Source organism: Phoxinus phoxinus (assembly GCF_949152265.1).
Source record: "Phoxinus phoxinus genome assembly, chromosome: 20".
Taxonomy (NCBI): domain Eukaryota; kingdom Metazoa; phylum Chordata; class Actinopteri; order Cypriniformes; family Leuciscidae; genus Phoxinus; species Phoxinus phoxinus.
In genome coordinates, this window is record NC_136895.1 from 28,051,545 (window position 1) to 28,316,544 (window position 265,000).

The window sequence follows — 265,000 nt, forward strand, 5'->3', positions numbered from 1 at the left end:
GTCACATTAGCAGATAATGAGGTGCCAGAACGATAATGAGCACGACTGATCTCTCGCTCTTTTTATATAGATTACATAAACAGAGAATATTTGTTTTAGTTTTGAATTAGATAATTTAAAACTACACACTTAAATGATTATAGAGATATATAAAGCTCATGTCTGAGTGAATAGTATTCGCTGAGATTTGTATAAATTTAGAGACGTGCTTCAGAAAAAAAGTTCACGGAGACGGAGAGGCATAAAGCACTCCCTGTTTACTTTCTTTATTTTACAAAAGCACAATGTTTTATTTCGATTGTAAGTGGACACATAAAAAAGTAGACATTTAACAGCTTATTTTTTCATATTTCTTAAGTCTGTATGACCAAAACCGACGGAGTATTTTAGGTCTATTTTGCTGCTATGTAAAAAAAAAACGAGCAAAACGCGCCCGCGCGTTTGCCGACCTCAGGGGGTTAAAACCGCTAAACTTTAACATTTTAGCTGTAAAATGCCACATGCAGTACAGCTAATAAGAAATTTGTTGTGCTTTTACTTTTTAAAATGTTGGTAACATTACAGTTAATGCTTACAAACTTTGAAGATTTTGAATACAGAAGTTACATTTGTAATGGTGTATTTTCATTTAGATGTGGTATAATTATTTGTGCAGTAAGATTAATTACTGCATAAATTAATTAAGATTATTAAGTAATGAATTCATTTTAAGATAGAATATGCTGTTATAACAGCATATTATACTATCTATTCCATGCTATCTTGGAATAAAACCTTTTTTTTTTATCCATTCAATCATTTGTTTATTCAGGTTGAACTTAGACCAAGAGCAGAGAAAGACACCCACTCCAGCTCAACTTTAAATTACTTTAAGCGCCCCAAGTCAGACAGTCACAGCCTAGAGTTTTTTTCACACAGGACTGCAGTGTGTTGAGACGTTCAGTGTGCAGAATGTGAGTGTTCAAGTTAATCTAGAATAATATGCCACAATTGATAAAAGTATCAAGAGCCACAATTAAAGTCTTGTGACACTCATGCCAGGCGTTATTGTTGTTGTTGTCGAGTTTCCGCGCATGGCGCGCCGATTGCTTTGGGCCGGGCCTAGTCAAAGTCCAGGGCCGTTTTTTAGTCCCAGTCCGTCCCTGTCTCCGTCTCCATCTCCATTCCTCTCTGTCCTTCGCACCAGCAGCTACATCACTCAAATCGATCTCTATGGCAACGGTGCCCAGGCAAGCACACACACACACACACAGGCGTGCACGCACCACTTAGACAGATCAGAGCTTTACACACATCCAAACACGGCTTGGGTAACGCAGGAAAGCGCGTTCCTATAGTCTAGTAAAGTAGTGTAGTTACTGATATTTTTAGTGTAATGCGTTACTTTACTTCATTACCCAAAAAAAGTAATATCGTTACTGTAATCCGTTATTTTGTAACTCGTTACCCCCAACACTGATTATAGACTTCTATAATTCAATGTTAGGCTGCATAGATTAGGTCAGCCGGAACTGGGAACACTTCCCTTAAATCCTGATGTACTCGTTACATCATAAGAAGAATGGCATCTACGCAAATTTTAGTGTCTTTGTTTATCCCGAGGTTTTCCCGCAGCCTGCCGGATTCAGGCCGTATCCAGATCTGATGAAGGACCTTCGCCTGGACCCGATGACAACGCAGTGCTGAAGTGCCAACTAGCATCTCCCTATGGAGGATCCCTTTACCACTCTACACAAAAAGCATTGTGGGGAAATTCGGCTCGCGTACCAAAATTTAAGACAAGTAGTTTGTTTAGACATGGTTTGCAGGGAATTACAAACCTGCGCACATATATTCAAACGCATATAACTATAGAATTAATTGTTGATGCGCACGTGAGCGCCATCAGCGTTTCTCACAGGTTCGCGTTTAAAGTCTGTGTAGAGAAAAATGGTGTCGTCTTAGCGGTCTCTAATTTCACTTTGATGGAAGTGAATCAATCAAAACTAACTTCAGCTGGAAAATATATTTATTCAAGAACCGCTATAAAGCAAAACAATCTCTGTTATGTTAAATTATACGTTTATCTCTGTAAAGCTGCTTTGAAACAATCTACATTGTTAAAAGCGCTATATAAATGAAGATGACTTGACTTTAGATCTTGCTGTAATAAATAAAACAGAAGAAACTGATATTTAACTCACCGTAGACATTGAGGCTAATATAAGAAGGCACCCAGATATAGTTGATCTGTAGTTGATAATATCCTTCATGTTCAGTTGTGGTGTGTGTGACGGTCAGAGATCCAGTTTGATTGTCCAGCTTCAGTCTGTCTCTGAATCTCCCATCAAGAACATCTTCATATACAGTGATTCTGTCGGCCCGATTATTGATTTCTGCTAGTAAAGTGATATCAAAAATCCACTGAATCACATCATCATCCTTTATTTCAGTGAGACCAGAGTTTAGAGAGACTGAATCTCCCTCACTCACTGACACTAACTCCAGGACTGAATCACCACACACACACATGGGGAACAAAAACAGAGAAAAGGGTTCAACAGATTAAGACAGTCATTTACAAAATGAAATTTTTTTTTATATATATTTACATTTGAAATTAATATCATCATTAAACACCAAAAGCAAAATGAGGTTTGAATTATTCATTGTATATTTGTCCAGATTAAAACATAAAACAGCTGAAACTGATATTTAACTCACCGAAGACAGTGAGCCTGAAATTCTTGATCACACTGTTGATCTGTAGTTCATAATCTCCAGCATGTTCAGTTGTGGTGTGTGTGACGGTCAGAGATCCAGTTTGATTGTCCAGCTTCAGTCTGTCTCTGAATCTCCCATCAAGAACATCTTCATATACAGTGATTCTGTCGCCCTGTTTATTGATTTCTGCTATTAAAGTGTTTTCATCTCCAAATCTCCACTGAATCACATCATCATCCTTCATTTCAGTGAGACCAGAGTTTAGAGAGACAGAATCTCCCTCCGTCACTGACACTGACTTCACTTCATCATCAGCAAACACTCCTGAAGAACAACGTTTTTCACAGATTAAAGCTTTAAAATCACTCGATGTTGGTTTGATGAAGCTTCAATAAAATACATGTATTCATTAAAATGTGAAATTGATAATATCCTGCAGCAGCACAAAGACAAAAGATGATGAATGAAGAGAGAAATAGATTTATTTATGAAACAATAAGTCAAGTCACCTTAAATTATATAGCACTTTTAACAGTATGGACTGTTTCAAAGCAGCTTTACAGTGATAATAGAAATTACGTAACAGTGAAGTTGCGAAAACGCAGACGGCTCGCACATGCGCATCCCGTGTTCGGGCGATAGATATGCGCGTTTGAATATATATGTGCGCAGGTGTGTAGACCTTTTTCACAAATCAACCCTCAACAAACTACATGTTAGGCCTTAAAAGTTTACAATACAGAAATTGTAGTCGATACTGCGTAGCCACGCGAACCGGAATTATCCCGACAACGTTTTATCTGTTTAGAGGTAAAGGGAAGGGAAAGGAGGCCTTCACAGGGGAGAGACTAGTTGATACTTCAGGACAGAGGTGTCGTCGTGTCCTGGTGCTGGTCCTTCATCAAATTTGGATCCGGCGGACTGCGGTAAACCTCGGGATAAACAAAAAGACTAAAATTAGCGTAGACGCCATCCTTCTTATGATGTAACGAGTACATCAGGATTTATGGGAAGTGTTCCCGGTTCCGGCTGATATAAACTATGCAGCCTAACATTGAATTAAAGAAGTCTATAATGTGTTATGTGACGTTCCACGTCCCTGGATCTAGTTTCTGTGTCCAGGGATCGGGTTGTCGAGGCCCCCGCCTTCGACTACCGCCCGATCCTCTAAGCCCCTTAAGCTCCCTCCTGCAGGTGGTGGGCCGATGGGAAGGCGGCCCCATGTCGCTACTTCGGGCTGAGCTGTCGCATACGAGCCCCAACCCGGGGCGACGTCACGGTCCTTGTTTTGGTGTCCATCATAAGGGGTTTCTGAACCGCTCTTAGTCTGATCTATCGCCTAGGACCTGTTTGCCTTGGGAGACCCTACCAGGGGCATATAGCCCTGGAAAACATAGCTCCTAGGGTCATTTGGGTACTCAAACCCCTCCACCACGTTAAGGTGGCAGTTCAAGGAGGGGGTGGAAAAGGGTGGATTGCCCACTTCAGGTTGGTGGAGAGTTCCTGCCTCAAATGGAGGAGTTCAAGTATCTTGGGGTTTTGTTCACGAGTAAGGGAAGGATGGAACGGGAGATTGATAGACGGATCGGTGCAGCTTCTGCTGTAATGCGGTCGATGTAACGGTCTGTCGTGGTCGATTTACCGGTCAATCTACGTTCCTACTCTCACCTATGCTCACCTATGCTCATGAGCGAAAGGAAAAGATCCCGGATACAGGTGGCCGGAATGAGCTTTCTCCGCAAGGTAGCTGGGCGATCCCTTAGAGATAGGGTGAGGAGCTCGGTCACTCGGGAGGAGCTCAGAGTAGAGCCGCTGCTCCTCCACATCGAGAGGGGTCAGCTGAGGTGGCTCGGGCATCTGTTCCGGATACCTCCTGGACGCCTTCCCGGGAAGGTGTTCTGGGTGCGTCCCACCGGGAGGAGACCCCGGGGAAGACCTAGGACACGCTGGAGGGATTATGTCTCCCGACTGGCCTGGGAACGCCTCGGTGTCCCCCCGGAAGAACTAGAGGAAGTGTCTAGGGAGAGGGAAGTCTGGGCATCTCTGCTTAGACTGCTGCCCCCGTGACCCGGCCCCGGATAAGCGGAAGAAGAGGAATGGATGGATGGATGGATGGATGGATGTGTATGCTAGGCCAAAGAGATGTGTTTTTAGTCTAGATTTGAACTGACAAAGTGTGTCTGCTTCACAGACAATGTTAGGAAGACACTGTTTTGGTGCTAAATAGGAAAAGGATCTACCGCCAGCAGTCGATTTTGATATTCTAGGTATTATTAACTGGCCGGAATTTTGAGATCGCAGTAGACGTGAAGGACTATAATGCGTTAAGAGCTCACTCAAGTACTGCGGAGCTAAACCATTTAGTGCTTTGTAAGTAATCAGCAATATTTTAAAATGTACACGATGTTTAATAGGCAGCCAATGCAGTGTTGACAGAACCGGGCCAATAGGGTCATACTTCCTGGTTCTGGTAAGAACTCGAGCTGCTGCGTTTTGAACTAGCTGTAGTTTGTTTGTTAAGCGTGCAGGGCAACCACCCAGTAGAGCATTACAATAATCTAGCCTTGAGGTCATGAACGCATGAACTATTTGTTACGCATTTGTCAATGAGAGCATATGGCGTAATTTAGATATATTTTTAAGATGGAAAAATGCAGTTTTACAGATACTAGACACGTGACTTTCAAGTGAAAGATTGGTATCAAAGAGCACATCCAGGTTCCTAACCGACGACGAAGACTTAACAGAGCAGCCATCAAGTGTTAGACAGTACTCTAGGTTATTACGTGTGGACGTTTTTTGTCCAATAATTAGAATCTCTTTTTTTTCTGAATTTAGTAGTAGGAAATTACTTGTCATCCAATTTTTTATATAAGCTATGCATTCCGTTAATTTTGTGAATTGGTAGGTTTCGTTAGGTTTTGAAGAAATATACAGCTGAGTATCGTCAGCATAACAGTGAAAGCTAATTCCATGTTTCCTAATGATATCTTCTAATGGTAGCATGTACAGAGTGAACAGCAGCGGTCCTAGTACTGAGCCTTGTGGTACGCCATACTGAACTTGTGATTGATAAGACATCTCTTCATTTACTGCTACAAACTGATATCGGTCAGATAAGTATGATTTAAACCATGCTAGTGCAATTCCACTAATGCCAACATAATGTTCGAGTCTATTTAAAAGGATGTTGTGGTCAATGGTGTCAAATGCAGCACTAAGATCGAGTAACACCAATAGAGAGATACAACCACGATCGGATGATAAGATCATTTGTGACTCTAACGAGAGCTCTTTTTTGTGACTGATTTGATTTGATTTGATTTGTTTCTGAGAGCTCTGATTTGTGACTCTAACAAATCATTTGTGACTCTAACGAGAGCTCTCTTGGTACTATGGTACGGTCTAAATCCGGACTGAAAATCCTCTCAGATATCATTTCTTTCTAGAAAGGAACATAGTTGTGGGGATACTGCCTTTTCTAGTATCTTTGACAGAAAAGGCAGATTCGAGATCGGCCTGTAATTGACTAATTCTGTAGGATCAAGTTGTGTTTTTTTAACAAGCGGTTTAATCATAGCTAGCTTAAAAGCTTTTTGGTACATATGCTAATGTCAAAGATGAATTAATGATATTAACCCTTTAAGTGTCACCCCCCTTTTTTTGAATATATAATGCTTTGGAATATGGATGTAAGATTGGTCTTGTTTTAAAGATGAAATTTGGCAGAATTTTTTAGAAGTGAAATAAATTAAGAAAGTGTAACAGAAAAAAAGTTATAGAAGTTTGAGTTTATGAAAATATAAAATTTAAAAATGTAATTATTAATATTTTATATAAAATATATTTTTTCAAAACCTGGGTGACTCTAAAACTGCAACAAAAAAAAAATCAAAGCCAAAAATCTGAACAAGTTGTGTTTTAAATTTTAGGTTGATAAGTAAGATTTTGTTTGGGCGCAGTACCAAACTTTTTCACTAGTTGACATTACTGTCCATATAAGGGCGCTTCCATTTCCATATGTTGTCTTTCTTTATTTCTAAAACATTTTCAGACCTTTTTTTCTAAAATAATTGAACAGATGCTATCTTTTGAACTCTTGGCATGAAAACAAACTGAGGTTTCTACCATTTTTTTCATGATATTTCCTGTTCATCACTATTTCAAAATAAAGGACTGAACTAGTATGAAAATATTATTGTTGCAAATTGATAAATTACAGCTCCTCTGTAATTCATTTTAAAAATCAGTCACCAAATATGAAAACTAGAGATTGTAAGCTTTCAAATGATATATAGTTTGTCAATATTAGTTTAGGTTTAGTGTATAGGATATTACTATTTTAAATATGTAATGACTTTGGGCCCACCGGTGGGCCGGTGACAGGAAGCATCTCTTTCAGCAGCTTAGTCGGTATAGGGTCTAACATACATGTTGTCGATTTAGATGATTTAACGAGTTTGAAATTCTTCCTCTCCTATAGCAAAAATAAATGAATACAAATTTTCCTCAGGGAGACTACAATGCACTGCCAGATGCAAAACTGTAGTAGATGGGTGCATAGTTATAATTCTCTCCCTGATATTATCAATCTTGTAAGTAAAAAAGTTAATTAAGTCATTACTGCTGTGCAGCATGGAAACGTCTGGGCTAGAAGTTGTATTTTTTTTGTTAGTTTTTGCCACTGTTCCAAATAAATTCCTAGGGTTGTGTTTGTTTTCTTCTAATAGGGTTGAAAAATAAGCAGATCTAGCAACTTTTAATGCCTCTCTTTATAAATCATGCTCTCTTTCCATGCAATGCGAAATACCTCTAGTTTTGTTTTCTAACTAAAAACAATTTTACTGAAACTATTTTAATTTAATGTTTAATGTCACACTAAAACTAATGATGTTGATTTTCTGAGCTTCATATTTATATTATATGATTCAATCAATCTATAATAACTGAGTTTAGAGCTGAATTCAAACTTGATCTGACAGTAAAATCACAGTTTAATCATTTCTATATGAGACTAACTGTAACATGTTTGTTCGGTTTAGGTTTCGTTTTCTCTCCGTTTGCTCTGTTTCCATTTGCCTGTGTTCTCTATCATTAGTTCATTAATCCCAGACCTGTTTCTGTTCTTCCAATGATCTCCCTGTTATTTAAACCCTGAGTTCTGTTCAGTTCATCGTCCGGTGTCGTCTACGTTACGTGGTTGTTTCTCCTCATGATTCTCCTGTGTATTGTGTGGATTATTAGATTAAAGACTATTCTATGAGTCGTGCGCTTCACTACAACCACCGTTACTGACACTATCAGTGAATGTAATCTTCTCTAACTAATTTAACCAGTAATTTATCACATGGTACCAGAACAGAAACAATTAAAGTCATAAAACACATTTAAAACTCACCATCCAGACGCCACAAACACAAGTAGAGTAAAATCAATTTGAGAAACATTTTCTTCATCGGTTCAATGAAAAGTCCTCGATAGTAACTCTTAAAATGTCTGAAAACACTTGCTACTAAACACGACTGAACTGAGATATTTATCTGGTTGTGTGTGAATCCTCCCCCAACCTCAGTTAGTTTCCGCTCACACATCCGTCTCCTTTAACATCACGAACATCAACAAGCTTTTGCTGATCTTACATTTTCAAATGAATTCTGGCCCTGAATGAAAACTAACAGCAGAAGAGTGAAATATTGGATTAGATATCTGTGTGTTATTTAGTGCTGTGAGCTGTCAATCATATTTGACCTCTGACCTGTGACTCTTATTTGACTGTTGATGGATTCACTTTATTTCAGTGTAAAGATGTTTTGAGTGGAAGATTGTGAGCTTCTTATTAGCAGGAGAGAAAATGAAGAAACGCTTCAGCCACAAACTACCGACACACACAGAGACGACACACATCCAGCAGAAGCTGTTTATCCACCGACAGATCAGACCACACACACAGATGTTTGTACAGATCAAATAAAAGAGAAAAACCATCGCAGACTCCATTTTGATTCAAATCCCAATAAATGTATAATTTTTGCTTGTGATGCTAATCATAAAAATGATAAGTCAGAGTTAATGGAACATACCGTACCCTGTAAATGTAATTATTAATTTAGAGAAATTTGCATTTGGTTACCTGAGAGATTTAGTCTTGGGAAAAATCTTTCCTTTTGGTCTTTTGGTCTTTGGCCAGCAGCCATATCACCCTGTAGCCCAAGACTGGTTGCCCACTGAAGCTAAGCAGGACTGAGCCTGGTTTGTACCTGGATGGGAGACTCCTGAGAAAACCAGGTTGCTGCTGGAAAAGGTGTTATAAGGCCAGTAGCGGGCGCTCGCCCTGTTGTCTGTGTGGGTTCTAACGCCCCAGTATAATGACGGGGACACTATACTTTCAAAGAGCACCGTCCTTCGGATGAGACGTAAAACTGAGGTCCTGACTCTCTGTGGTCATTAAAAATCCCATGGCATTTCTCGTTAAGACTAGGGGTGTAACCCCTGGCCACATTCCACCCATTGGCCCTTACCAATCATGGCCTCCTAATAATCCCCATTCACTGAATTGGCTCTATGACTCTCTCTCTCCTCTCCACCTATAGCTGGTGTGTGGTGAGTGCACTGGCTCCACCTATAGCTGGTGTGTGGTGAGAGCACTGGCTCCACCTATAGCTGGTGTGTGGTGAGTGCACTGGCTCCACCTATAGCTGGTGTGTAGTGAGTGCACTGGCTCCACTTATAGCTGGTGTGTGGTGAGTGCACTGTCTCCACCTATAGCTGGTGTGTGGTGAGTGCACTGGCTCCACCTATAGCTGGTGTGTGGTGAGTGCACTGGCTCCACCTATAGCTGGTGTGTGGTGAGTGCACTGGCTCCACCTATAGCTGGTGTGTAGTGAGAGGACTGGCTCCACCTATAGCTGGTGTGTGGTGAGTGCACTGTCTCCACCTATAGCTGGTGTGTGGTGAGTGCACTGGCTCCACCTTTAGCTGGTGTGTGGTGAGTGCACTGGCTCCACCTATAGCTGGTGTGTAGTGAGAGCACTGGCTCCACCTACAGCTGGTGTGTAGTGAGAGCACTGGCTCCACCTATAGCTGGTGTGTCGTGAGAGCACTGGCTCCACCTATAGCTGGTGTGTGATGAGTGCACTGGCTCCACCTATAGCTGGTGTGTGGTGAGCGCACTGGCTCCACCTATAGCTGGTGTGTAGTGAGAGGACTGGCTCCACCTATAGCTGGTGTGTGGTGAGTGCACTGGCTCCACCTATAGCTGGTGTTAAGTGAGTGCACTGGCTCCACCTATAGCTGGTGTGTAGTGAGAGCACTGGCTCCACTTATAGCTGGTGTGTGGTGAGTGCACTGTCTCCACCTATAGCTGGTGTGTGGTGAGTGCACTGGCTCCACCTTTAGCTGGTGTGTGGTGAGTGCACTGGCTCCACCTATAGCTGGTGTGTAGTGAGAGCACTGGCTCCACTTATAGCTGGTGTGTGGTGAGTGCACTGGCTCCACCTTTAGCTGATGTGTGGTGAGTGCACTGGTTCCACCTATAGCTGGTGTGTAGTGAGAGCACTGGCTCCACTTATAGCTGGAGTGTGGTGAGTGCACTGGCTCCACTTATAGCTGGTGTGTGGTGAGTGCACTGGCTCCACCCATAGCTGGTGTGTGGTGAGTGCACTGACTCCACCTATAGCTGGTGTGTAGTGAGAGCACTGGCTCCACCCATAGCTGGTGTGTGGTGAGTGCACTGGCTCCACCTATAGCTGGTGTGTGGTGAGTGCACTGGCTCCACCTATAGCTGGTGTGTAGTGAGTGCACTGGCTCCACCTATAGCTGGTGTGTGGTGAGTGCACTGGCTCCACCTATAGCTGGTGTGTAGTGAGTGCACTGGCTCCACCTTTAGCTGGTGTGTGGTGAGTGCACTGGCTCCACCTATAGCTGGTGTGTAGTGAGTGCACTGGCTCCAACTATAGCTGGTGTGTAGTGAGAGCACTGGCTCCACCTTTAGCTGGTGTGTAGTGAGAGTACTGGCTCCACCTTTAGCTGGTGTGTGGTGAGTGTACTGGCTCCACCTATAGCTGGAGTGTGGTGAGTGCACTGGCTCCACTTTTAGCTGGTGTGTGGTGAGTGCACTGGCTCCACCTATAGCTGGTGTGTAGTGAGAGCACTGGCTCCACTTATAGCTGGTGTGTGGTGAGTGCACTGGCTCCACCTATAGCTGGAGTGTGGTGATTGCACTGGCTCCACCTATAGCTGGTGTGTGGTGAGAGCACTGGCTCCACCTTTAGCTGGTGTGTAGTGAGAGTACTGGCTCCACCTTTAGCTGGTGTGTGGTGAGTGTACTGGCTCCACCTATAGCTGGAGTGTGGTGAGAGCACTGGCTCCACCTTTAGCTGGTGTGTAGTGAGAGTACTGGCTCCACCTTTAGCTGGTGTGTGTGGTGAGTGCACTGGCTCCACCTTTAGCTGGTGTGTGGTGAGTGCACTGGCTCCACCTTTAGCTGGTGTGTGGTGAGTGCACTGGCTCCACCTATAGCTGGAGTGTGGTGAGTGCACTGGCTCCACTTATAGCTGGTGAGTGTGATGAGTGCACTGGCTCCACCTATAGCTGGAGTGTGATGAGTGCACTGGCTCCACTTATAGCTGGTGTGTGGTGAGAACACTGGCTCCACCTATAGCTGGAGTGTGATGAGTGCACTGGCTCCACCTATAGCTGGAGTGTGATGAGTGCACTGGCTCCACCTATAGCTGGAGTGTGATGAGTGCACTGGCTCCACCTATAGCTGGTGTGTGGTGAGTGCACTGGCTCCACCTATAGCTGGTGTGTGGTGAGAGCACTGGCTCCACCTTTAGCTGGTGTGTAGTGAGAGTACTGGCTCCACCTTTAGCTGGTGTGTGGTGAGTGTACTGGCTCCACCTATAGCTGGAGTGTGGTGAGTGCACTGGCTCCACCTATAGCGGGAGTGTGGTGAGTGCACTGGCTCCACCTTTAGCTGGTGTGTGGTGAGTGCACTGGCTCCACCTTTAGCTGGTGTGTGGTGAGTGCACTGGCTCCACCTTTAGCTGGTGTGTGGTGAGTGCACTGGCTCCACCTATAGCTGGTGTGTAGTGAGAGCACTGGCTCCACCTATAGCTGGTGTGTGGTGAGAGTACTGGCTCCACCTATAGCTGGTGTGTAGTGAGTGCACTGGCCCCACCTATAGCTGGTGTGTGGTGAGTGCACTGGCTCCACCTATAGCTGGTGTGTAGTGAGAGCACTGGCTCCACCTATAGCTGGTGTGTCGTGAGAGCACTGGCTCCACCTATAGCTGGTGTGTGATGAGTGCACTGGCTCCACCTATAGCTGGTGTGTGGTGAGCGCACTGGCTCCACCTATAGCTGGTGTGTAGTGAGAGGACTGGCTCCACCTATAGCTGGTGTGTGGTGAGTGCACTGGCTCCACCTATAGCTGGTGTTAAGTGAGAGGACTGGCTCCACCTATAGCTGGAGTGTGGTGAGAGCACTGGCTCCACCTATAGCTGGTGTGTAGTGAGAGGACTGGCTCCACCTATAGCTGGTGTGTAGTGAGAGGACTGGCTCCACCTATAGCTGGTGTGTAGTGAGAGCACTGGCTCCACCTATAGCTGGTGTTAAGTGAGATGACTGGCTCCACCTATAGCTGGAGTGTGGTGAGAGCACTGGCTCCACCTATAGCTGGTGTGTAGTGAGAGGACTGGCTCCACCTATAGCTGGTGTGTGGTGAGAGCACTGGCTCCACCTATAGCTGGTGTGTGGTGAATGCACTGGCTCCACCTATAGCTGGTGTGTGGTGAGAGGACTGGCTCCACCTATAGCTGGTGTGTGGTGAGAGCACTGGCTCCACCTATAGCTGGTGTGTGGTGAGAGCACTGGCTCCACCTATAGCTGGTGTGTGGTGAGTGCACTGGCTCCACCTATAGCTGGTGTGTGGTGAGTGCACTGGCTCCACCTATAGCTGGTGTGTGGTGAGAGCACTGGCTCCACCTGTAGCTGGTGTGTGGTGAGAGCACTGGCTCCACCTATAGCTGGTGTGTGGTGAGAGGACTGGCTCCACCTATAGCTGGTGTGTGGTGAGAGCACTGGCTCCACCTATAGCTGGTGTGTGGTGAGAGCACTGGCTCCACCTATAGCTGGTGTGTGGTGAGTGCACTGGCTCCACCTATAGCTGGTGTGTGGTGAGAACACTGGCTCCACCTATAGCTGGTGTGTGGTGAGAGCACTGGCTCCACCTATAGCTGGAGTGTGGTGAGTGCACTGGCTCCACCTATAGCTGGAGTGTGGTGAGAGCACTGGCTCCACCTATAGCTGGTGTGTGGTGAGAACACTGGCTCCACCTATAGCTGGAGTGTGGTGAGTGCACTGGCTCCACCTATAGCTGGAGTGTGGTGAGAACACTGGCTCCACCTATAGCTGGAGTGTGGTGAGTGCACTGGCTCCACCTATAGCTGGAGTGTGGTGAGAGCACTGGCTCCACCTATAGCTGGAGTGTGGTGAGTGCACTGGCTCCACCTATAGCTGGAGTGTGGTGAGAGCACTGGCTCCACCTATAGCTGGTGTGTAGTGAGAGCACTGGCTCCACCTATATCTGGAGTGTGGGACAGGGCCATGGTCACAATTTCGAGCCTTGAATAACAAAGACGAAGCTTGATGATGCTATGAAAGGGCGAGTGGAACGATGGGAGATGTCGTTTTCACCATCCAGAGATGTATAATTCACGAATCATGTTGTATATCAGCTAATAAATTTGTTTTTGTATTACCTGTACGTTTGATCACACTATGGGCCCTATCTTGCACCCAGCGCAATTGACTTTGTACACCGACGCATGTATCATTCCTATTTTGCACCCGCGCACCGCAGACTTTTCCCTCCACAGACGCACATCGGTAAATTAGGGAATGAACTTGCGCTCGCGGGGGCAGTTCAGTGAAAAGAGGCGGCGTGTTCCGGCGCAAAAGTTCCCTGGTGATATTTTGCGGTTTGAAAAGACAATTCCGCCACTGACCTGGAAAAAAGTCAGTGGCGTGTTGCACGTTAGTCAGATACTATTTTAAGGGCGCGTGCTTGGCCATTATGTAGCGTGTGAACAGCGCGCATACACTTTGATTCTCTAATCTAAACAGACACAGCAGTTTTCATTTTTTCAAATCATACATTATAAGGAAAAATATTAACACACGATGGAAATCATTGTTGTGTCCATGAAGATGTGAAAAAAATAGGCATAAATCTAGCAACACATTTACCCAAAATATTATACGCCTGTTTAACTGAAGATAATTTGGGTGGGTTTCTGCCATCCCCAATGTCACTTCTCTTTCTTTTACGGCCCTGACGAGAACGTCGGTCTCCTCGGCTGTGAACCGCTTCTGGCGTGCGCTGGCAAACCCGCCGTTATAATAGAAATCCGCCATGGAACAAGCGTGCCGGCTCTTAAAGGGAATGTGAGATGACACTCTGATTGGTTTATTTCACGTTACTCCCAAACCACACCTACACTGTAAAAAACAATTTACCTCCCCAAGTCAAAATATTCTATTATATGACTGGTAACATCTACATTTTTAAATTGGCCCAAGTGAAATTCTGTAAAATAAATTGAATTAATTGTTGCAATAGTCTGTTAAAATTGGCTCAATGAGAAATAATATGTCAGACTAATTGAAAAATTTTGATGTTATCAGTCACTAGAAAATTTTGACTTGGGGATGTAATTTTTTTTTTACAGTGTATGAATAATGAAGCGACTTCAGACCAACACTTTTTAGATTTGCGCCGGGCGCAAGAGTCATTTATCCCGCCGGTATAATAGCAACAGCGCCCGGGATCCGCCCACAAAGTTACTTGCCTTTCGCGTTTGATACTTGCGTTTCAGATCGTTAAAATAGGGCCCTATATGTTATGTCATCGTTATGAATTAGCTGCCAGGAACGTGAAATGTAATGCTATATTATTAGCCTGTTGCTAATATGTGACTATATATATTGTCAAATGATTTGGTGGGTTAATGCTGCGCAGTTTTACACGTTTAAAACAATTAAAACTACATTTGAACAAACCCACAGTATTTGCAAGTAATAGCTAAATATTTTTGTGCAACACATAGGCTACTTAATTTCACTGCCATAGACTTGGTCACCAGACAAAGGCTCACTTCTTTAAACATAAGTTTGCTGCCTGTTACACCAACTCTAAAAAGTTTTGGGACACTGTAAAAATTCTGGAGAATAAAGTTATCTCCTCCCAACTTCCTACAGCCCTAAAATTTGATAATACTGTTACTGTAGATAAGGTTAAGATATTAGAGAACTTTAATAAACATTTCACTGAAGCCGGCCATGCCTTTCATCTAAATACTCGCCCTCAAGCTAGCTGCCCTACAGTCACAACACCCCTGTGCCCAGCCCCCTCCATACATTTTTCCACACACTTTTCCTTTACTCCTATCCAGGTAGCCGATGTACTGAATGAACTGCAAAGGCTAGACCCTTACAAATCAGCTGGGTTGGATAATCTGGATCCTTTTTTTCTAAAATTATCTGCAAATATTATTGCTGCCCCCATTACCAGTCTATTTAACCTCTCTTTCTTATCTTCTGAAATCCCGAGAGATTGGAAATCCGCTGCAGTCATTCCTCTGTTTAAAGGGGGAGACACCCTCGACCCTAACTGCTATAGACCAATATCCATCCTACCTTGTCTTTCCAAAGTTTTTGAGAAACTGGCCAATAAACAAATTGTTAGTCATCTGGAATCCCACCGTACTCTTTCTGCTATGCAGTCTGGTTTTCGTGCTGGTCATGGCTGCAACACGGCTACCTTAAAGGTTCTGAACGACATCATAGCCGCCATTGATAAAAAGCAATACTGTGCAGCCGTTTACATCGACCTGTCCAAGGCTTTTGATTCGGTTAATCACAGTATTCTCATCAGCCGACTCAATAGCCTTGGCTTCTCCCATGATTGCCTTGCCTGGTTTTCCAATTATCTCTCCGACAGGGTCCAGCGTGTTAAATCGGAGGGCCTGTTGTCGGGACCTATGCCGGTCTCTATGGGGGTGCCACAGGGCTCGATTCTTGGGCCGACTCTTTTCTCCCTCTACATCAATGATGTGGCTCTTGCTGCTGGTGACTCTCAGATCCATCTTTATGCAGATGACACCATCCTGTACACGTCAGGCCCTTCGTTAGATACTGTGCTTAAAAATCTTCAGGAGAGTTTCAATTCTATTCAATATTCCTTTCAAAATCTTCAGTTATTATTAAATTCTGGTAAAACTAAGTGTATGCTTTTCAATCGTTCGCGGCCAACACCTGCTTGTCTACCTAACATCACTACGCTGGATGGGTCTGAGCTAGAATATGTTGATACATATAAATATCTAGGTGTCTTGTTAGACAGTTCTCTCTCCTTCCAGCCGCACATTAACAAACTAAGATCTAAAATTAAATCTAGAATTGGCTTTCTTTTCCGCAACAGGGCCTCTTTTACTTATGCTGCCAAACTGGCTTTGGTGAAAATGACTATCATTCCAATGTTTGACTTTGGTGATGTCATTAAAGAATTGCCTCAAATTTTCTGCTGAAAAAACTGGACGTTATCTATCATAGCGTCATACGTTTTGTTACAAATGCTCCTTACAACACCCACCACTGCGAGCTCTATGCATTAGCTGGTTGGCCGTCATTAACTGTGCGACGTTTAACTCATTGGTATCAACTTATTTACAAGTCTTTGCTTGGTAAAGTCCCGCTGTACTTAAGCGGTCTAGTTACTATTGCTGTACCTACTCGCAGTCTACGATCTAGTAGGTATATTGCCTTAGTCACCCCGAAAGTCTGCACAACATTCGGCCGCCAATCATTCCAGTTTTCAGCTGCCAATGACTGGAATGAATTACAAAAAACTTTAAAACTTGAAAAACTCATATCACCAGTTGCTTTTAAACTACTCCTTTCTGAACATCTGACCGATCTATGTACCTGTTAATTGCCTCCAATCTTTTTCTCTTTTATGCTATATCCGCTTTGCACAGTGGACTTTTTCACCTGCACTACTGTCATACTTGCTGAGTTTCTTGACTTATTGGTTAGATATATTTTAATAAGATACATTTTATATATCCAGTAAAATAATTATTTTTAATCTTAAAATACTCTCGCCAAGTCTTAATTATGTTGCTTAACAGACTCGCATAGATCTTATCCTGTTTTGACCCTATATTGTCCTATTGTGTTCACTGTAATTTGTAAATTTGCACTCTTGTGTTCTGTGTATTTATTATGTAACACTGTTGTCTTGCACATGTTTTGCCTTATCTTGGCCAGGTCGCCATTGCAAATGAGAATTTGTTCTCAATCGGCCTACCTGGTAGCCTGGGAAAACCCAGACCACTTCCGGCAAATTTAGATTTGCTCTGCAAGTGGGTCTGGCAAAGAGCCCATTGAAACCCATTTCCAATCCGCCGAAATCGCGGCACCAATCAGAAACGTTTTACACGATGACGACAGAGCAGAGACGGTGACGCAGATTTTGTACATTACAGACATGGATGCCGCCGTGGAACATCACAACATCACTCGTTCGAATCAGCTATCGCGTCTGTTTCAAGCGATTTAAAATTGTAATTTTCGTTAACACAAACAGAGAATTGCTGAGAGTCTCGAGATGTTTCTCCGTCGCTCTGCATACGTCATGTCATTCATCGCTCTGATTGGTTTTAGATCTATCCGACATCCGTTGGTGACGCCCCTGTGGAAATGAATTGTCTATGGAGCTTTGCCAGACCCTTACTCAGTTACAACTGAGAGTGGTCTGGGTTTTCCCAGGCTACCTACCTGGTAAAATAAAGGTAAAATAAAATAAAAAAATAAAAAAATAAAAAAACTTGATAAAAAGCGTTACTGGAGTACAAACAAAGCAATATAACTGTAGTGTACAATAAATAATATATATTTGCTTACCTGTCTATTAAAACACATGCGAGAGCAGAGTCTCTGTGAACAGATCAAGTCCAAGTTTGTCGCAAAGCTTTGCCCATCCTGAAAACGCCAATCCGATATTGATCTTGATTTTATTCTGTGTTTTTCCCAAAACCTGCTTGCCTTAGGTGATCTATGTTTACGTTTTTTTGGATTTTCTGTACTCGCCAATCCATAAACGTGAACCATGAGGACTGAACAACACAACAGCGGTGTGCGAAATATTATCATAGATATTCATACGATACATAGAATCCTCATTAGCGGCTTATACGTATAGCGTCCCATTGAAACGGCAGCTAATGAGGTATCTATCATACCTATGGTTTCTACAAGCGGAAACCGAGGATATCGCAGATAGTACGTCATTGATAGGCGACAATGATCAGGGACGAGCCATTATTAAAAACTGGAATTTCTCGGGATTTACAAAACCTTGGGAACTTTTGGGATAATGTAAGTACACAACTGCATGAAATATATCACAGAAAATTTAATATTTTTTTACAAAAATCTTACATATTGTACCTTTAATTGTAACATAGAAACTTTAATTTGTTAGCAGTGTTGCTAGTTAGTTTCACCCCCAAACTGAAACAAAAAAAATATATATATATATATTTACAACCTTCAGTCATTTACATACCATTAATACCATGAATGAATATTACAACTGTAAATCATACATCTACTTTCTTAAAATGATTGTTAAACATTGACAAACAAAGACATGATATGATCTTTTAACGGTGCGACATCAAGATCAGCTTCTTTGTATATCGAATCTTAACTGCTTGATTTTTTGTGGCATAATTAAACTATTATTGGCTATCCATCTTCTTATATAAAGTTGGATTTATAAGCATGTCCAACTTTATTTGCATACAGTATACTCACAAAGAGCAAAAATAGCAAATCTCAACTGATTGATTGCTTGTATCATCACAAAATATATACTATATTATCGCCCAGCTCTGTGATAAATATGACTATAATGCATGAATATATTATAAACATTAACATCATGATTTTCTGAATTGAAACAATGTATATTGTGAAATTCGATAAACATTGAGAGAGTCGTTTATCTGTTATATTCAGTATTTCACAATAAAGTCTGTTTTTATTAAAGCTAGTCTGAGTCTTCATATGAGCAGGAATGGAAAGAAAGCCCTTCAAACACACAGTAATGACACCTCAGTGAGTCTGATTAGTTGCATTAGTCCGTCACTGAATATCACTCTTCAACAATAAAGTATTGAATATTAAATACAAAACTAAAGAGCTGAGAGGAACTACAGCGGCTCCTGTGAAAGCGATCACACCGCTGCTCTGGGGCTTGAAGTCTGATCATTTTCTGCTGGCGATCGGCGCATACACCACACGATCCTCCTCCTTATCATCCTGTCAAAAACACAATATATAATTTAAAAACAAAAAATACAGTATGTATTTATTTTATTATACATGTATTTATTAATATGCAGATATAAAACCAGCCTCAAGTGTATCACAAAACTTCCATAGCCCTGTAATTGAGAGACTTGCATTGTTTCCTTCCATTTGTTTTTTAATGCTTGCCATCGAAGAGGCCGTTCTTATGGCTTTTATACATATTTAATATAGTGCTTTTTGTGTTTTTGTCTTTATAATGATCTATCACACACAAGTGCACTCACTGATGAAATCATACACCGACATGAATTAGTAATAAATGATCTTACCATTTTCTCTGTTTTTCTTTTGTAGAACTTTGGCTCAGCGTAAGTGATTTCTTCTTCATGAGTCTCTGTCTCAACGATAATAAGATGTAAGTGAATTAAAACAACAAAACTTGTTAACTATATATGTTTCTTTACATCATATAAGTTATTAGGGCTGTAAAAGTTAAAGTGTTAAAGCTCACATTACTGCATTACATTAACAAAGTGATTCACTTTCACTCATTCACCAGTCACTAGCAGGGTGTAACGTGATTGGTTGTAGCAATGACTCGCACGACGACGGAATATACAGGAACACACTTTAATGGAAATCTTCACAGGAAACATGTAGTAACCAAACATCAATGAACATATGTAGACCGACAGCCACTGGAAGGAAACTAAGAGAATTTAAACACTGAGACTAATGTGTTAATGTGAACGAAACCCCAGGGCGGATTCGAAGGTGGGAGGAGCCATGGTGTTGCGGACTTGATGGAAACAGACACCCTGGGGACGACCGACTGAGATGCAGCGACCATTGAAGACTAGGTCAACGGCTGACCAAGGTGGAGCCAGAGGAACGAAGGAGCCCGGAGAAGCCGTATGGCCGAGGGATTCTGGTGGAGCCCGGGGGGGGAGGAGTCAATGCGGCACCGAAGTGTCGACTGGACAAGGTGGAGCGATGGGCCCAGAAGCTGGAGGTGGAGACAGGGGATCCTCAGGGCTGGGTGGAGCTGATGTAGAGGTATACACGGAGCACCCGAGACCCGGTTCGAGTCTATATTTTAAATGGTCAGCTGGGTCCAGGTCGGGTCCCAATATATCACTTCGGGTCCCGGATCTGTTTAACATTGTGTGTAATACCCGAGTCGATCGGCTCGGAGAACACCCGGCCGTGATCAGAGTTAATGCAAGCAATAACGGTGATAATGGTGATAAACGCCTTCGTAAGCGGTGTGAGAAGAAAGCTAAAAAATAATGAGTATAAAGAGGTTAAACCTACGGGCACCTCTTCTGTCTGGGCATCCTTCAAGCTTATTCTGGATATTCTATGATTTTCAAATTGCATTAAAAAGCTCATATTTCAGGTTGCTCCAGCTAATGCACATGTGCAGTCTCAAGCTTTTGTCATGTTTCTATAGCAACCAGAGCTTCTGCAGTGACAAAAATGGACTTAACCAATTGAAGATTGGCTCTTTTACTTAAAAGATGGGACTTATTCCACCAAACCACGCTTTATGCTTTCTCACATTTTGACCATAATAAAAATTACCGTCTTGTTAATCTTAAAGTTTTGGTGGTCTTTTTTTACAGTACATGGGTCAGACTCGGCTCAGAGTGCACAGAGATGACAGCAAATAAATAATGCTAACGTCAGCGTCCATGGCACTGAACAAGCAATCTTATTATATTTCAAAAGGTCAAACGAGTTACCTCGAGTTGAAATGCAAAGCTACAAATTTTTACCATAGTTGCTATAGTTACCAAATACGCGTAACTAACAAGTACAACAAATATCATATTTTTACGGGGAAGTTGTTATATCCTGTGTGAGGAAAGTCAGTAAGTTTTAGTCAGGTCATAATTACCGCAACACAACTTGAGGGTTAAAAGGAACTACACTATTAAAGTATATTATTACTTGTTATAACACAAATTCAATTGCATTTATAATTTAACACTTGCCTTCTTGATCAGTTTTTCTACATTTCTTGCAGATGCAGAAGATCCCAACGACTGCAGCAACAATGAACAGAGATCCAGCGGCGGCGGCAGCGGCAGCAGCGGCGGCAGCGGCGGCAGCGGCGGAGATCAGCCCTGTTGTAGACACTGACACTGAGAGAAACATTATTAGTGTCAGTAGTGATAAGAGAACTTCTCAGTTAGTAGTATTTTGATGCTTTACATTTAAATTCATTTGAGTTTCTGGTTTATTCCATTCTATTGTGGGTTACAGTAAAAATCAAATTGTATATGTTTCATTTCAGGCTGAAAGGCTGATATTGTATATGTATGTATATAAATATGATAAACAATCTGAGGTATGCCGACTGTTACGATCACCAGCTGGAGCGCCCAGGATATCCACCAGAGGGCGCTCCTCCCCAGACCTGTGTCATTCCACCATGAACTACATTTCCCAGAATCCTTTGCCCAGACTCATTATCCCTGATTAGTTTCAGCCGTTTCTCATTTACCCTTGTTTACTCCGTCTATATATACCTGGGCTGTGTTCCACTCCACTTTTAGACACGCACTTGCGCCATTTTGAAGTGCGTTCCACTTCTTGAAGTGGATGAGGGAAGTTTATATGGACAGACCCTCGATTTTGACAGAGGGAGCGAGTCTACTCCGATGTACACTTCAAGCAGCTCTAAATCCCACAATTCAACTTGATTGTGACGTTACCGCAGATCGCACTCAACTGTAGTGTATTCTTTTGAGAATTAATCACATAATAGTGTATGTGTGGCAAGCAGGACAAGCCCGAGAGCCGTGAGAGAATGGCGCGTGGCCGGTGGCGTGATTGATGATGAGCGACACCTGCGCGACGCACCGGTCTCGTATTTCTCATGGAGGAGCGGAAGCATAAAAGGTGGAGCGACGATTGTGAAAGACGAGAGAGGAACAGGCCTGGACTTATGTTGTGTTGTGTTTTGTTTCTGTTTTGTGTGGCCAGCAGTCGTCCGCGAGGGGCTGCTGGCTTATACTTTAATTTTTGTATTTGTATTTGCGAGTGAAGGGCATACAAATTTGGAGTGGAACGCAGACCTGGTTTACGCAGTCACTCTTTGCGAAGTCTTGTTGGTGTTGCACTGCATTTCTGAGCGCTATTTCTGGTTTCTGTTTCATGGTCTTGATCTTCTGTGCTTTGGACTTTTGTTATTATCTCGATGCTTTGCTCTGTGGTTTTGAGCTATTACCTGTTTTATGGTTTACGATTCTGAAATTCCTCAATAAAAGCTGCGTTTGGATCCTCAACCTGTGTTTCAGAGCAGTTTCGTAACACTGATGACACAACAATGAAAAATGGAAGATATGTAACATCTGCTGAGGAAACTCAAGAGAAGAAAGTCGAATGATGGGACTAGAACTGAGCATGAGGAATTTATCAACTGATGACATTGATAAATTCGAGCTCAATGGAGAAGAAATTGAGATTTGAGAAAATGTAATAAATTGTTTTGAGTATGAGAACATTTTAGGTGTCCTTGTGACCACTGATTCAACTAGAACTCAAGAAATACTACGTCATTTAGCGGTGGGCAAGACGGCTATTAAGTCTTTTGACAAAATACTCAAAAGCAGAGACATCAATTTGCTGATGAAGATGACCCTCCTAATCTTGGTTGTTAACTCCTTTTGCAAAATCTGGACGATCCAGAAAAAAGACAGAAGGAAGATTGACTCGTTCGAAACCTGGAACTGGAGAAGAATCCAGTGTGTGCCAAAGAACGACAAGACGGACCAACAAGTCAATCATAGAGGAAATCAAACCAGAATCTCAAAGTGATGAAACTACATTTTGTACTTTGGTCACATGGTTTGAAGGGAAAGGTCGCTATAGAAGTTGATCATGATTGTGAAGATTGAGGGTAAAAGGGGAAGAGGAACACCTCCAATGAGATACGATTACAACGAGGACAGGATGGATGCTGGAGGATCTTATCAGACTAGTACAAAACCAAATCCTTTTTAATTATTTAGTCTATCAAGTCACAAAGACTCGAATCCGAGCTGATGGGACACAAAATCAACATGTATAAATAATCCATATAACAGAGATGTTTATATTGAATAAAAGCAAAAGAAGAAACATAGATCAACCATTAGGAATCAATGTCATTTTTAAGCAATGCTAGACATTTGTTTTATCAGCAATCAATGAAACCCTTGAAAGTCATTATGATCAACTCCATGAATAAACACTAATATCATCAGCGCTGTCGTACCTGCACATGTGTGGCAGAGTGTGTGGATGTCCAGATGTGTGGTCTGGTTGCTGATGGGATTGTTCAGCACACAGCTGTAGGTGTTTTTATCCTGATATTCCACCTCCAGAGGTAGAGAGAGACTGATGCTGAGATCACACACACTGATGCTGGACAATACACTGAGTCCTGCGTACCAGGAGAGAGTCGCATCACACACATTCACCACTGATGAACACACCAGTGAACAAGATGATGATGATGAAGAACAGTGTGAAGAGTTACTGATGACAGGAACAGGCAGACGAGCTGAAAAAGATTTGAAACATCACAGTAAATCATACTTTCTGTTGAGGGAGTGTTTGTGATTTTCAGATTTATAAAAAAAATTACACAGAGATGCCAGGATAATTGTTCATAAGGTTGGAAACCGAACGTCAAAAAAAGTGTTGTATCTTAGATTTGACCATTTTACAATGAAAAATAAAGCATTCTGCGCTAGTCAATCAGCTGAGTGGAAAAAATTCTGAATGCTGATCTGATTCATACAATTAATTGGCAACTTTCAAACAGGGTGCCTTACTTAAACGCAGCTTCGGTCTGCCTACTTGTGTTTATCTTAATCAATGTCCTTTTGTTGTCATTGATGGATGCTCTGTTCTCACGGGGGATTTGTGCTGCTCTCCCAGTAAAAGTGTGGGAAGTTGTCCCCAGCTGCTGCTGTTCCCTGTTTGGCTTTTCATGGAGCTCATGTATAGGATGGGGAATTTAGAACAGAGCCATACCGCCAAATGTAGCAAAATATGGCAATAAAAAATTTACTAAAAGTTCTGTCTATGGGAAATTTTTTTTTACTTAAGTGGTCCTGGCTGACTCTTTTTTTACATTTAGGCTATGTCTACTTCAAAGTGATTAACAAATAAAGGAAATCAATAATAAACTCACCGTAGACAATGAGACTGAAACTCTTTTTCACACTGTTGATCAGTCGTTTATAATATCCAGCATGTTCAGTTGTGGTGTGTGTGACGGTCAGAGATCCAGTTTGATTGTCCAGCTTCAGTCTGTCTCTGAATCTCCCATCAAGAACATCTTCATATACAGTGATTCTGTCGGCCGTTACATTGATTTCTGCTATTACAGTGTTTTCATCTCCAAATCTCCACAGAATCACATCATCATCCTTCATTTCAGTGAGACCAGAGTTTAGAGAGAATGATTCTCCCTCCGTCACTGACACTGAATCATCAAACACACACACAGAACAAACAGAAACAGGGTTTATCACAGATAAACAGATTATAATTGTTTATTAAATAAATAAATAAATAAAACGAATGCTGTATGAATTCATTTAAATGTTGTCATTATAAAACAGGTGTAACCGTTTTTGAACTCACCAGTCATGACAGTGAGAAAGACATTCTTGATTTTACTGTTGATCAGTAGTTTATAACGTCCAGTCTGTTTCATTCTGATGTTTGTGACGGTCAAAGATCCAGTTTGATTGTCCAGCTTCAGTCTGTCTCTGAATTTCCCATCAAGAACATCTTCATATACAGTGATTCTGTCGGCCGTTACATTGATTTCTGCTATTAAAGTGTTATTATTTCCAAATCTCCAATGAATCTCATCATAATCCTTCATTTCAGTGAGACCAGAGTTTAGAGAGACTGAATCTCCCTCCGTCACTGACACTGACTTCACTTCATCATCAGCAAACGCTCCTGAAGAACAGAGTTTTTCACAGATTAAAGCTTTAAAATCTCTTGATGTTGGTTTGATGAAGCTTCACTAAAATACATGTATTCATTTTAATGTGAAATTAATAATATTCTGCAGCAGCACAAAGACAAAAAAAATTAAAAGAGAAATAGATTTATAAATGGAACAATAACTAAAAAAGACAATTTTACTTTAATGTTTAATGTCACACTAAAACTAGTGCGCTGATAATCTGAGCTTCATATTTATATTATTTATTTATTTTATTTAACCAATCCATAATAACTGAGTTTAGAGATGAATTCAAACTTGATCTGACATGTAAAATATAGTTTAATTATTTCTATATGAGATTAACAGTCAATGTTAATCTTAATTTAAACAGTATGTATCACATGGTACCAGAATGGAAACATAAAAACAAATTTAAACTCACCAACCAGACACTAGAAACACAAACAGAGCAAAACTAATTTCAGAAACATTTTCTTCAACGGTTTCAGTCCACGAATATGAAAAGAAAAACTCTTCAAAACTGCTTCATTAATGTTCAGTGGGTTTATTTTAAATGTTATTTTAGTGAGACTTAAACTAACATTTAACATTTTATTAACATTTATCCAGCAACACTTTCAGTATCATTGAGATACTATTATATTTTTTACTAAGATTTTGAATCAGTTTTTGTTTTTTTATTTTACATTTTCATTTTATTTAAGTTCTAGTAATTGTTGCGTGTTTTTGTGATTGACAGATTTTTTATTTATTTTTTCAGTTTTAGTTATTTGAGTACATCAAGTTACACAAAATTGAGAAATGTTTCCTTGTCAACTAGCTAAAACTACAAACAAATTATGCCTTTGGTCTTCATGAAACAATACTGCATAAAATGTAACTCAAAATTTCATGCTACATGTTTTTTTGCTTGACCAATTAACCAAAATGCATAATGATTTACTACAAAATAATATGTAAAGAGAAAAAAGTACATTTTCAAGCACTTGACAGACAAATTCCCACGTCTCCAATCATGTTCCCTTTCGAAAGGGGACCGACGACAAGGTTCAGGCTTTATTTCGCTTTAATCCAGCGGGAACTGTAAAGTAGCGTACAGTCCTACGTCACCAGAATAATCGCCTAATCTTCGCGGTACTTTAGACCGCGGTGGAAACGCAGACAGCAACCGGTTCCTGGGACAAATTGTTCCGGGTAATTGACCGTTCGCAAAAGCCACGCCCCTTAGTTATTGTTACTACGCCCGTCAAACTTTTGAGAACCAGACCCATGGCTGGGTTGAGCTCCATACATTAAGTGATTGGTTTTGGAGTAATGCAGCAGACATATCCTCCAGGGCACGACAGAAAGTATAGACAGAATAGCGCACGGGAGCACATGCACTAAACAGTTTTGTAAAATTATATATCAATCATTTTTATTTGATCATATATAATTTTATAAAACTGTTTTGCGCATGCGCTCCCACGCGCGCTATTTCAGTCACAACACTGCAATCAGAGGACGCGCTGAAACCATCAACTCTCGATGCTGTTCTCTTCATAACTCGTAGCCGACTGAGAAGGATATATTTGTGTTAATAGTTGTGCAACTGCGCGAACTTTTGAACTTTTGTTTTGAAGTTTAATGCTTGAGTTCCAGAGGAATTTGTGACTGTGTACATGTTCAACCACATCAAAGTTTCGTAATTAGATCCGTGCTTTTTATCTTTTTTTTTTCTTGTTTGCTGACTGATGAGGGGGCCGCAGTGCCGTAGTGAAACGTGTTTGTACATGTAGCCTTTTTTATTATTATAGTTGCAAGCAATCATAAAATACAGCATATGAAAAATAAAAGGTGAGAAACGGACCTCGGGTCGGGCTTAAAATATAACCGTAATGTTCGGGTCGGGTCGGGCCGGGTTCGGGCTTAAGTTTTAAGCCCGTGCAGACATCACTGCCATAGGCGCATCGTTTCACTATCTTGCTGAAATCGCAATGTTTGACGGAGGTCCTTCTCCTTAGTTACAGTTGCTGAGCTAGGATTGGACGAGAACCGTTCGAGGGCGGGGTTTTGCGAACGGTCAATTTCAGTGGAAATGCGGCATCTGTTAAACTGCCTCCTTGTCATCATTACTTTCCTTTAACTTATAACATTACAGAATTGATTAATTTAAGTCAATATAAACTGAAAACCTTAATGTCAATCCCTGAATAGTTCTTTATTTTACAGTTATGAATGTATGCTTGATTAGAAATATAGCATTCCTTACCTAATGAAACTTCTTGACAAATTGGACAACACAAACAGTGACGAGACTAAACTTCAATCCTGTGAGAGGAGAAAGAGCTGCATAATATATATATATATAAATAAATAAATGTGTCATCTGCAAAGTCTGGATTTTTCAGTTGGCTTGTGTTTGCTCACTCTTATAATTTGATTTCCCACTATCAGTGCTGTCCTGTAACTGCAAATGTTGATCCTTTCTGACTAAATTAACCAGTCATTTATTACATGGTACCAGAACCGAAAGTCTGAAGTCATAAAGACACATTTAAACTCACCATCCAGACGCCAGAAACACAAGCAGAGCAAAACAGGGAGAAACATCTTCAGCGGTTTCAGTCACAAATATGAAAAGACAAACTCTTCAAAACTGTTCAGTAATAAAACGACAGACGTGCTGATGTGAAGCTGCTCTGTAGTAAAGTGAAGTAAATACATTCAGTTCAAATATCTGCCTATCTATTCAGTGTTCATGCATGTGACCGTATAGCACCTTTTTATGCTGATTAATTCACACTCTGAACATTGTCAGTTTGACACTTTGAGCTCCAGTAGGCCTCAACTTCCAGTAAGTCAATGACGTCACTTTCAACTGAAATAAACTGACACATAACATGTTAAAAATTTCTTAAACTTCTCTTTTCATTGTCCAAAAGGAACACATTGTAAACGTATATCTTTGTTTTCAATTCTATTAAGAATTAACAAGCACATGACCATGTTCTTTTTATCTATAAGAAACATTTTAAACACTTGACAATTTCTCTTTTATGTCTTAATCGAACGTTTAACATCACCTTCATTTAAATATATTCAATATACATTCAATATGCATATATTTTCAATTTGCTTTAAATTCAGTTTGACAGTTGGTTTTATAACTCTGCCGAAACTGGTCACGGTCACTCCTTGTGTTTTACTCTGTCCTCAACACTGACTGATCCGATGTGTTGATGTGCGGACTCTTCGATGACGTTTTGCAGTTATCATCAACATTTGGTTATTCCACAGGCACTTTCTGTAGAGACGAATGAGTGCGGTGCAATCTCTTGTGTTTTGACCTGCACTGGATAAATAAAGCTGCCTGGCGTTGTTATTTAGTCTCTTCCGATAGAGCCCCATTCCTTTCGCTTCCTCTTTCTCCATTTATTACAAAGAAACTGCATATTGCAAAAAAAGCATATTGCATATTGCATATTCTCTCTCTCTGCCGCTATTTCTCTGGTCTCACTGTCGAAGTAACCATGGCAACGGATAGCGTATCCTGCCAAGATGGCGGCTCCTTCACGAAATGCAAGGCGGAGTGAAATGCGTGACATCACATTCGCATTCTCTGTAACGGCTGACACAGGAAAGTTTGTTTTTTCGTGATCTTAAAGAAACGGCTCCGCTGTAAAATAAACGCTATTATTGTCAAGAAAAATAGAGACAGAAACAGCAGTTATAAGCTGTTTGAATGAAGTTTGGATATGCTTCATAGAGAGCTATTGCGCTTTCTCTTTCCGTTTGTTCTTTCATACACCGATCTTCAAACTCATCGCCGCCACTTCGTTTCCTTCTTGAAGTGAACTTTTGCCTGTTTGGTTTAGATTTAACGGTTTTGGGCAGTCTTGAACTGGAAGTGATGCGCGTCTGGTGTGCGATACTGTGAGTTGATAGACCCTCATAGGATTTGAAACGCCCGAAACAGGCATTCAAAGCAAATCGATAAAGCGCAATTTTAAAGGAACAGTCAACTCTTTATAAAATGCTGTTATCATTTTTCCCGTCATCACCGCGGGAATACCTTGGTAAGCCCGTGCATTAATCCGGCCCTGATCATACATTTATCAAAACAATTATGTGCACTTGTAACACTATTTGTGTGTGTGTTTTGTGTGATTTAACCTTCACATTAAATTACAAAAACTACTGCTGTGTGAGTGTTTCTAATACAGCTGCTGAGGGTGTCATGAGTCTGGTAGCCTTCTCTGTCTCCCTCTTCTGGTTGTACTCGCACACACTCTATTACGCACACACACACAGACTTCACGCACCTTCACTCATCCTCAGCTGTTTCTAATCGCTACTCATTATCATGCTCACTCTCACACCTGTTCTCTCTTCCTTCTAATTATGGTTGCTACTTCTAGCTTCCCCTTTTCTCTGCTGTTTGCCAGATTATTTCGTACCCAGACATATGCGTGTGATTGCTATTACCTGCTGTTCCTGTCCTGTCCTGTCTTGTCTGTGACCGTCATACATCTAGCCTGGTTCAGGTCTGTCTCCGTTTGCTTATATTAATCATATGCTCTACACTCTGTCCAGCCTGCCCGTTGCTGAACAGCATTCTGAGCGTGCATCTCACCAACCCGTTACCGCTCGAGAGATCAGTGGATAAGAGCCCGCCGGATCCCTTTCGCGGACTGTTTGCGGTTCCCCTTTTGACAAAGAGACTTTCTGCCTTTTGTTTTTGAGCATCGTCACTGACGACTGGATTTCTGTTGTTTTTTCCTGAAGAAAGGATTTACTTTGTTTGGACTGATCTCTCTGTCATCATTAAAAGAGACTGTTATTTGCATCTTCGCTTTTGGGTCTAATCTTTCTACATAACAGAATAATCTGGCCAGCATGGACCCAGCGAATGAGAGTCCGATTCAAGCAGCTGTCGAGATGCAAGGTGCCATGCTCGGCAGACATAATGAGGAGCTGACTTCCGCCCGTCGTGCGGTTGAGACGATGGCTGCCCAACTCGCAGATCTGTCCCTACAAGTCCACCAGCTCAGAAGTGTTCCTTCCAGGTCGTCGGAAGCCCCAGAGCCCAGAGTAAACAATCCCCCGTGCTATGCCGGTGAGCCCACTCAGTGTCGGTCGTTTCTCACACAATGTGAGGTGGTTTTCTCCCTTCAACCTACTACTTATTCCAGGGGGCGAGCCCGGGTGGCTTACGTCATCTCTCTCTTGACCGGACGTGCTCGTGAGTGGGGGACCGCCGCCTGGGAGGCTGAGGTGGATTTCACCACCTGTTTTGACTCCTTCAAAGAGGAGATGATACGTGTGTTTGACCGTTCCGCTCATGGGGAGGAGGCTTCCCGCATCCTTTCCTCTCTTCGCCAGGGAAGACGGACTGTTGTGGATTACTCCATTGAGTTCCGCACCTTATCGACCACTTGTGGATGGAATGAGCCAGCACTTGTCGCACGCTTCTTAGAGGGGCTTAATGCCAGCATCAAGGATGAGGTTATTGCTCGCGAACTACCCACCCGTCTTGATCCTCTGATCGACCTGGCTATCCGTGTAGAGAAGCGGTTTGATCTCCGCCGTCGCACCAGAGGAATGGATTACGCCTCTCAACCAGCCGTTCCAACCGTCTCCGCTACCTTTTCAGCCAACTCTGAGCCGGAGCCTATGCAACTTGGGGGTCTTCGCATTTCCACCAAGGAGAGGGAACGCCGTGTCAACAATCGGCTGTGCATGTATTGCGGGGCGGCCAACCATTATGTATCCGCTTGCCCAGTAAGAGCCAACGCTCTCCAGTAGAGGAGGGACTACTGGCGAGCGCTACTTCTCTGATCTCTCCGTCTAAATCATGCACCATTATTCCCATTAACCTGCACTGGTCTGGTTCCTCCGTTTCTTGTAACGCATTGATAGACTCTGGTGCCGAAGGGAATTTCCTTGACGAGACTTGGGCACGCAAACAAGGTATTCCCCTGAGGAGATGTGAGGAGACCACTCCCCTTTTTGCCCTAGATGGTAGTTCCCTTCCTAAGGTTCATTTGCGGTCCATTCCCCTATCTCTCACTGTGTCAGGCAACCACCACGAAACTCTTTCTTTTTTAGTTTTTCACTCTCCCTATTCCCCAGTAGTATTAGGACACCCCTGGCTAGTTAAACATAACCCCCATATTAACTGGTCTAATAATAGTATTCTCTCTTGGAATCTGTCTTGTCATGTCGAATGTTTATTGTCTGCTAATCCTTCTGTGTCCACTGTCTCTGTGTTTCAGGAGGAGCCAGGTGATTTGACGGGGGTTCCGGAGGAATATCATGATTTGCGGGCGGTTTTCAGCCGTTCTCGGGCCACTTCTCTTCCTCCTCACCGCCCCTACGATTGCAGTATTGATCTCCGTCCCGGTACTACTCCGCCCCGCGGGAGGCTTTTCTCCTTGTCTGCTCCCGAGCGCGATGCGTTAGAGAAATATCTCTCAGAGTCTCTCCGCGCCGGTACTATAGTTGCTTCCTCTTCTCCGGCTGGCGCAGGGTTTTTCTTTGTTAAGAAAAAGGACGGCTCTTTGCGCCCGTGTATAGATTACAGGGGGCTCAATGACATAACCGTGAAGAATCGCTATCCCTTACCGCTTATGTCATCTGCCTTTGAATTGTTACAAGGGGCAAAGATTTTCACTAAACTGGATCTGCGCAATGCGTACCACCTTCTCCGCATTAAGGAGGGGGACGAGTGGAAGACTGCGTTTAACACTCCGTTAGGTCACTTCGAATATCGGGTTCTTCCGTTCGGGCTGGTCAACGCTCCCGCTGTTTTTCAAGCTTTAATCAATGACGTCCTCAGAGATATGCTCAATATTTTCGTCTTTGTTTATCTTGACGACATATTGATCTTCTCTCCCTCTCTCCAGGTTCACGTACAACACGTACGCCGAGTCCTTCAGCGCCTCCTAGAGAATCGTCTTTTTGTTAAGGCTGAGAAATGTTCTTTTCACGCACGGACTGTTACTTTTCTCGGTTCTGTAATTTCGGCTAAGGGCATCAGTATGGACCCCACTAAGGTTCAGGCGGTCACTGATTGGCCAGTTCCTGACTCTCGTGTGGCGCTTCAGCGATTTCTTGGTTTTTCAAATTTCTATCGCCGTTTCATACGTAACTTTAGTCAAGTAGCTGCGCCCCTTACCGCCCTCACGTCAGTCAAGTCGTGCTTTAAATGGTCAAGGTCTGCCCAAGAGGCTTTTGATCGTTTAAAGTCTTTGTTTACCTCCGCTCCCATTCTCGTGACGCCAGATGTTACGAGGCAATTTATAGTCGAGGTTGACGCGTCTGAGGTGGGCGTCGGAGCCATCCTGTCCCAGCGCTCATTTTCTGACGATAAGGTTCACCCTTGCGCTTATTTTTCCCACCGTCTCTCGCCCGCGGAACGCAATTACGATGTCGGTAATCGTGAACTGCTCGCCATCCGTTTGGCTTTGGGGGAGTGGCGACAGTGGTTAGAGGGGTCTACCGTTCCATTTGTTGTCTGGACGGACCATAAGAACCTAGAGTACATCCGCTCCGCCAAACGACTAAATGCACGTCAAGCGCGTTGGGCTTTGTTTTTCGGTCGTTTCGATTTCACTATTTCGTTTCGTCCAGGCTCTAAGAACATTAAACCCGACGCTCTCTCTCGCCTCTTTGATTCCACAGACGTTTCTCCAACCCCTGAAGGGGTCATTTCGTCAGGTCGAGTAATTGGTGCAGCTATCTGGGGAATCGAGAGATTAGTTAAACGCGCTCTGTCCCGCTCCGTCGTTCCACGCAATGTTCCTAGGAATCTCCTCTTTGTACCCGTTACGGCGCGCTTAGCGGTGCTTCAGTGGGCTCACTCCTCTAAATTGACTGTCCATCCCGGCGTTAGGGGCACTCTCTCTGCCATTCGTCAACGATTTTGGTGGCCCACTCTCGAACGAGATGCACGGCGCTTTATCGCCTCATGCACGGTTTGTGCTCAAACTAAGTCAAGTAACTCTCCGCCGGCTGGTCTTCTTAGACCTCTCCCTGTCCCGTCTCGTCCTTGGTCTCATGTCGCTCTGGACTTTATTACTGGTCTCCCTTCGTCGGCCGGTAATACCGTCATCCTGACTGTGGTGGATCGCTTTTCTAAATCCGCGCACTTTATTCCTCTCGCTAAACTTCCCTCTGCCAGAGAGACGGCCCAGATAATGGTCGCTCACGTTTTCAAGATTCACGGTCTCCCCTCAGACGTCGTTTCAGATAGGGGGCCTCAGTTCACGTCACAGTTCTGGAGGGAGTTTTGTCGTCTGATCGGTGCGTCTGTCAGCCTCTCGTCTGGTTTTCATCCCCAGACTAACGGGCAGGCTGAACGCACCAATCAGATCGTCGGTCGACTCCTGCGTACCTTGGCTTTTCGTAATCCCTCGTCTTGGGCTGAACAGCTGCCCTGGGCCGAATATGCCCATAATTCTCTGCCTACGTCCGCTACCGGTCTTTCCCCGTTTCATTGTTGCTTAGGGTATCAGCCTCCTCTGTTTTCCTCTCAGGATGCTGAATCCAATGTTCCGTCAGTAAAGTCCTTCATCCAGCGTTGTAAGCGAACTTGGAGACGGGTTAGGTCGGCTCTTTGTCGTTCGAGGGCACGTACTCAAAGAACCGCTAACAAACGTCGTGTCAAGAGTCCTAGATACATTTGTGGCCAGAGAGTGTGGCTTTCCACCCTCAACCTGCCTCTCCAGGTCACTTCCCGCAAACTAACTCCTCGTTTCATCGGACCTTATCAAATTTCCAAGGTCATCAGTCCTGTCGCCGTCAAATTGAGACTCCCCCCCAATCTCCGTCGTATCCATCCTGTTTTTCATGTCTCTTGCATCAAACCTGTCGTGCGCGCTCCTCCTCGTACCCCCCCTCCCCTCCCTGTTCGTATCGAGGGAGCCCCTATTTACACCGTTCACAAGCTCCTTGATATGCGTCGTCGGGGTCGCGGACATCAATTCCTGGTAGATTGGGAGGGGTATGGTCCTGAGGAGAGAAGCTGGATTCCTTCCCGGGACATCCTGGACCGCTCGCTCATTGATGACTTCCTCCGTACCCACCAGGCCCCTCCCTTGGGAGCGCCAGGAGGCGCTCGTTGAGGGGGGGGTACTGTCATGAGTCTGGTAGCCTTCTCTGTCTCCCTCTTCTGGTTGTACTCGCACACACTCTATTACGCACACACACACAGACTTCACGCACCTTCACTCATCCTCAGCTGTTTCTAATCGCTACTCATTATCATGCTCACTCTCACACCTGTTCTCTCTTCCTTCTAATTATGGTTGCTACTTCTAGCTTCCCCTTTTCTCTGCTGTTTGCCAGATTATTTCGTACCCAGACATATGCGTGTGATTGCTATTACCTGCTGTTCCTGTCCTGTCCTGTCTTGTCTGTGACCGTCATACATCTAGCCTGGTTCAGGTCTGTCTCCGTTTGCTTATATTAATCATATGCTCTACACTCTGTCCAGCCTGCCCGTTGCTGAACAGCATTCTGAGCGTGCATCTCACCAACCCGTTACCGCTCGAGAGATCAGTGGATAAGAGCCCGCCGGATCCCTTTCGCGGACTGTTTGCGGTTCCCCTTTTGACAAAGAGACTTTCTGCCTTTTGTTTTTGAGCATCGTCACTGACGACTGGATTTCTGTTGTTTTTTCCTGAAGAAAGGATTTACTTTGTTTGGACTGATCTCTCTGTCATCATTAAAAGAGACTGTTATTTGCATCTTCGCTTTTGGGTCTAATCTTTCTACATAACAGAGGGAGTGATGGTGAGTTTGACTTCTCTTTCAGTCGGTCTCTCGAAGATACGCCGGACCGACGAATAGGAATCTCACTTAGAGAGTCAATCTACTTAGCGTGTAACTAAACGAGACAATGGACATTGGCATGCTATGATTTGTGCGGGTATATAATGAGCAGCAGGTGCAATGCAGCTTCAGCTTTTCACTGAGGAGACGAGCGTTTGTTGTTCCTGCTTCTGAATAGTTTATCTGTGAAAGATGAGCCACGGGAAGACACGGCGCTTGCAACGGTGGTCAAATTACTGTACAACAGCTGGTTTTTTTCTGCTGGATCGGGCAGAATTTTTCTGTCCGAACCCGGCCCGCGTCTGACAGGCATAAAGATATTTATGTCCGAGCCCGACCCGAGACCGACAGTTAAAATCCAAATTTTTTCTCATACTAATGACACATGTACGTTTGTTTGTGTGGAAAGCCCGCTTTTATTAAGCAACTGTAGGAAGGCATTCGGAAATGTCAACCGTTGAGCGCATCAGCGCGCGGATCAACAAGCGTCTTAACACAGGCGCGCATGCACGTGTTTCGTTGTCACGGTTACATAAACAAATTTCCGCACACAGGAAGACAGATGTTATGGTAATATTTTACATGTATTTTAATCACAAAAACGAACGTTAGCATCAAGTGAAAGCATCAGGCACATTGGCTACCTACATAATAAGCTGTTTTAAATGTAAAATGTTCAATGCCTTAACGCGCTGATGTGACCGAGCCCGACCCGAACCCGAACATCATTTCGAAATATCTCTCCGAACCCGGCCCGGCCCGTCGGGTATCCATCCTCTAGTGCTGTGCAGTGCCAGTGATAGTCTCTCCCCTGTGAAGGATCCCTTTCTCTACAGATAAAGCGTTGTCGGGATAATTTCGGTTTCGCGTATCTACCCCAAAGTGATCAAATTCACTTTTTACGGCCAGACAAGTAGTTTGTTAAGGCTTGGTTTGTAGGGAATTACAAACCTGCCCACATATATTCAAATAGGCATAACTATAGAATTAATTCTTAATGCGCACGTGAACACCATCAGCGTTTGATGGTTTAAATAATGTAAAATTGTATTGCTCTCTGCTGAAAATAATATATAAAGTTAGTATTCCTCCAGGGAGCGCTCGACATAATAAATGTAATAAAACATGGGCTGTGTCCGAAATCGCCCCCTATACCCTTAAATAGGCCATAATTTGAGGCAACAGCCATTTGTAGTGTTGTCCGACACCATAGTGGACGTTACTGAGTGCACTTATTCAATCCCACAATGCACCGCAATAACGAGTGTACGGCTGCGTCCGAAAGATCAAGTTCAAGTTCATTTTATTTATATAGCACGTTTTATAACAGCCACCGACTGACCAAAGTGCTTTACAGAACTACAAAATTAAAAGGCAATAATACAGCATAACACATAAGTACATCAAGCTAAGAACAGCCTTAAACAAGAGTCGCAAAACAGTGTCAGACTCATCAATAATAAGCAGAAATGGCAGCATCAGACTTAGATAAATAGAAAATACCGCATCGTACTAAAAAAAAACAAAAAAACAAAAAACAGCCTTATTTATAGGCCAAAGAAAACAAGTGCGTTTTTAAAAGTGACTTAAAGGAGATCACGGAAGGGGCTATCCTGACTTTTATGGGCAAATTATTCCACAGCCGAGACCCAGCCACAGAAAATGCTCGATCCCCTCTGCGTTTAAGTCTGGAGTGCGGGACTAATAACAGATTCTTGTCACTTGACCTCAGACTTCTTGACGGGGTGTATGGTTGTAGCAGTTCAGATAGGTAGCTCGGTGCTTGGTTGCATAGAGATTTCTACACAAATAAAAGGATTTTAAAATCAATTCTGAGATTAATGGGCAACCAATGAAGAGACCTCAGAATTGGGGTGATATGGTCACTTTTCCGACTATTTGAGAGGAATCTTGCGGCGGCATTTTGCACCAATTGAAGACGAGCAGTTTGAGTTTTCGAGATACCGCAATAAAGTGAATTGCAGTAATCTACACGTGTGGTGATAAAAGCATGAACAGCCATCTCAAGAGATTTAGGATTGAGGAAGGGTTTGACTTTTGACAACAGACGAAGTTGATAAAAGCTAGAGCTTATTACAGAGGAAATTTGTTTCTCAAAATTTAAAGACTCATCCAGTAGAACGCCCAGGTTCCGTACACTTGAAGATCTAAAAGCCGATATCTGCCTAGGTCGAATGTGGCAGCCTGGGGATTAACAGTGGACCCAAAAACAACGATCTCTGTTTTGTTTTCATTTAAAAATTAAAAAAATTTGGTCCAGCCAAAGTTTTACTTCGTCTAGAGAACCTAGTAATGATGAAAGGGTGGAGGGATCATTTCTGTTGATTGGAACATACATTTGAGTGTCGTCTGCCTAACAGTGAAAAGATACCCCATGTCTTCTTAGAATGGTGCCCAGTGGTAGCATGTAGAGAGAAAATAGAGAAGGCGCTAAGATAGATCATTGCGGAAGACCACAAGATGATGAAAGATGATAAATGCTGCCTTCGGAGGACTCAATCCAAGGTCGGAAGACATCAAGGCACGTCCGAATGCAATGTTAGCTTCACTTGTCTCCTGGGTCACCGTGATTTTGCCAAGTAAGACATGTTCCTGGATCAACATATTTTGTTGATCCTGGAATAACATTCCTGTCCCAAAATGTAGTCCTTAACCTAACCCTACCCGTAAACCTACCCTACCAATACTATTCCCTAAAATCAGAGGGAAATGGCAGGTGAATAACACTGATGTTGAAGCACCTCACCCTGGTTCTAAGCCTAAACTGGACATAAACTGTAAACTTGTCCTTCAAATCTGATTGGTTGATTAGAAAGTTGTTCCAGAATCAACAAAAATGTGGTACGTGGTGAAATCACGTTCACTTGTCCCAATCTGATGGATTTTTGAAGGCAGCATAGATGTATCCTTCTCTGCCTTTAATATCCCACAATACTGTGCTTTCCATTCTGTGACAGTTGAGCTAGAAAAATAAAGATGGCGTCTGAAAGTTGTGGCTGGTGGTTGTGTGTAAATGTACATTTTTGATCAACGATTTCCACTTGTGATGTAATTTCTCAGTTTGATGTGTTTATTCCTCAGACTCTGTCCACTGTTGTGGTCCAACTGAAGCTGTGATCCGATTGGTCCTCTCTGCTCTGGTGGGCGTGGCTACTGTCATTATTCTGATCTCAGCATCAGTCTCTCTCTACCTCTGGAGGTGGAATATCAGGATTGTCCAGCTTCAGTCTGTCTCTGAATCTCCCATCAAGAACATCTTCATATACTGTACAGTGAATCTGTCGGCCCGTTTATTGATTTCTGCTATTAAAGTGTTTTCAAACCTCTATTGAATCACATCATTATCCAGAACCTCCCTCCTTCACTGAAACGGACACATGTGCACCTCTAGAATAAAGCGCGGCTGAAGAACAAACAGAGTTCATCTCAGATTAACAGTTTTTTTTTTTTTTTTTACTTATTAAATTGTTTTAAGTATAAACTTGAAATGAGTAACATAAAACAACTGAACAAACACACAAAAAAGTAAAATAGTTAATTACAGTTTGTGGTCATTGAAATATAAAACCGGTGAAGCAAATATTGAACTCAACAATGACTGAACTGTGATATTAATCTGGCTGTGAGCTCAGTCACAGTGTCCGTTCACGCGTCCGTCTCCTTTAACATCATGAGAGTCAACAAGCTTTTGCTGATCTTACATTTCTGGGCCTGTATGAAAACTAATAGCAGAGTAAATGTTGCATGAGAGTTGGATTGGAGATTCGTATCTACAGATGTGTTATTTAGTGCTGTGAGCTGTAAATCCTCTGACTCGGGCTGTGCAATATTGACCAAAAAATCATATCTCAATATAATTTTGTATTGACAAAATCCATCTTTGCACTGCAGAAGTGGCACAAAAGCAGCATCTGAGAAGGTGTTTAGATGTATTTACACAGACTGATTAATGCAGCTCAGATGTAGCATAAATGCGCATAATTTGTAATTACATAAATAATGCAATGATATTAATGTTATGAATATAAAATCATGAATGCTGAAACATGAAATGATTTTAGAAAATAAATTATAGTTTAAACATGAAACTCATTTCGCCAGTAGGTGGCAGGAAGTAGCTGTTACAGTTTTTCTTGATTGTTTACACACATTTTCTGAAAGCATGCCTCATATTCTCAGAACTCTACACACAAATAAAATAAAAACACACACACACAATGGGCAAAACCCCTCAATTCTCCTGCAAAATTAAACTTTACATTCAAAACAATGTTATTTATTCTCAAAATGGTATTTTGTTTTCAAATGACACACACAACACAAACCATAATGTGTATAGACATTTATAAGAACCAGTTGAACACTGATGTGCTCAATGGAAAACACTTCTTCTCCATTCATCATAAATTACTTAGGCCTTTTTTTTGTTCAGTGTTACACTACTACAGACAGTACATACATAAGTGTGTTGTAAAATATGTGTGTGTGTGTGTGTGTGTGTGTGTGTGGGGGGGGGGGGGGGGGGGGGGGGGGTTTGGGTGGGATAGTGTTAAAACAAGGCCCTTAAAAATAAATACAGTGGCAAAAATGAACCAGGAGAAGAAATATAGGATTTAAGAGTTAATAGTAACAATATACAAAGTTATATTGTAGGAAAAAAAATTTCTATGAATAAATTGATTAAATGTAAACTATTTCGATATTATTGTTATTAATAAGTATGCATTTATTGAATTGAACATGAAACTACATTCAATAGTAATACAAATTCATCAAAACTCCTTGAAAGTAGGGCTTGTTTTATATATTGCATACTGTTACTTACTGTATAGCAGTATATGCACTGTCCAATCCTGCTGCTGGAGGGCAACTGTCCTGTAGAGTTTAGCTCCAGCCCCAGTTAAACACACTTAAACCAGCCAATCAAGGTCTTACTAGAGATAGAAACTTCCAGGCAGGTGTGTGGAGTCCAGTTGGATATAAACTCTGCAGGACAGTGGCCCTCCAGGAGTGACTTTGGACACCCCTGCACTAGAGTAATAAAAAAAGAAAAAAAAAAAGCTAATTCTAATGCTCTATACTTCCTTCTCTTTGCAGATCCTTGGCATTGTCATCCCCATTTATATTCCATGTGTACCTCTTTTGCTATTTTACTTTATATTATTTTTGTTTTGCTGTGTTAATTATTCTCTAACTTTTACTCTAGTCTTCCATCTCTCTCACCTATTTCTTGTTGTTGTTGTTGTTGTTTACTTTATAACTCAAATGCTCTTTTAAGAGCCATTCCACCCTACAAAAATGCACACAACTGTGTTAAGCAAGGGGGAGTGTGAGCAGTATTTAAAAGACTGCAGTAGAAGTGCCCATTCTGCCAGTACACCAGCATTCCACAGCTGATGTATTGCCACATCAAAAATCACTTTAGAGGTGATGGAAACCCCCCTGCCTGTTGATTCTTTGACCAAGGTAAGCGCAGTATAAACTCCTGTCAATCTATCAGTTACCCTTTTTAATAAGTCGTATGTAAAGTTACATTTTTGACTGACTGTTGTCTACTTTGGACAGATGCCACCTGACATCCTCTGACGCATCCTGATGGGAGCCGTCACAGACGACGGCGATGTGGCTTTCTGGAGACTTTCACTGACGTGCAAGGTTTTCAGGGACGTTGTCAGCCAGCCCAAATTCAGAGAAGAGGCCCACTTTGTATGGCTGGACAGTAAGTTCTTTAAATCTAAGTTGTGAGTAATGTAAAAGGTACTTGAGAAAGTCTGTCTGTCCGTGCATCTATCTATCTATCTATCTATCTATCTATCTATCTATCTATCTATCTATCTATCTATCTATCTATCTATCTATCTATCTATCTATCTATCTATCTATCTGTCTATCTATCTATCTGTCTATCTATCTATCTATCTATCTATCTATCTCTGTCTGCCTATCTATCTATCTGTCTATCTATCTATCTATCTATCTATCTATCTATCTATCTATCTATCTATCTATCTATCTATCTATCTATCTATCTCTGTCTGCCTATCTATCTATCTATCTATCTATCTATCTATCTATCTATCTATCTATCTATCTATCTATCTATCTATCTATCTATCTATCTATCTATCTATCTATCTATCTGTCTATCTATCTATCTATCTGTCTATCTGTCTATCTATCTATCTCTGTCTGCCAATCTATCTATCTATCTATCTATCTGTCTATCTATCTATCTATCTATCTATCTATCTATCTATCTATCTATCTATCTATCTATCTATCTATCTATCTATCTATCTATCTATCTATCTATCTATCTATCTATCTATCTCTACCTGTCTGTCTGTGTCTGATAGACTGTACTGCCTTCAAAACTTTCAGCTTGAAATCTACTTTGATCTTCAAACTGAAAACCTTCAAACTTCAAGCTTTTAAAAACTATTTCAAACTTTTAGGATAGGCTTTCTCAAGCCAAATTAAAGTTTGTGTTGACAAACTTTTTTAAACTAGTTTATGTAGGTACTTTACAGACAAAGCCAATAACACTCAAGCTTATCTTGTCTAACATTTTACTATAATATGTTTAAAATATATAAAAAATAAATTCCTTGTATGACTCTGTACTATGTTAATGCCTTTCTTCAAAATGATTCAATATTGTTTGTTCTGTATTTGATCTAAATTAGGTGTTGTGAACTGGAGTGCATTTTCCTGACAGTAAGCAAGTGTTCCGGGTGCCCTACTCGTTGCCTGTGCTTTGCACTGCACTACACTACACAAGGACTGCCCAGCTGGGTCTGTGGTGATGGCAGAAGGAGTCCTGCAGGGATTTTATTGCTCAGTTGATTGTTTTTTCAATGATGGAGGGGAATGTGTGTGTGTGTGTGTGTGTGTGTGTGTGTGTGTGTGTGTGTGTGTGTGTGTGTGTGTGTGTGTGTGTGTGTGTGTTTTTTCAATGATGGAGGGGAATGTGTGTGTGTGTGTGTGTGTGTGTTTCTCTTTTACACAATTATTTTTGTTTTGAAATAAAAGTTATCACTGGTATGAGTTTGTTTTTTTGAGTTGAAATGCATAATATGGGATACAGAGATTGACAATGTACTGTATTTAGTTGGTTTAACTTCATTAACTACTTTATTGGCATAAATGTTTTATAATAGCCTATTTAATGCACAAAAATAAACAAGAACTATTACAGAGGAATGATTAAAATAAGAAATATATAAGGTGCCATTAATATTTACAGTATTTCTTTTATTTACACAGTGAAATGCAACAGAATGTGAAAAACGTTTTAAATACTACACAGATATTACACAATGCTCTGTAATTCCTTATAAGTTTACCTTAGATCAGGCATAGTTAAAACTATGGATATGCGGTCTACTCCCTTCTGCTGCTTTCATTATTACATTAGAGTTTTTATTAATACTTTATAATTTTACTAAGGTATTATTTCAAATTTGCGCATGCATTTTGAAGAGGCGTCACGTCAAAACACGTGATGTCACCACCTAACGCAAATACGACGCATGCGCTGTCAGCGCGCTTTGGCACATGCGTTTTCAACCACATTTCCTGTTTACCGTGGCGTCGACGTCATATATATGCCACTAACCAATGAGAAGCGTTACGGGCGTGCAGCCCCGCCCCAGGTGCGGCCCCGCCTTGATTGACGTCATCACTTTACCACTAACCAATGACAAGCGTTGTGGGCGGGGCTGCACGTGCAGCCCCGCCCCAGGTGCAGCCCCACCCCGATCTGCAGGCTGCAGCCAGGTGTACTTGGCCTTCACCGGTGTTTTGTGTAACGTGAGTGGTTGTTCTGGAGGAGAGATTGCGGTCGATCTGATTAAAAGACTAATTGTGCATGTGTGTGTGTGTAAAACACAAGGTTTTAATGAGTGTTTCCTTTCTTCATTATTTTGCGGTGCAAATCGTCAATACAGACAATGTTTCAAGTTATTCTAAAGATAACTGATGACAGACTCAAAGACTGAAGACACTCGCGTTAGTTGTTGTTTGTTGGTCTGCGTGAGGACCAGATAGTGCTCAGTTTAACGGGAGAATCGGGAGTTTGCTGGCCGGAGGAGACTGTGCCTCGTCTTCAGAGAGAGCCGCGCACCGGAGGAAGATTTCCCGGAGATTTCTACAGTGCAGCTGAGTCACTTATTGCTCCACAACGGAATTCAGGTACATTTGTGTGCGTTTGTTTTTCCCGCTCAGGAGAGTGAAGAGCCAGTGTGTCGTTTCTAAGGTACGTCAGTCTCAGGCCTACAACGGTGTGTGTTGTGAATAACTGGTGTGTGTGGGCCGACGGTGTTTCATATTTGTTCATGTGGTGTTATTCAGTGCTTAAAAAAGGATTTTTCAGAGTGATATTTTGATACTCGGCGTTATTTTGACCATTTCATCTCAAGTGAATGTGTGATAGACAAATTCATTAATTTTGTCACCTGATATATTTCAATATCAGTGTGATTTTGGTCAATTTGTGATTTTATATGAAATGTGATTCTGAACAAACAGACCATTTGAGCTATTTTGACAAATTTATTTAGTTGTTATTAAGTCATTTACGTTTTGTTACTTTCACAAGAATGACAAATTCATTATTTATTAATTTATTTTTGACAAATTAACCTTGTGTGAGTAGGCTATAGTTAAATGCGGATTAACTTTCTGAAAGAAAAGTATTTCATTTAGTAACTAACTTCAACATCGGTTGGCAAATAGTTAATTAATGCTGTCCTGCTTAAATACAAGAGAGACGGGTAGGGGGCGCTACAGAACAATATCGTGAAACAGAAAATATTGTGTCTGAAATGTAACTCAATGTTAACTTTTGTTGAACCATTGTATACATTCAATATTACATTTGCAATCATGCTGGTGTTCAGGAAAAACAGTGTATAATGAAATAAGTAGCTATGAAATATTTTCATCATATCTTGAATTTTGGGGGTATTCCAAGTATGGATATGTACACATACAGTAGATGCCATATTCGACAGCTCCAGATGCGTCCACAAGTCCGCCATCTTGGAACGATTAACATATTCATCACTCACACTAAATCAATTATTTTTCATTGAAAATAATGTCAGCATCGTGCAGCCTATGGTTGTAAAACCCACAAGCTTTAAATTATAGACGATAAACTTTCAGAGGTTAAAATGTGCTGGTTTGTTTATTTTATGTATAACTCAATATGAATTATCCAATATCCATATGCAGAGTTATCACATTAATGATAAACTAAATGCTTTGAAAATAATCCGTTAATGTCCATTGCAGATATAGATATTGATATGTGAATAACTAGGTTGCAGATGCAATCAATAGAAACAGACAATTATAAGCTTATTATATAAACTGTGCATTATAATATAACGCAGTGAAAGCATGCACTCTTAAAGCGCACGTGCAGGAGTTTATCATACTATCTGGGGGGAAAATGCTTCAGCCACAAACTCTGACACACACAATGACCACAAACATCCAGCAGAAGCTGTTTATCCCCCCAGCAGATCAAACCACGTTTCTGTAGATAAAACAAAGAGAAAAAACATTACAGGTTTGTGGCACTTCATGCTACCAACACTATTTAGCATGACTAATTACTCTACTCTTGTCAGCCCAACTGGAAATGTTGAGCTGAACAATATTGTGTGAATGAGAGCACATGTAAGAGTAAATCCTTATGGCAAGCTGTTTTAGTGCTAGGCCAACTGGCTTCGGGTATAGAGTCAGCTGACGGGGTTTTCCCATCTCTCTCTGCATGATAGTGGGGATTGGGTTTAAGAAAACTGGCTCAGCTCTCTCACCATGGTCAGCCTCACTTCATGTGATTAATGCTTGTCTATGCTACCAACACTCGCTTCACACGACTGGCTGCATTTAAGTGCTGCATGCGTTATCGTGCGCTATAAGTGTGTGTGCAGGCTGGCGAGACGTGTCCTCCTTTGGGCTCAGACCAAGAACACTACACCCTCAAGTGGCAAGCCTCATGTGGCAGAGGTTCGGCCGAGTGGAAGTGGATCTGTTTGCTTCGAGCATGACTATGCATTGCCCGCTCTGGTTTAGGGATGGCGAAAACTAAAAAAATTATTGACCGACCACCGAGCCTCATTAGCCGGTTGAAACCGGTTAACCGATTAGTTTAAAATATGCTACGCTATTTGAAATAACAGCCATCTCGAGCCGCGCCTGCAATTTCACAACTCTCTCCGCCGCTCTGCCTCCGCTCACACACACACACACACACACACGGCGCCGGCGCCGCCCTTCCACTCACGTCACTTTTTTAAAATCCCCAACAGCGCGAAACATGACTCATGAGTCCCGCAAACGCGGCGCCGATGAGCTTGTATGTAATCGGCGGACAAATGGCTCCTTAGTTTCGAAATGGTTTGGGTACAAGGTGATCGCGTTGAACATAAAGGCGTTTGTCTAGCATTAGAAGCTCATTTGAAACATTGCCGCGGCTCATTTCAGAAAATGACAGCTCCGAAGAGACGCCGCTATAGTTTGAGGTAGTTAGTGCTAACAATAATAAAGAAAGATGATGATCATCATCACCTTATCTGTTACCACTGAAATGTATTTGTAATGTATTTTCATATTTAAGCGCTGTATCACACAAGTTGCAACTTACGTTACATCTGTGTCATTCTGTTTGGTGAAATGGTCCCACACACTATTTTCTGCACGCTTCCTCCTGTCGTCTGCGCTGGCTCTAACCTCGAGTGTGTTAGCCTGTAGCCTTTACTTTCTGCAAACCTTGTGAGCGCGCGAACCCAAACGCTGTGACCTCGCGCCGAATGTTTGTATGGGTTTATTAAGTACAAACGGGCGAGTTATGAAAGATTGAGTGAGAGGGATTTGTTCACTTCACACAAAAGGATATTGGAATGAGATGCTAACTGTAGTAGCGTTTTGTCCGCTGTCTATAATAGACTAATTTAGAGATCACTTTTTTTTTTTTTTACCGACTGCCGAAAACTTTGATCGGTTAACGTTGATACGGTCAACCATCGGTCAAACGGTCATCGGTTAACATCCCTACTCTGGTTCTCCCGGTCTCCTTCGTTGCCTCTGGGAGAGGATGCTCTGGCGCAGGAGTGACCCAGGACCAGCCTTTATGCCTTCGCTGATCTGACTGCTCTCAGCGGTTCTGCTCAGAGTACAGACGGACGAAGTGAGACATCTGATGATGGCGGTCCCATTCTGGCCCACTCAGACAGGGTTCTCAGATCTGGTCAGTCTGTCCTCAGACCCAACCTGCTGATTTGGCAACCTCACCCTAATATATGGTAACTGTGGGTGTGACATATTAAATTAAATAAAACAATTAGAGACTCTTGAATCTCAGAGTGAGAAAACTATTCATGAGGGCAGGCAGAGACATACAGAGAAAAAAACATGTGACACTAAATAATTAAACCATTCTTTGATAATCTACAGTATAAGACAGTATTACTCATTAAAGATCACTTAGAGGAAGTATAAACGGCAAAACAAATCTAATTATTTTTGAAACTGTAATAGTGTAAAGTCAGATGCAGTTGTTGTGATCAGATCATCATTTGTGAGAAACGGAGTCACAGAGTTTAATGATTGTTCTGTGAAACGTGTAAATCACGTCACCTCAGATTCCTGCAACACAAACACAGAGTCAGAGGTGTAAAGTCCAGGTTCAGAAAAGTAAGTGTTTTTTTCCAATCACCTGGATTTGCTAATTAGCAGTTTTTCAGCCAGGAGATAGAAGTAATTAGTGGAATAAACATATGGCTGGACTTTTACTTTCTGACCCCTGGACTTTACACCTCTGAAAGGAGTAACGCAATGGGCCTGAACATCATTCAGAAACCATGAGCAAATTTAGTATTATGGGATACGAGTAGGTGAGTATTATGGGATACGAGTAGGTGAGTATTTTGGGATACGAGTCAGTGAGTATTGTGGGATACGGGTCGGTGAGTATTGTGGGATACGGGTCGGCGAGTATTGTGGGATACGGGTCGGCGAGTATTGTGGGATACGGGTCGGCGAGTATTGTGGGATATGAGTCGGTGAGTATTATGGGATTCGGGTCCAGTATTATGGGATACGGGTCGGTGAGTATTATGGGATTTGGGTCGGTGAGTATTATGGGATTTGGGTCGGTGAGTATTATGGGATACGGGTCGGGGAGTATTATGGGATGCGGGTCGGTGAGTGTATTATGGGATACGGGTCGGTGAGTATTATGGGATTCGGGTCGGTGAGTATTATGGGATACGGGTCGGGGAGTATTATGGGATTCGGGTCGGTGAGTATTGCGGGACACGGGTCGGTGAGTATTGCGGGACACGGGTCGGTGAGTATTGCGGGACACAGGTCGGTGAGTATTACGGGACACAGGTCGGTGAGTATTGCGGGACACAGGTCGGTGAGTATTACGGGACACGGGTCGGTGAGTATTATGGGATACGGGTCGGTGAGTATTATAGGATACATTAATGTAACATCGCATTTTCAAGGGGGTCCTAAAAACACAAACAGAATAATAATAATACAACACAAAACACAACAACATTACAAAACAAACATACACTACAAATATACAAAACAAAAGAAATTAAAGAAATGCTCAACCTGTCCCCCACACCCACAAACCACAGTAGAAATACAAAAAACTGTAAATTTTAGGACATCCTCAGATCTATAGTATCAGTGCTGTAAATAATTTGAATAAATGTAATTAGTAACTACTGAACTACTGCTAACATCAGATGCTCGAAGACTTACTCAAGTCGTATTGGAATTGGTTACTTGTAACTTGTAATGGAGTAATTTGTTTGCTGTAAGGTCTGTACTTTTATTCAAGTATGGTTTTCAAGTACTCTTTACACCTCTAAATAACATATAATAGATTATACAATATGTATTACTTTAAAGGTGCCCTAGAATGTGTTGAAATAATATTTTAATTTTGTCCCTGATATCTACATAGAGGGTATGTGGCTTAAAAAGCCATTTAAAATGTCCAGAAAAGGTTTTACAGGTCAATTTCCAACCCTATAAATTGGCCCTAGAATGAAATGGTCTGTTTTTACCTTATTTGGAAGGGTCATGAATAGTAATGAGGAGTTCTGCTCTGATTGGCTCTTTCACTGCGGGCTCATTACAAGAGCTCAGAGAGTCACAGCAAACAGGTCCAACGTGCAAATGGAGAGACTCGGTGTACAACCGTATATGTTTGAGCGTTGAGCCGGTTTCAGACGAAGATGCAGAGTTTGAGGAACAAGCGGTTGTTTGTAGAATGCAAATTGACGTTTCGGAGTGGTAAGTTTATTCATTATTTTCAGTACGAACTTAACAGTCACGTGCGTGCGTGCGTGTGTGTGTGTGTGTCTGTGTGCGTGTGTGCTTCACCTGCGCAGCGCAGTTCTGTGTAGCACCGTATCTCTGAAAGGGCTTGGCTTGTGCAAATTTTGGAGGCGTACATATTAATGATCCCATCGGTTACGTCACAGTTGGTGTTATGTGGAGATTCGCCCGTTTTTCAGGGGTGTTTTTCAAAAACGAGATTTAAACAAGAAGGAGAAAACAATGGTGTTTGAAACTCACTGTATGTCATGTCCATGTACTAAACTATTGTTATTTAACTATGGCGAGTTAAATTCAATTTCACATTCTAGGGCACCTTTAAAGTAGCCTGGGAAAACCCAGACCACTTCCGGCAAATTTAGATTTGCTCTGCAAGTGGGTCTGGCAAAGAGCCCATTGAAACCCATTTCCAATCCGTCGAAATCGCGGCACCAATCAGAAACGTTTTACACGATGACGACAGAGCAGAGACGGTGACGCAGATTTTGTACATTACAGAGATGGATGCCGCCGTGGAACATCACAACATCACTCGTTCGAATCAGCTATCGCGTCTGTTTCAAGCGATTTAAAATGGTCATTTTCGTTAACACAAACAGAGAATTGCTGAGAGTCTCGATGTTTCTCCGTCGCTCTGCATACGTCATGTCATTCATCGCTCTGATTGGTTTTAGATCTATCCGACGTCCGTTGGTGACGCCCCTGTGGAAATGAATTGTCTATGGAGCTTTGCCAGACCCTAACTCAGTTACAACTGAGAGTGGTCTGGGTTTTCCCAGGCTACCTTTAAAGGGTTAGTTCACCCAAAAATGAAAATGATGTCATTAATGACTCACCCTCATGTCGTTCTAAGCCCGTAAGACCTCCGTTCATCTTCGGAACACAGTTTAAGATATTTTAGATTTAGTCCGAGAGCTTTCTGTCCCTCCATTGAAGCTGTATATACAGTATACTGTCCATGTCCAGAAAGGTAATAAAAACATCATCAAAGTAGTCCATGTGACATCAGTGGGTTAGTTAGAAGTTTTTGAAGCATCGAAAATACTTTTTGGTCCAAAAATAACACAAAATAAGACTTTATTCAGCATTGTATTCTCTCCCGGGTCGGTGAGATATATAGATTATACAATATAATAATAATATAATATTAATATAATAGATTATACAATATGTATTACTTTAAAGCAGCAGCATTACAGTATATTAAACATTGAAAATGTTTAATGACTTGAATGTCGAGCTGAATCTGGCCGAGCATGTACGTCTCATCGCACCGGCACTCAGTTTGTGTCTTAAATTAGTTGCTTACATTTACAAAATGAGCCGATAGCAGACATAAGCCTTTTTAATAAAAATAAAGGTCCATGTGTTATAAAATATCAACGAAACTTGATGAAATGTTTAGTGAAATTAGAAAATATTTAAGAGATTGTTAATTAAGTTATATAGTAGGGGTGTGCAAAGCAGCCGATATTTGTATCTGTATTTGTTGAGGCGGGAAAAGTATTTGTATTTGTATTCGAGTAAAATTCAAAATAGGTGTAAAAAAAATATTTTTTTGCGTTACCCTTCTTATTTACGTTATAGTGCAAGTATTCTTTAATTATATCCATTATAATAATTATGATATCAATATTGGTTGATGTTTTTCCATAAATCCAGCAATGAAACAAGGAACGTCATTGAAAATAAAATAACATAACAGCCATTACCTCCATGGTTAAACCAACAACTAATAAAATACCATTGTGAACATTATGAAGCCTACAGCCTACATCTTGCTGTCTGCAACAGACAAGAGTAACTTAAACGTACCATATAACTCCCACACGTGCATACAATTCGACACAAATAAACAAGCATTTTTAACCGAACGTAAACGTTACTCTGTCAACAGCCTATTGTCTAAATTACCGCGCTAACAGCTGACGTTACGTAAACAGAGCGAACATGAGAGCGCCCGACTCCAGACGTCAATAATGCAGCGTAATGGAATAATCTCCCGATCAAACTCGGCTTCTCGAAAGTTATAAACTGCCTCAGGAACCCAGTTAAGGTACAACAATCTATTCAACAAAAATAGTGATGGAGTTAAGTGTTTTTTCGCTCTCTGTTGCTGTGTGGAGCAGCCTGTGTCCGTCACTCACTCACGCATCCGGGCGTGCACTGCGGTCTCATGAGGAAACGCAGCTTTTTGATATTAAGTTTTTTTTGTTCCCGAATACAAATATTTTTTTTAAGTATTTGTTCAAAATAAGTATTTGTAAATAACACGTTATTTGTGCCTTTCCGAATACCGTATTCGGGTTCGGCTCCACCCCTATTATATAGCCTACATGTTTTTATATCCACATATTTTGTATACGAACTATGTGTCTATTGGTTTAAGTTATCATAACAATGACATCACAAACAATGTCCTATTTGCATTAAAATTTCATGATTGAGCGAAGGACACTTAATGACAGTTGCCATAAACATTCATAAAACCTCCTTCATATTCGTGTCATGTCTGACTTATGCACACTCCTTCAAGTAAAGTGTTACCGTTTAGTTAATGCATCTTGATTTAAGAATTTTTAGATATTTCAAGTAGTGTTTCCCTCGTTTCACAGTATTCGTCACATAATACTGAACACAGCGCCATCTAGAGGCTTTCTTGAGTGACAGACACAATCACTGGATCTCATTACAGAGACTGAGTAAATAACTCCTGATAACATGTGAGTTCAGGGTGAGCCACTAGATGGAGGAGTTGCTCCTCAGACGAGACCAGAGACAAATCACACTAGAGATTTAAAGACTTTATCGTTCCCTGTTGGAGGAAATGGAGCATCGATATGTTGTTTATGTATTTCAATCTGTGATCTCAAATTATATTATAATGTGTCCCAAATCAGTGATTTCTCATGTTACAGCAGAAGCTGGGGAAGATGTTTGTTTATTATTGTGGATAGACGAACAAAAATACATTGGATAATAATAATGTAAACATTTACAAATAATGTTTCAAATAATATTTTAATAATGTAAAGCTTAATATGTTCCACACTTCTGAAATCTTTAAACTATATATAAAGTCTGTATTCCTCCAGGAGGCGCTCAACATAATAAATGTAATAAAACACGGAGAGACTCTTGAACCTCAGAGTGAGAAACTTTATTGATAAAGGCAAGAAAATACATACAGCAAATATACAGCAGTAGTAAAGTGAGATCTGTGTCTCTTTTTTTCTATCTGAGAGAAATATAAACAATAAAGACTAACACATAAGATTTTTTAAAAAATCCAAAAATAATCAAGCTCAAATATTCAGTATTAATTATGACAAAAACACACTTGAAGAATCTTTAAAATTCAGCGTTCTGCTTTAGATTTCAATACTTCCTGAAAAAGATGAACATATCAAGGCATAAATATATCTGACATACATTAATATATGATAAATCAGTTTGTGAGAAATGACATCATCAATCATGTACCTGATGTGTGAATATGTGCTTGATCTCGTTTAGCTCTTCTGGATCTGATGTCATAAACCACAATACTGACAGTAGCCACGCCCACCAGAGCAGAGAGGACCAATCGGATCACAGCTTCAGTAGGACCACAACAGTGGACAGAGTCTGAGGAATAAACACATCAGACTGAGATCAGATCAGTCAATAAACACTAATATCAGCGCTGACATCAACTAATATTTCTGAATACACAGAAATATGATCAAATCTAATCAACAATCTTATATTCGGTTCCAACTGAGTTTTTATACGGTCTGTCATCTCAAACTATAAACGATTCAACAATTCAATATGTAAATAAGAATATTTGAAGGAGAAGAAAAATTATCTCTACTCGCCATAGACAGAAACTCTGAATACTTTTGATGAGAATCTTCTTGAAAACACCAGATCTGAATACATCAGTAGTTTATAATCTCCTTCATGTTCAGTTGTGGTGTGTGTGACGGTCAGAGATCCAGTTTGTTTGTCCAGCTTCAGTCTGTCTCTGAATCTCCCATCAAGAACATCTTCATATACAGTGAATCTGTCGGTCCATTTATTGATTTCTGCTATTACAGTGTTTTCATCTCCAAATCTCCACTGAATCCGATTATAATTCTTCACTTCAGTGAGACCAGAGTTTAGAGAGACTGAATCTCCCTCCTTCACTGACACTGACGTCACTTCATCTGTCAAACACACAGAACAAACAGAAACAGGGTTTGCAAAGATTAATAATGTTAAATCACTTTATAATGATTTACTGAATTAAATGGTTAAAATGTACATTTAAAATAAACAATATATAATAACAAAAACAAAATGGTGTATGAATTAATTTTAATTTTGTCATTAAAAAACAGGTTTAAATTTTTTTGAACTTACCAAAGACATGGAGATCGAATCTCTTTCTCACACTGTTGATCTGTAGATAATAAACTCCAGCATGTTCAGTTGTGGTGTGTGTGACAGTCAGAGATCCAGTTTGATTGTCCAGCTTCAGTCTGTCTCTGAATCTCCCATCAAGAACATCTTCATATACAGTGAATCTGTCGAACCGTTTATAGATTTCTGCTATTAAAGTGTTTTCATCTCCAAATCTCCACTGAATCACATCATCATCCTTCAGTTCAGTGAGACCAGAGTTTAGAGAGACTGAATCTCCCTCCATCACTGTCTCCAGGACTGAATCATCACACACACACACACACACACACACACACACACACACACACGATTCATCACAGATTTAGACGGTCACTTGATGGTTTATAAGAGTAAATAGTTTGAAATGTAAATTTGAAATGAATATCATCTTTAAACAGATGATATTCAGTTCAGTTTGGCTAATTTCAGGTACATCAGAAACCTCCTATCAACTGAGGCAGCTAAGGTATATTTCCACTCATTGGTTCTCTCCCACATCACTTACTGTTTGATAAGTTGGTCCAACGCACACTCTACAGCCTTAAAACCACTGAAATCATTATACAAACAAGCACTTAAAATTCTTGACAAAAAGCCAATTCGTTACCATCAATGCCATATTCTAAATAAGTATAAATTGCTTAGTTGGGAAAACCTTATAAAATACAGAAATGTTTGTTTAGTTTATAAGATCATGCACAGTTTAGCTCCACCGCCTTTGTTTGGCCTTATCAATTTTAAATCGAATACGAACAGAGTTACAAGAGGAGCAGCTAGGAGGGACTGCACAATTCCACTCAAAAAAACTGCATTTAGTCAGGCCGTCTTTTCATTTACAGCATCACATCAATGGAACTCAGTACCAACATTAATTAGAGAGTCCCCATCTATTACTTATTTAAGAGTAATGTAAGGAAATGGCTCATTGAAAATCAACACTGTCAAGACTGACGCTGGTCCCATCCACCAATAATAACTGTATCATCTATTTATTCATTTGTATCTGTTTATTTTGCTTACCTGATTGGTTGTGATTTTAACACAGTCTAATTTTGTATCTTTGTTTATTGCATAAAAATGTTTTTTGTTTACTTATTGTATTTTAGGATGCCTATTAACATCTGGCAAGGGGACTGCCGATGAAAACTAGCCTGTGGCTAACTCGGGTACACTTACATTTGATCTGAATGTTGATTAGTGTACATTGTCCCCTTTTTCAAATAAACAAATAAATAAAAAATAAACATCAAAAGAAAAATGGAGTTTGAATTATTAATGGTATCTTTGTGCTGATTAAAATATAAAACAAGTAAAACTGATATTTAACTCACCAAAGACATAGAGACTGAATCTCTTTCTGTCCACATTGTTGATCTGTAGTTTATATTCTCCATCATGTTCAGTTGTGGTGTGTGTGACGGTCAGAGATCCAGTTTGATTGTCCAGCTTCAGTCTGTCTCTGAATCTCCCATCAAGAACATCTTCATATACAGTGAATCTGTCGGTCCGTTTATTGATTTCTGCTATTACAAGTGTTTTCATCTCCAAATCTCCACTGAATCTCATCATCATCCTTCATTTCAGTGAGACCAGAGTTTAGAGAGACTGAATCTCCCTCCCTCACTGACACTGACTCACCTGAAGAACAGAGTTTTTCACAGATTAAAGGTTTAAAATCACTTGATGTCACTAAAATACTTTTAATAATTTAAATGTGAAATTAATAATATTCTCCAGCAGTACAAAGATGATGAATGGAAAGATAAATAGATTTATAAATGGAAAAATAACAAAAAAAGACTTAAAAACATTTTTAATTATAGAATAGAAGAGAAAAAATAAAATAAAGTGTTATTAACTTAATGGAGCAAAAGAGTAAAAGCAACACTTAAATGTTCATTCGCAGAAGTCACACTTTCCCTGTAACTACATGAACAAGAGAATATTTATACAGTATTTCCAGCAAAAGTTGCAATAGTTTTAGTTCTCAGTGCACTTTTGTTAAAAGAAAGTATAAATGCAGATATACCCTATAATTTTTAAAAAGCGTATATGTATTGGTATTATTATTACTAGAAGGTTTGCAGTGTATGTTCTCACTCAATTTCTCCAAAATTTGTTGTTTCATAATATTAGAATAAGATCCCCTTAGTTTTAAAATACCTACAGTATAAATAATGAGTTAATTCTTCTGGTTATTACCCCTTTATTCCTAAAACTTAGCATGTTGTAGGTACACTATAATTGCTGAAAGTTACGCTGTAAATGTGTTTTAAATGCGCAGTATTTGCTGTAATGTAAAGCGTTATCAAGCAAACTCCAGCAGCTCGAGCTCTTACTAGAACCAGGAAGTGACATCATATCAGCCGTTCTGTCAACACTGCGTTGGCTCTCTATCAAACATCACATACATTTCAAAATCCTGATGATTACTATAAACTACTATTACTATCAGAGTTTAGAGTGACGGAAATAAACAATAAAACAATGAAAAGAAAAAATGGAGTTTAATATAATTTTGCCATTAAAAACAGGAGAAACCAATCGGCTATTTAACCCTTTCACGCGAGATTCTGATTGGGTGAGTTTTTTCAAGGCATTTATTTTATAACGTTTCACGCTTATTGTTTCCATGGCGATCCGTCATGCTGGTCATGATCTTGATTTTAAATGTGAGATTAGCGCCGCCATGTTTGTTTGCGCCGCAGTTCAAATCGTCTGAACAGTTTCTGACAGTCATGTGACGTCACTGAACATTGCAGATCTCATATGTGGGGCCGCATCACTCAAAAGGTTTACTCACTGTAGACAATGAAAGAGAGCCTGAATCTCTTGATCTCACTGTTGATCTGTAGATTATAATCTCTAGTATGTTCAGTTGTGATGATTGTGATGGTCAGAGATCCAGTTTGATTGTCCAGCTTCAGTCTGTCTCTGAATCTCCCATCAAGAACATCTTCATATACAGTGAATCTGTCGGCCGTTACATTGATTTCTGCTATTAAAGTGTTTTCATCTCCAAATCTCCACAGAATCACATCATCATCCTTCATTTCAGTGAGACCAGAGTCTAGAGAGACTGAATCTCCCTCCGTCACTGACACATACACTCCTGAAGAACAGAGTTTTTCACAGATTAAAGTTTTAAAATCTCTTGATGTTGGTTTGATGAAGCTTCACTAAAATACTTTTAATCATTTAAATGTGACATTAATAATATTCTGGAGCAGCACAAAGACAAAAGATAAAGAATGAAAAGAGAAATAGATTTATAAATGGAACAATAACTAAAAAAGACACTTTTACTTTAATGTTTAATGTCACACTAAAACTAATGCTGTTGATTATCTGAGCTTCATATTTATATTATTTTATTTAATCAATCCATAATTTAGTTTAGAGCTGAATTCAAACTTGATCTGACAGTAAAATCACAGTTTAATTATTTATATATGAGAATAACAGTTAAAGAGGCTATATGCGTTTTTCTGAAATTTAAACTCGCGACTGACACCTGTGGCCAAAAAACAGAACTGCTCTTCCTTTCTGCTCGCTCGTACGTGCACACTTCACAAGTCATCTGCTGCAAGGAGGTCCGGTCAACATTATGTTTACAGAGGTAAGAACAGTCAAATACATATATTGTTTGAGATGAGTGTTCTGAGTGATCTGAAACGTTTAACATGAACGCGCTTGACGTCACATCCGCAGACAGCGCGGGAAAAATCCGACCCGACAGAAAAAAAATAGGAAAAATAGGATACAGGCTTATACGTGCACCCACTGTGAGCAGACAAGATGTCCGTATGCTCATCAGGAGATGTTTGAGTCATAAATGGTCAAATAAAAAGGCTATTGTTTCGTTTATTTGGGGGAAAAAGTTCCATATAGCCCCTTTAATGTTGATCCTCTCTGACTAATTTAGTCATTTATCACACGGTACCAGAACAGAAACAACTCAAGTCATAAAAACACATTTTTAAACTCACCAACCAAATGCCAAAAACAGTTTTTAAATAGATATGGTAGAAGAGAAAAATAAAATAAAGTGTTATTAACTTAATGGAGCAAAAGAGTAAAAGCAACACTTAAATGTTCAGTCGCAGAAGTCACACTTTCCCTGTAACTACATGAACAAGAGAATATTTATACAGTATTTCAGCAAAAGTTGCAATAGTTTTAGTTCTCAGTGCACTTTTGTTAAAAGAAAGTATAAATGCAGATATACCCTATAATTTTTAAAAAGCGTATATGTATTGGTATACTATTATTACTAAAAGGTTTGCAGTGTATGTTCTCACTCAATTTCTCTCAAATGTAAGATTGTTGTATCATAATATTAGAATAAGATCCGCTTAGTTTTAAAATACCTACAGTATAAATATTTTGTTAATTCTTCTGTTTATTACCCCTTTATTCCTAAATACATGTTGTAGGTACACTATAATTACTGAAAGTTACGCTGTAAATGTGTTTTAAATGCGCAGTATTTGCGGGCTGTAATGTAAAGTGTTATCAAGCAAACTCCAGCAGCTCGAGCTCTTACTAGAACCAGGAAGTGACATCATATCAGCCGTTCTGTCAACGCTGCGTTGGCTCTCTATCAAACATCAAATAAATTTCAAAATCCTGATGATTACTATAAACTACTATTACTATCAGAGTTTAGAGTGACGGAAATAAACAATATCATAAACAATGAAAAGAAAAAATGGAGTTTAATTTAATTTTGTCATTAAAAACAGGAGAAACCGATCGGCTATTTAACCCTTTCACGCGAGATTCTGACTGGGTGAGTTTTTTCAAGGCATTTATTTTATAACGTTTCCCGCTTATTGTTTCCATGGCGATCCGTCATGCTTGTCATGATCTTGATTTAAAATGTGAGATTAGCGCCGCCATGTTTGTTTGCGCCGCAGTTCAAATCGTCTGAACAGTTTCTGACAGTCATGTGACGTCACTGAACATCAGATCTCCGTATCACTCAAAAGGTTTACTCACTGTAGTATCCAAAGACACTGAGATAAAATATCTTTCTCACACTGTTGATCTGTAGATAATAAACTCCATCATGTTCAGTTGTGGTGTGTGTGACGGTCAGAGATCCAGTTTGATTGTCCAGCTTCAGTCTGTCTCTGAATCTCCTATCAAGAACATCTTCATATACAGTGAATCTGTCGGCCGTTACATTGATTTCTGCTATTAAAGTGTTTTCATCTCCAAATCTCCACTGAATCACATCATCATCCTTCACTTCAGTGAGACCAGAGTCTAGAGAGACTGAATCTCCCTTCATCACTGACACTTCATCATCAATAAGCGCTCCTGAAGAACAGAGTTTTTCACAGATTAAAGCTTTAAAATCACTTGATGTTGGTTTGATGAAGCTTCACTAAAATACTTTTAATCATGTAAATGTGAAGTGATTAATATTCTGCAGAAGTTCAGAGATAAAAGATGATGAATGAAAATGAGAAACAGTTAAATGGTTTTATAAAATCAATAACTGCATTAAGATCGTCTTTAATCTCAAATAAGAGAGTTATCTCTCAGCAAAATCATACATTATTTGTTTCTATACGAGAATAACAGTGAATGTAAATCCTTTCTGACTAATTTAACCAGTAAAAACACATTTACCAGTAACTTAACCAGTAATTTATCACATCAGAACAGAAACAACTTAAAACATAAAAACACATTTAAACTCACCATCCAGACGCCACAAACACAAACAGAGCAAAACTAATTTGAGAAACATTTTCTTCATCGGTTCACTGGAAAGCCGACGATAGTAACTCTTAATGTCTAAACACTCAGATTGATCAGAAAGACTGAACTGAGATATTTATCTGGTTGTGTGTGAATCCTCCCCCAACCTCAGTTAGTTTCCGCTCACACAGCCGTCTCCTTTAACATCACGAACATCAACAAGCTTTTGCTGATCTTACACTTTCAAATGAATTCTGGCCCTGAATGAAAACTAACAGCAGAAGAGTGAAATATTGGATTAGATATCTGTGTTATGTAGTGCTGTGAGCTGTCAATCATATTTGACCTCTGAAACACAACACAACAACAAAAGAGTTTAAGTTTGTATTTGGCTGACTGTGATGGTCTTGATGATAATTGTTTAGTTCATAATGAGATCTCTGGATTTTGATGGCAGACATTTGTATCTTTGTGAATCTGAGCAAAATAACTCTTGAACATGTGTACACATTTCCACTCACCAACCAGACGCCACACACACAAACAGAGCAAAACAGGGTGACAGACGGTTTCAGTCACAAATATGAATACAAACTTTCCAAAACTGGTTCAGTAATAAAATGGCAGATGTGCTGATGTGAAGATGCTCTAGTAAAGTCATGAGAAACTCTACAATCAGTCGAATCATCTTTAACAGTTTTGATGTGTTTTACTGATTATTCACGTCATCTGAGCTTCACCACTTTGAGCTCCAGTCGGCCACAACGTCCACTAGATCTGATAGATAGTGTTATTTCCACAAGCGCCTCATAAAGTTCTCACGAACTAGAGAAGATAAAAAACATCTTAAAGCAACAGTTTGATCGTGTCCTGAGATCCTGTGAGTGTTTGTCTCTGCTCTCTCCTGTAACTCTCTTCAGGACGCTTGTTCTTCATTTCTGATCAAATGTCTGGATTGTTTCTCCTCTCAGACTGATTTCAGAGTTTCTTTAATGGTTTTATGGAGCAGGAACAGATCGTCTGCTATAACTGTGTGTATGAAAGTGTCCTCTGATGATTCTTCATATGATTAATATTCAACAGCTATAGATTATGACCCTGATGTGATGCTCTAAATGCTCACTTTGTTCAGAGTGAACACGCATTAGTGAGACGCTCACACAAAAACACTGTGAAACTGTTTGTGGCAGAATGGGCTTTTACCCCTCCTACTTTTCGTAATTCGAGGTTTGGCCAATGGACTGGGACCATGGGTGTATAATGGGCGTTTTGTAACGAGGTTTCTATGGGTGCTAATCTGTATGCTTTACATAGTCTAAAGTGTATCCGCGCTCTCCGCCAACGAGTTTTATCGGGGATATCTGGCTCCATGCATCGCTCGAATTCGGGATATTAATCCGGGTGCAGCGTGTTCTACTGTGAGTATACTTGCTCAAGCCTGAAGTCAAGGGAGAATGAATGGCAGTGTAACATTTTCTGTTTTGTTTTTAGGCGCGTGATAATGGCAATGGCGTTGTTCTGATCAAGCGCTGTGCCTCATCATAAAGTTGCTGTTCTGTTTCCACTGGATTATTCCGTGTCTAAAATGTGTTTTTGCAAAACGGATATAAATCCGATCTTCAATTCCCGCGCTATATATGGATTTAATGTCACCGAAAGCAACAGATATGAGCTGCATTTTATTGATCATCAGCTAACATTTCAAAATCAAAGACTGCAATAAGAGAGAGCGGCAGCCCTGGTAAGATCATTTAGTTTCTTTACTTTTAATGAAGATTATTATTATTGTGTGTTGAAGCGTCTGCGACTTACTTTCACTTTGATTTGCGATAGTTTGCACGTTAGCTTGACGCTTGATGAATAGATCATCTGCGGTGATGCGTGTTGCAGCGCGTCGTCATATCTGACTATAACATACAGCCTGTAACACGCTTTCAAAATAACACGCTTAAAAAATAAATAAATAAAAAATGATCATAGACTGTAAAAAATGCGCTAGACATGGCACTTTAAAAAACGGATAGTTTATTTGTCGTTTGATTACGGATATTTCACGTCATGTTCGAATGAATTTTCGAATATCAAATAAAAAGTGACAGCCCTACTTGTAAGTGAACTTTCTATGCTTCCTAAGCTCTGGTTGCGGAAGTGTCTCAGTGATATGCTTTGAGTTTCTTTAATTGGTCTCAAATGGTTTGGTATTTTTTTTGTATTTTGGTTTCGATTCATTTATTGTGATTATTGAATATACATTGATTCAAGTTAACCATTCCTATGGTTGATCTATACTTCCAAATGTACTTTATATTACAATTACACTTTATATTGTCAAGTTATTATTTTGCTTCTGCATATCTTTACTCTATCTTAATGTCTTTTTCCCTCTTGTTATTGGCAGGATCTGGGCACCCGGGGGCAGACGAGTGACTTTCTTTGGGTGGTGGCATCTTTCACTGTGTCGTGCCCTTCACTGACTTTAGTCGGTGTGTGTGCTAGTGTGTGTGCACTGTGATTTGAGTGATATTTAAGGGTGATATTCTATCTGAGACTGCCCCTGTTGGTAAGCCCTAGTTCCTTGGCTAATAATAATTGAACTTACCAAATGAGATGAGTGTGGCCGCTTGTTCATCCCTCTTTTAACTATCTGTGCCTCTTTTAACTGTCAATAAAATATTTGTGTACGATTACCTATGTCTCTGGCTCTAATGGTGTTTAGAACCTGTGCGTGAAAATTTGGGCGAAAATCCCAAGGTGGCGTAGTCGGAAGGTGATATCAACTTGAGTTTGCTGAGCGTGTGTATAATTACTGCGCCGTCCCACACTATAGCTCCCGGTCTGCCACATGTACAATCATTTCTCACACGGCTCAGACAAGCTGCTAAAGACTGTGACGTCAGAGCTGACAAAGATAATCAGTTATGAGATGCTGTTTTGAGCAAATGCTTGGATATGAGGCGAGCAAATAAAGTAATAATTTGGGGCCGGTGCCTAAATCAACTCTAGACGAGCTCCTTCAAGGTATGAACTGTGTTCAGTAAACTTGATCTGAAATGAGGTTTTGCTGGTCGTCGGCCGGCGAGCAAAATCAACATGAAGTCACATCAGCAGGAATTGAGAGAGTGGAGAATATCTCTGATGATATTATTATACTTGGTCAAACCAAGAGACACATGATCAGAGACGACATGCAGTTTAGCGGAGGCTCGTAGACCGTGGATTGACCCTCAACACAATACAATTTGAACAAGCTAGTATTTACGGGAATGCTGCTTTCAGATAAGGGGATTGATCGACCGCTGAAAGGGTTCATGCTGTGGTTGAGGCCAGAGAACCAGAGAAACACAGAAGTTGAAGTGCCTTAAAACACAAGTTGGCTTCACCGCCGCAGGGCTAGAGATTCACAGCTTGAGGAGGAGGACCAAGATCTGGAAGTACAAGAAACGACCAAGATACATAAACTATTGTGTTAAGAAAAGAAATGATCTTCACAACATAAAAGTAATACCATGTTTTTGAAGAAATTATTTAGTGAGAAAGCAAACGACACTCCAGCTGAACAACAAATCCAATACCAATCTGATTGGTTGAATTTTATCGGATTTCCGGGGGGCGCGAGTGTCACGTTTATTTTCGGTCCACCGGGAAACAAAGCGCAGATGTGTGATTGCGGAAGAAAAACTGTTGTGTTTAAATGAGTGACAATGAGCATTTATCAAGATCAGCTAAACGTAGGATTCTCAAAAGTATGTGAGGTTCACGACATAGACTCTATAAGAGATGTCCAGGAGTCGAGGCACATAGTGGAGACTTGTTGCACGCCGGTCTGTTGTTGTGGGGACATTTCCACGCCCCGAAACGTGACACCGAACGAAACGAACTGTAATTGGTTGTTTGACATGTCGGTCAAGTGGCCTTATGGGCGGGCCTTGGCCAAAGAAAGCTGCTATGAATTCTCATAGCTCTGCTACGCAAGACTATAGATAGATAGATAGATAGATAGATAGATAGATAGATAGATAGATAGATAGATAGATAGATAGATAGATAGATAGATAGATAGATAGATAGATAGATGGATAGATAGATAGATGGATAGATGGATGGATGGATGGATGGATGGATGGATGGATAGATAGATTTGGATAGATAGATAGATAGATAGATAGATAGATAGATATATAGATAGATAGATAGATAGATAGATAGATTTGGATAGATATCAGACCCATCATCATCATCATCATCAACACCGGTAGAAACACAGGACAGTTTATGGGAACTTTTTGATACTCGTTGTTGTGTAATCACATGAAAATAAATGAGAGCACACCGAGTAGCGAACAGGTCTCTTTACTTTTCATTCTTCCATCCTTTTGTACAACACACTCTTCTTCTCCACCTTCCTACTTTCATATCTAGAACAATATCTCCATCTAGTTTGACATTTATCAATTAGCAACGTGATAAGAGAACACAACATCTTCCCCTGACTTAATTTGTTTCTATCTGCAGTTACAATGAACATTGCTAAACAATATATTCAGTCGTTTTGTTTTCTTACCGAATTTCTTTACTTATATTAGAAAACACAGAACAATGTCTCTTGACAAACATATATAGCATGAATAGTCACATGAACATCCTTTTCAGGTCAAACCACAACTTTCCTGAACTAAACTTCTGGGTTTTTATTTTCTTCTTTTCCCCATTACTTTCTTCTTTGCCTACTATGGCAGTTTAAGTTACATAGTCTTTCAACCATACTGGCTTCCTTCTACAACGTCCCTCCAACTGGTTGTTACCACTTCCAGGTGACGCAGTAGGAGTTGACTGTTCAGAGTGTTCAGGAACCTGAGTAAATTCTGTGTGCAATGGTGCCAAATGAGATACGTCCCAAGTTCGTCCATCACTCAGTTCAAAACTATGTGTCCCCTTCCGTCTAACAATCTGCATAGGGTTGCTGAATTTTGACTTCCCTTTTCTCACATGCACAGGTTTTCTCACCCGTACAAAGTCGCCTTCCTTGAGCCCCGGAATCTTTGCTTTGCGCTTTGTATCCAGGTATGCTTTCATTTTCCTCTGGTTTCGCATCACTTTTGTTTTCAGCTTTTTTATAGCAGGATTCACATTGCACTTTGGAAGAATTGTCAATTTTGTTCTCATTTTTCTTCCAAACATCAGCTCAAAAGGAGAAATGCCTGTCGTGGCGTGAGGTGTGGCTCGGTAAGTTTGCAGAAAATCCGCAATGAACGATGTCCAAGGGACTCTCTCCCTTTCTGCAGTCAGAATAGCCTCCTTCAGTACCTTATTCCAACGCTCCACAGCTCCATTTCCTTCCGGGTGATATATAGAAGTACGAATGTGCTTTACATCTCTTTCTTGTAGAAATAGTTTGAACTCCGTTGACAGGAACTGAGGCCCATTGTCAGAAACAATCTCCAGAGGATTCCCTTTTTGGCTGAACACTGACCTCAGAAAACAGCTAATGGTAGATGCAGTCACATGAGGTGCAAAAGCTACCTCTGGCCATTTTGAATGGTAGTCAATCAATGTGATAGCGTATCTACAACTAACAGGGCCAATGTCAAAAGGACCCACCACGTCGATGCCCAGTTTCTGCCACGGACCTACTGGATAGTCAACTGGGGTAAGTGGTGCATGTGTGGTTCTAGCAGTTTTATCATTGAGTTGGCAGGTGACGCAGGTTGCAATTGTGGACTGTACCTGCGAATCCATCTTAGGCCACCAGTATAGCTCCCTAAGCCGTTGCTTGGTTCTCACAATGCCTTGATGGCCATCATGAGCGAGTGTGACTAAACGTGAACGTAAACTAAGCGGCACAATCAGTCTGTGTGGTCCTCTTAGCACATACGAGTCCACAATAGACAATTCGTCTCGTATTGGAAAGTACCTGGACATGTCAGGATGCAGGGCTTTGGATGTAGCAGGCCAGCCATACCCAATGTATTGACGAAGTTTGGCAAGCTCAGGACATGAGGAGCTTTCAGCAGCAAACTCGGCCACAGGAACAGCTGACAGGAGTGTAGTGATAGCAGCAACAGTTTCAGGTTCAGAATCAAAGTCAGAATTAATTTCATTAGACAATGGAAGACGCGAAAGGCAATCCGCTACCTGGTTGTCAACACCCCGTCTGTACTGCATAGTATAATTAAAGCAGAGCAGTCTGGCAGACCATCGTGCTACTCTCAGTCCAGCTCGTCCCATACCTTTAGTAGTCAAAAGTGTAGTTAGGGCTTGGTGATCTGATCTTAATTCGAAGTGTTTGCCCCACAGGTATGTTCTCCAACGCTCAATGACCCAGACACAAGCAAGGGCTTCTTTTTCAACAACAGAATATTTCCTTTCTGCCGATGTCAAGGTTCTGGATGCGAAAGCCACGGTTCTTTCTGACTTATCTGGATGAAGCTGAGTCAGGATGCCACCTATGCCGTAGTCTGAGGCATCTGTTGTAACCATTGTGGGCAAAGCAGGATGAAATAAAGCCAATGCAGAGCTTTGTGTAATCAGTTGTTTTACTTCCTGGAAACTTTCGTGTGCTTTCTTAGTCCATGCAAAATTTGAATTTCCTCTAAGGGCATCTCTCATAGGCTCAACAACAGCTGCATAGTTAGGAATGAATTTAGCATACCAAGCGGTGAGGCCTAGAAATGATCTTAGTGTGGGCGCATCCGAAGGTGGTGGAGCATTGCGTATTGCTTCCAAGTGGCTGTGATCTGGCAGCAGTCCCTCTTTGGAGATGGTATGTCCCAGAAATGTGAGCTTCTCCTGACGAAATGTGCATTTCTTCTCATTCAGATGCAGACCTGCTTCTTGTAGTTTGTGCAGCACTATTTTTAGGTGAGCATCATGGCTAGTAACAGAGTCACCAAACACAATTATGTCATCCAGATAACACTGGACGCCTGTAACACCCTTGAGAATAGTAGACATCAGTTTTTGAAATGCCGCTGGAGCTGATGCTAATCCGTAGCAAACTCGCTTGAAACGAAACAAACCCTCATGTGTTATAAAAGCAGTGAGGTCCCTACTGTCCTCATGTAGTGGTACCTGATGGTAAGCATTTGCTAGGTCGATTGTAGAAAACATCACAGCACCTCTCAACTGTGAAAAGAGTTCATCAATGTGTGGAAGGGGGTAGCTGTCCACAACGATTGCTTTGTTGGGTTCCCTAAGATCCACACACATTCTGATGTCTCCAGATTTCTTTTGAGTAACTACGATGGGCGAAACCCACGGCGAAGCATCCACTCTTTCAATAATATCTGCTGCTAGTAGGTGGTTCAGCTCTGCAGAAACAGCATCCCTTACAGAAAAAGGTAATCTGCGTAGCTTCTGTTGCACAGGAATGAAGTTTTCATGCATTTTCACTTTGTGTACATAGTTCTTTGCACAGCCGAAGGATGGCGTATCAGTATGGAACACTTGTTGCACCGACTGTTTGGGGGTGAGTACTTTATTTCCTGTTATGCACAAGTTCAAGGAATATATCAAGTCCATGCCCATAAGTGCGTTTCCACTTTTCACAATATAGAATGTGGCAGGCACTGAATGTTCACCATGTCGCGCAGACGTCTTAATACATCCCAGCACTGGAAGGTCATCTTTTGAATATGTGACAAGACGCACATCTGACTGTTCCAAGGGTAGTTCAGAGAAGTATTGCTTATATATATGCTCTGGAAGCAAAGATACGGATGATCCAGTATCAACAATTAGTTCTTGCGTTGTAGTACCAGAAAATGTGTCCATTTCAATGTCACACACAATTTTGTTTGCAGCAGCAAATGTGTTAGTCATGTACAAAACAGTCAATTCAGGGACTTCGATTTCTCTGATGTCCTGTCTTCGTCCAGAGCGGCAGACTTTTGCAAAATGTCCCATTTTACCACATAATTTACATGTCTTATTTACAGCAGGGCACTGTTTGGAATTTGCCAAATGACCGCTGGAATCACAGCGATAACATTTGCGTGCAGAATCGCTCTGGGTTTTACCTTGTGTGGTTCTACGCATGTTCGTTTCTTTTTTTCTGACGTATAGCCGTTGAACTGGTAAGTCGGCAGGTTTTGCAAATTCACTCGCATTAGCCATGGCATTTTCAACTTGAACGGCCACTTGTACTGCTCTGTCTAACGTTAAATCCGCTTCAAGTAGTAAGCGTTCACGAATTCGGCTGCTGTGCACTTTCTCCACAATTTGATCTCTTAGCATTTCATCTTCTTTGTCACCAAATGCACATAATGACACCATATCACGGAGCGCGGCCACATACTGAAGTATATTTTCGTCATGCCTTTGCTCCCTTTGACGAAATTTATGTCGTTCAGCAATGACATTAACTTTCGGTACAAAATGCGTTCTGAGAGCCGTAAGAGCAGATGCATAGGTCGTACCGGTATTAGGAAGAGTGTAGAAAATTCTCTGTGCTTCTGTGCCCAGGCAGTGAAGAAGTGTAGCACGCTTACGAGTATCAGGCCAGTCATCTCCCTCAGCATGAATCGCCAACAAGTAGTTCTCAAACATTTGCGTCCATATCCCAAACAAAACTGCAGGCTCACCAGGACATTGTAAGTATGTAGAAGGAAGATGAACTGCCATCCTCGTCGCCAATTGTTGTGTAATCACATGAAAATAAATGAGAGCACACCGAGTAGCGAACAGGTCTCTTTACTTTTCATTCTTCCATCCTTTTGTACAACACACTCTTCTTCTCCACCTTCCTACTTTCATATCTAGAACAATATCTCCATCTAGTGGACATTTATCAATTAGCAACGTGATAAGAGAACACAACACTCGTATCCCTCAAACCCAGATGATACACAATGCTACAGCTGACGCCACAGTGGAAGTGAAAAAATACATCAACGATGCGTATTTGCCCAGAACTCATGATCCACTTACTTACTGGAGAGAGAGAGCAGTAATCTTTCCTCATTTGTATGTCATGGCTAAAAAATGTCTTTGCATGCCAGCAACAAGTGTCCCTTGTGAGAGGATATTTTCAAAGGCTGGAGAAATTATCTGTAAAAAAGAAGTAGGCTAAGTCCTTCACAGCAGAGAAATTAATATTTTTGAATAAAAATCTCTAAAAAAAAATAGACGTTGTTGCTTGATTTCTTTTATTAATATTGATTTTGCATAACCAAAATAACAATATGCACAGTGAGGAACCTATAGGCTACAAGCTTCACATATTAGAAAAATCCAATAATAAAAAAACAAACACATTTTTTTAATGGCTCGTCAAGGTTGTTTCAGATCAACACCTGCAAGTGACCACTAGGAGTCACCGTTGAGACGGGTGTCGGAATGATTCGAAGCCTCGAAACAATATGGCCCATTCGGTTCAACAGTTTCATTGCTTCACGAAGCCTCGATCTGCCCACCACTACTGCTGAAACTGATCAAATATACATAAAGTCTGTATTCCTCCGAGGCACTAGACATAATAAATGTAATGGACATTAAACATGGAGAGACTCTTGAACCTCAGAGTGAGAAACTTTTGATAAATTTAATATCACATTTGCAATCGTGCTAATGTTCAGGAAAACAACACTCTTGCTCATGTGATATTGCTGAACTTGGGCTTGTGACATAAGAATAACAAGATATGAATAGTAAAAAATATTTTTCCCTCATATCTTGACTTTAGAGGTCATTCAAACTATATTATAAACAGCTATATCGTGTACTCTCAATGTTTATTATGGAGAAAAACAAATTCCAGCCACAAACTATTAACACACACAGCAACCACACACATCCAGCAGAAGCTGTTCATTCACTCGACAGATCAAACCCAAGTTTTGTACCAATAAAACAAACAGAAAAAATATTGAAGGGCCCATTTACTCTCCAAAACCAGTGAATAACATTTATAATGTTTGCCTACATTGTTACAACCAAATTCATGACATGAATGTTAATGAGAAAAGCACTGTAACCTGCAAATGTTGTTGTTAATTTAGAGAAATTTGCAGTTGTTTCCAGAGAGATTTGGGGTTTACAACACGATCTCAAGGTTTTATGATTGCAGACTTTGGAGACTCTAGTTGAAACACATGTGAGTTTATTTTGGTCTTCTGTTCTGAAGAAACTGTTTTGAGTTTGAGTTTTGAGTTTGCACTATGTTATTAAAGAGACGTTTTATTAAGTTTTTAAGTGGCCTAAGTCACAATAGGATGTTTAGAAATTAGTCACTTATTCTTATATGTTACATAATTGACAGACAGCATTCTATGTCAATAGGCATCTATTGCCACAGCCCTTTTGCCTGAAATGATTCACAAATATCATATATTGTGTTGCTTTGGTGCTCTAAATGATTGCTAGGGCGTGGCTTGATAGCTTTACAATGATCCTGAGAGACTGATTGGTCGTCTGAGTAAAATGAGCCCGCCCTCTTGTCTCTGTGACACTGTGATCCAGAGTTATGTTCAATACAAAATCCCTATGCAATTTACCATATAGGTAAAACGCATGCTATGGTATTCTAACAGTTTAATAGGGTGACAATATCTAAATAAACCTTAAATGAGTAGTTTTGTATTGAATTTGTCTTGCTTTTAAATAACATTACAGTTCATAACATTAAAATGTTCTTTTTTACTTCATAAATCACTGGCACAATTTACCCCAACGTATTCCCCCAAAGGCACAACTTACCCCGCACCAGGGGCAAGTTGTGCCACGAGACCACTTTTTTCCCAAAAGTTATATTTCTGAAACAATTTATTTCAGATCCAAAATTATTGTTCTCAGGGATGCACCACATCCTGAAATATATGTAAATCCTTAAGTTGAAGGCATTACTGTCATGGCCTCACTTTAAAGTCACTTTGAGTAAAAACTGGCACAACTCACCCCACTTTCCCCTAAAGGTATCAAATAGTGTCATATTTAAGGTATAGGGGGTGATTTTTAGACACAGACATGGTCAAGACGATCTGCAGAAGTTCAAACTGAGCGTCAGAACGGGGAATAATGGTGACTTTGAACGTGTCGTGGTTGTTGGTGCCAGACGGACTGGTCTGAGGATTTCAGAAACTGCTAATTTACTGGGATTTTCACACACAACCATCTCTAGGGTTTACAGAGAAAAGAGAAAATATCCAGTCAGCTGTTTTTAGTTTGAGTTCACTCCTGGTATCATGTTTTGTGTTCAGTGATTTGAATGAAATATTTCTCAGTGCAGTTTTAACATGTCTGGTTATTTTCTCTGAACACTTCAACATGTGGTTTTATTCTTCATTACTCGTTTCACAGTGTTCGTCACAATACTGAACACAGCGCCATCTAGAGGCTTTCTTGAGTAACAGACACAATCACTGGATCTCATTACAGAGACTGAGTAAATAACTCCTGATAACATGTGAGTTCAGGGTGAGCCACTAGATGGAGGAGTTGCTCCTCAGACGAGACCAGAGACAAATCACACTAGAGATTTAAAGACTTGTTGGAGGAAATGGAGCATCGATATGTTGTGTTTATGTATTTCAATCTGTGATTTCTCATGTTAAAGCAGAAGCTGGGGAAGTTGTTTATTATTGTGGATAGATGAACAAAAATACATTTGATAATAATAATGTAAACATTTACAAATAATGTTTCAAATAATATTTTAATAATGTAAAGATGTATATGTTCCACACTTCTGAAATCTTTAAACTATATATAAAGTCTGTATTCCTCCAGGAGGCGCTCAACATGATAAATGTAATAAAACACGGAGAGACTCTTGAACCTCAGAGTGAGAAACTTTATTGATAAAGGCAAGAAAATACATGTGACAAATATACATCAGTAGTAAAGTGAGATCTGTGTCTCTTTTTTTCTATCTGAGAGAAATATAAACCATAAAGACTAACACATAAGATTTTTTTTTAAATCCAAAAATAATCAAGCTCAAATATTCAGTATTAATTATGACAAAAACACACTTGAAGAACCTTTAAAGTTCAGCGTTCTGCTTTAGATTTCAATTCTTCCTGAAAAAGATGAACATATCAAGGCATAAATATATCTGACATACATTAATATATGCAAAATCAGTTTGTGAGAATGACATCATCAATCATGTACCTGATGTGTGAATATGTGCTTGATCTCGTTCAGCTCTTCTGGATCTGATGTCATAAACCACAATACTGACAGTAGCCACGCCCACCAGAGCAGAGAGGACCAATCGGATCACAGCTTCAGTAGGACCACAACAGTGGACAGAGTCTGAGGAATAAACACATCAAACTGAGATCAGATCAGTCAATAAACACTAATATCAGCGCTGACATCAACTAATATTTGTGAATACACAGAATTATGATCAAATCTAATCAACAATATTATATTCGGTTCCAACTGAGTTTTTATACGGTCTGTCATCTCAAACTGAAAAGATTCAACAATTCAATATGTAAATAGTAAATAAGAATATTTGAAGGAGAAGAAAAATTATCTCTACTCACCATAGACAGAAACAATGAATACTTTTGATGAGAATCTTCCTGAATACATCAGTAGTTTATATTCTCCAGCATGTTCAGTTGTGGTGTGTGTGACGGTCAGAGATCCAGTTTGATTGTCCAGCTTCAGTCTGTCTCTGAATCTCCCATCAAGAACATCTTCATATACAGTGAATCTGTCGAACCGATTATTGATTTCTGCTATTAAAGTGTTTTCATATCCAAATCTCCACTGAATCACATCATCATCCTTCATTTCAGTGAGACCAGAGTTTAGAGAGACTGAATCTCCCTCCATCACTGACTTCAGGACTGAATCACCACACACACACACACACACACACACACACACACACACACACAAACACACACACACACACAGAGAGAGAAACAGGTTTCATCACAGATTAAGACGGCTCATCGATGGTTTGTAAAAGTTAATAGTTAAAAATTGTTATTTGAAATGAATATCAAGCAACAGAAGCAAAATGGAGTTTGGATTAATAATTGTATCTTTGTGCTGAATAAAATATAAAACGAGTGAAACAAATATTTAACTCACCAAAGACATAGAGCCTGAATCTCTTGGTCTCACTGTTGATCTGTAGATCATATTCTCCTTCATGTTCAGTTGTGGTGTGTATGACGGTCAGAGATCCAGTTTGTTTGTCCAGCTTCAGTCTGTCTCTGAATCTCCCATCAAGAACATCTTCATATACAGTGAATCTGTCGGCCCGTTTATTGATTTCTGCTATTAAAGTGTTTCCAAATCTCCACAGAATCACATCATCATCCTTCAGTTCAGTGAGACCAGAGTTTATAGAGACTGAATCTCCCTCCATCACTGGCTCCAGAACTGAATCCACACACACACACAGAGAGAGAGAGAGAACAAACAGAAACAGGGTTCATCACAGATTAAGACAATCAGTTAATGATTTATGAAAGTAAATCGTCTGAATTATTAATGGTACCTTTGTGCGGTTTAAAATAAAAGACAAGTGAAACAAATATTTAACTCACCAAAGACAATGAGAAAGAAACTCATGATGTCACTGTTGATCTGTCGTTCATAATCTCCTTCATGTTCAGTTGTGGTGTGTGTGACGGTCAGAGATCCAGTTTGATTGTCCAGCTTCAGTCTGTCTCTGAATCTCCCATCAAGAACATCTTCATATACAGTGAATCTGTCGGCCGTTACATTGATTTCTGCTATTAAAGTGTTTTTATATCCAAATCTCCACTGAATCACATCATCATCCTTCATTTCAGTGAGACCAGAGTTTAGAGAGACTGAATCTCCCACCCACATTGACACTGACTTCTCTTCATCTGTCAAACACACAGAGAACAAACAGAAACAGGGTTTGCAGAGATTAATACTGTTAAATCACTTTATAATGGTTTACTCAATTGATTGGTTTAAAATTTACATTTGGAGCCGGGTGGTATTTGAACTTATAAGAAAGAGAGAATACCTGCTTTTTAAGAAAAGCAAGCCCTGATAATCAACGTGGTTGATTTAATCGATGTTCTATGTGAATAAATGTGATGATCATCATTTAATCAGGTGTTAATAGGCTGTGTTCGTTTAATTCTGTTTGTATGTGTATTTTGTGGTTAGAGTTCGAGATGATCGAAGATGTTTGATCGATGCACGTGACGACGATACGAAGTCTTTATAAAAGAGTTAGGTAAGTCGTTAATGTAATGTGTATGTGAGTCACTACTAACCGCCCATGTGAGTCACTACTAACCGCCCTGTGAGTCACTACTAACCGCTCTGTGAGTCACTACTAACCGCTCTGTGAGTCACTACTAACCGCCCTGTGAGTCACTACTAACCGCTCTGTGAGTCACTACTAACCGCTCTGTGAGTCACTACTAACCTCTCTGTGAGTCACTACTAACCTCTCTGTGAGTCACTACTAACCTCTCTGTGAGTCACTACTAACCGCCCTGTGAGTCACTACTAACCTCTCTGTGAGTCACTACTAACCTCTCTGTGAGTCACTACTAACCGCCCTGTGAGTCACTACTAACCGCTCTGTGAGTCACTACTAACCGCTCTGTGAGTCACTACTAACCTCTCTGTGAGTCACTACTAACCGCCCTGTGAGTCACTACTAACCGCTCTGTGAGTCACTACTAACCGCCCTGTGAGTCACTACTAACCTCTCTGTGAGTCACTACTAACCTCTCTGTGAGTCACTACTAACCTCTCTGTGAGTCACTACTAACCTCTCTGTGAGTCACTACTAACCGCTCTGTGAGTCACTACTAACCTCTCTGTGAGTCACTACTAACCGCTCTGTGAGTCACTACTAACCGCTCTGTGAGTCACTACTAACCGCTCTGTGAGTCACTACTAACCGCTCTGTGAGTCACTACTAACCTCTCTGTGAGTCACTACTAACCGCTCTGTGAGTCACTACTAACCGCTCTGTGAGTCACTACTAACCTCTCTGTGAGTCACTACTAACCTCTCTGTGAGTCACTACTAACCGCTCTGTGAGTCACTACTAACCGCTCTGTGAGTCACTACTAACCACCCTGTGAGTCACTACTAACCGCTCTGTGAGTCACTACTAACCGCTCTGTGAGTCACTACTAACCTCTCTGTGAGTCACTACTAACCTCTCTGTGAGTCACTACTAACCTCTCTGTGAGTCACTACTAACCTCTCTGTGAGTCACTACTAACCTCTCTGTGAGTCACTACTAACCTCTCTGTGAGTCACTACTAACCTCTCTGTGAGTCACTACTAACCGCTCTGTGAGTCACTACTAACCTCTCTGTGAGTCACTACTAACCGCTCTGTGAGTCACTACTAACCTCTCTGTGAGTCACTACTAACCTCTCTGTGAGTCACTACTAACCGCTCTGTGAGTCACTACTAACCTCTCTGTGAGTCACTACTAACCTCTCTGTGAGTCACTACTAACCGCTCTGTGAGTCACTACTAACCTCTCTGTGAGTCACTACTAACCACCCTGTGAGTCACTACTAACCGCCCTGTGAGTCACTACTAACCGCCCTGTGAGTCACTACTAACCGCCCTGTGAGTCACTACTAACCGCTCTGTGAGTCACTACTAACCTCTCTGTGAGTCACTACTAACCGCTCTGTGAGTCACTACTAACCTCTCTGTGAGTCACTACTAACCTCCCTGTGAGTCACTACTAACCTCTCTGTGAGTCACTACTAACCGCCCTGTGAGTCACTACTAACCGCCCTGTGAGTCACTACTAACCTCTCTGTGAGTCACTACTAACCGCTCTGTGAGTCACTACTAACCTCTCTGTGAGTCACTACTAACCGCTCTGTGAGTCACTACTAACCTCTCTGTGAGTCACTACTAACCTCTCTGTGAGTCACTACTAACCGCTCTGTGAGTCACTACTAACCTCTCTGTGAGTCACTACTAACCACCCTGTGAGTCACTACTAACCGCCCTGTGAGTCACTACTTACCTCTCTGTGAGTCACTACTAACCGCTCTGTGAGTCACTACTAACCGCCCTGTGAGTCACTACTAACCACCCTGTGAGTCACTACTAACCTCTCTGTGAGTCACTACTAACCGCTCTGTGAGTCACTACTAACCGCCCTGTGAGTCACTACTAACCGCCCTGTGAGTCACTACTAACCGCCCTGTGAGTCACTACTAACCGCTCTGTGAGTCACTACTAACCGCCCTGTGAGTCACTACTAACCACCCTGTGAGTCACTACTAACCGCCCTGTGAGTCACTACTAACCTCTCTGTGAGTCACTACTAACCGCTCTGTGAGTCACTACTAACCGCCCTGTGAGTCACTACTAACCGCCCTGTGAGTCACTACTAACCGCCCTGTGAGTCACTACTAACCGCCCTGTGAGTCACTACTAACCGCCCTGTGAGTCACTACTAACCTCTCTGTAAGTCACTACTAACCACCCTGTGAGTCACTACTAACCTCTCTGTGAGTCACTACTAACCACCCTGTGAGTCACTACTAACCGCCCTGTGAGTCACTACTAACCGCCCCGTGAGTCACCAGTGCCCGCCCCGTGAGTCACCAGTGCCCGCCCCGTGAGTCACCAGTGCCCGCCCCGTGAGTCACCAGTGGCCGCCCCGTGAGTCACCAGTGCCCGCCCCGTGAGTCACCAGTGCCCGCCCCGTGAGTCACCAGTGCCCGCCCCGTGAGTCACCAGTGCCCGCCTGGACGAGCCTGTCTCCCTTCACCAACTCCACGTCAAGTTCCAACCACCAGTCCTTGCTTTTGCACAATATATTTTTTTATCAGTAGACTACTGTTATCGTTTTGTATATAACGTTACATAACTCCTGAATAAAAATCAAAATGTGTTTTGACTGATTTAAAAATATATTTATTGTAAACGGATTTTTTCGATTAGTGAGCGTGGAAATGCAGGTGATAAGTGGTCTTAAGCGAGTCATTGAGTCATTCATTCAAACGATTCGTTAGAAAACGGCCGATTCATCAAGAATGAGACAGATGTTTTGGGTCATTGAATCTTTGACTCAACCGATTCGTTCAAAACACTGAATCATTCAAAACACGATTGAGTTTTGCTGTGAGACGCGCTATGCTGTGATCTTTGTTTGGATTCATTGGAACTATTTTCGCTGCTAAAATGGAACAGAAACCGTCAATATTTTGTCTAAAATGTAAGGGACTTAATATGAACTACTTGTTTATTGAACTGTGATATCAGTGTCACATTTTCGATCATGTTGGCTTTCAGCACTCTTGGTCGTGTGATGTTGCTGAACTGTATCAAGTGTTATAAATATAAAAACACCACATTTTGAAATTTACCGCAGTAGGCCTATGTAATTATTCTTATTTCTTTTGATTATTTTATTTTTTTCTATGTAAAGCACTTTGAATTACCACTTTTTAGCTTTGCATTTACTGAATGAGCACTGTGCCACTGTTCGTCCGACTGTTTGCACTGTATTTTATTTTCTAAACTGTTTTAATTATTCTTATTTCTTTTATTATCTATGTAATTATTTTAATTTCTTCTATGTAAAGCACTTTGAATTACCACTGTGTATGAAATGTGCTATATAAATAAACTTGCCTTGCCTTGCCTATGTTAACTGAGATCTGCACACAAAAACAAATGGTTTCTCAAACACTCAAAACCAAAATAAATAGTGTTCAACCAATCACCGACAGGGGCTGGGTGTTGTGAGGGCTGAGTGCACGAGTGCAAAACCTCACAACACCCAGCCCCAGTCGGTGATTGGTTCAACACTATTTATTTTGGTTTTGAGTGTTTGTGAAACCGATTGTTTTTGTGTGCAGATCTCAGAGCCTAGGCTGCCTACAGAGACGCGGTTTTTTGACATCCTGCTTATGGGGCGGGCAGCTAGCGGATCGTTAGGAAAGATCAGATGAATGTGATCATTTATTTATGGGCCTGAAATCACCGATACAACCTTTAAGCGACACCCCATTTTTCTTAATAGACATGAAAATGCACATTCCGAACTTAAATGGTTGTAATTCAAGAATGCTTTGTAATATATATGTAAGATTGGTTTTGTTTTAAAAAAGACATTTGGTAGATTTTTGTAGAAGTGAAGTAGTTTGAGTTTATGAAAATGTACAATGTTAAAAATTAAATTATTCAAATTTTATATAAAATATATATTTTCAAAACCTGGAGGACTCTAAAAATGCAAAAAAATCAAAGCCAAAAATCTGAACAAGTTGTTTCAAATTTTAGGTTGATATCTCAAGAGCTTTCAGCGAGATTTAGTTTGGGCGCAGTACCACACTTTTCCACTAGTTGACATTACTGCCCATATAAGGGCGCCTCCATTTCCATATGTTGTTTGAGTGATCTGAACCATTATTTTTACAATTTTCATACAATTTATGAAGTAGACATCCTATTCAGAAGTAGTATTGGAAGTTTGGCAGATCGATTTTGAAATGAATTCAACCTCTAAGAAACACAGAAAGATCCAGCCCGATCTCACGGCAATTCGTACAAATTTTACGAGGTGGCTAATTCGTACCAATTCATACGACCTCACTCGTACGAATTTGTACGTTTTTGCTAAATCATACATATTTTACGAGTTGCCAAAATCGTATGAATTCATATGAATGACCCTGACCCCGCCCCTAAACCTACCCATCACGTGGGTTTAGACAAATCGTACAAATTCGTAAGAGTGAGGTCGTACAAATTCGTACGAATTAGCCACCTTTTAATCACTCGTACAAATTCGTACAAATTGGTCGTGAGATAGCGTTGGAAAGATCACGCATGTGCATTATAGCTCGCTGCCACATCACTAATGCTGAATCTATAATTTTTTCTTTACATTTAAAAAATGTGCAGAATTGTTTTCTAAAATAATTGAATGGATGCTATCTTTTGAACTCTTGGCATGAAAATAAACTGAGGTTTCTACCATTCTTTCATGATTTTTCATGTTCATCACTATTTCAAAATAAAGGTCTGAACACGCCTTAGGAGTATGAAAATATTATTGTTGCAAATGGATAAATTACGGCTCCTCTGTATTTTATTTTGAAAATCAGTCACCAAATATGTAAACTAGAGATGGTAAGCTTTCAAATGATATATAGTTACCGTTTTAAATATGTAATAGCTGTGGGCCTATGCCAATATTAGGGGTTAATGTCATTATGCAATGAGGTTAATCGCATTTTTGCTCCCCTGAAAAAAATTCATGCCCATCCGTAAATTTGTCTCTGGCGCTGGGTCTGGGTTGAGTAATACTAAATTATCACCTGTTATTTGTTGAACCATTCAGTTCAAAGCATTGAAGATCTTAACAAAGAAAATGTAAATAATTGATTGAATTAATAGAGAAAAATAAAGCAAATCTAAAACGTGGTTCAGTGTCAATTGATTTTTTTCTTTTTTTAAACGAGCAACACATTAAAAATAAACAATAAAAAATTTGTGTATATAAAAAATTTTCATAAAAAAACAGATGTAAACATTTTTGAACTCACCAATGACAGCGAGAATGAACCTCTTGAACACACTGTTGATCTGTAGTTCATAAACTCCAGCATGTTCAGTTGTGGTGTGTGTGACGGTCAGAGATCCAGTTTGTTTGTCCAGCTTCAGTCTGTCTCTGAATCTCCCATCAAGAACATCTTCATATACAGTGATTATGCCGGCCCATTTATAGATTTCTGCTATTACAGTGTCTTTAAACCTCCACTGAATCTCATCATCATCCTTTATTTCAGTGAGACCAGAGTTTAGAGAGACTGAATCTCCCTCCTTCACTGACACTGGCTTCACTTCATCTGTCAAACACACACAGAACAAACAGAAACAGGGTTTGCAGAGATTAATGTTAAATAACTTTATAATGGTTTACTAAATTGAATAGTTTAAAATTTATATTAAAAATAAACAATATAAAATGACAAAAACCAAATCGTGTATGAATTAAGTTATTTATTTTTCATTAAAAAACAGGTGTAAATGTTTTTGAACTCACCAATGACAGCGAGACGGAAAGTCTTGATCTCACTGTTGATCTGTAGATAATAATACCCAGTATGTTCAGCTGTGGTGTGTGTGACGGTCAGAGATCCAGTTTGATTGTCCAGCTTCAGTCTGTCTCTGAATCTCCCATCAAGAACATCTTCATATACAGTGAATCTGTCGAACCGTTTATAGATTTCTGCTATTAAAGTGTTTTCATCTCCAAATCTCCACTGAATCTCATCATCATCCTTCATTTCAGTGAGACCAGAGTTTAGAGTGACTGAATCTCCCTTAATCACTGCCTCCAGAACTGAATCAACACACACACACACACACGCACACACACACACACGCACACACACACACATGCACACACACACACACACACAGAGAGAGAGAGGGAGAACAAACAAAAATAGGGTTTGTCACAGATTAAGATGATCAGTTAATGATTTATAAAAGTAAATAGTTTGAAATTTAAAATTTAAATTAATATCATTATTAAACACCAAAAGCAAAATGGAGTTTGTATTATTAATCAAGCGCAGTGTTACGACAGGCCTCGTAGACATAGGCTGCGATCAGCTGACGCGGTCAGCTGTCAAATCGCTCCAACCACTACCATCCTCCTATTAGACCGGGAGAATATATATACGCGGCATTACTGCTACTTCTACTCTAGACTGCGCCCTTTCTCTAGCCTGGATGCCAGCCAAACTTATCCCTGCCCACAACATTTGAGGTCGGGAACAAGCGGCAACCTCCCTGTCTCTCTCTTGAAACCAACACCGAAGTGAATTAAACGGCAATTCATCGACTGGCCGCTTGAGGCTGGCTGCAGAAGTGAGTCAAATCTGTATCTCCCCCATGTTAAAATGCCCAACTTTACAGCAGAAAAAAACATGTTTACACCCTGGTACTCAAAGGGGTTTTGGTCTACAGCTAATTTTGCCCTTCATGAAAACTGTGAGGGGGGGGAATTTTTTTATAACTCATCCGTTTAAATTATATTAAGCCTTGAAGTTCTGCATAATTAAGGGCGTGGCCACTTGAGTGACAGGTGGATTGCCGCTGATGTCAATGCTAGCCGTTTGTCTGCTGTTAGCCGTCACTTCACCTCAGCAAATTCCAGCTGCTGAACTTGCCATCTCTGCCGTGTTTGTGCTTTTTTCGGGATTATTTCATACAATTTAATACACCCATTACCTCGCCCACGTCTTTGGATTCCGTCGTTGTCGTCGAGTATCATTCGAGAGAACAACCAGCGCTGTATTTCAGTTGTTTTGGTCTAATGGATGTCTGACAAATTCATTGCTTTTTGGAGTTTTCAGATTTAAAAACATACGTCTATAGATATAAAGGCTACACTCGTTCTGCGGTACCGTTGCACTGGAACAGATTATAACATGCTTATGTACCGTCAGATGAAATCCTGCAGGTGTCTGTGCTTTCTCCGTATATGCAATAACTTAAATGCACATCCTTGAATGAGCGCGGATTTCTAGCGCATTTACTTAAACTTAATAGGTATTATATATGTTTTGATATTATATATGAGATGCGGCCAAAATTTAATTTAAAATGGACTGAATAATAAAGCTCTCTACGAACTTGGCAGCTGACGGACCATAGACTGTAATAAATGAGTGACTAACATGTATGCACATAAATCACGGTCACACACACTCTCAGATTAATATTGTAAGTTACTGCATAATACATTTTCAACTAGCAGAATAGCTGTACAGAATCACTTGGTACTGTGAGTAGCATTAGCATATAGCATTAGCTCCCAAGCCTGAGCTAACTCGATAACGTCGAGCTAGGTGGGCGTGATTTCAGATAGCCAGGCTCCTCAGCTCCGCCTCTTTGCCCATATTCTGTTATCCAGGAGTGACGAGCGGTGATGTGAGGCCAAGATGGCAATGGCCGGCTCCGCCCAATTAAGGCTTCAAAAATGCTCTTCAGAGACCAACGGGTGACGTCACGGACACTACGTCCATATTTTTTTACAGTCTATGGTCGGGAAGTTCGGTCTGGACTTGATCCGTTGTGGAGCAACTATGCTCGAACCAGAGCTGTTCGGACCAATCAAATTGTCAGGGCGGGCATTATACAATGATGGACAGATGATCAACAGTAACTTAATCATCTACGTCACCAAAGAGTGCTTGGGTTGAATTCGTTCACAACACAGACGGCTGCCGCTGGAGAATTGAGATGTGTAGATTCCTCCATCGCGTCAGTTATAGAAGAAATTGACAGTGCATTAATTTTAAAAGAAGAACAGAGAACTGCGATCAAGGCATTTGTCGATCAGAAAGATGAATGAAGATCATGCATAACTTACTCCGTTGCTCTGATTGGTTGTAGGTCTATCCAAGAGTGCAGAGGCATTTTCTTTCCTGGTTTGATTAAACACGCCCCATAATCACAGCCCAATGGAGCAATATCAGACTCATATTCTGACTAGAATCTTGAGTATGACGACATCAGGCTACCCTTACTCCCGATTTGGCATTAATCTTCCTAGAAGATCGTTCCAGGTTACTTGACTGTAGCCCTGTTCCCTGAAAAAGCGGAACGAGGCGCTGCGCTGCTTAGCGCATTGGGAATGTCTTTAATCGTGACCTGCTGTGAATATAGTGTATAAACACGTCAATGCAATCGACCCGGAGGTTATATAGCCTCGGTCGGTGACATCATCGGCACGCACCCGCGACACAAAGCTATAATTAGATGAGCCGCAGGTGCATAGTCAGGATATTTTGTCTGAAGAGCAGTCGTGGGACATCATTAGCACGGCAATGCAGCGCAACATCTCATTCTTCTTTTTCAGGTAACAGGGTTACAGTCAAGTAACCCAGAACGTTCCCTTTCAAAAGCTACAATCGATGCTGCGCTACTTAGCGCATTGGGAATGAGAATGCCCACGCCGCCGTGCTTGAAGGTGTCTGGACTCCTTACGGTCGTGTAGGTGTGCTTGCAAAAAAAAACTAGACATTAGCTTGTGATGTCGACTCAAGGACGTGAGAGCCCGGAGTGGCATTAACATCCAAGCTATTAAATCTTATGAATGTGTGCGGAGTGGACCAGCCTGCCGCATCACAAACAAATTGCAAGGGGGCACCCCTTGCCAAGGCAGCAGAGGAGGCGACACCTCTGGTGGAGTGATCCTTTAGACCCGTTGGAGAAGCTTGGCCGCGTGCGTCATAGGCAAGAGCAATAGCATCCCTGACCCAATGTGACAAGGGGTGAGCAACACCCCTGTTGCTGCCCCCATAACAAACGAACAGTTACTCTTACTTACGCCACTGGCTAGTGCGGTGGACGTAGGTCTGAAGAGCATGGACTGGACATGAGATCTCTCCTGCTCCGGCGTTGTGAACGTCAGAGGGCAGAAAGCCTCAAGAATGACCAGATGTACAGCCGAGAAAGGTACCTGTACGCGCGACACACACTCCATCTAAAAGAGCAAGCGTCTTTTTAAAGATGGCATCCTGCGGCTCGTGCAGAGCCACACTCAGCGACGGGGACGGCCATTTTCTCTGCGTTTCCTGCCTGGGTGAGCAACACGCGGCTCTCGCGCTCGCGGATGGCGGCTGCCCTCACTGCGAGCTGTTGCCTTTAGCGACTCTGAGGACTCGCTTGGCATCACTGCAAGAGCCCGTGTTCACCGCTGTAGTGTCGCGCCGTAAAAAGCGCCGTGCTCAGCGAAACCCGGAACCTTCTCCCAGCCGTCAAAGCTCGCCGGTGCGCCCGCGAGCTACGTCACCGGCTTCGTCTTCATCTATCCCCGACGGACAGCGACCGCAGCCTGCCGCCGCTTCTGTCGTCGACGAGGATGAGGTCGACGCGATGCTGAGAGAAGGGGATTCCTGCTCTCTCCTGGCGTCAGACAGCTCTGTGGATCTCGCGCCTCCTGTCCGTGCTTCGACCGGAAAGAGAGCGAGCATCGAGGCGGAGCTGGTTCGCGTGCTCACTTAGGCCACGGCGAGCCTTGCCCACAACCGTCTGGACGGCTACTTCCTGCCCGGGGAGCGCACTTCACCTGCATCCAAGCTGGCGCCCTTCCTTCCTGAGCTTCATGAAGAGGTCGCTAGACCCTTTTTCGACCAGGACACGGTCCTCTGTTTCTCTGGCGTTCTCCGCTGTCGACGACGCCAAGAACAGAGGCTACCTTTCCCTCCCGCCGGTCGAAGAGCCGATAGCATCGCACTTATTCCCGCCCTCCGCTGGACGGTGTGCTAAGATGGCGCTGCCCTCAAAGGCTTGCCGCATGACGTCATCCCTGCTCCACCACGCTTTCGCCACTAATGGACAGGCTGCGTCAGTGCTGCACACGATGGCCACGCTACAGATCTACCAGGCCGATCTCCTCCGCAAGCTGGACGAGAAGGGACCTGACGCGATCTGTGTGGCGGACTTGAGGAGCGCTACGGACCTCGCTCTCCGCGCTTCAAAGTCTGCAGCACAGGCCACCGTGTCTGAGAGACATCTCTGGCTCACGCTCTCTAACATGCCGGATGCAGAGCGCACCGTGCCGCTTTCCCCTGCTGGCCTCTTCGGAACCTCGGTCAAAGACTTCACCGACAGGTACGCTGAGGTGCAGAAAGCGACTCAGGCTATGAAGCACTTCCTCCCGAAGCGCTCCAACTCTGCAGCAGGCCGTGTGAAACCGTCTGCTCAGAGCTCACAGCCTAAGCCTCTTCTCAACGCCGCCAGACACAGAGCTCAAGATCGCGCTCTCGATCTTCCAGCCGCCGTCCCGTGACGCGTGGCCCGCGGCCGAAGATCGCGTTGAAGCCAAAGCCCCCGAAATCATCCTAGCACTCCTAGGAAAACGACGGTGTTCAAGTCCCGCTGCGGCCGGACCCTCACCAAAGTTTGCAGCTCGTCCAGTCCCAAGAGAAGTGACTGGTCCAGTGTATATAGCAGCCAACAAGCCTGTCTCATTGCCCGCTTGCCTGCACACAAAAGCCGTTTTCACGGCTACCCAGATACGGCCACGGGCGATGGTGTTTCATGTGTAGTAAGACTGCCCACTATAATGTGCCCATCCCTACACACAAACACAGCCCCACACACGGGGCTCAGGCACATAAAATCGACTCAGGTCGATTGCGCATTAAATGTAGCAAACGTGCCCACGACCCAGTGCCCACTTATGCTACCTCCTGAACGCCTCACGGTTTCTGTAAAAATGAAACCAGCGTGCAGGCGCTCCGCCCAGGCGAGCGATGCTATAAAGGTGGTAAATGTGCCCGCTTCCCCACGCCCACACCCACACATAAGCATTACAGTTCCAGTGGTATAGCCCTCTCCCTCCCGGTTTGCCACCGTAGAGGGGTCGAGTGCGGACATTCTGCCCGCTGTCATCAGCGCGGCCCCTGCCTCAGATGTTATGAGCATGACGCTTACGTCACAGCTCACCAAAGCCGCTGTATCGTGAGCCGATCAGAGCGCACTTCACACTCAGCCCCTAGCAACCCATGCAGTCGCGTGGGCGAAACTTCCCGGGTTTCAAAATGGGTGCTAAACATCATAAAAGAAGGCTATTCGCTGCAGTTTCGCCGACGCCCTCGCCGCCATGCGGCGCGCGTCGAGACCACGGTAGATTTGAACGTAGCACATCTACTTCGAGCCGAAATTCAGAAACTGTTGCGCAAAGGGGCAATAGAACCCTTATCTCAAGCTCAAAGCGAAGGGGGGCTTTACAGCAGATACTTCCTGGTACCCAAGAAAGACAGGGGTCTCAGACCCATACTAGATCTGCGGTAACTGAACAAAGCGCTTATGAAGCGTCAGTTCAGGATGCTCACGACCAGAAAAATCCTCGCGCATATTCGCCAAGGGGACTGGTTTGTGTCGATAGATCTAAAGGACGCGTATTTTCAAATACAGATTGCGTCACGTCACAGGCGATTTTTGAGATTCGCCTTCGAGGGTCAGGCATATCAGTACACGGTCCTGCCGTGCGGCTTGTCCCTGGCACCCCGTAAATTTACGAAGTGCATGGACGCAGCGCTCACACCCCTCAAACTCAGGGGTGTTCGAGTGTTGAACTATTTGGACGATTGGCTCATTCTAGCCCAATCTCACTCAGAGATCGTGGAGCACAGAGCCATGTTACTGAACCACCTCGACAATCTCGGTTTAACAGTAAACTGGGAAAAGAGTTCGCTATTCCCCAGTCAGACCATTTTGTTTCTGGGAATAGAACTGAACTCGCTGTCGATGACAGCACGGCTGTCACCCCAGCGCACACTGGATATTTAGCGCACAGTCAGCTCTTTCCGCTGCGGCGCTGTAGTCCCTCTCAAGAGCTTTCAAAGGATGCTAGGTCTGATGGCCTCAGCATCATCAGTTCTCCAGCTGGGCCTGCTGCGCATGCGCCCGCTGCAGTTCTGGCTCAAAGAGAGAGTGCCTCACAGTGCGTGGGCAACCGGTCGTTTACGCCTCAAGGTCAATCAAGCGTGCACCGCAGCTTTGAACCCCTGGGGGTCGAAAGACTGGTACCATTCAGGTGTAAGCCTGGGGACTTCCTCGAGACTGAGGCTGGTGTCTACGGACGCATGCAACGCAGGATGCTCGAGGGCAGACTGCTTTTTGGCCTGTGGTCAGAGCGGGAGAAGCTCCTCCATATAAACTGCCTCGAGATGTTAGCAGTGAGCCCCTGATAACGGGGTGCCACGTTCTGGTACGTTCAGACAACGTATCAGTGGTATCCTACATAAATCGCCAGGGTGGCCTCAGGTCCCTGACCCTGTACAGGCTAACCAGGCGCCTCCTGATATGGGCACGCAGCAACCTGCTCTCGGTGAAAGCAGCGCACGTGCCGGGACTCCTGAATGTAGGACCAGACAGACTGTCCAGGAACCACGTTCCGACAGGAGAATGGTCTCTGCACCCACAGACAGTACGGCTGCTGTGGAAGAAATTCGGCAGAGCGGATGTAGACCTGTTCGCGTCTCAGGAAAACGCTCACTGTCCGGAATTTTTCTCGAAAGGCAAGGACGCTCTGACCCACTCCTGGCCTCGTCGTCCTCTCTATGCTTTTCCCCCTGTCTCCCTCAGGTGGTGGAACGGATCAGGGAAGAAGGATGCTCAGTGCTGCTGATAGCGCCACTCTGGACGAGCCAGCCTTGGTTCCCAGTTGTGATGCAGTTAGCAAGCACCGCCCCGTGGCCAGTGCCTCTGAGGAAGGATCTCCTTTCTCAAGCCAATGGTTCGATTTGGCATCCTCACCCAAAGCTATGGTCCCTTCATGTGTGGGCCATCAACGGGTATCCGCTGACCTCCCACAGGGAGTGTTAAACACGATCACACAGGCCAGAGCTCCGTCTATGCGACGTCTCTATGCTTCTAAATGGTCGGTATTTTCTGGTTGGTGCACAGCTCGTGGCGTGTCACCCCCGGATTGCGGAGTGGCAGAGGATCTCTCCTTCCTACAAGAGCTGCTGGATAAGGGCAGGTCCCCTTCCACGCTCAAAGTCTATGTGGCGGCCATAGCAGCTTTTTCTGAAACAGCGCTTGGCCAGTCTATAGGAAGGAACGATTTAGTCATCCGGTTCCTCAGAGGAGCTAGGAGACTGAATCCTCCCAGACCTCCCACAGTTCCCATATGGGACCTTTCTACGGTACTGGAAGCCATGAAAGGTCATCCCTTTGAGCCTTTACAGGAGATTAATCTCAAACACCTGTCGCTCTAGTTTCTGGCTCTCGCTACAGTGAAGCGCATAGGGGACTTACACACGCTCTCAGTGAGCGCTACGTGCTTGGAGTTTGGGCCTAATGACTCGAGGGTTATATTCAAACCTAAGCATGGTTATGTTCCTAAATCCCTAAACACACCGTTTAGGGCACAGGTCATTTCCCGGTCGCTGGGGAGAATGAGGACGAGAGTTTTCTCTGCCCAGTCAGGGCATTGAGAGCATATGTGTCTCGCTCGTCTGGTTTCAGACAGACGGAGCAGCTTTTTGTTTCGTTTAGTGGGCGTTCTAAGGGACTAGCCGCTTCGAAACAGAGCCTATCCAGATGGATAGTGGACGCAATAGCTCTAGCTTACACAACCAAGGGCATGCAATGCCCTTTGGGTGTCAGAGCGCACTCCACGAGAAGCATGGCTTCATCGTGGGCCTGGTCAAGTGGGATTGCCTTGCAAGATATCTGTATGGCGGCAGGTTGGGCCTCCCCGTCTACATTTATAAGGTTTTATAACCTAGAGGTTCCCGCTCTTCAAGCCAGGTTACTATCGGTCTAATATGGCCAAAAGGGGATAGACTGAAATTCAGTCTTGTTTACATATGGCTATTATAATTAGCAGGGCCGCTCTAAGCCGCCTTTTTTCGGAAGATAGTGGCTGAATCCCTCTTCTTCCAGGATTCCCTGTGAGTCCCCTGGGTGATTATGCACTGCATGTACCCCGGCTGGTCGCCTTGGATCTATGGTGTCGGATCCCAGCACGCACAACGTTTTACATCAAGTTCCCCATAGCGTAGATTCTACGCAGTACGAGAGTATCTCTCTAGAGAGAGGAACGAGCTACCAGGTTGACATTGGAAACATGCTCATTTCAAATGCCATCTAAATGCGTTATTGAAAGACATTTGTTCTAAGGCTATCTGATTGCTATAGAAAACTGCTCGCTCTAAAAGATGCTATTGGAAATGGTGCTGGGTGGTATACTGGTTCATAATGAATTCCGGCATTTATTTTTGTTACGATATGAATTTAAATGTACCGCAATACCAGTATACAGTATGTCGCTTAGCAATTTTCGGAACACAGCACGACACTGTTGAGAGGGTTTTTTCACTGTTCACGTGGTGACGGAGAGCCGCATGTGATACTATGACGGTCAGGGCCGGCTCTAGCTCTTTGGTTGCCCTAGGCGAGATTGAGTTTTGCGCCCCCGTAACGTAACGTAAGGGCAACCCTAGAGGGAGCCCGCGCCCTAGAGATGCGCGGATGGGCTATTATTTAATCCGCAAAGTTTTGCATCACAAAACTCATCATCATCTGTCAGCCATCCATCCGCACCAACGTTTTTGACCAATTTTCAAAACCGCACAGCCCGCCATCCACTGATTTGACGGAGTTAACTCCGTCTCCGATCGGCGCACAGGGACAAAAATAAATAAATAGCCTTAATTAAACGCACTTCGGCAAACCTGACCTTATCTGATAGCTACTGTACAATATTTTCATTGTAGCCTAATAGAAAACATATTTTGGCACATCATTTCAACATGCTGCTATTTACCCTACTACTAATGAATGCCTATTTCACTTTATTTTTTAGCAAATAGATAAAAATCTCGAATAAAATAACAAGGCATTTACATTATAGGCAAACTCTACGCGCTGTCACGTCAGGGTGACGACTAGCCTATAGGACAGCGCCGCCGCTCCCACCACGCGCATCACGCGCTGTGCGTAGGGGACCAAGAGCTGAGGGAGCACCAAAAAAATAGCCTAATGAAAAATCAATAATTATAATGCCGATATTATTTCAGTATAGAAATGCAGACATCCCAAGTCTCCCGGAAGTTCCGGGAGTCTCCCGCATATTGATAGCGGCTCACTGATGCCCGCGAATTAGTTAAAACCTCCGGAATCTAGAGCGAGCTAGAGCTAGAGCGAGCTATTTAATTAAAGGGAACTGACTGTCTTTAGCAAAGTTCAACGTACTTCAGTTAATATTTCTCCATCTTTCCGATAAAGCAGCGTTACGAGCACTGCGCTTCTTTGTGTTCAGCCATTACCGGGTAAACCGCGGTTTCTGCTGCTCATAAGTGCCTCCTGCTGGCACCTCTCTGTAAATGGCATTCGATGGGGCCTTACAAAACTGTATTAATACTAGTGGGGACTTTTCTACAATATTCACCATGCCATGCCAAGCTTACCAGTTATCAACTATATGCTGTTATTTGCAGCATTTCCGTCAGTACCGTACTGGTCGCTAATGTAAATTTTATCGTATACACTCATACTTAGGCTTTTCGTATTGCGCATACTGTCCTAAGCGTCAGGCTGTAGTAATCAAGCATTGTTTTAGACTCATCTGGTTGCATTGGAAATGCTTGTCCTTTTCTATCCAAATATTGCACATGCTGCTTTAAGGTTAGCTCATGCGTACGGCTAAAGCTCATCTATTCTAGATTATCGCTAACATACTCGTGCAAAAAAATAAATCAGTTGTTATATTCACCGCAGAAGTCTGTTATTCAACACTAACACCAAGTAGCTTGATCCGTCATCTTCACCTCCAGTGCATCTGTGTGGCAACGTCACCACGTAGGCTCACTATTAGCCGACGCTGGTCATGTGTGTGATGCGTGTGACGTACAACACAGAAGCGCTGCGCAGTTATACTACGTGAACTCACTCGAGGCCCACACTGAAGATAATGAATAGTGGAATAAAGTCGTTAGTTTTGCTTGTTTTTTTGCGCACAAAAAGTATTCTCGTCGCTTGATAAACATATTGTGTAGCCACTGTAGTCACTTGGACTATTTTAACGATGTCTTTATTAACTATTCTGGGCCGGCAAGTTTCAATCCCTTAGAAGCCTGTGGAGGAGTGAGACAGCGCTCAGATTTAATCACAGATATCTTCATTTGTGTTCTGAAGATGAAGGAAAGTCTTACGGGGAACAACATGAGGGAGAGTAATTACTGACAGAGTTTTAATTTTTGGGTGAACTAAACAATATTGTCTTTTCTCTTTTGCAGGAACGGAACATGGATATGTTTTTTTTTTTGGGGGGGGGGGGGGGGGGGTTCTTCAGGCAGTTAATACCTCTCATAATGTTTGGGGGGTTAATACTAAATCTGTATGCCATTAATTATGGAGCAAGAACCCACATAAGGAACCATAACGCCAAAGATAAATTGTGTTCAATAAACACAAGTAAACTTGTCAAAGTGGTCTTGTCTGAAATGATATCTTTGTGCTGATAAAAAAAAAAAAAAAAAAAAAAAAAAAATTATTATTATTTAACTCACCAAAGACAATGAGACTGAATCTCCGGATCTCACTGTTTATCTGTATATGATAATCTCCATAATCTTCTGTTGTGGTGTGTGTGACGGTCAGAGATCCAGTTTGATTGTCCAGCTTCAGTCTGTCTCTGAATCTCCCATCAAGAACATCTTCATATACAGTGAATCTGTCGAACCGTTTATAGATTTCTGCTATTAAAGTGTTTTCAAACCACCACAGAATCTCATCATCATCCTTTATTTCAGTGAGACCAGAGTCTAGAGAGACTGAATATCCCTCCCTCACTGACACTGAATAACCAAACACTCCTGAAGAACAGAGTTTTTCACAGATTAAAGCTTTAAAATCACCTGATGTTGGTTTGATGAAGCTTCACTTAAATACTTTTAATCATTTGAAAAAGATTAATATATGGAACAATAACTAAAACATACACTTTTACTGTAATGTTTAACGTCACACTAAAACTAATGCTGTGTTGATTATCTTATATACTTTTATTTAATCAATCCATAATAACTGAGTTTAGAGCTGAATTCAAACTTTATCTGACAGTAAAATCACAGTTAACTTTTTTTATATGAGAATAACAGTGAATGTTGATCCTCTCAAACTAATTTAACCAGTAATTTATTACATGATACCAGAACAGAAACAACTAAAGTCATAAAAACACAAATTGAAAACTCACCATCCAGACGCCACAAACAGAGCAAAACTAATTTGAGAAACATTTTCTTCATCGGTTCACTGAAAAGCTCACAATAGTAACTCTTAAAATGTCTGAAATTGATCACAAACACGACTGAACTGATGCTGTGTGTGTTTGTGATCCGCCCTATAAAGACTGAACCTTCGTCACAGTTTATTCTCAAAACCATTTCCTGTAAAACAGGAAGTCATGAAAGAGTGAAATATTAGATTAGATGTTTGTATCTAATTGTGTTGATGATCAGATGTCAATCTTCAAAATTCATCAATTATGTATGATAATGATAATGTTTGATTTCATAATTGGATTAATTTTATTTAACTGTAACGATTTTTTGTATGGAGTGAAAGTCAGATGTTGAAGCTGTTTGTCCACTAACAGGTCAAACCACATTAGATGTAGATAAATCAGACCACAGCAGGTTTCACTTTGACTCACAAAACGAGCTGCTTACGCTCTACATTTAGTGAATGACTTTCATCATTTTTGCCATGTTGCTAAAATAGTCAAGTTAAGAACAGTAGCCTGTAAATCTGATTTATTCAGTTGAAATCAAATAAGACTTAAGATTTGCATGTAAGATTTGGTCTTGAAAAAATATAAGAAATGCTTGAGTTTATAACTCAATCTCTGGCAATTGATTGTAGATTGCAGTTGCGAGATGCCGTTTTGGCCCAACCGCCGAAAGGGTTCAGGCTGTGGTTGAGGCCAGAGAACCAGAGGAAAACAGAAGTTCACTTTAACAACAAAGCATCGACTAAAGTGACTGCACATGTGAGCCTGGTGGGCATAGAGGCTGTTGTGATTCAAGAACATAATGGATAAATCTAAATACAGGTCCCAGGCACTCAGTCAAATTTTAAATGAGAAGGATAAAGTTAAAAAGCCTTTATTGAATATGGCTTAGGTCATTTTAAAATACACGAGCCAACATGTTTCGACCAAACAGTGGTCTTCTTCAGGGCAAAGTGATTCTTGAACCTCTTATAGATAATGGATAAATCGTTTCAATATACACTGAACAAAATCTTAAACACAACACTTTTGTTTTTGCCCTCATTTTTTGCCCTCAAGATCTAAGACTTTTTCTATGTTCACAAAAGGTCTATTCCTCTCAAATATTGTTCATAAATCTGTGTTAGTGAGCACTTCTCCTTTGCCGGGATAATCCATCCACCTCACAGGTGTGGCGTATCAAGAGGCTGATTAGACAGCAGGATTATTGCACAGGTGTGCCTTAGGCTGCCCACAATAAAAGGCCACTCTAAAATGTGCAGTTTCATCACACAGCACAATGCCACAGATGTCAGAAGTTTTGAGGGAGCGTGCGGTTGGCATGCTGACTTCAGGAATGTTCACCAGAGCTGTTGCCCGTGAATTGAATGTTCATTTCTCTACCATAAGCCGTCTCCAAAGGTGTTTCAGAGAATTTGGCAGTACATCCAACCAGCCTCACAACCGCAGACCACGTGTAACCACACCAGGGCCGTGCACAGACCTTTTGAGGGGCATGTTTAGCGTTCTGGCGCAATATGGCTGCCGTCGCATCATCCAGGGGGATGCTGCACATTGGTGGTGGTTGAGAAGATTGATAGCGAAAAGTTTCCGCTCACACATCCGTCTCCTTTAACATCACGGAAATCAACAAGCTTTTGCTGATCTTACATTTTCAAATGAATTCTGGCCCTGAATGAAAACTAACAGCAGAAGAGTGAAATATTGGGTTAGATATCTGTGTGTTATTTAGTGCTGTGACCTGTCAATCATATTTGACCTCTGACCTGTGCCTCTCATTTGACTGTTGATGGATTCACTTTATTTCAGTGTAAAGATGTTTTGAGTGGAAGAGTGTGAGCTTCTTATTAGCAGGAGAGAAAATGAAGAAACGCTTCAGACACAAACTACCGACACACACAGAGACGACAGATCCAGCAGAAGCTGTTCATCCACCGACAGATCAAACCACACACACAGATGTTTGTACAGATAAAACAGAGAAAAGCCATTGTGGCGTCCATTTTGATGCAAAAACCACTAAATCACAAGTATAATGTTTTCCTGAGTTTTTACAACAAAATTCAAGAGTGAACATTAATACAAACATACAGTAACCTGTAAATGTAATTGTTAATTTAACCCTCTGGGGTCTAAGGTGTTTTTGGGGTCCTTGAGATGTTTTGACATGCCCTGATATTTGTATTTTTTTCAGTTGCTTATAAAATATATTAATGGCAAAGGTGTAATTACACTCTATTTAGCATGAACATGGCTATCATAATATGTGAGCAACATGTATGTACATGTTTGCATTTTTGAGAGAATATTATTTATGCGTGGTTATTCAAAAAACTCAAACTTAAATTGTCTGATATAAGACCACAAACGACCAACTTCACATATTCCCACAATACTTTTGACTAATGGATGTTGTCGGCTAAAGTGTTTACTTCAAAATGATCTGAAAATCATCCGGGCTAATCGTTCACATTAAACAATAGATTGATTTAAATTTTGTAAGACACTTTGTTTGGAAAGGCAATATGCAGGTGGGCGTGAATGATCCAACAAGGTCATGAATAATGTCCTCATTCACACCTGGAGACAAAGACCTGCTAATGTTGCATACTAATGAGCATTTCATAGGTGTCACTGAGCCACAAGAAAGAATGCAAAGACAACACACACATATATATACATACACACACACACACACACACACACACACACACATATATATATATATATATATATATATATATATATATATTACTACAGAATTGGTTCAGAGTTGGAAACATCTTGAAAAAAAGTTTATTTTTCCACAAACTGTGTAGGCCTATGCTTGCAAATTGTATAATATCCAAGGTAAACATTTCTAGTAATTGTGCAGTTAATGCTCATTCGTATTTTCAGAAAGTTTTGCAATATGTATGGGTTTTGGATTATGTAGGCTATCCTCTCCCCAAATTTGTCACTAATAAAACACAAAAATAATTTAAAGAGAAGGCTTATATTGATATTTTAAGATTGTGTTTGCACCTTGTAAATTAGGTTTTGATGTGGCAGTAAAAACTTTATAATCTATCCAAAACGAAATGTTGTCTTTCATATTTCGTCTGTAACATATCGTCTTTTATAATATATATTAGGGCATAAATGTTAATTTGCAGTTTAATATGTTGCTTATACAAAGACATTTTATTTCAACGTATTCAGTCGATTTTTACTCAGTTTTATCTCAGTTGGCAATATAGATAGTTTGCTAAAAGCGATATTCATTCACACACAGACACGCGCGAGCTGTAGTAAACAACATGCATATGCCGTGCATTCATTCAAACACAGAAACGCGATTCAAATTTAAACAGTCTTTTGCAGTTTACAGACACCATTTCATATCGCGATTAGAACAAAGCACTTACTGATGATCTGCAGGATCCGTTGTTAGGCTACTCCAGCACGTTTGAGGTACAATTTCCAGGATTATCACAATATTATTATTCGATAATTCTTTGATTCGATTGGTCATCTCAAATATTTTTGGGCAATGATGAGCATCCACCAGACGGCTGAGGCATCTCAGATGAGAAGGTCAGTTTAATCTTGGTGCTGTGCAATATCTCTGCAGCACCAAAGAAGAGTCAATACTATATTAGGCAATTATTTCATGCAGTTCAACTCTGAAAAATACCGGTGACCTCATTTCAAATTTGCCTATTGGCCCCTGTCCCCATATATATATACAGTATATACTGATTGTCTTCATCACTTCGTCTCCTCTCCACCAATAAACTGGTAACTCGCGTTCTGCAATATGGCTGCCGTCGCATCATCATCCAGGTGGAGCTGCACATTGGTGGTGGTTGAGGAGATTTCCCCGTTGTATGTAAAGCGCTTTGAGTACCCAGAAAAGTGCTATATAAATGTAACAAATTGTTATTATTATGATGGCACAGCTGGGTGTCATTTAATAAAAAATAAAAATAAAAAGTTTTCAAGTAATGTTCGCCACAAGCACCATTTCACAAAAAAAAGAAAAACTTTTCTATGTGACAACGCAAGGCTCAATTTTTTTTTTTTCTGGGTTAGGACTACTAAACGAACAGAACTATTCGACTGATTTTAGTCTCACAGTGTAAAGGAGGCCAACTAGTAAGAGTTAGTAGAGGTCAGCTGCGGTCTTTAGTGTCCTTGTTAGCGCGCCCTCCTCCAATGCTGGAAACGCTGGTTCAAAACTTGCTCGAAGCAGGAGTAGGACCGGTTACATTTGGTATCGTGACCCGGATGGGAGTGAAGTTTAAGGGGACAAGTGTGACCTGATCTCAATAGACACACTAGAGACCTGGATGGGAGTGAGGTTTGGAGGGGGTGAGTGTGACCCAGTGGTGGGCCGTCAGGGCCAGCAAGGCCTTCTCTGCTGGCCTAAACACTATGAGAATCACTGACTTGCACTTTAATATTTTTTTTTTATGAATGAGTATTAAATTATTCCCAATAGTCCGTTCTCATAATTTCATAGCTTTTCTCTTGGTTGCGCTGCTTCCAGTAGTGTATATTTATTTTAGTGCTTTTATCCAATCATATTTCAGTCATCATGTGTTGCCAGGGTCAAATATGTCTGCCTCGAGGCCTTCAGAATCGATAGTGCGGGCGCCTGTAGCTTAATGAATGGCAATGAAACTGTTGCTTTAACCAATCAGATAATCAGTCAGATTTAATAAGCCAATCAGATTTCGAGTTGACTGCACCGGGGCCATCTAGCAGGCGGACAATAACGTAAGCATTTTCACGCCCTTTGATTGGATGGTCAGAGTGCGTATTATTACTGGTAGTCAGAGATAGCTAACCGCATCAGTAGCGAACTGTGTAAACTAAAATATATTCCTGTAGATATAATAGTTTTTCAACCCACAAATTAATGTTTCTTTCCTTCCTCGACCACCAGCAGGTTCAAACCTACCGGAAAAAATCCCTTATCCAGCTTACGCAGAGTCACGGATCTCTATCGATCTGTCCGGGTAAAAACAGAACGGACTGTAATGTAAAGTTATGCCAGGACTGATTTTGAAGGCAAAAGTCCCGCTGATCTCATTGATATCGTTCAAAAATCTGTGTGAGAGCTTGTGTCGGCTGTAACGTTACACATCGTCATGTTTTGCGGTGTTTTCCCTGTTTAACGTTTCTGCTTCTGTCGAGCGGACACTCTCAGCACTAAAGCCAATTAAAACTTATGACAGAAATACGACGGGACAGACTCGACTTTCAGCACATTAGCCTCGATGGCGATAGAAAAGGTTGCTGGGACTGAAAAGCACAGACAACCTGTACAACCAAGTAATCAAGTCTTTTTGAGGAAAGAAATTAGGATGGATTTTGTGTAAAAAATAATCAGTTTTGGAGAGTAGCTATAATGCATTTTTTCCCCCGTTTTTGTCCGTGCTGAATATGATTTTCTTCCTAATTTTTCTTGTAAATTTAGGATCGAAACAACTTCTTTTTTTCAAACATTAATACTTGTAGCCATTGAAGGATAAGACAGGGATGATCCGTTTCTGAATTTATAATCGGAACGCAAGAACCACTGTAGCTACACAAAAGCCGAACTCACTCGCTCGTTTCTCTCTACCCGGCCTTTCCCGAACTCACCGCATTAACCCTATAACTGCCGGTGCAAAATAAAAACAGGAATTTCACAACAATTATAGAGAGTATGTGCGTGCGCTGCTACACTATTAAAGGTTATTAATTCAGGGTGGACATCACTGAAGGCCTAGGTGTGAAATGCACGGCCCGCCACTGGTGTGACCGGATCTCAAGAGATGCACTAGAGACTGCTGTCATTAACACACTTGTTAATGCGCCCTCCTCCAATTCCAGAAACCCCAGTTCAAATCTTGCCTCGAGCAAGTCGAGTAGGACCAGTAACATTTGGTGCCGTGACCCGATTGAGAATGAGGTTATGGGGGGCGAGTGTAATGGAGGCAAGCTAGTGAGAGCAGCAGTGAAAGTAAAACCCCTGGTCTCGAGGTGACTTGGTGACTGATGTTAGAAACTGCAGTCTTTATCGCCCTTGTTAGTGTTCCCACATCATCCCACGAGTGTTATAGTTAAGACGATAAGGGCCCAGCAGAACCACCAAGGGTTTTTTCCATACTGAAAATTTCTGAAGTTTAGTAATAAATTGTATAATATTTGATTCAGGTTATTTTTTTCAGCATTTGGGTAGTTCTATCTAGTGTTACCCAGCTCCTGGGTTAAATGTAACAACCCAGCTGTTGAGTTATCACAGGATTTTTGCATCCTCTTCAGGAGAGAGCAGATCTCACCACCATTAAATTGTTGCATATCTTCAGTACAATACAGGTTTGTGTACATTTTATTTTATGCATAAGATCATTACTTTGCTGTAAATCATTTATTTTTAAGCAAAGCATACAGGGACACAACCTAAACGAGTGTTGCTTCAGTCTTTTCACGTCATGGAAAACGCCTGATGCCTTGCATAAAATAAATCATTTTATTGGGAAAGATACTAAATCTAAACACTTTGTGTGATAAAATATTTCCGCAGAGCTGTTCACAGTTTGTTTATGGCCAGGTTATGGAGTCAGTCACTGCTTCTTTAGGCTATGAGTGAAATGCATGACGGCAGACTGAAGTCCAGCTCCGGCACGAGAACCGGCAGCGTTCAGATGGAAACGGGATAATAGAGACTGGTCGATACATAATGAATGTACAAGATTTACATTAGAAAAACTTGCAGATATACTAAAGTAATTTAATAAATGCAAACAAAATAAAACTATTGCTTTAGTGAGTGAGAACCAATGTTTAAAATAATGTTAAGTTTTATAGCCTATGTGGAGTAGTGCAGAAATTGTTAAAATACATAAAGTTAGTATTCCTCCAGGGGGCGCTCAACATAATGTAATAAAACATGGAGAGACTCTTGAACCTCAGAGTGAGAAAACTTTATTGATAAAGGCAAGCAAATACATACAGCAAATATACAGCAGTAGTAAAGTGAGATCTGTGTGTCTCTTTATTAAAAAAATTTTTGTATCTGAGAGAAATATAAACAATAAAGTGACACTGATCAAATCTGACACTGAAAGAGAGCACGAACTCGAATGATCATCAGTATTTACTATTCATTATGAAAAAAACACTAGAAGAACAAAAAACACACTTTAAGAACCTTTAAAGTTCAGCGTTTGCTTTAGATTTCGATACTTCCTGAAAATGATAAACATAAAAAGCCATAAATTAGTAAATCTCACAGATAATATACATGCAAAATCAGTTTGTGATAAATGACATCATCAATCATGTACCTGATGTGTGAACATGTGCTTGATCTCGTTCAGCTCTTCTGGATCTGATGTCATAAACCACAATAATGACAGTAGCCACGCCCACCAGAGCAGAGAGGACCAATCAGATCACAGCTTCAGTAGGACCACAACAGAGTCTGAGGAATAAACACATCAAACTGAGATCAGATCAGTCAATAAACACTAATATCAGCGCTGTCGTACCTGCACATTTGTGGCAGAGTGTGTGGATGTCCAGATGTGTGGTCTGGTTGCTGATGGGATTGTTCAGCACACAGCTGTAGGTGTTTTTATCCTGATATTCCACCTCCAGAGGTAGAGAGAGACTGATGCTGAGATCACACACACTGATGCTGAGATCACACACACTGATGCTGAGATCACACACACTGATGCTGAGATCACACACACTGATGCTGAGATCACACACACTGATGCTGAGATCATACACACTGATGCTGAGATCACACACACTGATGCTGAGATCATACACACTGATGCCGAGATCACACACACTGATGCTGAGATCACACACACTGATGCTGAGATCACACACACACCGGGATATGTGTGCACCTCTAGAATAAAGCGCGGCTGAAGAATAAACAGTTCATCTCAGATTAAAAGTTTTTTTTTTTTTGCTTAAGTAAATAGTTTTAAGTACTTGAAATGAGTAACATAAAACAACGGAACAAACACAAAAGTAAAATGGTTAATTACAGTTTGTGGTCATTGAAATATAAAACAGGAGAAGCAAATATTGAACTCACCAATGAGTGAACTGTGATATTAATCTGGCTGTGAGCTCAGTCACAGTGTCCGTTCACACATCCGTCTCCTTTAACATCACGAGAGTCAACAAGCTTTTGCTGATCTTACATTTCTGGGCCTGTATGAAAACTAATAGCAGAGTAAATGTTGCATGAGAGTTGGATTGGAGATTAGTATCTACAGATGTGTCATTTAGTGCTGTGAGCTGTAAATCCTCTGACTCGGGCTGTGCAATATTGACCAAAAAATCATATCTCAATATCATTTTGTACTGACAAGTATACACATATATGTTTATATGTACATATGCTTATTTGTATACACAAATTGGCACAAAAGCAGCATCTGAGAAGGTATTTAGATGTAGGATTTACACAGACTGATTAATGCAGCTCAGATTTAGCATAAATGTGCAATTCCATAAATAATGCAATGATATTAATGTTATGAATATAAAATATTGAATACTAAAACATGAAATGTTTTTAAAAAATTACTCATAATTTAAACATGAAACTCCATCCGCCAGTAGGTGGCAGCAAGTCACTGTTTTAATGAGTGAGTCATTGAATCATTCATTCATCTGATTCTTTCAAAACGGCTGATTGAGTCAAGAACGAAGCAATGACTGTATTTACAGTATTAACAGGTCATTGGATCATTGACTCACATGACTCAGATTCATTCAGTAACAAACATTCAGCTGGGAGACACACAACTGCTCTTCTGATTGGAACTGTAACCCAGTAGAATATAATTATACCGGTAATGGGTTTCTTTCAATGTATTTATTTTTGTTTGATTTATTCTAGGCCAGAGCTAAAATGTGAATGAAATATACATCTCATTATATTGATGTATAAAGGTTTGTGTGTTCCTTTAAGAGCGCAGATCATATATCAAGTTTGATTGATATACACATGTGAAAAACGTGGTTTTAACCTACAAGTTAGGTCTCTCTTTATTTTATTGGTTTATGAGTGTTAAGTCCCGCCTTCACCGGTGTTTTGTGTAACGTGAGTGGTCGATCTGATTAAAAAACTAATTGTGCATGTGTGTGTGTGTAAAACACAAGTTTTTAATAAATGTTGCCTTTCTTCATTATTTTGCGGTGCAAATCGTCAATAGACAATGTTTCAAGTTATTCTAAAGATAACTGGTGACAGAATCAAAGACTGAAGACACTCGCGTTAGTTGTTGTTTGTTGATCTGCGTGAGGACCAGAGAGTGCTCAGTTTAACGGGAGAATCGGGAGTTTGCTGGCCGGAGGAGACTGTGCCTCGTCTTCAGAGAGAGCCGCGCACCGGAGGAAGATTTCCCGGAGATTTCTACAGTGCAGCTGAGTCACTTATTGCTCCACAACGGAATTCAGGTACATTTGTGTGCGTTTGTTTTTCCCGCTCAGGAGAGTGAAGAGCCAGTGTGTCGTTTCTAAGGTACGTCAGTCTCAGGCCTACAACGGTGTGTGTTGTGAATAACTGGTGTGTGTGTGTGCTGACGGTGTTTCATATTCGTTTATATGGTGTTATTCAGTGCTTAAAAACTGATTTTTCAGAGTGATATTTTGATACTCGGCGTTATTTTTAACATTTCATCTCAAGTAAATGTGTGACAAACAAATTCAATAATTTTGTCTCCTGATATATTTCAATATCAGTGTGATTTTAGTCAATTTGTGATTTTACATGAAATCTGATTCTGAACAAATAGACCATTTGAGCTATTTTGACTAATTTATTTTGTTGTTCCTATTAAGTCCTTTTATATTTTGTTACTTTCAAAAGAGTTTATTTTTGACAAATTAACCTTGTGTGACTGGGCTATAGTTAAATGCGGACTAACTTTCTAAAAGAAAAGTATTTCATTTAGTGACTAACTTCAACATCGGTTTGGCAAATAGTTAATGAATCTGTTGCACTGTCCTATATAAATACAAGACAGGTAGGGGGCGCTACAGAACAATTAGTTGTGAAAAATAAAATATCGTGTCTAAAATGTAACTCGATGTTAAAGGACAAGTTCGGTATTTTACACTTAAAGCCCTGTTTACAGATCGTATCTGATGAAATAGAACGGTTAAGATTAAAATTTGGACACATGCTGCTGTCCCGAGAATTTTAGGTTTACTTCGCTTTTGTGGACCTATTTTGCCAAACGCGTCACACCCAGATTCTTCCGTTGAGAATAGACACCAGTTGTTGGCGATAATGCACCTTTGCCAATTGCAAGCAAACCACTGGCATTTCATTGAATACAGAAGAAGCAGAAGAAGAAGCGGCGGAGGAATACCGTACCTCACACAGCACATTCAATACAAGTCAATGGAGTTGGACAAAAACTACGATAAAACCTGTTGGAAAGCATCTTTTTCAGCGATTTTTGAGTGCACATATCAGTGAACACCCCTGACCACTCGGTGTGTTTCACATCTTTGTAAACGAAAGTTTAATGTGTTTTTAGGAAGGAATCTTCCAGTGTACATAGACAACCATTGTGCGGTGGGGTGGGGTGTGGAAAATGAAGCTAAAATTCTCGGGACAGCAGCATGTGTCCAAATTTTAATCTTAACCGTTCTATTTCATCAGATACGATCTGTAAACAGGGCTTTAAGTGTAAAATACCGAACTTACCCTTTAACTTGTATACAATCAATATTACATTTGCAATCATGCTGATGTTCAGGGAAAACAGTGTATAATACATGAAATACTGTAAGTAGCTATGAAATGTTTTCAACGTATCTTGAATTTTTTTGGGTATTCAAAGTATGGATATGTACACATACAGTAGATGCCATATTCAACATGCGTCCACAAGTCCGCCATCTTGGAACGATTAACATATTCATCACTCACACTAAATCATTTAGTTTTCATTGAAAATAATGTCAGCATTGTGCAGCCTATGGTTGTAAAACCAACCAAGCTTTAAATTACAGACAGATAGACGATACACTTTCAGAGGTTAAAATGTGCTGGTTCGTTTATTTTATGTATAACTCAGTATGAATTATACAATATCCATATGCAGAATTATCACATTAATCAAACTAAATGCTTTGAAAATAATCCGTTAATGTCCAGTGCAGATATAGATATTGATATGTGAATAACTACTTTGCAGATGCAATCAATAGAAACAGACAATTATAAGCTTGTTATATAAACTGTGCATTATAATATCACGCAGTGAAAGCATGCACTCTTAAAGCGCACGTGCAGGAGTTTATCATACTATCTGGGGGGGGGGAAATGCTTCAGCCACAAACTCGGACACACACAATGACCACAAACATCCAGCAGAAGCTGTTTATCCCCCCAGCAGATCAAACCACATTTCTGTAGATAAACAAAGAGAAAAAAACATTACAGGTTTGTGGCACTTCATGCTACCAACACTATTTAGCATGACTAATTACTCTACTCTTGTCAGCCCAACTGGAAATGTTGAGCTGAACAATATTGTGTGAATGAGAGCTCATGTAAGAGTAAATCCTTATGGCTGTTTTAGAGCTAGGCCAACTGGCTTGGGTTATAGAGTCAGCTGACGGGGTTTTCCCATCTCTCTCTGCATGATAGTGGGGATTGGGTTTAAGAAAACTGGCTCCGCTCTCTCTCCATGGTCGGCCTCACTTCATGTGATTAATGCTTGTCTATGTTACCAACACTCGCTTCACACGACTGGTAAGTGCTGCATGCGTTATCGTGCGCTATAAGTGTGTGTGCAGGCTGGCGAGGGCTGTCCTCCTTTGGGCACTGACCAAGAGCACTACACCCTCAAGTGGCAAGCCTCATGTGGCAGAGGTTCGGCCGAGTGGAAGTGGATCTGTTTGCTTCGAGCATGACTACGCATTGCCCGCTCTGGTTCTCCCGGTCTCCTTCGTTGCCTCTGGGAGAGGATGCTCTGGTGCAGGAGTGACCCAGGACCAGCCTTTATGCCTTCGCTGATCTGACTGCTCTCAGCGGTTCTGCTCCGAGTACAGACGGACAAAGTGAGACATCTGATGATGGCGGTCCCGTTCTGGCCCACTCAGAACAGGGTTCTCAGATCTGGTCAGTCTGTCCTCAGGCCCAATCTGCTGATTTGGCAACCTCACCCTAATTTATGGGAACTGTGTGTGTGACATATTAAATTTAATAAAACAATTAGAGACTCTTGAAATCTCAGAGTGATAAAACTTTATTCATGAGGACAGACAGAGACATACAGAGAAATAAACATGTGACAATAAATAATTAAAGCATTCTTTGATAATCTACAGTATTAGACAGTATTACTCATTAAAGATCACTTAGAGCAGGGGTCACCAAACTTTTTTCTCTGGGGGCCACATTACTGACTGTGATGGGGTGGCCGGGGCCGGGTCAGCTATATAACATAGAATTGTATGACCCAGACGAAAATGACCACCAGAGGCCTCATTGTGTAGTAGAGATTACTAAACTGGCACAGCCATCCCCACTACTATATCCAAACTACTATATCAACACTTGATTCCTGGCACATTTTTGTTTATCTTTACTAGTGATTTGGAAAAGTAGTAATTGAGTCTTCACACTTTGTTTTAATTTGAAATATCACAGATATTCCATTTATTTATTTTCTAATAAAAATAACATCAATGCTGTCAAGATAAGAAACATCTGCCTAGTTGAGGTGATTGACACTGGCAAAGGTGAGTGAAAAATTATATGTTGGCCTGTTGATATTAATAATAATATTAATAATAATTCTGTGCAGCACTTAATAAATGTCAAATATAAAATAAATAGGCCAATAAAATAAATAAATGAATAATAAAAAAAACATTTATAACATTTATAAAAAAATTATAATAACATGAGTAATAGAACAACTAGCCAGCTCTTATGTCTATCCAGGTGAGCATGTTCAGTAAACATTTTTTAGGTCAAGGTGAAAATTAAATGAGCAGTAGGCTCAAAACTAAAGCACAACAATAATGGTAATCAAAATCAGTAGTATAGGTGAGCTGTATTTGTACTGGTTGATTAATTGTGCTGTCTTTGGGATGGGGTCAGCAACAGACATCTCCTCTCCTCACTTCAGGGTGCCTTCTGGAGCCCTGGCATGGAGGGATGACAAATTCAACACAAGAAGCACCATATTCAGTAAATAGCAAGACGTGCTGCTGTCTGCTTTTCTCTGTGACACAATTTTACAAAATATGTAGCAAATTAAAAGAGCCTTCATATTTCATATTTATAGCAATTCAAATCAGTAATTGTTCAAATCAGTGTGCTTACTTACTGTATCAGTGTGAACTGTGTGCTTGCTTCTGGCTGGTGAGAAGTTCAATGTCTGGTTGCAGGCTAGTGGTAGCCAGTCTCAAGGTCTGATGCAAGTGTTTATCTGTGAGTCTGTTCCTTGTTGCATTCTTGGTTTGCTTCATGCGTGAAAAGGTTTGCTCACAGATGTAGGTGCTGCCAAAAACTGTGGTCATCTTCATTGCATGCTGTTTGATGTTTGGGTAGGTTTCCTCTGGGAGCGCAGCATAGAACTCATTGAGACTGTCAGGCTTGAACGCGTCTTTAAGGATATCACAATTCTGCAACTCGGCTAGTTCAAACTGAAGAGAGGGAGGTGCATCATTTATGTCGGCAGCAAAGGGGTTCTGGAACAACCGTATTCCTTTACCGTTGACATGAAGCTCACGAAAGCGCGCACTGAACTCTCCCCGCAGCATTTCCAGTGCATCCTTGCACTTTTCGACTGGGAACGGGACAGCTGGTTTCTCAGCGCGGTAGCTTTGGGTGGCAGGGAGATGCGTGAAGTCCAGCTTTTGGACCTGTCGCACAAGCAGCACTAGTTTAACCTCGAACGCTTTGATGTGGGAATACATGTCACTGATAAGCTTCCCTTTGCCTTGGAGCTGCACGTTAAGCTGGTTCAACATTTCAGTCACATCAGTTAAAAACGCGAGGTCCCATATCCATTCTGGCTCGGTCAGCGCTCGTACCGTTTCACCTTTAGACTGCAGGAAGGTGTTGATTTCGGGTAACAGGTCATAGAAACGGCGCATCACTCTGCCTCGGCTTAACCATCGGACTTCTGAGTAGTACAGCACATCCTCGTAGGCAGACTCAAGCTCGGAGAGAAATGCCTGGAACTGTCTGTGTTTCAGCCCATGTTTTCGGATGTAGTTGACACAGTGCACAACCACCTTCATGACAGATGCCCAGTTAAGAACTTTGCAGCATAGTGCTTGCTGGTGAATCAGACAGTGGACTTGTAGTGGGGGGGTGAGACCTCGTTCCGCGAATTCGCTGTTCAAGCGCCCTACTAGCCCCCTCGTTGTGCCAACCATACTAGGTGCGCCATCCGTAGTGATGCTGGCCAGTTTGGACCAGTGTAGATTCAACTCTTCCATTGTTTTGCACACTTGGACAAAAATATCCTCTCCTGTTGTAGTACCTTTGAGACTTTTTAGAGCTGCCAGCTCCTCAGACACTTCAAAGCTTGCGCTAACTCCACGAATAAAAATGAGCAGTTGTGCTGTGTCCTGCACGTCATTGCTCTCATCCATGGCCAAAGCAAAAAACTCGAATTCTGACGCTTTCTTATTCAGCTGGTCATACACGTTGTCCCCCAAATCTTCGATTCGCCTGGTCATTGTAGTTGCGGAGAGACTCACCACGTTGAGTGCATCCTTCTTGTCGGGACACACCACCTCGGCCACAGCAAGCATGCATTCTTTAACAAAGTCCCCATCAGTGAACGGCTTTCCATGGGTAGCTAGTAGGTGAGCTACCTTATAGCTAGCTCGGACAGCAGCCTGGTTGACCTGAGTTTGCCGAAGGAATAGATTCTGTTGTGCAGCCAGTCCGCCTTTCATTCCCCGAATCCTGTCTTCTCTTGCTTGCCCTCGCAAGCTAGCATACTCTTTGTGGCGGGTTTCGTGGTGACGACGCAGATTATATTCTTTGAAAACCGCCACACTTTCTTTACATATCATACAAACGGCACGGTCCTTACACTGAACAAAAAAATAATCTTTGGTCCACTGTTCTTTAAAAACTCTGCACTCTCGATCAATTTTCCGTTTAACGCTAGCCATTTTGCGGACACTGACAGTTATTTGCGCGCGCGTCTGTCACTTTATCTCGAGCATGTCGGGTGACGAAAATTCGGCAAATTACTTTTATAACTAAATATATTTTTTTAACTAAAATAAAATCAACAAAATACCAGATGCAGACATGTTATTATTTTCCAAAAAAGAAATAAAAAAAATAGGCAATGATGACTTTTGAGGATTGCCTCATAAGTTCAAGTAATGGGGGGCAGAGTGGCTGGGGGGCCAGTCAAAGGGGGGTGGCGGGCCTGAGTCGGCCCGCGGGCCTTAGTTTGGTGACCCCTGACTTAGAGGAAGTATAAACGGCAAAACAAATCTAATTATATTTGAAACAGTAATAGTGTAAAGACAGATGCAGTTGTTGTGATCAGATCATCATTTGTGAGAAACGGAGTCACAGAGAGTTTAATGATTGTTCTGTGAAACGTGTAAATCACGTCACCTCAGATTCCTGCAACACAAACACAAAGAGTCAGAGGTGTAAAGTCCAGGTTCAGAAAAGTAAAAGTGTTTTTTTCCCAATAACCTGGATTTGCTAATTAGCAGTTTTTCAGCCCGGAGATAGAAGTAATTAGTGGAATAAACATATGGCAGGACTTTTACTTTCTGACCCCTGGACTTTACACTTATAAAAGGAGTACATGAAAATTAATGAAAGAAATTGCTGCAAATTCATCATGAGAACTGATAACGCAATGGGCCTGAACATTATTCAGAAACCATGAGCAAATTTAGTATTATGGGATACGGGTCGGTGAGTATTATGGGATACGGGTCGGTGAGTATTATGGGATACGGGTCGGTGAGTATTATGGGATACGGGTCGGTGAGTATTATGGGATGCGGGTCGGTGAGTATTATGGGATACGAGTCGGTGAGTATTATGGGATACAAGTCGGTAAGTATTATGGGATACATTAATGTAACATCTAATTTTCAAGGGGGTCCTAAAAACGTAAACGGAATAATAATAATACAACACAAAACACAACAACCTTACAAAACAAACATACACTACAAATATACAAAACAAAAGAAATTAAATAATGCTCAACCTGTCCCCCACACCCACAAACCACAGTAGAAATACAAAAACTCAACATCATAAAAACTGTCAATTTTAGGACATTCTCAGATCTATAGTATCAGTGGTGTAAAGAATTTGAATAAATGTAATTAGTAACTACTGAACTACTGCTAACATCAGATGCTCGAAGACTTACTCAAGTCGTATTGGAACTGGTTACTTGTAACTAATGGAGTAATTTGTTTGCTGTAAGGCATGTACTTTTATTCAAGTATGGTTTTCAAGTACTCTTTACACCTCTAAATAATATATAATAGATTATACAATATGTATTACTTTAAAGCAGCAGCTTTACAGTATATTAATATTGAAAATGTTTAATGACTTGAATGTCGAGCTGAATCTGGCCGAGCATGTACGTCTCATCGCACCGGCACTCAGTTTGTGCGTCTTAAATTAGTTGCTTACATTTACAAAATGAGCCGATAGCAGACATAAGCCATTTTAATCAAAATAAAGGTCCATGTGTTATAAAATGTCAACGAAACTTAATGAAATGTTTAGTGAAATTAGAAAATATTTAAGAGATTGTTTATTTAGTTGTATAGCCTACATGTTTTTATATCCACATATTTTGTCACAAGTATTAATTAGTTGACATGTAGTTGCAAAGTTACTTATAGTCTACAGAATGTTTAAAAGGGACCATCAAAATAAACTGTGACCGACCCTTCTTCTCACCGTTGATTCCTGATGGTTAAGAAGTAGGGGTGGGAATCTTTTACCATCGCACGATTCAATTCGATTAGATTCTTGAGGCCACGATTCGATTCAAAATCGATTTTCAATTCTAAAAGATTTTCGATTCAAAACGATTCGATTTTATCCATAATGATTTCTAATCGGGTTTCTGATCATGGTCCACTCTCATCTGCTTTGCTATACAGAATGACAAACGGAGACATTAAAGTGTCTTTTTCACATTTATTAAGTTCAATTCTCAGGGAAGTGCCTTTTATCAAAAACATTGTCTGGTTCTCAATTGCTACTCATTAGTAGCTAGCTATAAAATAAGTTGGAACACAAATAAAGTGCTTCTTTATAATACAAAATGGTTTAAAATGGATGCATTTCCCAGGAAAGTTGCAGTTTACCACAAATATTGTCAAGTGTATTTTAACACATCATGGCTTCCCACACTTGAAAAGGGAAGGACTTGATCAGACTCAGGATTTCACTCATTCTTCAATTTATTTGACCAGTAACAAGGAAGGTGAAAAACCTTTAAACATACAACACATAAAACAAATTAAATAAAGTTCATTATTTCCCATCAAATACAATAAAACACACAAAGTACAACAGGCAAAGGGTAAGTATATTTTACACATAGATTAACCATTACTTCATTATTTATCAACCCAGGTAAACAGTGTAAATCACGCATTGAATGAATGATCAAAAAGCCAACTCTACTTTTAATTTAACTTGTTATTCTTTGTTTAGCCTAGATCATTCTACACAGAATTTATATATGACAATTTCATTCATAATTTCAACCTACATAAAATAAAGCATTTCACACGATTTCACTATGAATTAGCATAAGATTACTTCTGTTCAGAAATGGTTAAGTCTCTTTGTACAAAGCTAAACATTTACCCATTGTATAAAAATGATTTAGCTTCAATCTATTAATAGTGCAAATCACATTGTATCTCTATCAACAGACCATACAGACTACTACGTAGCCAGCGATCACATTTAGAGTCTTCTAATTAATCTAATTTCGGAATTAATTTAATTACCGGTAGCCCTTCTGATCTTTTCCTTTTCCCATGAGTTTTAATTCCGTGATTCTTTAGCGATTTGTTCCTTCTGCTGTTCTGAGCTGCGTTGCCACCTAAACAAACTTGCGCTGCTTCTATTGTCTGAAGGTTTCTGACGTGTGCTGCTAATTAATCTAATTTCGCTCACCTGCTGAGGCGCTCGCAGTTACGCGCATGTGGAAGCAAGGCCGCTGTCACATGCACCCGCACGCAGACACACCTCCCGGCAGATCGCCGCAACAAATATCATGTAGAACACAACCGGTGAAGACAAAAAAAACATCTATATTTCTCAGTCAGACTCAGTAACTTAAAGAATAACAAGTTATGAAAATAAAGTGCTTCTTTCAAAATTAAAAATAGTACCCCTAAGCTACCTGGCGATGAAGCAGCGATAGACCGAGTTGTTGTTGTTTTTTGCTCTCTCGGAGTTGGCAGGGAGTTTCGTAAGCACTGCAGTGTGTGTTGGTCTGCAGCTGGCGGCTGACTGTACGTTCACACCGCCGCCGACTTGAGCTGCAAAAAAGCTATGGCCGGCCTGTCAAGGACGCTTGTCAAAAAGTACGGGGAATCTTGTTGACGCTTTGGCCGCTCTGACGTAGCCGCATTCACAATGAAATGTAAACAGAAAAAAGCATGCAATGCATTCGGCACTTTAGGATATTGCACAAGATTTGTCAACACAGAAAACATTTCATCACTGGAGAGTTTTTTTTCCCGACACCATCGTATTAATTGATTTTGATTAATATGCGTGAGGGAGAGAGAGAGAGAGCAGACAGCGCTCAGGTGAGTGCGCGCGAGCGTCCGGGGCTCTCTTTCTCTCTCTGCTCGTTCTTATATATGCCCTGTCAAGAGCGCCCTGTTAAACTGACAGGACTTAAAGGAGAACTCCGGTCAATTTTAACATTGAGCTCAATTTTTAGTAAATTTGGAGTGCTGTCAATACAGAGAACAACGACAAAAATCGGTGTTGCCTACACCGTGTTATCCTCTTTTTAAAATTTACATCCTATTGACTTGAATGGGGCAAGTTTTAAACTTAACCAGTTCTTAGTCTTATCATCCTTGATGTGTCATTACAAGTGCCCAGCCATGTGAGTGATTCCTTCAGAGTTAACACGAGTGAATCTGACTGCAGTAGATGTGAAAGATATGAATAAAAATGATGTTAATTCAGCCAGCGCAAATACCTGTATTTAGTTCCTGTTTTCGGTGGAAGTCCAAAGTAGTCGATTGTCGAGTTCACGCGCGTGATCATAGTAACTAAACCTATGCGCGTGAACTCGACAATCGACTACTTTGGACTTCCACCGAAAACAGGAACTAAATACAGGTATTTGCGCTGGCTGAATTAACATCATTTTTATTCATATCTTGAATAAAACTGTTGTTGGGGAGTACAATGAGTGACTTTCATTCATTAATTTACTCCTTTATTAATATTTATCATTGTTGTCAGTAAATAAAATATCATTATTTAATTAATTGTTTGAATGAAAATGTAGATATGTTCACAATATACACATCTAGAGTGTATTCATGCATAGCTATGTCATATGACATACATTACATTTTGTTTGTTTTATTGATTTTTTTTCAGTAAAAAGTAATATAATTAAGTATCGGTCAGTATTTGTCACGGTAAGCCACTTTTGCTTGTGGATGAAAATGTTTGGATATAAAATAAAGAAATTAACAACATATTCAAGAGATGACAATTTTGGGATTTGGTAATAAAAATAAATAATATCGTTAAGGATAAAACGGTGGATCACATAAGTAGGGTTAAATATAAGAACTTAAATCAACCCTAAATGTATTCTCAAAATAAATGGGCAGCAGTTTCTTTAAAAAGACCATAAAATGAGCAAGTTTAATCAATATCAAAATATTTACAGATAGATTAATTAAACGTGTCGTTCAAATCTTTTAAGTTGTTGCACTTGTGATAACGCGTCGTAGGTCACATGATAACGTCAACATGGCAGATGTCCGGTTCGCATTCATACTTAACGAGATTTGGCTATAAAGTACCTACTCTTTTAGCGCTCGTTAAGTAAGTACTTATTGAAATTAAGTACCTACTCATTGAGTATGCGGTTTGGAACGCAGCCTGAGTAAATAACTCCTGATAACATGTGAGTTCAGGGTGAGCCACTAGATGGAGGAGTTGCTCCTCAGACGAGACCAGAGACAAATCACACTAGAGATTTAAAGACTTTATCGTTCCCTGTTGGAGGAAATGGAGCATCGATATGTTGTTTATGTTTTTCACTGTGATCTCAAATTATATTATAATGTGTCCCAAATCAGTATTTTCTCATGTTACAGCAGAAGCTGGGGAAGTTGTTTGTTTATTATTGTGTTAAAATAAATTGAGAGAATAATAATGTAAACATTTACAAATAATGTTTCAAATAATATTTTAATAATGTAAAGTTTTATATGTTCCACACTTCTGAAATCTTTAAACTATATATAAAGTCTGTATTCCTCCACAAACCGCTCGACATGATAAATGCAATAAAACATGGAGAGACTCTTGAACCTCAGAGTGAGAAACTTTATTGATAAAGACAAAACGCATACAGCAAAATATACAGCAGTAGTAAAGTGAGATATGTGTCTCTTTTTTTTCTATCTGAGAGAAATATAAACCATAAAGACTAACACATAAGATTTTTTTTTAAATCCAAAAATAATCGAGCTCAAATATACAGTATTAATTATGACAAAAACACACTTGAAGAACCTTTAAAGTTCAGCGTTCTTTAGATTTCAATACTTCCTGAAAAATATGAACATATCAAGGCATAAATATATCTGACATACATTTATATATGCAAAATCAGTTTGTGAGAAATGACATCATCAATCATGTACCTGATGTGTGAATATGTGCTTGATCTCGTTCAGCTCTTCTGGATCTGATGTCATAAACCACAATACTGACAGTAGCCACGCCCACCAGAGCAGAGAGGACCAATCGGATCACAGCTTCAGTAGGACCACAACAGTGGACAGAGTCTGAGGAATAAACACATCAAACTGAGATCAGATCAGTCAATAAACACTAATATCAGCGCCGACATCAACTAATATTTCTGAATACACAGAAATATGATCAAATCTAATCAACAATATTATATTCGGTTCCAACTGAGTTTTTATACGGTCTGTCATCTCAAACTATAAACGATTCAACAATTTAATATGTAAAATAGTAAATAAGAATTTTTGAAGGAGAAGAAAAATGATCTCTACTCACCATAGACAGAAACTCTGAATACGTTTGATGAGAAACTTTCTGAAAACCTCAGTAGATCTGAAAACATCATTAGATGATAATATCCAGCATGTTCAGTTGTGGTGTGTGTGACGGTCAGAGATCCAGTTTGTTTGTCCAGCTTCAGTCTGTCTCTGAATCTCCCATCAAGAACATCTTCATATACAGTGATTATGTCGGTCCGTTTATTGATTTCTGCTATTAAAGTGATTTCATCTCCAAACCTCCACTGAATCACATCATCATCCTTCACTTCAGTGAGACCAGAATTTATAGAGACTGAATCTCCCTCCTTCACTGACACTGACTTCACTTCATCTGTCAAACACACAGAGAACAAACAGAAACAGGTGTAATCTACACTGTAAAATATTTCCAGGATTTCACAACATATAACTGTAATATTTCACAATAAATTGCAGTATTACCAATTCACAGGCTTTAACTGTGATATTTCACAATATAATACTGTATTTAGACTTTTATTGTGAAAATAATGCAAGGTGGGACTATTACAATAAACTACTGTGAATTCCGTCTTTTTCGCGCTGCAACTGCGTCATCTGAGCTCTCATCTCCTCCGTGCTCTCACTCGATGGATTCAGCGGCCGGTAAGTGTTTAAAATATCAAACTTTGTCATTTTGGTGGCTGTTTTTTTATATGATAGTGCATGTTATTTAAAAGTATGAACCAAATTAGCGTTTGTTGTAGGTGCTGTTGTCATGTTTTTGTAACTTAGCCGAAGCAGACTCGCGTCTAGGTTTGAGCGCGCAAATTTGAATGAACAGACGTTGGTTGTAGTGTTAACGTTAATTGTACCGTATTAAGTTAGTAACGTTAACTGTGAGACACGTTAGCTAAAGTTACATCGTCGAAATTTTTACTTTTGCTTAATGCTTTTCTTAGTTTCTCTAACAGCGTTATCTTTTCCCACAGCATTTTTCTATGGTGACCACCGGGAAATAAAGTTAACGTTATAAGGTAAGCTGTGGCCTTATATGTGGGTATGACAGTTATTATCAACTAGATCAACTATAGTGTTGTCAATTTGGGCAAATAAATGCTCAAATACAGTTCAAATGTCATAAATTCATCTCAAATTAGTAACGTTAGCTGAACTTCATCATTTTCTCCCCTGCTTTGTGTGTGAAACGGAGCAGCCATTTGTCTGTCTCGTCAACAGAAAAATTAAGTGTGTTGCAAAACAACTGGATGATTTTATTGTGAAAAAGATATAGTAAATTAAATGTTTATCACTGAATTAGTGGAGCTTCTTTAGTTGTGCTATTCTACATTTAAACAGGTCGACATCTGGAGATATTAGGAGCCATTTTGTCTGAACGGGTAATAACGTTAACTAATTCTAGAAGGAAGAGTACGTTCAGTTACAAGCAGAAACAGACATAGGGAGATGGACAGGCCAACATGCTCTTACTCCATCCTCTGCAAACAGTACGTGCACGTTGTTGTGTGCATAATGCTTGACCTGGGTAAATCACACACCTCTACTTTGTTGCCAGACTATTTTTGACTGTGTGTTTGTGATGGAAAAATGTTTTTCAGTTGCTGTTATTTAAATGTTTGCTGTTTAACTGAATCACAGTAACTTAATGTCACCTTGTTAAAACTGAGCTAACTTTAGTTTAGCTTTGTACTGTAAATGCAGTGACCCACTAAAGGTGGTGACTGGGACTGACACCTTTTTCATCCCACTTGAATAAAACTAACAGCTTTCTTCTGTCTTTTTGTTTATATGTGCTTCTTGGGCATCAACCCAGAGATGGCAGAGGCAGAGAGGACACATAAACCAGCAAGTCTGCACACTGATCAGGGAGCTCTTGACTTAAAACGGATGTCAATCTAATGTAAGCAATCTAAACTTCAGAGCGGACTAACGAAACACTGTCTCTGTGTTAAGCTAGATGTAGTTATGCAGTTAGATGTTTATTGAAGCTATTAAAGGGTTAGTTCACCCACAAATTTAAATTCTGTCATTAATTACACTCCCTCATGATGTTCCAAACACTTAAGAATTTTGTTCAACACAAATTAAGATCATTTTATGAAATCCAAGAGCTTTCTGATCCCGCCTATAGACTGCAATGTTATAACAGAAAGTTAGTAAAAACATTGTTAAAATAGTCAACTATTAGGGCTGTGCGATATGACGATATATATCGGATGGACGATATAAAAAGTCTATCGATTCATATTATGCTCTATCGTTCATATCGTGGTGTCGCAAAAAAACATTGTTTACGGCAAAACTTTTTCATCATTTGGAGGACTGCAATCTTACACGCCGCAATGAGAATGCAGACAGAAACGTGAATAACATGGCGAGTGAAGGGTGATAGAACCGGGTGTTTCCGAGCAGGACCAGCCAGGACAAACCGAGGAGCTCGTTCCTAAATGAGGGGTCAAGTTAGCAATGCAAGAACGTGTGCGCGTGCCGTGAAGCGTCGGCGCGATCACAGGAACAGGAATCCGTTACTCCGTAATTTATGGTCATACGGATAGAAGCAAGAAATTATTCAATAATTTGACGTCGCTGGCCGCCGCTGGCCTTTTTCAGCAGGAAGCTCCGGGACAACGAGAGGAAAAACATGGTCAGTTAACTATTTTTGTGAGCTCATCTAAAGTGAGGACTAGATATGCCTTATAAAGCATTTACAAAGGGGATTTAAAGGTTCATATGCTCTGTATGTTTCTTTTTTCAGTTTAGAAGACACATGAGTCTTTAAATCTCCTTTGTAAATGCTTTACAAGGCATAACTAGTCCTTACTTTAAATGAGCTCACAAAAATAGTTAACTGACCACTACTAAATGCTTTATAACTACATGAATTAACCACATTTACTTACACTTTCTAAGTGATCTTATGAACCACTGACAACTCCTAAATTATTGGTTTGTAAATAATGCTATACTTAATTTAGAAATGATAAATTGATCATTAATAAAGTATGACAATACAATTATTAAACACATTATAGATATGCTTATAAATCAAGAATAAAGCATGTATAGCTGTATTTATAAACTGCTTATTAATGTCTATTTATGCTTTATAAATTATTAATTAACTGTTTACTAATGATTAATAGTGTGCAGTTATTATAAAGTGTTACCGTTAATTCTTCTGTTTATTACCCCTGTATTCCTAAAACTTTACATGTTGTAGGTACACTATAATTACTGAAAGTTACGCTGTAAATGTGTTTTAAATGCGCAGTATTTGCGGCTGTAATGTAAAGTGTTATCAAGCAAACTCCAGCAGCTCGAGCTCTTACTAGAACCAGGAAGTGACATCATATCAGCCGTTCTGTCAACACTGCGCTGGCTCTCTATCAAACATCACATACATTTCAAGATCCTGATGATTACTATAAACTACTATTACTATCAGAGTTTAGAGTGACTGAAATAAACAATATCATAAAGTAACGAAAAGAAAAAATGGAGTTTAATTTAATTTTGTCATTAAAAACAGGAGAAACCGATCGGCTATTTAACCCTTTCACGCGAGATTCTGACTTGGTGAGTTTTTTCAAGGCATTTATTTTAGAAAGTTTCCCGCTTATTGTTTCCATGGCGATCCGTCATGCTGGTCATGATCTTGATTTAAAATGTGAGATGGTCGCCGCCATGTTTGTTTGCGCAGCAGTTCAAATCGTCTGAACAGTTTCTGACAGTCATGTGACGTCACTGAACATCAAATCCCATATGTGGGACCGTATCACTCAAAAGGTTTACTCACCGTAGACACGGAGATAAAATCTCTTTCTCTCACTGTTGATCTGTAGATAATAATATCCAGTATGTTCAGCTGTGGTGTGTGTGACGGTCAGAGATCCAGTTTGATTGTCCAGCTTCAGTCTGTCTCTGAATCTCCCATTAAGACCATCATCATATACAGTGATTCTGTCGGCCGTTACATTGATTTCTGCTATTAAAGTGTTTTTATATCCAAATCTCCACTGAATCACATCATCATCCTTCATTTCAGTGAGACCAGAGTTTAGAGAGACTGAATCTCCCTCAATCACTGACACTGACGTCACTTTATCTGTCAAACACACACAGAACAAACAGAAACAGGGTTTGTCACAGATTAATACTGTTAAATCACTTTATAATGGTTTACTAAATTGAATAGTTTAAATTTACATTAAAAGTAAACAATATAAAATAACAATCATTCACTCCATCACTGACTCATACACTCCTGAAGAACAGAGTTTTTCACAGATTAAAGCTTTAAAATCACTTGATGTCACTAAAATACTTTTAATCCTTTAAATGTGAAATTAATAATATTCTCCAGCAGTACAAAGATGATGAATGGAAAGATAAATAGATTTATAAATGGAAAAATAACAAAAAAAAGACTCAAAAACATTTTTAAATATATGGAATAAAAGAGAAAAAAAGAAAAGAAAGTGTTATTAACTTAATGGACCAAAAGAGTAAAAGCAACACTTAAATGTTCAGTCGCAGAAGTCACACTTTCCCTGTAACTACATGAACAAGAGAATATTTATACAGTATTTCAGCAAAAGTTGCAATAGTTTTAGTTCTCAGTGCACTTTTGTTAAAAGAAAGTATAAATGCAGATATACCCTATAATTTTCAAAAAGTGTATATGTATTGGTATTATTATTACAAAAAGGTTTGAAGTGTATGTTCTCACTCAATTTCTCCAAAATGTAAGATTGTTGTATCATAATATTAGAAGAGATACCGCTTAGTTTTAAAATACCTATAAATAATGAGTTAATTCTTCTGGTTATTACCACTGTATTCCTAAAACTGTACATGTTGTAGGTACACTATAATTACTGAAAGTTACGCTGTAAATGTGTTTCAAATGCGCAGTATTTGCTGTAATGTAAAGTGTTATCAAGCAAACTCCAGCAGCTCGAGCTCTTACTAGAACCAGGAAGTGACATCATATCAGCCGTTCTGTCAACACTGCGTTGGCTCTCTATCAAACATCACATACATTTCAAAATCCTGATGATTACTATAAACTACTATTACTATCAGAGTTTAGAGTGACGGAAATAAACAATATCATAAAACAATGAAAAGAAAAAATGGAGTTTATTTTAATTTTGTCATTAAAAACAGGAGAAACCAATCGGCTATTTAACCCTTTCACGCGAGATTCTGACTGGGTGAGTTTTTTCAAGGCATTTATTTTATAACGTTTCCCGCTTATTGTTTCCATGGCGATCCGTCATGCTGGTCATGATCTTGATATAAAATGAGATGGTCGCCGCCATGTTTGTTTGCGCCGCAGTTCAAATCGTCTGAACAGTTTCTGACAGTCATGTGACGTCACTGAACATCAAATCCCATATGTGGGACCGTATCACTCAAAAGGTTTACTCACCGTAGTAAACAATGAGATCGAATCTCTTGATCTCACTGTTGATCTGTAGATAATAATATCCAGCATGTTCAGTTGTGGTGTGTGTGACGGTCAGAGATCCAGTTTGATTGTCCAGCTTCAGTCTGTCTCTGAATCTCCCATCAAGAACATCTTCATATACAGTGAATCTGTCGGCCGTTACATTGATTTCTGCTATTAAAGTGTTTTCAAATCTCCACTGAATCTCATCATCATCCTTCACTTCAGTGAGACCAGAGTTTAGAGAGACTGAATCTCCCCCCTTCACTCTCTTCACTTCATCAACACCAAACGCTCCTGAAGAACAGAGTTTTTCACAGATTAAAGCTTTAAAATCACTTGATGTTGGTTTGATGAAGCTTCACTAAAATACTTTTAATCATGTAAATGTGAAGTGATTAATATTCTGCAGAAGTTCAAAAACAAAAGATGATGAATGAAAATGAGAAATAGTTAAATGGTTTTATAATCAAAAACTGCATTAAAGGAACACTTCACCTCTGGAAAGATGAATGTGTATTTAAAATGGGTCATTTATGTAGAAGAAATGTGAAATTATTTTTGAATTTGGAGCCTTCTAGACTGAGAAAAGCCAGAAAATGTATGTTTGGCTTATGGGGATGAAAGACAACAACTCCCAGAATGCACTTGCTTCGCTGCCCTAGGAGGCCACGCCTACCGGTAAGAGATCGCAGTAAACAACAAGGCTATGCTACTAGTGAGTCTCCGTGAGTCTGCCCAGTATTTTGATGTCGCCCAAAATGTCCAGGATTCGGCTTTTGCGTTCTTCAGTCGCCATTCCTCATGTTTACTGTGACGAGCGGGAACGAGACTGACGGCCGCGGAGAACGATGCGAGCCCGGTGGCGTGATTACTGATGAGTGGCGCCGGCGCCTGTGAGACGCACCGGTCTCGTATCTCTCACGGAGGAGCGGGAATTTTCCTAGCAATGTTAAAACGCACATCAAACGATCACTTGTTTAGCGTTCATGTAAACACTACATTCAGATTCACCAATCGGAATGAATTCAGTTAGATTGAAACAAAAGGTGTGCATGTAAACTATGAATGCGACTGCAGAAAGCAAAAGCCGAATCCTGGACATTTTGGACGATCTCGACGGCCGGACATGTCCGGGAAAAAGAGGATGGTCACCGCTACTACTCAGCTTTCTCCACAGAATAAGAAACTGGAAATTATTCCAAATAAAGAATGGCTGACACTATATGTACATTCTGTGAGTGAGATCCCTCTATATGGTTGAAAACATGCGGAACAGCGCCTTCTACTGGATAAATGATGAGCTAGTGTTTGTAGTCTTACCCTTATTCAAAGAAATTTGACTTCCTGCTTTTTATGACGCAAATTGACGATTTTTGCGTCATAAAAAGCAGGAAGTGGAACACTTAAATCCTTATTTCTCCTATCTCAGGGGAAAATAAGGGAATAAACCATGACCATTCGAAAATGTGACTGGGTTTCTAAAGATACAAAGTCTAATGCAAATGGGTGAAGTGTTCCTTTAATATCGACTTTAATCTCAAACAAGAGAGTTATCTCTCAGCAAAATCACACATTATTTGTTTCTATATGAGAATAACAGTGAATGTAAATCCTTTCTGACTAATTTAACCAGTAAAAACACATTTACCAGTAACTTAACCAGTAATTTATCACATCAGAACAGAAACAACTTAAAACATAAAAACACATTTAAACTCACCATCCAGACGCCACAAACACAAACAGAGCAAAACTAATTTGAGAATCATTTTCTTCATCGGTTCACTGAAAAGCCGACGATAGTAACTCTTAATGTCTAAACACTCAGATTGATCAGAAAGACTGAACTGAGATATTTATCTGGTTGTGTGTGAATCCTCCCCCAACCTCAGTTAGTTTCCGCTCACACACCCGTCTCCGTTAACATCACGAACATCAACAAGCTTTTGCTGATCTTACATTTTCTAATGAATTCTGGCCCTGAATGAAAAGTGATTTTCATCTGGAGAAACTGAGAAGTGTCGATTTGACACCAACTGGTAGAAGTGATCTTTGATGTCAATCTTTCTTTTTAAAGCCACATTTCTTACTAGAACCAGGAAGTGAGATCATATGAGCCGGTTCTGTCAACACTGCATTGGCTCTCTATCCAACATCACATACAGTTTAAATTCCTGCTCATAACTAACAAATCCCTGAATGGTTTAGTTCCTCAGTACTTGAGCTTTTTCTGTCACTTTATAATCCTTCACATCCAGTCTCACAGTTCTGTAAAGTTGATAATAACTGGAAAATCAAAATCAACTGGAGGCTGTAGATCCTTTTCCTATTTAACGCCAAAGTCTGGAATAGTCTTCCTAGCTTTGTTTGGGAGGCAGACACACTCTGTCAGTGTAAATCTAGAGTAAAGACCATCTCTTTAACCTGGCATACACATAACACAATATCACATTCCTATAAATCACATCCGTTAAAGGATTGTTAGGCTGCATAAATCAACCGGAACAGGAACACTTCCCATAACATCCAATGTACTTGTACCATCATAAGAGGAACGGCATTTAATCTCAGTCTCGGTCTCTTTCTTATCCCAAGGTTATAGTCAGCCAGATCTGGCCCGTATCCAGATCAGACCAGGACCACTACACATTTAAACTTACCAACGTGTGATGTGAAGCTGCTCTAGTAAAGTCATGAGAAACTCTACAATCAGTCGAATCATCTTTAACAGTTTTGATGTGTTTTACTGATTATTCACGTCATCTGAGCTTCACCACTTTGAGCTCCAGTCGGCCACAACGTCCACTAGATCTGATAGATAGTGTTATTTCCACAAGTGCCTCATAAAGTTCTCACGAACTAGAGAAGTTAAAAACATCTTAAAGCAACAGTTTGATCGTGTCCTGAGATCCTGTGAGTGTTTGTCTCTGCTCTCTCCTGTAACTCTCTTCAGGACGCTTTTCTTCATTTCTGATCAAATGTCTGGATTGTTTCTCCTCTCAGACTGATTTCAGAGTTTCTCTAATGGTTTAATGAAGCAGGGACAGATCGGCTTCTATAACTGTGTGTATGAACGTGTCCTCTGATATCTTCATATGATTAATATTCAACAGCTATAGATTATGATGCCGCTGTGACTCTCTAAATGTTCAGGGTGAACACCGCATTAATAAGACGCCCACACTGAGACTGCAAACACTGAGACTGCAAACATTTTTCACACGGCTTGTAATGTGACGTCAGAGATGACAAAGATAATCAGTTATGAGATGCTGTTTTGAGCAAATGTTTGGGTATGAGGCGGGCAAATAAAGCAATAATTCGGGGCCGGTGCCCAAATCAACTCTAGACGAGCTCCTTCAAGGTATGAAGTGTGTTCAGTAAACTTGATCTGAAATGGGGTTTCGATGATCTGGATCTTACAGCACAGTCCAGAGGAAACGCAACATCTGCTGTAACGCTTGTGTTGCTGTCACAAGACGACCTCGACCACCTTCACTGGTTGGGCTGCAGTTTCAAATAGCCATCATGGAACATTTTAAACTCACCATCCAGAGCAAAACTAATTTGAGAAACATTTTAACAATCTAACAGTGAAGATTGTTAGAGGAGTTAACGAAGATTGTGAGCTTTTTATTAGCAGGAGAGAAAATAAAGAAACGCTTCAGGAGAACGTCTCAGGTTACAACTGTAACCTATGTTCCCTGAGAACAGGGAACGAGACAATACGTCATCGACGCTTTGGGGAACGCCTCAGGCGTGACAGGTGTCTGAAATCACAATCAAATCACGGCAATCACATTGACCGGCGACAGCCCGTGAATCGTTACGTGAATGATTAACGTGCGACCTGGAAGTATATAAGGGCGCCTTGCAAACATGACAAATCATCCTTCGTCTGAAGGGACTGTTTGGTAGGCAGGCCCCGAGGCATGGCAGGGAGACGTATTGTCTCGTTCCCTGTTCTCAGGGAACATAGGTTACAGTTGTAACCTGAGACGTTCCCTTTCGAAGGGAACTCGACAATACGTCATCGACGCTTTGGGGAACGAAATACCCACTCCGCCATGCTGAGGGGAGTGCATGCCAGGAGGCAGTGACAACTGTCAGAACCAGCAAATTCAAATGAAATGCAAGAACCACTCACCCTCAGGTCACACTGGGCTGTCAGTGACAGCATTCCCTACGGTCATAGCCCAAGCTATAAGCCTAACAGGAGGAACTCCAAATATGTAATCCGAAGGCCTACCTGGGCCTGCTCAAAGGCCTAGGACCACAACTTCAATTTAGAAGGGGTCCCTTCTAGGGAATGTGGCGAGGGAACCCCAGCCAGTCACTATACGGGGGAATATACCACCCGAAATGCCACCAGGACGGCCTGACCTGGTGTCACTACGTCGGACACTACAGTCTGGCCAAATTCCTGTCTGTCTGGAGACAGAGCCTCTGGACATTTGCCTTAGGTAAAGCATCCAACCCGAGGGACTGCGAAGCTGGCAGTGAACCTCAGCCCGGATCTCAGAGACGGGATATCCCGGAGAGTATGACTCAGCATAGTGCTTTGAACCCTTGCAGAGAGGGGAGTTTCTCTACTCGATCCACGGATCTACCCAGTGTTTGTGTTAGAAACACTGAGGAGGCCTGTGAAGGCCTAGGGGCTGATCTAACTGGGAGGCCTCACGAGAGGCCTACGACCGTCTGACCAGACTCAGGAGTCCAAACACTCATAGAGACCCTCAGTGAGGGGAGCAATGGACCGACTGGTAGGAAACCAGGCTGTAGGCAGAGTAAGAAGTTCCGGCAGGGAACCAGTAGCAGAGGACGAACACTTTAGTTGAGCCAGGGCACGAGCTCGCTTTTAGCAACGGCCTAATAAGGCCAGCTGAAATGATAGCAAGCGGCCACTAGCTTCCAGAACCCAGCATCGTTGGGGAACCACTCACAGGGAGGCCTGGCAAGGCCTACTACCTGATAACCACAGTATGTGGGAGCTCATATTCAGGAAGGCCTGATGAGGCCTGTAACCTGATAACCCCAGTCTGTGGGAGCTCATAACCAGGAAGGCCTGGTGAGGCCTGTAACCTGATAACCCCAGTATGTGGGAGCTCATAACCAGGAAGGCCTGGTGAGGCCTGTAACCGGATAACCACAGTATGTGGGAGCTCTCATAACCAGGAAGGCCTGGTGAGGCCTGTAACCTGATAACCCCAGTATGTGGGAGCTCTCATGACCAGGAAGGCCTGGTGAGGCCTGTAACCTAGCGACCACAGTGTGTGGGAGACCAACTACCCTACCCTGAGGTGGCTAACAGCCCGAGGGCTAGGATAGTCGTTCTAGCCACCTAAAGGGGGACTTCAGGGCCCTAATAATCCAAAAATGTACCTTACATGACCCCATAGCTCTATACAGGGAACGAGGTCTGTAGAGAGATACATTTTTGTGTTAGTTGCACACAAAATTACTCTTAAAGAAGACCACTCAGCTCACCTGCGGCGTGCGAAGTGAAGACTACCAGACAGTTCTTTATGAACATGGGGTCTACCACCTTTACATGCCTGAAAGAGGCACTCTCCTAACCAAGCAGAGGCAGGCCAACAGAACATTGTTCTAACCATGAGCCCAGCCTCAGGCCTGATGTAGAAAGCGTCTGGGGAGTCGGGGAAGAGAGGAGAGGGCTAAGATATAATCACCCCCTCAGGGGGAGGTGATCCATGCCGATGCTGTGTACAATCGTGCTGGATCACCTCCCTCAGATCCCTCTTCTTGCGGGAGTTGCACCTCTACTGCGATCTACTCCTCCACGGAGGAGGCGCACGAGAGGCGACACTGGCTCTCTGGCCCTGTCTAAGGTCCCCGGACCATGATGGGCCAGGCCCTCCCGTCTGTCTGGGTGTGGATACGGATCTCAGCGGTATGTATTTGTCCTAATACAGCTGAGCGCGCCCTCGCCTCTCTGAACTTTCCAGCCACCGCCTACACGGAGGTGCCAAAAAGCTCAGAGGGCGAAAGCAGCGAATCGAGGAGAAAGACTTTCTCTCTTCTCCCCGATGTCGGCCAGGTTCACTCCGTGGCGCAGCTCAGTAACCGCCTCAGGGGCCCCACCCCCTGGACGAGATCCCCCAGCAGATTGGCCTGGTGTACCTGCAACACCGCCATGATGTGCAGGGTAGCACCGGCCTGACCCGCTGGCGTGTATGCTCTGCCATTCAATTGGCAGGGTTTGAGCTCTCAGTGTAGACGCCTGTCCAGACACGAGATAGTTGCAAACGTCTCGTCAATGGGCGGCATCGACACATACCCATGCTCTCTTATCACCTCAACATCAGTGAGACTAGCCCGCTGATGTCGGTGGACAAGGGCAGAGTATGGGTTCTTCCATGTCCTCTCGATCTCAGTATGATATCGGGAAGAAATGAAAGGCTCACCTGAGCTAGTGGTTTTATGAATGGGAAAAAAAAAAAACGCTCTCATAATGAGCGATTTTCCCCCCCAAAACGTTACCATAAAACCACCAGTTCAGCATACACGGGCAGGGTGGCTGAGAAGATTGATTATCACCACCCTCATCAGCCATCTCCTGTTTGTCCGGAAAAGCACTCACTGCTTAATCTTGTCAGCCGCCGCATCGCCTGAGAGGATTATACCCCTCTCAAGGCGATCGGTGGGCTTCATCTGGGATCCCTTTTTTTTTTTTTTTTTTTTTTTTTTTTTTTTACACCCAGACGCTGAGCCCTCTTCTCTCAAGGAGAGGGCCAGACGAGATCGGAGCGTTCTCAAAGAAAAACGCTCGCAATTGTGCAGTTCCCTCAAGAACTGCCTGTGCGCGCTCTTCCTTCCCAGACAGAAAAAGCACTGTTGAAAACACTCAGCCTTCTCAGTGCATTTCATAAATACCTGATTTTCAAAAGCGGTTACAGACAAAACAGTCCCTGAAGACGAAAAGATGGTTTGTCATGTTTGCAAGGCGCCCTTATATACTTCCAGGTCGCACGTTAATCATTCACGTAATGATTCACGGGCTGTCGCCGGTCAATGTGATTGCCGTGATTTGATTGTGATTTCAGACATCTGTCACGCCTGAGGCGTTCCCCAAAGCGTCGATGACGTATTGTCGAGTTCCCTTCGAAAGGGAACACATTATCACCAAACACTCCTGAAGACCTGAAGAGTTTTCCACAGATTAAAGCTTTAAAACACTTGATATTGGTTTGATGAGGCTTCACTAAAATACTTTTAATCATATAAATGTGAAATTAATAATACTCTGCTGCAATAATAAACACCCAGCAGAAGCTCGACAGATCAAACCACACACACAGATGTTTACACAGATAAAATAAAAGAGAAAAAACACCACAGACTCCATTTTGATTCAAATCACAATAAATTACACCCATCATTTTTGCTTGTGATGCTATTCATAAAATTAATCAGAGTTAATGGAACATACAGTAACCTGTAAATGTAATTATTCATGTGTAGAGAAGTTTGTATTTGGTTTCCTGAGAGATTTAGTCTCGAGAAAAAATTGATGTTGGTCTTTTCTTCTGGAGAAACTGAGAAGTGTAGAGGCCTTGATCAGTATTTTATACTTTTATTATATAGATTATTTATATAATCAAAACATTCAACATTTTAGTGGACAAACGTCTCCAACGAGAGAGAAAAGCCTGTGGAGCGCCTCCTGCTGGATGAGCCGTCGAGAGAAGCATTCACTGTGATGACGCACTTCCACAGTTATTGACATCCTACATCTATCAAAACAGTTATGTAAACTATTTGTGCGATATTACCGTCACATTAAATTACAAAAACTAGTAAACACTGCTGTGAGTGAGTGGTGAATCTGACTTCTCCTTCAGTCGGTCTCTCGACCGGGTTTGAAATGAACCTTTTCACCGACCGGCCAGTTTGGCTAGTAAAATGTTAAGTAACCGGCCATTCAGAACTTCTACTAGCCAAAAAGAAAAGAAATGAACTACGTCACAGCTTTTATAGCCTATTATAAAATTTGGATTTCATACATTAATTTCTTATTCAAACAAAATCCTGTCATCCCGCATCTCCTCCCTTCCTCTTTCATCCTCATCACCAAAAATGTGTTTTAGGAGGTCAGATCAATACAGTACAAAGAACATACTTTTTTTTAGGATGTTGGAAAATAACAATGTCTTTTCTGTTAACCAAATGCTTTTAATCTTTGTTATTGCTTCAATGCAAATGAACAAGCGTGCCGTTATTTGTCGCGTAGTGACGTGTGTAACGGGGAAAAGAAATTCATTATGAATTGTGCCAAAATGCCTGTTTTAGTTATAAAACAATTGTATTGTTTAATACATCTAAGTAGAGGGGATTTGGAGACACCTGCAGGCGATAAGTGATGTAAGAAATGTGACGTCAGCCAGTTCCAGCCGAGCTGTCCAGCTGATCCGGTCAATCGGTCATAGAAGTTTGATATATATAACTTTATTTTCCTTAAAAGTCAAACATATCTCTCTAGAAATGTGTTTAAGATTATTTTATTTCATGTTGGAGTGATAAATATCACAAGTGACGAATAATTGGGTTTGATGTGTTGTATAAAAGAGCAGCTGTTCGTCTGTTACGGAGGCCAGCAGAAGGGAAAGGCTTTCTCCAGGCAGAGGTTGGCCGGCCACTGTTTGGTGGATCCCATCGCTCTGGCTTACCAAGCACAAGAGGAGCCTTGCCCGCTCAGCTTGAGAGCCCACTCCACTAGCATTACTGTATCCTCCTGGGCGCTACAGATAGATATATGTAGAGCTGTGGACTGGGCGACACACAACACGTTCGCTACGTTTTATTGCCCTGGGGTTTTCAAAGTGGGGGTGCCAGGGGGGCCGCAGCAAGTTGGAAGAAGAAAAAAAAACGTAATTTTTTTATATTATTATTATGAGAATTGTTATGAAATAGCATTATAATAATTTGTCACATAGCCTATCTGAACATTATACTTTTAATTTATGCCGGTCAAATGCACTCGGGCGCCGCATGATTAACATCGCGCAACATCAGCATCACACATGCACACGGACCGCACATGTTGGAAACCTCGTGAAATTATGTTTTATTAACAGGGTTCGGGAGGAACACGTTCTAATGATCAAACAATCAAGTCATTCCAACCAACTACTGAGTAAACTGAAAACGAATATATAAACTGTATAAAGTTAGTATTCCTCCAGGGGGCGCTCGACATAATAAATGTAATAAAACACGGGCTGTATCCGAAATCGCCACTATACGCACTATTTGAGGGGGCAGCCATTTGCAGTGGCAATTCTGAAAGCAATCCTGTGCTTTCCATTCTGTGACAGTTGAGCTAGAAAAATAAAGATGGCGTCTGATAGTTGCGGCTGGTGATCATTTAGTGTATAAATGTACATTTTTGATCAACAATTTCCACTTATGATGTAATTTCTAGCGATAAGTAACTATTGTAGTCATTAAATATTCTCTTAGTTTTCGCTAAAGCTCGCTCTATTTTGCTGTAGATCATTAAACTGTTACGCTGCCTCAGAAGTCAGTCTGAAATCAGTTATGAGACGTACCTTCGTGCGCAAATGCTGCCGGCAAAGTCATTGCCTGATAGGGCAGCTGCCACAAAGGCCCCCTGAAGTTTTTTAGCTTTTAGTAAGAATATGTTATAGCCTTAAGGTTATTAATAAGCTGGTGTGCTCCAAAACAACGTCAAAATTCGCATTTAGGAGAAATAAGCATTCAGTCTCTCACTTCCGCTAAAATGGATCACAGATTTTTATGACATCACCGCAGACTTCAGCTTCTCATCGCATCTTCTGTCCAATCAAATGCTCTCTAGAATCTAAAACTCCGCCCCCTATGCTATAGGGAGCAATATGTACAAATAATTTTTTGTATAATATTTTATTCAGTTTTGCAACTGTACGTTGGTTAAGAATTAAATAGTTTGTTTACACCTCTACTGTTGAATCCAGCGTATCATCAGCGCTCGGATTCGCTTCCATGGTGCTGTCAAGTACGACTTGCAGTCTAACCTAAACACTATTGGCTATTTGAAAAGGGGGAGGAGCCATTCAGTATGTCCCTGTTTCAGTGGAAATAACGTCAACGCATCAAAACACAGCTGCGCGTCCCAAGGCACTTCAGTGAGACTTTAGGTGCGTTCCATTCGACAGGGTCGCTTCTGTTGTGTTTGTGTACTTGTCAGGAGATGGCGCTGTAGTCCACATGTGGTTTCCTATAAAAGGTGTAGAGTAAGAATGGAAGTTAGTTATTGGAGGTGTTCATATTTTGGATAGGAAATGTAATAACTCTTACTTCAGAAAGTGTCTTAATCAAGATATCAGCTGTTACCCAAAAGCAATTCTGAAATGGAAACAATTATTTTCTTCTATACCTTCAACTGAGATAATCTGGTCGGCAAGTAATAAATTTTTACTGCCAAATAAGGTTAAGGAAAATCATTTTAAAATACTACACAGGTATTATCCGTGTAATATATTTCTTAGTAAGTTTAAAAAGGATCTCTCACCACAATGTTGTTTTTGTAATCTTGAATCTGAAACGCTTATACATTTATTTTGTAACTGTAAATACTCTGAAGACTTTTGGAAGCAGGTATCTATGATGGTTTTTGATTCATTCTACAAAATAATCAAAATAGATGAGGCCATGATTTTCTTCTTGGACTGTAATACTGGCTCAGATGTAATTGATAACACATTAAAGTTAATCATTCTTCTTGGGAAGTTTCATATACATAAAGCTAAAGTAATGTCTATAACACCCTCTTTTAATTTTTTAACTCTTAAAATATTCCATGACTCATTGAACTCAATTACTAGAAATAAGAAATGCATAAAAACATATCTTTTGTTGAAAAAAATAATTTGTAGAATTTAATGTTTTACTCTGTATAAGGTAAGATCTGTTATACGTTTTCCCCAATATCTGTTTGTTTTATGTTTGATGTTAAATGTCATTGTAAACTTTCAAAGTTTAATAAAAAAAATTTACCTGGCACTGTTGTATTGCTGGTGGGTTTAAATAAACCTTGAAGAAATTGAGAACTGTCTGGTCTTCATGATTACCAGGACTTAGACTATCTTTCAAATGATGGTATCAAAGAGCACACCCAGGTTCCTAACCGACAACGAAGACTTAACAGAGCAGCCATCAAGTGTTAGACAGTACTCTAGGTTATTACGTGTGGAAGTTTTTTGTCCAATAATTAGAATCTCTGTTTTTTCTGAATTTAGTAGTAGGAAATTACAAGTCATCCAATTTTTTATATCAGCTGTGCCTTCTGTTAATTTTCTTTTTCTCTCTTTCTTTCCCCCCTTTTGTTTACCCCTGACATGTTTATATGTACTCCTGTATGTAAATTATGTTTTGTTGTTACTAAAATGCATACAAAATTTAAAAAACAAGTATCGTGAAATAAAGTAATATATGTGATGCTGCATGTGATCTGTAACACGATCTTAACACGGTATTGTATATTTTCTTGCAGTAAATCTGCAACTACAACATATTTTAGCTGTATATGCTGTTTATACCGGAATTGAAAGAAAAACAAACTAATTGCTAATATTAAAAATAAATAAATAATGTTTTTACAGAAAGGATAAAAGAAGCACCTGTGAAAGAAAAGTAGAAATAAAGCTGTATGGTAAACTGCTGAAATATTTAATAATAAATCATGGAGAGAATCTTGAACCTCAGAGTGAGAAACTTTATTGATAAAGGCAAGAAAATACATACAGCAAAAATACAGCAGTAGTAAAGTGAGATCTGTGTCTCTTTGTTATTTTTTTTGTATCTGAGAGAAATATAAACAATAAAGTGACACTGTTAAAATCTGACACTGAAAGAGAGCACCAACTCAAATAATCATCAGTATTTATTATGAAAAAAACACTAGAAGAACAAAAACACACTTGAAGAAACTTTAAAGTTCAGCGTTCTGCTTTAGATTTCAATACTTCCTGAAAAAGATGAACATATCAAGGCATAAATATATCTGACATACATTAATATATGCAAAATCAGTTTGTGAGAAATTACATCATCAATCATGTTCCTGATGTGTGAATATGTGCTTGATCTCGTTCAGCTCTTCTGGATCTGATGTCATAAACCACAATACTGACAGTAGCCACGCCCACCAGAGCAGAGAGGACCAATCGGATCACAGCTTCAGTAGGACCACAACAGTGGACAGAGTCTGAGGAATAAACACATCAAACTGAGATCAGATCAGTCAATAAACACTAATATCAGCGCTGACATCAACTAATATTTCGGAATACACAGAAATATGATCAACAATCTTATATATGATTTGTCATTTCAAACTCTAAAATGATTCAACAATTCAATATGCAAATAGTGAATAACATGAGAATATTTGATGGACAAGTCTAATGATCTCTACTCACCATAGACAGAAACTCTGAATACTTTTGATGACAATCTTCCTGAATACATCTGTCGTTTATAATACCCAGCATGTTCAGTTGTGGTGTGTGTGATGGTCAGAGATCCAGTTTGATTGTCCAGCTTCAGTCTGTCTCTGAATCTCCTATCAAGAACATCTTCATATACAGTGAAGCTGTCGAACCATTTATCGATTTCTGCTATTAAAGTGTTTTCATCTCCAAATCTCCACTGAATCCAATCATAACCCTTCATTTCAGTGAGACCAGAGTTTAGAGAGACTGAATCTCCCTCCTTCACTGACACTGACTTCACTTCATCTGTCAAACACACACAGAACAAACAGAAACAGGGTTTGCAAAGATTAATACTGTTAAATCACTTTATAATGGTTTACTAAATTGAATAATTTAAAATTCACATTTAAAATAAACAATATAAAATAAGAAAAACAAAATGGTGTATGAATTAATTAAAAATTTGTCATTAAAAAACTATTTTTTCAACTCACCAAAGACAATGAGAAAGAACCTCTTGAACAAAGTATCACGGCTCATCAGTAGTTGATAATCTCCAGCATGTTCAGCTGTGGTGTGTGTGACGGTCAGAGATCCAGTTTGTTTGTCCAGCTTCAGTCTGTCTCTGAATCTCCCATCAAGAACATCTTCATATACAGTGATTCTGTCGGCCGTTACATTGATTTCTGCTATTAAAGTGTTTCCAATCCTCCACTGAATCACATCATAATTTTTCATTTCAGTGAGACCAGAGTTTAGAGAGACTGAATCTCCCACGTTCACAAACACATCATCAAAACCAAACGCTCCTGATGAACAGAGTTTTTCACAGATTAAAGCTTTAAAATCACTCAATGTTGGTTTGATGAAGATTCACTAAAATACTTTTAATCGTTTAAATGTGAAATAAATATCATTCTGCAGCAGCACAAAGACAAAAGATGAAGAATGAAAATAAATATATTTATATATAGAACAATAACTAAAAAGACACTTTTACTTTAATGTTTAACGTCACACTAAAACTAATGCTGTTGAGTATCTGAGCTTCATATATACTTAGGTAAAGTTGGTTTTATATTCGCACATTCGCTGACTTCCGCGTTCAATAACTCATGAACTAAGCGTTGTTACTACACAAATAACACCTAACCCTTTAAGTGTCACCCCCCTTTTATATATATATATATATATATATATATATATATGAAAATGCACTTTCCGAACTTAAATGTTTGTAACTCAAGAATGCTTTGGAATATGGATGTAAGATTGGTCTTGTTTTAAAGAAGAAAATTGGATTTTTGTAGAAGTGAAATAAATTAAGAAAGTGTAACAGAAAAAAAGTTATAGAAGTTTGAGTTTATGAAAATATAAAATTAAAAAATTTAATTATTCATATTTTATATAAAATATATTTTTTCAAAATCTGGGTGACTCTAAAACTGCAAAAAAATCAAAGCCAAAAATCTGAACAAGTTGTGTTTTAAATTTTAGGTTGATAAGTAAGATTTTGTTTGGGCGCAGTACCACACTTTTTCACTAGTTGACATTACTGTCCATATAAGGGCGCCTCCATTTCCATATGTTGTCTTTCTTTATTTCTAAAACATTTTCAGACCTTTTTTTTCTAAAATAACTGAACAGATGCTATCTTTTGAACTCTTGGCATGAAAACAAACTGAGGTTTCTACCATTTTTTCATGATATTTCCTGTTCATCACTATTTCAAAATAAAGGACTGAACACCTTAGGAGTATGAAAATATTATTGTTGCAAATTGATAAATTACAGCTCCTCTGTAATTTATTTTGAAAATCAGTCACCAAATATGAAAACTATAGATTGTAAGCTTTCAAATGATATATAGTTTGTCAATATTAGTTTAGGTTTAGTGTATAGGATATTACTATTTTAAATATGTAATGAATTTGGGCCCACCGGTGGGCCGGTGCGTTGTTACTACACATATAACACCAGCAGCTATATGAGAATAACAGCGAATGTTGATCCTCTGACTCAATTAACCAGACGTTTATCACATGGTACCAGAACAGAAACAACTGAAGCCATAAAAACACATTGAAACTCACCATCCAGACGCCAGAAACACAAGCAGAGCAAAACAGGGAGAAACATCTTCACCGGTTTCAGTCACAAATATGAAAAGACAAACTCTTCAAAACTGTTCAGTGATAAAATGACAGACGCGCTGATGTGAAGCTGCTCTGTAAAGTGAAGTCAAACTCTACATTCAGTAAAAATATCTGCCTATTTATTCAGTGCATGTGACTATATCTAACTCTATTTTGGATAATTCACACTTTGATCATCGACACTTTGAGCTCCAGTAGGCCTGAACTTCCAGTGAGTCAATGACATCATTTTCAACAGAAATAAACTGACCAATAGCGTGTTAAAAACATCTTAAAGCAACAGTTTGATCGTGTCCTGAGATCCTGTGAGTGTTTGTCTCTGCTCTCTCCTGTAACTCTCTTCAGGACGTTTGTTCTTCATTTCTGATCAAATGTCTCGATTATTTCTCTTCTCAGACTGATCTCAGAGTTTCTCTAATGGTTTTATAGCCTGGATGCCAGCCAAACTTAGCCCCGCCCACAAAATGTTTAGGTCTGTGCTGCGCTCCAGTCCAAAATTGTCACGCCCTTCACTCGCTAACTTCCCTCCGTCTCGTTCACTCGGATGTGCGTCATTGCTTACGTTACACGAGTGCCACTACAGGCAGAAACTGCAATGGGTCGAACTGGACCGTCCTAAGCCCTTGATCACTTGGAATCAGCTGGAGTTGATGCATTATTATTATTTTTAAGTCCCTTTAAGAATTTGTTTAATGCAGCATCCAAATGTATAAAGGTGTGTTTGTGTTGTTTTAAATAAAAAATATATAATTAATATATCATAGAGTTGTTTGTTCTGGTGGTGATTAGAGAGATCTGCAGTGACGTCACAATACTGCATTGTGGGACGTATAGGTGTCTGAAGTGTACATATGAAGTAGACTCGCTCACTCTGTCAAAATCGAGGGGACGAGGGTCTGTCCATATAAACTTCCCTCGTCCACTTCACGAAGTGGAACGCACTTCAAAATGGCGGCAGGGATTCCCCCGAGGGGAAGTGCTTAGGGAAGTTTGCAAGTGCGTGTCTAAAAGTCGACTGGAACGCATCCCGGGAAGTTCGGTCTGGACTCGATCCGTTGAGAAAAAAAATAGTTTGGACCAATCAGATTGTCAGGGCGGGCTTTATACGATGATGGACAGATGAGCTATGGTAACGTAATCTTCCACGTCATCAGAGCGCTTGGGTTGAACTCATTCCGCTATCGCGTCTGTTATAGAAGATATAGACAGCGCATTCATTCTAAAAGAGGAACAGAGAGCCGCGATCAAGGCATTTGTCGATGGGAAAGATGTTTTTGCCGTCCTTCCAACGGGATTCGGCAAAAGTTGAATCTATCAGCTGGCCCCGATGGTCGCTATGAAGAACTTTTTCGTACATGCATTCACCTTCAGTATTTCTCTCAAAAATGTTAAATGTTTACAACGCCGGCAAAGATCATTTACACTCATCTTCTTCTACTTCTTCCAGTTGAGTTCTGTTGACAACTATGCGTCGCTCAACATACGTCACTTACTCGGTTGCTCTGATTGGTTGTAGGTCTATCCAATTGAGTGCAGAAGCCTTTTATTTCCTGTCTCGGTTGAAACACGCCCCATACCCACAGCCCAATGGAGCAGCATCAGACTCACATTCTGACTAGAATCTGAGTATGACGACGTCAGGCTAAGTAGGCCGGGAGCCAGGTCCACTTTTTTTGTTTTTTGCTACCTTTTTTTCACTATTATTTCCTATTATCTTATACCTTGGGTCATCACAAGTTGATAATGAGCACCCTCAACTCGGCCCCGTTTGGTCTCAGGGGCCAAAAAGCTCCCTTTTTGGGAAAAGCTTTTGACGGAATGATGTAATTGTGAATATTAAGGTACTGCAGCTGCATAAATGGTGATATAACCCTAACATTGTGCATGGTGTATCCTGACACATAGGGGACACTAGCAGAAAAAGATTCTGGGGATTTCTGCCTTTTTGCTGTCAAATATCACCCTCAACATACCCCAAAAGACCAAAAAATGTCTGTCCGCCTGACAAATGTGGGGCAGAAGTTGATTTACATGGCTAAATTTGCATTGAGTTTACACCTTATGGTCCTTTGTCCTCTCAGGGAGTGGTTGTTCCTCAAGTAGACTGCCTGCATTATCTAATTCCTCAAGTCTTACACTATCATTCTTTTCTCTCGCTGGTCTCTTTTCATCCCATTTCCTTCTTTCAGGTCGTCTGTGTTTAGCCTCCTGAACACGGTTTGGTGAAGGTCCTCCTGTTGGCTCTCCTGCGGAGCGATGTCCTCCGGCTGAGCGATGTCCTCCACCTACCATCAGCACTGCCATGTCTAAGATAAGGTCTGTCATCAGCTAGCCTGGCTCCGCCCTCCTACGTACTTCCGCTCAATTTTCATTTTCCTTCAGAACTACGTCTGGGATTGTGGTGTATTGGGTTTTCTCCAGTCAATTTTTTAATCAGCGAACAGAGGGAGTGTCTGAGAACGATGACGTTGAGGTCGTGCGCTAGTTTGAGTCGTCATACGTCACGACCAAACGTTAGCGATTGGTTATGGCAGATCCAGAGTGGCTCTGGGCAGATCCAATAGTTTTAAACTTCAACAGAGTACCCGCCTACAAGGAAGTTAACGCTTGTCAATGGAGAGAGGCCAGACTCTCTGTACAAATGAAATGTAGAACCAGGCTAGTCATCAGCTGCTCTTTAACGGCTCTTTATCTCTGATGCCCACCACAAGCTTATATCAGATGTTCTCTGTGGAAGAAGAAGTGAAGGTCATTTAGGCTCCGAATCGAATCTTCAAAGTGACGTGTGGTGTCCAGACATGGAAATGATAAGACAAGAAAAGAGTCCCAGACAAAAACATAAACTGTGTCCAAAAAGAGAAATTCTGTGTTCACAATATAAAATAAATGCCAGGTTTGTTAAAGAAATTCTTCAGTGAGAAAGCAAACGACACTCCAGCTGAACAGCAAATCCAATCAGACAGAACTAGTCGAGTCAGAAGATACTGAGCAAATAACTCCTGATAACATGTGAGTTCAGGGTGAGCCACTAGATGGAGGAGTTGCTCCTCAGACGAGACCAGAGACAAATCACACTAGAGATTTAAAGACTTTATCGTTCCCTGATGCAGGAAATTAAGCATCGATATGTTGTTTATGTATTTCACTGGGATATGGAAGCTTTAGCGCAAGTTCTGCCGGGAAGACTCAATTACTACGTCAACTTTCGATTCACTTCTATCCAATCATATTCTCACGCTCAATGCATAAAAGCTCGGTACTTACACATGTTTGAGTTTGCAGATACTGAAGCGACGATTACCCCCATCCTCCCCACCACCACCAGGATGGTCCTGTCCATATGGGGGTCGGCTGCGCCCCTGCGTTCATCTTCAGGCAGGAATTGCAGATCCGATACCCTCGGATTATGCACTACGGACGGGGCCTACGCCAAATGACTTTGTATATTATCAGCTTGCTGAGCTGTCAATAAATGTATGATTGTTGAAATAATTCTCCCGAGTCTTTCTGGTAGAACTTAAAGTATATTATAATGTGTCCAAAATCAGTATTTTCTCATTTTAAAGGAGAAGCTGGGGGAAGATGTATGTTTGTTATTGTGGATAAAAAAAAATAATAATAATAATAATTATTAATTATTATATATGTAATAATTATTACAGCTAATAATAATAGATTAGAGCTAATAATAATAATGTAAAAATGTACAAATAATAGTTTAAATAATATTTTAATAATGTAAAGCTTTATATGTGGTGCGCCGCTGAACTCTTTAAACTATATATAAAGTCTGTATTCCTCCAGGAGGCGCTCGACATAATAAATGTAATAAAACATGGAGAGACTCTTGAACCTCAGAGTGAGAAACTTTATTGATAAATCAAGCAAACACATACAGCAAATATACAGCAGTAGTAAAGTGAGATCTGTGCGTCTATTAATTTTCTGACAGAAATATAATCAAAGCATTACAAATATGAGAAGCTCAAATAATCATCAGTATTTATTATGTGAAAAAAACACTAGAAGAACAAAAAACACACTTGAACAACCTTTAAAGTTCAGCGCTCTGCATTAGATTGCAATACTTCCTGAAAAAGATTCTTGAACCTCAGAGAGAGAAAACTTTATTTATAAACACAAGCAGACACACATGGAGGATAAAGCATGTACATATGTAAAATGGTATTTGCTAATCTAGAGTATTTATTATTCAGGATCACAATAAACTCACCAAAGATCACAAAGGAAATATAAATGACAAAACAAATCAGATTATATTCTGAAACAGTGATAGAGTAAAGACAGATGCAGTTGTGATCAGATCATAATTTGTGAGAAACCGAGTCACAGAGAGTTTGATGATTGTTCTGTGGAGAAATATGTGTAAATCACCTCCGTCATCTCCGAGTCCTGTCACACAAACACAAAAGGAGAAAAACAAACCTGATGCAAACATAATCAATGAACATTTATAAATGAGTTTTCGGTAATGCTTTAGATTACAGCCCGGAAAGAACTGTGTAATTAAAGCGATTTTACAGTGTAACTTTCGGTAATCATAGTGTACCTAATGTACATGTAAGTATAAGGGAACAATATGTATAGTTTGGGGAATAAAGGGGTAACAACCAGGAGAATAAAAAATATATTTATATTGTAAGTATTATAGAACTAGGGTTACTTATTCTACTATTATTATACAACAATTTTTTTCTCTAAAAATTACAGGGTACATATCTATGCATTTATACATTTTTTTTTTTTTTTTTTTTTTGATAGCAAAAGTGTAGATGTTTAAGTTTGGGCTACATGTTTCAAGGCAAGTACAGCTAAAACTATACAATAAAAATACATACACACAATCTAATATCACTGACTCGGAAAGCTTTATTTGGAAAACAACTTATTACAGTTAATCTGAAACGATAGTCTACAGTTAAATTTTTTTTTAAATATTGTCATTTTTCTTGTAAACACCTATCGTTTCACTTCAGAAGATATTGATACATCCATGGATTATACAGTTATTGCAGTATTTGCTGATTGATGCTCCAACTTTTAGGAACACATGAGCTTGCATTATATGTATTCCCTGAGATGTATTTTTTTTTTCTCAAAACCTTTATTTGTGTTACAGTCGTATACATCTTGGATGGAATGAGATGAGTAAATGGTGAGTAAAGATGAGTAAATGGTGAGGACCTATTTCTGGGTGAACGGCATTTTCTTTTAATACATAATACAGAATAGCAAGAGACATGATTTCTTCTTCAGATTCATCAGTGGAAAGAAAGAAAAAGAAGAGGAACAAAAGGAAGAAGCCAAGCAAGAGAAAAAAGGGGGACAAAACATGCTACTTTCTGTCAAGACTTAAGCTTTTGAAATTAATTGTTGATTTAAAAAAGCAGTTTTAAATGAAAAAGAAGTGTTGTAAATCTGTTTTGAATTAAGTTGTTTTTCAAATAAAGGTTTCCGAGTCAGTGATATAAGATTGTGTTTATGTATTTTTATTGTACTTACCCTGTAACTACATGAAACAAGATTATCTTTCCCCAATATTTAAGCAAAAGTTGCAATTGTTTAGTTTTCAGTGCACTTTTGTTAAAAAAGTTTACTGTATAAATGCGTAGATATGTACCCTGTAATTTTGAAAAAGCCTATACACTGTCAAAAAAATTATCGTGATTTTAACGGTAAAAGACGCTACAGTGAAAAACTGTTTATTGGTTAACAGAAAGTTACTATATACGGTCAATGACTGTGATAGATCTAATGTTACATTTAATGTAATTTTACTGTAAAATACCGTTAAATGCACAGTTTTTAAAAGTGAAAAAGAACAACTCCTTGTATAATTTACAGTGAAAAAAAACGTAAATTGACATTCCCACAATTCCCTGCATGACACTTCACATTTGATGTATTATTTTGTTGAAATAACTGTTTCTTCATAGTTTCTTAGTTATTTCTAATCAGTTTTATACCATGGTCTGGGTGAATACTCGATTCTGATTGGCTGCAGGGTGTCCGTTAAAAAGTGATAGAGGACACCTAAATAAACTGTCAGGCGTAACCAAGGAAACCAAGTTATTGTTTGTAACTTGTAACTTTAGATTTCGATTGTAAAACGAATTAAAATATAAACTAATGTTTTAAAAATGTGTTATTTGGCAAGTGACCATGGTATAAGTGGGTTAATGCCCTTCGATGTCCTCAGTTAATGTCCTCCGCTGCGCGTCGGCCGGTTCACACCTCGCCGTCGTCCATTAAAACCTGACAATGGACACCTCGTCGGGCATAAACCCTTACATTGACATTAGGGTTTTATGTTACATTTGATGTTGTTAAATTAATGTTTATTGCATTTTTTTTTATTTCTTGTGTGTTACCATGATTGTGTTTCATGTTTGTGTGAATGACACTGTGCAGCTTTTATATTTTAGCTTTAACTTTCCTGAGGAAGATCTGCTTCTGATGAGCTTTGATTGATCATGTGACTCTCATCTCTGCTGTGATTGGTGGTTATCAGTGTATTACAATGGTACAAAACAGATATTAATACCTAAATAGGTCAGTAAATTAATATTATATCAGATAATGAAATACGGTTTATTTCTGTAAATTTTAAGTTAAGTCTGTAAAACCTAAAATGTTGATACTATTTTATACGGTAAATTTCTGGCAACCACAGCTGCCGGTATTTTACCGTAAATTGAACAGATTTTTTCTTACAGTGTACAGTATGTGTTGGTACACATTATTACAAAAAGGTACGCAGTGTATGTTCTCGCTAAATTGCTCCCAAATGTTAGATTGTTGTATCATAATAGTAGAATAAGTACCCCTTAGTTATATAATACTTACGCAACAGTATAAATATTTTTTTATTCTCCTGGTTGTTACCTAGCCTGGGTTTCGCCATGCTACATTGTGCGCAGCGCGATTTTATTCCCGCTGGATTCCATCGATCTGATTTTCGCCTCAGCGAGGGGGCCAATCACAGAACGGGGAGGAAGCAGCAAGACGATGACGACGTCTACGCGACACACCGAAGCAGTTTGTTTATATCAACATGTGCACTGCAGATTTACCTTCGACCCTCATGTTTGTCTTGCACAAACGATAATAGTGGCAGAACGCCATCGTGTACACATAAATCTATGACCCATCGTCTTCTTCCTCGTCGAATTTCTGGCGCTCTACATGCGTCATCTGGTATAATCGAAACGATTGGCTATGAGCTACGTACAGGCGATAGACACTCGTAGCACCCAATAAATGGCTCTGGGCATTCGTAAACCACGCCTCAAATACGAGAAAATGAACCACGTCTGACGTTAGCCAGGCTAGTTGTTACCCCTTTATTCCCCAAACTTTACATATTGTTCCCTTATACTTACATGCAAGTACTTTATAGGTACACTATAATTACAGAAAGTCAAGGGCCGTACACACCGGGACGAATATCGGCGCGCATTATTCGTCAGCGTTTTCCAACGCGTTTTTTGTGTTCACACCCAAGCGATTTTCGCTGACAATGAGCCGAGTGAACATGCAAATTCATTCCCTGACATTAGATGGCGCTTAATATAAAACAGAAATACCTGGCGCAGCGCGTCAAACCAAAAAACCAACCCGAGGCGTTTTTAAAAAAATGACGCTTTCACGCGTGGCATTTTACGGTGTGCACACTCACATTGGCGCCCTTTGTTTAGTCACGAGGCGTTAAACGTCGGCGAATATCGCGCGAAATTCGTCCCGGTGTGAACAGGCCTTTACACCGTGAAATCGCTTTAATTACGCAGTACTTTCCGGGCTGTAATCTAAAGCGTTACCGAGTTTCCCAGAAATTTGCCATGAGGGTTGATAATGCATCTGAGCATTGCTATAATACTCAAATGTGCAGGTTGAGTGTTATGGGATACAAATCAGTTTTTTTGCATTGACTGATTGTTTTGTGTTTTGTTCATAATGGAGTTTCTGTCTTTTAAATTATTGGGATTTGTATTATGTACTGTTAGAACACAAGAGCAACTTTATTCACAGTAACACGAATAAAAACCAACAAGAGAGACTCTGGAAACCATAAAACATGTTCATATTATACTGCACACTGCCAATATCTTTCTATTTTAAGTTTGTTGTAAATTAGTTTGCAGTATGACATTTTAAACAGGAATATTGCAATATGCTCTGCGGTTATTTTGCTGTTAATTAAACTGATTGAAATGACACAGAGACTCTTACCTTCATCTGACCAAAGTGTTTATAGAGAGTTGCATCAGTTTGATCTGTAATGACACACACACGTTCAATCAAAACGTCAATAATATTGTTTTTAAAGGATGTTTGAGCTGTAGGTTTACTTTACCTTCATCTCTGCATTTCCTGCAGATCCAAAACATCCCAAATACAGCCGCAATCATCAGAGATCCAGCAGCAGCAGCAGAGATCAGCGCTGTCAGAGTCACTGGGGCTGAAGGAGGACCTGAAGGAGGACCTGAAGGAGGACCTGAAGGAGGACCTGAAGGAGTCCGTGGGTCTGGTGTTGTAGCGGCTAAAGAAAGACAGTCATTAGTGTGAGTGAATGTGTCTGATCTACCACAGAAGACAGAGATCAGCTCAATACATAAACACTATAGTCAAATGTAACTAGATTACACTGCCTGTGTGTGTGTGTGTGTGTGTGTGTGTGTGTGTGTGTGTGTGTGTGTGTGTGTGTGTGTGTGTGTGTGTGTGTGTGTGTGTGTGTGTGTGTGTGTGTGTGTGTGTGTGTGTGTGTGTGTGTGTGTGTGTGTGTGTGTGTGTGTGTGTGTGTGTGTGTGTGTGTGTGTGTTTTGTTTTGTAAACTTAATGAATAATTATTTCTGTTGCTGGGCCAGAACTAATCTGTAGACATGTATATCTAAAGAAAGTGAAGGTGGAGGACACATAGGCTATCTAGTTTATACAACATGCTAGGTTTTCAGGAGAAAACTGCATCTAGATTAGACATGTGGGAACAAGACCTCATATTATGGCAAGCCGTTTTAGCTTTTATTCATTTCCAGGATATGAATTCTTGATATCAACAATTACATTTTCACTAGTTAAAATTATAGTTATTGATATCAGGAATTAGATTTATACTAGTAACAATGGCCATTTTTGATATCAGGAATTACATTTCCACTAGTAACAATGCTAATTCTTGATATCAACAATTACATTTTTACTAGTTAAAATGTTAATTCTAGATATCAAGAATTTAATTCTTGATATCTGTAATTGTATTTTCACTAGTGAAATGTCACCATAGGCTGCCATTCAAAATCAATTGTTGATATCAAGAATTGATTTCTTACTAGTAGAAATTCCAATTTCACATATCAGAAATACAATTCTTACTAGTAAAAACCTTTATTTTTGATATCAAGAATTCAGTTGTCACTAGTTGAAATGTCTATTCTTGATATCAACAATTGAATTGCTACTAGTAACAATGTTAATTTTTGATATCAATAATCCCATTTTCACTAGTGACAATGTTCATTTCTGATATCATGAATGTGATTGTTACTAGTAAGAAAGCCATTTTAGATATCTGAAATATTATTGATATCATAAATACATTTTCAGATATCAAAAATGAAAAATGTTACTAGTAGCAATTCAATTGTTGATATCAAGAATAGACATTTCAACTAGTGACAATTGAATTATTGATATCAGTAATTGGCATTTTTACTAGTAACAATGTAATTATTGATATCAACAATTACATTTTTACTAGTAAGAAATCAATTCTTGATATCAACAATTGATTTTGAATGGCAGCCTATTGTGACATTTCACTACACTGTAAAAAATAATTCCGTAAAAAAACGGATAATGTACTGGCAGAAAATTACCAGGACATTTTCCGTTAAATTACGGACAGTTCCTTCACCTCTAAAACGGAAAATTCTGTATATTAACAGTACATTTTCTGTACTATTAACGGATAATCCTTATACAGAAATTTCTATATTTATAGAAATTTTATACCATATATTTTGGTGGCAAATAATTCAAGAACCATATATACAAATTTAACATGGTTTATTTTTGTACAAATATTCATGCAAACATTCTTAAATGCATTCAATGAGTAAAGAAATGTACATATAAATATATATGACAAATGAAACAATGTACAAAGACCCATTAAAAAGTGCTTGTATTGTGGAATAAGTTTAGACATTAAACAAACAAGAGACAGAATTAAAAAAAGAAAACATGAGCAGGTACTTGCACAATATTGGTGTTGCACCAAATAGCTCACAAAATTCTTTGAAAAAAAACTTAATTAACTGTGAAAGTCAAGATTCAAAACATTTTCAAATGCAATACAATACAAATACAATACAGAAAGAAACAAAAACAAATGGAATACGAATACAGGTCTGCTGCTTTTATCATTAAAAATAGCTTTAGACTTAGTCAATAGTAGAGTGAAATGTTAGTGTTAATGCCATTCTGTAAGAGAACACCATATTCCTTAAAGTGTTAGTTCACCAAAAAATTTAAATTGTCATTAATTACTCACGCTCATGTTGTTCCACGCCCCACAAGACTTCCATTCGTCTCCATAACAAAAATTAAGATATTTTTGAGGAAATCGGAGAGATTTCTGTCCCTCCATTGACATCTTACGCAACTACCAATTTCAAGGTTCAGAAAGGTATACAGACATAAATGTAATCCATGTGACTCCAGTGGTTTAACCTCAAATTTATGAAATAAATGTGCACAAATGTTTTGTGTGAAGAAAAAAAACACATCTTTTCTCACAAAATATAGATCGCTGAAAAACAGCTTGTTGCTAGAATCTTATCGCATCTGGTTAGGACACCATGTTACTTTAATGATGTCTTTACTACCTTTCTGGAGCTTGAAAGTGGTAGTTGCGTAAGCTGTCAACAGAGGAAGAGAAAGCTCTCAGATTTCATAAAAAAAAATCGTCATTTTTGTTCTGAAGATGAACTAAAGTCTTGCAGGGTTGGAACATCAGGAGGGCGAGTAATAAATTACATTATTTTAATTTTGGAGTGAACAACTTCCGTGAAAAAATTTCCTTCAGGTATGTTCAGTTAAAGGTCCATTTTGAGATTTGACAAAAGCTTAAAGGGATAGTTCACTTTGAAATTAAATTTTGGTATGTTTACACCAGAACCTATGCACAGAACAGAGATTGTAGGTAGGATGGCTAATATAAATGGTACTAGTTTGCACTTATCCGGGATGTTTAAACCGATGTAAAAAAATACATTTACGCAAGCTCGCGCGAACTCATCCGGGAGAACACTTCCGGAGCTTTACGGCGCTTACGCAGACTACGTAAACAGATCGCCTGGACGTGGTTGTGTAAAAGAGATAAAAACGATATAAATACTGTTCGTTTTCTCACACAAACCGCTTGTTTCGTGTCTTAGGCCATCAATGTGCACTTACGATGGGGCATTTTTTAATTTGGACTTTTCTCTGCATGCTTTTGGAGACAGTACCTATATACCTGCATTATATGACTGACAGACAAGAATGGTTTGACCTAAAAATATCAAAATTGAAACTACTGCGGAGACAAAGACACCTACATCTTGGATGCACTTCAGGTAAGCTAAAACACACCAAAATGTAATTTCAAAGTGAACTATCCCTTTAAACTTTACATGGATTTTCAGTTGTTCATACAGGAACTTCAGCAGTCTTGGAGGAATGTGTAGACGTTTGGTTTCCTTCATCTCAGCCTTTTCGACCTTCATTCAGGATTTCTGCACAGGAAAGTTGCATAAGAAAAAAAATATATGTTTTTAGCTACACACGAAATTAAATGAAGGCAATTGAACTACAAAGTATCATGCAGACCAGGTTGAGGTTGAAAAATAATCGTACAGTATTTTACGTTCGTTAAATTATCAACTGCCATCCCTAATTCTTTCAAATTCAAACACTGTATTAAATGCTAAGACTTCTGTTTCCAGTGGACTCCAATTGCATGTTATGTTAGCTTGTCTGCTCAACTATACCTTATATGTTTCATTATTTTCAATTATAAACAGTAACACAACAACATGCTCTATAAATAATTTCATTAAAAATGTGTTGCTTACCTTTATGAACTCCAGGATAAGTGCCATTTTGTAGCTCACTGCCTCAATAGGGTAGGAGATGTGGTCAATAATAACTTATTGAATGACAGCAATCCTGAAAGCCCATCACCTTAAACAAATAAGATATTACAAAATGAAAAACATTACACGACCACTTCAGAAAACCGCTCCAAAAACAGTTGTTTAAATCTTCCTTATAAAATGCTTTTCTACTGACCTATAAGCGTAAAAATCTTTGAAGGGGCTATTCAGCAACCAACTTTTTCTATAAACATTTTTCCTCAGACTTTAAATTTAAATGTGTTTTGCCAATATTGAGAACTCATAATGATTAATAATAATAAAATACTAATAAAACAAAATACAAACCCATAAGGAGCATCCAGGGTGGTGCTTGGGATGCACAGTAACTTACATAAGGAAAGTCCTGTCAATAGATAAGAAAACAACAGAAACTATGAAACAAACTATAATAAAGTATAATAGCAGTCATGTTAAATTATTCTTTCAAGGTCATTATTAAGGGTTTAAAAGTCATATGTGTCGTGTGTGTATAATGTCTGTGTGTCGTCTAAAACAAAAACAAGACAATAAAAAGTCTAACGTAAACATAACATTAACGTACCTCATTTGGAAGAAAACGTGGTGTTTTCCTTTATCCAGCTGTACTGCATCTTCACACCGTCTTCACGTTGTATCTTCATGCCTTTTAAATCAAGTCTTAAATGGCCTTTACTTTTCTCGACGATTTTATCTGGTGGCTTTTGTTTGAAGCCATTAAACTGCTCCAAAAACACGAGTAACGTTACTGCACTTCATCCTGGTTAACGGGTGCGCTCGGCACGAAATAAACCGCATCACCGACCAAATAAAAGCCAATAAACCAGTTACAACGAGGACACTATAACACATACAACCAGGGGAACTTCCACGAGTGTGAAATAAATATTTCAATGTGTGACGATAAGCATAAAATGATAAACGCGACGGCTCCGACATTCATTTGCCTAACAAGCCGGGTGGCAACCAAATAACATTACGTAAACAGCTTATTTGACTCTTAGCTAAATATAATTTTCGGTTTTTACCACAGAAGTGTCAGAATAACTTCCACACATCCGAAATCCGACTTTATAAAGCAACTTTGGCCGCGGTCATCTGCGTGTGTAATGGCGGTTGCGTCTCAAACTTTTCGCGCCGATCAGGTTCTAGTTCCCACAATGCAACGCGTAATTCAAAATACGGGTAAAAGTCCTGTAAAAGACAAATACGGAAAATTCCTTCAAATTAATATGGTACATTGTACCGTATTTTTACGGAATTTTTTTACAGTGTAGTGAAAATACAATTACAGATATCAACAATTCAATTGTTGATATCAAGAATTAAATTGTTGATATCAACAATTACATTTTTGATATCAAAAAATGTAATTGTTGATATCAAAAATGTAATTGTTGATATCAAGAATTCATATCCTGGAAATGAATAAAAGCTAAAACGGCTTGCCATACTCGGATTGAACATAGATAAGGAAAAATGGGAGCAAAAATGTGTAAAGGCCCAAACAAACAGCAGACTAAATCTGCTACAGTACAACTGGCGTATGCCTAACTTATATATCTCCAGTATATTACATACCAGATACTTGAATGGAATGGTGCAAAAGGCACATTAATTCATTGTATGTGGGAATGTGATAAAATATGAGAGCTTTGGAAAGAATTCAATAATATGATACGGCATATAGCACTGGATTCTAGGTTTTTCATTTTTGGTATTATCCAGATAACTGGAATATTAAATATAAATCAAGTATTGATAGACGTGTATTCAACATGCCAAACGGCTCAACGCCATGTATTGAAGAAAAAAGACAGAAAGGTCTTGTTTTTGTACATTATATGTGTTGTTACAGACATGTGATGTACATTGTTGTGTAAGTGTTTAATAAAATACACACCCTGACGAAGGCATGTAAAGCCGCAACGCGTAGGTGATCTGTCACCATTTTTAATGTTTTGAGCCATCAATGAAATAAAGGCTTTTTAACTTTTTTCTACTTATTTCGAGTGCCTTGGAGTTCCTAACTTATTAGATTCTGTATCCCATATACAACCAAAGAGCACCGAGATTTTACACCCTGAAGCAGCACTTCTTTTTGCATTCTTTGCTCTGAAGTATTAAAAATAGCATGAAAATGTTTTTTATTATTTGTGTAAAAGTATTTAAGAAACAATTCTTATTGTGTAATTGTCTCACCATTGACAGTAACACTGAATCTGTGTGTAGACGATGAGCTTCTGCTGATCTCAACTTCATAAACTCCAGAATGTTCAGTTGTGATGTTCATGACGGTCAGAGATCCAGTCTTCTTGTCCAGCTTCAGTCTGTCTCTGAATATCCCATCAAGAACATCAGGGATTGTATTTTTCACTCCATTAGTTTTAGCAATAAGAGGCCCGTTAGATCCAAACGTCCAGAATATCTCTTCATCTTCCTGTATTTCAGTGAGACCAGAGTTTAGAGAGACTGAATCTCCCTCCGTCACTGACACTGACTTCACTGCACCAGCAAACACTCCTGAAGAACACACAGAAAAAGTAGACTAACCTGTTTGAGATTTCATTTGAATAACATCTATACAACAAAACTGACACAACAGAAGCAAAATGGTGTTAAAATGGCATTAATAATTGCATCTCATATTAAATAAAACTCTGATATCCTGTTCCTGGAACTGAAGTTGGTCTGATCTCCACACAACATCACACACAGAAAACACTTTTACTTCAGACGAGAATCACGTCACACTGAAACTAATGCTGATGCTGTTTGAGCTTCAGTGTTTTTATACAACCAACATTTAGAGAAGCCAACAGTGAACCTGATGCAGAAGCAACTGAAGTCATAAAAACACATTTAAACTCACCATCCAGACGCCAGAAACACAAGCAGAGCAAAACAGAGAGAAACATCTTCACCGGTTTCAGTCACAAATATGAAAAGACAAACTCTTCAAAACTTGAATTAAGAAAATGACAGACGTGCTGATGTGAAGCTGCTCTGTAGTAAAGTGAAGTGAAACTCTACATTCAGTAAAAATATCTGCCTATTTATTCAGTGTTCATGCATTTCACTATCTAACTCTATTTTGCATAATTCACACTTTGATCATCGACACTTTGAGCTCCAGTAGGCCTGAACTTCCTGTGAGTCAATGGTGTGACTTTCAACTGAAATAAACTGACCAATAGCGTGTTAAAAACATCTTAAAGCAACAGTTTGATCGTGTCCTGAGATCCTGTGAGTGTTTGTCTCTGCTCTCTCCTGTAACTCTCTTCAGGACGCTTGTTCTTCATTTCTGATCAAATGTCTGGATTGTTTCTCCTCTCAGACTGATCTCAGAGTTTCTCTAATGGTTTTATGGAGCAGGAACAGATCGCCTGCTATAACTGTGTGTGTGTGTGTGTGTGTGTGTGTGTGTGTGTGTGTGTGTGTGTGTGTGTGTGTGTGTGTGTGTGTGTGTGTGTGTGTGTGTGTGTGTGTGTGTGTGTGTGTGTGTGTGTGTGTGTGTGTGTGTGTGTGTGTGTGTGTGTGTGTGTGTGTGTGTGTGTGTGTGTGTGTGTGTGTGTGTGAAAGTGTCCTCTGATATCTTCATATGATTAATATTCAAATAAATATGCTCAATTAATGTAAGCACACCAGGATGTTGAATATCTGTGCCAGGAACAGAAAATACTGCTGTAATCATATCAACTGTTCAAATTAGAATAGAATAGAATAGAATAGAATAGAATAGAATAGAATAGAATAGAATAGAATAGAATAGAATAGAATAGAACATATTCTAGAGAGGATATGAGAGATGAACATCAAACATCTTAATGTTGAGATTCAAACTAACAGCCTTCAGTCTCACACTGAGGTCATCCAGCACTGATGGAGCTTCAGATCTCTTTGAGGAAGAGGAATATAGAAAGACATTAAAAATCAATAATCCTGTTATTTCTACTGGATCTGATGTCATAAACCAGAATGATGACAGTAGCCACGCCCACCAGAGCAGAGAGGACCAATCGGATCACAGCTTCAGGAGGACCACAACAGTGGACAGAGTCTGAGGAATAAACACATCAAACTGAGATCAGATCAGTCAATAAACGGTTTGTAAAGTCACTCTGTGAGTGTTTATTGTGATTTTAGATATTTCTTTTTTAAAACTACACTGCCTGAGAGGCCAACATCTGAATAATTAATGATAATAATCTCAGATTTGATCATTTCAAGACACCAAATACTTTTATTAATTTTAATGTGAAGTGAATAATATTCTGCAGCAGTAAACAAAAACAAATGAAAAGATAAATATAAACAGAATTTTTATATGAACCAATAACTAAGCAAAACATATGCGGCCTTTTACTTCACATAAGAGTAATGTCACTCTAAAACTAATGCTGTTGGGTATTTGAGCTTCATATTTATGTTATATTATTTTATTTAATCAATCACTAATAACTGAGTTAAGAGCTGAATTCAAACTTGATTTTACAGTAAAATCATAGTTTTTTAACTATTTCTGTATGAGAATAACTGTGAATGTTAATTATTTTCTGACTAATTTAACCAGTAAATGCACATGATGAGATTTGGATTGTGGGAAACGGGAAGACTCCTCTAGTGGTCATCAAGAGCACTTCATTATTTAATGTAAAAAATTTATTCTGTATTTTAATACAGACATTAGTAGCCTAGTAGTATAGTTCAGGAGACATGTTCTTTTATATCTAACCAATACAATATTATTTTGATAATACAGTATTGAAACATATTTTATGACTCGTGACTCATTGGTGAGGAAACAAACAAATATACAGAAATGTCTTATCTTTATAAACAGTAATTTCTTTAATCTAACCATGACATAAAGTTTATAAACAAATACAAATGAATTATTTATAATAATAAAATGTTATATTTATACTGTAATTTATTGTTTATATGAAGAATTGTACTGCACTCCCCAAATGTAACTGATTGTGTATATTTTGCTAAATAAATAGGCTAAATAAATCTGGAGAGAAAGGTCAGATGAGGTAGCCCTTGAATATTCCTGATGGACCCCAACCAACACAAAAAAAAAGATGCACATGAACAATATTTCATAAATTGTAATTATTTTCAAAAATATTAAATTCTTAACTAGCAGTATTCAACGCAATCTGTCATGTAAAAAAAAGGTAAAAGCAAAAACGTCAGTCTCGTTACAGTACGACAGATGTGTAGGTGTCCGGTGATTTCGCCTGCCTGAAACTCTCACCACCGCGGCGCCTGACAGCTCGAGCAATCGCCGTCAATCATTCATTCAGTCTTTTTCTCCGTTTCTCTCTGTCGGAATCTCCCGAACCGGCTCCAGCATGTTCGAGGAGGCCAGCGAGGTGTTGGAGAACATGCTAAAGTGGTCGTTCCCGCTGAGTTTGGTGCTGTTTCTGGTGCTGGTGTGTCCGCTGCGCGCGGAAGCGGCGCATGAGTTCAGTGTGTACCGCATGCAGCAGTACGACCTGCAGGGACAAACCTACGGTAATAAACCGACACAACACGCTTTATATACCCATATGATGCTTTATTAACATCTCTCGCTTTGTATTTGGGACATGTGGTGGCGTAGTGGGTTATTAACCCACGTCTGCTGGGGTTTAAACCTAACGTTACAACCTTTCAGTTATCAACAACACCCCAGACTGGTACCATGGTGTTACCGTGTTTGAAGTGTTTCTAGGTTCAAAATGTGCTCCAGGGCTCGTAACTGAATGGTTGTGAACTCGAACCAATCAATGGTTTAATAATGGACTTTCATATTTACATGTCGTACTGTTAAATACCGCGGTATTTACCGCGTTACTCTCACATTGACGCAGCACTATTATTTATGTACTATTATAGTTAAGTTTTTAAATTTAGTTTTAGTATTTTTGTTTTGATATGTGCTTTTGTCCTTTTTACTACTTCAGTTTGTTCAGCTTCATTTCAGTTTGTTTTTATCTTTTTCCAGTTTGTTATTTTAGTGCTTCAACTTTAACATGTTTCAGTTCTGTTCAATTTAGTTCATTTTTTTAGTTAACAAATATACCTTGGTACAAGATACTTCAAGAAATACCATGGTATTACCACAGTGACTCCTTCGTAGCTCTTTATGTGTAAAGTTTTGTTATTTTTTGCAGTGCTATTTTAGTATTATTTAATACTACTATAGTTTGTCTTATTTTTAAATTAGCAATAGCTTTAGACTTAGTTAAGGATAATAACCCTTCATTGAAGCGTTAGGATGTGGCAGTTTATCAAACATCTCTTCTTCATGAGAATTCATGAATCAAAACTGGTTTTACAGGTGATTACAGACTTCTAAGATATTTATTTGATATATTTTGGTGAAGAGAAACATTTGTTAACACTTTATTGGTGACATATTTACATGTTAATATATGTAGGCTACTAAATTATGCACAATTACAAGTAACTAACCCTAAACGTAACTCTAATAAGTATGTAGTCAATTAATATTACTCAGTACTTATTTGAGTAAGTACACTGTAAATATTTCTATGATCAAAATGCAATATGACATAGGTAGGTTTTTTTTCTTCAATATGTGGCACATGCATTAATAATCTGATCTGATCTGATTCGCAGGTTCCCGTAATGCCATTTTAAACACCGAGGCTCGTTCAGTGGAGGCCGAGGTGCTCAGCCGTCGATGCGTGATGATGCGGCTCGCCGATTTCTCTTTCGAGAAATACCAGAAAGCCCTCCGGCAGTCTGCGGGCGCCGTGGTCATCATACTGCCCCAGAACATGTCCACTATGCCCCAGGACATAGTGCAGGTAACGCTGTCTGACGACTAGGGCTGGGACAATATATCGATGCATCGTGAATCGAGGAATGATTAACATTTTTCCGAATACATTGCGATTCTCTCTCGAATCGATTCTGAGTTTAGTGTTTAACAGCAGAGGGCGCTGCGTGCTCTAGACACAGCCGTACTCTGCTGGCCTCCAACGCCTTACACCAGGGGTCACCAAACTCGGTCCTGCAGAGTTTAGCTCCAACCAAGTCCAACACACCTGCCTGAAACTTTCTAGTATGCCTAGTGTGACCTTGATTAGCTGGTTCAGGTGTGTTTAATTGACCGTTCGCAAAGACCCGCCCCCCTTAGTTACTGTCGCTATGTCCGACAAACTACGCCGCTCTCACACACACACACCATGTTCTCACGCAGTGATAAATAAAGACAGGACAGACCAGGTTACTTTTGATATTAAACAATGTCTCACCTTTCAAATTTGGTCATTTTTTAAAAGAAATTTAAACAATAAATACCGTTTTGTGGCTCTTTAATGTGTCGTGACCGATCGCTCAGTTAAAGCCGTTCGTGAACCGATCATCTCTTCCTTCTAGTTCATTTATAGCATCAAATAAACATGAATGAACATCAGAAGAAATGTTGTTTTAACCGCGGAAATGCGTCAGTACACTCCGCTTCTCAAGTTCAAATCCTCCCATGTTAATCTACTAACTCTCCTGACTGCTTTGTCGGACAAAATGGCGGATGGTGAAGTATGATTGGTCAAATCACCTGTCAATCAAGCTCCCTGCAGAGGGTCAATTGGGGTTGGAGCTAAACTCTGCAGGACGGCGGCCCTCCAGGACCGAGTTTGGTGACCCCTGCCTTACACGCACCACTTGAACCTTCTATAAAATAATAAAGGTTGAAGCGAATTACAAGGGTTTTTAAGTTCATCTCAAGTCATAAAAGCATTCTGAGGTGCGAGAACATTCTCAAACTCAGAGCGTGCGGTTAAAATCTAGCCTAGATTTTTGTGATGCATTCGGAGTCGATCCACGAATAACAATGCATGGATATATTGTCCCAGCGCTACTAAGGAGCCGTTCAGAGGCGCGTGCCGTGTCCGATGTTCCTCCTGGAGCTGATTTTGGTCTGTTTTCGTCCCCGGCAGCAGTTCATGGAGCTGGAGCCGGAGCTGTTGGCCACCGAGACCATCGTGCCCGTGTACTTCGCCCTGGAGGACGAGGAGCTGCTGTCCATCTACACACAGACACAGATCTCCTCTTCCTCACAGGGCTCTTCATCAGCGGCGGAAGGTACCCGAAATATGCACTTCTGTGGAATTCTTCATGAACGTTCAAGAGAGTTTAAATGAAATGCTTTAATATAATAAATATTGTAATAATTAGATATATTATCTTATTTTATTTTTAATGTCTTTTTTATACAATATTTTATATAAATATATATATAAACAGGGGTGCACATAACTGGTACGCAGGTACGCATGCGCGACAAAAATCAGGAATGCGTAATGCCACTTGTGTTACTACGTGCCTTTGCGTACTGTCGCCAAAATGTAACCTAGGCAGTGTTAATTAAATTTTTTCACAGATGAAAACGAGACGATAACTAAATAAAAACCTTGTTTTAAATGACGACCACTATGACGAATAAAAACTAGACGAAAATGTAAGGGAGGGACGATTTGGGGAAGTGATCCAGTCAGAACTGATTTGCGTTTGTGGAAGATGCGCACATATGAATTGTAACGTGCTGATCTACCGAGTCGGCATGCGCTTCATGCATGTCTCAAATCGTTAAAAAATGTAAACGTCTCGGAGAAAGAGAAGAGCAGGCATATGGATAGATCTGAATAAGAGTGACGACGCGAAAGACAGCTTTATTCGGTATGTTTTTCTGTGCGAACACACACACACACACACGACCCGAAGCATGCAGCCCCGCACATAGACACAGCGCGCTGCGCGCAAGGACTGAATCGAGCTCTCTTTCGCGTCTGAATGGACAAATACACACAACATTATGTCTAAATGACCGTTTTGGAGAGTATTCACGTAAACACAGTCGGTTATGTCTTTACAGAACGTACCGTGCATCAGTGCAATTGGATCTGCACACTCGCTCTTAAAGTGACAGTGCGTAATAAACCTAATGCCTTCTGTACACTTAATATTGATCAAACAACAAAATAAAAAGAGAAAATTCACTGCTCTTTAATATCTTTAATAAGGATTAATTATATTTAATTTATACAAATAAATATATCTGAACAATCAAATAACACTTCAAATAATTTTTTTCCAAAGGTGTTTTCTATCATTTTAGGTCGTTTTTTCCCCCACGCTGATGTAAATTTAAGTTTTCGTTTATTTTTTTTTTAATAAGTTTGGTTTTAGTTAGTTATTTTATGCTATAAAAACGGAAATGTGACGTCATGATTGGCAGCTGTGGCCACGCTACATATGGGGTGAGTACCAAACACCATCTCCTGGTCCTCATCTGAGTAACTCACTGAAAAAGTTATGTGCACCCCTGTATATAAAGCTAATTTATAATTTTAATTGTTACATATCAGACAAATATATATTGCAATACGTGTTATTTGTATACAATATTAATAATTCATATTATGATTTTTTTAATAAAAATATATAAATATTTTTTTTGTTTTTTTATCTATTTATATAATGTTATCTTTATTTTTTAATTGTCTATAAATTATATATTACAGCATAAATGTATGCGTGTGTATATATATATATATATATGTATATACAAACACCTTATTATATATTATACAAAATATACACATTATATTTCATTCACATATGTATAAAAATATCACAAATTATATATATTTCATTTTATATATTATAATAAATGATTTATATAAAATATGTTGTATTAATACATGCATATAAATATACTTTATTTTATAATCATTTTTATACATATTAATGTATTATACCGTGTGTGTATGTTTACATAAGTGTTTTATAGTTAATGTGTATGCATTTGTTTTTGCACAGTGCTGCTGCACACAGCGACAGCTAATGGTTTTCAGATGGTGACCAGTGGAGCTCAGAGTAAAGCTGTCAGTGACTGGGCCATTACCAGTCTAGAGGTGAGTGTAACTGATGCCAGAAAACACCAGTTTACCCATAATGCCAGATTCTGTCATCAGTTACTCGTGATGTCCTACCAAACCTGCATGACTTTCCTTGTTCTCTGAACCAAAATGATGTTTTGAAGAACATTTCAAGCTGCTTTATCATCTAGTGAAAGTTGAAAACTATAATAAAAGTAGTTCTGGACTACGAGAGTCTTCTAAAGCCGAATTTGTGGCAAAATTGACATTAATGTAGAGCTGAGAAATCAGGTTTTTTTTGTTTAAAAGAAAGATCGCGATTATATTGTTATATATATTGATAAAGTAGATTACACGGTTATATATAACTAAACAAAACAACATGTAATTAACTACATGTTCTGACAATGTTAATTGCCGTAGTCTATTTAAGGTAGTACAGACATCATTTAAGTCACCCATGTGACTACCTACGTTTTATGAAGCGATGTGCCCAAAAAAACATAATTTACCACTTTATTTACAAAATATGAATCTCCAACGTGCGTTCACGAGAGCACATGACACGTGTTGTGTTGATGAAACAGCTGGCGTTGTTGTGTGAACGCACTTTGGAGATTGTTATTGTGTAAATAAAAACTACAACTGTCAATTTGACCTTGTGTTGCGCAACTGTCGACTTTTAAAGTGAGAAATGGCAGAAATGTCACTCAATATTAGGGGTGTAATGATACACCAATGCCCCGGTTCGGTTCATATCACAGTTTTGGAGCCTCGGTTCGGTTCGGTGCGGTTTGCTGTGAGGTTCCTGGCAGGGCACCAGCTAGAATAAAGAACACTATTCACTTTTAACTTAATAACAATACCAATAATTTAACTCATTAACTATCTATTTACTGTATTATTTATTAATCTTTGTTAATCTTAGTTAATAAAAATACAGCTGTTCATCCTTTGTTTATTCATGTTACTTCACAGTGCATTAGGCTAACTAATGTTAACAACTTTTGATTTTATTAAGGCTACTAGTAAATGGTGAAATTAACATTAACAAAGATTAATAATAAAATGCTAGAAGTGCAGTTTATTAATAGTTCATGTTAACTAAATGTAGTTAACTAGAGTTTAATAAATTGAACTTTATTGTAAAGTATTACCGATTTAGACGTGTGTAGTTGTTGATATCAGTTGTTTTAACCATTCATTAAATGGAATTGGTTCAAAGGAGTCATTAGTGCGCGAATCGGAGGTGTCATTAGCGGTGTGTACGCGTTGTGTGATTATCCCGGCAGTTTAGGACATCGCACAAGATTTGTGTCAACACAGAAAACATTTAATCACTGGATAGGTGTGTATGTTTATTGAAAGTGTGGTTTGTCTCAGCTGAATGTGCGGAACGCTTTTCAGAGAAGAAAAGGCAACGTTTTTTTTAGCACAAAACAAATCGGTAATTCAGGAAAAAAATCTCCCAATGCTCCACGTGAAGCTTCGGTCTTCCGACCTTTTACCATCGTGTCAATTCAAGATTTTGATTAATATGCGCGAGGGAGGGAGTGCAAGACAGTTTAAAGACATGAGAGTGCGCGCGCGCGGCCGGGCTCTCTCTCTCTGCTCGTTCTTCAGTAACATGTGACCGGTCACAAGCACAGCAGTCTGTCATCTACATCACTCACCGATCAAATAAGGCTTTGGCGGGATAAAAATTCGCTTTGGCGGCGTAATATGTAGCGGACTGGACGGTGTTGATTCTGTGGCGCACCGCCCACGAATTAGTCTATGTGTGGGAAACACTGCAGTCTAACTGCCAAGCGTGATCGATCACCAAATATAACGTGCCATGCACTTGGAAATGTATATTTAGAAAAAATACAGCTTTCATTAGTTGTTACAAGTGTAGGCTACTAATTACTATTTAATCAAATGTCAGAAAAAAATAGTTTTGTGACATATGGTGAAGTGAGAGCTGGGCGGGGCAGTAGGGGACGGGGCGCTTTCGGTTCGAAATGAGAGTATCGCGGTTTTTGGGTTCGGTTTGAATATCGTTACACCCCTACTCAATATGAACTCGAACTTTATTGTCATTATACATATGTGACCCTCGACCACAAAACCAGTCACATGGGTCAATTTTTTTCGAAATTGAGATTTATACATCATCTGAAAGCTGAATAAATAATATTTCCATTGATGTGTGGTTTGTTAGGATAGGACAATATGTGGCTGAGATACAACTATTGAAAATCTGGAATCTGAGGTGCAAAAAAATCTAAACATTGAGAAAATCTCCTTTAAAGTTGTGCATTTATGTTCACGATTGTGCTGCATTCACTCACAAAAATACATGTTTTATATATTTATGAGAGGAAATTTACTAAATATCTTCATGGAACATGATCTTAATATCCTAATGATTTTTGGCATAAAAGAAAAATGGATAATTTTGACCCATACAATGTATTGTTGGCTATTGCCACAGATATACCCGTGCGTCATGTGACTGGTTTTGTGATCCAGGGTCACATATAGTACAACGAAATTCTGCCTGGTGAATGAATCTCAGTTAAAGAACTGAACAAAAACACTTAAAACAAACAACAACAATAAGCAATATGGCTTTAAGTCTAACTACTTGTCTTTTAACTCTCTCAGAATTAGAAAAGCATGATTTCCATCATATAATCTCTGTTGTGTCCTCAGGGGCGTCTCACCGGTGCGGGAGAAGATCTGCCCACTATCGTTCTGGTGGCTCACTACGACTCTTTCGGAGTTGCTCCGGTAAGGCCCTCGTGTCGCTCGATGAGGTGTAGAGGGAATACACTGACGTTACTTTCTTCAGCCGGCCTGAGTGTCAGAAGAGCCGCTGAGTGACTGGAGTTAACAGGGAATAATACATGAAGCAAATTTGCCCGTCAACGCTTTATATAAATACAATATGGGTCTAAATCCATGTGATCATTCATATCAATGTTATATATATCATCATACTGTCCAGCCTTAAAACTTGTATAGTTTTTTCTCTGTGTTTATTTAAAAACATCCGATTTAGCAGAATATACGACGGTAAATATTTAATTGATGTGTTGTCAATCAAATATATAACAATACAATATATATGGTATGATTTTACCCCTAAATGACACCTCCAAATCCAGCTTTCTCTGCCTGGATCCAGTTGTTTCTGTGAATTGCAATGATCTATTTGCTTCTCTGTTCTGTAGCTTTCAGCAGTCTGTACAAATACACCTCAGATTTCTTGTCAAATCTAGTTGTTCAGTCAATCTCAAAGCTCTTTTTAGCTTTTTCATGTGTTTTGTGTGTTTTTCTGGGCATTCACACTGAAAACAGATTCTGTCGCTCAGTGTTTCTGCCACTCAGTGTGAGTGACCGCAGTCACTCCGGCCGACGGTGACGTCACACACATATAACCTCTATTGTGTGCAGGGTTTGAAATTTACTTTTTCACTCACCGGCCAATTTGGCTACTCAATTTTTAAGTTACCGGCCATTCAGAACTTCTATTAGCCAGAAAAATAAATGAACCAGATTAACTACGTCACAGCTTATATATATATATATATATATGTATGTAAGGGATAATGTAGAGCGAGGCGGTTGTTATAGCGAATACAACCCCCGACAGGCTGATTATGAGCCCGACGCGGAGCCTGAAGGGAGTTGTATTCGCTATAACAACTGCCTCGCTATACATTATCCTGCTTATTACATGGCTACCTACCAAATAATCAATAATTTGACACAAAATATTGATTTAAAAAGGAATTTATTTATTTAAGAACGATTTATATGGCTTCAGCTAAAGAAAATAGTCCGTTCCGTCTCTACGGTTAGAATGCTGTGTCCATGGCAACGCTCTGTTTTTCATGGCAACGGTCTGTTATACTTAGCAACGGTGTGTTATCAAGAAATAACAGACCGCATTCTACATTAGAATTCAACCAAGCCATGTAATAAATATATATATATGTTATAAAATTTGGATTTTATACATTCATTTCTTATTCAAACTAACTCCTGTCATCCAGCATCTCCTCCCTCTGTCATCCTCATCACCAAAAATGTGTTTTAGGAGGACAGATAAATACAGTACAAAGGAGTCGGGACATCCAAAAAAAAGTATCTTCTGTTAACCAAATGCTTTTTAATCTTCGCTATTGCTTCAATGCAAGTGAACAAGCGCGCCGTTATTTGTTGCGTAATGACGGGCATGTTCAAGCCAGCCAGATATGAGCAGATTCTGCACAATATGATATATTAAATATATCATAATGACTCACAAGTTGAGTATTTCCGCTAAATCTGGACAGATTTGGCTCACACACGAACTTCCCCAGCAAAGTGAGTAAACATAATAAGTAACATGCCAAATTGGCTCGTGATTTGACAGCGTTACTCGCCATAGTTGATTTTTACCATCATTTGGCGGGTGTTAATTTCAAAGCTTGATTGAGTGTGTGTATTGAGTGTGTGTTTTGCTTCAGTGGCTGTCGTACGGCGCGGACTCGAACGGTAGCGGTGTGGCTGTGTTGCTGGAGCTCGCCAGACTGTTTTCCAGACTCTACTCCTACAAGAGGACACATGCAGGGTAACACTTGCGCTTCGTTTAGTATAACGGATGCTTCAATCAGATTTCTGTCTGCATGCTTTAAAAAAACTTCTTTTTTATAGATACAACCTGCTGTTTTTCTTGTCGGGAGGCGGGAAGTTTAACTACCAAGGCACTAAACGCTGGCTGGAGGACAATCTGGATCACACAGGTGCGGACGTGACCTCACGAACCACACAGGGCGGGACATTCACTCGCATGTGACATTAAAAATAGATTTATTAACTGTTTATCAACTTGCACATCTAATATAGTTTAAATGAAGTGCTGTATTGTAATTAATTTGATAATTTGATATGTTTTATTATTATTTAATATTAATAGTAAATAAAAATTAGTAAAATATGGTATTTGGTTTGCACAATACAACATATTTACATATATTAAAAGTCATATTCATAAATACTTTATATAATATTTGCATATTTATTTTTATTTATTTATAAAAATGTATAATTGTAATTTATGATAATATACACTTATTGGCCTTTAAGTCCGTGTTAAAAATATACATAATTCCATAATTAATTCAATAAATAAATATACTTTGTAGAAATATTTGAAACACTAATTAAGTTAATTCAGTATTTGATCAATTTTCACTGTGCTCCTAAATTTTAAAAAAAAAATATTATTTGTCTTAAATACTCAATATGTTTTAGTCAAATATTACAATAGTAATATTTCGTACTTGGTTTAATATTGTTATTTAGTAATAATAATATTAACAATTATACGCAGCAAATCTGAAGCTTTAAAAAAAATTTGCAATCTTTATCTGGAAAAATATTCTGCTAATATGAAATTATTGTCCTTTTAAATGTCTTCTAGTTTCCCTTTATTAAGGAAAGTGTTTGATTATTTTTTTATTGTGCCACTAAAGTTTTTTTTTACAAATATTTTATTGTCAAATATTATAATACCTTAGTTTTATATTTTTTTTATAAAAAAAAAATACTTTTAAGAAAACACTAATCTTAGATATATTTTTATTGCGGTCCTAAATATCAAATATTATAATATTGTTTGTCTTAAATACTCATATTTTTCTGTCAAATATTACAATAGTAATAGTTCTTACTTTAATAGCATTAATTTAGTAATAATAACAACAATGATAACAATCAGCAAAACACAAGCTGTTTAAAACCAATGTAATCGAAGAGAAAACACTAAAGCTTTGACCTCGTCCTTGTCTCTCAGATTCCAGTCTCCTGCAGGACAACGTGGCGTTTGTTTTGTGTCTGGACACTCTGGGTAACAGCGACAACCTTCACCTCCATGTGTCCAAGCCCCCGAAAGAGGGAAGCCCACAGCACACCCTCCTCAAAGAGCTGGAGACCGTAAGACTATCCGCTCGCTATTGAGAAATGTATACGCAATAGGGCTGCCCCCTAATAGTGGACTAAAACTACGATTTTATTAGTCGGTTAGTCGCAGAAAAAAACAAAAAAACTCCACAGGAAGTGGCAAAATCTGTAACGGACAGATCGTTCTCGGCCTATCATTTATCAACCTTAAATATGGCTAATCACTTGAAACATGAAGTCTGCTCGCTCTAATGCTAATGCTGCGTTCACACCAAACGCGAACAGAGCGACTCTATCGCGTCTAGTTTGGCGCTTGAACATTTTGAATGCATTCGTGCGTCCAAAGAGAAATGGACGCGCGTCCGAGGCGAAATCCGCTTCTTGTGGGAGGGGCAAGTGCAGGCGGTTCTGTTTGCAAGAAAGGCCGTGAAATGTAAAAATAGCCTACTACTGTTATTGTGTCACGAAATGTAGTTTTAAGAGTTGTTCAGTCGAGAATGTAGTTGTTTAAAGCTCAAATCTGTGGTTTATTTATAAAGATAGCGCCTATTTAAATAATGTGATCTGACGTTTCGGAGCTCAGCGCTCATGTAACCCGCCTGGAGCAGCCTTACCTCGGCTAGTCCTCCTGACGTTTGCCGCCGGTAAACGAGAAATGTTTCAATTCACAATCTATAGCTTCGGTTCTATTATATGAAACATAAGTTAAAATACATTAATGACTCGTTATAACGTAGGTCAAACGACTTTAATTATGGGAGTTTTTCTTCATCTCATTCAGAAATGTGTGACTGCAAGTGTTTAGTGTCACGTTCATAGTTAACATACAGCTGAATAGGGCTGTAACGATACAGCAAACCCACGATTCGGTTCGTATCCCGATTTCTGACCCACGATTCGATACAAACCGCGATTCTTGCGAGGAGGGAGGATTTTAAAAGCCAAATAAATAAATAAATATCTAAAGCTATAACTCTGTTTTCTTGTAACAAAATACTTTTGAAAAACAAACAGAACTAACGTTACTCCATTGTGGAGATGATTCGAGCATGTTAAAAATTATTCTGAGGTAACCGAGGCTTACTGTCTGTGCTGTAAACCACAAATAATATATTCCGCATGACCCGCATCTCAAGCGCAGGAATAACGCTTGCCACAAAGTGAACGCGCCTATATAGAGAAATGCACACTTCCTACGAATTAGCCTAAGCCGGCATTTCTTTATGTTTTGAATTAACGTTAAATCAAGTAAAAGTATTTCAAGCTTTCTAAGTTTCGATTCGTTTATGAGGTGAGCTCCAGTTCACGCGCGCGCCGGTGCCACACACACACACACACACACACACAAGCAAACACCGCGCGCTTTGCTCACTTGCTCTGGTGTTTGCTTGTGTGTGTGTGTGTGTGTGTGTGTGTGTGTGTGTGTGTGCGCTCGCGCGCGGTGCGATTTTTGAATAATAATCAAATGATACCCAGCGATCTTCGAATATTATTTTTGCTTGAAATTCCCATACCTAATATGTAAAAGACCCCGTCACAGCCCTAGGATCTATTCTGGACGAGAAAGATAAGTCTGGGAAGGGGTGTGTCGATCGCGATCTGCCTTCTCATACCGCGACACAGGTTCGTGGATCTGAGTGTTGCGATTTCGGTTTAATATCGTAAATCGTTACAGCCCTACAGCTGAACAATGTCATTCCTTCTTTCACGCAGGCATTTAGTCATATTACAAAATCATTTATTGAGGCCAAACGTTTCAAATGACATTATAAACTGAAAAGCGGGTCTGCCCCCGTTCATCACGTCACTTCACTACGGGACAGCAAGCAAGCAGGCTCCTGGTTGGTTAACGCGCCGCGAATTGACACCAAAGTAAAAAAAATTCAACTCGGGCGTCAATTCATCAGACGCCCATCGCGCCAGACGCTCAATTCGCCTCAATCGTGCGTCAATTCACGTCATTCGCGTAAACTGGACGCACGAATGAGGCGAATCCGCATCTGCCGCGCGAAACGCCGCAGGACCTACAGACGCGCGTAAACGCACCGGACGCTCTATTCGCGTTTGGTGTGAATGCAGCATACACTTGACAAATGTGCGCTATTATTAGGGCATATGCTAGTGTTTGTGTGGAGAGCTCTTACTGCATGACATACAGGCATCACTTGAGTTTACCTTAAAATACTCCATCATTTTTTGGTCATGCATATAAGAGTAAGGCAAAGTGTAAAGGGCCTACTTTTATTTTTTTAAACTCACAATAACAACAAAACGTTGTGCTTTTGTAAAATAATGGCGATTTCTGTCGATGAGGTCTCTGTGAACTTGAGCGCATCACATAAATGAACTGCGCATATGCCGGCCTCACAGACATGAGAAATATATCTATAGACAGCTTGAAATGTCTACGTTTGAATGAACAGATTCAAGTGGAAAATATGCTGAACAAGTAACAATAATATTCACATCTATATATGAAAATGTGAGTGGTGCTTGCAGTGGCAAAATTCGGCACGGTTGCTAGGCTGTTTCTAGTGGGTTGCTAAGGTGTTCTGGGTGGTTGCTAGGGTATTCTGGGTGGTTGCTATGGTGAGAAAGAAAGCTCATTGCTTAACTGGCTACTCTCTGCTGTCTCAGACGATGACATCTTTTCCCGTCGGCCACCGTAACTTCTGTTGAGTGCAATTCACAAACTCACCACTAGATGCCGCTAAAATTACACACTGTGCCTTTAAATGAACGACTACTAGAATTTTTTTTTTTAGTCGAGGGCAGCCCTAATACGGAAAAGTCCTTGTGATGTCAAAGGGCATTGGCGGGTCATCATCATCTCTCATCATCAGGTGGCGGCCCATCAGCACCCCGAGCTGAAGTTCTCAATGGTCCACAAGAAGATCAACCTGGCGGACGACACGCTGGCGTGGGAACATGAGCGCTTCGGCATCCGCCGCCTGCCCGCCTTCACCCTGTCCCGCCTGGAGAGCCACCGCAGCCCCGAGCGCCACTCCATCATGGACATGCGGTCAGTGTCGGGAGAGGCCACCGCTGGGTGGGTGATGATTGGTGCTCTCTCTGTCGCCCCACCGTTAGTTCCCTCCCTCGCTGCTGATTGGTTGCTGCATTGATGATGTCGTCGTTGTTGTGTTTCCATGTTCTCGTAGGCCTCACGTGGATCTGGCGAAACTCACTCGCAACACTAAAGTCATCGCAGAAACGCTGGCGAGAGTGATATACAACCTGACGGAGAAGGTACCGTGGCATTCTCTTCATTTGTCTTTTTCATTGCAAATATTGATTTGTATGTACATTTTAATTTGATAAATTGTTTAAATGTATAGTAATTAAATGTAATTGCAGTTTTAATGTTTTTTACAATTTACTTACGATTTAAAAAAACAAAACATTTTTTATGATAAAGATTGTGTTTATAATGTGTGTTTTTTTAAACCGGTCATTAATTATATATATATATATATATATATATTTTATATATTATATATTTATATATATATTTTTTTTTTCTAAATGCCTATATTAATTAAAATAAGAAATATTACTTTTTTAAATAATTTTTTTCTGATAAAGATTTAAACCGTGTATTTTTTATGTTATTTTATTATATATGATATAGTAATAATAAAATATTATAAATATTAAATGTATATTATATTTTACATTTATTAGACATTTTTGTCATTTCTATTTCTAAATAACAATATTACACGATGATAAATATTACTATTGTAATATTTGACTGTAAAATAAAGAAATCAAGTTTTTTTTTTGTTTTTTTTTACTGCTACTAATAATAAAGAATAGCTTATTTTGTTTTACAATGCAACTGTAAAAAAATAAATAATAATTCAACGCAATACTTTTTTAGTTAAATTGCAGACTTTGTGATTTAATAATGGCACTAAGACATATCGCAATTTTGGTTTTATTTCCATGAACCGTTCAGCCCTACCATTTGCCATCATAAATCTCAAAAATGTGGCTTTCAATAGTGTGATAATTGTCATATCTCACTCAGGGCGCCACCGGAGACCTGGAGATCTTCACCGAACAGATGGTGAGTAGAAGATGGACGGATGACATGTTACATCCCAAAATCTGCTGCCTATGTTCATCTTTCTTCAGCTGTAATGTTGCTGTTTGAGCTCTGCAGGGTTATAAACAAAACTTTTAAGGTACGAAAAAGTTACAAAACTCCCTGAATTCATTGTACTCATTTTAGTCTTGAGTTTCTTCCGGGAACGAACACGTCACAACATTCCTCATTTGAATAATTAATATGCAGAATAAAGGGGCGGGGCCTGGTTGAGTTAGTAGTGTGTTAAACTGGCGGTTATGTTAAGGGGCGGAACATTTCCCAAACACACTCAAAGCGCTCGACCAATCACAACACACTGATCCAACCGACCAATCAGAGCACAGTGTGCTTTTCAGAAGGAGGGGCTTCATAGAGACAGGAACTAAACAGAGCGTTACTGACTGACTGGAGAGAGAGGAGCCGCAACAATGGAGAATATCGGGAAAATAATCAACTTTCAAGCAGGAAAACCTGTTCTAGTAGAGCCTAAAAACATTAAGACATAATAGGTCCTCTTTAAAGGTGCTGTATGTAACTTTTTGACTCTACTAACACATAAAAATACCATATGTTTGCAGATATTTAGTAAACAGGCTAAGTTCACATACTCATTTCTCTGAAAAACACTTATACTTTTACTTATTATTTGACACGTTCAGTGTTGTCAGTCGGTTGTTGTGTTGGTCTGTGTGATCTCGCTCACTGCCAGTTCACCCAATAGTATTTCATCACCCAATTTCGATCCACACAACCTAAAATGCCTCTATATCCATCTAAAAATCTCTATGAACGAGAGTATATTCAAATATGGATAAATCAACTTACCATGTAAGACCATGTAAGTCTCCTCGCGACAAATTGCGCTTGTTCCTGTTGCGTCTCCTTAAACTAGCAATCCGCGTGAGTGTCGAGACTGGGGGGGGGTCTGATATTTTGAATTTGGACTGCAGTACCTATGTCCACCACTAGCTGTCATTCTTACAGACTGCTCCTTTGAGGCACATTTCTCAGCATGTTTGCTTTCAGCGAAGACTTGCCGCTGTAAACGTGACGTGTTGTTCATCACTGACGTGCGCTCCTGTATTCCCCACAGCAGGTGCAGGAGGATCAGCTGGTGTCACTGGTGGACTGGCTGACGGCACAGCCGCGAGCCGCACAGCTGCTGGATAAAGACAGTAGTATAGTTAACACACTGGAGTATTACATGAACCGCTACCTGAAGGACGTCAAGCGGCATCTGGTCAGAGCCGACAAGAGGTGAAGCGCTCGCCCTTTCAGTGCTCGTTCGAAATGAATATTCAGAGGTTAATGGGATTTTTTTTTGTTTGCATTTTTTGACAGGGACCCTGAATTTGTCTTTTATGATCAACTTAAGCAGACCATGAATGCTTATAGGTGAGACTGTCAATGATTTGATGTTTATTTAAATAAAAAATGTTAGCATTCCTTTCAAACTTTTAAAGGGATAGTTCACTTCAAAATGACACGGGAAGATATTTTGAGGATTTTTTGTAACCAAACATTTGTGAACCAACAATACCTTCCATAGTATGGAGAGAAAAAACTGTTTGGTTACAAATATTCTTCAAAATATCTTATTTTGTGAGAAACTCATACAGGTTTTGAACAACTTGAGGGTTAGTAAATTGACACACTTTTTATTTTTGGGTGAACTATCCCTTTAAGGTTTGCAGTGTTAATCCAGGATTTTTAAACATTATATTATTATGGCTTTTCATACTTAATCCTGGGTTAGTAATGTAATTATCACATTTATGAGTTGAATAACCTTAATAACTGACCCCCGTTCCGCTTTACAAGTGCGACATTTTGCTTAACCCAGGGTTAAAAATGGCCTTAACCCTATATTAAAATTGCTGTTTGAATAATGTTGTTGCGTTTGACACAAACCAGGGTAAAACCAGCGATCTTCGACCTGCTGCTCGCTGGCTGTATCGCAGCTTATCTCGGAGTGCTGTATTTGGCCGTCCTGGTAAGACTAATATTCTGGAAATTTAGTGCACTATTTTTGTTTATTCTTTGCATGCATCATACAGTGCTGTGTTTGATTTTGTGATTCATAATTCTTAATTTCAGTTAAAGTTAATTTTATTTCAAGGAACGGCAATAATTTTTATGGTTTTAGTTTTGGTTAGCTATTACCAAAAAACCCTGGAATTTTTTGTTTTTTTTAAAACCCATATATTTGTTATTTTTGTAATTACCATATATTATACATATTTGTCATTATCGTAATAACCATATATTTATACGTGTTTGTCATTACAGTAATAACCATATACCATATTTATACATTTGTCATTTCCGTAATAACCATATACCATATATTTATATATAACTGTCATTTTCGTAATAACCATATCACATTTATTTGTATATAATTGTCATTACCGCAATAACCATATATTATACATAAGTCATTACAAAAATGACCATATATGATATATTATGGATATTTGTCATTACCCTAATAACCATATACCATATATTTATACATATTTGTCATTATCGTAGTAACCATATGTCATATATGTATACATATTTGTGATGATCATATTTATATATTTGTCATTACCATAGTAACCATATATCATATGTTTAGATATGTGTTAGTACCGTAGTAAGGATATACCATATATTTATACATATTTGTCATTTCCGTAATGACCATATTTATATATTTTGTCATTACCATAGTAACCATTTGTCTTTACCGTAGTAACCATATATCATATGTTTATATATATGTGTCTTTACCGTAGTAGCCATATGTCATATATTTATATATTTATACATATTTGTCATTACTGTAATAACTAAAGCATTGTAATTCTTGTTTTTCCTGTAGAATTTTGGATTTCTGTACGGTTTCCTGCGTCGAGTCACGGCTCCTCGGGTCAAACAGCACTAACCTCTTCACACACCTGCAATACGAGGAGCCAAGAGTGTGTGTGTGTGTGTGTTTGCTGTCTTTATATCACACCTCGTTTGTTTGATTGATTGATTGATTACTTTTTTTGAGAGTGTACATTAATTTCCATGCCAAGTGTTTCATCCACTACATCTCCATCTGCCTTTCAAGTCTTCCTGGTCTCGATGTTGCCTCAAGTTCTGTTTCCTTAAAACTACAATCCATAACCATTCAAACGGAGTTCATTTAATAATGCAAACAAGTACATTTCGCTGTGTCGTGGTTGTTTAATTGCCGTCATGACCTGTGCACTTCTTGCATCAACTGTTTCCAGAAATCCCCCCCTCATGTTATTCTTCACTGGCAGCTACTACAAAGTTGGGCCAAAACTATTGCTGTTTGAGTTAAGTCTGTTGACTCTCAATCTTTGTCACGCGAGTCTCAATTCAAACTGCTGATTCTCTTCGGAGTGAGTATTACATTGTGACGTTTGGAAACCGTTTGGCATTTCATGTTTTGCAGATTCTTTTATCCTAAAAGAGTAATATTATTAACTCCATGGTTCTCAAGATGTTTATAACTCCCATTTCGTTCTTGTATCCTAATTCCACATGTCGTTTTGACACCCAAGTCCAGTTCTGTTTTCACTATTTATTAGAAAGCAGTGTGGTACAAATTTGCTGTTATTTATGGAAGCTGGTACGCTTCAACATGCACTGATTACATTTTTTTTTTTTTTTTGGTCTCCAAACTTGATTTATCTTTACAAATCAGAGATGCATAAACTTGATTCTTAAGGAGAAGGATGTAGAAAAAATAAAGGCATTTGTTGAATTAAGAACAGCAGTTGGTTTCTTTGCACAGTTTTTATTAAATGGAAAAACATGACATGACAGCTTGTTTCAATTCACCAATTCAACTGAAATTATTGAAATAGTTCAATAAACAATTGAGATAATACCTGTCACTCCTTCTGATCAGATCAAAATCAAGGAAAAGAGTGAATAAATGGTCCAAGAAAAATGTTAAAACAAATAAAAGAACCTTTTTCAATGTTAAATTAATCAGTATAAATCCCCTAGTTACTTGTTTAAAAAAAAAAAAAGTTTAATACAGGAAAAAAATAAACAGTAGTAAGAAAAATTACAGTGCAACAATTAAATATGTCGATAACCAAGATATAACAATATACCAAGGTGTTTATTTTTGGCACTTTTCAATAGAATTAACAAATTTTAAGTATATTCTCAAATTTGTGATAAAATTATTTACGCTCTACACACTTGCATTCTGACTGAATAGAATAGTGTTGAATGGAAATTAATAACAAACGATCCAGAACTTAGACGACATTTTTCATAACAGGCCGTGGAGTGTATGGTGGCGTTTAACGTTTGTTTCTTGGTAACGCAAGTTTTTTGGGGGGAAACTTTAGCGCATGTTTATTTGATGCTGTTGAAATTCAGTTATCGCAAGGGAATGAATGAGTAGCGAATCCCTGTTTGCGTAATGACTACAAGAAGCTGCGTGTAAATGTTGCAAAAGTTTCGCAGAATGAGGATTATTTAGCAGGAACTGCAAGAACATCGTTTTATTCCAGTGATGTGACAATGCCAGGTAAGAAAAGTGAACCAAACTGACGCTCAAGTCAAGAGTAATGTTAGCTAATATTGTAGACTAAACTGCGACTAATTAGCCTAACACGGGAGAAACTCGGATCGGAAAACATCAGCAGCATTTAAATAGCTTTAAAGAATAAAAAAATAAAAAGTATTTGCCATCGTATTGGGTGAACTATCTCTTTAACAACAAAACTCCCCAAATCATAAACGGCTAGCACAAGCTAGCATTACGAACGGAAGACATGATGACCTCCGCGACGTGCACGATATTCCACATGAACGCGAAGATTATGAGCATTATTATACACAACAGAACTTTTGATACAGCAGGCAAATAAAGTATTCAAGTATTGCGATAGTTTTGGAGTGATCAATGCGTCACGACAGATAATATATCAGTTTCATCTTTTATGTGTCATTTCGTAAAGCATCTCAAATCTCATGCGTTCCTGCATACGACATTTGCATTAAATACTTTGATTAATTTGAGTAGTAAATGTTTCTCCATTGTAACGGACTGAATAAGCATTACGACTAACCATTGTTTCCACTGAGTTAAGTTCTCCATCCGTATTTATATGAACTAAACACGATATCATCGGAGTGTATTTTTTTTTTTTTTTTTTTTGGTCGGTCGATTCGAAACTATTTTTTAGGGGGGGGGGGGGGCGCCACTGAATATAAATGCAGTATTTTTTTGTAATCCAAACATTGAAAGCGATTCCCTTTCAGTCATCTACATTCAAACACGGTAATACTGTACAAACATGATTTTGATTGATGCAGATCAGGCTGGGTTTTTTTTAAATATTTTTTTTAAGGTGGTTACCTGTGTAGTTAGTTTATGTTTTTTTTATGTATTTTATTATTATTATTATTTAAACAAGGCAACTGATGAACTAGTACAGTGGTTCTCAACTGGTTTTGCTTCAGGACACTAATTTTATATATTGGCCCGGTTTCACAGACAGGGCTTAGATTAAGCCAGGATTAGGCTTTAGTTCAATTAGGACATTTAAGCGTTTATAAACATGCCTTAGAAAAAAACTGGTGTGCATCTTGAGACAAAACAATGGCACCGAGTCATATTTTAAGATATGTCTAATGTCTATGCAAGTTGCTTTAAGTTAAAACAGCTCAAACATGCATTTTAGTCTGGGACTAGACTTAAGCCTTGTCTGTAAAGCCAGGGGTCTGCGCATCATTAAGGTTTAAAGAAGTGCTTAAACTTGAAATGACCATGAAAGTATTCTGTATCCTTTTTTTTTTTATTCAAGATCCATATTGAAAAGCAAAATTACATCAGATATTAAGTTCTGTTTTCTGACGAATGTATCAGAATTAATACCTATGTTTATTTTTTCTGACCAATAAGAACCAATATTTATTGCAGTCTGGGTGTTTTTTTAACCTTGCAAAGTTATGGTTTTTAAGAGGTTGGCATATGTCTAATTTGACTTTAGAATAATAATGAACATGCATTTTGTGACAAAATATCATTGAGTGTGATTGGATGTACAACCTGCCTTTTGATGCCAACAAAAAAGATATGGTAAGAATTTCCATTTATTTTCCTGCCCTAACTATGCATGATTTTTTGGTTAATAGCATTTGCATTATTTGCATTACCATTATATGGATTTAACATGGCCTTCCCCTGCTTTTCAGAACAGATCTTCAACCAACCAATTGAGAACCACTCCACTAGTATTCACTACAACAAGATACGTACTACTAACCCTTTTTAATGCCTTCACTCCTGGAATTAAAATACACCAGAAAAACAAAAAGTCTAAATCTAATCAAACAAACTGTCAACCACAAAACCTGATTATAATGTGTTCCAATGTTCTCCTAAATGCATGGTATTGTATTTCATATCCAAAGATATCCAAGTCACTCCCGCCATAAGTTCCTGATTTAAAAAAATAATAGATTTATTTACTCGTTTAACTTAAATTAACATCTTTAAAGCAATATATGAGACAGATAACAAATAACATTCACAGTGCTATGATTATATTACAATAACAGTGATTGATTAAAACAAAGACGATGGTTGATTTGTTTCTTATTCTCTGTATGACTGTCCAATCACCTTGGCGGTCCGAGGTTAGAATCAATCTAGGTCACACAAGTACCTTGCAGTCATGGTTAAGTGCCTGCAGATGGCAGCATCTAGATATTATTGATGTTTCTTCTTGCTGGTCCCATTCTGCACATGTTTCCTAAGAGGAAGGAAGATGCATAAAAAGCACAGAGTCAGTCTAGAAAGAGGTGATCACAGGATGCATGTGGCGTAGTCGGATATCACTTCACTTCAAGGTCAGACAGATAAGGAGAGGACTAATGCCATGACGATAGTCACATCTACATGAGACGGCTCTCTCATCCAATCGCCAATGAGGTCAAAAGAGACTGCCACACTCAATGATCTCAGATTGCGTTACCCTAAACCTAAAGCTATTGATGTCAACAGGCGTGTGGCACAAAGCTACCTGTCCATGTGGTTAGAATATCTAGAGCTATAACAAATACTGGCCAACAGTGAAACTTTTAAAGAACTGGAGCGCAGATTTGGCAGAAATCAAGTGTAGAATACAGCCTTGTTTTATATACTCTTCTGGTCTAGTTAGCTTTATCATTTTTGGTAAAGCAAAACTACAGAAAATGAACATTATGCTGCCTTAAAGTTAGGTTGGAATGAGGATATTTATGGGTTAAGTGCACATGTACACCGCCGCATAATTATAATTACCAGTAGGAATAACCAAAAAATTTGGTTCAAAAGAAATTATTTGAACGCTCATCAAATTGTAATTGGACCTTTTCAACTCGCAAGTAGAAACTTCACTAGGGGACTTTGAAGGACCAATGTTTTAAAGTAGCAGACATTGCAAGTCTCAATTCTGCCTCAACTGCTAGTCGACCACACAACTTCCTCTTTATTACGTGCTGTATACCTGAACCACAGACTGCTTGCTGCATGTCTTCACTTACCCTTCGTTAGACATCTGATCATTAGTGTCTGTTCTCTCCTTTAGGTGATCTTCCTCGTACTCCCGGACATCGTTTACTTCCTTCATCTGTCCCGTCAGGACCTTCGCCACAAACAGCACGATGAACTAAAAGAGAACAAAATGTCTTGACATTTTTGCAGACTTTTCATAGCAATAACATGCAACTTGAATGGTGTTAAATGGTGATTGGTTCTCAGCTAGTTACCAAAAGTTACTTTGTAGGTTAAAATTCAAGTGGAAAGTTAATGGGATCTGTCATGGTAGTGTGCACTGTTCTACAGGATGCTTGGGATAAAGTATATGCTAGATAGCTAGCTAACATTAACTGATACCTCTGATAACAGGGCAATAAAAAGCAGTCGTTTTAGTATACATTTTTATCTTAAGTACACTTATTCCTTGGACAATCTCTCTAGAGCAGTGGTCTCTAACCCTGTTCCTGGAGGAACCCCCAACAGTACACATTTTGGATGCCTCCCTTCTTTGACACCCATTGAAGGTATCAGAATATTTACTGTTAAAGCAGGTTTGTTTGATTTATAGACAACCCAAATTTGCACGGTTGGGAGTACTCCAGTACCAGGGTTGGAAAACACTACTCTTGAGCAACCTAGGGCCTCTCTAATTGACGTGTTCATGATAATAGCTCTCAGTGGACTCATTACAAGACTTAAGCCAACAACATTTGGGTTACTAGCACTGAGCCTTACTATACTACCATTGTGTTCTGAAAATACCCATTCTTACCAGGAACCAATAGATATTCATGAGGAGCAGAGCAAGCAGGAGTGTGTTGAAGAAGAAGTAGAAAGGGATGGTGGGAACTGACTGGATGCTGGTGACGCAGGAGGCCCACATAACTTTAAGGGGGAACCAGTACAAACGGAACCAAAACCTGCACAAATGGCAAGAACAAACTAGATGAAGCCAATTACATCTTTCGAGCATCCTCTGGACACAGGATAAAGGTGCAAAATATCCATTACAAAAAGTCCTAATAAGTAGTTGTTACATGAACAAGGGATTCTGTGGAGCAGGGGTGGGAAAATCTGGCCCTCGATGGCTACTGTCCCACAGAGTTTAACTCTAACCCTAATCAAACACCTGCCTGTAATGTCCAAGTAATCCTGAACATTTTTTCAAACTCTGCAGGACCGTGGATCTCAAGGGTTAGAGTTGCGTAACCCTGATGTAGACCCTTATATGGGTAATTTAATTTAATCAAGGAGGGAATGTTTTTGGATGAACATCCTTTGTTTTTGCAGAGCATTCCAATCCTCCTTTCCTAACCCTAAACCAAGGTTACTCACTCCTGCTCCTGGAGATCTACCTTGCTCCATAGTTTAGGTCCAGAAATTACTTTAGAAAAAGTTTTGTTCGAGCAAAATCAGAGGGTAATTATCATTTGATTGGAATGTTGTTCCAGGACCAACAAAGGATGTATGTCTACTTGTACAAATCACTTTGAGCCTTGTATAAGTTCTCCATGCTGTGTCATGTTTGCATCAATAACATAGCTTTTGGTTTCTTGATCAACAGGCAAGCCTTACCATGTGATGCTAAAGCTAACGGCACCCATGTTGGACAGGACGTCATTGATGAAGTACTCTTTCCCTCCCCGGATCTTGAAATAAACGTTGACCTTGGTGAATTCCAACTGAACGTCATTGATGTCGTGAAGAAAGAGGACGAGAATGCCAATGTTGTGGTATCTGAGGACGATATGTTCAAATACACAAACGAGTGGTTAATGAACTGTGGCTTTTAGTGGCATATCATGTGAGCTAATTCTTTGTATCATTTATTCTTTAAGATTCAAGTTCTTGTTGTAACCAGGGTTTGAAATTAACTTTTTCCCTCACCGGCCAATTTGGCTACTACATTTTTAAGTTACTCGCCACAGTTGAATTTTACCCGCATTTGGAGGGTTGGCGGGTGTTCATTTCAAACCCTGGTTGTAACTATGAAAACTAAAACCTTTTAAAAAATCAGGCTGTAGATTAGCTGTTTTAACAAAGCCCATAAATGTGCCTGACCTAAAGGCATAGGAGAATGTGATCAGGGCCAGAGTGATGAAGTGATGCACCACCATGACAAGGGAGTCCTTCCGCCATGCGTCCATGTAGACCGTGGCATATATCGAATGGCCGTAGAAGCTGCCCTGGATAAGGTAAGCTATCGCAATATCGGTGGGTACTGACATCCCACTCTTCCAGTCTAGACCGAAAAGACAGAACAAAACAGTGACACTCCACAACCATAAAAAGAACAACACTAGATGGTAGTGACCTTGACTTACAGACAAAAAGTGAAACTCTGGCCTCATAAAACAGATGGTTTATGCTGATATAGTAGAGATTAAAGCTGTTCATGCGTTACTCAAAAGGGGTGTTCAAGATGCCATTCATTTTCAATGACATTCAATGGTTTCTGTCAACAGCAATATTTGGCATTGTGACAATCTTTATTGGGATTAATAAAGTAGTATCGTATCATTCATGCAAATGAGTAATGAGGTGATACAGCAACTACCAATTGGAGCGTAAATGATTATCAGTGGACTGATAAGTGAAAATGGGTTTTCAGAATAACTGGTGACCTTTAATGTTTATTCATTATAGTAATCATTCATATTAATGTTTATTCTGATTTTTAGTCATTAAACATTTAACATTGACAACAGCAATCACCAACCATCTTTTAAAATCTGAACTGTTTCAAAACCTTTCAGAGGTTTCCTGGGATATTCAAGGATCCTGTACGTTTTAAACAAGCATTTTTTTAAGCATTAAATTGTATTTTGTACCACCTGACACCTTCAAAAGTAGCATGTAATCTGTTTAAAAAGCTTTTTAAAAAGCCGAGGGTTTAGTTATTCAGGCCTGACAAGCTTTAACAAAATTATTACATGCAAAAACAGGACAAGCGTCAGCTTTAAAGCTTACCGTAAAACACAGATGGAGGGTTTTGAAAGAAGGAATAACTAGTGAAAAACAAAAGGTAGGTGCTGTATGACCATGACATTGTGTAGAAGACCAGCTTCCACGCGCTCTCTGGCATCTTTGAGACATCTTTTGATGGGATGCAACACCATTGTCCAAAAGGCTGTGGAAGACAAGAGGAAAGAATGAAATTGCAATGCTAGCATTTGCATAGCAGGTGTTCATTCATCAACAAAGAAGACTTCTAGCAACTGAATTGCAGAGGATCAATGAGACTACACACAACGCTCCCAGGTAAAATTACCAACAGAAAAGCTCATGTTGTACACACCTGTAACAGTGAAGTTCGACTGATTTGTGCATTTAATTTGCTTAGAAGTGAATGCTTATAATTTACTGTGTATTTCTTTCCAGGTGCTGCCGCCTTTGTGGTTTCACATAAAAGGATGAGTCATGAAAAGGCCATTCTAATTAGCTCAGACATCAGATGACTCAAACGACCCATTGACGGTAATAGCCCACAGCTAAAGTTGTACTTCATCTTTGCTAAACTTTGTGTGTGCTCACGTGCCTTCACCTTATCTCTCCCATGACAGACTATCCTGCTTGTGTGTGGACACAAAAGCCGAATGTCACAGTAACTGAAGATGGTTAAGGCTCGACTTAATCATTTATCTATTCACAAGCATCACCTTCACTTGGCGTTACCTAATCTGCATTCCCTTCTGCTAATTAAAACAATATATATATAACAATATATACATAAAATAGGCCACTGAAACTAGACATATACATTGGCATCATTTGACCTCTCTTGTGCTCATAGTCTCATGGTTGCCTCTGATTGGGCAAGAGGCAATGTGGTGCGCACCGCAGGATATCCACCACGTGGATTCTGCTCTCCGCCTCTACCCGCTGGGGTTATTTATAGAGGCCAGCTGTCACCAAAATGCTCCACCCCCGTTCCTCTATCATCACCACCTCTAGCTGAGTCCCGAGGTTCAGGCTGACTGCTGCTGATGCTGGTGACTGCATCATGGTTGTGATAGAGAGCACACATCCCCTTCTCAGCTGAACAGCCTGACGTTGCTTTGTGCTCTAATGGCCACAAATTAATCAAAGAAAAGTTTAGGCGAGTCTCAGAAGAAAACCACGAATGAGATCACTTTAACATCCCAGTTGCTTCTTCTAGAAGTTCAATGGAGAATGATTCTGATTGATTCTCGCGGTGTGCTCAGATATACCAAGATCTATTGAATTGGCTCTATCACTCTCTCCTCTCTCCATTATAGCTGGTGTGTGGTGAGCCAGCCTGTTCTCACCCAAATGCGTCTCTATAGCACGCAGTGTGTTTATCGTGCAATTTATACGCGAAAATGAGTTTTTACGTGGATATGATACGCAGTTTTGCGCGTGCATATGATACGCACTTAATTTCGTGATATACACACGCACCCCACACCACTAATCCTACCCAAGCGTATAATACACACGCACCCTACCCAACCCTAAACCCAACCATGTGCTATCCATGCGTATACTATGCACGTAAAAACTCATTTTCGCGTATATATTACACGATAAACACACTGCGTGCTATATAGACGCATTTGGTGAGATCGGGTTGGGTGAGCGCACTGGCGCCGTTGTGCTGTGGCTGCCGTCGCATCATCCCAGTGGATGCTCACTCTGGTGGTGTTGAGGAGAGACCCCCTGATATGATTGTAAAGTGCTTTGGGTGTACAGTAGTACATATGAAAGCGCTATATAAATGCCTCATTCTACAGTACGATCTTCAATTTCTTCAATATGATTCAGTGTAACCATTTTTATTACAAATTGTAGGGCTGTCCCTGACTAAAGATTTTTCTAGTCGACTAGTAGTCGTTCATTTAAGCCATTGGTCGACTAATCGCACGTTTATATTAATTTAATTATATAAGCTTGCCGCAAAGCACTGGCAAAAATAATGATTATAAGTGTCACAAAAAATAGCAAGCAGACATTTTAGGGTACGTTTACACCTCAACGATACAGAAAAGTTTTTCCTTTGAGTTTTCCGCGTACAGACGACACCATTGTCAAAATGATCCCCATTCACACGGATCCGCGAAAACGACTAAAAACGCTGTATTCTGGTGCCAGGCCATTAGATGGCGATGAAACACTATAGACTGAACACGTAATACGCATGTGCATGACATCATCGTCTTCAGCGATTCACGTTTTTGTTGTTTACACAGAGACCGTTTTCGGAAACTTGCGCTTTGAAACCTATTTTCAGGCACCCAAAACACCATTGTCGTGTAAACGAATGGCCAAAATGCGTTAAAAGTTTTACATTTTTAGTTGAAAGCGGTGTCATGTAAACAATGTTAGAGTTAACGATGCCGATTCGCCATCTCCGCAGTGAATGTGCCTATAGAGCGAAATGCAACTTTCATATGGATATTACATAATCAGAGAGTATTTGTTTTCTATTTGAATGGGTTTGTTTAAAAGTAGACATTTCATATTTCTCATGTCTGTGAGGCAAGTAGCAAAAGTTGAGTTTCGGCTCATTTACGGCGTTTCTCATGGACTGCGTGATTTCGCAACTTCTTGTGTGTTTTATCTGTGACTTGCCGACTTATAAAATCTTGGTCGACTAACGTTTAGTCGACTATTAGGGTGCAGCCCTACATTTTAGCTAGGCTATCCACCTCCGTTTCTTACGGTGTCAACTGTGTTTAATTGGTGTCTCTTGTCATTTCTCCTCAGAATTTGTTGAGGAAACTTGATACCTAATTAAACTAATTAAACACAACTGAGTCTCCAATAAGTCTACTGAGCTTTGGAAGAGCAACTTCCGAGCAATAGAAGTTTCCTCTGGGAATGCTTGTTATGGAGGACACAAAGGCCACCAACTACTTTTGCTCCATCTCCCAGGACATGAATGGCAAGCAAAACCGAGGGCTGAACTGAACCTGATGACCGAATGCGACTGAAACACATTTTGTTCTGGGGTCTCGTACAAGAGCCGACCTGTCGATTAAACGCAGTTTCCTTAGCAACTATTTGTGGATGGTTTTGTAAAATAAATCAAAGACAAATGACAACAAACACAATGTAAAAGAACAAGCCCATCTCCCACGTATGTAAACAACAATTGATCAAAGAATGTCATCTCCTTACTGGTTTGTTGCTCTCTTTGGATCTGCGTTATATTAAAAGCGCAACTTAAAGGAATAGTCCATCCAAGAATGAAAAGTTGTGATATTTATAACCCATATGCTATAATTTTTTCCTTCATGCAGGTTGTATTGGTATGGATCACTTCTGGTCACTTGCCATTTTAAGAAACTAAATATTAAAATATCAAATATCTTTGAATTTAACACGTTTGCATAGCCATCGTTGTGTGTAAAAGGTAAAATGCAAAGTAAAAAACTATGTTAAACGGCACATTGCAACTTTACATGGTGGATTTCAAGCAAATTTCACTGGACAGTGAACAGTGAACAAAAACAGCCGAGGTCTTTCTTTAACAGAGGAAAAACCACCTCTAAAAACACACTTCCACATTCACAGCCAAAAGAACTTGTGAACTTTCTGCATCAAGTTTCAAAATATCTGTTGTACAGCTGTTAAAACAACATAAGGGAGATTAAACAATGACAGTGTTCATTTTTGACTGAACTATTCCTTTAAAAGAAACGTACACAGATCAGGACATTCAAACAGAATGTCAATATAGTTGTAAGCCGGGTGCACACTGTGTGATTTATTTGGCCGTCTGAGACAAATTTTGCAAATCCTAAAAGATTCCTCTGATCCTAGATCCTAAGTCTTTGATTGTTAGTTTGATTTCAAACAGACATGACTTCAGGACTGAATATCTTGTGCTTCTTGGCTAATAATATCTTGGCTAATTTCTCCTTCAATACATCGCAAGATTTAATTCAACATTTAGCCATTTGATTAATGACCGTTGCGATCAAATTTTACCTCAGATAAAATTTTGACAGTGTCAGAAGATTTCCCTCAAAGTCCTGCAGTTTGACACTCCTATGACGACCGTCAGATTGTCTTCGTTTTTCAAAACAAGCCATGACCAAAATTAACGTTAGATTTCTTTGTTTGTATTTCAATCCCACGTTTAATGCAGCGGACAGTCACCGAATGTGTCATTGAATGTGTCATTGAATGTGTCATTGACCGCTGACGGACTGTCCTGTATTAGCATATTTCCCGTATTAGCATATTTACGCCCTCAGCCATTTGTATACTGTCCACCAAGGCATCACTTTATGTGTCTTGTGTCGACATGCCTCATGGAAGAGAGGAGTGTGTGTGCAGTTGCTTATTATCATTTAAAGAGACATGCAGGTCGCTGTGAACAGAGCTGTTTTTGAGGAGGTAAGGGTGTTGTTGTACACAACCATTGAGGAATTTTAACCAAAGTATGTAACCAACTTTACACGAAGACCCTAAAGAATCATCCCAACTTGTGGAAAATGGGCATCCGATGACCCCTTTAAAGTCAGAAAAAGCCCTCTCCAAATCTTTGGAGGTCCAAGAGTCAGAAAACAGATAAAAGCATCTCTACATGGCCAGATGGAGCCACAGAGCCTCATCTTCTCATTTGCCCCTCAAACGCCCTCCTCCTTCCTCCCTGTTGGGCTGAGCTGTATTTCCTCAGGCTTTGATTGTTCTCGGAATAACTAGTTCGTTTTCTGCTGTCATTTCAGATGAAGTTGATGCATCTAGTCGAGGGATCAGAGTACTTGAAACAGGGCGGCACAAAGAGGAAGGAAGGATGCAGACGACGATGCCTACCGATAATGGCATGCAATTTCCACTCCGAGCACCAAACATTTGAGAAACACATCAATGCTTGTATCTGACAGTGCAATCAAGTCTCTGGGAGGACATAGATTAAACGGGTGCTTTAATTGCCTTTCAGAGTCAATATACAGGGCATCACATTTCTAAGGGTTTCCTTATGTTATCAGTTGGTCACCATATGTTGAGTTTTAGAAAAACAAAATTCAAAAAAATCTTTTCTCTGCATTGGCTGATAACTTTTACTGCTTGGTCAACTACCATAAGTATTTATTTTTCTTTGTTGAAGTTCTACCATTTTATTACATCCAATTATCATTAAATGTATCTATAAACACTGGCGTTCATTTTGCTGATAGTGCCATTTTTAAAATAACATCTACAGCACAAAAGTAAAATTCGGTTCACATACATAAAATTGATTGACAATCTTGCAATGGGTGAGTAAACTAATAATCTCGTAATTATGTTTGTGCAGCATGTGTTACGAATGTGAACTGGTGAAACACAAGTCTGTTTTTACTATCTTAAGAGCTGATGACCTCTGTATGTACGACTGCTGTTAAGACACCGATCTCAAAGGTTATTGTCTGCAGAATACACAGTGTGACATGATATTCCCTTGGCAGCTGTACGGACAGCCAAAGTTTATCGTAGTGGTGATGTTGTTTGCTAGAACATGATGTTGTTGGCTATTGATTTTAGTGAAGTGATTACTGAAATACATTCCCTCTGGTCCAGTGAATGGTGGTCATCACAGTCTCAGCAAAGGCTACCCAGCATGCAGTCAACAGCTTGATTTTTTTTCACACACACACAGTTTACAGTACTGGCCAGATGGCCTTTTGCTACTCGTCCATCGAGTCTGAGAACGTGAAAGTGCATGGGAACTTTAAAAATGAATGGGCCTCATTATCGCTAAGAGCTGATGCCATAAATTGTTTATTAGGTAACATGGAGATTCGTTTAAAAACCAAGTAGAGAGATCATGTTACGTACCGCACGCATGTGTTTGTGAGTGCAGGACATAGTCCACAAAACACTTTAAAATCTGCAGGCTATGTCAGGAATTATCTCCCAAGACATACGAGACAATCTTGTGGCCAAAGTACAGTAAAACTGCAGTAGAGAGCTCACACCGACAAAAACTGTTTCAAAAGGGCTTGAACACTATAGTCCATGTCTTCTGAAGTCATGTGCTAACTCAGTGTGAAGAACAGACTCATATTTAAGTTGTTTATCATTAAAACATAGCGTATGTGCAATCTTTGGAGCATTAATGAATCATAATGATTCATTCTTTTGAGTCAGATCTTTACAATGAATCAGTTCATTTACAAAGTCATCGGGTTCTTGAGTTCAACTCACTGACTCAATCATTCCAGGGGTTAACAGCTCACTAGAGAAGATTATCAGTGAATATCAGCAGCCACATTTACATTACCCTTCAAATTGAAATTGCAATCACTCGCATGAGGTGTTTTTCAGGCAATTCGAAAAAGGAATATTTTGCAAAACGGCAACAGTTTTTGCACATTTACAGGTCACCTGATGTAGATGGCGTGGTGTGTTTGGACAGAAGACGACACATAGTTCTTTAATAAACTCAAAAGACAAAAGTACCACGGGAATACTGGAAATGCCGCAAAGAAATGCCACAATTTATCTAGAGTTTGAAGCCGATATGAGGGAGAAACACTTAATACGAGCCACTCACTGTACACAAGTCTTTCCTTGCCATTAAAGGGGGGGTAAAATGCCCTTTTCACAAGATGTAAAATAAATCTTTTATGTCCCCAGAGTGTGTGTGTGTGTGAAGTTTTAGCACAAAATACCCCACAGATATTTTTATAAAGCATGTTAAAGTTGTCACTTTTTGAGGGTTTGCAAAAACGCACCATTTTGTGCCTGGCCCTTTAAATGCAAATGAGCTGCTGCAGAGGGCGGGGTTTCAAGAGCTTGTGTGTGTTAGCAGCTGTGATTACCTCACGCACACACACTAAAATGACAGAAACTGTTCTGCCTTTAATGTTAAAACGGAGTCAGACAAAGATGGAGAGACTCAAGAAGAAGTGACAACATGTAGAAGCAACAGGACGTCTCTGAATGGTTAGTTGATGAATTTATGTCGCTGATGTGGAGTTAACTATCTTCAATTAGCATATTCTGTCATGGTAATCTATAAATCGCTCGTATAGGAACTGTTGTGAGATGCACACCGAGTGACTTTCTATTGCATGTGAAAAGATGGATGCTAAAGTTTGAGCTGACTCACAAATGTGCTCGACTACAACAACTCTTCCTCTTCTCAACATGGACTGCGTGTTCAGGGGGCGGGGCTTATGTACATTTTAGGGTTGGTGATGTCACTAAACCCGGAGGACTGTCGTGTAGTTCCTACCAGCCATTTGTTGTAGTCCTTTTCTTTAAAAGCAAATATATTCCTTTGCTTTGAACTTTGAGCGTTGTAACTTTGCAGATGTTGTTTATGATCAAACAGCAACTTTACACAACTAACTACAGTTAGAAAAGTGAAATCATAATCAACCACCCCTTTAATGCTTGAATAACACACATACGTCTCCTTCCATTCTAAATAATGGCTAATTATGGCTGACATACATAGATATATACATAATAAAGGAATAATTATAATATTATATATTTCAACATGTTCAAGATTTCAGCGAGATAAGAGCATTTGTGTTCGTGCAGATCACTTCAGGTACCGCAGTGCCCGCCAGAAAGCTTGCCTGTGACAAGATGGCCGCCGGTGATGACGTTAGAGACCTTACCGCCGTAAGACATCTAGCCTTTATTGTGTACATCTATGGTGATATAGATCTACCAACATCCATCACCATGATTTTTTAAATGACTTATCGCAAGAGGAAACGAGTCGCATAACATCGGTTAATGGAAACGGCATCATTTCGGAATAGTTTTTAATCGAATCGCAAAAAAGTTTTTTTTTTAAAAGCAATTCTATGACTTCAATAAAAAATAACTTGTCATATTTGGGTGAACTATTCCTTCAAGAAGAACTAACACACCAGAATCCCATCTTGTGCCTTTAAGCATGCAATTGTTTGATCAAAAGGCTATATGATGACTTAAATCCTGCAATATATTGAAGAAGAGACTCTCTTTGATGGAGAGGGATATTATTAGCCAAGAAGCACAATATATTGAGATCTGACACACTGATTAACTGTCACCTTTTCATTTTCTAAGTCATGCCAGTTTTTAATCACAAACTGCAGTGCTGCAACTCTTTGCCAAGACCTCACACTCTCTTACTCAAGGGTTACAGGCCAGACAAGGTCCTGACACGTCACATATTTCCGTATCAACATCACGGCAGCCGTCAGGGTTTCTCCACGTGCTGAGAGTGAAGACTTTACAGGAGGAATTAAACCGTAGCGCAGAGTAAACATGGATGCAGAGGCCCATGAATCATGACGGCATTGATCCCAGTAATAGCAGCACACCAGCCGAGCTCAAACCAGTCATCAAACACGCTTCGGGACAGGAAGTGAAACCAACGTTTGCCGCATACATCACCTCAGCTGAACATAAGCAACAAATGCAAAATGTGGCATATCACAGACTCAGAAACAAGGCAATTTGATCAAGTGTATGTCTGGGAAACTTGATAGTTAATGTAACCTGTTTGCATAGCCATCGTTGTATGTAAAAGGTCAAATGCAAAGTAAAAAACTATGTAAAACAGCTCTTGGGCACATTGCAACTTTACATGGCGAGTTTCAAGCACATTTCAGGGGACAGAGAAAAAAACTACACCAAACACCTCTGAAAACACACCCATGTTCAAAATAACTTGTGAACTTCTGCATCAAGTGTTAAACGTCTGCTTTTCAGAAACGACAACAGCTCTTGAGGAAATGAGAAGTGTTTGCTTGTGAACAACTCACTCAGATCACTAAAACTAAGTATGCGTAGCAGTCCTAGAGATGCTTGACTTCACAAACATCACTAATCTCAGACACACACTCACATCTATGCTCAAATGACCTTTAATATACAAATGGTGATGCAAATGTCCAATGTTTCAAAACAACTTCAAGATATTCATTGAGGGCGCCAATGATGCTTTCAAAACCTTGAGTTTAATACTCATTTATTTACAGGCTTCTCTTCTGAAGTTGAACGTTTTTTTTTTTTTTTCAGTGATCGATACCATAATATGAATAGTTTAAATACAATGAACACCTATTTTATACAATATAAATAATCAGCCTTGTCAATATCAGTTGTATTAGTATTGACCGTGGCTTCTGAAGTATGTTTACCTCAAAGATGTACACGGTCAGTCCCTTGCGCACCTTCGTCCACATGACCGCGCTCATGAAGAACATGAAGATCTCCATCCAGGTTATGTAGGCATGATCCAGCAAGGTGTTCCTGGACAGCTCCAGTCCGCAGTCTTTACACTCTCTAAAGGCACTGAAAATGACTGAACACGCTCTGGTGACGAGCTCAATGTAGCCAGGCATGATCTCCATCTCCATGCCGTCACCAGAAGAACCGGCATCCATGTGATTGGTGTCCATTACGCTAGAAATACTGTAGTAAGTGCTATTTAACAAGCCACTTAGGGGTTAAAAAGCAATGGAGACGCACAATGCAAAAAGTGCCACCAGATATAGCTGCTGTAAACCTTAAGCTGATTACGGCATCCAAAGTGTCCTGTCTGTCTTTCCTTGTCTTCTAAATGAAGACTAATAAACGACTAATGCCAATTAACAAATTACGCCAAACAAACAGATTCCAACATTAACCCCTAATAACATGAGAAAAAAATATGATTGTATATCCTATACTGCATACGTGCCATTAGAGCGTAAAATTATTTATATATTCTGCTTAAATATAAACTGAAATCTTCTCTGTATGTAAAATATTGACATTAACACTTCCCTTTCTTAATGGTTGCCAAATCCATTGCACAGTGTGTGAATCAGCATGCCTGCATTGCCCATCACAGTTCATTTATTATCAATATAAGCAGAAGGCTCGCAATTTTAAGCATTCTTCGCGCAATTCCGAAATTATAAGTTAAAGGTTAATAAAAAAGCATAACCTCAAATATTCCGCACATGTGACGTGTGTCCGTATGCAAAATTCTTCATGTGCCGAAATAGCGCGTCCTCTCCTTTACGTTATTCAGTGAGTATAACATCTCCTCTGGGTTTCATCTCATGTCGAGAGGTTTAAAGCTGAAATTATCCTTCAGTATGTCCATATGTGGGTCGAATATAGAGAACAGGTAGAAATAAAAATCGCCAAATGAAGCCGTAAATGAACCTGCGCACAAAACCGTTCAGCATGTGATAGATTCGCAGACGCACAATGAGAAAAAACGCACTAAGACAAAACAAAAACAAATGTACCTAAAATCTATCTACAGCCTCCTGTGAGGACCGACATCCGCAGAGCACTGTGAAGAAGTTGAGGTTACTGAAAAAAAGAAGAAGCAGATGATGTCCGTGTGTTCATGTTAGCCGGTTCTTTTGAACAATTCGATGGAGTCGATTCGCAAAGCGGTTATGAATCACTTGACTGTAACCATGGCAAAACGTCCGTTTCGCCGGTTAGAAAACCAATTCGATATGTTGGAAACATAAAAATAGAATAATTATCGCAATACATGACAACAGTTTAATCGCAGGCCGATTCGAAACGTTACAATTTGGAACAAGCACGATCAGCAAGCATCTCAGAGAATCAAACTGGACAGCGTAAATATACACATACAATAAGAAACACTAATATATCAATGATGGCGATAAAGTAGTTTAATTTAACAAAATCGTTATTTCATCACCTAAAGTTAAACTTCCAAATTGAATCGAATGAACCGAGTCGGCAAAATGACTCAGATCAAGCAGCGGTCCGTTATCTTTAGACAGATTACAGAGAGAGAGAGAGAGAGAGAGAGAGAGAGAGAGAGAGAGAGAGAGAGAGAGAGAGAGAGAGGGGAACATGTTTAAAGTGACAGTAATCATGTGAACAAATGTTGATTTTCTGTTCAATTCAAAGGTTTATTTATTTATTTTATTTATTTATTATTTATCGATAGGCTTTGAGACGTTTCATATGAAATAACAAAAAAACATTTGAATTTAGATATTTTTTATTGAATAATTTTATATTTATTAATAAATTAAATTGGTCACATTGAAAAAAAAAGGTATTTACAAAGTATATGAAGAAAATTGCTGAATTTTTTTAAAAAGAATTTGTCCATGTTGCTGCACTTTGACCCAGACGCTGCAATACAATGTTGTAGCGCTGGGCGGCGCAATCGGCCTGTGTAACATCCCATAATGCGCGCTGCTTTTCCTCCATAAAAAACACTGTGGAAGGTCTAATAAAAAATATATAGTTTTAATAGTAATAAAAACATTTTTTTTAAATGAAAAAAATAATGTTGATAAATACAATGCATTCATTTAAAAAAAAATATATATATTATTAAATGAAGAAGAAACATTATCTCTATGTATTATTATCGTACTCGATTATTTCCATCGGTGGTCGCAGGTGTTAGGGTTGTGTGTGTTATCAGTCACTGAAGAGGATGTCATATGGTTTAAGAATTTCTAGTGTTTATTAACAGCCACCGGATGTTTTTGAATGTTTTCCATTTATAAACGGAAAAGCAGGGCAACATCCGGTAAACATCTGACTCGCACCTTTTTCTATGCATTCCTTAATGTAGAGTTCACCTACAAAAATATATAAATAATAAAACTCTCAGGTATATTAACGATGAAATTACAGGTATCCCTCACGTAAACAACCCAAAGAAACTATATATTAAATGTCGACAGCCATTTTGTTTACAGAAGAAACATCACTAGTTACGAGAGTTCCCCTTCATTGTTCAACAGAATTTCCTCTGGGAAATTTTCAGCCTTGGATTTTTCTCAGGATAATGACGGGAAACCATATGGAAGGCTGGACGCACGCGCCTCTCTTCCCTCTGATTGGCCCGCCGGGGAGCCAAACCCGAACGTGATTGGTCAGTTAGAACGTCACTCACCGCGCGCCCGAGACCCTCAAGTTTGAAACTTTTCGAAAAGGTGGAGTCAGGTTACAAACTCTCTGGTAACCAAACGCGAAAAGAGGGAGAAGAAAACGCTTCAATTATTCACACCAGCGGCTCAGACCCAACACATACCTGTCGGACACATTTTTACCGGCCTTATAAGATAGTTTTAAGTCGTATCCTTGTGTAGGTTGTTTATTGGCTGACTGTCAGTGTGTTTAGATGGAGGTTTGAAGAACGAAAGTTACACTTTAGACGCCCAGTATCCGGTTGAAATAGGCGAGAGGTGAGTTTATAACTTCAATAACACACATTCTGCATGTCGTGCATTCATGAACACATGAAAATGTTACTTTTCCTTCCGTGTCTATAAAAAAATCTATAATTTTGCATAGAACATGTGCTTTTGTTATTTATTGAGGTTATTTTTTATGGTTATTTATTCAGTAATGTCAACGTAACGTCATTTGAGAATAAAAACACAACCTCTATTGTATGCATAGACCATCACATTGTAAAATAACAAACCAAAAATGAGAATTATTAATAGTTTGTATGTAAACCCTAATTGCTCATTTGACAGCAACTGAAACATTGAAATGTAGGCGTTTTGCATTTGCATAGTGATAAATATTTAAGATGCAATACAATAGAAACTAAAAGAGTAACAGGCCGGTCACTTATTGATAGAAACAGGAGGATATGACCTTTTTTACTGGACTGCAAAGTTCACTTGCATGGAGGCTTCGGATGGTTGTAGCCTAGGAAACATTAACCGTCGACATTCTTGCAGTTGTCTGGGATGTGGCTCAACCTTCGTTGTGTTCAGCACTCAATAGATAGCTTTTATTATGGGTTTAAAAGTGTCATTTCGCCCAAAAATGAAAATTATCCCATCATTTACTCACCCTCAAGCCAATCTGGGTGTGTATGACATTCTTCTTTCAACACAATCGGAGTTATGTTAATGAATATCCTGGCTCTTCCCAGGCTTTATAAATGGGAGTGAATTGTACCTGAGAAATTTGAAGCCCAAAAAAAGCATATCTATCTATCATAAAAGTAATCCATATTACTTAATAAATACCTTCTGAAGCGAAGAGATGTGTTTTTGTAAGATAAATATCCATATTTAAGAACTTTATAAAACATAATCACTGGTTTCCGGTGGAAGAGTGACTTTGGCTCAAACTTTTTTTGACCAAAAAAACTTTTTTGGGGGGGTTTCAAATTGTAATATTTGGGTGAACTAACTAACTAACATTGGCATTTAAAGGATTAGTTCACTTTTAAAAAAAACTTTTGCTGATAATTTACTCACCCCGATGTCATCCAAGATGTCCATGTCTTTCTTTCTTCAGTCGAAAAGAAATGAAGGTTTTTGATGAACACATTCATCAAAGTTTTCATTTCTCCATATAATGGACGTCAATGGGCCCCAAACGGTTCAAGGTCCAAATGACAGTGTCAGTGCTGCTTCAAAGGGCTTTAAACGACACCAGACGATGAATAAGGGTCTTATCTAGCGAAACGATCGCTCATTTCAAAAATAAATAAAAAAGTTAAAGTTTTATAAGCACAAACGCTTGCCTTGCTCTGTTTTGTGATGCGCGTTCGTGACGTCACGTGATACGCAATTACGTTGCAAAGGTCACGCTTGACGAGTCAGTGTTTACAAATGTGCGGAAGGAGGACCGTATACACATATTCAAATGTCTTTGTGTCAGTTTATCGTTTAAAATGCCTATTTCGTGTGCGTATCCGGGGTGTTGTAATATTAAAAAGCCTAAAAGAAAATTTTCGTCAGGAAAGAAATTTGACTTTTCATAGAAGCGTGACCTTTTCAACGTAATTGCGTATTATATGACGTCACGAACGAGCATCACAGAACAGAGCAAGGCGAGCATTTGTGCTTATAAAACGTCATTTAAAAAAAAAAAATTAAAATGACCGATGGTTTCGCTAGATGAGACCCTTATTCATCGTCTGGTGTCGTTTAAAGCCCGTTGAAGCGGCGCTGACACTGTCATCTGGACCTTGAACCGTTTGGGACCCATTGACGTCCATTATATGGAGAAATGTGTTCATCAAAAACCTTAATTTCTTTTCGACTGAAGAAAGAAAGACATGGACATCTTGGATGACATCGGGGTGAGTAAATTATCAGCAAAAGTTTTTTTTAAAGTGAACTAATCCTTTAAGGCGCATGTTAACTGGCATTTATTATATATATATGTCTTGAACAAATATCTAAAGCCTTTACCTTCAAGACTTTGTAGACATATACTGTTGAATATAGAGTCAGGTAGTTGGATATAATGAACATGCAGTTTTAGTGAAGTCCATGAAGGCACATTGATGCTGACTAGGCATTTTACAAGTGTAGGAAAAACCCTCATCCATCTTAGGCGTTGTAACTTTACAAGTGGTTGACCGATATGGGCTTGTCAACAGTACAGTCCAATCCTATAACCTCAGAGTAACAAATATGAGAGTAATTTTGAAGTAAAAGATGGCAATTATGAGAAACAAAGTTGTAAATCCAAGAAATAAAGTCACAATCACCCTTTTATTTGGTTTGAGATTTGGTAACTGGTTTGAGTTGATTAAAACGTTTAATGAGATGTATACAAAATTGCCTCAAATTTACTCCATATTTGATAAAAATTCATACATCTCATAACTAATTATCTCTAATTCTGTCGGAGAGACTCGTTCTCATAATGAACATCCCAGGCTTTGATAACCTTTGCACAAAAACACACTTAGTCGCCCCAAACCCTTATTCCTAAATTGGTTCATGCATTATTAAAGTGTGGGACTATTTTGTGGAACGGCTGAATAATTCATTGGCTCCGCAGGCTTCTCTAGATCTGTGTGGCCAGAAAAAAATTAATGCATTTTTCGTATAATTTTGACGATAGCCCATGAACCCTGCACAGCAGACGATCGATGAGAGTGAACACAGTGCATCCACATGAAGGACGAGCTGCTGTTGCTCGCTGTGGTTGTGTTGCTTCAGTCCGTACCTGGAAACAGAGCTAGTTTGAGTTTTGGACACTGGCCCTTTTGTTGGCCTTTCCAGCTGCAGGAAGCTTGTTTCTCCTTTCCTTAAGGAGGGTCGTTGGGCGTCAAGAAGGTCTAGTACCCATACTATCCATCCTTAACAATCTGTGAGATTAAAATTAGTGTGTCCCGAAGCATAGTGTAGTATGTCAAAAGTGCTATTTTCAGTCGATGTTTGAAGTGTGGATCCGTGCTCCCTATACACTGCAAAAAAAAAAGCTTTTCACTTAGTATTTTTGTCTTGTTTCCAGTCCAAATATCTAAAAATTCTTAAATCAAGAAGCATTTACTAAAGTAGTAAAATGCCATAAGATATTATGTCTTGTTTTCTGGGGAAATAAATAAAAATTAAGCGAGTTTTTGCTTAAAACAATCAAAATGATCTGCCAATGGGGCAAGAAAAATAATTTCTGTTTGAATTAAGATTATTTTTCTTACCCCATTGGCAGATCATTTTGATTGTTTTAAGCAAAAATTCGTTTAATTTTGATTTATTTCCCCAGAAAACAAGACATAATATCTTATGGCATTTTACTACTTTAGTAAATGCATCTTGATTTAAGATTTTTTTGATATTTGGACTGCTGTAAGTAATAAGATATAAGTAAGAAAAGCATTCGAAATCTTCGCACGTTAAAAAATAAATACGACCTCACGTTATGTCAATCACGCTTACAAAATCAAACCCGATCCAAATTTCTTTGAAACTTTCGTCCGTCATAAAAAATGTTGGATCGGGTTTGATTTTCTGCCTCAGTTTCCTACAATTTCGGACTCGGTGTGCAAGGACCTTAACAGATAATATTGGCCACAACTCATTGTGCTTTGGAGGAGGATTCGGTTCAGAACTAAAAAACACGAGTTAAAAGTGTTAAAAAACCACAAACATGGTGAACGACAGTGAGAGGTTTCGGGGCTGTTTACACGACACCGTTTTCAACTAAAAACGTAAATATTTGTGTAAACAACAAAAACGCAAATCTCTGAAGACGATGACGTCATGCACATGCGTATTACGTGTTCAGTCTTTAGTGTTTCATCGCCATCTGATGAACCGGCAGCAGAATACAGCGTTTTTACTCGGCTTCGCGGATCCGTGTGAATTGGGATTGTTTTGACAATGGTGTCGTCTGTACGCGTAAAACTGATTTAGCTTAATTTAAAACTGATTTAGCTTAACTTTTAGAAAGATCCGTTTGGCCATTAACTTTTAAATGCATGATTATTTGTTAATATAAGGAGAGTCTCCGCATGAAAGATCAGCTGCATTTCTCTCCGATTCGGTTGGAAATTAATTGAAATGTGGAGGATTTTAACTACGACAAGATGATTGACAGGTCAGTTTACATGACAGGATTAGAGAGAGCAACCGTTAAAGATGCAATTGTATGTCACTGACGTTCTTCACAAAAAGCACACTTTGAGAGTACACACACACTTTGAGAGTACACACACACTTTGAGAGTACACTTTATCCAAGTATACTGTTGCGTCTCAATTCTCCTACTTATACTACATACATAAGTAGGAGAATTGAGACGCAACAGTATACTTGGAGACAGCAATCCATTAGGTGTAGTTCCAGCATCTCCCAGCAGGGTGGAAGATAACAGCCAAGCCTACAGGTGAAATCACTTACATACCTGACACAATCAGTTCACACACACACACACACACACACACACACACAGGCATGGCTCAGTGATCTCCGATGTTCTCCAACGTCCTCCACAGTCTCTTGCTTTCCCACTCCCCAATCATGGAGAACGCAACCTTATATCTTCAGGAAGGTGAGTGTTGGCTCTGGTTGATGCTGAGCTACTCAAAACCTCGGTCTCTAGTTACAGTCTCTTTGTCCGGTCGTGAATCACACACCACGAGCGTTGCTGGGATATCTGTGGTCGGTTCACGCTAGTCTCAATTTGTACATGAGCTTCTTGTGTTTTGTTTTGTTTCCACCCTTGTAAAACTCGCCACTAATGATAATGCTGGGAAGCTGGTGAACTGCCCATTGTTGTTTGGCCAATGTTCAGCTATTTTGTTCTGCTGGTGCGAAACAAAAGAACGCAGAATACTTTAATCTTCTCGAGGTATGCTTGTAGATTTAAGCCCTTTTTCTTCCAACACCAGATTTCTTGTGAATGGTTTTAGTGTCATCTGTTTTGTGGGAGTATTTTGACAGCAGTTATTAGGACTCAAATGCAACTAAATCTGGTTCTCTGCTAATGCTTCAAGTATTCATTACGTTTCAGAACCAGCATATACCTTGCTTGGACACATTTTATTGACCTTACATGATAGTTTTAAGGCGAGACACGGCAGGCAAAAACATTGTGTTTTTTTTTCACTGGTCAATTTTGAGATTTTAGGCTATTTGTCTTCAATAACATGTCTTCTTTCAGACTTGTGGTGAAAAAAAAGTCCAAAATACACATTTAGGTCTTTATTTTACTACACTGTGTCTATTTGAGTCTGTAGATTTCTCATAAATTCAACAAAAGTTGGCGCTCCCTATCATCTCACACACACCGTTGGGAAGCTCTCTTTACATTTACATCTCTGTACATTGTTGTCAGATCCAAATACGGTCATTTCCTTTTTATCAGCAACCAATCGTGAAAGTACAATGGACATTTAACTGTAAAAGCGAAATCTCATTGGCTGATGTCAATTTCTGACACCGTGATTGGTTCAGATGCATCACGTGACGCGCTCTGACATTTAGATGTGTGTTTTTGACTGTTTTTCTGCTCAGTTGAAGGCCATAAATGCTGTGTTTATAAGTTTTGATGTCATTTAGGTGGTTTGTATTGTTGTTGCTAATGATTTGATAAGATATTGTGTCAGTAAATAGTTGTTTTCACTAAAAAAAGTATGATCAATCTTGAATCAATCTACAAATCTTGAAATGCCTTTTTCTCAAAATGAGTTTTTTGTCATTCTCCAGTATAAACATCTCAGCCGATGTACACCAAACTCTCCAGTTATACACTTAGCAGTATTCTGAAGATATATTCAGAGGGATTTGTTTATAAATCATTCCTGGCCTGATTTATGTGACATTTTAATCAAAAAAATATGGCGAAAATTTATTTTTTAAGGCTATGGACAGTATATTTTGATTTCCTAGGTAATGAAAGCATATATCCTGAAATCCCTCTGAAAATCTTTTTTTATCTTGTGTAATCAAAATGAAAAAATAATTTTGCACCTGGCTTTATCAAATGCTCAGATCTATCTACCGAAAATATATGCAAAATTGTGCATATTTAATGAGATAATGCCTAATTTGCATAATTAAACATACAAATTTCAAAAACTTGTAATACATTTTTTTTATGAACTTGTGTAAGTAATCAACTGAGGAAGTTTCATGGTGATATCTATTATTTTAAAATGTTACCCTATTCACCTGTAGTGTCTCGCCTTAAATAAGGATGCGCCGATACCGATAATTGTTTATATTTGAAAGCCGATAAATCCAACTCCAAATTTTTATATAAATTTTGAGAGCCTGAATACAAAAACAAAAGTCTCACCATTAAAAGCAATGACCCAAGCACACAATTATAATGTTCTCATTATCTATGTAGCCAATATTATTGACTTGTGCTGCACATGTTGCACTGAACTGTATTTTCCTCTTTTTTTTTAAAAAGTGATTTCAATCATATATTGTGCATCCCTAGTTTTAAGTCTATATCAATGTGGCTGTATGTTGTTTATTAGCTGTCAGGGTGTTGAAGAATGAGAGTTAATGGTGCCCAAATGCATCTAGATTTGGTTGTAAACATGCAAAATGGTTTCATAATTGTCTGGCGGGGATTATCACGATCTCACCTTGTCTCTTTCTCAAACGATTTACCTTTGATCTTGACGGATATTAATACGAGGCTTAGAAACCGATGTGTGATCCTCTCAAAACATCAAGCGTTAGAAGTCCCGCTAACCAGGGATACCAGATTTTCCCAGCGAATCGAGTCACATCAAACGTGCCTTTTCAAAGAAATGCAAATGGCGTGTGTGAAAAAAAGACAATGTTCTGAGGAAGCCATCGGTCTCGGGCCACTCGCGGTATCACTTCCTAATGACTGTGGCCTGGTTTCACAGACAGGGCTTGGATTGAGCCAGGATTAGGCCTTAGTTTAATTAGGACATTCAGGTAACTTTTTAAAATGTGCCTTAGAAAAAGCAATGACATATTTTAAGATATGCCATTACAAGTTGCTTTCAATTAAAAGTGCATTTTAGTCTTGGACGAGGCTTATAGTTCACTTCAGAATTAAAATTTCCTGATAATTTACTCTCCCCCTCGTCATCCAAGATGTTCATGTCTGTCTTTCTTCAGTCATAAAGAAATAAAGGTTTTTGAGGAAAGCGTTCCAGGATGTTTCTCCATATAGTGACTTCAATGGGGTCCAAATCTGGGATTTCACGAAATGTGAGTTTCTGGGATTTCACGAAATGTGAGTTTTTCACGAAATGTGAGTTTCTGGGATTTCACGAAATGTGAGTTTTTCACGAAATGTGAGTTTCTGGGATTTCACGAAATGTGAGTTTCTGGGATTTCACGAAATGTGAGTTTCTGGGATTTCACGAAATGTGAGTTTCTGGGATTTCACGAAATGTGAGTTTCTGGGATTTCACGAAATGTGAGTTTCTGGGATTTCACGAAATGTGAGTTTCTGGGATTTCACGAAATGTGAGTTTCTGGGATTTCACGAAATGTGAGTTTCTGGGATTTCACGAAATGTGAGTTTCTGGGATTTCACGAAATGTGAGTTTCTGGGATTTCACGAAATGTGAGTTTCTGGGATTTCACGAAATGTGAGTTTCTGGGATTTCACGAAATGTGAGTTTCTGGGATTTCACGAAATGTGAGTTTCTGGGATTTCACGAAATGTGATATATATATATATACACATACGTTGGAAATGTCAGGCGGTAACCGGACGTAGATGGAAAATGTAGGACGAAAACAACATCTCATTTTCACCTCCAACTTCAAAATCGTCAGACATTGTTGTTTTTATGTATATATATATATATATATATATATGTAAGGGATAATGTATTCGCTATAACAACCGCAGGATACATTATCCCGCTTATTACATGGCTACCTACCAAATAAATCAATAATTTGACACAAAATATTGATTTAAAAAGGAATTTATTGATTTAAAAACTATTTATATGGCTTCCGCTAAAGAAAATAGTCCTTTCCGTCTCTACGGTTAGAATGCTGCGTCCATGGCAACGCTCTGTTTTTCATGGCAACGGTCGGTTATACTTAGCAACGGTCTGTTATCAAGAAATAACAGACCACATTCTACATTAGAATTAAACCAAGCCATGTAATAAATATATATAATAAAAAAATTCGTACTTCACTAGGTTGGTACTTTCGCCTACATCACGCTTGACCTTTCAATCTGATTACGTGGACATGCAAGATGAGCATTTGTGGTTAAAAAGAATCAAAATTGTAATTAATTTTTTTAAATATATATATATATATATATATATATATATATATATAAAATGGCGGATGGTTTGTCTAGATGAGACTCTTATTCCTCGGCTGGGATCGTGACGAGACTTTGAAGCTGCACTGAAACTCACATCTGGACCTTCGAAGTTGGACCATAGAAGTCACTATATGGAGAAACATCCTGGAGTGTTCTCCTCAAAAACCTTAATTTCTTTATGACTGAAGAAAGAAAGATATGAACATCTTGGATGACGTGTGGGGGAAATTATCAGTAATTATTAGTAATTAGTTATTATTAAATTATCAGGAAATTTTAATTCTGAAGTGAACTACTCCTTAAAGCCTCGTCTGTGAAACCCAGGCATTTGAGTTTTAATTAGAAACAATCAATCGCATTGACTCAGAGTTGAGGGCGTTCTGTTGTGTGCAACACGTCCCCAGGGAACGGTCATTTTAAGAAGGGGAAATTGTCCTGTCAGGCCTGTGCAAAACTTAGGAAGTCCATTGTTTTGTTAAAGCCTCTAAAGTGTAGCGTTCGGCGTGTGAGAACGGAAATGCACGGATGCCGTATTCGGATTGTTTAGTTGCAGAAAAAATTTGTGAATGACCAGCACATTCATATTTGTTTGCAGGAAACGTGCACAAAGAGACCTTTATGTCTCGCCTTTTTGATGAGAAAAGTTGGGAAGATTTGTTTTCCTCAATATCCCGAAGCAAAACCTTCATGAATGTTTAACGTTTCGTATACACTACCAGTCAAAAGTCATGTATCGGTATGATTTTTTAATATTTTTAAAAGTCTCTTCTGCGCACCAAGGGTGCATTTATTTGATTAAAAATACAAAAAAATTAACTAATATTGTTAAATATTATGACCATTTAAAATAACTGTTTTCTATTTTAATATATTTTATAATGTGATTTATTCATGTGATCAAAGCTGTATTTTCAACATCATTACCCCAGTCTTCAGTGTCACACGATCCTTCAGAAATCAGTATAATATGATGATTTAATGCTCAAAAAACATTCATTATTATCAATGTTGAAAACGGTTGTGTATGTTTTTTTTTTTTTTAATGATTCTTTGTTGAATAGAAAGTTAAAAAAAACAGCATTTATTTGAAATATAATCTTTTGTAACATTATAAATGTCTTTACTGTAAGTCTTGATCAGTTTAATTCAGTGTATAATGTTACAAAAGCTTTCGATTTTTAGATAAATGTTGTTTTGACCTTTCTATTCATCAAAGAATCCTGAAATAAAAATGTGAATAACTGTTTTCAACATTGATAATCATAAATGTTTCTTGAGCATCAAATCATCATATTATACTGATTTCTGAAGGATCATGGGACACTGAAGACAGTAATGATGCTGAAAATACAGCTTTGATCACAGGAATAAATTACATGTTACAATATATTCACATAAAAATATTATTTTACATTGTAATAATATTTCACAATATTACTGTTTGTGTGTGTATTAATCAAATAAATGCAGGTGAGCATAAGAGACTTCTTTTAAAAACATAAAAAATCGTACCGATCCCAAACTTTTGCCTGGTTGTGTATATCTCGCCTTTTTGATGAGAAACGTTGGGAAGATTTGTTTCCTCGATGTCCCGAAGCGAAACCTTCATGTCGCATGAATGTTTAACGTTTCCCATTCAAGAATGGTGTGTGTTCCTCCTATTAAATCGTGTTATTTGATTTCAACGTTGAGCATGTTTTGACTTGGACGCGGGAGTCGTTCCAGCCGAGACGCTCCAGATAAACATCTCTCAGGATCCCGGTGTGGATGCATGACTGTTGTTTGGAGGAATGCTAAACCGCAGCTCTGATTTAAGTTTTTCTTGTTTGGAAATCTCCTTTTGAATGCCTCTCTCTGTGCAATACTTTCAGCGCAATGCAATCGCTTATAGTGCAATAAATATCCTTCCAGAGGTCTTAGATCAGGGACACGGAAACTTTTATATATCCCACGGTTTAGACTAAAACAAAGAGATCATCGTGACATTTCAAGTAATAATTTGCCATTTCAAGGTCGATCTGCCACTGACTTCCCAATTTTCAAGTCACGGCTGAAAAGTAACTTTTACTCACTTGCTTTTAATATTCAGCAATTTGTGCCATGTTTTTAGTTATGTATTTTTAATTTCTACATGTCTCTTCTCCATGTCTGTGACGTGTTCTTGCTTTATAATGTTTTGTGTATAAATTGTGCTATATAAATGTGACCCAGTCTGGAGCCGCACGGGTATATCTGTGGCAATAGCCAACAATACATTGTATTGTCAAAATTATCCATTTTTATTTTATGCCAAAAATCATTAGGATATTAAGTAAAGATCATGTTCCATGAAGATATTTGGTAAATTTCCTACCGTAAATATATAAAACATGTATTTTTGTGAGTGAATGCAGCACAAACGTGAACATAAATGCACAACTTTAAAGGAGATTTTCTCAATGTTTACATTTTTTTGCTCCCTCAGATTTAAGATTTTCTTAGTCATATCTCGACCAAATATTGTCATATCCTAACAAACCACACATCAATGGAAAGCTTATTTATTCAGCTTCACAATTTTAAAAAAGTTGTCCCATGTGACATTTTGTGGTCTAGGGTCATAAATAAACTTTGACTCTGTTTGCGTCTCATCCGTAGACATCATGGACTCGTTTAGCACGAAGAACCTCGCCCTCCAGGCCCAGAAGAAGCTCATGAGCAAGATGGCGACCAAAACGATGGCCAACCTCTTCATAGACGACACCAGCAGCGAGGTACTGGACGAGCTGTACCGGGTGACCAAAGAGTACACGCGAAACCGCAAGGAGGCCCAGAAGATCATCAAGAACCTCATTAAGATGGTGGTCAAGCTGGGCGTCCTCTACCGCAACGGCCAGTTCAACAACGAGGAGCTCGCGCTGGTGGAGCGCTTCCGGAAGAAAGTGCACACGCTCGCGATGACGGCCGTTAGCTTCTACCAGATCGACTTCACCTTCGACCGGCGCGTCATGAGCAACTTACTCAACGACTGCCGCGAGCTTCTCCACCAGGCCGTTAACCGGCACCTGACGGCCAAATCTCACGGGCGGATCAACCACGTCTTCAATCACTTCTCCGACTGCGACTTTCTCGCGACGTTGTACGGCCCTTCGGAAGTGTATCGCGGCCACTTGCAGAAGATCTGTGAAGGAGTCAACAAGATGCTGGACGACGGAAATCTTTGATGGCGAAATTATCGGTTTCTTCAAATGGAGCTTAAGATCGTATTCGTGAATCGGACGCTAAATGAATGTAGAACGCGTACGTTTGTCCTTCGAGTGAAACGTCACAGTCTTTCTTCTTCTTTTTTAGACACAAGGAGTTTACAGAGCAAACTCAACGCAAATCTTGCTCCTGTTTGTCTGAGGACTCAGATTCACCATCAGAGAAAATCAAGAACACAAAACGCACTTGGGGGGGAAGCGTATCAAACGGTTCATCTCTAGTTTTAGGAAATGAGCCTGAAGCGTCACCCTCTCGCTTCCCATAAATAGACACGCTAAAACCCAAAAGGTCTGTTTTGTTTTTGGACATGTCTGATGTCATCTTGTGGTTTATACTGGGCTGTTTGTAAACGATCACTCCTGTGATTTCCAAACATGGTCATATATGCGTGTTTACGTTCGTCTTGTGTTTATTTTCACTCCATACCGCCCCCTGCTGACGGGAGGCCTTTACCATGATGCAGTTTCTTACCGAGGAACGAAGAATTGTGTTGGGATCTCACTGTATTACCTTTCGGCATGTTTATTTGCTGTTTTAATGAAGGTTTTATATGTATAAATACATGCCTGAGCCGTTATTTTCCTTTAAATGTCACCTTTTTGATTGTTTTTAATTTATATGAACACTCAAATCAACAATTTAAAGCCTTAATGTCCCTGCCGTCAATCAGCTCAAAGCAGTTTTGACCGAGATCAAAGGAATACTTTGGGTATTATATACAAGTTAAGCTCTTTCGACATCCCTTGTGGTTTCCACAACAAAACTGTAAAAGCTACGGAAAAATGTGCATGGAGAAGTGCACTTTGAAGTCTATGAGGCAACTGTGTACTTGTCCCATAGACCGGCATTGTAAGTGCCCACGTTTTTATGTTTCGTGTACTTGATTATAACCTAGAATATTCCAATCTTGTGGTTTTTTACTAAATATCCTATGCTGAAAGAATCACAAAGTTTGAGTTATTTGGGATTTTGGGATGCTTAAAAGCTCTTATTGAACAGTTTAATGTGTGTTCTTGGCCTCAAAAACATTTTATCTCTATCTATGCACTTGTTTTTTTCCCCCTTTGTAAATCAATAACAGAGGGCTGTTTGAATGTGTCGTCTTCCTACTAGATTTTTTTTTTTTTTTTTTAAAGTAAAGCTCAAACTCGCGAATAAAGTATCTCATATTCCAAGGGGAAAAAAAGTGCAGTTTCCGAGCAACTCCTCAGACTTTGGCAGCGGTGAAAGCCATACCTCCTGATTCTCCTCAAACCTCTCAGGGTTCAGTCTTGAGTGCGTCTTACTCGTGGCGTTTTTGGCCAATTTAAACAGATTAAGGACAACGTACCTTGTTTTTCATTTGGCAGATGTTACCTGAGCATTACAAGACTTGTCTTTCACATTTACAACATGATTTTAAAGGTTATTTGTGTTAGTCACAAACAAGTTCTGTTCATGTACATTGTTTTCTAGAAATTATGTATATAAATACAGTATGTGTGTGTGTGTATATATATATTATATAAATGTCATTCTTAAGAGGTAGCTTATGCGTTGTGTTTCTTTAATGAAGAGCACTGCAGAACAATCTAGCAAAAGAGTGCAAGTAGTATTAGCAAGTTTGCCCTGGATTACACAACGTTAATCATTTTCAGGCACGCTAGTTTTTTCTCTCTCTCTCTAGAAAACCAAATCTGAACTTTTTCATTCCTCTCACATGGACTGAGCAACAAGATTGCAGACTTTAGCATTAACATAATCCAACCCATTGTGACGTATTTCATGGAGAAATAATATCCTGGGAGGGGAGGAGATTTTTTTTATTATTATTATGATTATTGATTGGATAGTGTAAAGTGGGTGTGTTATACCAGAATGGATCTGCTCTGTATGACAGGGGGTTGGATGAGTGCGTTAGTGATGTAAGCCAAAAAGGACAGTCGTTTCAGAAGAAGCATAATTACATTTTAGATGAAAGATTACAAAGACTTTTTTTCTCTCTGTTGGAAGAACATGCACTGATGAATCGTTCACAATAAGACCAGGAATAGTTATTAATAAAGTCCAGAAAACATTCTGAACAGATGGGTCTATATATGTATATAGACACATATAATTGTATGTGTATATGTCTGTGTGTCTTTATGCTTAAATATACACGTCTAGTTATGTCATATGTAAACATGCATGCATATATATATATATATATATATATATATACATATACATATTGTGTGTGTATATACTGTATATATACGTGTGTGTGTGTGTGTGTGTGTATATATATATATACACATAGACTTACACAGAATATATTATATATGTGTGTATATATACTGTGTATATATAGACTGTTTATTGACTGTATATAAACACATGCATATACGTGTGTGTGTGTATATATATATATATATTAGACATACATATATAGATGTATATAGACACGTGTCTATATATATATATATATATATATATATTAGACATACATATATAGATGTATATAGACACGTGTCTATATATGTATGAATGTGTCTATATACTGCATATGTATATAGACATGCACGCAAATACATAAAATATGTGTATAAATAGACATTATTATTATTGTATAAATAGACATAAGTACATATTTATACACACACACACACATATATACATACAGTATATAGAAAACATTTTTTTTAGTGTGGTATCGGTATAAAAAGGTGATCCTAGTTCTCCCTGAGGTGGTCCTGAGCTTGAAACCAATAGCGGTGATGTTCACAGGCCTGTCGAGTGCGAGACAATATAAAAAGTCAGAAAATGTGTGATGACACGCTGGTCTCGTTTGCTATTCTTCTCACGGCTGTTTCGATGTGCCGTTCTGACACGGCTTCTGTATTCTGTGCCGATGCTCAATCCCCCTCCGGCTGATACCCGAGACGTGAGTTACAAGGGACTGGAGTTCTTCAACCTGGAAAACTCTCCTCTTTTTTATCCCCCTCCTCCTCCTCCTTCGCTTTCCTCTCCTCTAGAACGTCCTCTGGCTTCTAAAACCTGCTGTGTTTGTTTTCACTTAAAAGCGAGTGTGCATGTAAAGCAATTATTTATATAATAAAAACATGGCCTAGATAAAGAAATCGTTGATATTCTGTACGCCTCTCAAGGTTATGCATGCAGCGATGATAAATGCTGTCACGTCACCTTGTTTATCACACTAGAAGTGGAATTCCTGAGTTATTAATAGCTGGCGATGACATCATGCTCGACCCTTTCCCCGCAATGTCCCTTCACACCTAACCTGCAAAACGCATGGATGCCTTCTCCTCCGCCCGTCGGTTGTCTTGGTAACTATCAGAAGTATAGAAATGACCACCTGACCACAAGACAAAGATGAGAATCACGTATTACAATCAGCTTGTAAATCCCGGTGCGGATGCGTACGGTGTAAATGTCTGAGTTTAACCCTCATCTTTCCCTCGCGGGTCAAAATGACCTGAAGCCCTAAAACTATACTTTTTTTTTTTTGTCCAGAACTTATTTTATTTCATATTATATTATAATATTTTTTCTGGGTTATTTTTTACCTTTAAATCACTAGTTTTGATCAATAAATAATAAATACATAAACTCTAAAAAATGCTGGGGGTTTTTTAACCCAATTTTGGGTCAAATATGGACAAACCCAGCCATTGGGTTAAATTGTTAAATTACATTTTTGATCCAACGTTTGGGTTTGTCCATATTTGACCCAAAATTGGGTTAAAACAACCCAGCATTTTTTAGAGCGTAGTAATGCAAGCACATTCCTCACATTCTTTCAACTTATATTCAAAATAACTCACAAATTTATGCATAACCCTTTTAATTCAGCTCAAAATATCTTACATTGGGTGTCTCTGCCGACCTCTCGCGGGAAATTTTTATTTTATTTAACATGATATTTCATGACTTGCCTCTAGATGGCCTTATAGCTCTATATATATGGAGCAAATGAACTGTTCTGCTGGGTCCTAAAGTCGGTTATTCAGTATGCATACAGATACACATGTAGATTATAAAATAAGTTTTTGGTAAAGTTTTAGCATTTTTAGGTTTTTCTATGTGCACTGAAGCATTCCTCGCACTGCATTCATTCCTAAGGGAGTCAAATTAACCCGCAAGGAAATTAAGGATTTGTTACTTTTTAAAATGTCAACCACAAAACTCCTCAAATCCAATTAAAAATTGTGTGTGTGTATTCGTGGTTCAATTACGGACAAATGTCCTAGAGTCTTGTGGTGCGTTCAAGTCATCACGTATAGATCGTATTCACGAGTTGAACGCCACCACAATGTCGTAAACACCAGTGGGAAGCGCGGGATTTTCTCTAAGCCCCGATCTTTACGAGTTGTGGGCGTGTCACTGAGAAACATGGCGGAATAGAGAGCCTAAGTCCCGCCCCTCCGCTTCTGGCTCATTGAACCTTATTTCGGAAAAAATATGCATGGTAGTCAATGGAGAGAGACAACTTATCTTTTTATTCCGTCCGAACTGTGCCCTGAATTACACATATGATGTTTGTCAATTTAAAAGATAATTATGAAAGTCAAGAAAGTTGCAGTTTGTCATAAAACAGAAGAGTAACATTTAGTTCAATGTGGAAATCGCTCAATGAACTACATCTCTCGTCTCGCACTATACGTCACCGTTGCTCGTGTGTGTGCAGTCTGGTACAACACACTCCGGCATCACGGCGTAACGTTACGATTATAACGTAAGACTATAGAAACATGACAGACGTTAGCTTCAGTAAAGTTAGCTTCAGTAGAGTTAGCTTCAGTAGAGTTAGCTTCAGTAAAGTAGCTTCAGTAAAGTAGCTTCAGTAAAGTTAGCTTCAGTAAAGTTATCTTCAGTAGAGTTAGCTTCAGTAGAGTTAGCTTCAGTAAAGTAGCTTCAGTAAAGTTAGCTTCAGTAGAGTTAGCTTCAGTAAAGTTAGCTTCAGTAAAGTAGCTTCAGTAAAGTCAGCTTCAGTAAAGTTATCTTCAGTAAAGTTATCTTCAGTAGAGTTAGCTTCAGTAAAGTTAGCGTCAGTAAAGTTAGCGTCAGTAAAGTTAGCGTCAGTAAAGTTAGCTTCAGTAAAGTTAGCGTCAGTAAAGTTAGCGTCAGTAAAGTTAGCGTCAGTAAAGTTAGCGTCAGTAAAGTTAGCGTCAGTAAAGTTAGCGTCAGTAAAGTTATCTTCAGTAAAGTTAGCGTCAGTAAAGTTAGCGTCAGTAAAGTTAGCGTCAGTAAAGTTAGCTTCAGTAAAGTTAGCGTCAGTAAAGTTAGCGTCAGTAAAGTTAGCGTCAGTAAAGTTAGCGTTAGCGTCAGTAAAGTTAGCGTCAGTAAAGTTAGCGTCAGTAAAGTTAGCGTCAGTAAAGTTAGCGTCAGTAAAGTTAGCGTCAGTAAAGTTAGCGTCAGTAAAGTTAGCGTCAGTAAAGTTATCTTCAGTAAAGTTAGCGTCAGTAAAGTTAGCGTCAGTAAAGTTAGCGTCAGTAAAGTTAGCGTCAGTAAAGTTAGCGTCAGTAAAGTTAGCTTTATTCATTGAGAGAAAAGGTATGACGTCACATGTGCACCTTTTGGGTTTGTAGTCTTTGTAATGACGTATTTTCACAGTCTTCTACCTCAACAGTTTTACATCAAACTGCGACTTTCTTGACTTTAAAATGTATCTTTTATATTGATAAACATCATATGTGTAATTCAGGGCACAATTCAAACGAGATCAAAATATTTGTTGTCTCTCGCCATTGACTACCATACAATATTTTTCAGAAATAAGGTCCCATGGTGGTCCACCGGAAGGGGAGGGACTTAGGCTCTCTATACCGCGTCATAATCTGAAGACCACGCCCACACCGCGGACAATCCAACCGTCTCCATAGGGGATTATCACGCTTCCGGGTTTCATGGGCGGGATTTTTCAACTTTGTGCATGTCCACTTCCGGCGCAGTTTAACAATGGCTGAAACGAAGGCTAGAGGTCACTGCTCTGTTCCACTTTGTCAATCAAACAAACAACGCCAACCTTATTTAAGTTTCCATGGATTCCCGACAACTGAGTCTAAGGACGAAGTGGATTAAAGCGGTTCGCCGGGATGAAGAGCCAAACTTTAAAATAAAACAAGGTAGCACGTAGGCTATGTTTGTATAAATATATAATGCAGAGGTGGGGATGCAGTATAAATAAACTTAGGGTCGTCCATCATGGGTTCGCCAGAGTGATGAGTGATTAGTGTGACGAGGTGTACAGCAAACAAGTCAAGAAACCCAGAAATAAGAGCTCTCTATACCACAATACAAGGTATTTAGCTTGTCAGGCTTTTCTATTTACAGCACAGTAAGCTAATTGCCTGCACAGAATATGATAGCATGATAAAATAACAATGTAATATACAACAATAAAGTTTGCAGTGGCTTCATAAATTAACTAAAAACATAAATCAAAGCACACCTTATGCAAATCTTTGTTATTCATTTTCTAGAACTACGTTTAAGAACCTCATTGTATTTTTGTGTAATTAATTAAGAGAAAGTACTCCGAGTCCACAAAAGATTATATTTTCCACTTGTGAACTGGTATTTACCAGTGTGTTGTGTTCAAGTGCTTTTGTTGTCGTAATGTAGGGAAAAGATGGATTCACAGATCCAGACCTGTTATTCGGCTAAAACTATTTTAGATTGCTTAAGTCATCTGCTACAGCAAGAAGATGATTTATTAAAACTCAAACCGCTGTATATTTGTCTGTATATAATGGTATTTTTAAAACTGACGCTGAGTGTTAACGCATTATATAACAATTGTTAATGACACAACATTGTACAGGCTACAAAAACAATCCGCTAACAGTAGCAAAAAAACGTTTAGTTGTGTACAATGCTTATTCACGACTCTTGCGTTGTTCTCCGCCATTTTGAAAAGGTCAAAGGTTATCTCATCTCAGCAACTCGTGCATCAAAAATATTCTACTTGAGCTGCCCAGTGGAAAATACCACATGAGGGGGTGTTCATGTGCATTTTCCACGTCGGTTTTTGGTATTTACCATAATTACCATAGCACGAGAAGGCTCATGACTTGAATGCACATTGAACACTCAATAAAAAAATAAAAAAAAAGTTTCTGCTCAAAATGACCCGAGGAAGGAGGAGGTTAAACACCACAGCTGTTGTAATAACATCTGCAGGCCATCATATAGTGTAGTAGTGTCGTCACAGACTTGACAGGTAACAGCACTTACCCGTCCAAACTGATTTTCAAATGAACTGCTGTGTTTTTCTGCTATTTATGGCTCGCACTGAGATCTCGATGCGTCTGGTGTCAAACAAAAGGCCTTCTGACCCGCGCGCTGGGACCGTTAGCCTGCAGAAGCTAGGAGGACGATAGCATCTCTGTGGCTGCGCTCAAGCTGTTTATCAGTACCTAATGTTGAACACTGAGTCATGCTTCTGTTGCCTGCTGGACCAAGTGCAATACAAAACATATATTTACTATATTTATTCTTCTTAAAGATTATAAACCTCTGCACCAAATGAAACATGGTTTTCAAACCAGTTTCAAAATGCAGGATTGTAATCCCACAATACAACGTCCTCGACTTGACCTTCCCATTCCCATGACTGGAAGCAATTACAGCCACAATTCTTAGCATCTTTATTTATAATCGATTAAAATTGAGTTAAAACACCCGAAATTACCCCAAAAATAGCTGCATTTATTTACAAGATGCTAATTGGACGCCACTTGATACAGTATGATGAGGTCATGAGACGAAAATGAAGCATACTTGTGTTTCAGTTGTTCATTTAGCAATATATTTCTTTAAATATAAGTTTACAGTGTGTATAATGTAAGCGAAAAATTAAGTAAGATCAAGATCATGAGCTTAAATATTAAGTAACTTACACTGCTGTTCAAAAGTTTGGGATCGGTAAGATTTTTAAAATAAGTCTCTTCTGCTCACTAAGGCTGTATTTATTTTATTTATAGAGAAAAGTAATATTGTGAAATATTATTACAATTTAAAAAGACTGTTTTCTATGCGAGTATCTTTTAAAGTGTAATTTATTCCAGTGATCAAAGCTGTATTTTTAGCATCATTACTCCAGTCTTCAGTGTCACATGATCATTCAGAAATCAGTATAATATGATGTTGAGCATCATATTAGAATAAATAATATGATGAATACAATAATAAATGTTTCTTGAGCAGCCAATCATATTAGAATGATTTCTGAAGGAATGTAATGATGCTGAAAATTCAGCTTTGATCACAAGAATAAAATATAGCTGCAAGCAGCCATTACGGGGCCAAGCGCAAAAGCAGACGACGAGATATGCCTACATGGCTGAAAGTGTGAGACAAACTGCAGCAAGGAGCAATTAAAGACATTTGAAGATGAATTTTGGCAAAATGGTTGAAAAATCACATACAATAACTAAAAATATGATTATCACTTTCGACCAATAGGTGGCGCAGTTACGAAACTGATGTGATGTGGTCAGAGTGAAGTGACAATGACACATACAAAGTTTGGTGTCAATATGTCAAGGCATTGCAGATATAAAGCCTGAATAGTAATTTTGGCATCATGCCTCAACTTTGCCACTGCGGTTTACGAAAACGGTTCCGTCTATCGACACGAAATCCATAACTTTTACTCGGCACGGTCTGGAGATGACACGATCCGATTTTGGTGAAAATCGGACGTTCGGTCTAGGAGGAGTTCGAAAAAGTAGGTTTTAAAAGAAAATAAAGATGGCGGACAGGAAGTTTGGCTGACTATGGCAAAATATCTATGTTTTCAGCATAACCCAAGGAATCTATTGAGATCAGTGTCATTACTATAGGCAAATTTATTCAAAAGTTATTAGCATTTTTGGAAATTTCATTATAACTTTTGACCAAAAGGTGGCGCTGTCTCATAATTTTTTGAGTACCTTTAGTGCCTTGTACTGATGACCCATACTGAGTTTCGTAACGATACGTTCATGCGTTCATAAAATACAGCATTTTAGCACATAATTCAAAATGGCCGACAGCCAAAATGGCCGATATGGGAAAATTGGATATCAGTCAACTCAGCTCGACGCCCTGAATCTAACGAGACATTTTTGGACAAACCGTTCAGAAGTTATAAGCAAAAACATAAATTATTCATATCTCCGGACCAGTAGGTGGCGCTGCGCCGAAACGCAGCATGTAGCCTCAGGTCATGCTTGTGATGACATGTACCAAATTTGGTCTGAATCCGATAAAGCGTTGTGGAGATACGGCCTTACGTCTGTTTTCGCAAGCGCTACGTAAAATTTATTTGCGCGGTATTCAAGAACGGTAATTCGAATCAACTTGAATTCCATAACTTTTGGTCGTCAAGGTCTGGAGATGATCTGGTTCATTTTTCGTGAAATTCGGAGCAACGGCCTAGGAGGAGTTCGAAAAAGTAGGTTTTTCGGAAAATTCAAAATGGCGGGAAAACTATTATGACGGAAAATGACGTCATAGGGTGCAGTCGAATCGTCATGAGCTCAGGAATCAGATGAAAAAAGAATTTTGTTTCTAGCCCTTGTGGTTCAAAAGTTATTAGCATAAACATGAGTGAAACTTTGGACAGCTGGTGGCGCTAGAGGGAATGAGTTGGAGACTCCAAATTTGCTATGGTGATAGGTCAGGCTGTCCTCTATCACTGTGCCAATTTGTATAAGTTTCCCGCAAACGGTTCTATAGGCTGCCATAGACGCCCAGTCGGAAGAAAAAAAAGAATAAGAAATATAGCTGCAAGCAGCAATCACCGGGGCCAAGCGCAAGCAAGACGACAAGACATGCCAAAGTGGCTGGGAGTGTGAGACCCACTGCAGCAAGGAGCAATTAAAGACATTTGAAGATGAATTTGGGCAAAATGGTTGAAAAATCACATACAATAACTAAAAATATGATTATCACTTTCGACCAATAGGTGGCGCAGTTACGAAACTGATGTGATGTGGTCAGAGTGAAGTGACAATGACACATACAAAGTTTGGTGTCAATATGTCAAGGCATTGCAGATATAAAGCCTGAATAGTCATTTTGGCATCATGCCTCAACTTTGCCACTGCGGTATACGAAAACGGTTTCGTCTATCGACACGAAATCCATAACTTTTACTCGGCATGGTCTGGAGATGACACGATCCGATTTTGGTGAAAATCGGACGTTCGGTCTAGGAGGAGTTTGAAAAAGTAGGTTTTAAAAGAAAATAAAGATGGCGGACAGGAAGTTTGGCTGACTATGGCAAAATTGGTATCTATGTTTTCAGCATAACCCAAGGAATCTATTGAGATCAGTGTCATTACTATAGGCAAATTTATTCAAAAGTTATTAGCATTTTTGGAAATTTCATTATAACTTTTGACCAAAAGGTGGCGCTGTCTCATAATCTTTTGAGTACCTTTAGGGCTTTGTACTGATGACCCATACTGAGTTTCGTAACGATACGTTCATGCGTTCATAAAATACAGCATTTTAGCACATAATTCAAAATGGCCGACAGCCAAAATGGCCGATATGGAAAAATTGGATATCAGTCAACTCAACATGACGCCCTGAATCTATCGAGACCACTTTTGTGATTTTTGGACAAACCGTTCAGAAGTTATAAGCAAAAATAGCCTTTTTTCATATCTCCAGACCAGTAGGTGGCGCTGCGCCGAAACGCAGCATGTAGCCTCAGGTCATGCTTGTGATGACATGTAGGAAGTTTGGTTTGAATACGATTAAGCGATGCGGAGATACAGCCTTATGTCTGTTTTCGCAAGCGCTACGTAAAATTTGTTTGCGCGTTTATCGAAAACGGTTTGACGAATCAACTTGAATTCCATAACTTTTTGTCCCCACAGCCTGAAGATGATCTGGTGCAATTTTGGTGCAAATCGGACAAACCGTCTAGGACGAGTTCGCAAAAGAAGGTTTTTTGGACAATTCAAAATGGCGGCCATATTTTTATGACGGAAAATGACGTCATAGGGTCCAGTCGAATCGTCGTGAGCTCAGGAATCAGAGGAAAAAAGAATTTTGTTGATAGGCCTTACGGTTTAAAAGTTATTAGCATAATATAAGTGAAACTTTGGACAGGTGGTGGCGCTAGAGGGAATGAGTTAGAGACACCAAAATTGGTGCAATTACTGTTGGGAATGTCCTCTATCAGAATGTCAAACCGGAACAACTTTCCCGCATACGCTTCTATGGGCTGCCATAGACGCCCAGTCGGAAGAAGCAGAATAATAATAATAATAATAATAATAAGAACCGGAACGAAAACAATAGGTGCCTCCGCACTTTCAGTGCTTGGCCCCTAATAAGAACGGGAACAGATACAATAGGTGCCCGCACCTTCAGTGCTTGGCCCCTAATTACAGTTTCAAATATATATATTTTTAAAGAGTTATTTTAAATTGTAATAATATTTCACAATATTACTGTTTGTTTAATATTTTTAACCAAATAAATGGCGTCTTGGTGATCAGAAGAGACGTACAGATCCCAAACTTTTGAATGGCAGTGAACATAATAAAATAAGTATCTAAAAGTGTCTGCAGTCGCAGTGAAAGTACAGTTTTCAGTCGCAGTTTTTTTCTTCTGTTGAATGTACTTTGGTTTGATATGAATCAGAGACTGTCAAGGGTAAAATTCTTGACCTTTCTCAGAGTGATCGGTCAAGATTATGTGGAAATGAGAAAAGAACCGAAACTTTAAAAAAAAACACGACAGCGGCTGGCAATCACAATGAAGAAAGTTTGCAATTGTGACCTTTCAATCTTGCATACTGGCATTGAACTGTAACCTGAAAGTCACAGTTTTTTTTTTTTTTAAGTATTTATTTGTTGTTTGGTTAATCACTTTCAAGGTGCCTTTTTTGCACCAAAAATTTGGAATATGATTGTTTTTAATGTATGTTTTTTTGTGACGGATGCCACTGCCCTAATATAATTAACCCCTTGTGAGATTAATAAAGTGGTTAACTTAAAAATCATTAGAAACTCATAAAACTGTTGTCGTTACTAAAACGTTTGAAAATGCAGCAGGGTTCAAACTTGAGTATATGCCCTTTTTGGAAACCCCTCCATACCAGATAAACCCGAAATAAACCAAAGACATGAAGAAGTATAGTCATGCTGCAGTGTGCCGGGTTATTCATTTTAAAAGTCGCATCCTCGTGCATTTTTTTTTGGGACTAGCCCTGCTTGCGCTGCCCCATAAAGCACTAGAGGGGGAGTCTTCTTTTTCCCTGGCATCCTGCTATAAAATCCTGGATGTAATTGTAGCGTACTGAGGCAGAACAGGAGTAATCAGATCAGTCCCGAGGCTGGGAACATACATGGAGATTTAGCATCGCCACTGGATTAAACCCCCCACCACGTCCCCCTTTTACTGATTGAGGTACGATGAGTTCCTGCAAGTAGAGAGAGAAAGAGAAAGAGAGAGAGAGAGGGAGCGAGGAAAAGCCGTGAGAGGGAGTGGGAGGAAGAATCAACCAGAAAGGGAGGCAAGCGCAGTGCGAGTGAGCGAGAGAGAGGGAGTCAAAGCCAGGAAAGCAAAGCAACAGCCGGTGGAACAGAAATGCAGGGAGTTTGAGAGAGACAAGGTGGAAAACGGGAGGCTGGCGGGACGACGGGAACAAAGCAAGGTGAGAGAGAAAGAAGGGCAAGGATCCAGAGGAAGAAAACACACCAGGAGGAAGCCAACCCCGGGAAGGTGGGGGTCAGAGTGAAGAAACAAGCGAGAGAAAGTTTGACAGATCAGAAAAACATCTGGTAATGACAAGGCCGGGACATTTAAAGACGGGACGCGTCCTCTCGAGAGTCCCATTCTTCGGCCGAAGAATGTTTTCCGAGACAAAAGGGGTCGGAGAGCAATGCATTCAACCCGTTAACCCAACCCAGAATGGACCTCAAGCTGACCTCCTTGCCTGTTTTGGGAATGGGGAGCATGTATCGAACACCTGTGGAGCAAAGGTGCAGAATTCGCCCCTGAATGGATACACTCCCAAGCAATGTCTTGCCTTTCAGGGGGGTCTACGGCATGACGTAACTGGACAGATTTGTCATAGGAGTGTGCGGTGGGATCGGCCGCAACATAACAGCGTCTCTGTGAACTACAGCTTGAGAGAATGCAGCTTTGTAGGCCACCGGCACCAGAACGAGACACACCCCTTCTTGAGGAAGTGTGCTTTGGACACGCCAACAGAGTTCAGAGGTCACGGAAACTGTGGAGAGCCTGTTTGTGCGGCGGACCAACAATCAGGCTCTGTGCAAGTGGCCCTGCAACATGGATCAAACTGGATGGAAGCGAGTGACGCTCACAATTCGACCTTTAAAAGGGATTCAGAAATTTGCACTTGTAACGGACAGGGAGCTTTAAGTAGATGCCTTGGACGTGTAATGCAAGACTTGAACGGACCAAGTCTTAGGCATGAAGTTATGCAAGAATCAACCAAAGATGTCAACAAACCCAAAACGAACCATATTAAGTGCCAAGTAAAAGTTGCCCAAGTGGACCTAAATGCACCCGGACGAGGGACTTTTAGCTCGAAGCAGTCGGAAAGAGCAATTCGGGACCAGATCCAAAGAGTTGTTGTGAATCTCGAGGAGGTTTTACATGGCCTGAAAGAGATACATCTGGAAATGAAGGAGGTAAAGGTTTATTTATCACTTGGGGATGTTAACAGATGTTCCTCATAATGAGTGCAACAAAGGGCGGCGTTTAAATGTTCTGTTTGGTTAATTCCCAAACTCTTTACTATCCATCCTCAAGTGCTGGATACTCTTAATGGACATACTTTTGATAACGCACGGACCATGAGTTTTGAGTTTTCATATTAATAATTAAAACTGTTTATAGAGACCCCTGAATTTATTGCACATTGGGCTATTTCACTTCTGTGAGGGGATAGTGAAACTTTAATGCAGAGAGGAATGATCTGACACGCTCCATTTAGCAAATGTATTCAGTAACGGAGAGGAACGTTGGCCAGTGGTTTATGGTCCTCTCAGACAGGCTTAGAGAAAGAGCCGCTGTCCGCCGCAGTTTCATAATCTTGTAAACACTCTTGCGTGAAATGTGACCTAATATAAACTTGTGTAGTACTCTACGTTTCAAGGAACTATTTACATTAAAGGGATAGTTCACCCAAAAAATTTAAATCATCTTCAGAACACAAATGAAGATCTTTTTGATGACATCTGAGAGATTTCCGTCCCACCGTTGACAGACTACGCAACTACCACTTTGACGCTTCAAAAAGTTCATAAAGAGATCAGAAGATTTGGACTAAACCGCTCAATTCATATGGATTAGTTTTATGATCTCTTTATGAACGTTTTAAAGCGTCAATGTGGTAGTTGCGGAGCCTGTCAACGGAGGGACAGAAAGCTCTCATCCCTTGTCCACACGAATACGAAATACTCAAACAGATACATTTTTAACACAGTTTTTTGAACTATTCAAGGAAAGTTCATTTATTTTCTTTGCATATCAACATATCGTTAAACAGATTTAACTTTTTTGAAGGATCTTGCGTTATATTGAAATGCGTGTTTCCGTTAGCATGTTTACTTAAACTGAATTATAAACACATAAAATAATAGTTAAGTACTTCCTCCTGTCCCAATTGTAACATCGTGGCTGTACGTTTTAGGTGTTCATGCTAGTTAAGTGTTTAAAGTGTTAGTTTTCGTGCTGTAGTGTGGACTGTGAAAACAGAGGCGTTTGAAAACCCATAGATATTCATGTTTATACCAGTATTGTGGCTGCTATGGGCTAATCACTTTCACACAGTTGCTAAAAGATGTTACTTTGCAGTCCAACAAAGATGACAGATAATTCACTAACATTTGCTGTCCTGAAACGAAACATGAGAGCAGTTGCATTTTAGACCAAGCATACGATGTTGATTGCGTGCGACATGGACACATCAGTGAATAGTGAGATATTTAGCTAAATAAAATGATCCTGCTAGAAGAATAGCATGAGAACTTTAGGTTACACTTTATTTTAAGGTGTCATTACAGTGTAATTATACATTTAGGTACTGATTAATATTAACAAGATGTACAGTACTTGCTTAAGAGTTAGGGTAGGATTAGGATTTGGTTGAGGGTCAGTTGCATGTAATTATGCGTAATTTACTGTTATTACTATGGTAAGTACATGTAACAAGGACATAAAATAAAGTCGGTATCATCTCAGTGAGCTTTTATGAGGGTTCACACATGCGCTGTAAGGTGAATTTAACGTTTTGAGAAGAGAAACTTAGAAAACGCTAGTGCGGACGGAAAGCGTTTTGAAACATCTCTATATTCAAATCTATCCGGATTAATGTAGACGTAGCCTCAGATTTCATTAAAAAAAAAATGTGTTGGGGGTGAGGGGTATGGGGGTTGGAACGACATGAGGGTGAGTAATTAATGACAGGATTTTTATTTTGGGTGTACTAACCGTTTAACTATATGCATTGTCATCCCCTGGAGCTCAGGTGGTCCAGAAGATAGACCTGCTGACGGCTGACATTGATATTTGCAAAGAGGAACAAGGGGACACTTTCAGAGGAAAGATGGACACGGATGTGGCGACTCCATCGGTGTCCCCACCACCATATCCGGCCGGAGATCAAGAGCTGCGTGAGGCAGGTCAAAAACTGGAATCAACTCAGGAGACGGTCAATTCTCCACAACATACATCAGGGCGCCGGAGCAAGAAGCCTCCTCCTTACCCTCACGCCAGCACGATGGGAAGAGTGAATCCCAAAGCAAAAGACAAAGGGCAGAAGACGCCGCCCTACCCCTTTAAACGGACACTGCTCTCGACCATTGTTTGAGCAGACCGTGGCTTCAGGACACAAAAGCGGAGCACCACTCACTCGATGTGGTATAACGGGTTACACCTTTCCTAGTAAGTTTCATCCTGACTGGATCCAATAGTGTGCAGAAGCAATTTAATGTCCGGTAAAGTCTCTCGGACAGCGGGTGAACCATGTAATGCTTTTTCGCTTTAGGTCTATAAAGAGGACAGGACAGAAACAGCATGCACTAATAAATCTAGAGAGTAGCCGCAAATTACCATTACCCTTCAAATTGCAAATTGAAAATACGCTCAATGGAAACACGTCAATTTCACGAAACTCCCCATTTATCGCCAAAAAGCTTTTTCGCTCGCATGACGAGGTTTTTCAGGCAATTCCGGAAAATTTTTTTTTGGCAAAACTGCAATGGAAACAGTTTTTGCCCATTTACAGGTCACCTGACGTAGATGACGCGGTGTGTTTTGGGCAGAATACGAGACAGAGTTGTTTATTAAATTCATAAAAGACAAAATAATTACAGGAATACTGGATTGTAAACCTCAAAGAAACGCCACGATCAAGACCTCGAAGCGGATATGAAGGAGAAACACCAGAAACTCCTCATATGAGCCGCTCACAGTATAACGGTCTTTCCTTGCCATTAATGATTGGATAACACACACACACACGTCTCCTTCCATTAATAATAATGGCCAGTGTAGTGACTGGGATATACATAAACCTACCAACGTCCATCGGCATGATTTCTGGAATGACTCGCGAGAGGAAAAAATTAAGTTTTAGTCGCATAACATCGGTTAATGGAAACGGCGTCATTTCACAATTGTGAACATTTAGAAAAAAAAGAAGAATAAAATAATCGCTAAAGTTTTGCGCAAATCTGTAATGGAAACACGCCTAGTGACTTCTTAGAAATACTGTACGCAAGTCAAAGGTAGCGGGAGATTATTTCTAGCCTTAGATGACATCTGGAGTGGGATGCAATCTCAATTCCTATTCCTCTGATCTCCCAGCAACCCCCCCATCTGTTAAAGGATTATTTTTTTATTGCGTTCCTACCTCTCTGGTCTAGTAGTGCTTGAAGTCTTGCCTTAAAAATATGATGTTCTCAGATACACGCCCTGAGGGTGTTTCAGCAGAATCACTATGCGACACTTTTCAACAGGTACTGAAGGGAAACTGGGTTAAGCATACTTTTACAGCATTATGTCTCCCTCATGTGTGCGGCAATGCTCATTTCAAAGCATTTTCTAGCATGCCACAGAATCTACTGTGGGAAAGAGTCACGCTTTCACATTCATTGGTAACACTTTACAGTACGGTTCATTAGTTAACATTAGTATTAGGCTGTAACTATGATTGATATATTTGTTACAGTATTTTTTTTAATCTTTGATAATGTTAGTTAATAAAAATACTAAGTTCATGTTAGTTCACTGTACATTAACAAATACAACCTTTGATTTTAATAATGTATTAGTAAATATGAACTAATATTAATAAATGCTGAATAAGTATTGTTCATTCTTAGTTCATGTTAACTAATACAACCTTTGATTTTAATAATGTATTAGTAAATATGAACTAATATTAATAAATGCTGAAGAAGTATTGTTCATTCTTAGTTCATGTTAACTAAAGTAAAAGCGTTACTCGCTTTTAACTCGCTAATTTTTGAAAATTGCTGACAAAGAGGACTAAGACACGTTTCAGACGCTCATATGTACACTTAAGCTGAGAGGACAAATATCACAATATGACCAGAATCTGCACACTTCGAAATATTTTTTATACATTTTCCCATATTTAATTTTCATTACAAAGATCCTCTCAAAAGAAATGGCGGACAGCTGCAGATTCTGCTGTTTGAAAGCACACACTGCACCTTTCATCATGCATAAATATGAATACAAAAAAAGTAATTTGATTAGCAGATTGTGACGCGAGAAACAAAGCGTTCTGATAACAGATTTATTAAAAATTCCAGGACATCAGCTATCAGAATAAAGCACGATTAGAAGTGTAACTGTTTTCCTGTCTTTTCCTTCACCACAGAAATAATCGAAGGACTCTGACACACACCCCCAAAGATTGTTGTGGGAATCCTCTACAAGCGCCAGCTTAAGAAAGTAAGTACAGTATGAGCATAAATGCGCTCTGGATAATCACATTTGCAGGTATCAAGGATGAAACCCTAAACCCATAAACGCTTCCAAGAATAGAAATCAATCTACTGTTCTGAAACGAATTTAAAGAAGACTTCATAACACCATTTTTTTTTTCCCTTAATGTCCGATAATAGATTTGTCGTCTACCTCATTGGATGATCAGTCCAGTTCATGGCCATTGGCGTAATGCTGACTCTATAGAAAATCTCTGTAGTATTTCCTATCCTGTGTCTTGATTTCCTTTGCTTGATATATATCAGTGAACAGTTAAGTGGCAGAGTGTCCATAGCCATCAAATAACCAATGTCCTCACGCAATAGGACAATCCTCTTTCGGATCGGCCAATCAGAGTTCATCGTGGCGTGTCCGACCAATGACAAGGAGCTTGGAAAGCTCGGAACGGAAAGTCCCCTGTCTGTGGGTCACTAAAAAACAAGATCAGAATGAATAGAAACATGAATATTCAGTATAGAAATTGCCAGATTGTAATCATTTCTATGACTTGGAAAACCAGATTTTAAAGGAGGGGTATAATGCCCTTTTCACAAGATGTAAAATAAGTCTCTGATGAGTGTGTGTGTGTGTGTGTGAAGTTTTAGCTCAAAATACCTCAGATATTTTTATATCGCATGTTAAAATTGTCACTTTTTGAGGGTTTGCAAAAACGCAGTTTTTTTGTCTGTCCCTTTAAATGCAAATGAGCTGCTGCTCCCGGCACAGTGGGCGGAGCTTCAAGAGCTTGTGTCCTTTTACCTCACACAGATACACTGAACATTTCAAATGTTCAAACCGGAGTCAGACAATAATGGAGAGACTCAAGAAGAAGTGACAACATGTAGAAGAACAGGACATTTCTGAATGGTTAGTTGATTAATTTATGTTGCTGATGTGGAGTTATCTTCTAGTCATTGATTAGCATATTCTGTCATGACAATCTATAAATCGTGTTCAGGGGGTCGGGGTTTATGTAAATTTTAGGGTTGGTGATGTCACTAACCCGGGAGGAATGTCACTAACCCTACCAGTTTGTTGTAGTCCTTAAAAAACAATTTCTTTAAAAGCAAATATCTCCCTTTGCTCTGAACTTTGAGCGTTGTAACTTTGCAGATGTTGTTTATGTTGTTTATCCATTGGACACCTCGAAGGGCATTAACCCGCTTATACCATGTTCACTTGCCAAATAACATATTTTTTAAAACATTAGTTTATATTTTAATTAGTTTTACAATCGAAATCTAACGGTTTTAGAACTCCTTTACTAGGTGTCCTACATCACTTTTTAATGGACACCCTGCAGCCAATCAGAATCGAGTATTCACCCAGACCATGGTATAAGTTCAAACAGCAACATTACACACTAACTAAAGTTAGAAGTCAAATCATAATCAACCAGCCCTTTAAAAGGGACATACAAATCTGATTTTTTCCCAGACAACCTAGAAAACGTGAAAAGTGTCAACCCAGTAACTTTGTATAGATACGCCTTTCTCTGCGAGCATGTCAAAAAATAAGCCGATCAGATTTCGCTCCCCTTTTATTATAATATTACCGCCCCTTAATCTGCACGTTTACACCCACGGCGCCGCCATTTTGTTTTCGCAAGCGACAACAGTGAGCAGTTCTAACGCAATGTCACAGCTGTCTTATAAAAACCTCAGAGAACTGTCAACTTGTGTATGTTAAACATGACGGTATATGCAAGTCAATGAGATTAATCAGTTTAACTCCACAATAAGTACATAAATGTATCGCCTAACCATTCAGAAACGTCCATGTGTGTCTAAAAGTTGAACTCTCCCAGAGTCTCTCTGTAACACCGTGTCCTAACTACACGCGACGCCGCGACACACGATAAAAAGTATTTTTTCCATGTTAATCAGAGTTTTTGTTCTAACAAGACGCGACACGCAAAGTTTCTCATTTAGAAACGGTTCCTATTTCTGCGACGTCGCGGCTGACAGATCCGCCCACACAGAGATCTGATTGTCATATGAAGAAATTACACTGGTTATGAGTACACATTATTTATTTTTAGTTAAAAATAGGTCACTGTGCCACAAGCGATAATGGATAATTTACCTCAGATTTTGAAAGCATATAATATAGCGTTCAAACTGAATTCTATGCAAACATACAACTGTACTTCATAACAAAATTAGTCAATGAGTATATTTTGTTAATGTTTTGATTTTTAATAATGTTATTTCTTGATTTGATTATGTCCTTACCCATTTCCAATGCGAGTGCGGGCCAGCAGTGCGCTTTCACAGAGAGACTCCGCCCACACGCTGTTCTGAATGGCTGTGATTTTTGATTGACGTGTGCCGTCTCACAGTCGCGTCGCGTCTAGTGTGGACAGACACACTTGCTGTCGCTGGAATTTTATCGCGTCGCGTGTAGTTAGGACACGGTATAAGGCTGCACTCGCTACTGGTTATTTCTGAGATTTTGGATGAGTGAGATTATTCACGTATTTTGTTATTACATTCGAAGCTTGTGTAAAGGATCGGCGCTCTTCTGAATGGAGGCGGAGCAACAGCTCATTTGCATTTAAAGGGACACACACACAAACGGCGCGTTTTTTGCTCACACCCAAAAAGGGGCAAATTTGACAAGATATAATAAAATGATCCGGGGGGAATTTTGACAGACACATTCTGGGGACACCATAGATTTATATTACATCCTGGAGATAATGTGTCACCTTTAAAATTCCCTGACTTTCCAGGTTTTTCCACCTGGCCGTATTGAAGGAGTGATATGCTGACTCACCTGCCGACTCTGACACAATGTACTCTTCTTCCTTCAAAGCAACATCCCTCTGTCCACCCACGGCCGTCTGGGACTGAGCAGAAGAGAAAGAGAGAGGATGAGTGACACGAGACATTAACGGAGAAGCCTAGAGGAGTGGGCCGGATTACACAAAGATCTCGTCTAAGAAAGACAAAAAGAGACATGAACTTTTTCTTATTTCCACCAGGGACAAGGCCACCGTGATCTCGCTACTGAGAATCTCAATGCGATGTGAAGATCCTTTCACAAAGTCTTGATATGCAACACCTGTAATATATATAAAAAAAGGGCTGACTGCTTTTGATCTGAGAGCGACGAGCGTTAGGAATCTGAATTGAGGTTTGATCTGCGGGAAATGTCAATGTCACGACTGAGGATAAATTTTAAACATGCTTTTCAGAAAACATGTGCCAGTTTTTTCTATGCGCAAATAAAAATGTATCTTCTGAATAGTCCTGGGGCCGGTTTCACAATGATAGACTTTGACGATGGCTTAGATATAGTAGATAGTCAGACTTCAGATAGACATCTAAATCAGACCGTTTCACAAAGCACTTAAGACTTTGACTATCTTAAGTAGGACTACACTGCAATGCATTCTGGGTAAACTAAGACACTTTTCAAAACAAAAAACATGGCGGATCGAGTAAGCGCATTCAGCCGCTCAGTGCAGTTTATCCCAGCATGAAAATATGTGTTTGTTGGAGGAGTATAACAGTCACAAGGACATTTTACGTGGGAAATTTAGCGGTAACAAGAAGAAATGTTTGGAAAAAGATTGCTATGACAGTTAACAGCGTTAATCCGACCGTTGAGCGTTAAAGACGTACAGAAAAGATACAAAAACGAAACCGACGATGAAGTCGTCATTATTATATATTTCCAGTAGGTTACTGCGGTCCCTAAAAACCCGTTCCCTTCTCAGCGCTCTCCACGTCGTCTGCAAACCACAAATTATGAGCCATTTTCCCTTTTCTTTTGGCTGTTTGTAATGTAACTGATTGTTACTGCTGGTTGCCAAGGTAACAGAGTCTTAGACCGAAGTTAGCCTGGGGGTAAGGCGTCTAATTTTTTTGGTCTAAATTAAGTCAGTCTTTATTTTTGTGAAACAGTCCAACTTGCATTAGACTAGTCTATGAGCAAATTTTAGACTTGTCTAACACTATAGACCGGTCTAAAATAGCTTTGTGAAACCGGCCCCGTCTATGAAATGCATCACCACCACATTAAAAGCAGGTTTCCTGATATTGAATCATACCATTGCTGTGTGTTTCACTGTGTCAGGTCGTGATGGACAGCTGTGATACTTACATATGCGGTGGCGTACTCAATCTTCGCTCCTTTTATCTCGGCTTTGAACTGGGTAAAAAACAAGTAGGACTTTCCTTGAGGCCTATGGTGAAAATGACAGAGAAAAATCAATATCGGTCCCGCTTTCATCTCAAGTTTCACGACACTGTTTGAGAACACAAGACTAGATTTGCTTGTACTGCTACTTTAAAGTATTGCATATTGAGTGGAGCTTTTTATAACACAAACATAACTGTGTTTTTAAAGTTACCTCCACACTGAACAGGAAAACATCTGTTCGTCGTCACTCAGTCCGACGCTCATTTGCCATTGCTGCGGGGAATGAAAGCACAGAGGGTTCACGTTTAAATCAGAGACGGAGCAATCCTGTGAAATCACGGCGGCGCATAATTGCTGCAATTTCCCGTGTCGTTAGTGGCGGAGGGACATTTCTTGATGCCACAACAATAGCTGAGATTGTCTACAATTAAAATTATATATATCTTTTTTTATTATAATTATTACAAATTGTGACACTATATACATGTGCTATACAAAATAAACAGGACAAACAAACAAACATACTAACAGCAAACATAAGTCAATTCTGATAACTCCTATGTGTGTGTGTGTGTGTGTGTGTGAGAGTGAGTGAGTGAGTGTGTGTGAGAGACAGTGTGAGTGTGAGTGACTGAGTGAGAGAGAGAGTGTGAGTGAGTGTGTGTGTGTGTGTGTGTGTGAGAGTGAGAGAGTGAGTGAGTGAGTGAGTGAGGTGTGTGTGAGAGTGAGTGAGTGTGTGTGTGTGTGTGTGTGTGTGTGTGTGTGTGTGTGAGAGTGAGAGAGTGAGTGAGAGAGTGAGTGAGTGAGTGAGTGAGTGAGTGAGTGAGTGAGTGAGTGAGTGAGTGAGTGAGTGAGTGAGGTGTGTGTGAGAGTGAGTGAGTGAGTGAGTGAGTGAGTGAGAGAGAGAGTGTGAGTGAGTGTGAGTGAGTGAGTGAGTGAGTGAGTGAGAGAGTGAGTGAGTGAGTGAGAGAGTGAGTGAGTGAGTGAGTGAGTGAGGTGTGTGTGAGAGTGAGTGAGTGAGAGAGAGAGTGTGAGTGAGTGAGTGTGTGTGTGTGTGTGAGAGAGAGAGAGAGATAGTGTGTGTGTGTGTGTGTGTGTGTGAGTGAGTGAGAGTGTGTGTGTGTGTGTGTGTGTGTGTGAGAGAGAGAGAGAGAGTGTGTGTGAGTGTGTGTGTGTGTGAGTGTGTGAGTGTGTGTGTGTGTGTGTGTGTGTGTGTGTGTGTGAGTGAGTGAGTGAGTGAGTGAGTGAGTGAGTGAGTGAGTGAGTGAGTGAGTGAGTGAGTGAGTCTAAATGTAAGTGGATAAGTGTGGGAACGGAAGCATATAAACCAGAGAATATTAACCAGAGAGTAGCTGTAAAGTATAACATATATACCAATAATAAGAGCAACAAATAATAATAATAAGATATCACTGGAAAAGTATCAGTGACAGATATTAACAATAGCAAAATCCATAAATGTTAACAACAATAAACTAATTTCATCAAGATTGGGATTTGGGAGGGGGGACGAGGAAGAAGGCAAATAAACATAATGGTAGTAGTGGAAATGGTTTTAATTCTTCTAATAATAATATTGATAATAGTAATATTAAATTATTATCATTTTAATAAAGTTATTATACAATTAAAATGGGATTGGAAGCAATAATGAATATCTATGTACAAGTACCTGCCATTCATCAATAATATATAATACAGCTGAATTAATCTAATAACTATCAAAAGTACACAAATTACAAGTTGTGTTAGTGCAGAGTATTTATATGTTGAGAACTGTATTATCTGAGATTATAAATAACAGGAAATGTCTTACCTCGTTGGTTCCTCCTTGAGACGCATATGTGAAGGTGCATTTATACTTTTTCTAAAACAAGAAATAGATCATTGTGAATAGATAAACATGTTGACAATGCCAAGCTTCCACCCACGAAATATGCTAATTTTCCAGACTGATCTTTTGAGAATGATTTCGTATTGAAAAGATGCTGACCCTTACGAAAATAACCATGGTAACCATCGTTCCTGTCAAAAGCCTGACAGCAATTATTATTACTACATATATAAAAAATAAACTGACAATGACAAGGATTCAGATTAAAGACTGATTTAAATTTGGTGCGCAAGATACACATAAAAAACAGCCACTGGTGTCACACACAACTTACATTTGAATTATGATATTTGATATAAAGGGATAGCTCACCCAAATTAAATTAAATTAAATTCTTAATTCATTTGATAGCTTTATGTGAGGGAAAGCCCAAACGATTGCTCTGTTGTAGCTCTTAAAGTTATAGTTCACCCAAAATGTTTAATTCTGCCATCAATTACTTAAACCATACATTTCTTTCTCCTGCTAAACACAAAAGAAAATATTTTGAAGAATGTTGGTAACCAAACATTTGATGTCAAATGTTGACATTTCAAACATTGACTTCCATTTTTTTAATATACAATCAACGGGGCCCGTCAACTTTTTGGTTACTACTGACAGTTTTCAAAATGCCTTCTTTTGTGTTGAGAAGGAGAAAGAAATTCATACAGGATTGAACAAGTTAGGGTACGTAAATGATGACAGACTTTTAATTTTGGGGTGAACTATCCCTTTAAGAGCTAGAGCGCAATATTTTGGTCTCACAATAAATCTATCGAATGGCGCACACAGGTGATATGGAAGATAATTTTTTTCCTCGATTGAATTTTATGGAAAAAAACTCGACGATTCATCAAAATATTGGGGTTTCAGAAACGACATGTCATACGGATTTGGAACGACATAAGGGTGAGTAAAAAATAATAAATAAACTAAACGTTTAGTTTTACTAACTAAACTATTCCTTTAAACGTATGTTTGGGCCGTTAGGGGGCGCGCTGAACGCACGCGCCTCAACAGTCCAATGAGAAGATGACGTGTGGATTTCCCTTCAACGCGTCGCGGTTTTTCAAACACAGTATTCATTCATTGCTGTGTATAGAGTTTAATGAACGTATTTTTAACAGATAGTACAGTAGGGCATATAGTTTTTAAATGTACTATGAATGAGAACTGAAAAACGACTATGTAAACACGAAATCGAGTCTATGCCAATCTTTGAGGAAAAACCGCGAAAATTATTCGTTTACGTTTCTATCCAACAAAACATGTTGTGTTATATTACATTGCTACAGTATTAATATGCGTAAAACTCACCAGTTTAGCTGAGAAAGTCTGCACAACTCCTCCAGGTTTGACATCGAAGTCGAGTGTTTTGGTCCTGTCAGCGGAGGCGCGCGCCGCGCACATCAACACAACCAACAGGGCAAGAAGCTTCACACACGAGCTTATGTGATGATCGCATGCCATGATGCTTTATGTGTGTGTGAGATCTGTGCTGATGTTGTGATGAAGAGCTGCCAGCACTGTTCCTGTATGTTCTTCATAGGATGGGATATTCTGTGAATCGAGGTGTTGAGCATCTAGTGGACTGGAGTTGAATAACAACCCAGTTCTACAATGTACAGTAGCCCAAAGACACGTGGGTAATTTACATTAAAATATGCATATATCCTCAAGGGTATATTGCAACACAAACATGTATTTCAATCGGGACGAGTTAGAAGTACGTCTTTGTTTACTTAAGTTTCATCTGAACTGGAAACACACTGGCTCCTCTCTGTAACATCTAATCCTGAACATTAACAATTTTACAGATTAGGTAATGGATTATTTGTCTGAATTATGTGGTTAAGCAGCATATTAGCATTCGTCAGACATTTTCTTCACTTCTCTAAACATCATTTACCATGTTTTTCACTTCTCATTGAGTATCGTCTATGATTTACAGTCACCACCTTGTGTGTTTTTTTTTAACTACTCTTGAAATTTGCAATCCACAAAACACATTTGAATCAAATTTCCACAAACACAGAATTATAATCACGTTTTGCTAAACCTTTCAATAGAAGTCTTATCCATTGTCAACAAGGATGGAGTTTTCTTCTCACATATTAATATTTCTCTGTCCACAAATTCCACTCTGGGATTTCTCTTTCTCGTGTCATTTTAAACGTTCAGACAGATAGAAATGTTTCCGGGACGTTGTTGCACTCTCAGCATGTTTGAAGAAACTGAACTTTCATGACTCTGATGTCTGGCTGTGTTGGTTTGACCCCATAGACACATTTTCAAATGAGCCATGACCAGAACTACTTCAGACGATCATGAACCAGTGGTTTAAAAAACATAAACTAGTAGTAAAATCGATTTATGAGTGGACTATAAAAATAAGCCCTTTCTTTATTACATGTTTTATGCTGTACAACCTTTGTCAAACACTAGTATTTTATTAATCTTCTTTGACTGAAACAAGGAATGTAATTTACTTGATGTTACCTAAACTTTTATTTGAGTGCTGCAGTACACCAAATTACAGAAATAAAAACAAAAATTAAATATGATGAAACAGAAATAATAAATTGAAATGGTTAATTTATTAGCATTATTGGCATTGGATGTTAAGCTTTACCAAATATGTCACAGTCACTTTGCTAGAAGAGTCTGTCGAGAACATAAATCTAGATAAATAAAAAAATAAGTCGAGTTAATGCCCAGTCGATCCATATGACGATGTGACTTTGGTTGAGTTCAACTGGATGAAGTACTGGATCAGTATCTGTGAAATGAATAAGCATTATTAATGCGTCAGCAGTTTTAATACGATTTCTGATTCCACTCCTGCTTCAAACTCACCCTGTGATTCTGCAGTTGTGTGCTTGGACGTACGACCCCGTGTATCTGATGTCACATCTAACAACGTTATTGGAGAAGTCGGACTCTCGCACCTGGAAACCCGGGTTCACGGTCACCTGTTCACATGGTTTCAAAACATGTCTATAACTTTTTTGGTATAACGGTATAAACACGTTTACATGACAACGATGGACTAAAAAAGAAAAAAAAATGTTGATGTTGTCAAAACGATCCGAAAACTACTAAAAATGCTGTATTCTGCCAGGCCAGTAGATGGCGATATCACTTTGTAAAGAAACACTTAGGGTCTGAAATTTTCGTATGTGTTTTTTCGTATTCGTCATTCCGAAAAAAATTGTCACGCACAGAAACCTGAAGGGTCTGAAGGGTATTAATTAATTTGTTGCACAAAAATGAATTCGCTAAACAATACAAAATGGAGTCTTCAAGCAGTGAGGATGGTTTTGTTGTCCTCACTCTTCTTAAAAAGAGAAAAAACAAGAGGAAATATTGGGTCCATCATCCAATCCTGAGATTGCGTAGAGAGAGGAAGGAGAGTTTACTGCGGGATTATCCCGAACGATTCAAGGTTTCCTTCAGGATGTCAGAGGCTCAGTTTGATGCTTTGCTAGTGATACTAGAGCCACATATTAAAAAGAAGACCACCAATTCCCGTGTTTATAATAATTTATCCTAAACAGTTATGGATTTTGGCGTTCGCTTGTACGGTGGTTTGCTTGTACCTCTCAAATGCGAAAAACACGGATGCGAAAAACGCAGAAAATTGAACCCGATACAAATTTTTTTATGACGGACGAAAGTTTCGGAGACATGATTGACACAACGTGAGGTCGTATTTATTTTTTAACGTGCGATAATTTCGGGTGCAAATTTCGGACTCAGTGTGCAAGGACCTTAAGACTGAACATGTAATATGCATGACGTCACCGTTTTCACAAATTCTCGTTTTTGTAATTTATGCAGTTCAGATTACACGATTTTAGCCCGATTCGTTTGACGCCGGGTGTTGTGGGGATTCGGAAACGACAACGGGCGTCGGGACGCAAGATTCGATTGTTTCATCTCGTATAGTGGGCGACAACCTAAGTGGCGTCTGCGATGCCTCACGACATCACGACAAAAAGATTAGCATGTTTGATTTTTTTTTCCGGTCCTCCACGACGAGAGTGAGTGAGCAAGAGAGTGTGTGTGCGCTAGTGAGTGAGAGAGAGTGTGTGTGTGTGTGTGTGTGTGAGAGTGTGTGTGCGCGTGTGAGTGAGCATGTGTGCCTTTGTGTGTGTGTGTGTGAGTGAGTGAGTAAGCGCGAGTGTGTGTGTGTGTGCGTGTGTGAGTGAGCATGTGTGTGTGAGTGAGCGCGAGAGAGTGTGTGTGTGCGCTAGTGAGTGAGCGAGAGTGAGTGTGTGTGTGTGTGTGCGCGCTAGTGAGTGAGTGTGTGCGCGCATGTGAGTGAGCATGTGTGCCTTTGTGTGTGTGTGTGAGTGAGTAAGCGTGAGTGAGTGAGCACGAGAGTGTGTGTGTGTGCGTTAGTGAGTGAGCGAGAGTGAGTGTATGTGTGTGCGCGCATGTGTGTGTGTGAGTGAGCCTGTGTGCGTTTGTGTGTGAGTGAGTGAGCGTGCGAGAGAGAGAGAGAGAGTGTGTGTGTGTGTGTGTGTGTGTGTGTGTGTGTGTGTGTGTGTGTGAGACGGCACGCGATGGCTGGTCGGAAAGCAACGTGTAGTCTGACATGTTTCTTGTCCACGACACGACAAGATTTTAGGAGTCAAAATCGCGTAATCTGACACAGTGACTATCGTAACAGACAAAAAAAATTTGTAATCTGAACCAGGCATTACACAGAGGCAATAACGGTATAGTTTTCAAAAGTTTGCGTTTTCAGGCCCCCAAAACTCCGATGTCGTCTAAATGAACGACCAAAAGCTTTCCGTTTTAAATGGCCCCTAAATAATCCAATGACTCACCTTTAGAATATAATCTCCAGGAGAAACATCGGTAACATCAATCCACTGACAGTCGATGTTGGCATGGTAGGTGTCGTAACAGCCTGGGCTCAATCCCTGCTCCAACAAAGACAAAACGATCTAAACTGGCTGATAAAAAAGTTTAAATATGGAAAAAAATAAGACATTTTCCATTGACATGAGTGAGATTATTCTCGCACCTGTGTGTGAGCAGTGCAGGCGTATCTTCTCCTCACACCTGGATCACAGCTGGTGTCCTCCAGACAGAAACTGGCTTTATGACCCTCAGCCACCTTTCTGCCCGTGGAGGCGTCCAGGAGGTCGTAATGGCTGAAGGCATCCATGCTGTGATAATGTCTTAGGATAAAAACAAAGTAATATAGTAAAATAATCACTTTGTTTTCAAGAAATTAATAGAAGTCATTTTTGAGTTTCTGTAGCTAACGCCAAGGTCAAAAAACGCAATGCATTTAAAGTCCCCCTGTGGTGAAAATCCAGCTTTTAATGTTGTTTATATGTCTATGGGGTGTTTTTAAAATGCTTTAAGACAAACCATGTGTAAACTCATAAGTCGACAGCATTGCTGAGTATGTTCTCCTTAAAACGGCATTGAACCAAAGACAGTCTTAAAAAACACAGTTTGAAATCGCTGGTGTTTCTGACGTCACACACTACCTTGTAACCAATCAGATCAACCTGTGATCGTCAACGAGTGGATCTCTGAGCTGAGTGAGTGAGTGGAGGCGGGGCTCATTTGCATATTCATAGAGGCAAGGGTGTAGAGTTACATTCAAGATATTTTAAGGCATTAAGAAATTTATTTCCAGGAAAAAAAAATTATATTATGGTAATCAAAGATGAGTTTTAAGGGATACAATTATTGACTACACGAGGACTTTAACAAATATGCATACATAATGTTATAGATCATAAAGTTGTCAGGAACCTACTGATGGCAGCTGTGCCATTCCCACTGATGATGGGGTTTCACAGGGAGAAAATCAGCTGTGCCTTGATTTTTGACCCTCTGTGGAAATCGGAGAAGCACTCTGTGATCAAGGTCCCTCACTCTCGCACCGTACGCAGAACTTGAGGGGAAAAGCAAATATTATATTTAAAATGCTCAAGAAAAGTTGTATTTTTTTGCTGCTATTGTAGTTTGGTTCGAGTCAGTACCTTGAGAGACAGTCTTCTTCTGCGGCACATCTTAATGTGTACATCTGCACTCTCTGGATATAAGATGCCGCTTGGATATAGTATGGATCAGGAATGAGATCCGGCAGTCCTGGAAAATGTTATTAGCCTTTCATTTAAATGGTCAGACTATAAAGGGAAACAAATTTTTAATAAGCTATATATATTCAAATGCCGTTTAGAAACCAAAAGTAGCCTCAACATTTAATCTCAATGATGTCTATGATAAATAAATGAGGTCGTTTGTCATTTCAAAAGTTTAATCAAGGTATCCGAACAACTTTTCAGTATTAAAAAAAAGTCAAGTTCGCCTGAGGTAATCATAGCGACAGCCTAGGCGGAAATATATTTTTTTCATCGGGATTGGACACAATATTGAGAAACCATGACAAGTAAATTGCCATTTATCACTTTACTTATAAGTTAACATCATACTATTGGTAAAATATACCGTTTGTGTTTTAAAATGCTGATTATGGGCGACAAAAAGACGCGCGTTGCGCGAGATCAACATCAGCTCGCGCCGCGAAAATGTCCATAAAACATTACTTTAACAGTCGACAGCCCTGAAGAAAGACATGGTGAAATTCGCACCTTGACTTAAAAATTTCAAAATGTTGTTTTACCATTGTGAAAATACCGTGTACCCTGACCCGTTTCTCCGTGAGGAAATCTATTGTTGCTTCCATACGGGAGCAGATTAAAGTAAGGGTTTCTGCTGTTTACATGATGATTCGTTGGTTCATCGCCAATCATAGTTTCTCCTCCTCTTTCCTCAACGTGTAAGGAAGGATTTACAGTATTTCTGTTATTAACAGGTGAAGCTGAACTGGTTCTTGATGAAAGTTTAGAGTTATTAGCAGTTTTACTCCCAGTCGAAGTGGAAAGTTGAGGAAGCGGATTATCCTCAATATTGATGGGTGGTTTTTCAGTAGCTGATGTTCGTTTAGGGGTTTTGGTAAGTATGTTATTGTGTCCTGGTCCCCTTGAAGCTTTCACAGGTGCCAGTGTTGGTTTTTCAGTTGGTGCCGCTGTCCCATAGAGCATGAACTGGGTCCGCAGTGCTTCATCTGGAGAAAATGCAGCTCTTTTTGCATGCAAAGACAACTTATTCCTCATTGGAGATTGGGTACGACCACCAGACATCATGTAGTGTCTTGCATCCATACCTGGACTGTGCTCTGGCACAGAGTTTGAATGGACCACATGCCCAACTGTGTGCATCCTAGTATTGGCTAAACGTCCCATTAAAATCCGGCCTGTTGGCATCATATGCCTCGTTATGAATGTATGTTTTCCAGAAACGTGATATTGAGAACCGGAGCCCAGTAAACTGTGAACCTGTCCGTTAGTTTCCCACTTAATCTTGTGTAGTCTCCAGGGTCCATTACGCTGTGCGGTGCTAAAACACACCAGGACGCACAGGTAGAAGAAGAGAATACATGAATATTTCTTCATTTCTAAATTATTGGACCAGGATGCAACAGAAAGTGTGGCACTTTGTGCTCCCCAAAGCTGTTAAATAAGAGCCCAGTATGTACAGATGAAGGCGGTACATTGGAGGCGTTTCTCTCTCCAAACTTTCCCACTTTTTCCTCTTGAAAGTTTCCCACAGACACCAATAGGCACACCACACATTTACCAATGGGGTAACACGTTCATTAGTTAACATTATGTATTAACTTAACATGAGCAATACATTTGTTAGTGTATTTATTCATCTTTATTAATGTTAGTTAATAAAAATAAAGCTGTTTATTGTTTGTTCATGTTAGTTCACAGTGCATTAACTAATGTTAGCAAGATTTTAATAAAGTATTAGTAAATGTTGACATCAACATTAAGAAATATTACTAAATGCTGTATAAATCCAGATCATTATTAGTTCATGCTAACGAATGAACCTTATTGTGAAGTGTTACCACAAATGGGAAATGTGATGCTACTTTAATAGGAAAGATGAAGTTAGTTGACAAAAACATGTATAACAACTTAAATTAAGTTTAAAAAGGCCCATAGACTATTTTTGTAGTCTTCATTGCAGATTAAATATGATTTTCAGTTTTTGCCACTAGAGGGAGCAACATTTAACATTTGAGATCTTTTATTTAATTGCATATGTTTATTATTGACATAATTTAAACAAAATGACTACCTTTGTCAATACATTCAATTAAATACTATGAAAGTCTTAGTCGTCATTTTCACAAGAAAATCTGCCCTACGAAATGTTTAAACCGTTCCAATCTTCTAATGACGACAATTGCTCCTAATAGCGATGAATGTCTTCACTTTCCCGTTCCACTTATTTCATTGCACAAATATTGAAGTGAATGTGTAGGCATTTGTCCTGTGAGAAGGGGACACTATTGAGAAGCACATTCAACACGGAGTCTAAAGCATGAGCTAAAGGTTTATTCAGGAAAATGTCTAGACAATGTTTGTTTTCATGCAAGTTGAAGTTAAGCATAGGCTTTATTACACACAGCGACACATTTAAGAGCCAAGCTGGAACGGAAAGATCACCATATACATTTAAAGGATATATCTTAATGAAAATAATCCATGAGTTTAATGCAAGCTAATTTGCGAGAGAGAAAAAATTATCCTAGGAATGAGATGTTAGGTTATTTTTTATTTTATGACTGTTAGGATGACCTCAGAAGGGGGAAAAACATGGACATTAGTTAATGGTTATTTACTAGTTACTAGTCGTTATTTATCATACTACCAACATGATATTCAGTTCTTATCTTTAAGTGCACATACGTATTCATAGTATTTTATAGCTTTAAACCCATTACCTTAATTATATTTCACCCTTGTTCAGATCAGTCCCAATTAACATTAAAACAAATTCCTTTAGAAATATTTAAAACAAAAGAAAGAAAAAAAGCTAATGGTCAGTCACAAATCCAGTAAAGTATACAAAGCACCTACAGTTATACACTTAAAATTGTAAGTGTTACCGGTACAATGAACAGCATTGTCATAAAAGGAAGACCTTAGATTGAGTATCTGGGTAAGAAAAGTTTAAAAACCCAAATTAAAATGTATAAGAAAACAAAGTACAGTAAAATAAGAGAACAACAACACACGGTCATTTTGGGTGTAAAATGCAAAGACTGACAAATGTAAATATAAAAGTCAAAGCACAATGTTTATTGGTTCATGTAAGCTTTGTAAATTGATTTGTAGGTGGTAAAAACCATTTTCAAGAATGAAGTCCCCAAGGAGTGCTTTGAAAGAGTCACAAAAACTATATTTAAAAAAAACACAAAAAAAACTTAAATATGGAGACAAAAAAAGTTCCTCCACCATTATTTAAATTACATTCCAGTCAAACTATTTACAACAATTGCTGGTTTTTAAAAAAGGCCAATTCAGGTTCGATTCGTATTTACAATATAGTACAGACAGGCGGCAGCCTCCTCCTGCTGAAAGACAAGAAACAAGACATGTTCATTTATTATGGCACATAAACTTATGCAATTAATAACTCCACCTGACACCTGGATTGGCCGTCTCACCTATAAGCGATTCAGAAGTGTATTGTGGATGTCTTCGTGAACCTGGTTGTACATTTCGTCTTTTGTTTTCAAGCCATCCAAGTACTCTGTTGAAGTAGACGTGACACAAAATTAATATTTATTAAAAAATATTGTGTGTTTTTGTTCAAACTCAATGTAAAGAACCTATATCGTACCAATTGGCAAACCGCAGTTCTCCATGTCACGTCTGTGTTTGAGGTACATGGGCCACACGTGACCGTCAAACAGTCCAGGAGGGTCAGGAACGGTGTACTGCCTTGTACTGAACGAAACACATACATTTATTTATTTAATATTTAATAATGTAATGTAAGCTGCTCATATTTAGCACAATTCTGAGTGTTTGTATACAATTATATCACACCTTCTCCGCCTCTTGCACTCCTCGTACGGGATGCTTATGTAATAAGACTTGTCAAAGACGTCCAGCAAAGGCCTGTTTAAGGAGAAAAAGATCAACGTCATGACAAAAAGATTACAACTTTAAAAAGTGAACACCGTCAATGGAACTGTGAAGTCATTTACTGATTACTGTACTTCTACAGCCGGTTTAGAAATCAGCACATGCCAGTTACACGCCAACAGCTCAGAGTCTCCTTATCTACACCCCCGCAGGGAGTCACATGACTGGCGTGTACATCGTGTACCCTAATGTCTCCTTACATGCACTGAGCATATGTAACCAAATGTCCCAAAGATCTAATCGTTAAAGTTATGTCACTCACTTGTAGTTGTACAGTAGAAATCCTTCTACGATGAGAATGTGCACTTGGCTCTCGGGGTCGTCCATTTCTGCGGCCGGGGTCAACTGGATGCCGTGAGATCGGGCGAATTTAACTGGGTTCTCCTCCCAGCCCTTGATGGTATTCACCATGGCCTCCATATCCAAAGATGTGATCACTACAAAAGCAGAACAAAATCTTTTAGTGCAAGCACAAAAAAAAAGTTGAGTTTTAATTTAGCAAAGCCACACTGGAGAGAATGAGAATGGGTTGGGAGGGACATTGTAAAAATCTTTGTTATGGGAGGCGATGCGTAGAATGAGTTATTCTCTTTCCTACGATTTATATTCTTACCATCCCACTGTTTAAAGCCATCCGCTCCGACTGCTATCTGATCCGGCGGCTGAAATAACAGTGACCAGTAAAACACTGCAGCAAATGCCGTCATGTATTACAGAGCCAGACTGCTGATCTAGAATCAGGTCTCGGCCATCATGACCTGATGAATAGAACTTGATAGATGGGAGGAAACTGATCTTGGATCAGCACTTTTGAGTTCTTATATGACATTATCCTCTTAACACAGCCTTATACAAGTAGCCAAGTTAAAGTTATCAAATAAATAGAGGAAAAGCAAATGTAAAAAGTCATTAAAGGGGTAATTATATTAATTAAAGTTAACGTTACTTATTTAAATCATGCAGCCAGTACTACAATTAAAATGGCAGAAGAAATTCAATATTTAAATTAATTAATCTATTGTTGAATTACAAAACTGATACACTACAAAGGCTCGAAGCCCTTAACTTTAGGAAAGCTCACAGAAATCTAACCAGAAATATTAAATAACAATATTAAGCCTATATTTAGATTAACTCACCTTGAAAAAGTCATCCTGGTGAACCACACAGCAGTTTGGTAAGGCTTTGATCAACCTGTCCGTCAGGGTGGTTTTACCACCATTAGTCACACTAAAAATTAGTAAATAAAAGAAATGTTAAAAAAAAAATACAGCAAAAAAAAGAAAGTCAAAAAACAAAACGAATAAACTAATTATTTAAGTATAATAATTTCATTTAATCGTACATGTTAACAGTTTATTCATATAAAAGTGGTGGGATGGTTTCCAGTTGGCTTATAACAACAAAAATTATTCCATTGTTGTTGTTTACCTGCGTGTCAATACACGCAATTCACGTACAATATCCCATAAATTATTTTATACTCTTTAAAAAAAAACATAAAAGTAACTTTCGGTGTGTTGTCACCGTTACTTTAATATTTCGTCCTTTGTTTTAAAGCAAATTGTGGGCACAAACACATTACAATCACAAAAAAAAACATTAAAAAGGAAACCTCAAAAAGAAATGAATTAAAATAGGCTACTGTTAATTTACTTAACACACAACGACAATAATAAATGAATAGATATATTAAGGCGCGAATAGCCGTTATAAAATATTCAGCAACTTCGGCGCGCTCACAATTTTAAATCTCCCGCTCAAAACATAAACAAACGTTTTAAAGCTCGCGATCCTGTGAAAGCACGCATCCAACACGTCATGAGTGATAATACAATACGGAAATAATATAATAAATTACTATCTGTATAATATATTATCTTAACTGAAAAATATTAAAAGCCACATGGCTGGACTCTGTAACTATTACAACTTTGTTCATAATATAACTCTAAAAAGTCACTTACCCTCCTATTCCAATGATGTGCTTCATTGTATCCGATCTGGTTTTCTGTTTAACAATTTAAACTCCGCAAAACGCCTAAAAATTAAATGTTCGCTTCAAAAGTCCAGCTTGTAGGTAAATTTTCAATCTTGTCTCTGTTCTCCGTAGTGACTGACTGGAGCGTAATGGGGAACAAAGTTGCACGTGGGCATATAACCAAAGTTTGACGTCATGGAAAGGGCGTGGCTAAGGTGCTAGGCAACCAATCGCGGTTCACTCAGAGAGAACATTCATATAACAGATTAAGTCTATAAATTCCCACGAATTTCAAGGGACATTTTTTCGTACAATTAGAACAAATAAACAAACAGTTTTTAAATATTGTTTATCTAAATAAACATGACGAAACTGTACTGTCAGCAGTTCTTTGAATCACTTTAGTTGGTTCTCTTTATAGGACTGTATTGAAGCGTATATTAAAATTAACAACAGTTTAAGGAAAGTTAACAGTTAAATACAATATTATAAATCATATACATGACAAGGATAGTCTCACTTAAACTTATTTAGGTCTATCTGTTTTATGTTATCACAAAATGCTGACAGTTTATGGATATCCTCAATGGACTCTCGAATATTTAGGTGAGGGGTCAGAATAATTGAAGGACAAAATCACATGCATTGTGGATGGGTACAGTTAATAATACATCACGTGTCTTTTATAATCAAAATTAAAAATTCATATGCACTTGAATATTGTGTGAATGATTCTAAGTGAAAGCGTATGGTTAATAAAGGCAAAGTTTATGACTGTAAAATTGTTTCCCATTTCCAAATGACAGTGAGGGTCATTTTTTATTTAAGTCAAAGAGTGTGTGTGACTGCCGGTCACTCCATGGTAAAGACTGCTGATATAATAGTCACATACACACACATATAAATAGTCTGTCACATCATGGAAATACGAAAATAACTATCTTGTGATTAGATGCAAGACTACTACGTGATTCTTTGTAGAGCTCAGGAAGTTGATTTGTTTGATAGGATACGTCGAGAGGTAATATAACCACCTTTGTTTTGAATTTAAGCAAGAAATGTGTCAAAACTGTACATTTATACATTAGCTTTCAGAACATCAGTGATTCAGATACAAAGACAGACAAAAGAAAAGACAAAAACAAATCAATATTGTTCTCGTACACGTAGCAGAATGTTTAATTTTTCATAGCAAAACATAAGGCAACATAAAAATACTGCTGAATATATTAATGTCAAAATGTTTTTTCAGAGATGACTGGCACTTGTCATTTACAAAAGCTGCTCATTAAACAAGGGGTTAAAACGTTCAAAAAACATCCAAGAAAGGATTCCAGGCAAATAAAGGTACATTCGATTTGAGCGCATACACACAGTGAAGCACATGCACCACCAATCAAATCCTGAGCGGACACATCCGTCAATCAAAGGCGGGTCACATGACATTCTCAGACAGCCGGTTTAAAAAAGCGCTAACTGCAAAGAGGCTGCGATGCATGAAGGTACATCCTGATACCGAAAACAGCAACGTTTCTCTGTCCGTCGTTCGAGATGCTTTTTACATTTTTGTATTGTGCCTCTGCAGACGAAAGCCACCCGCCAACTAGCAATTGAAGTTTCTGCTTTGTTGCTGATCTAAAAGCTAGTTTTGCTTCGTCTAATATATTATGAATAATTTGGGAATATGATAAATGGTCCAAGATCAGCAACAAGAACGTTCAAGCTCGTCCCCGCTCAGAGTCCAGGCTCTTCAGTCGCTGTTGTCCTGGAGACAGAACGTTGTTTGAGTATTTTAATGTGCCATTATATGAACCAATCAGGGAATAATGACGTGTTATGCGTGTTTGCTGACCTCTCTGGATTGGTTGGCTTCTGTTGCTGTTCTTGATGCTGTTGTTCTTTCTGTTCCTGCTCCATTCTACAAAGAAAAGTGCATTCTGGGTAACTTATTCTACTGTCCAGTCACAATTGCTGCGTCCCAATTCGCATACTATTCGAAATTAGAATTAATGTTCCAATTCGTAGAGTATTCCAAAGATATTACCCACAACCCATTGCACGTTGGACGAGGATTCGATTAGAACTACAAACACGAGTAAAAAGTGTTAAAAAACTACAAACATGGTGAATGTGTGAGTCTTTACGGTTAAGTAGGGGTTTGAGTGATTAATAATCAGTATCTAACCATACAAAAATATATTTATTCAATGTTATCCACATTATTTTCCATCTGAAACAGCATTGTGAACTTTTGTAAAGATACGTTTGGTCATTATTAACTTTTAAATGCATAATTTTCCATGAATATGAGTCTCCGCGACTGCAGATCAACGTGATTCTGCATTTCTCTCTGATAGGATATTAAATAAAATTGAATGTGGAGGATTTTAACTGGGATAAAATGATTGACAGTTCAGTTTAAACAGTGACTCTTCTGCTACACACTCAAAATATGTACTTTTTCTTCACAAAAACAGTACACACTTTTAGGGTGTAGTAGAAGAAGGCGAACTGGGACGCAGCAAATGGGAGTCTCCTCTTCCGGTTTAACTAATAGGAGTCAAATAAACCAATTTTGAGGATTTTGGTGATTACCTCTCCTTTCTAGCATTGATTCTTTCCTCTTCAAATCTGCAAAAATTGACAAATTGAGTTGTAAATTTGGTATCAGGTTATGGGTTCGGTGAGAAGAGGGTACATATATTTGTTTGAAATCTCCTTACTGTAAGATGCACTCTGGGATCTGAATATGATCCATGGGAACAAACTTTTCCAGCTCTTCCAGGCTGTGCACGTAACGGATCTTGTTCATGAACTTCACACTGTGGAGCACAAGATATCATTCATGAGCATGTCTGAACCTTTAGTGAACTTCATATCCATGCGATATCATCCATGTTTACCTGATGAAGGGTTTGGAGATTGCGATGACTGTCCGGATAAACCAGGAAGGATGAGTGATGATCAGAGACTTCAGGTTTTTCCTCAGTCTGATGATAGATAGATAGATAGATAGATAGATAGATAGATAGATAGATAGATAGATAGATAGATAGATAGATAGATAGATAGATAGATAGATAGATAGGTAGATAGATAGATAGATGATAGATAGATAGATAGATATATAGACAGATAGATAGATATATAGATAGATGATAGATAGATAGATAGATAGATAGATAGATAGATAGATGATAGATAGATAGATAGATGATAGATAGATAGATAGATGATAGATAGATAGATAGATGATAGATAGATAGTAGATAGATAGATAGATAGATAGATAGATAGATGATAGATAGATAGATAGATAGATGATAGATAGATAGATGATAGATAGATAGATGATAGATAGATAGATAGATAGATGATAGATAGATAGATGATAGATAGATAGATAGATAGATAGATGATAGATAGATAGATAGATAGATGATAGATAGATAGATGATAGATAGATAGATGATAGATAGATAGATAGATAGATAGATAGATAGATAGATAGATAGATAGATAGATAGATGATAGATAGATAGATAGATAGATAGATAGATAGATAGATAGATAGATAGATATAGATAGATAGATAGATAAGCAGAAAGTTGGAGATAGATATATAGATAGATAGATAGATAGATAGATAGATATAGATGATAGATAGATAGATAGATAGATAGATAGATAGATAGATAGATAGATAGATAGATAGATAGATAGATAGATAGATAGATAGATAGATACATTATCATGACTCTATTTGAATCTAGCTCTATTTGAAGCGATCAGTGTTTCGCACCTTCTGTCGATCATCTGGTAGCACTTCTTCAGCCAGCTGATCCCGGGCATCTTACTGCGCGGTGTTCCTCCGTTCATGTAGATGATCAGGTAATCCTCCGCGACCAGCATCTCCAGACTGCTCACCACATACCTGCGGGACAGCAGAGCTCCAGTTACGGAACCAGACTACGTTTACAAGGAACTAGTAAAGTAGCGCATCACCTTCTCAATTTACAACAAAATATCGAAGTTACTTTTTCAAATAAGTAATGAAAGTTACTTTTCCACATTTATTGACTGACAGCTCTCCTGTCCTCATGTTGAGAGAAATAAAGTGCAGAGGTGTGTGTGTGTGTGTGTGTGCGCGCTGTGTAAACATGATAGTTATTTTAGTTCTAGACTAAATGTGAACATGCATTTACTCATCTCACTTGCACAAAAACATTCAGTATTCCTCAAAATGAATAAAAACAGTAAAATGCAATCTGAGAATTTTACGCAAAACTTTTAATAACTAACTACCGGTATATACAATTATACTTTATATTAATATTAATATCTATATTAAATTATACACAAATATACTTTATGTATTTAATCTCACTTTATTAATCAATGTCTTTGCTGCTGACCTTCAATGATCTAATTCAACCATATAAGCAAAAGTTACTTTAGATTAGATTTATTAATAAGAGTGTTGAACTTCCTTCTCCTGTTTCCTATCGTTCTTTAATCCAGAATAACAGAAGCTGAAAGGTTTGTTTGAGCGGCGCCCTCTACTGTACAGGAGTAAATATGCGTTTCCCTCAGCCTGAGGCTTATTCACGTCACAAGTGTCATAAGTCTAGTCTGTGTTTCTGTCTTGTTTCATGTTTAGCAGCTCCCAGTTATGTTTATTAGTCTACCCAGGTGCTTCCTATTAGCCACACCCCCTTGTTATCTTGTTTAGCTTGTTGCTCTTGTATTTAAGCCTGTGTGTCTAGTTCAGTCTTTGTCAATCCTTAATGTTTGTTTGCTGGTTGTTCTGTTCCCGCGCCTGTTTCCTGAGTCTGAGTTTACGTTTGTGTAGTTTGAGTTTGTGTTATAAAGGAATACTGCAAATGGATCCTACTTTCTCGTCTGCTTCAACCACCTGTGACCGTAAGGGCCTTAACATTTGGCAAAATAGTATTTTTTTTTGTTGTTAATAAAAAACAAACATGCAAGCCCAGCACAGGTGAGAAAAAGTAATCCAAAAGTAATCTAACGTATCATAAAAAGTAACTAAGTAATGCAATTAGTATTATAATATTGTAATGCATTACTTAAGTAACTATCCCCAACACTGGTGAGGACAGGAAAGCCAAATAAAGCCAAACACACAACAGGATTGTAGAGTCTTACAGAAAGAGATTCTCCATCAGGTAATGGTAGTCCTGGCAGCTGCTGTCGGGAAGATAACATGCTGTGAACACAATGATGGCGTTCAAGCCCTCGCCATAGTATCCTGAGGAGAGAGAAGCAGCAAACTCAAGTCAAGTCTTCATTTATACAGCGCTTTAAATAATACAGACTGTTTCACAGCAGCTTTACAGTGATAATGGACATTACAGTAGCAGAGATTGTTGTGGCTTCACAGCAGCTCTAGAATGAAGTTATTGTCCAGCTAAAGTTAGATTTGATTGATTCACTTTCATTGTAAAGATCATTAGTTATTAACTTAGGGTCCGCTAACACGACACCGTTCTGACAGAAAACACTTAAAGGATTCGTTCACTTTCAAATAACATTTTTCATGATAATTTACTCTCCCCATGTCATCCAAGATGTTCATGTCTTTCATTCTTCAGTCGAAAAGAAATGAAGGTCATCACGTTGGAAAGGTCATGTGGTCGGAAGTTTACAAGTTTGGAGTAGGAGGACCGTTCAAAGTTATTGTATGTTGAACGACAGTATGTATGTGTGTCAGTTTATTGCTTAAAATGGTCCTTACGTGTGCATATCCTGGATGTTTAACGATGTCACGCGTGACCTTTCCAACGGGATGACGTAATGTGTGTATATAATTTTAATTTATTTTTATAAAATGGCCGCTGGTTTGTCTAGATGAGACTCTTAATTCCTCGGCTGGGATCGTGTCGAGACTTTGAAGCTGAAACTCACATCTGGACCCGTTGGACCATTGAAGTCACTATATGGAGAAACATCCTGGAACGTGTTCCTCAAAAACCTTAATTTCTTTTCGACTGAAGAAAGAAATATATATTTTTTTTAAAGTGAACTACTCCGCACAAAACGCAAACCATGAAACAGGATCCAAGGAGCAAGCGTTGACATTTAAAAAAAAAACAGAAACTCGCTCCAGACACAGCGACGGCTATATAGACCACGACGCGGATAGCGTGACGTACCTCCGTGTGATATGACGCGCAGATAGGGTCGTATGACCTGCATATCGATGCGATGCTCCTGTTCCCCGATGATGACGGTCCTCCACAGACGCCCGTTGACCCCCGACCCGTCCAAACCTTCTCCATCAGCCTCACTGTCAGCAGGAGGAGCTTTAACTGAGGCCACGGGGGTGTCATCTGACCAACGGCAGAACATCAGTGTCTCAGGATATACTTATCTATCTATCTATCTATCTATCTGTCCGTCCGTCCGTCTGTCTGTCTACCTATCTATCTATTAGGGCTGGGCAAAAAAAATCGATTTTTCGATTAATCGATTTTTAAAATGTGGTCGATTCAAAATCGATTATCAAAGGCCAAAAAATCTATTTTTTTGCCATATTTATTTATACCTATCACCCAAAAGCCAGTATTACTTTTCCTACAGTGTTCTAGGCTTGCAGCCTCCATTTTACAGATAATGCTGTGAGATTTTATGTTAGTTTTCTCTTAAACAGAAAATAACCTGATCCTGATTGGTCAAGGCATGCGACTGTTCTGACTCGTCTAATTTTCAGCATCAATTTTTCATCTTGCATCAAAATCCTGTCTATTCATTGTATGCATTTGAAGTTGGGTTTTAATGTACCCAAGAGTACCTAAAAAAAAAAAAAAGTTTAATATACAGGTTTGTGGCTCTATTTCTTTTTATTAATTAACCACTCGTAAACTTATGTTCACCGTTTAAAAATAAATAAATAAATAAAGGATTTGTATTAAATCTATATTAATTGAGTCGAATCGGGAATCGAAATCGAATTTAGAATCGAAATTGAATCGAGAATCGAATTTGAATCGAATTCAGAGGTTGCGAATTGAAATTGGATCGAATTGGAACTATCTATCTATCTATCTATCTATCTATCTATCTATCTATCTATCTATCTATCTATCTATCTATCTATCTATCTTTCTGTTTGTCCATCCATCCATCCATCCATCCATCCATCCATCCATCCATCCATCCATCCATCCATCCATCCATCCATCCATCCATCCATCCATCCATCCATCCATCCATCTCTCTATCCTGGAGCCATGAAGAACAGCGTATCCTTACCCTCCCACTCCAGGTCATTGCCGTTGGTTATAAACTCGAGCGAGTCCGTATCATCGGGCGTCTCGATATCATCCACATTAATATCCAGATCATCGGGCGTATCCAGGAAGTCGTCGGAGAGCAAGGACCCTTCGCTCTGGTCCAAAGACACGTTCATATCCGGCGCCACCAGCGTGCGCCGCTTCCGGTGAGCTCCACCCCCTCCGGCTCCACCAATGAGGAGAGAGTTTGGGGGAGCTGAGCCAATCAATACGACAGAAGAGCATTATGCAAATGCAAATGATCACTTTAAAATAAATGTTTGCGTATGAAACAAAACCACTTACAAGTTCTCCCCTCGCTCAGGGCGCAGGAAGAGTCCATGTCACCCTCCGCAGGAAGTGGCCTAGAAAAGGACAATATTTCAATTCACTTAAAATGGAAAAACATGAGGGTGAGTAAATGACAAAATTTAAATTTTTAGGTGAACTGTTTCTTTAAGACAGTACTCGTCAATATTTAAATTCACTTAAACGCCAGCTGATTTTTAATCGAAATATTTGTAAGTGCAAATGTCCTTTTGTATAGGAAAGAAAGCCCTACTTTGGAAAAACATGAGGATGAGTAAATGACAAAATGTAATAAAAAATTGTTTTTTTATTAGTTATTTGTTTTATAAATAGGTGAACTGTTTCTTTAAGACGGTACTCGTCAATATTTAAATTCACTTAAAACGCCACCTGATTTTTAATCGAAATATTTGTTAGTACAAATTTTTGTAGGAAAGAAAGCCCTACGTCTGGAAAAACATGAGGGTGAGTAAATGACAAAATTTTAATTTTTAGGTGAACTGTTTCTTTAAGACGGTACTTGTCAATATTTAAATGAACTTAAAACGGCAGCTGATTTTTAATCAAAATATTTGTAAGTGCAAATTTGTGTAGGAAAGAAAGCCCTACGTCTGAAAAAAATGAGGGTGAGTAAATGACAAAAAAATATTTTTAGGTGAACTGTTTCTTTAAGACGGTACTCGTCAATATTTAAATTCACTTAAACGCTAGCTGATTTTTCATCAAAATATTTGTAAGTACACATTTTTGTAGGAAAGAAAGCTCTACGTTTGAAAAAAATAAATGTTTTAGTTATTTTTTTATTCTTTTTTTTTTCTTTTTTAAAATAGGTGACCTGTTTCTTTAAGACGGTAGCAGATTGTGATATGCTAATGATCAGCATGGGCCCTGGGGTCGGTGCACACGCAGCTGATAAACAGAGGGGGTTGTCAGATGCTGTTCCTGTGCTAACACACTATTCAACTCGCAGATGTCATTGTTTCCCCCCCCCATTTCAGACGACAACGACAAATCCAAAGACTGTTATCAGCGCGACCACGTCAACAAAGCAAAGCATCCCGAAGAAATCGCACAATACTAACATGTATGAATCACAGACTAAATTTGGCACCATGTTATTTATAACAACAACAGCTTCCCCGTGGAGCGTCATCAGATTGCTATATCTTACAGTGGCTGTTAGGAAACCATAATGCACCATCCAAAACTGTTTCAATCACTGAGTATTTGATCAAATGTATGATTTAAAAACACTAAAACTGCACGATGAAAGCTGCTCTCGCTTACCTGAAGACGAAGAAGCTGTTCTGATTCTGCGAGCTCTTACTCCACGCTAGCGTGAAATCTCATGGTCTTAACGCTGGTTAATATTTCAAAAGCATCACGCTGGAGCTGCTCCTGTCTCCATTTTCCTGGTGATGCTGTCTTGTGTTGTTGGCATCTCACTGAGTCACATGACGCGGCTCGTTCCCTATATAAGGAGAGCTGCACCTGCTCCCGTCTGCATCTCACGCAGGATTCGCTGACCAAACCACGCTCTTTCCCTTTTTTTAAGGCCTTCTGTATCTATCTGCCATAGCCTTCAAACGTCAAGCTCTTTTTCTTTCTATCTAAATTATTTCACTCTTAAAGCTTTTAGGCTAGGCAATATCTTTTCTTTTTAAATCGAGTTTACTAATAAAAACACTTAAATGCATCTTTAAACTTAATGCATACCACAAAAGTCATAAATTAGGGCTGTAAACGATTAATCACGATTAATCGAATCCAAAATAAAAATTTGTTTACAGAATATATGTGTGTGTATTGTGTATAATTATTTTGTATATATATAATACACACACATGCATGTATATATTTGAGAAATATTTGCATTTATATACTGCATATATATTTTTATATAATTTATATTATATATAAATATAACTATTTGATATATAAATAACACATTTTTCTTAAATATATAAAGTACATGCATGTGTGTGTATTTATATATACAAAATAATTATACACAATACACACACATATATTATGTAAACACAAACTTTTATTTTGGATTCGATTAATCGCGATTAATCGTTTACAGCCCGTACTTTATGTAGGGGTGTAACAATATCGTGTCACAATATAGCGCAATACAAAAATGCAACAATATGTAGTGTGTATAGTTCACCCAAAATAAAAATGACTGTGTGAGAAAAAATTCAAGTTTTCAGAGTTTTAGTGTCAGTACTACATTAAACTACTCTATATAATGTTGAATATAATGTATAATAATGCAATGTGTGTCCTGATAACACCAAATGTCTGATGTAACCAGTAAAAAGTTTTTATACATTATACAATACATTATTTTAAATATATCTAGAAAGTGAAAGTGTGCAAGCATATCCGTCTAAAATAATTCTGTATTTTCATCTTCATCTTCAGAATCAGGAATATTGTTATTCCGGTGTCTTTATGTTCCTGTGCTTTGGGTTTCCAGCACCAAGTCCACTTACAATGTAATATCAAATTTAGCATTTTAATCAACAGTACATTTTTTGTTAACCTTTTGTCTTGGAGAATCTCAATAATATCGTATCGTAGGGCTTTTAAACGATTAATCGCGATTAATCGCATCCAAAATAAATTTGTTTGGATAACAAATGTGTGTGTATTGTGTATAATTATTTTATAGATATAAATACACACACGTTTATGTATAGAAAAATGTATTTATGTATTTATATATAACATAAAATAATTATACACAGTACACACACATTTTTTTATGTAAACACAAACTTTTATTTTGGATGCGATTAATCGCGATTAATCGTTTACAGCCCTATCGCATCGTGAGTTTAGTATCGTGATATCGAATCGTGACATGAGTGTATCGTTACACCGCTAACTTCATGTATTCTGTGGTGGCAACCTATGAATTTTCATAAACAGAAAAGATGCACACATACCCGGGTAAATCATCGTCCAGCCACTCGTCTCTCGCCTCGATCATGTCCATCAGCGGGCCGAAGTCAACGCTGCCCATGCTGGAGCCAGAGACCTGGAAAACACAGTCAAATGCTTCCCTCAAGAGTTCAGGCGCTAATTATCTTGTTAATAAATTATTATTGTTCATAGGAAAATATTTTCAGGTCGCAGGCCGATCATATGGGTGTCATGTGACACTGGCTCCATCAACCAGAGGAATTTTAGTGTGCTACGGATTAATGGGGAAAAAATCATTTTAATCTCTATTTTAATCCCTGGCTGAAGTGTTCTTCACTTTGATGTGGAGATGAATCCCTTTTGTTCACCTTTGAATTGTCTCTTTGAATTAGGAGAGGTTTTTTTTTGTCTGAACATTTGTCTGAAGAATTTATATTCTATATTTAGATATAGAAAAAAAAAAAAAAACTGGGTTATTATAGTTAACTACGACAATTTTTTTTACTAAAACCATTTTTCCCCCCCAAAATTATGTTACTTCAAATAAAATAAAGTTCACTCAGATAAAATTAATTTTTTTACTTTTATTTTAACTAGTTGTCAGTGCAACTTTTCTCAATAACATATCTGAAAATTATATAACTCAAACAAAAAATAAAATAAAATGGGTGACACTTGACAATTAGGTTTCATTAGTTAACAAGAACTAATAATGAACTGCACGTATACAGCATTTATTAATCTTAGTTAATTTCAACATTTAATAACACATTATTCAAATCAAAAGTTGTGTTCGTTAATGTTAGTTAATTCACTGTAAACTAACAATGAATGACTGTATTTTGATTAACTATTATTAACAAAGATTTAATATATGACACTTTATTGTAAAGAGTTACCATAAAAATCAAAACTTTCTAGACATATTTTTTTGTAGATTTTTCAGTTTTTAAAAAAAGCAACAACAGCTAAAAATGACAAAAACACAAAAAATTACTACAAATAAAAAAAATATACACACATTTAAAATATAAATAAAACCTGTAATAGTAGAAAGTAAATTATAAATTGTAACTTGAAACTTTATGGTAGAGGCTTGAAAGCACTAATGCACTATTTTTAAAAAATTCGTGCAATAAATGCATCGCATTCAAAGCATATTAATTGGTCAAATCTGGCAAAATGCAGTCTTTGATAGACTAAAATAATAACGATACATTATTAATCCACTCTTACTTACAGACGGATTAGGTTATTCCCGGTGAACTGCTTATCCCTTCATCCAGACAGAGCAGAACGCAGGTGTAGAAGCACAAGAGTCCTCTGTTCACTGTGAGGAAAACACCACACACACACACACACACACACACACACACACACACACACACACATAACGCATCTGTTATTGAGGCACTTCCACATCCTCGAAACACTGGGACAACAGAGCCTTTGAAACCAGTTCGATATAACCGTCTGAACCCACAGGTGGCGCTAATGTACAAGATATCTGCTGGGTTTGGATGAGCGAGACAAGCTTATTTAGGCTACTTAAAACATTAAAACAAATACATAATATCTGTAATCCACGTGTGCAGATTTACCGGTAGTTGTTTATCTTATAAAATGTTATATTATTATATGTATTGCAAACCTTTTTATATATCATATTTATATGTCATTTATTTTTACATAATATGTTACATTTCTTATGTAAAATATTGTAATTTTTTAAATAAAATGTAGTAAATTTGTTTATTTACATATATTTGTCTGGTGTTAGTCTTTTTTTTATATATATATATATAGACATTAATCTTGCATGTTGTGCATTTTATTAATAAATTACATATTATAGGCTAAGTATGGGGACTTATTTCAGTCAATTAATATTGTTAGAATATACGTTTTTTCTAAGCAGACAATCCCGTTACACAATAAATTCCTGAGCATTGATGTGACAGTTCACCCAAAAAATCTAATTCTGTCATAATTTAATTTAATTTATTTATAAAGCACAAATAAACACAACAAAAGTTGACCACTGTGCTGTAAAAACAAAACAAAAAAAATTACACAGTAATAAAAGAAATACATAACTAAATTTAAATCTTTCTGTTGAACACAAAAGAAGATATTTTGAAGAATGCTGGTAACCAAACAGTTTCTGGTCCCCATTGACTTCCATAGTATAATTTTCTTCTATAGGAAGTCAATGGGGTAGAGCAACTTTTTTCCAGTGATTTCCAACTTTTTAGGCCCGAAGCCTAATTCTGAATTCGGAAAGGCACAGAAAATGAAAAACGCATTCTACGGAGCGCCTAAAGGGACATGGTTAGGCTTACTGTGGTGTTATTGACAAATATCTAATCTTGTATCTCTGTATATTTTGCAAGAATAAAAAAATAAAAAACATCTAATGTTGTAAAATGTGTGGATAAATACTGCCGCTCCCTAAACAGAGTAACTTAGCCTGATCGCAAAGCGATTTCAATACCCATGCATATTGAAAGCGGCTTTCTGATGTCCACAAATTAAATACAATATAAGTACCCAAATATATAATTGCGAAAGAATGGAGAAGAATTGAAACTATATTTTTTACTCCCATCTCACTTTTTCCCCATCACCATGTCCCTAGAGGCTCCGTAGTACAGCCATTTCGTTTCCGATCATGTATTCCCATTCTTCAAAATATCTTCCTTTATGTTGATGTTGAACGGAAGAAAGAACATAATATGATGACAGAATTTTAATTTCTGGGTGTACTATCCCTTTAAGTCTTTGGCGGTCTAAATGAATCAAACTTGTGGAAACTTTTAAACTTTAAAAAGTACATCTTTAAATTAAACTCACCCACATGGCTTCTGTCACGTCTAAATTGAACTGGAAAATGATGATGTGATTGAAGTGTTTTTTTAGTCATATTAAAGGCATCCATCCCTGAGGCCATCATGATTGTTTATCGAGCATTTGAATGGCTGAACATCAATTCACAAAATCTGAAATTTGTTTCTGCATTCTTAATTTATAAATATAAAAAATGCTTAAAATCCTGACCTCGCCATTTCAGAACACAACAGTGCAATTGATAGATATAATGACATAGATTAACTAGATAATCATATTTTTATCATATAAATGATAAATTCGTCGTGGCATTATGACGGTTTATTTTTAGGCGCCGCGGGGGGCAGTGGCGCGAATGTGACAGGCGACGTCACAGACACGTGACCGATCACGTGACCCCCGGAGCCGCCGCTGCTCTGCTGCTGCTGCTGAAGTTTCTATGATGGCGGCCAGTAATTATTATGGATTCACACATGCAGCCGCTGCTGCCGCCGGCCCGCAGTACAGGTACAAGATAAACACATGTGCATGATCACGTCGCTTGTTTACAGCAGTCATAGAGACACAAAACATATGTGTTGAGGACGGCCAGGGCTCAAATCTACACGAGCTGCTGTTGTTTGTGTATTTATTGATGCTTGCATGATTTTTTAATATCGTGAAAGTGGGTTTGCAGGATATATGCGAGTGCTAGTTTAAGTACGATAGCGCTGTCATGCTTATTGACAGCTACTACCTTCCAGAATATAGTGGTACTAACATGTAAATACCATGGTAAACATATAATTGTCATTTTAACATTTTACTTTTTAATGGATCATAAATTGCGTGTATGCTTATGAAAGTATAATGTTTAAAATTATTGAAAGTACCTCTGTACTCTTTTTCCAACAACTGTATTACCGAGGTATTTTGGACATTTGGGGTCACTATAAAAGTTTGGAATAATTCAGATTTTAAAAATATTTTTGAAAGATGTCTGTTATGCTCACCAAGGCTGCATTTATTTTATTGAAAATACAGTAACAGTAATGCTGTGAAATATTACAATTTAAAATGCATGTTTTCTATTTCAAAATATTAAAGGTAGGGTAGGCAATTTTTTATTTTGCATAAACACTTTTTGTTATTCTGGTTGAAACTCTCTTCACATCATGATAGCAATCAATAATAGATCTGGTCTAATATATTTTTGCATATCTTCTGTGGAAGTCTTAGGACCAAAAAATATTCGTCCAATCATTGCATTCAGTCCGAATGTTGTAGACAGTCAGTCACCGAGCACCACAAAAAAAAAAACAGCAGCCACCTTTTACAGCTCCTCCTGAACCAAAACAGCAAGCTATGCTGCGTTCACACCGTGTCGTAACCGTAATTATGACATGGCAACCCGTGACGTTCTACCCGGAGCTGTTCTTGTTCTCAGAATCGGATTTAAGCATTTCTATTATGGATGCACGATATATCGGCCACAATATCGGTATCGGCCGATATATGTTCATGTTTAAAGGTGAACTAAGTAACTTTTTTATCTTAACTGATCAACTTCGGAGTCACTGGAATGGTTATATTACTTATTTTGGGTTGAATGGTGGTGGTTTCGCACCCCCCTGGTGCCCGTGAGCGGAAAAACAGCGTTTGCAACTTTGGGCCGGCGACCCGCCGGCCTCTTCGTCTGGAAGTATCGTGTGATCCCAAGTCTCGCGAGGTAAAGAATTGCTTTACTGCAAAAAGAAATCTGCTATAATGCTGTCATTATTGCGCTCCCTCACGCTGTTGGAACCCGAATGAAGACGACGTTGCAAAGAGTTTCCCATCTGCTTTGATGTCGTTGATCTACTAAGCCTCTAGTGTCTGAGAATAGCCAGCGAGTTTTTAACAGTTGTTGTCAAATATCTATTCCGAAGCTGCGGGGGGAGCTCTAGAGAGAAACCTCCGAGCAAAACGCGAGGATACAACAAAGAAATCCCGATCTTACTGAGCGCTGCTTTAATGTTATCGTTATCGGCCCGATAAGAAAATTTGGCTAATGTAATAAAGCCGATAAATAATGTATTATTACCTTCAGCTGAGACACTTCAGATGCGCACTGTTTACTGTGATGATTTTTAATTGCTTGAAATGTGAGTTGAATCACTTCAAAAAAGGAAAATACAGTTAAATTATAATGAGAACATTATAATTGTGTGCTTGGGACATGGCTTTTAATGGTGAGACTTTTGTTTTTGTAATCAGGCTCTCAAAAATTATATAAAAATTTGGATTTAGATTCATTGTCTAATAATATATTGGTTATCGGCTTTCAAATATAAAGAATTATCGGTTATCGGCTTACAAATATAAAGAATTATCGGTTATCGACTTACAAATATAAAGAATTATCGGTTATCGGCTTACAAATATAAAGAATTATCGGTTATCGACTTACAAATATAAAGAATTATCGGTTATCAATATAAAGAATTATCGGTTATCGGCTTACAAAAATAAAGAATTATCGGTTTTCAGCTTACAAATATAAAGAATTATCGGTTTTCAGCTTACAAATATAAAGAATTATCGGTTATCAGCTTACAAATATAAAGAATTATCGGTTATCAGCTTACAAATATAAAGAATTATCGGCTTACAAATATAAAGAATTATCGGTTATCGGCTTACAAATATAAAGAATTATCGTATCGACCAACATTTCCATATCAATGCATCCCTAGTTTCTATGTCGACACTATCAACAGTGAAATGAATCTGCAGCTTGTACAAGTCCGAGCTCTCTAAATTGATTTTGTTCATTATTATTGTAATGTTATGTGCTTTGAGACATGAGGTCATTTAACGGCGTCTCTCGTCTCGTGATGCTTTGCAGTCTCTGCTGTACACGTTCATATGTTTTAGTTAGTGCAACTCTGGCTCTGGGATAAAACATATTTTTTTTTGAGTCTCTGTTTGGGATTAAATGCTTTCAAAGCAAGCCTCTCTGAAATTGCCTACCTTAACTTTAATTGTGTAATTTATCACGTCAAAGCTGAATCACGTCAAAGCTGATTTTTCAGCATCATTACTCCAGACTTCAGTGTCACATGGTGCTTAAGCGATAATTTAAAATGCTGATTTGCTGCTCAATTATTATTATAATAATTCACGTGTCGATCAAAAATGGCCGATGAGCCTGATATATAAAAAAAAAAAGAGCTTTCAGTCAGATTTTATTTGGCCGCAGTGCCAAAAGTTTCCACTACATGAAATTTGTCACCCATTTATTTCCAATGCGCTCATTTTTTATCCCGGGAACACAAGTGTGACTATTTTTTACAGGACCATTTAACCTGTTCGAATCATGTCCATGATTTTTTTGTTCACAAAACCTTTACTAAGTTTCGTACCATTCCGATGAAGTTTTTCGGTCAAAAATGACCGTAGAGCGCCAGAGATGATCAATGCTGAAAACTGTTTTTTTCTGGGGTTTTTTTGTTTTAGAAATGATGATGAAATGAGCATAGAGACTTCTTTCAACAACTTAAAAAAAATTGCAATTGTTCCAAACAAAAGTGACTACATTGATTTTGAATCCCAAAATTTCCATCCAGCGCCCAGCCGCCTCCAGCATATTCCCACCCAACCACGGGCAGCTATAGCGTCCAGCCCGCCCCCGGAGTGGCCCACGCGGTGACGGCCTCGTACCCTGCGCCCACTGCCCAACCGGCCCGACCCGCGGTGACCGCCCCCTACCCCACCTACCAGCCCCATCCCACCCCCAACTACGGCTACCGGCCGCCCGAAACGACCCCGCAGCCCACCACCACCCCTCAAACATACCAGGTGTTGACTGAACCGGTCAGTGTTTTCTTGACTCTTCTTGTATTAAAGGGATAGTTCACCCAAAAATAAATATTAGCCCATGATTTACTCAGCCTCAAGTCATCCTAGGTGTATATGACATTCTTCTTTCAGACGAGTTATATTAAAAAAATGTCCATAAAAGTGCATCCATCCATCATAAAAGTGCCTCCACACTGCTCTGGGGGATTAATAAAGGCCTTCTGAAGCGATTCGTTTGTGTTAGAAAAAATCCATATGTAAAACTTTATAAAGTAAAATAACTATTTATTACTAGCGTCGAGTAATGCGACGTACTGCTGATATTTACGCTACGGCATGACACACTACGCTACTTCAGACGTCATAAGTTACACATTATGTGCACTATTGGACTTTTATGATGGATAGATGCACTTTTATGATGGACAGATGCACTTTTATGATGGACAGATGCACTTTTATGATGGATAGATACACTTTTATGATGGATGGATGCACTTTTATGATGGATAGATGCACTTTTATGATGGACAGATGCACTTTTATGATGGATAGAAACACTTTTATGATGGATAGATGCACTTTTATGATGGATAGATGCACTTTTATGATGGATAGATGCACTTTTATGATGGACAGATGCACTTTTATGATGGACGGATGAACTTTTATGATGATAGATGCACTTTTATGATGGATGGGGATGCACTTTTATGATGATAGATGCACTTTTATGATGGATAGATGCACTTTTATGATGGATAGATGCACTTTTATAATGGATAGATGCACTTTTATGATGGATAAATGCACTTTTATGATGGATAGATGCACTTTTATGATGGACGGATGCACTTTTATGATGGATAGATGCACTTTTATGATGGATGGGGATGCACTTTTATGATGATAGATGCACTTTTATGATGGATAGATGCACTTTTATGATGGATAGATGCACTTTTATGATGGATAGATGCACTTTTATGATGGATAAATACACTTTTATGATGGATAGATACACTTTTATGATGGATAGATGCACTTTTATGATGGATAAATGCACTTTTATGATGGATAAATGCACTTTTATGATGGATAGATGCACGTTTATGGACTTCAAAACAGAAACGGCCATTCACTGCCACTATAAAGCTTGGAAGAGCCAGGACATGTTTTAATATAACTCTGATTGTATTCGTCTGAAAGAAGAAAGTCATATATACCTAGGATGAGTTGAGGGTGAGGAAATCATGGGCTAATATTTTTTCTAATCCACTCATGTATGAATTGATCTTACAGGAGAATTATACTTACGGGCGCCCGCCGTCGGTCAGCAGCTTCGAGAACAAGCAGTATTTTCAGACGAGCATCACACCTGCGCAGCGAACCGCAACAGAGGCCTACTTCCAGACAGGTGAATCTCAGCTCTCTATGACATAATCATAGCAAGTGCATAAACAGATTCATTAACCTTATAGGTATGTGTTTTTAAAGAAAGGTTTTTATGGAGGTTTAGCTTTTGCTTGTTTTGTAAACGCGGACATGTTGAGCTTTGGCACTCATGCGGGTGATGCAGGTTCGAGTCTGGTCTGCAACATTTCTATTCACAAAAACGCTCTATGAAGTAAATTTGAAGATAAATGGCAGGATCTGTTTTGACTCACAGATTGCAAAATTGTAGTTTTTTTTTTACTTCACTGATTGGTTGAACTGATGCATATCGTTAAAAAGCAACTAAGCTATTTCATTCAGAGCAATCAAAACTTGTCAATATTCAAAACAATATATAGAGTAGACAACATTTGAAGTGGATCAAAACCTTTCATCAAAAGTGAAGCATGAATTTTGAACAATACCCGTTCTTGTCTCCACTTTAAATGTTGACTACTGTAGTTTTTGGTTTGGTTTTCATTGTTTAGATGTAACTGATGATAACATCTTTGCCTTTTTTCAGGGCTGAAGAGTGGCTACAGTCCCGTGAGCACAGTGTACAGTCAGCCGGTCCAAAGACAGGTCTCGGCTCTGAAACCCCCCCCCGCCGCGAGCTCAGTGTCCTCCAGCTACACCATCTACCCCACGTCCACCAGCGTCCAGCAAACTCCAGCCCCCATATCCACTTACACACACAGCTCTTCCTTCAACTCCACAGCGGCCACGTCCTACTCCGGTACGCATGCGCCACACACACTCACATGTTTAGGGTTGGGAACCGAAAATCCAATACTTGAGGTCAGGAATCAGATACTTGCTATAAAATTAAAATTTCGATTCCTTTGTGAGCATTTCAATATGACTTTAAACCATTCAAGCGCTGTTTTCAGTGCTGTAGGCGTTTGGGCAACTATTGGGCAACTCTTAAAGTGACAGCAGCCTAATATTCCTGCTATAATAACTCAAATCAAACAACAAAAGACAAAGAGAAAATTCACTCATTCTTAACTGAATAACTTGTGTATCTATATTTTAGGGCTGTAACGATTAATCGCGATAATCGAAATCCAAAATAAAAGTTTGTGTTTACATAGTATATGTGTGTGTATTGTGTGTAATTATTTTGTATATATAAATACACACACATGCATGTATATATTTAATAAAAAAAAATTATTTATATATAAAATAGTTCTATTTATATATAATATAAATCATATAAAAATATATATGCAGTATATAAATGCAAATATTTCTCAAATATATACATGCATGTGTGTGTATTTATATATTCAAAATAATTATAAACAATACACACACATATATTATGTAAACACAAACTTTTATTTTGGATTTCGATTAATCGTTACAGCCCTACTATAGTTGTAATGTATATTTGATTTATAAAGTGCAGTGTTATTTTACACTTGATTCCAGTTTTTGTACCTGAATACCTGAAAATCTTAAAACACTGTTTATTTCAGTCGTATCTTTGTTCAGTTGTGTCTATTTGTTGCGATTTGCAAATTTTTTATCCGTTTTTTATTTTTATTACTGAGTGATTACTTGTCTTTAAAGGGTAACTCTCGCCAAAATCGAACCTAGGCTCTTTTTGTTAATCTACCCGAGTCAAACATTCGTGTAAAAGCAGAATTAGAATGGAAACGCCACTTTTAAGTTTGACTGTATTTTCGTTTTTGGTCAAATTGCCTTTTGAATGGGAGTGCATGGGACACTTCTATGATAGCATCAAAATCGCTATTCTTTAAAACACTGGCGGCTCGACACAACATGAAACTGTGCTGGAAGTGTCACCAGCGGCTCTACACATGAACTCCAGCATTGACTACATTGTGTACACAGAGTTTACTAAAAAGAAAGATTTTGAACAACTCGCTGTGTTTCCGTCCGACGGCATTTTGTCAGTCAAAAGTAGTCGATCTCCGAATGCAACGTAATGAACTGACTCCATATGAGGAACTGTCATGAACTTGTAATTCCAATGAAAAGCATGATAACTTAGACACTCAGCTCATGGCAATATCTCATGGAAACAAGCTTTAGGCGCTTTCCATCTTTACTCTCCTCATGTTACGTTGCATTCGGAGATCGACTACTTGTGACTGACAATATTCCAGCCACCGGAAACACTAACTGATCAAGTGAGTCGTACAAAACCTTTATTTTTTTTTAGTAAACTTTGTGTACACAATGTAGTCAATGCTGAGTTCATGTGTAGAGCCGCCGGTGACACTTCAAGCACAGTTTCATGTTGTTTCGAGCCTCCAGTCTTTTAAAAATAGTGATTTTGATGCTATCATAGTAGTGCCCCGTGCACTCCCATTCAAAAGGCATTTTGACCGAAAACGAAAATACGGTCAAACTTAAAAGTGGCGTTTCCATTCTAATTCTGCTTTTACACGAATGTTTGACTCGGGTAGATTAACGAAAATAGCCTAGGTTCGATTTTGGCGAGAGTTACCCTTTAATAATGCTTTATATATTAGTTACGCTAGTTGTTTTTCTATGGTATTTTTAAACCACAGGCAAACGTTCCTTGTGTAAGTGTTTTTCAGCCTGTTAAATTTTTTGTTCATGATATTCAGCTCCAATTAAATGTTTTGCAATAAGACTAAATGTGAATGATATCTAAGTTTTTTTTTTTTTTTACCTTATTGGATTCGAAATTATGAATCGTTAAGATACAAACGATACCCAACCCTATTCATATGCCCAGCGCTCGCCTAACGGTGTCTCTTTCTCTGTCGCTGCAGCCGGGCTCAGTTACTCCAGCTACGAGTCTAGCGGTTACACGTCCGCGCCGTCGTACTTCCAGCCGACCCAGTGTCCTCCTCAGGCTCCTCTTCAACAGCCTCCGCCTCCACCACCACAACAGCAGACACAACAGCCTCCCAAACAGCTGGCCAACTCGTCCTGGAGCACCAGCAGCCCCGCCGTCAGCGCGTACAAGAAGCCCGTGTTCCACCAGAACAAGATCCAGAAGCCCAAAGGCCCGCCGAAGCAGCCTCAGCTGCACTACTGCGACATCTGCAAGATCAGCTGCGCCGGCCCACAGGTCAGCGCTCGCCACCAAACTACAGTATCAAATGGGATTATTAGGGTTCTGTGAAATCAGTTTTTTTCTTTGCAATTTCAGTTTTATTATTCCCAAATAATTTTTTTCTGTTCTCATTTTATTTGAAATGGTTTATTTAAATTTTCAAAAAGCGTGTCCAATTAAAGGGATACTTCAGGATTAAGCTTTGTATAAGTAGAAAACCTGTAGTATTTTCAAATGAACTTCTTCCCTCCCTCATGTCCCCCTGAGACAAGAGATTTGTGTATTTTTTGTTTGGAAAAAATCCTCCGATGATGCAGAAATCGTCATTTATCGTCATCGGAGGATATTTTGGCCAGAGGCTAAAAACTACAGCCAGTAGGAGGCGCTAGATCCGCATGTCTTCAGCCCGCCCATAGAGGTGGGATCTCACTCACCGAATGTACAAATAGTGTCAGCCATCTTTTATTTGGAAGCTTAGCTAACGGGTTCTTAATCTGTGGAGAAAGCTGAGTAGTAGCGGTTACCATGCTCTTTTTCCCGGACATGTCCGGCCGTCGAGATCGTCCAAAATGTCCGGGATTCGGCTTTTGCTTTCTGCAGTCGCCATTCATAGTTTACACGCACACCTTTAGTTTCAATCTAACTGAATTTATTCCGATTGGTGAATCTGAATGTAGTTTTTACATGAACGCTAAACAAGTGATCGGTTGATGTGCGTTTTAACATTGCTGAGAAAATTCCCGCTCCTCTGTGAGCGATACGAGACCGGTGCGTCTCACAGGTGCCGCTCATCAGTAATCCCGCCACCGGCCTCGTGTCGTTCTCCCGCGGCCGTCAGGCTCGTCCTGCTCGCCGCAGTGAACATGAGGAATGGCGACTGTAGAACGCAAAACCAAATTCTGGACATTTTGGGCGGTCACGAATTCTTGGGCAGACTCACTAGTAGCCTAGCCTTGTTGTTTAACTGCGCTCTTACCGGTAGGCGTGGCTTGGGAGTGGCCTCGTAGGGCAGTGAAGCAAGTGCATTCTGGGAGTTGTTGTCTTTCATCCCCATAAGCCAAAAATAAATTTTCTGGCTTTTCTCAGTCTAGAAGGCTCCAAATTCAAAAATAATTGCACATTTCTACTACATGAATGACACATTTTAAATACACACATTTAAATACATCTTTTCACAGGTGAAGTATCCCTTTAATTGCAATCGTGAAACCATTTAAAAACAAAACATACATTTTAAGGGCCCAATGAAATCCGTTATATTTTTTCCCAAATTCTTTAATATTTTTATGGATTTTATTTTAAGGGATTCATTTTCAAAAGGCATGTCTAATTAATTGCAATTGTGAAACTTATACCATTAAAAATATATATATATTTTTAGGGCACAATGAAATCCATTTTGTTTTTCCCAACTTTTTTTTATTTTTTATTTTTACATATTTCTGAGTTCTATTTTAATTGAAAATTCAAAAGGTATGTCCAATTAATTGCAATTGTGAAACTTATACCATTTTAGGGCCAAAACACAGAAGAACAATTGTGTAATATACCTTCAAAAATAAATCATTGTAATATTTTTTTATATTTTTAACAATTAAATTATCCGTTTTAGTACTTTGAAAATACATGCTAGTACCATACAATAGTAATTTATATCTGTTGTAATGTATTTCTGTCACTATTTTGAGTTCAATCAAACTTTTATTTTGGCGGGTTGCCGTGAAGAGCTTGAGTTTCTCTGTGGATCTGACGATAGTTTTTCTCAAATGAAACCGTGAAATGACTCTATAAAACAATATTTTTAAAAAGCAGATTTGCTTTTAATATTCACAGACACTAGTCCATTAAATCACCATTTGATTCATTGTTCAACCCTAAATTCCTTGACATTTCGTGTTATATATTTTAGTGACTAGATTCCATGATGGCGTCTGTTTTCTGCATCACTGAAGCCTAACGTGTTTCTTCATTGACTCTGGTTCCTGTGCTCTCCTGCAGACGTATCGAGAACATCTGGAAGGACAGAAGCACAAGAAGAAAGAGGCGTCTCAGAGTAGCGTCAGTCAGGTGATCAACGGGCCTCGCGGCGTGCAGACGCAGCTGCGCTGTGAGTTGTGTGACGTCTCCTGCACCGGCGCCGATGCTTACGCCGCACACATTCGGGGATCCAAGCACCAGAAGGTGAGTCCAATATTAGCATAATATGAAAAAATTGTCTTTGAGAAATCTTTTTTTATTTTATTAAACAGTTTATTAAAGCTTTAGACAACATACACTACGTCAAAAGTTTTGGATTGATACGTTTTTTAAAATGTTTTTAAAAGAAGTCTCTTCTGCGGTATTATTGTTAAATATTATGACAATTTAAAATAACTGTTTTCGATTTGAATATATTTTAAAATGTAATTTATTCCAGTGATCAAAGCTGAATTTTCAGCATCATTACTCCAGTCTTCAGTGTCACATGATCCTTCAGAAATCAGTATAATATGTGGATTTGATGCTCAAAAAACATTAATTATTATTATTAATGTTGAAAACAGTTGTGAAAAAAAATAAAATAATCAGGATTGTTTGATGAATAGAAAGAAAAGAACAGCATTTATTTGAAATATAATCTTTTGTAACATTATAAATGTATTTTCTGTAACTTTTGATCAATTGAATTCATCCTTGATAAATGAAAGTATTGATTTATTTTATTTATTTCCCCCCAAAAATAAACTTACTGACCAAAACTTTTGACTGGTAGTATATGTATAAAAAAAACCAAGCTTGCATACAGTTAGTAAAATGATAAAAGTCCGATATCTTGTTATGCAAGTCAATCTTTATAACAGTATAGAAGACTACTTGCATAAAATGCATATAAATATCAGTTGTCACTCTACTATATCTCTCAATAATATGTCTTAGTAAGATAAGATTTAAATCTTAGTTTTATGATTAAAGATCTGTAGTTTTAAAACATATAATGCAATGATGATTGAGATCATAGATGTTGGTAAAATCTAATGTATGGATAAGCAATTAAACCTAACTTGCTTCAGTCCAGAACGTGTTCATCTTGAAATATTACTAACAATATAAAAGATATTCATATGTACAGTATACTTTATAAAAATCAATAAAGATTTCACAGTATAAACACACATGAATGTGGACATTTTTACAATTCTATTCAAAAAGACCTTTTTAGTTAATAAAACAAAAATATGAGCTAATAATCACATTAAAAAAGGCATGTAGTACAACGCAAATGTTGTGATCATGTTGATAACTTTTTTGCGTATTAAATATGAGATTTTGCGTATTAAATATGATGCTTTTGAACACGCTTTGTTGGCGTACTTGACTAATCTGAAAAGCATCTGCTGCCAAACCTTTCCTCAGGTCGTGAAGCTGCACACTAAACTAGGCAAACCCATCCCTTCCACGGAGCCGGTTCTCGTGAGCTCCGCCTCTGTTGCCATGACGATGACTGCTAGTAAAACGGCGACGGCGACGACAGCCGCTCCCACCCCTGCGTCAGTGGCGCAGAAGATGCTAGCGGCGGCTCCTTCCAAACCTGTGAAAAAACCCACCGCTGCTAAAGTTGCCATTATCGGTGAGTGGAATCTGAGCAGGACGAATTTCTGTCAATCGTTCGAGAAACTATGTGTGTTCAAAATAATACATTTTACGGTTAATTTACACAGGAATTTATTCACAATTGCAGGAATTATTTTAAGAATTATTTAAAGAAATGTATTCGCAATTGCGAGAATTGTTTTACAAATTATTTACAAATAAATGTATTTGCAATTGAAATAATTATTTTAAGAATTATTTATGCAGAAATTTAGCAATTGCAAGAATGAGCCTTTTTTACAAATTATTTACACATAAATTTATTCGCAATTGAGCAAATTATTTTAAAAATGATTTTCGCAGAAATGTATTCACAATTTCAGGAATTATTTAAGTAATAATTTAAGCAGAAATTTTGCGGTTGCAAGAATTAGCTTATTTTACAAATAATTTACACAGAAATGTATTTGCATGAATTATTTAAAGAAATGTATTCGCAATTGCGAGAATTATTTTACAAATTATTTATGCAGAAATTTAGCATTTGCAAGAATTAGCATTTTTTACAAATTTTTACACATGAATTTATTCGCAATTGCGAAAATTATTTTAAGAATTATTTACGCAGAAATTCTTTTGCTATTACAAGAATTATTTTAAGAATTATTTACGCAGAAATTCTTTTGCTATTACAAGAATTATTTTAAGAATTATTTACGCAGAAATTCTTTTGCTATTACAAGAATTATTTTAAGAATGATTTTCGCAGAAATTCTTTTGCTATTACAAGAATTATTTTAAGAATGATTTTCGCAGAAATTCTTTTGCAAGAATTATTTAAAGAATGATTTACACAGAAATGTATTCACAACTGCAAGAATTATTTTGTGAATCATTTACCAGGTATTTAATTTTTTTTCTTCCATATTTAGTGTGTAGCAATGATGCTCTTCTGTTTTTCACTTTGCCTTAATTTCACAATCAGCATTCACACTGATCACAGATACGGATGATATTTCCTCTTAAATGCATCCTCTGCAAAACCCGCATGATGAGGAAATAGATGCTTTGCAGAAGAAGCATCTATATATACACATTTGGTCGTCATGTTGCCATAATACATCTTTCAAATTGAGACATGAAATCAACACATAATGCTTTCTGCTTCTGCTTTATAGAGTTGTGATATTTATTCCACATAATAATCTTGTGTGAGGTAATAGATTCAGATAGTAATCATAATACAGTCACAAACTGAATTTAAGATATATGTATTTTAATTGCATATTAAATTTCCACATTTAAGCAATGTTCATTCGTACTTTTAACTAAATAAATAATTATAAATTTCATTTTAAAGGGTTAATTCTCACGACACTGTTTTCAACTAAAAACTTTTTATGCATTTTGGCCATTCATTTACAGGACAACGGTGTTCAAAGTGCAAGTACTGTTATTGTCTCTTGTCTAAACTACAAAAGCTCAAACGGCGACGTCATACGAATTACATGTCCAGTCTATAATCTTTTCAAAGTGACATCGCCACCTACTGGCCTGACAGCAGAATACAGCTTTTTTTTATAGTTTTCGTGGAAACGCAAAGGAAACGCAAAGGAAAAACGTTTCTGGTTTTAGTACATCGTTGCCATGTAAACGTACCCTAATTCAATGTTTTACGTGTTGTTTCTTTGTAATTAATTGTGAAATTTACTAGCAATTTCTGAGTGAAATTTGGTGCAGAATTTTTTTTTTCACTGCATGAACATTCACGTTGCAGAAACATAGGGATGTGCACGAATATTCGATCTGTAATTATTATTCGAAAAATAAAATACTATTCGAATTTTATCGAATTTATGAAGTCGTAAATGCAGTGAATCCCTGATAAATCCCAAGCACTAACTCGCAGTTATAATTAAATCCTCTGGGTGGCGCTGTGGCGTGTGTTTAACAAGTTGTTTGTATTTGATCACATAATGTCGTCGTCTGCCTCGCAGAGTTTGGAATTACTTAAGAAAATTATGTTACTAAATGCAAAATGGAATTACTTTTGATCAAATGAATGAATTAATCTGGAGTTATAATATCATTAACACGCATGAGAAATCACAGCAGTGACTGAGGAAAGACAGCTGTCCATCACGACTGCAGGTCAGCGCCGCAAGTGATCCGAGATGATAACTTATCTAATAGCAAACTGATTTTGAGACATATACTTCTCTTAAGTTTTGTTGAGGGAGAGGTTTAAGAACAGAAAACGCAAAGTGCTGTTAGAAACTTCGAACACCGTTATCTGTGTGTCTCTGAAACGTCTCTCAGCGCAGCGCGTTCTCACTCGAGCATGTGGATATTATTGTTTTTCTCTACATAAACGTGAAACAATATAAACACGATAAGCATATGCGTACTCGAGTGTATGTGTTCGTTCTGTACGATATCTGGCCAGTCTGCTACTCTGCTTTATTATGTTTGTTTTTTTCTTGAGTTAAATCCTTTTGTCCTTTATATTTTTTGTTTACACATAGGCCAACTGTTTAATGTTTTCAACTAAAAGAAAACTTTAACATATATTGTAAGCTTGTTGTGTATATTGCCTAATCATACGCTTGTTAAGAAATAGTGACAAAAAACGTTAAAAAAAATTTACTTAAAAAATAACTTATTTTTCGTTAAACATCATTTAAATAAACGAATATTCGATTTTTATGAGCCTGAATATTCGAATGCAATATTTTTTAAAAATGCCCATCCCTAAAATGAAGTAGAAATAAATCCCCCAAAATCCATTTGTCTTCAGGCAGTCGAGCCTCCACAGCCGCGCCGGTGAAGATGGAGGAGGTGAAGCCCGTGGTGAAGACGGACCCTTCGAGTGAGGAAGAGGACGGTGACGGAGCGGGAGCTCAAGGAGACATTCAGCCTGTGGGACACGATTATGTAGAAGAGGTGAGACCGTTCAGACAAACTCTCAAATATCTCACCGCTTACATGTAGTTTAAGGGCGTGAAAGTTCACACATGGCAGGTTTGGTTCAATTGACCGTTTCGCAAAGACTCCCCCCCACCCCCCCACCTTTATTTGCTCTTGTGGACTTACAATGGTGGCCGTGTGTGTGTGTGTGTGTGTGTGTGTGTGTGTCCGTTAAGTCCATGAGATCGTAGCTTGTCCCATTTGTCGCTTTAGGTTTCAGAAGGGCGCTCACGACTTCTACTCAAAGTAAATGTGTGTGATGCTTAAGGCTGACTGGATATTTGTGCATCTGTTAAGGGCTTTAAGTCTTTAAATCATGCGTTTTCCCTCCTCAGGTTCGAAATGACGACGGAAAGGTGATTCGCTTCCACTGTAAACTGTGTGAATGCAGTTTCAACGACCCCAACGCTAAAGACATGCACCTGAAAGGACGCAGGCACCGGCTGCAGTACAAGGTAACACACCATCACCCCCAGTGGTGTAGTCTAGTTTTTTGTAGTGAGTATACTGTGCATTTTACATTTTAAATACATTTTACTGTGCAATTTCTTTCATAATTTCTTTGAGTTTATACCGAACTTTTATTTTGACAGGTTGTCGTAAAGACATTACAGTTTCTGTGTGTGTATGATACGAATGAATGGCGATAGTTTTATCAAATGAAATGGTGAAATTCTCATGAAGTGACTCTCATAGCAGCTCTGTGATGAAGTTCATGTGTCATGTGTAGCCTACATCATCATGTCCTCATAGCTACAGTGAAGCGCTGACACAAGCACGCGCTTGCTTCAGTGTGTGTGTGTAGAGCACACATTGAGCGCTCATTCCCAGAGACGCGTTGAACAACTGCAGTCTCTTTGAGTTTTTAATATTCACGCGATTTGATCTGTGTCCATTGCAAACACAGACGCGGTGAATTTATGAATGAAAGTGTGAAAGTTCTGTCACAAAACGAAGTTGTTACGTTTCCTCACGCTTTTTTTAGTGGGTATACGGAAATACTTGGCATTTCCTAGTGGGTATACGGCGTATACCTGCGTATCACGTAGACTACACCACTGATCACCCCCAAAAAACATGAAGGCGAGACACTACAGGAGAATAGGGTACGTTTTTTAACTAGCAGATATCACCATGAAACTTTCCCAGTTGATTACCTACATTAAGAGGAGAAAAAAATGTATTACAAGTTTTCTGTAATTTAATGTTTAAATATGCAAATTAGGCAATATCGAAGTAAATATGCACAAATTTGCATATATTTTAAAAAACGAAATCTGAGTATTGGATGAAGCCAGGTTCAAAATATTTTTTTCATTGTGTTCACATATTAGATTAAAATCAAATTATGCATATCTACTTTTGTTATCCTGTAAATCAGAATATACTGTCAATAGCCTTAAATAAATTATTTTCGCCTTGTTTTTTTGAATAAAATGTTATATAAATCAGGCTAGGAATAATATATTTACAAATCCCTCTGTAAATGTCTTCATAATATAACTAGGTATAAGACTGGAAGGTTTGGTGTATATCGGTGCAACTCAAGTGGAGATTTCGGACTTGGAGAATGAGAGAAGTCATTTTGAGAAAACGGGCTTTAAAGATTTATCATCAGCCAATGAGATTGCGCATTCAGCCGTTTTACTTTCACGATTGGTTGCTGATAAAAAGGAAATGACCATATTTGGATCCGACAGCATTGTACAGGAGAGAGAGAGCTTTCTAACGGTGTGTGTGATGACGGTGCAGACAGAGATCGCGGATCATGATGATTTATAACGCCAACTTTTGTTGAATTTATGAGAAATCTACAGACGCAAACAGACAAAGTTAGTAAAATAAAGACCTAAATGTGTATTTCTGACTTTTTTTCACCACAAGTCTGAAAGAAGACATGTTATTGAAAACAAATATCCCAAAATCTTTAAAAAAAAAACATGTTTTTGCCTACCGTGTCTCGCCTTAAATGCTACAATAACTATATGCCAGTCACTGAATAATCCAGCAGTTTGAATATTTGACTTGTTTTAAGTTCATGATCTCACAACAAATGAGTAATAAGTCTGATATCAGTGCAAAAACAGCTTCATACATCAGGGTTGCAGTTATTGACCAGTTTCTTCCCCGTATTATCTATTAGAAAAAAGTGAACCCAGACCTCCCTGTGGAGATCAAGCCCAGCAACCGAGCGCGGAAGCTTCTGGAAGTCAAGCTGCGCAAACAGAAGCAGAAGTCTGTGCTGAAGAGACAGCAAGAGGACGAGCAGCGCTGGCACATGGAGATGAGGTCATCCCCGCTTTCCCGCCATTTCTGGCCGCTTATTGCACTTTTCAGAAGGCCTTTTCACTGCACGTCTGAATATTCAGCATGAGAAAAATAACAACATGCATTTCAATCACATCAATCAGAGTCCAAAACATACTGGTGTTTATTTCATCTGTTTTTAATCTGAGCATTTTTTTATATGTTATTTTAATAACGGGACATGTGTTATTATGAGTCTGTGAAAAGGGTCCGTCATTTTGGTGCAAAAACGCAAAAAAGTTGTGAAAACATCAAATATTATTATGCATCAAGAATAATTCATCATTTTTATATTCGGGGAAATAAAAAAAAGAGCCTGTATATATTTTCATATAATGAAAAAAAAAATGCACTCTTTTAATCATTTTAGTGTAAAAAAAAAAAAAAAAGTGTGCATATTTTATATGGTATATTTATAGAATAATAAAAAAAATCATATTGAAACTTTAATTTTGTTTGAAATAATATTTTCACAACTTTGTATGAAATGGGGATCAAACATGATTTAAGTGACCTGAGTAATTAATCTATATGATTTAAATACATATTGAATAACAA

At 39.1% G+C, this 265,000-nt stretch overlaps 13 protein-coding genes and 3 long non-coding RNA genes across 21 annotated transcripts in view; 6 read left to right on the forward strand and 10 right to left on the reverse strand.

The window, feature by feature from the left end:
• Window positions 1–2,086: 2,086 nt before the first annotated feature.
• LOC306988022 (uncharacterized protein) lies at window positions 2,087–27,739 on the reverse strand. The gene is made up of 3 exons (XM_079592723.1): window positions 27,609–27,739; window positions 2,704–3,027; window positions 2,087–2,489 (listed from the first exon to the last, which is right to left on the reverse strand). Exons 1-3 carry the CDS (start codon window positions 27,652–27,654, stop codon window positions 2,134–2,136), a joined length of 726 nt encoding a protein of 241 aa, XP_079448849.1. The 5' UTR covers window positions 27,655–27,739; the 3' UTR covers window positions 2,087–2,133.
• Window positions 27,740–39,960: 12,221 nt separating this feature from the next.
• LOC306988365 lies at window positions 39,961–41,836 on the forward strand. Its single transcript, XR_013795388.1, has 3 exons — window positions 39,961–40,365; window positions 40,465–40,618; window positions 41,586–41,836. It is a non-coding gene; the product is annotated as an uncharacterized lncRNA (long non-coding RNA).
• A 28,347-nt stretch (window positions 41,837–70,183) lies between these two features.
• On the reverse strand, window positions 70,184–89,714 carry LOC306988715 (uncharacterized protein). Its single transcript, XM_079593854.1, has 8 exons — window positions 89,415–89,714; window positions 78,416–78,715; window positions 77,916–78,218; window positions 71,928–72,236; window positions 71,467–71,760; window positions 70,908–71,216; window positions 70,525–70,668; window positions 70,184–70,430 (listed from the first exon to the last, which is right to left on the reverse strand). The coding sequence occupies exons 2-8, from the start codon at window positions 78,657–78,659 to the stop codon at window positions 70,414–70,416; spliced, it is 1,620 nt and encodes a 539-aa protein (XP_079449980.1). The 5' UTR covers window positions 78,660–78,715; window positions 89,415–89,714; the 3' UTR covers window positions 70,184–70,413.
• A 9,580-nt stretch (window positions 89,715–99,294) lies between these two features.
• LOC306988028 lies at window positions 99,295–139,987 on the forward strand. The gene is made up of 3 exons (XR_013795305.1): window positions 99,295–99,665; window positions 133,689–133,815; window positions 139,897–139,987. It is a non-coding gene; the product is annotated as an uncharacterized lncRNA (long non-coding RNA).
• On the reverse strand, window positions 110,730–126,488 carry LOC306988770 (uncharacterized protein; the record flags this gene model as incomplete). Its single annotated transcript, XM_079593919.1, has 5 exons — window positions 110,730–111,208; window positions 111,450–111,785; window positions 115,230–115,538; window positions 116,868–117,182; window positions 126,458–126,488. 5 exons carry the CDS (start codon window positions 126,486–126,488, stop codon window positions 111,057–111,059), a joined length of 1,143 nt encoding a protein of 380 aa, XP_079450045.1. The 3' UTR covers window positions 110,730–111,056.
• LOC306988027 (uncharacterized protein) lies at window positions 135,352–146,652 on the reverse strand. The gene is made up of 4 exons (XM_079592729.1): window positions 145,896–146,652; window positions 139,874–140,059; window positions 139,750–139,793; window positions 135,352–135,912 (listed from the first exon to the last, which is right to left on the reverse strand). Exons 1-4 carry the CDS (start codon window positions 145,984–145,986, stop codon window positions 135,847–135,849), a joined length of 387 nt encoding a protein of 128 aa, XP_079448855.1. The 5' UTR covers window positions 145,987–146,652; the 3' UTR covers window positions 135,352–135,846.
• LOC306988716 lies at window positions 143,000–144,956 on the reverse strand. 2 transcript variants are annotated; one of them, XR_013795485.1, is made up of 4 exons: window positions 144,259–144,956; window positions 144,003–144,060; window positions 143,634–143,742; window positions 143,000–143,294 (listed from the first exon to the last, which is right to left on the reverse strand). It is a non-coding gene; the product is annotated as an uncharacterized lncRNA (long non-coding RNA). The 2 variants fall into 2 exon arrangements; XR_013795486.1 differs by lacking the exon at window positions 144,003–144,060 and having other exon boundaries at window positions 143,012–143,294.
• Window positions 146,653–148,905: 2,253 nt separating the features above from the next.
• On the forward strand, window positions 148,906–167,507 carry ncln (nicalin). 2 transcript variants are annotated; one of them, XM_079593180.1, is made up of 15 exons: window positions 148,906–149,216; window positions 150,327–150,517; window positions 151,652–151,796; window positions 153,534–153,628; window positions 156,290–156,367; window positions 158,092–158,195; window positions 158,279–158,367; window positions 159,420–159,559; window positions 162,370–162,575; window positions 162,688–162,775; window positions 163,560–163,598; window positions 164,713–164,876; window positions 164,961–165,014; window positions 165,534–165,612; window positions 166,489–167,507. In XM_079593180.1, exons 1-15 carry the CDS (start codon window positions 149,054–149,056, stop codon window positions 166,549–166,551), a joined length of 1,698 nt encoding a protein of 565 aa, XP_079449306.1. In that variant the 5' UTR covers window positions 148,906–149,053; the 3' UTR covers window positions 166,552–167,507. The 2 variants fall into 2 exon arrangements, with proteins under 2 accessions (XP_079449306.1, XP_079449307.1); XM_079593181.1 differs by having other exon boundaries at window positions 148,908–149,216; window positions 162,370–162,548; window positions 166,489–167,429.
• A 1,528-nt stretch (window positions 167,508–169,035) lies between these two features.
• On the reverse strand, window positions 169,036–183,683 carry cers1 (ceramide synthase 1). The gene is made up of 8 exons (XM_079593182.1): window positions 183,273–183,683; window positions 174,139–174,298; window positions 173,230–173,410; window positions 172,744–172,905; window positions 171,941–172,088; window positions 171,174–171,298; window positions 170,315–170,401; window positions 169,036–170,088 (listed from the first exon to the last, which is right to left on the reverse strand). Exons 1-7 carry the CDS (start codon window positions 183,531–183,533, stop codon window positions 170,359–170,361), a joined length of 1,080 nt encoding a protein of 359 aa, XP_079449308.1. The 5' UTR covers window positions 183,534–183,683; the 3' UTR covers window positions 169,036–170,088; window positions 170,315–170,358.
• Window positions 183,684–186,036: 2,353 nt separating this feature from the next.
• tnfaip8l1 (tumor necrosis factor, alpha-induced protein 8-like 1) lies at window positions 186,037–199,401 on the forward strand. 2 transcript variants are annotated; one of them, XM_079592725.1, is made up of 2 exons: window positions 186,037–186,320; window positions 197,269–199,401. In XM_079592725.1, the coding sequence occupies exon 2, from the start codon at window positions 197,274–197,276 to the stop codon at window positions 197,832–197,834; it is 561 nt and encodes a 186-aa protein (XP_079448851.1). In that variant the 5' UTR covers window positions 186,037–186,320; window positions 197,269–197,273; the 3' UTR covers window positions 197,835–199,401. The 2 variants fall into 2 exon arrangements, with proteins under 2 accessions (XP_079448851.1, XP_079448850.1); XM_079592724.1 differs by lacking the exon at window positions 186,037–186,320 and adding an exon at window positions 190,697–190,890.
• Window positions 199,402–210,357: 10,956 nt separating this feature from the next.
• Window positions 210,358–215,822, forward strand: LOC306988020 (uncharacterized protein). The gene is made up of 3 exons (XM_079592719.1): window positions 210,358–211,523; window positions 213,365–213,780; window positions 215,747–215,822. Exons 1-2 carry the CDS (start codon window positions 210,648–210,650, stop codon window positions 213,704–213,706), a joined length of 1,218 nt encoding a protein of 405 aa, XP_079448845.1. The 5' UTR covers window positions 210,358–210,647; the 3' UTR covers window positions 213,707–213,780; window positions 215,747–215,822.
• mydgf (myeloid-derived growth factor) lies at window positions 215,649–223,494 on the reverse strand. Its single transcript, XM_079592728.1, has 6 exons — window positions 223,196–223,494; window positions 221,819–221,869; window positions 220,214–220,275; window positions 219,964–220,045; window positions 218,632–218,704; window positions 215,649–216,284 (listed from the first exon to the last, which is right to left on the reverse strand). The coding sequence occupies exons 1-6, from the start codon at window positions 223,346–223,348 to the stop codon at window positions 216,205–216,207; spliced, it is 501 nt and encodes a 166-aa protein (XP_079448854.1). The 5' UTR covers window positions 223,349–223,494; the 3' UTR covers window positions 215,649–216,204.
• Window positions 223,495–224,456: 962 nt separating this feature from the next.
• loxl5a (lysyl oxidase-like 5a) lies at window positions 224,457–229,506 on the reverse strand. Its single transcript, XM_079592757.1, has 7 exons — window positions 228,534–229,506; window positions 227,890–227,998; window positions 227,664–227,801; window positions 226,914–227,070; window positions 226,714–226,809; window positions 224,735–224,850; window positions 224,457–224,657 (listed from the first exon to the last, which is right to left on the reverse strand). Exons 1-7 carry the CDS (start codon window positions 229,363–229,365, stop codon window positions 224,651–224,653), a joined length of 1,455 nt encoding a protein of 484 aa, XP_079448883.1. The 5' UTR covers window positions 229,366–229,506; the 3' UTR covers window positions 224,457–224,650.
• A 1,542-nt stretch (window positions 229,507–231,048) lies between these two features.
• Window positions 231,049–234,145, reverse strand: mibp (muscle-specific beta 1 integrin binding protein). The gene is made up of 8 exons (XM_079593690.1): window positions 233,889–234,145; window positions 233,061–233,151; window positions 232,535–232,583; window positions 232,184–232,358; window positions 231,823–231,894; window positions 231,614–231,720; window positions 231,438–231,523; window positions 231,049–231,344 (listed from the first exon to the last, which is right to left on the reverse strand). Exons 1-7 carry the CDS (start codon window positions 233,912–233,914, stop codon window positions 231,438–231,440), a joined length of 606 nt encoding a protein of 201 aa, XP_079449816.1. The 5' UTR covers window positions 233,915–234,145; the 3' UTR covers window positions 231,049–231,344.
• Window positions 234,146–235,042: 897 nt separating this feature from the next.
• On the reverse strand, window positions 235,043–247,557 carry atcaya (ATCAY kinesin light chain interacting caytaxin a). 3 transcript variants are annotated; one of them, XM_079592720.1, is made up of 13 exons: window positions 247,291–247,557; window positions 245,678–245,767; window positions 244,461–244,552; window positions 241,501–241,559; window positions 241,175–241,411; window positions 240,076–240,252; window positions 239,069–239,171; window positions 237,705–237,836; window positions 236,806–236,892; window positions 236,626–236,724; window positions 236,498–236,533; window positions 235,755–235,820; window positions 235,043–235,667 (listed from the first exon to the last, which is right to left on the reverse strand). In XM_079592720.1, exons 3-13 carry the CDS (start codon window positions 244,535–244,537, stop codon window positions 235,637–235,639), a joined length of 1,104 nt encoding a protein of 367 aa, XP_079448846.1. In that variant the 5' UTR covers window positions 244,538–244,552; window positions 245,678–245,767; window positions 247,291–247,557; the 3' UTR covers window positions 235,043–235,636. The 3 variants fall into 3 exon arrangements, with proteins under 3 accessions (XP_079448846.1, XP_079448847.1, XP_079448848.1); XM_079592721.1 differs by lacking the exons at window positions 244,461–244,552; window positions 245,678–245,767; window positions 247,291–247,557 and adding an exon at window positions 242,791–243,267; XM_079592722.1 differs by lacking the exons at window positions 244,461–244,552; window positions 245,678–245,767; window positions 247,291–247,557 and adding an exon at window positions 242,231–242,282 and having other exon boundaries at window positions 241,501–241,569.
• An 83-nt stretch (window positions 247,558–247,640) lies between these two features.
• Window positions 247,641–265,000, forward strand: part of zfr2 (zinc finger RNA binding protein 2) — a 29,878-nt gene continuing 12,518 nt past the window's right edge. The window contains exons 1-10 of the mRNA XM_079592714.1: window positions 247,641–247,791; window positions 250,872–251,118; window positions 252,406–252,520; window positions 253,061–253,273; window positions 255,312–255,613; window positions 257,597–257,779; window positions 258,992–259,205; window positions 261,966–262,111; window positions 262,471–262,590; window positions 264,279–264,424. Of these exons, the coding sequence (XP_079448840.1) occupies window positions 247,724–247,791; window positions 250,872–251,118; window positions 252,406–252,520; window positions 253,061–253,273; window positions 255,312–255,613; window positions 257,597–257,779; window positions 258,992–259,205; window positions 261,966–262,111; window positions 262,471–262,590; window positions 264,279–264,424 (1,754 nt within the window). The 5' untranslated portion in view covers window positions 247,641–247,723. The remainder of the gene's footprint in view (window positions 247,792–250,871; window positions 251,119–252,405; window positions 252,521–253,060; window positions 253,274–255,311; window positions 255,614–257,596; window positions 257,780–258,991; window positions 259,206–261,965; window positions 262,112–262,470; window positions 262,591–264,278; window positions 264,425–265,000) is intronic.

What these genes read in the sequence shown, in the direction of transcription:
- LOC306988022 (XM_079592723.1), bottom strand. Translation starts at nt 27,654, where the DNA reads ATGTTTCTCCCTGTTTTGCTCTGCTTGTGTTTCTGGCGTCTGGATG. An exon ending in GTGTTTCTGGCGTCTGGATG is followed by an intron (nt 3,028 to 27,608) that starts GTGAGTTTAAAT and finishes GTTGTTCTTCAG; the next exon opens with GAGTGTTTGCTGATGATGAA. An exon ending in TTTCAGGCTCACTGTCTTCG is followed by an intron (nt 2,490 to 2,703) that starts GTGAGTTAAATA and finishes GTGGTGATTCAG; the next exon opens with TCCTGGAGTTAGTGTCAGTG.
- LOC306988715 (XM_079593854.1), bottom strand. Translation starts at nt 78,659, where the DNA reads ATGAAGGATGATGATGAGATTCAGTGGAGATTTGGAGATGAAAACACT. An exon ending in GTTCATTCTCGCTGTCATTG is followed by an intron (nt 72,237 to 77,915) that starts GTGAGTTCAAAA and finishes TGTGTTTGACAG; the next exon opens with ATGAAGAGAAGTCAGTGTCA. An exon ending in TTTCTTTCTCATTGTCTTTG is followed by an intron (nt 71,761 to 71,927) that starts GTGAGTTAAATA and finishes GTGTGGATTCAG; the next exon opens with TTCTGGAGCCAGTGATGGAG.
- LOC306988027 (XM_079592729.1), bottom strand. Translation starts at nt 145,986, where the DNA reads ATGAACATCACAACTGAACATTCTGGAGTTTATGAAGTTGAGATCAGC. An exon ending in ATTCAGTGTTACTGTCAATG is followed by an intron (nt 140,060 to 145,895) that starts GTGAGACAATTA and finishes GTCTTTCTTTAG; the next exon opens with CCGCTACAACACCAGACCCA. An exon ending in CAGGAAATGCAGAGATGAAG is followed by an intron (nt 139,794 to 139,873) that starts GTAAAGTAAACC and finishes GTGTCATTACAG; the next exon opens with ATCAAACTGATGCAACTCTC.
- ncln (XM_079593180.1), top strand. Translation starts at nt 149,054, where the DNA reads ATGTTCGAGGAGGCCAGCGAGGTGTTGGAGAACATGCTAAAGTGGTCG. An exon ending in TCCTCAAAGAGCTGGAGACC is followed by an intron (nt 159,560 to 162,369) that starts GTAAGACTATCC and finishes TCTCATCATCAG; the next exon opens with GTGGCGGCCCATCAGCACCC. An exon ending in CAGACCATGAATGCTTATAG is followed by an intron (nt 165,015 to 165,533) that starts GTGAGACTGTCA and finishes GACACAAACCAG; the next exon opens with GGTAAAACCAGCGATCTTCG.
- cers1 (XM_079593182.1), bottom strand. Translation starts at nt 183,533, where the DNA reads ATGGACACCAATCACATGGATGCCGGTTCTTCTGGTGACGGCATGGAG. An exon ending in ACATTCTCCTATGCCTTTAG is followed by an intron (nt 172,906 to 173,229) that starts GTCAGGCACATT and finishes TATCGTCCTCAG; the next exon opens with ATACCACAACATTGGCATTC. An exon ending in TGAATATCTATTGGTTCCTG is followed by an intron (nt 171,299 to 171,940) that starts GTAAGAATGGGT and finishes GTTCTCTTTTAG; the next exon opens with TTCATCGTGCTGTTTGTGGC.
- tnfaip8l1 (XM_079592724.1), top strand. Translation starts at nt 190,812, where the DNA reads ATGTTCTCCAACGTCCTCCACAGTCTCTTGCTTTCCCACTCCCCAATC. An exon ending in AACCTTATATCTTCAGGAAG is followed by an intron (nt 190,891 to 197,268) that starts GTGAGTGTTGGC and finishes TCTCATCCGTAG; the next exon opens with ACATCATGGACTCGTTTAGC.
- LOC306988020 (XM_079592719.1), top strand. Translation starts at nt 210,648, where the DNA reads ATGACAAGGCCGGGACATTTAAAGACGGGACGCGTCCTCTCGAGAGTC. An exon ending in TACATCTGGAAATGAAGGAG is followed by an intron (nt 211,524 to 213,364) that starts GTAAAGGTTTAT and finishes CCTGGAGCTCAG; the next exon opens with GTGGTCCAGAAGATAGACCT.
- mydgf (XM_079592728.1), bottom strand. Translation starts at nt 223,348, where the DNA reads ATGGCATGCGATCATCACATAAGCTCGTGTGTGAAGCTTCTTGCCCTG. An exon ending in AGACTTTCTCAGCTAAACTG is followed by an intron (nt 221,870 to 223,195) that starts GTGAGTTTTACG and finishes TTCTTGTTTTAG; the next exon opens with AAAAAGTATAAATGCACCTT. An exon ending in TTTTCCTGTTCAGTGTGGAG is followed by an intron (nt 220,046 to 220,213) that starts GTAACTTTAAAA and finishes TTTTCACCATAG; the next exon opens with GCCTCAAGGAAAGTCCTACT.
- loxl5a (XM_079592757.1), bottom strand. Translation starts at nt 229,365, where the DNA reads ATGAAGAAATATTCATGTATTCTCTTCTTCTACCTGTGCGTCCTGGTG. An exon ending in GAAGAAGACTGTCTCTCAAG is followed by an intron (nt 227,802 to 227,889) that starts GTACTGACTCGA and finishes TTTCCCCTCAAG; the next exon opens with TTCTGCGTACGGTGCGAGAG. An exon ending in CTGGAGATTATATTCTAAAG is followed by an intron (nt 224,851 to 226,713) that starts GTGAGTCATTGG and finishes CCATGTGAACAG; the next exon opens with GTGACCGTGAACCCGGGTTT.
- mibp (XM_079593690.1), bottom strand. Translation starts at nt 233,914, where the DNA reads ATGAAGCACATCATTGGAATAGGAGG. An exon ending in ACCAGGATGACTTTTTCAAG is followed by an intron (nt 232,584 to 233,060) that starts GTGAGTTAATCT and finishes CTGTTATTTCAG; the next exon opens with CCGCCGGATCAGATAGCAGT. An exon ending in GAGTGCAAGAGGCGGAGAAG is followed by an intron (nt 231,721 to 231,822) that starts GTGTGATATAAT and finishes TGTTTCGTTCAG; the next exon opens with TACAAGGCAGTACACCGTTC.
- atcaya (XM_079592720.1), bottom strand. Translation starts at nt 244,537, where the DNA reads ATGGGCAGCGTTGACTTCGGCCCGCTGATGGACATGATCGAGGCGAGA. An exon ending in CTGGACGATGATTTACCCGG is followed by an intron (nt 241,560 to 244,460) that starts GTATGTGTGCAT and finishes GTCCTTTTCTAG; the next exon opens with GCCACTTCCTGCGGAGGGTG. An exon ending in CTGATGGAGAATCTCTTTCT is followed by an intron (nt 237,837 to 239,068) that starts GTAAGACTCTAC and finishes GCTGTCCCGCAG; the next exon opens with GTATGTGGTGAGCAGTCTGG.